The 245271-nt window shown below is 33.5% G+C and overlaps 2 protein-coding genes and 1 non-coding gene across 3 annotated transcripts; all 3 read left to right on the top strand.

Moving 5' to 3' along the window:
- Positions 1-15665: 15665 nt before the first annotated feature.
- TRNAA-AGC (transfer RNA alanine (anticodon AGC)) lies at positions 15666-15738 on the top strand. Its single transcript has one exon. It is a non-coding gene; the product is annotated as a tRNA-Ala (tRNA).
- A 1695-nt stretch (positions 15739-17433) lies between these two features.
- Positions 17434-52893, top strand: LOC118190356 (uncharacterized). The gene is made up of 10 exons (XM_035361063.2): positions 17434-17752; positions 24829-24913; positions 27106-27223; positions 32336-32525; positions 35204-35312; positions 37278-37309; positions 40360-40456; positions 45568-45630; positions 50333-50428; positions 52514-52893. Exons 1-10 carry the CDS (start codon positions 17631-17633, stop codon positions 52649-52651), a joined length of 1050 nt encoding a protein of 349 aa, XP_035216954.1. The 5' UTR covers positions 17434-17630; the 3' UTR covers positions 52652-52893.
- An 8252-nt stretch (positions 52894-61145) lies between these two features.
- On the top strand, positions 61146-238665 carry LOC118190340 (neurotactin-like). Its single transcript, XM_035361045.2, has 9 exons — positions 61146-61276; positions 123457-123577; positions 208253-208538; positions 211471-212350; positions 214902-215065; positions 218080-218228; positions 223763-223834; positions 224973-225154; positions 231043-238665. The coding sequence occupies exons 3-9, from the start codon at positions 208297-208299 to the stop codon at positions 231463-231465; spliced, it is 2112 nt and encodes a 703-aa protein (XP_035216936.1). The 5' UTR covers positions 61146-61276; positions 123457-123577; positions 208253-208296; the 3' UTR covers positions 231466-238665.
- The last annotated feature ends 6606 nt before the right edge of the window (positions 238666-245271 follow it).

Here is a 245271-nt window from a genome sequence, read left to right as displayed (position 1 = left end):
CTGTCAGGAGTTGTTTAATTTTGAAATAGGCAAATTGTAAGTTATTATTGTCTCAATAATGTCGTTCAATTGAATAGATCCACAGATATACCTATCAGGTAGGAATAAAACTCTGTTTTTTAACTATTATTTGCGATTGAAATTTTATAAACATATGTACTAGTATGCCTCATATCTGCACCTAGATTTTAACGCTTGAATAAAGTTTATAGGGCTAAGTACTTTGAAAAATAATTATATGTATGCCATCTTAAAGCTTAATTTCTTCTCTTTTTTAGCCAATATAGGTTTTATTAAAATATGTTCATAATTGGGAGGAATATTAATTAAATACTTAATTTCATTTAATATTTATTTTAAAGATTTTCTAAAGCATTGTTGTTAAACATGTAACATTAAACTGCACATGCCAATATTATGACTCTTAAATAAATTATTTGTACATTTGACTTTGATATATATGTGATGTACCAGCTTTAGTGGTAGCTTAAATTATCAGACGATAAGTTTTAAAAAAACAGGATCCATTTATTATTATTCAGTTGAAATAGCAGTTACAAAATCAGATATCCGGAGTAAATAAAAAGAATTACTAATAACTTTTTGTATGAAGTTTACTGTATCGTGACATTTAAGAAAAAGCTCCGATACCAAGTTCCAAGTAATTAATTTTTAATTTTTTAAAATTTTTAATTTTATTTTATTTAATTTTTAATTTTTTAATTATAAAAAGTTCCGATATTCTTTTGCGAGTCTTTTTATAGCCTCTGGAAAGCAGAGCTTCCAAGAAATGACGTAAGCCTCGTGAGCCAATCCCATTCTCTTTAAATATTTTCAGAACATTCTATAACTGTACGTGTAGAAAAGGCGGGAAAAACAACTTGACTACGGGGCTGTGGATTTAATTCCACGTACTTTCAAATAAGAGAACGTCGCCATTAAAAATGAAAGGAACATAGAGTTCCAATTTTAAGTGTATTCTTCACTATGGAATTTTATTATTACAAATATTTTTGTGTTAAAATGTTTTCATCTAATAAAACGAACCTAACTACTCAACTTTTGAAGCTGCAATTATAATTGTTTTCATTTTATTGTATATAAACTGACTGCATTTTATATATTAATCGGTGAATCTTTACATTATGGTAACTTGGCAATTTTTTGGCGAAACTTTGGCGGCCAACCCTGCTACTGCAACCTGCTAGTTTTTGTTTTGAACGCCATTTTGTTATCATGAAGTAAAGGCATGTTTTTATTTACTCAACATTTTTTCCAACAATCTGCTAACCGAATTACGCTTATACTAGAACTTTTATGGAACAAAAGTGCTTAATTATGACGAAGATTAGGTGCGAAATTGGGTGAAAGTGTAGAATCGCCCACTGCTTGCCGCGTTTTTAAGAATTGCATATACATGTAGACGTCGACCTATTTTCACTTAAAAAAAACCATCCCAGAATTGCACAAAAATGGCATTGCGCACACTCTTGACTTTATCCATGTACACATGGAAATAAAATGAAAACTATTTTCCCTTAAAAAGTCAAAGAAAATTGACAAAAATCCAATTCTTCTTACTCTTGTAAGCGCCAAACAAATAAGTGGGCGATTCTGCACTTTAGCAGCGAAATTGTTTCTAAGTGCTTATTAGCTAAAATCCCCATTGGAATTTTCCGGAAAATGTCACGTTACATGTCTCATGATCTCTCATTTCTCTGAGACAAAATAATCTGTGATTCGAACTGTGTACTTCTCAGATTATTGCTAAAGTCCTAGCTAGTAACCTTAATCGCCTTACCAAAATGTCGCCAAACTACCTGTTACCATATTCTAAAGATTAGCCTATTAATCTTCTATTGACTGAATTATTGTTTATATTATTCTACGTATTTCAATTGAAGCAAAATTTACCTTCATTGTGAAATCATACATGCTCTGTTAGAGTACTACTAAGTGAAAGACTTTACTTGTTTAAACTTAGTCATTATTAAGAAGTACTTTATTTCAACAATAATGCCTAGAGCTGCGTCTTCAAAAAATTCAGTGAGAAACTCTCCACCGATTCTTAATGATACAACTATGTACTCATTAATTGAACCAAGGACCGCTATCGAACAATTTGATCCTTCCAAACTACCAATATTATCTCCAGTGTCTTTAAACGTTGACCAACACGATGAAGATCATTTCTCTACCTTCACGATCACTGACCAATGCGATCGTTAAAATAACGCACCCACTCCTGTACCAAACTCCGCAGCTTACGAAATCTACTCAAGATGTTTGGAAATAAGCAATTCCAGACACAGATCAAAATATGTACTACCCACAGGATTTACTCACAGCTCTATATTAAATGACTGTTTCTACAACTAGTGATTCTATCACTTCAGCCCCACAAGAACTTCACCAGAATTTCAGTTCAGCATGTTGCCTGCCCCATAAGAAAGACAGCAAATCCTTATTTATACACCAATAACGGAAGTGTACAATCAAAAGTACTCGTCAACAACTTGCGAATGTAGAGGAAAATAGATCAAACGTTATTGCAAATCAGGATAACGAAAAAGTACAACACCGACGTACATATGCCCAGGCATGCATTAAAATCAAAGCAAAATGATCCTGTATTCCTAATCTATGCGAACGACGCACGACACATCTGCAAACTACCTGATAAACTGCAAACCATACTACCGATTGAAAAAGTGGAAACTCAAGAAAATAATTCCCATTAAAAAAGGAGAAATTGCCGTATACTGCAAAACCAAAGAAGTTGTTGAAGAATTAAATAACTTTCTCCAGCAATCTGAACATGCGATATCATGCGATCAATCTGAACGATATCATGCATACTAGAATTAAAAAAAAAAGACCACCAAAATGTACCATTCATCAACTTCCACTAAACGCAACAGGAAGAAGCCGTTGTAAATATTCATTCAAGAGTAACAAACCATAATTTTTCAGAATTTAAACCCTTATTTAAACTTCGAGATCGGAATACAGTACAATCCGGACTCATCGGGACTTCGGGATTCCGGATTAAGGGTTTTTTCGGATTATAGATCATCAATTTAAATCTGGTAAGATGGCATGCAGAAATTATACAATTAAAAATATGAAACCGTAATTTATGAAATAAAGAGCAATTATAATCTAAAGGGTATCAAAATTTACAAAAAGCAGCGTAATATTTATTTGTTTACTTTATTAAACATTTCTTTCATTGTAAGTTGCTTCGTTTTTCGTGCTAAACGCGCATGCGTAGCATTAAACGAGCATGCGTAAACGCTATACGCGCATGCGTAAAGCATACAAAAAAGTTTGTGGCTTTAAGGTCCGGATTACAGACTTTGTACTGTAATACAATTAAATGGATTATCGAATGTACACCTGCCACCTTTCATAAATGTATTTCATTGAAAACTATCCAGTATGGCTGGCATACTTGCTATATCTCCGAACTCATAGGTGCCAGGCGATGTGCCAACTGTCAAGCTTTTGACCATAAAACGAATGATTGCCCATATCACTGTCACTGAGCTTTCTACAACACAGAGTGGCGAAAAACACAGAGAAGTTGATTGTCCTACCTATAAACCAAATTGTATAAACTGCACCATAAATAGTATATATTCTGGTACGCATTATTATTGTGATTATCCTTCATATGCTCAGCATTGTCCAGCTTACCAAGAAGAAGTAATAAAAATCCGTATTAGAACTCAATATCAAACTTAAATAGAATATTTCTGTACCTCTAGTCAAATATATAATATGAATCCAATAACTACAAATATTATACAAGCAAATTTTCGCAATAATAAAATACTTGCAAATAAACTTACAAAAAGCTAGAGCTGCAACTGAACCTTTGCTGTCAGTTATCAAGCTGATATCATATTTCTTCAGGAGCCGTTTACTAGAGATGGAATAATAGTTGATCTGCCATTGCAAATGGAGTATCTTCGAAAAAGCAGATATAGAGCAACCTCCGCGTGCTGCCATAGTTATTTGTAACTCTGACTGGACCCCGTCAATCTTTGAAGATAGAAAGAGATCATGGGTTTTCCTACAAATAACTGGGCTTTCAATTGCTTTAATTTCAATCTGCTTACCACCTACTGCTTCACTTGATGGAGATATACAGTTTTTAGATTCCATTCTACGTTCTCAAACTTCAACTCATCAGCTTATTGTCGGTGTGCCCACAATACCATTTGGGGTTACAATACAACAGATACTAAAGCTCGCCAATTAGAAGACTATATCACCTCAAAAAATCTTATAATTCACAATAGCACAGACGCTCTTCCTTCTTTTGACCGTATTTTTGCAATAGGATGGCCTGACTTAACAATATCGAATCAATCCTTAGCACCATATATTCAAGAATGGACAGTTTCTGATGAATATAGTCTTTCAGATCATAAATATATAACCTTCCAAATCGTACAAGTTTCATCTACCGTAATAATCAAAAGATATAAGTTGCTTGGCAAGAAAATTCAAATGTTTACAGAGAGTATACGAGAACAACTCTCCAGTATAGTACCACAGCTTCAATCATGTGAAACAACAGAGGATCTTAATAACTTTACGAATAGCCTCTCATTATGTATTCATTATGTATGATTTATGTATTATGTATTAATTCAATAAATGGCTGGGATCATGTAGCGGGGAGGCAGCGTTAAAATTAACCAAATGGTAAAGGTGTGGTGCCCGTCTTTCCCTTTCCTAATCCTAATCCATAGAAATGTTCCATCCAGAAAACAAATCATTGACGCAGCATTGGGTTTCTGTGCATTAAAATGTCTTCTATTCTCTACGTTGGTGTTGAAAGTCATAGTTAAGTTACAGATTTGCACTTAACGGAAAATATCGAGTGTAAGTGAATAACAACAAGACTTTAATAAATATTTTATTAAGACTTAACAGATGTCAACCTATGACAATGAAAACGAACAGAGTGAGATAAACAAATGGTAACTTGACTATGATAACTCTGCTGAGTCATGTTTATCGGGTGCACCTGACATTATATTATGTTGGCAGCATTTGAAAGTGGATTCCGGCCGGTACTGGAACCTCACACTAATGGACTCTACTGCCGTTCGTGTCTGCTACATACACCTCAACATTCCTTGCCTCAAAATACCGCACTCCAGTGGTGAAAACCACAGCATCTTTTGATACTTTGAAATCTACCGGCATCAGCATGAACTCTATCATGCTATTTCGGGTACCTTAGATAATCCTCGGTTGGAGTTACCACATATACACAAACACAAGAACCTTTCTTGTGGCGAAGTCCAAAATATAAAAACAAAAGAAGACCCTAGTCTGGAGAGTTTGGCAGGGAAAATGGCTGCCAAGGGAAGCTCAATGAAAGAAAAGTTAAATTGCAGACGCATGTGATTCGAATTGACGAATCAAGAATTTTTGGAGACCACGTGGTGCGGTTCGACGAGTCAGAAGTTTTTGCGATCAGGAATAAAGTTACCATTTCGGACTTGGAAGAAGGCGGGAAATAAGTATTTGCTGCGCTGGAACAAGTCCGGTTGCATTCGACCCTGTCTAACACGAGAGGTTAGTTACAAATTAAAAAATGTGAATTTCCATCGCAAAATTATGCTTCTAATTATGTCTTTCCTTACTAATAGGAAATTTACATTTACTGTTGGTAAAGCACGATCAGATTTGCAAGAAATCAGGGCCGGAGTCCCATAAGGCTCCATCTTCGACCCTATTCTTTACCTCTTCTCAATGATGGACTTTAACAAACCAGTAAATGATGCAAATTATTTCAGTTGCTGCTATGGTGATGACACTGCCTTAGCAGCCAAATCAAGAACACAGGATTTTTGTAGTTTTACCAAGTGCGGTAAGTATAATGGACTATATCTGATGACTCATTTTTAATGGTCTTATGTGTCGCATGAGTTAATAGTACCATGTGCTACATTTTTCACTTACATTCGCCTCCCAGTAGCTGAAAGAGCTTATTATAAGTGCTTCATTTTCTGCATATAAATTACTGTTTAAAAATCACTTTCCTTTCGGAAGACTTCTCAATATCTTCCACTGTGATATTTTCTATCAGTAAAGTCCTATTAATAGGGACGCATCACTTATATTGAAGGGTCTAAGTACTGCTGGTTACCGACAAGAAATCATAAATTATTGAGATGCCCAAAATTAGCCTTGGGATTATATCTCTACAAACAATGGCACAATTCTGGTGTCCTGTACCCTTCTTCATGCCCTGTTTTGGTAACAGAGATACCTAAAGTATAGTATCAATCATTTAATTGAAGGAAGAAGTCATTATAAATATCTGTCTTAATTCTTAATAAAACTATATAGTCTACCTTGGATATGGCAAAGGACAGTGGCGTAACTAGGGTGGGGGAAGGGGGGACATCTCTCCCTGGCCGCAGCATCCAGGGGGCGTCAAATTGATGTTAAAAAATTTGAGAAAGAAATGTTTTCCATTCTTGGCACACAGAAGGGGCGCAAAATATTCACCTGTACCCGGGGACCGAAAACCCAAGCTACGGCTCTGCCAAAACACAGGTCGACTTTCTGCCTACAGTGAGGGATCTTTCCGTGGAGGCTTTTACAAGGAAAACTGAGGAGACGCTCACCAGCGGCCGAGCGGTAAAGTCGCTGAACACTGGTAGTTCGGTCCGAGGTTCGAATCCCGCGAACGAGGTGGCTGCATGGGCATTTTCGTGGCTTTCCCTATGTGTAACGTGTGTACGAGACAGTTTCCCTCAGAAAGTCCTCCACGAAGGCATCCCTCCTCTTAGGCAGATAGCCCTCAAGGCTTTGCCATAATCACACACACACATATATACACGGGGACAACTACGAAAAGCACCCATGCAGCCATTTACTTGTTTCTTTAGAACCTGGGTCAAGTTACCAGTACTCAGCTGTCTTAATCATTTGGCCTCTGGTGGAGAGAAAAAATATATTAAAATATATATATATATATTTTCTGATCTTCTCTATATCATATATTAATTAAATTATTGCCGTTGTTCCTTTTTTCGAGTTATCAAACTTTTATAATTCAAGGACTGCTTCTTGTGTTAAACGACTAAACGTTGTTTTATAATTGAAATTATTCGAAAAACTTAGAAACGCCTCTTTTCTACGGTATGTCATTTTTCTGCATTCTTCTTGGTCATAAATGATTTCGAACATGATTCTAGAAGAAGCATTTTATTTCTTTTCAGGCTTACATCAGAGCATTTGCTCCGAACAATAACGAAAGAAGTTTGGTTTGGTTTATGTGATTACGGCAAAGCCTCGTGGGCTATCTGCTTAAAGGGAGGGAGGCCTTCGGGGAGGACTTTCTAAGGGAAACTCTCTCTTATTCACGTAAAACACGGGGAAAACCACGAAAACACCCGTGCAACCAGCCCATTCGCAGTTTTCGAACCTCAGACCGAACTACCAGAGTTTAGCGACTTTACCGGTCGGTTGCTGGTGGGCCCGATAATAAAAGATGATGATTATTCCTTATAATTTTTCGAAATAATTTCCTTTGCTATTCATATTCCTTCATAAAGAAATAGATATGCTCAATTTTTGTTCTTCCCTGTTAGCTGGCCGAAGCTCAGAGAACTTAGGAATAATAGGTGGAATGATTCCACGATATACTATCATCTTACCAACATTGCAATGTCTAGATTTCGGCTTTCTCTTGGAGGACGCCTAATTGGCGATGAATGGAAGATTCTTTATTTTTTTATTTTCTTCTTCTTTTTTTTTTTTTTTTTTTTTTTTTCCAAAGGGGTTTGAGTCCCGAAGAACTATTACTTTCGTTTTGGCTTTTTGCGTCCGACTCCTATAAATGTCGGTTTCCTTTTCAAACTGTTGCCACAAAATAAGTGTCCTGCATTATATTTGGAGGAATTAAATAATGAAAAATCTGCATAAATGTATGTATATTTCTTGCGTTGTGATCAAACAACGGTACATAGAGCCATTCAATTTTTGAATGACGTAATCCTACTGCGAATATGGGCATCTGAAATCCCAAATTTGAAATTTGGAATTTGTTTTATGATCAATTTCATATTTTGTAAAACTGTAACGAATTTCTGAGTAACAAACCCAACGATTTAAAAGCGAGCAATGGCAACACTCTACGGGCGAAAAAAAAACTTTATTATCTCCAGGGAGCGCAGAACTGTGTATCGGAAATTCTAAAGTTATGCTCATTTTAAAATTATTTTGCGACATTGCTATTGAACTCAATTTTATGGTTTAAGTGCAAAGAACATGATATTTAATAAATAAAGGTAACACACAAAACCTTAAAAAAACGCCCCTTTGGACGTAATTTAAAATCTAAAACATTTCTGATTTTTTTGTGTGTGTGTTTTCATTTTCATTTTTTCTTTTCTTTATCTTTTTTTTTTTTTTTTTTTTTTTTTTTTAATAATTTTTTTCACCAAAAATCAAACGTGAGTTAAGCGGCTGGCAAACCTCGTGGCCGCCAGGGGCCCCGTGAGCACACTATAAAATGCAAGCTTTTTCTAATTAAAGATCGAATATCGATTAAAATTGTTTACTACAATTAGCTGAATAGTGCAGTGTATTCATTAGTCCATTGTACTTAAAAGTAACAGATCGTAAACGATGTGATACTTTCAATTATGTCACGTTCTTATTTTTCTTGTTCTTAGATACTACGTATTGAAACATCCCCAAAACGACTACACCTGTAGTTCTCAGCAATTTTGCCCTCTCTTGCAAAAAATTGATGATTACCATTGATGTGCTTATTTGTTCGTTTTCCCAGAAGTGCTGATTAGTTTCAGATGTATTTTCCGGAAGTGGAGACTGTGAAAAGTTTCTAAGTCTTTTGTTTGACCGACGATCTTTTACTGACAACTGTGGATGAGCCATTATGCTTGAAACGACTTCCTCCTTTTCTAAGTAAGCTTGGTTGCTCTATACACAGAAGTCGTCAGTGACTGTTATAAATCAAACCTTTGCCATACGGCTCTAATTTTAAGCTAATGAGCCATACGGCTCTAACATTTTAAGCTCCTCAGATCCACTTTTTCAGTGTAGTTACCTTGTTAATGTTTATACAGGGGAAAAATTATTCCTATGCCTCATTTGTTAAATTGGCAAGTAGAAGCATTTATAATAATATTTGAATAATATAATACTACTTATAATGTAACTATACATTGTTGTTTAATAGTAATGTTCACGACATTATTGGCATTTCAGTTTTATTACAATTTTAAAAATTACCATATTATGAAGATTAGTTAGAATTTTAAAATTGCAGCATTTTGAAGGAAGACAAATGTTCTCAAATTTAAACGTTCATTTAATTTAGCTGCATTTAATAATACTAGAAATTTGTTTCTGGTGTTTATATATTTAATTTTGGATAAAATCTGATATGGAATAAGACAGTGAACGTTTGCTTAATTATGCCGCACACTGTTTTTCGCTTATCTTTCACATTACAGCAGCATATTCCCTGCCAAAGTGACACATATAAAAATAATATTGATTTCTTAAAATATTTTGCAGTAAGTTTATTAACGTTTATACCACTGGTATAGTTAATAATTGATGTTTCGTAAAGAATATACTATGTAACTTTGCTATACGAATGTATACTTTCATTTGCGTAAAAATTAAAACTTAATGATTAACTATAAAATTTTATAATAACTGGCCTTTATCTTTATGAGTGTTTTTCAGTTAAGCTCATTTATGAAAATTTCATATTTTAAACAGCAAGTGCTTTTAATATAGTTAATTTTTAAGTGCTTTATTATAGCTTCATCAAGAGAGAAATAATTTTCATTTAAAAGAAGTTAATTCATTGTAGTGAAAAATTCTTGTGGTTTTGGATGAAATGCATTTAAATTAAAAGGAAAAAAAAAAAAAAAAATTCAACTACCATTTTATCCTTTTTCTTCTCACATGTATTAATTACAATCGATTTGTATATGAAACTAATTAATATAGTTTTAGTATTAAATTATAATGATGATATTAGATTCTTTATTAATTGTAGTGCTAAAAAATACAAAACATACTAATATACCTTTAAATAAGGTTGTATGATATTTCTCCCGCCTTCTTAGCATGCCTTCGTGGTGTAATGGTCAGCACACTCGGCGCGTGTTCGAGAAGTCCGAGCTTCGAGTCCCGGCGAGTGCATTGCTCATTTTTTACATCTTCCGCTCTCCCCCCCCCAAAATAACCCTAATGTCTCTACAAGGTGAACATGAATTCCTTGCCCTATGTTGTTTCGTCTGATAAGACCCTAATCAATAATTTCTTAGGATCGTTTCGTAAAACTTTTTTGGGGGGAAAGCAAATTTAGAATACATGGCATGCATATGGTAAAAACAACTTGACTGTAAAATTCTTCCGGTCAATCATATATGAAAATAACTGTTAAATTTCAATTTTAAGGAATAAAAGTGCTTTTAAACTTTGACGGGTAAAAGTGTTTAAACTTTTTTAACTTGAGTATTTCACATACTGATCATATGACAGTAGTTATAAGGTACGTATTGTTAAGCCCGGTGATATAAAAGAAAGGTTTTTTAGGGCTTATACTGACTGAAGATCATACGGCATCTTATTTGAAAAAAAGGTATTGACCGCTTTCGCAAAATTAGGTATAGGCATTAAACTTCGTCACGGTCAAACGTATGACAACTCAGCAAACTTATGAGGGAAATACTTAGGATTATAGGCTCGTACTCGTATATTACAGTACAAGCGCAATATACATCCCTTGCGCTAATCATTCTTTAAATTTAGTAGATACATTTGCTGCAGAAAGCTGTAGTACCGCTGTCCACTACTTTATGTTTGTGCAAAAGTTCTTTTCTTTTCTTTTTTTCCCCGCATCTCCTCATCTCTGGCATATTTTGAATAGAAAGGTGTGAGAAAATAATTTGAATCGTAAAAAAAAATTATCCGCTATCAGACGGTCGGCAAGAGCAGATGCCGGACTCTCGTTAAAAATGGGTTACATTCATGTAAAAGAAGCCTTATCTGACATCTGTGATTCAAGTTCGGAAAAAAAAGGGAGAAAGTGCAGAATCGCCCACTGCTTGACGCGTTTTTAAAGAATTGCACATACTCGGTATCCATGTGCACATCGACCTATTTTCACTTAAAAAGTCAAAGAAAATTGACAAAAATCAAATTCTTCTTACTCTTGTAAAAAGCGCCAAACAAACGCCAATCAAATAAGTGGGCGATTCTGCACTTTAGCCAAAAAAAGTAATTGTAGTGGAGGCCACATCTTTATTAAAAACAATGTGCAGATATAAAAGTATAAAATGATACTCATCACAACAATTTGGAACACCATCAGGACTTAAATTGCGCCGGAGCCCTGAGCCCTAAATAAGATGAGCCCCGTTATTTCTTATTATAAAACTAAACCACAATTAAAAAACAAAACAAAAAAAAAAAAACAAAACAAAAAAAAAAAAAAACACTGAAAGTTTTAGGATTTTAAATTTCGTCCAAAGGGGAGTTTTTTTAACATGTAAGATATTTCTCCCGCTTTCCCAGCGTGCCTTCGTGGTGTAGTGGTTCTGCACACTGGACCGGTATTTGAGAGATCCGTGGTTCGATTCCCGGAAGGCGGTTGCTAAATTTTCATCTCTCCGGCTTCAAAAAAAAAAAAAAAAAAAAAAAAAACCTAATGTCTTTACAAACGTTTTGTGTGTTACCTTTATTTATTAAATATCATGTTCTTCGCACTTAAACCATAAATTTCAGTTTAATAGCAATGTCGCAAAATTATTTTAAAATGAGCCTATCTTTAGAATTTCCGATACACAGTTCCGCGCGCTGGTGATAAAAAGGTCCCCCCCCCCAGCGGTAGATTGTTGCCATTGCTCGCTTTCAAATCGTTCAGTTTGTTACTCACAAATTTTTTAAAGTTTTACAAAATAGGAAATCGATTATAAAACAAATTATAAATTTCAAATTTGATTTTCCAGATGCTCATATTCGTAGGAGGATGACGTCATTCAAAATTCGATGACTGTATGTACCTTTGTTCTATAACAATGCGAGAAGTATATATACATTTATGCAGATTTTTCATTATTTAATTTCTTCAAATATAATGCAGGACTCTAACATTGGGTGGCAACAGTTTGAAAAGTGAAACGGACATTTATAATGATTCAACGCAAAATCGCAAAACGAAAACAGTAGTCCTTCAGGAACAAAGCCCCTTTGGACTGAAGAAAAAAAAAAAAAAATAGTAGAATTCCTAATGTTTTACCTTAAGTAAGACCTTTCAATACTCTGTTTCCCTAAGATACAAACTCATGAGACATTCAAGGAAAATCCTCTCACTCACATGTGGAATCTCTCCGTTACAGAAGCGCAATAAATTTGCGAGAGCTTGCTTAGAAACGAGTAAATTTCTCGTCATGCCATCCTATCTAGTGTTCTGTTATCGATGGTTATCCTCGCAGGAAGGGAAATTTATGTGCGTTAAGTGACAGCGAGCATAATAGAGTGAAATACTGAGATGAACTGCTGAAGCACGCCCTATACTATCGTCTTCTCACAGTATCCATTAATGTAACCAAATACGGGGGGGGGGCGAAAAGTGTCACCAGCAACTTAATGTTCGTTCTTAGGAGTCAGATTCAGAATTCATTTTGCTCCTGACGCACATTTCGCTTGATTATTATTATATCAGTAGGGGGACGCGGTCAAACAGAACGCTCTCTCTCCACTATTCCCCCGACAACTTTTCCTTATTTCTTAATCGCTCATTTCCATTCAAAATATCTCTCACACCCTCAATCACTTTCACCCTGTTTTTACCATTATCTGTATTCTCATCAGCGATAATTTAACCATATTTAATTTTTGTGCTGGTAAAAGAACATTTTTTAAGCTACGATCTCTTGAAATAGTGTATTATATTGCATAGAAAGTGCATTTATTTCTTTTCTTACACGGCTTTTGGAGAATTAAAGTAATTCATCAAAATTCGTTACTCTCCATACGTACGAAACAATATGAAGTAGATTTTGCATTACTTTAATGGATCACTGCAGCATGTAACGTAGTGCAGCCTAGCGGATACTTCATTTAACTTTTGCTTAAATTTTAAGTGCACATATTAATTAATTTTCTTTTTTTTTTTTTTTTTTTTCCCTCCGCGCAATTTGAAGCCTAAGGTTTGGAATGATTGTAAATAGTCATTACTAAAAATTAAACTTTTTGGATAAAATTTAATGTTCAAAATATAGCTGGCATGAAGATAAATAAAATTAAAAATTGTGTTTAAAAATGTAACTATTAGTTTTTACGTTTCTGTAGAAAAATTGTTTAGGATAAATATTTTTATTCAGATAAGAAGATCAATATTGATTAACTGAATTAAAAGTATACATTGCAATAACGAAAAGTGCGAAATTTATTATTTATATAGAATTTTACTCATCTTTTATCCTTACCGCATTTTTAATTTTCTCATATCACACTTGTTTCACGACTGATTTAATTTTTATAATACATTTGTTACTTACTTAATTGATTATTTATCTACTTATAATTTATTTAATAGTAATTAATTATTTATATTTTATTTAACTTTAATTTCTCGTAATTTAGTGCTTCACTTATTATTATTTTGTTCATGCAGTTTTTATATATCATTCCTAACGGGATAATGTAGGACTCCGGCACTTCTGATTTTAGAAATTAAGCCCTGAATACCATTTTACAGAGAATCAGTGCTACCAGCAAATCTCTACAATCAACTCAATGCAACCTATTTAAGGGCTCACCAGCGGCCGAGCGGTAAAGTCGCTGAACACTGGTAGTTCGGTCCGAGGTTCGAATCCCGCGAACGGGCTGGCTGCATGGGTGTTTTCGTGGTTTTCCCCATGTGTAACGTGCATACGAGCCAGTTTCCCTTAGAAAGTCCTCCACGAAGGCATCCCTTCCCTTAGGCAGATAGCCCTAGTGAGCTTTGCCATAATTAAATACACACACACGCAACCTATTTTAAAGGAGCTAATTTGTTAAAAATCTTTGGAAAATTTTATTGCAGGATTCTGTCGCGAATTTTTTGACATAGAAAGAAAAAGTAACTTCTATAACATCTTTGACATTTAAAGAGCGGAAATGCAGGCCACAAAAAAGGGGGGGGAATTAAAATTTTTTGTTTATGAGAGTATTGAATAATCTAAATCACTTTCCCAGCGCGAAGATTTTATTTTTAATTCCTTTAATGTTATTTGTGACAATATAATAGCGGAAATTGCTCATAGAAATGAAGTATGTTAAAATAATGTAGAAAATTTTAAAATGTTCTTTAATTTAAATTTGTCGAATTCAGAACAAAAAGTCTGTATAGAAAACTTAAAAGAAATTAATAAAGATGAGTATATAGAATTTGATGATGAAGAACGACAGTTTTTATTATTTTTAAAGGAAAATGAAGAAAAATTTAGCTTTGCCATAGTAGCACATCACACTGCCCGAGAAATGTCATTAACTTTTCCTAATGTAGACATTGTTTTGAAAAATTTTTTAATCATTTCAGTGTCTAATGCATCAGGAGAAAGATCTTTCTCTATTTTAAAAGCGTGAAAACTATTTAAGATGTATCAGAAGAAAGATTAAACTGTATGGCTATATTACACATGGAACAAGAAGTGTTAAATAATATCGATACCTCGAAAAGAATTGATAAATTTGCTAGAATAAAATCAAGAAAAAAAATATTAAACTTTTTGCTTAATGGTTATTTAATTTAATAACCAATTATTTTAATTTTAAAATATTTCAGAAAATGTAGTAGCTGTTTTATGTTTTACTTTTCCTTCCCATGGAATAATTAATTTTTTGATATAATTTTAATTTTTATGTATTTTAGTCTTGAATTAATATACTAATATTTAGAACTTAAAATATTAATAATATTAAGCAATAATGTGTTTTTAATTATTTATTATACCTTCAGCTCTGATTGCGAACTGATATTATTTGTTTATATTCACTACAAGCTTGCAATTTGTCTAGTACGGTGGTTCTCAGACTTTTCAAATTTTGTACCACATAAATATGAAACAAAAATATACGTACCACCATAAAAGTATTTCTTCATTAAAAATCAAAGCATCCTAAATGGCAGAGTCGTAGCTAGGGTTTTCAGCGCCCAGAGACAACTGAAGATTTCGCGCCCGCTACTGTTTGCCAAGGATGGAAAGCATTTAATTCTAAAATGTCGTAACATCAGTTTGGCGCCCCTTGGATTCTGCGCCCGGGGGCAGGTGCCCCTCCTTGCCCCCCTCTAGCTACGCCCCTGCTAAATGGAGACCACAAAATTTTACCGCCAGGGGCCCCCAGCCAACACCCCCTTCTATAAGGAGGTGTTGCCCCAGCTAGTTTAACCATCCCCTGCCAAAAATTATATCCAGAATTGTTTAATAGCAGATAATGAAACTGCTAACCTTGCTCTACAGTGTCCTCAGTAGCTTTAATGTAAACCGGTTGCACCTGAATCAACATTCATTGAAATACTGACCTCATTTATTTTCATGTAAACTTCTCCTTGGAGTAAGTAATCAATGCTTTTAAATTTTTATACAAACTATGTCGATGGGGGCGTAGCTCAGATGGTAGAGCGCTCGCTTAGCATGCGAGAGGTACCGGGATCGATACCCGGCGCCTCCAATACCACTTTTACCTTTGCTTTCCATTTTAAATTTTCTGAAATATAGATTTTCGACAACAGCTTAATTATTTGAAATGAAAAGTACCGTTTCCTATTTTAAATAAATTTTTCTATTAGAATGTCGCATGTAAAGTAAACAAATTTACAAATGTTAGTTACTGTGGACTGTAACTTGAAAAAATTCACTCACAGAACTTCATGGATTCCGTAAAACTAGCGGTTAATTCTGATGTTGCAGCAAAGTGTTCTACGATGTTCAAGGCGTGTGACATTTTCTGGCGGGTGCGCGGAATAATATTGTCCTTCTCACTTTCTTCTGATGATATTTCTGGCACCCCAGAGACAGCCGTTTGTACATCATTCCACTGCAGCATACACAGAAACGTGGCCATCTGCACTAACAAACTTCTCAAAACTCATTTGACGCAATGATCGAGACTTTCCAGCATTGTTACTCATACTAGCTACATTTTAAAGAATCCTATGAGGATTTTAATTAAGCGATACATACAATTTCTGAACACAGCCCTAACGGAGAAACAACAGGAAAAAAATATAAAAAACTTTGAAATTTCGTGCTAAATGATAAAATCTAATGATGAAACGAACTAAAATTAATTCTATTAAAACTAAACTAAAATTAATTATTAGTAATTCGTGCTAACCGAAATTCGCGTTAAACTTTCCATAAGATCACACACGTCGTTATCTGGACCGAAAAATCATATCTCAGGGTGGATTGAAATGGATGATTTGGATTAGGATGAAGCATACGAGGGCTATCTGTCTGAAGAAAAGGATGCATTCGTGGAGAATTTTCTAAGCAAAACGGATTCGTGTCTACTTTACGCATGAAGAAAACCACGAAAATTCCCTGGCAGCCAGTCGGGATCTGCAGTAATTTTGAACTATTCTCTTCTTCGATGATTTTACCGCTCTGATGCTGTGGGTTAAAAATCTATACATGAATGTATACATACATATATACAGGTCCCGATAACAGCAAATTACCGGAATTTTTTAATTCACAAGTTTATAAGATATTCTTAATGTAATTTCTAGTTTTTGGAAAAATCATCGGAATTTTTGGATTTTTTGATGTAACACTAAAGTAAAAATGTGGTTATTCGCTGCTGAAAAATCTTTTTTCAATTGAAATAATTTGATTGATAGTATTTCAGGAATATATATATTTCAGAAATTCAAGGTATAACGCCGGAAATTTTATATTTAAAATGCGTAGTTAGAAACAACAATTCCAAATAATAATAATAAAAAATATGATAATTTTTATTTAATAAAGAAAATATTTAATTATTTGAGATATAGATGCCTATTTATTTTACTTGAGGCTTGCTGCAAATACTGCTCTCAAGTAGCAATACATTTTTATTTCGTCCAACTTCCAAATCCAGTTATAGAAAACACTAAAAAATTTGTTTTTCAAGGTGTTTAAAAATAATTATATGTATTATCACAGAGCTAAAAATAAGTGGAATAAAAATAGGCCTGAAATAAAATCTGGCTTTGTCAGATATAGAGATACAACAAAAATGTTTAATTTAATTTATTCCTTATCAAAAACTTTCAGAAATATTCTACTTTAATAATTTCTAAAAATTTATTCAAGCAATGGCAACACAAGCAATATAATGATATGATAAAAACGCTTTCATTTAGCTGATTTTGAGAGTATTTTTAATTCTCTTTATATTAAGCACAGGAAAAAGCAATCGAATTAAAAGCATTTGCTATTATATAATTATACAATTTAAGTTTATTACAGAATTATTATACTTATTTCCTTTTTCGCTATTTTATAGAATTATTATACTTTCTTTCTACGTAGCGTACTTCGTATGCAGACGATTGATGATCGAAAAAGTTTAAAATGGCTGCTGAATCGGATTCATTTGAGCATGATAGAAAGCGTTTCTCAAAGTCAACTTCACTAAACGAAAATGCGGAAAATGAAGCTTTAGCTATTGGCGCTGTCAAAATTCTCGAGAAATAGTAAGTTGTCAAACTTTTTCATAAAATTCCTTTAAAATGAACCAGTTTTTAATTTTGATTTATCTCCAGCTGGGATTCTGATATTTTTGGTTTATGAAAAAGTATTTAATTAGCAATACTATTGTAAAGATGATAATTAAAGAAGTATGGTAGTTAGATTTAATTTTAATAAAACATAATTTTTTTATAATTTATAAAAGAAGCCTTTATTTCAAAATAATTAATATGTGTAATGAATAATAATAATTAATATGAATATTCAAATAATTAAAAATAATCAGATAATGATGAATTAATTTAATAATTAATGAAGGAGAAAAATAATTTATTGTATAGTTTAACAGCACAAATGATTAAATGAATTTCTTTATAAAATCCATCAACAGTTTTATCAGGAATAATAAAAGCGCGAGACAGCTTTATTAAGCTTATAAAGATTTATCCTTTTTACTTGCTTGTACGAAGTAAAAAGGAAGTAGTGTATTCGCGAAAAGTTTCAGGCAGCATATTTCAACGAAAATATCCATTTTGACTGCTATCGAATGCAATTTAACGATGATTTTGCGTGATATCTGTACGTAAGGACAGAATAAAGCACACTTTTCCTTCAAAAAAATTATAAAACTGCTTTAAAATGAATTCTGAAGAGAATTTTTCGTGGCGTCTGTACGAACGTATGTACGTACGTGCGTACGTACGTATCTCGCATAACTCAAAAACGAGTAGCCTCAGAACGTTGAAATTTTGTATATAGAACTGCTATAATATGTTAGATGTGCACCTCGTAGTTTGGTTGCAATAGGCCGCACTAAACGTATATAAATAATATATATATATCCACACTGTTACCCGGCTCAGTGATCTCAGTTTCTTTACTCTTATATGTTTGTCAATTGTACATTTTTTGCTTTAAAAATTATTGAATTATGTTGTTCTTATCTTCCCGTTAAGGTTTTTATGCCTTTAGTAAATCTGTATCCAATACTTTTAGAATTATCAACAATTTTAAAGTTGTTTGAGTCCCGCTAAGCCTAATAATTTTCTTGATGGCGGCCATTGCTTGCTTACATTTGAAACAGCAGGATAGTGGATTTGATGCCAATCTGGAGAAACTTAGCTTCTCAACAACAAAGATAACACCTTCATTTATTATTGCGAATTAAATCATGCTTAATTCTTTCTTGAATTTTTTCGTGTAAATAACTGTTTAAGATTCACTTCGTAATTTTTAATATAAATATTTTGAGTTTTTATGTATTTTTGCCTTGTCGCGAAGTGAGAACTGAATTAACTGAATGAGAAATACTAAATCATCTGTGAAAAACTGTTTCTTTTTTGTTTTGTTTGCTTAATTTCTTTTATACATCATTCTAGCTTTATTATAGTATTTGATTAGAACATGTGGCAACGATTACATAATTCTTTAAATGATATAAATTTTGTGCATTCTGAGTTATAATATGAACTAAATATAATACTGTTAAGTGAACCTAGCGCCATAATGTCGCTATAGTAAACAAATAGAGTGAATTTTAAAGAAAACATTTATTCTATTGTGGTTTATGTACTGTCGGCGAAGTAGATTTAATTCAATTTAATACGTTTAAATGAAATGCAAGAAAAAATGCGTATAATTTAATATCTCGTATAAGGAAGTCATGTGGTGTACACATCAGATTTTTTAAATTGCAATATATTGAAATGGAATCCATTTTGACACTTTTTGACCTTTTTGATCACTTGTTGAGGATTTTTTGACAATGGAATACTTTTGACTGTAAGGTTTCGTTATTTTTACGTCCACGCATTTATTATTCGTGATTATAATACTACAGGTTAATTTTGTAAAGAAAATTATTTAATTTCTTTGTTCTCATTCAGCTAGAGGATAAATTATTTTTCTTCTTTTGTTCATTAATGTAAATTTAGTTAAAAGAGTCGGCATGCAAATGAGGAAACCTAAAAATCGACTTGTTGTGTCAAGATTATTAGTCCAAAGAGGCTTTGTCCCTGAGGGACTATAGTTTTCGTTTTGCTATTTTGCGTCGATTCCCTCTGAATGTCCGTTTCACTTTTCAAACTGTTGCCGTCAAATATGATCGCAATGTATTGTATTTGATAAATAATGAAGAATCTGCACAAATGTATGTATGGTTCTCTCATTGTGATAAAACAACGGTACCTAGAGCCATCCAATTTTGAATGACGTAATCCCACTGCGAATATGGGCATCTGGGAGCCCAAATTTGAAATTTGGAATTTCTTTTATTATCGATATCATATTTTGTAAAACTTTAACGAATTTCTGATGAACAAACTCAAAGATTTCGCCCGTTTGGACGTAATTTAAAATCTGAAACCTTTCAAATTCTTTACCCTTTTTCTACAAGTCAACATCTTCATAGACTTATTAAGGGTGTCCCACGTTTTTATGACTCGTGATATAAAACTGTAGATGAATTTTGTAAAGATAATTATTTAATCATTTGCTTCTATGAAACTATGTAATAAATAGTTTTTCTCATTTTTGTTTATTGACGAATTTTAAATAAAAGCTTATTTAAATAATTTTTTTTTAAATTCCAGTTTTTTAGTCTCAGTGAGACATTCATTATCAATCAAATTATTTCAATTGAAAAATGATTTTTCAGCAGCGAATAACCATTCTTTTACTTAACTGTTACATCAAGTAGTCGGAAAAAATCCAATGATTTTTCAAAAAAATTAGAAATTAGGTTAAAAATATCTTATAAACTGGTGAATTTAAAAATTTTGGTAATTTTCAGTTATCGGGATCTGATTCAGAAATGTGTATATGTATAGATGTTTTGTGTTCATGTATGCATGTATATGTATATGTGTGTGTACACAAATACACTTTTCAGTGTGTATACACATTTACGCCTTTTAGTGTGTATACACATATACGTACTTACGGTACTTACGTACTAGCATGCATGTATATGTATATGTGTGTGTACACATATACGCTTTTTAGTGTGTATACACATATGCGCTTTTTAGTGCGTATACACATTTACACTTTTTATATACACATATACGCATATATGGTACTTACGTACTAACAAAATGACTTTGGCGCAGTTTGGCGATTTTTTGCAGAAGAAAAAGTGATTCGGGGAATTTTCGGATTGCAGTTTATAATGGATATAATTATCTAAAGAACTGTTATGCGCATGGTTGCCAGAGTTTGACGACTTCTGAAAATTTGGCAACTGCTTCTAAGGTGGTTGCGATAATACTTAAGTGCATACAAACATACTCGCCTTTCTGAATTCGATCCCGTTAACAGAAAAACTCCAATATTTTCCCCCTCTATCTGATGGGACGAAGTGCTGATGTGATAAACAAATCACTTTTTAAGATTAATACTATTAAGTGAGTTCTTTAACATTTACTCGACGCTTAGCATTTGATCAACATCAAATAAATAATAATCACATTGAGGATTATATCCATAAGGCACAAACATTTTATGAATCTTCAACCTCACAGCATCTCAGTAGTACATCATTCTTGCTGTAAACTATCGGCATTGCATAACACCATTACGTCACGGATTATGTAACTTCGGTTCTTTTTGTTGAAGCATGTTCCCAGGTTTTCAACAAATAATACACTGAGAGTTTTAGCTGAAGAAGATATGTACGAAAACTCGTTTCAACATGAAATTTTAAACACTCTAAACCAAATTTTGAAAAATTCGCTTCTGTACATTATGTTGTCATCTATAATGAATATGTCTGAAAAATCTGAACTCTGTAGCTTATTAGGATATAGCTAAAAATCGATGTTTTGACTACAGTAACAAGCAGCATGAAGGTTTATAACCATACCACTTACAAAGTTTAAAAACGTTAAAATTTTTTTTAATGAATTCCAGAAGTTGCATATTTTTTTTTACCATTCTTGATTTAAAAGAGAGTGAAGAGTTTGTTTTACAAAGAATGAAAATTTCAAATTTTTTATAACGGATTAATTTTTGAGTGTTAGAATTTTAAAGTCCCATGCAAATATAACATTACGCATCACAATAAAATTAAGAAAATCAACTTTTAATATAAAATACCGAGAAAAATGTTCATAAATTTATGAAATGGAAAAAAATAAAAATAACGCGGTAGGTTTCCTTTTAAACTCTAATCTATCTTTAACTGTTTTTGAGAGTAATAAAATGAAATGAACTGTGAATGGAAAATCTACCTGCAAAACAAAAAGGGAGGAGGAGAAATAGCATTTCTAAAACGGCAGAGGACTATTATGCAGTAGACATTAATTTCTTTGCAAGAAATTCTTTGCAGAAAAGGGAGTGAAATTAATAAATAAGTAAATAAAATCAGTTTTAGGGAAATCTACAGAGGATGTTTACATATTTTCAGAACGACTTTGGGACCATTTAATTAATACTTAAAATATAAAGAGTATTTTTTAGTTGTTCGATCATAGCCTTTTTTCTGAACTATAAGTCTGTATTGTTATTTAGATGACAGAACTGCCTTTTATGACATTTTCAGGGGTACTGATTAATAAATTAGTAAATAATTACTAATTTATTAATGAGTACTGAATTAATAAATAAGTAAATAAATCAGTTTTAGGGAAATCTACAGAGGGTGTTTATATATTTTCAGAGCGACTTTGGGACCATTTAATTAATACTTAAAATATAAAGAGTATTTTTTAGTTGTTCGATCATAGCCTTTTTTCTGAACTATAAGTCCGCATCGTTATTTAGATGACAGAACTGCCTTTTATGACATTTTCAGGGGTACTGATTAATAAATTAGTAAATAATTACTAATTTATTAATGAGTACTGAAGTAATAAATAAGTAAATAAATCAGTTTTAGGGAAATCTACAGAGGGTGTTTATATATTTTCAGAGCGACTTTGGGACCATTTAATTAATACTTAAAATATAAAGAGTATTTTTTAGTTGTTCGATCATAGCCTTTTTTCTGAACTATAAGTCTGCATCGTGATTTAGATGACAGAACTGTCTTTTATGACATTTTCAGGGGTACTGATTAATAAATTAGTAAATAATTACTAATTTATTAAACAGTACTGAATTAATAAATAAGTAAATAAAATCAGTTTTAGGGAAATCTACAGAGGGTGTTTACATATTTTCAGAACGACTTTGGGACCATTTAATTAATACTTAAAATATAAAGAGTATTTTTTAGTTGTTCGATCATAGCCTTTTTTCTAAACTATAAGTCTGCATCGTGATTTAGATGACAGAACTGTCTTTTATGACATTTTCAGGGGTACTGATTAATAAATTAGTAAATAATTACTAATTTATTAAACAGTACTGAATTAATAAATAAGTAAATAAAATCAGTTTTAGGGAAATCTACAGAGGGTGTTTACATATTTTCAGAACGACTTTGGGACCATTTAATTAATACTTAAAATATAAAGAGTATTTTTTAGTTGTTCGATCATAGCCTTTTTTCTATAAGTCTGCATCGTGATTTAGATGACAGAACTGCCTTTTATGACATTTTCAAGGGTACTGATTTCCATTCCTTTTTCACTAATTTCCAGAGTCCATTAATTAGTCATGGTGGGTTTGCGCTTAGAAAGATCAATGATACCTGTATTTGGCTCTAACAATATTTTCCGCTTAGCAGCCCTTGGCTACTTGCTTTAAATTTGACCACAAAATTAAAATTTCGACTTCAAAATTTCTTAAACCACTTTTTGGCATTCTCATTCATTGAAAGTATCTGGGTATACTGAATAAAATATAAAGAGTACTGAATAAATACTCTTTATATTTTATTCAATAAATGTTTTTTAACACTTAGTGGGAAAATTACATGCAAGAGAAACTCATAAAGTATGATACGACATCTATAAAGAGAAACTCATGAAGAAACCCACCAAGAGAAACTCATGAAGCAAGATATCACATGGCATCATTTAAAACTATGAATAAAATTAATGAAATATTTATGTTTGGGAGAAAAGTGGCATGGTGCAAAAACTTTTTTTTCCCCCAACATTCGAACATTTGCTCGAAATCATTTGTCGGGGTATGGCCGAATTCATTGCTCCTTTAGCCAATTCGCTACGAGAAACGTCTCCCACATGGGGCAGATCTATATTGCACTGCAAGAAGATACTCGAAGGGTATTGCGAGGAGAAATTTGGCTGTATGTGTGAAAAACACATATATAGTCAAGTTTCATGTTGGAACATGCCCATTCATGGTTTCAGGATATCAGCCCTTCTCCATACCACTACACAGTTCAGAGAGGCTTAGAAATTATAATAATTTATAAAAGTGTTATTGCAGAATCCCTTTAGGGTATTTATATGCACCTGAACTTTAGAAACCTAAAATTATGCATTAGTCTCCAGTCATCGCAATCAAATTAAAAAATTTTACGGTCCAGAAGTATAAGATTTATTTTAAAGTTTTCATAAATGATACTGACAATAAATGCACTACAAAAGTTACTTTATGTTGCAGTTGCAGTTGCAGTTAAATTCCAGCAAACCATGACGATTCACAGGCGCGTTGGTCAAATACATTGTGCATTAATTGTGGTGACCGAAACCTCTCTAGTAGTATGTTACTTTAAAATAAGCTTTTCGGTGCCATTGCCAGCCCCTGCTCCGTTTGCGATCGTAACTTGTGTCGTATTTATTTTAGACTTAGGCAACGTGATTTAAGACTGTAGCTCAAGCCAGCCTTCATTCACGTGCTTTCGTGAAGCGAAATATGCTAAGCGGAAATGAAATGGAGAAAATTATGAAGCCTGTCGCCTTTGTTTCCGCAGCTGCTGTTTCTATGGGTTACGAGTCAAATCGGGCGGCAGAAAGTAACCTTGAAGTTCCCATTTTAAAGTAATATATCATAGTTTGGATCGAGATACTTATTTTGGCAATGTAAGATTTTCTTCGTAAAATGAAAACAACGCCATTTTCTTCTATTTTATTATTTACGCAGAAAAGAATATTTTTTATTTCTCATTGTATTATAACTGTTTTTTTTTTTTTTTTTTTTTTTTTTTTTTTTTTTTTTTTTTCGTCCACAGCTCGGGTAGTAGTACGGTTATGTGTTGCTCTGTATTTCCATCAAATAATCAGGTAGCAATTGGATGGGCAGATGGAACTGTTGAGGTGAGTATGGGCTTAATAAAACAGGCTTCAGTCTTTACTGCTCTGAATAATTTGTTACTAGAAGACTTAATTTTTAGCATAAGATACTGTGATGTTTCATGTTTCTTTAAATTCCTTTTTTCTTCTTGAGTTAATTTTTTTTCCTGCATTCTCTAGAAAAGGAAGCTCTATCTGCTATGTTAATACTTCTGAAAACATAATTTAAATTAAACTCCGATATGTAATAATTCATAAAGTAATTAACACAACATTTGCTTAATGAAATTTACCGAGGTTTCCTCACTGGGATGATGTAACACTTCTCGGATAAAAATAAATGCAATGTTTCTCAGTTTCAATTTTTTATCTAGTGATATAATATTTTTATTATTTATTAACTAACTTAGTTAAGAATTAAAGATCTGTATTATATTCTTTAGAAATGCTATCGAGAATCAGCGTTATCAGAAATTTATCATATTGATTCCGTAATGACGTTGAAGCTTTCTGAAAAGCGACCAAGAACGACAACTACATCCGAAGACCATTTTCGTAAAGAAACCGTGAAGCGACTACAACAGAGTTAGATTTAGACTTTCAAGGAGCTGCAGAATTTTGAATCAGCCGTTCTGCTGTGGAACGAAGGCTTCAGGTTTGATTTATTTGATTACGGCAAAGCACGCTAAGAGGAGTGATGCCTTCGTGGACTTTCTAAGGAAAATTGTCTCGTATCCACGTTACACATGGGGAAAACCACGAAAGTGCCCATGAAGCTAGCCATTTCGTCTAAGAATCAAACTCAGGTCGAACTACAAGTGTTTCGCAGTTTTAACATTCGGCCACAAATGAGTCTTCACGACCTTGAGTTCATATGAAAAAGCCGATGGTTTGATACCCTCAATTCATCTTCCAAAGCAGCTTTCGTTTGGAAATGGTGTATCCATCATGTTCACCGGAGCCAAGAGGGATGGGAACAAATAGTGTTTTACTGTTAAGTACAGATTTAGCCTGAATTGGGATTTTAAATGTGCTTTAATCTGGAAATGCAACTTGCCTTCTGTTATTCATGAAAGATCCCATTTTTAAGGGGGCGGTTTCATCGTTTGAGGTGCGATCCTCAAACATGGCCCCATCGTTGTGTACCCTTGATAGAGGTTCTATAATCATCACAAGTATGTAAAGTAGGCCTTGGAATTCATGTAAGGCTGTTTAGGGATGCTTAGATCCATATGTTTTGCTAATGGAATGGCAGTACTCTTTCGCAAGGAACATCTCTGGTGTGACAATACTTGGAAATACAAGGTATCACTCGAATGGATTGGTTAGTTTTACACATCAGACTTGAACCCGATTGAGCATGTATGGGATGCCTTATACCGCCGAGTAACCGCCTTCCTGGGCTTTCTAAGATCTGAAAAGTATACTTTAAGGAGAGTAACGTGCAGTTAAGACTTGAGTAATTGTTTGGTAAGTTCTTTGAAACGAAGATATGAAATTTCCATTTCTGTCGAGGGGAGGGGAGCATACACCATGGAAAAGAACGTTTTGTCAAAAAAAAAAAAAAAAAAAAAAGGAGATCACTTTTTATGAATTTGTTTTTAAATTCAATATTTTGAGCTTAATCTGTTGGCAAATATGGAAATTTCTGTTAAATAAGACTTCTGTGGAAATATGTTTTAATAGTTTTTCTATAACTAACAGTTAAGTCTCATTTTATGTCAATATTCATTAATTTTGATAAGCACAATATTGATATTTACAATGAGAGTTGGATGCATTTCTCAATCCTAAATTATATATGCAAAAGTATACATGCATAAGCATACATTTCTTAGTTTTCAAACTTTAATCATTTAGTCCTCCAAACATTTGAAACTCACCTTTATGTCATTGACATATTTCTTGGAGTTTTTTTCAAGGTAAATAATCTATTTAAGTATGTCAATAATAAAGTTACTCAAGGTAAAGATTCTCTAAGCAATAATCCTTTTCCCCAGAAGTATTAATTTAAAATTAGGTAACTTTTTAAATATTTAATGGAAATTTCTGAATGCAGAGATATTTTTATATTTATAAATATTTTTATATTTATAAATTCATAGTATTATTTTTAACTTATGTGTTTAAGCTGAGTTCGAATAAAATCACGGAATTTCACAAATGAAATTATATTCTGAATTATTGAAAATTATATATTTATTATTGTCTATTAGATAAGAGATGGAGAATCTTTCGAGGTGCAGAACACACTGGCTGGTCCTTCGAACTTGCCAGTGACAAGCCTGTCAGAAAATGAGACAGATGATTCCGGGATGCACCTCTTAGCCTCTTGTAAGACGCAAATATTTTTTTATTGTGTTCCAAACAAATATATGTTTATATACAAAGTATAATATCTATAAGTTAGGTTAAAATAACACGCCGAATAAAGATTATTGGAGATGTTAAATAGCAAGAATCAACGTAGTGTTTATAAATTTTGCAGGACTAGTTTCGATGGTTTAAATACGAAACCAACTTCTTGAGCTGCCTAAGTGCAAATCAACGAGATAGAATAGAGTGATAAAATAAAAATGAGTGAAATCTGCTATTGGCGCCTGTCGATGAAAAAAGAAAACTGAAACATAATTTGCTTAACGGCTGAGGGTAAAGATGGATTGTAATTAGGGTCGTTAACTAGAACAGAAAGATTTTTTTCAATGTGAAACATCTCTAGAAAATATAATTCACCTATGGAAGATGTTTTTAAAATAATTTTGGCTGCAGAAAAATGGAAAGTTTGATTTTTCTGCCCAACAGTGCTGGACAACAGAGGATTTCTGTGTATTTTCCTAATATAAGTCTCATGTTCTTTAACGCGAAATTTAAGGCTCTCTTAGTTTAACAAATGTAAATTAAACCACATTGTCAAGGAATCCTGTAAATACCCCAAGAATCCATATCCGGAACGGGATCCTTAAGTATGGAACTGGGAATTAAGGAACCCCCTTAAACTTTTAAATTGTGGTTAATTCTACAACTACTGCATGCAGATTAACTAAAGGCATAAAAACCTAAACCGGAATACAAGAACAAATGCATTTAACCACATATAATACCACATATAATTTAACTACATATAAAGCAAAAAGTGTACAATTTAGCAATATATTAGAAACAAATAATAAAAATATTGAACTCACTGAGCCGGTAACAGGATGGGAACACACACACACATATGTATATATATATATATATATATATATATATTATATGTAATAAAAATAAAGAATATATATAAGATTAAATTAGCAACGTAAATTTCCCTTCTCTATTCTAAACATACCCCTCTCTGCACTGCGCCATTTCTACAAAAATCTATGTCATATGACTCTTGCGTAATTATGATGATGTAAATGGAACTAAAACTCAACCAGCCAATAATAATTTTACAGCAATATTAACTATACAATCAAAATGCTTTGAAAACCAACTCAGTTTGACTTAAGATTTCATCTTGAACATTACGCACTTGCTTTCCACGCTTGCTAAACGGCCACTTGCTTTCCTAGCTAGACTGCTGTCTGTCTGCTGCTGCTTTCTTGCTACAAAGTTATAAAAAATGTAGGCCTTTTGGAACAGGCGCATTTAATGTGCCGACTTGTGTGTAGCCACAATATGTTGCTGAAAATAAAACTAAAGATTTAATCTGCCTTCGCCTCCAATCCTGGTCATTGTTTCTGAGTTTGAATTTATTACATATATATGTTATATGTGTGTGTGTGTGTGTGCGAGTGTTTGGTCCGGCCGATTGCAACGAAATCAGGAGGTGCACCACTACATGTTATGGCAGTTCCATATACAAAATTTCAACATTCTGCGGCTACTCCTTTTTGAGTTATGCGAGATACTTACATACGTACGTACAGACGTCAAGGAAAAAATCTCTTTTGGATCCATTTTGGGAAAAAAGAGTCTTTTATTCTGTTCTAACGGACAGATGCCACTCAAAAACATCGTTAAATTGCATTACATGCTCATTTGAGTTATGCGACATACATAATTTTTTCGTGACTTCTGTACGTAGGTACAAACATCACGAAAAATATCCCTTCAGAATCCATTTTAAACCTACTTTATAGTACGCTTTAGCAAAAAAAGAGTCATTCATTCTCTTTGTACATACTGATGCCACACAAAAATATTATTTATATGGGTTCGAGAGCGGTCAAAATGGATATTTTAGCTTAAATAAGATACCCGAAATTTTTCGCGATTACAACACTTCCTTTGCTTCGAAAAGGTAAAAGTGGTTCATTACTTAATGCAGATTATATGAATCGTAATAAATTTTACAGAAAAATCCCTTTATTTAAATCTGAATTATTATGTTTTTGGTAAATTTTTTTTCTCATATTTACCTATCTCTTGGTTAAAATATTTAATAGAAAAGCAACATGTATGTTATTTTCTTCCCTCTGTTTCATTCCATATTTTTACTTATGCTGGAATATATAATGCACAAAAGGAAATAAATTTAAATAATTTCAAAAGCTTTAAGATATTCCTATTACTTAAAAAAAAAAAATTAAATTAGAAGGTGGTCGGATACCTTAAAATGAGTTTTCTTTCAGTTTCGTAACATTACACTCAGCTATTGAAACTATTCTTACAGTATAACTACAGTGTAAGTACTTCTAGAAACATTGAACTTGTTTTCTTCGCTACGTTTTCGGCAGACGGTTAAAAAAATGCATAAAATGTTTCTATGTGGTCCCAGGACTCAAGGGGGCTGTATATCTTCGAAAACATGTTTTTTAATTTTTAAGTTTGTGCATTTAATTTTGGCTTTAAAGTAATTAATGATGAAAAAAATAAAGAAGCTGAGTTATTTAATGACCATTAATTTTGTATTTTTGGAGTAAAATAAGAAAACAAGAGGAAAAAAAATAGCAATATTTACAATAAATTAGAAACACTCTGTTAAAAAAAGTATAATATATTTTCATATTTTGTAAAATGCAAAGCCATCATAATGATATTCTCAAGGAGGCAGACTATTATTTTAGAGCTAGGAAGTTATTTAAAAATTTGTTAAGCTAGAATGTGTAATATAACAAAGAAAAAACATATTTTCTCATTAAAATTCATGTTTAACACATAATAACTTCATAAAAAATGCATTTATCAACGCATTTAAAGAATTCAAACACTCAATTACCTACTTTGGATCAGTTTGTAAACTTAAAATTCCGTTGATTTGTAACTAATGCCCTCTTGTTTCTCAAAATTTACATTTTTTTTTTCTTTCTAGCAGCTTTTAAAATTTTTCTCTGCTTTTTAAATCCAAATCAGGGAATGTCGTTTTGCATTGATTGTCGATACGGTTAACATCAAACCTTTCATACTCGTTTGCTGTGTAATAACCAATATCTATACCTAAATTACCATATATATATCAATATCTATCTATACATATAACAATTAATGAATATTACTCTGTAATAAATAAAGCGCTTATCAGCAATGTAAACACAGAATCAAAACACGAGCGAAAATGCGTTGGGGAATTCATAACATGCAGCTTGAAAAATTGCTAGAACTTTGTTTTGTTCCCATCATAAAAATACTTTTTTTGTCTTTAAAATGCAATTAAATAAAGTTTTAAGCTCCGAAAATAAAAGTAAACAAGTCTGATACACCCACTTCGGCCTTTTAAATATTTACGTCTTGTGCACTTCTGGTATGGTTTCGAGGAGAAAGTGTCAAATAAAGTATCATAACTTCGGTTTAAATTAACGTAGGAACAAAATTCAAACAGTTTTGGAAACATAAGAAATAAGACTTTCATAGCGCATAAGAAAAAGAAAAGATGTTTTTTGACCAAAATCTCGGTTTCTAAAGTATACAGCCTCCTTTGATTTGGATTGAAAATGAGAATTTAAGAAAATATGTAAACTTTCCTAGCTATATTTATATCATCAAAACATTAAGAGGGATTTGAAAAGAATTTGGTATCTCCTACCCAAAACCTATCGATTACTAGATTTTCTTTTACCAAAGTGTGAGCTCAAGAACTCTGTACTGAAATACATTATTAATTTGTATTCCAATAGGAGTTGACGAAAGTGTAAGTAAAAGTACAGGCAAAATGATAAGCTAATTGGTTAATAAACGTAGCTTTTTTTTTTTTTTTTTTCTTGAGCATTTTTGAACTTTTTAAGCTACTTACGGTAAAATGCTCTATTTTGAAAACACTTTCAAATTCACAATTAAATAATTTCAATCCATCATGCATGTTATTTTGTTTACGACACTAAATCATCTAACGATAACTAACGAAGCCCATACAATAATTTATTCTCCCTTTTTTTGTTCAGTATAGAAGTGTTAACTTTAAATTCTCCGTTATCAATCTCAGGACGGCTAGGGGTAAGTCGGGCTTTCACTTTTCATTCAATCGGGATAACTCTTGCATTTTATAAATACTTTATTATTACAATAAATATATACATATCATTACGGAACATTCTTAACATTAATCCTATTCTCTCACTTCCCGATTCTCGATTGATATCGCGCGCTGCCTATCGGCGGCTGTTCTACTATGCCATCTATCGGCTGATAACATTCGGTCATTCTGACCTGACAATCGTCCCGATTGTTCAGAGTACAAATCAATTTTATAATTAATACAATTTTCTACTTCGACTCTTATACACAATACTAAACATACATATTACTAATACACTAAGAAGAATACACATTATTACTAAAATTTGATATGATAGAAAACTTTAGAGACTTTGAACTTTTGAACATTAATTGACTGTGAACTTTTGAACATTAGCTGAAAGACTTTAGTGCATTTGTTTTGAATCATTTTAGGCCTGAAAAAAAATTGAGTTATTTCATATATATCACATATTTAGTAATGATTTACAGAAAATTTTCGATTATTATGATAATGTATAAAAATATGTGAATTTATGTATGTGAAAATATTTTAGTAAGTTTATTATCATATCAAATTTCAGTATAATGTGTATTCTTCTTAGTGTATTAGTAATATGTATGTTTAGTATTGTGTATAAGAGTTGAAGTAGAAAATTGTATTAATTATAAAATTGATTTGTACTCTGAACAATCCGGACGATTGTCAGGTCAGAATGACCGAATGTTATCAGCCGATAGATAGCATTGTAGAAAAGCCACCGATAGGGGGCGCACGAAACTCTTGCATTTTATAAATGCTTTATTATTACAATAAATATATACATATATACATTTCATTACGGAACATTCTTAACATTAATCCTATTCTCTCACTTCCCGATTCTCGATTGTTATCGTGCGCCCCCTATCGGCGGCTTTTCTACAATGCTATCTATCGGCTGATGACAGAAGTATATTGATTCAGTCATTCAATACATTTTTATCTGTCTTGGTTGTATGTCTTTTTAGATGCATCCGGCGACACAATCTTATGGGATGCCGTAGAAAGCAATAAGACATGGTACGAAAAAGAAGACAGACAGACACTGGTGAACAGTTTCAATTTAGATTGTTCTTCATTTGCCTTAAGCGGGTCTGATGCTAAAATAAGCATCTATGATCGTTACACGGGGACCTTGAGTAGTGTATTGCAAGGCAGGTGAGAATTTCTTTACGTGATACATTATAGAAGTAAAAGTAAAGAAACGAAATATTGACCATTTGGTAAATATGCGATATAACTTTCATTACTTTGCTAGTAATTTATTTCGATCGGATCTTACTAATGCAGCACCAATTTTGCTTTTAAACATCCATAAGAACATATGTTTTTGTAGTTATGGGTGAGTTATGGGTTATGTAGTTAAAGACTAAAGCTATAAATAACTGGTTAATTAACGTAAAATACCTTACACAGGAATTAAAATTTAGTTATTTGACCATATTAAGCAATTAAATTAATTAAAAAAATTGTATTCGTTTTTTTTTAGTAATTTAAAGATATTAGAGTTAATTTGTTTAGCTAAACTTTATCTTATCACCTAAACATTAAATGTTGACACTCATATTAATGAGATGAATGAACATGTCGATTCTTTTGCAGCAGTTATTTATTTGGATGTATGCTGATAAGTTAGGTCTGAGATCATCATATATTTCAAGTCGATTTCAGTACTTTGTTTTGTTCGAGCCGGTGACGGATAACCTTTATCACACAAATGCGTAGAAACAAACTGACTTATGATTTTTAAAGTACAATTGTACAATTCATCGCATTCCTTTTTCACTAGTAACAGTCCAGCGGCGCGGGATGTGCAACGAAACGATGACAAGAAGCATTATAGCCACAGTGCGTTAAATCCCTTTTTTGTTGCTAAAAGGACATTGGGAAGTCCAAAGCAAAGAATCTCTAAGGAGAAGAAGTAAAGGTTCCCCGAGGCAAATGTGGCTCCGTCAGACCGAAGAGACACATTATGTATATCCCTGAAGCTTACTTTAAAGGGGCAAACCATCCCAAAGCTATCCACCCTCCGTACCTCACTGCGCATGTGCGAAATAACACCAGGAGACAACAAAGCAGCATGCCGTAGGCCATATTAGCAATCTTTTACCACGTTGTTCGAAAAGGTTCTTTGTTGTTGTAGTCAGAGGTACTTGGTTTTAGTTATGTGAAATTCTTTTAAAGATTTTTTAAATGTAAGTGAAATGGTTTTGGCTATTGGGTGAAAACTTTGCTCTTGGTTTTCACAATGGTCATTCCAAATAATGGTCTAAAACTTTTTATGCTAATTTGTTTTTAAAGTTGTCGGATAATTATAATGTATTTCAGTGTTTTCAATTTATTTAGGGGTGCCTTTAATTTTCTTTAATTATGTTTTCTGTTTCAGTTAGTTATTGCAAATTTTGCTTTTAAAATTTCACTGTAAAATTTTAACTATGGATTCATAAAAATTTATTACGTTTTGTATGGCATGCGTTCTCCCCCCTTTTTAAGTTTACAAAAGAAAAGAATTAAGAAATATATTTCATTTAAATTTTATCTTCGTATGGCTCGCTGTTTAAATTGAAAGTAAAAATTGGACAGGATTTCTATAATTCGCCCAAAATTCCAACTAACATCCTTTTGCTCATAAAACTCCAGAAATGTATGAAAATAAAACATTTTGAGTTATTTCAAACTAAAAAAATTTACTATCTCTTTGAACTGCGCTGTTTAAATTCCACCCTGCGCTGGTGTTTCACTGTATAGCCGTGGCTCTTCGATACAGCGGCGCAGAGGCGAAACAGGTTTACATTGCGTCTATGGAAGCTTTCATTCTTCTCCTTAGAGATTCTTTGTCCATAGGTAGGATCTCCAGAAACAATTTTCGTAAAATATTGGACTTGGAAGAAACCGTGATAGGCGTTTGTCATACTTACTTTCTAGAGTCTGAGATTTTCAGCTATAGTGTTGCATACGCAATTAATTTGAAATTTACTAATTTGTCTTTTTGGAAATCTAGGAGGAGTACAGAAACGTTGACCTGGACTGTATGAACAGCTAATCGTAGTTGACAACGTTGACAATGAGGATTGTTTTTTTATTATGTATCATCATTAGTGTGACATGGCTCGTAAAACGTATGCATTCCCTCTAATAATTTCCTAAGAGGACGACATTTAGTTCCGCTTGACTTCCTATAAGACGGAAGTTATCTTGGCGGAATACTGCTAAACAAAAGTATCAACAGTATGCCGATCCACTACAATACGTGTAGTTGTTCATTTTACCCACGCGTCATATTAAATATTTCGAGGACTATACCAGGATGGCATTTATGACATTTATGCTTGGCAGGTACTGTGTGTTGGTTTGTTTTCTGTTTTTCCAAAACGTCAAATGAAACAAAAGCTCCGTTTTCTCTTTATTTTGCCTTCACGTGATATATCCTTCCTATTGAGCCAAGCTTTACACAGTTATATTCACATTATATACATTTGCACCGTTATCCTAAATAACAGGTTTTTTTAACTTATGGACATGAGCCTATAACTAGACTAATGAAAAGAGCACTTCTTCTAGTTGTATGTTATGAAACTGAATGATATAAATCTAGTAGATGATAAATAGCATATCGTAAAATTTCCGCACATTGATGTGTGTTATGTCCAGATCCAGATTAACTTCGTAAAACTTCATAGCTGTAAATCAATTATAAATTTTACGAAATCTATTTATAAATTTCGAGTAAACAGATTTCTTAATAACTTTTCCCTTCTTAGAACTGCTATTTTTAATCGCTTCACGTTATCTTTTACTTGAGGACTTGCAGATAATATGAATGAACTTTTTTGTAGTATTGATCCAGATGTGATGGACGGGCATACGATGAGAGTATTCGCTCTACGCTACCATCCTACCAACAAGAATGAGCTGCTAAGTGGAGGATGGGATGACACCGTTCAGGTGAGATAACTGGTATAATATTTTAGTCTTTACTAAATTATTTAGAATCAGAATAAAATTGATTTCATATAAACTGAGCATGTCATGACGTAAACCTTGATACTACACTGTTAAGTAACGTCGAAATTTTCATGAAGTGTCTTAAAACGGATACTGATTAATGAACAGTTTGAATTAAAATTTATGACGTGGATGAGGTTGTCTTAAAGGGCAATGCGAAAAAAGTCATAGACTTCTTTTGTCATACATGTACCACCGAACAGCATTTTGGGATTGATGATGCATTTTCACATTTAATACTGAATGGTATTTTAAGCTTAGTCCTTAGAGCTGTAATAAGCATTTTAAGGTACGCTAATCAAACATGAAACATCTGCAAAGAAGAAAAGAGCAAAGCTGAGAAGTGCCAGAAAATGGAAAAATAATACATAACGACAAAATCATGGCAAAAACAAGTGCAACAATATCCGAACTACCCAAATCTAGTTATCTCAAACTCACAAAAATCTTCAAATTTACCGAATATCGTTATATCAAATTCTGCTAAAGGCAAATTTTCTGCCTTTAGCAGAATTAATTAATTAAATTTCCATCCAACCAATCGCTACATGTACATCCAACCAATCGCTACATGTATTTCGCTCGTAAGTTGCTATCTTTAACGAATTTACACCACTAACGATCGTCTTACCTGTCCTAAAATTGACGTTTCCTCTTTAATCTTTAATTTACGGATGTCAATTACTTTAGAAGCTCTAAAAGCAAAAATGCGCGTGACAACATGTAACAGAAACATATTCCTATTCATATTCGTCCAGCTTTATTTTTCCTAACAGTTTAAGAAATCTATAATACTGCTAACTACATAAAGGCATTTCGTATTGAATTCTAATATTCTTCTTCATAGGTGGATAACTTTAAGAGCTAAGATCATCTTATCTTCCAAACTATTTCAAAATTTCAAAATCTTGTAAGCAAACATTAAGAAACACACTTTATTTGCAAACAAATACTAAGAAATGAATTTTAATTAATTTGATTAATTTAATTAGTATTTTAATTAAAGGGGTGGTTCTGGTATGTTCTTACTCCCTCAGCACATTCAGCTAACAGCTAAAAAATCTCAGCTTCATTTACCGGCCGAAAGGAGTTTAAATTTTCAAGATTTCTGTTGAGATTTAAACCTAATAACTGAATAACTTTATACACTGAATTTAGTTTTTTACTTCTTGGAGGAACAAAATTAAACATTGAAAACATTAATTGCATTCGAATAACAAAAAATTTTTATGTTAATACTGCTGTCATTATTTAAATCTTTATTCTTAAAATATATAGGGATATATATATATATTGTTTGATAATAGGTGCATGTGTAATATACTGGTTCATTTTATGTAATAATTTTATTTTTATTTTTGTTTAACCGAATTTGTAGCTCCGTAGTTTATTTGTAAGTGTTCATGCGCAGAAAGAAATGTTCTTGACCGGCCTTGGCGACATTCAGATTTCATGCCAACTTGACAACATTCTCGAAGTTTCTTGAAGAGCCTTTTCGAAACTCAGGAAGCAAATGTTTTCCGAAGCTTCCAATAATAGTAGTAAATCATATATATGTACGGCTGAGCCGAGGGAGTCAGTCAGGTTCAATTCTGAGTTAGATGAAAAGTCAGCTTAGAAGTGCGCAGCTACTGGTTTTTGTGAGTGATATTTCTCGCGTGGTGTGGAGAATGGTAATAAAAATTGCATTTTCTCTGTTTTCTCCTTGAGCCGTTTAGAACTGTTTACTTTGCTGTGAGTGTTTATTTCAATAAAGTGTAAGTTTCTTTCTGCGTAGTTTGCTAACAAAGACAATTGTGCGTTTGCGTCTATATACATTATACCTAATTGTAAATTAAGATAGATGATTTTTGTATTAGTTTTTGTTTTTCTTCTGTTTTAATCACGGATTATTTTCTGTTACAGTTCTGGGATGTCCGAGATCCAATCGCTATCAGGTAAAATTTCTTAAATTCGTGTTAGCTATTTTATGCACCCTCAGAAACTGATGACGAGATTAGACCTGATATACTGATATGTGTTTTACTTAGGAAGAGAAATTAGAGCTGAGATATTCACGTTTAAATAAGTAAAGTTGCGATTAGATTATATATAAACTTATTAGAAAAAATAAACAGCTTATAAGGTACTTCTCCAACTTCCCTATCGTGCCTTCGTGCTGTAACGGTAGCACGCTGGGCCGGTATTCCAGAGGTCCGTAGTTCGATTCCCGGCGAAGGCGGTTGTATATTTTTCATCTTTTCTGTTTCCAGTTAACCTAATGACTCTACAAGCTTTCCGAAAGCATGTAAGATATAAAATTCCCAACCCATATTCATACTGTCGAATACGTTTATTACGGCCAATAGTTTCTCTTTACGAGGACAGTACAAACGAGAATATATTTGAAGAAAGAAATTAACATTAAATTTAATGAGCAGGTTCTACCAAAATGTATAGAAGCACGGAATTAATTAACAAAAATTATCACTTAATTAGTTGTGCTGTTAAGTAGTACAATTTTTTATTTTGGATACTATAATTAGTACAGAGGGGTTTACACATTTTTGGAACGATTTCGGGGCTGTTTAGTTAATGTTTAAAATACAAAGAGTATATTTTTAAATATTTGTTCTCATAGCCTTTTTCTGGACTAAAGACCGCATGAGGATGTTAAGATAAAAGGGCTTTTCCTAAAATTTCTGGAGGGTATTGATTTCCCTTCCTTTTTCACTACTTTTTGGAATCCATTAATCGTGTTAGTTTTGCACTAAAGAAATCTTCTCAAGAAACCAGGGACAAAGTTGTCCATAGGTGAAACGTCAGGGGATTTTGTAGGAATACATTGAAAAGATTCATATGCAATACCTGTGTCAGTTTTCATATTTATCAAGGACTGCAGTGGTACTTTTCGAAGTGTGACTTGTTGTTTTGTTTTGATGAAGTTTCACTCTCTGAAATTCAGTTGATGATAAAATGGGATTTATTCTATAAATATCTTAAGTAAAACTTTCTTTTGATAGTACGTTTGAGTTGCTTGTAATTTTTATCCACTCTTCTTATTTTTATATTTCTCATTGCAAGATTAGCCTGCGACAATCATATACCCCTTGCTGAAACTTTCTTTGCATTGACGAAACAATATTTTAATACTTTTTCTTTTCGTTTTCCAGAATTTCAGACACTTTTTGATGCACTTTTTTCAGGTATTAATGGTTGATGGGTTTTCCCTTTCTGATTAATAATGTTGCTTATTTTACAATTAAAAATTTTAATACCATGCATTTCACAACTTTTTGAATTATGGAATGCGAATATTTCTCTTCGGATAGCACAGAAACATATCTTTCAATCCGAAGCTCGTTTACATGCGATATTTTGAACGAAAATAAATTTAAAAGTAGCAGACCATATTTCTCCTTTTAAATAATAACTTTTCTCTAGAAATCTTTGTTCCAAAACACTTAATATTTTTAAATTTATTTATAGAAATCTTTCAAAAAATGTGTAAACGACCTCTGTAGTCAGTAAAGTAAACTGATTTGAAGTGGTAGGAAAAGGAAGGAAGAAAATAGAAATAAAGTCTTGAATGAGACCGATATTTACCCTCTCATTAGTATATCGTAGGGTAGGAATTATTATCAGTCGTTAGCACCCAGACTGAAATCGCACATGTCAGTAAAGATAATATTTGTATATTTTGAAATTCCATTTCTCATGCGTTTGGAATCAAACTAGGTTCTTACCTAGTTTGATGATGGTACGAAATGGGTGGTACGAAATTCATCGCAGTAAATATAATGGCTATCTATTGTCTGATTTGTTTCATATGAACTATATGAAACAACTTGGAAAAATTTAATATTCAGTTTATAGTTTGATCTGTTATGGCCACGTTTATGGTCGATGACAAAGCAAGTCGAACGCAGTCTTCACTGCTTTGCACTGCTGAGCGTGGAAAAGTCAAGTCTCCCAAGGCCATTTTGACGTCTATTGAGTTGCTCCTCTGATTCTGCTCTAGCGTGCAAGTAGATTCATATTACCATTGGCGAAAACAATGTGAAAAACTTCGAGCACATCCCTCGGCTCCTAGGAAGAGATATGTAGATCAACCCGTTTTACAAAAGCTTACAATTTGGAACTCTACAAAAGCCTCCGAATGACGACAGGAATGCTGAAACTTTGTCGGGCAGTTTTGGCCTTCTCTGAGCAAACTCTAATTATTTAAAATTAGGTACTTTGGCCTAGATTTTGAAAAAAATTCTTTCAATTCTGAGGGTCGTAAGTCCTTCTTCCAGTAGCGTATTTATGAAATAGGGGACTTATTTTACTCGATTTTTTGATGAACCAGAACTCAAGGAACAGAATATGTTTATTATTATAAGGCCGGAAATTAATCTGGGGGACCTTTCGCACTTGCGACTTGCGTGATCCCATAATCCCCTCAGCCTTTTCCTTCAGAAGCAAAAATATTTGTAAAAAATAGAGGAGCAATTTCCGTATTTGCATGGAAATCAATGGGTGGTAAAAAAGGGAAAACGAAAATAGCGCTATTTGCCTGGGAAAAAAAGTTATGAAATAAAAAATTAAAAAAAAAAATTAAGAAATCCTAAAATGTTAGGATTTTGAAAGTTGTGGGAAGAAATGGATTGAAATTAATATCATTAATTAACCTTTGATAACGTGAAAATCCATTTAGCAATTATACTGTTTTAGAGAATCTTTTGCACCTTACGCTTAGCCTAAACTGAAAAGGATGTAACACCAAATCATCAATTTCCTTTTTTTCGTACGAAAATTCGCAACTCAAATTCCGTTTTTCTTTTTCACAACCGTTGGGGAAATGATTAAGTCCATGAATGTAGGTTTTCATATTCAGAACTTTAAATTATAGTTGAATATGTATGTAAAGTTTAAGTGATTGAGATCCATACGTAAGCACATTAAGATTTATTTCAAGATTTCGTTTAAGAGATATTATTTTTTATTAAAGGAACTTAATTTTTAGGAAAATATACGGACCACACATCTGTGGAAATGGAATTGAGTTTCTTGGTGACAATAAGGTAGTCACGGCATCATGGAGGAAGCAAGATCCTTTGCAGGTAAGCAATTAAATAGCGTGTAAGGTATATCCTAAGTTTATAACAGTTATTTTAAGTTCATGCTACTTTACCATCTCTTCTAGCTTCAGCTTACAATTTTGTTAGGCGGAATAAAAAACTCTTTTCCTCCAAAAAAAATTGTAAAACTAATTTAAAATGAATTTCAAAGAGGATTTTTCGTGGGGTCTGTGCGTACGTACGTATGTATCTTGCATAACTCAAAAACGAGTAGCCTCAAAACGTTGAAATTTTGTATATAGGACTGCTATAACATGTAGATGTGCACCTCGTATTTTGGTTGCAATCGGCCGCACTAAAAGTATATAACTATATGTATATATATATCCACTCTGTTACCCGGCTCAGTGATCTCAGTTTCTTTACTCTTATATGTTTGTAAATTGAACATTTTTTGCTTTAAAAATGATTGAATTATGTTGTTTTCAGGCGCGTAGCTAGAGGGGGTCAAGAGGGGGCATCTGTTCCCGGGCGCAGAATCCAAGAGGCGCCAAACTTATGTTGCGACATTTTAGAATTAAATGTTTTTCATCCTTAGCAAGCAGTAGGGGGCGCGAAATCTTCAGTTGTCCCTGGGCGCTGAAAACCCTAGCTACGACTCTGGTTGTTCTTATCTTCCGGTTAAGGTTTTTATGTCTTTAGTAAATCTGTATGCAATATTTTTAGAATTATCAACAATTTAAAGTTGTTTAAGTGCCGCTAAGCCTAATAATGTTTTTTGATGGCGGCCACTGCTTGTTTACATTTGAAACAGCAGGATAGTGCCAATCTAGAGAAACTTAGATTCACAACAACAAAGATAACGCCTTCGTTTATTTTGCGAATTAAATCATGCTTAATCATGTCTGGAACTTTTTCGAGGAAATAAGTGTTTAAGATTTACTTCGTAATTTGTAATACAGATATTTTGAGTTTTTATGTATTTTTGCTTTGTCGCGAAGTGAGAACTGAATTAATTGAATGAGAAATACTCAATCGTCTGTGAGAAACTTTTTATTTTTGGTTTTGTTTGCTTAATTTATTTTATACATCGTTCTAACTTTATTATAGTATTTGAATAGAACATGTGGCAACGATTCGATAATTCTTTAAATGATAAAAATTTTGTGCATTCTGAGTTATAATATGAACGAAATATAATACTGTTAAGTGAACCTAGCGCCAGACTGTCGCTATGGTAAACAAATAGAAGGAATTTTAAAGAATGCATTTATTCTATTGTGGTATATGCGCTCTCGGCGAAGTAGATTTAATTCAATCCAATAAGTTTAAATGAAATGGAATAAAAAATACGTATAATTTAATATTCCTTACAAGGAAGTCATGTGGCATACACATCAGATTTTTTAATATTATGGGCCAACTAGTTTAGAAACTGTGTCAGCTTCGGCTAAATCTCTTTAGTTAGTCATTAGTTAGTTCTTACTTCTTATATTTCTGAGTTTAAGCCCAAGTGGAGGCTTTATTGTACATCCTGAAAAAGGATCATCTGTCAGTCTTTATTTTGAGCAATAAAGGGTTGTTAAACCCTTCGTGAGTTTGCGTTTCTATTCCTGAATTAAAGCGATTATTCTCTCATCCAGTTTTACTGCAGTTCTTTTATCTGATAATTAATTCGCGGGATTGGCGTCACTAAATTCGTAATGTCATTTATTAAAATACACATTTGTGATAATTTCCTGGGTAAAAACTTTTAAGTAAAACTCCAGCAAATTTTGTTTGTAATAGAAAATTACAGATTAATGAAATATTTAGGCTGACGAGCCGCATACGGCTCTGCGAGACTCGCTTTCAACATACAGTAATTTTATTTACGAAGTATGTTGTTGTCCTGTCTATGGTGAAAGACATTCAAATCATGCCATGGGTGAAGATGACAGCCCCGGAAATCTGCAAAATGTTGTCAGTGCAGAAGATCGCTCTCTTAAACAAGATACCACTTTTTAACAATTCAGCACAGTTGGCCGGCCAATCAAAAATGTGTACATTTGTGTGTTGTTGTGAATTCTATGCCCGGGCAGTTATTACAGTTTCTGCAGGTTTTTCCTACCCTCTCTGTCAATTCTCAATCATCTGTGATGGCCAGTTCTAAGTCTGTCTGTATTTTTAGTTATAAGTCTATCTCCATTGTTGTTATGAAGCTGGTGCTTTATTTGAACTGAATGATCCTTCGATCTGTATTTGACTATCGCATCTGCGTCCGAAAGAGTGACATTTACATTGTTATTGTTGAGATTCATTTTTGAAGAATAATTTATAATTACATTTTAAAACAGAAATCATTTAACAGCATGCTTATTCAGAAATCCATAATTTAATATTTCTAATTACATTTGTGTATATTAATTTAATCCATTTCAAACTGTCCACCGTGTGCTAACTGACACAGTTTGAAACGAAATGGCAAATAGTTTCGATTCTATGAATCACTAACGTAATCCTGTTGCTTTTGGAATGGTTATCAGCGATCGGTGTAGCACAAAATACAGATACAAAATTTATTTAGAATGTAATGCCATAAGGTTATTTTTCCCGGATTCTTAGCATGCCTTCCTGGTGTAGCGGTCAGCACGCTCGACGCGTATTCGAAATGTTCGAGTCCCGGCGAGGGCATTGCTCCTTTTTTCACATATTCTGCTTTCAAAAATTACCTAATGTCTCTACAATGCGCACTAACTTTTTCTGTCCTAGGTTTATTTTGTTTGAGGCAGCTTCTCATGACTGTTCTGCGTAGCTCTTTTGTTTCTCAATAGCCGCGATCTACTGTCACTGGTTATTAGCAATGCACGTTGTTCGGGCTTCTAATGGCTTGGATAATCACTGAAGAAACTTATTTCGGGCAAAGAATATGTTTTATTAAGAAGGAAAACTTCGCAGCAGCAGGAGTGGCTCTCTTCGAACGAAAAGGGAAACAATTCTGCGCATGCGTGAAATATCTGTCGCCAAAAAGCGCCAAAGCTCGAAGCTGATGTCGAAGTTAGAACAGGTTTGATGGTCACTTTTATCAAGAGTTTAAAGATGTGTGACTCCATTTTTTCCTTCCATATTGACGGATATAAAATCAGACATCAACCTACGATATGGATAATGCAAGTTGAACAGCCAGTGAAAGTGAAACTTCACCTAATCTTCTTATTCAGCTTAACCCGTGTTCCTCCATTTCCTATATACGTGGCGGAGGAGGAAAATCTTTGCCAGGTCTGTGATGAATCACAGAGAGGGAAATTCTCGCCAACAAGTTCTGTCGCCAAATCCCTTGGCGAATTTTCCCTCTTCTTTCTAGCGGCGTAGAAGACAAACTGAAGCCTTTCGTTCTTTATATAGACGTTCTTTGATTCAGGGAAGATTAACACTATTTACGCAAGTGTTCCCATTGAATAAAATTTTGAGAAAGATTATAATATATGGTAAGCTCATGCATAGATTTTTGTTGGGTGAAGTTAAACTTTCCACTTCGTCAGCATATCTCTCAAAACTTCCTCAAGTAAAAGTGGGTATTAGCCTATTCAGAATGAACAGCCGATCCTTAAAACAAGTACGATCGCGACCACAGGTAGCAATATGAAACTATCTCTTTCCTAAGGATTCTTTGATAATCCTCGGCAGAGGTCATCGTTTATATCACAAAGACTGTGCATGTCAAAATTTGAGGTCCTACAAGAGGATAGTCTTCTTTACTTGACGGATAAGTCTGGACAGATTTCAAGTCTGCTTAATGCCTCTAATCCGTGTTTAGCTTAGAGTGGTTAAAGTACGCAGAAATCTTTCAATGTCAAATATTCATTTCAGTAATGTTGCAACAAACCATGATGGAACCAAACAGTGCAAATTTTTCTTTTCTAAAACGATTTGATCAAAATACGATATAACGATGTTGATGATATCGCTATAACCTGCGACATTTCTCTGTTTATTGCTGAACGCTTTTCTTCCATTATAGAGCAACACAAGTGTTACCCGTCTTTAAACTGTTGACGTTTCTCGTCCTCTTGATTTACATTCATCCTCTATCCCTGATAGAAGAAAGGAAATTAATAATCCTTCAAGAAAATTAATAATTCAACAAAACATTGTACTACGATTTATTATCTGTTAACCGCACACTTTACGGTATTCTCAGTTATATTAGAACTTTGAAACTTTTTAATTTGAAGAATGATCTTTGATTTTCTACAGTTGCAAATCTCGTTATTCTTCAGACTACATTTTAGGCGTTCCATTTTTCTAAATGCCGTGTTCTAGAAAGCTCAAAGAGACACTTGCTTTTAGCTAAAACTTTGAACTGCAAATTATGCAGGTGTACGTGACATAATATTTACACCGTCCACCGTTTATCGGAGACAAATATAGGATGTCTTATACATAATGCGAAGCTCACTTATGGGAACTGCCATCAAATCTAGAACCTAGCTGGTCCAATATTACACTTATACCAAAAAAAAAAAAAAAAAAAAAAAAGATATACATCTTACGAAGCCAAGTGAAAATTCCGAATAATTTTAATTCTAGTAAATTGCAAAATATTTCGTGATATTTTATTTTTTTAAAATTATTTTTAATGTTTTGGATTATTTTTGTGAGATTTCTCCACAAATGCTTATTGTACGGTACACCAAATTCATTTAGTATATTTTAGGTCATTATTCTTTATTTACGTATTTTAGGTCATTCTATAATTAGTATAAAATTTATCATGCTTTTATCATTCGCTATAAAAACTATAGATGAATTCTGTCAATTGAATTATTTCATCTATTATTCGCATTAAACTGGACGATAAATTATTCTTCTCCTTTTAGTACATTAATTGTCGTAAGCTTATGGTATAAAACTGTCTTTTTAATTGCATTTTATGTTGTTCTTCCTACAAGTCCCTAACAGGAGATAAAATATATTTAATATTGTGATATATCCAAACAAAAATTTTTATGAATGTTTGAGGCTTTCTTATAACTAATAAAAGATGTTTCTAACACCATTTTAACTCAATTTAAAACGTAAAAATCTTTTATGTCGCACTTGATAACGAATTTTTATTATGCTAATTGAGAAATGTTTAAGAATTATTAGTAAAATCTTTGCGTTTGTTTTAGGTTTGGGACTATGGAAGCGGGAAGTTAATTCAGAACATTAATCCTGACGAACTGACTTCATTCGTAAGTTCAGTTTAATTAAGCTTAGCTTCTTTTGTAAGCTTATATATGTCTAAGAGAATACCAGCAAAGTTCAGTAAAACTCCAGTTATTCATATTAGTTGCGTCATTAGCTTATACGGATAACTGAATTGTCTTTTTTATGTAAATTAAATACATATTTACTGTTATGAAAATGAAGGAGTTTGGTTTCTTTTTAAATGAGATTTGGGAACTAATGTATAAATGTCAAAAAAAATTTCCGAAATTGTTTGTCTTAAAACTTTATGGGCTTGGTAAATTTCGGGAGATACGAAGTTTAATATTGCTCCTAAGAATTCAATTTTTTACAAAATTTATTTTAAAGCTTCTTAATGAATTTATTTATTTTATTTATTGAATTTGAAAAAATTGTAATTTCTTGAATCCATACGTCCTATCAATCATATTTATGTACAAAATACTAAGCGTTATCGTGACGCACTTTTTAAAACGACTATTGTCAAATGTATGTTCCTTCCCCCCCTTCAGAATAAATTTTTATAAACAGCAGTTAAAATAAAATCTCTTCTTTTCCATAAAATTTCTTTGCCCCCTTGTGAAATAGAATAACTTTTGAATTCGTCATTTTGCGGGATTATTTGTTGCAGAGTACCTGCCATTATACTGCACAGCAAGAAAACTGTATGCATGTTCTGCTATAAATTTTTAACACATTCATTTCTACATAGAAATTTTGTCACATTTTTTAGAAACTTGTGAGATTTATTTTTAGAAATATTATTAACAGAAATTGTTTATTACGTTTGATAATCATTTTGATTAATTTTTCTGTCAATACTAAAACCATAAAAGGATTTTTAAAACTGTTGTAAATTTATTTTTTCGTCTCATTTAATAAAAATTGTCTTTTGAATATTATTGCTTTGTAAAGTACCTTATATCAATTAATATGTTGCCTTTAATTTCTTTCCATATTCCTCATTAGAATGCAAATTAACTTGTAGAATACTTAAGCTGAGAGTTTTGAAACTTTAATTTAGAGCTTCTGGCATCCACGTCTTGCAATAGTGTTTCCGCCAGCTCTGCGCATGTGAAGTTATATTCCGGCTTTAGCATCTCGCTAGCCGATGTTTTAAATTACGCGACGATAAAATATTCTGACCCAACTTATTTTAGTCTCTGTAATGTGTGGTCTTTGACAACATTATTAACGTTTGGATTTGATTGCCTGTTATGTTGATTTAAATATAAATAGCACAAGCTGAGCCTTTTTGTTCAATCTAAGACTAAATCAAAAAGGGTTTTGAAAACTTTCTTCAGTATTTGGTGAATTGTTTAAGACGTAGCAATAACTCCCTATCTTCTAGTAAGGTAGTAGGATTTTATCCTCAGTTTCCAGTTGCAATAGAAACCCTAAAACTTACATAATATTATGTCTTTCTACAATCGAAACAAAGGCAGTATGATTTTTCTATTAATAATTTTCCCTTGCTATATTTTGAATCTTGAAAATAATGCACTTTGTGAGAGAAAAAAAGATAGTATAATTTTTTTATAAATAGCTTTCTTAATGTAGGTTCTTTTTAAAAGAAAAAAATATTAAAATAATGCCTATTGTAATAAAAACTACAACAAGCTTTAAAAAACTGCTTTTGGTCATTGTTTTATTTTTCTTAATAAAAATTAAAATGAAGCGCGGATATTTACAGTAGTTTCCCAAAAATTTAGGAAATTTTTGACTTTGTTATGAAAATAGCAGCATACACAGGTAAAGCAAGACTTTTTTAATTGTATTTTAAAGTAACATCATTAGTCCAGTGGCCTCAAACTCAAACTGCACTCTGTTCAAATGCACGACCTTAAAATAGCTAACGGGCGGCAATTAAAAAAATTAGCAACGCAAAATTTATTATTAAATTTCCATACATTTTTGCTACACATTTGTCACGAAATGCATATAAAATGACTCACATGAATTCAAATTTATACTTATTTTCTGCTGAAATCGAAGAGTTGGTATCTGCGAGAAATTTCGTTAGCCACAATTTGTAATTGAAGCGTATTTGACAGGTAAATATTAAAATTTTCAGACTGATATCTATTCAAATAATTTAAATATGTTGAAGTAAGCACTAAATAATTTTTTTTTAAACTTGAACTAAAACGAAATATTCAGAAAACTCTCAAGAGAGACAAAACTAGAGAATAAATAATGACAGCCTATTGTCTCTTGTCCACCAGCGGCCGAGCGGTAAAAGCCACTGAACACTGGTAGTTCGGTCCGGGGTTCGAGTTCCGGTGAACGGGCAGACTGCATGGGCGTTTTCGTGGTTTTCCCCACGTATTACGTGGATATAAGCCAGTTTCCCTTAAAAAGACTATCAATCCCTTACCGTGTAGTGCCTAAGGGCGGAGCACGTAATAAGCAAAAAAAAAAAAAAAAAAAGATCTATTATCTTTCTTTTATTTATTACATTTTTCTGTGACGCGAACAAAAAAAAATTATATAAATAATCAGAAACTTCATTGTTTTTGACAACGATTTCAGCTGCGACATCTCATGGCGTTTCAGTTTCACAGAATTTGTAATCTTGGAAAATCGGGGGGGGGGAACTGTTCACATGTAAATGTTACTCCCAAGCAAAGCGATTATTCTTATTGCAAAAATTCGTAACAAAGGATATTCATCTTTTAACAAATAAATAACATTAATAAAAATTAATGAAATTTATATCTTCTAATCTTTGAATAATATTTACGAGGCGTATTCGGAAACTAAGTACCGTTTTGAAAAAAAAATAGTAAAACAACTTTTTCGAATCCAATTTTATTTTTACATGAAAATACATGTCTTAAACTATTTTTGAACATAGTTTCCGCCAATGATCAAACACTTGTCATAGCGGGTGACCAGTTTTGTATACCATCGTCAAAGAAACTTCCCGCCAGTTTCGATAACCACAGACTCCACAGCATTTTTCGTCTCATCGTCAGATCCAAAGCGCTTGCCACCAAGCTTGCGCTTCATGTGCAGGAACAAGTGATAGTCGGACGGCGCTGTATGGCGGGTGATCGAACTGCTTCCAATGAAACTGTCGAATTAACGATTGAGTGACACCAGCAGTATGGGGCCGAGTATTGTCATGGAGCAACACAATTCCTTTACTGAGCATTCCTCTTCGTTTGTTTTGAATGGCACGCCTTAGGTTTGTTAAAGTCTCACAATATCGTCTCGCATTAATGGTTTCACCTCTGGGAAGAAATTCAGTAAGCAAAACGCTTTTCCTATCCCAGAAGACAGTGCACATAATTTTTTGTGATGACATTGTCACTTTGAACTCTTGTTTTTTCGGAGAATGAGTGTGTCTCCACTCCATCGATTGTTTCGATTCTGGTGTGAAATGACACACCCAAGTTTCACCTGTCACAATTTGGTTTAAAAAGTTTTCTCCCTCATCACTGTACCGCGTGAGAAATGTTAGGGCACTACCAAGTCGCTTTGTTTTGTGAACATCAGTGAGCATTTTTGGAACCCATCGGGAACACAGTTTGCGATAATTCAAGCGGTCAGACACAATTTCGAACAAAACAGTACGTGAAATTTGTGGAAATGCCTCTGAAAGAGTTGTCATTGTGAAACGTCTGTTCTCATGAATTGCTTCATCAACTTTCCTTACCAAATTATCGATGACAACAGAAGGCCGACCACTCCGAGCCTCGGCGTGGACATTTGTTCGACCTGCATTAAACACTCTTACCCACTTTCTCACCATTCCATCACTTATCGCGTATTAACCGTAAACTTCTGTCACTTGACGATAAATTTCGGCCGGTTTAACATTCCTCGCGTTGAAAAATTTAATCACGACACGAATCTCACAGTCAGCGGGAGAACTAATTGTCTTAAACATTTTGAATGTGCACAGGAAACTGAAAACACAACATAGAGCAACCAAAATGGCGACAATTGAAAGTCAGTGAACAAGAAAGACTAGTGCGCATGCGCGGGACGCCTACCACAGCGCTACGACAGCGCTCGAATGAAACGGTACTTAGTTTCCGAATACGCTACGTATATTACAATATAAATTAATTAGCTGCATTTCTACATTTTTCGAAATGCTACTCATGTTTGTTTTTGGTAGTGAAAATAATGTAAACCTGAACGCCAAACCATTAAAATCTTAAACTTTTCCTTCAAAATTCTTGTCATAATAATGCTAATTATTTTAAGGTAAATGCATTCGCGGGCCCCATAAAATTGCTTCGGAGGCCGCCAGTTTGAGACCATTGCATTAGTCTGTTCCTCACATAAGTAAATAAAATTACATAAATGAAATTTATCTGAATAATATTTTTAGAACTTAATAAAAGCAATTGATCAGCTGTGCAAAAAGAAAAGGTCACGTATAACCTGATTTACAAACAACTGTACAGTACTTATATATATAAAAAAAAGCTAAAGGGTGTAAAGATTGCCAGTTACAATAAGGTTACTTACTTATGATAGTCAGCTGCCAGGAATACTTTAGAAAGCAAAAAATTTACTTTCCGAAACGTGAAAATGTAATCTGTCATTTTAATTGTTTGTCGTCTTAAGTTTAAATGAATCAGAGGCTAAATACGAATGTTTATTTATTCTTTGAAACTAATATCTATTAGAAATTTAAGCTTCATGGTTAACGTCCTTTTCTTTTAATTAACGTCCTTTTCATTATTTCAGCTCTACTTCTGCAGATACGTGGAATCAGAAGCCTATTTTCTGGTAGGCGGAAGCCACAAGAATATCTTACGTATAATAGATGTTAATACTCGTACGGTATGAAAGCGTTTATTTATTATTTTTATATATTTCTAGCTGTCTGGTATTGTCTTTTGATAAAATAACAACTAAAATTTGTAAGGAGCTTTTTTAACCCCCTTTTCTCTAAGATTAAAAAAAATTATAATTTTGTCGCATTATTATTACCACTGCAACTTAGATTTCCAATTTGCGACTCTCGACTTATGCCAATTCCGTCTATTTATAGACTTAAGATTATATGTGACAGCAAAGAAATTGTATGATTCATTGTACGTTAGAGTTTCACAGAAATGCTACCTACTAAGCAGGCTTTGTATTTACATATTAATTGTAGACAATATCAATAATTTGAAAAGTGTAACGTTGTCGGCATCAATAGTTTTTCAAAGAAGCATCAGCAGAAAAATTAATATGAAATTTAAAAAGCAACTAAGCAATAGTTTGAAATAAGATGCAGTGGAAGGTTCAGATCTCGAGGGACGTAACTCTACTTTTAATGAAAATGCAGAGACAGTTTACACATTTTTAAAGCGATTTCGGCACTGTTTGATTTTTAAAATGCGAAGAGTATTTTTTTAAAATGTTTGCTCTGATAGCATTTTTGATGATCTGTAAGTCTGCATGGTGATTACCATGATAGAAGGGCTTTTCGTAAAATTTCTAGGGTTAGTAATTTTTATTTCTCTTAAACTACTTTCTAGAGTTCATCAAACGTAGAAGTTTGCGTTTACAAAGGGTTTTTTTCAAGAGAGCAGAGGCAAAACAGTCCGTAGGTGAAAAATCGGAGGACTTCGCAGGTATAAGTTGAAAAGATATACATGATATATGAGAGATATACTTTTAGGCTTGTCTTGATGAAGTTTCATTCTTTGAATGTCCTTGGGATAAATAAATGCAATTTTGTATGTAAGTATCGGATATTAAACTTTCTTTTGATAATACTTTGAGCTGATTTAAAAAAAAATTTCCACTATTTTTACTTTGTGAGAGAACTCTGCCACAGTCTTGAGCCCTGTACTAAAATGTTCCTTACATTGACTGATCTACGTCTGTAAATTTTTTTCTCGTCGTTTTCGATAGTAAATACTCTTTTTTTATTGCAGTCATTTAGACAAACTCGTCCTTCATCAAAGGTCATTATGTATTTCCATTTATCTCCCGCTAAAGCATCTTCATACAGGTTCGTACAAAAAATCTTACTTTGACCCGTATGCCTCGGCAAAAGCAAGCTGGTGAACTGAGTTCATTTTTTCTCAGATTTTAAACTGAAAATCTCGGTTTGTTATTTTATGTATTATTGCTGCAGATGTATTTAAGGACTTTTCACTTGATTTGAGTCTGCGGAATTTTCTGTTGTCACCCATGATTTAACTTTAGAAACAGTAAGTACCTTTTTCTGGTATTCCATGTTGAAGACTGACGGTTTTTCCTTTTCGATAAATAAGGTTCCTTATTTTGCACTTCTAAATTTGAATACCGTGCATTTTTACAACGTTTTCGAATTATGGAATAGAAATAGTTTTCTCCGGAAAGCGTAAAGACATATCCTCTGATCCACATCTTCTTTATATGATACATTTTGAAAGAAGGATCAGTTTTAAAGCTGCAGACAATATTTCTCATTGCTTTTTTTAAAATTCTTTAACAAAGTCGTTCTAAAAATGTGTCAACATACTCTGTAGTAGCGTCGTTAGAAAATTCAAGGGTAATTATTAATATTCTATCAACAATAAGTTACACTGGAAATTTTTTTCTATCGTATGTGCCAATATTTAATCAAAATCAGACTGAACATCAAAATCAGAATCAGACTTTTGCTGAAAGAATTTATCGTTGAAGAACTAATAGAGTAAAAACGTTCGTAGACTATCAGGATTCTGTTGTAATTGAAATTGCAGCGGTTTAAAAATATTTCTGAGTTCATAGAATGAAAATTAAAATTTTAAAGAAATCTCAGAAATCTTTCTGTAGGATTTATTTTCCACATTGCAACCTATTTTCTAACGCATAACAGTATAGATCAGAAAACAGAAACTTTAATAAATGAAGCGAAACTTATCCTAAAATATAGAAATATTTCTGTGTACTTTTTTTTTTCAGACTTTGGGTTCCGTTCGTAATCTAAAAGGGGCGGTGTATTTTGCAAGAGAATTACCCAAAAGCAGTCCGCTTCTTTATGTAGCCAATATTTGTTTTGGTTCTGACAATGATGTCTACGTCATACAAGTAGAGACTTGACAATACGTTGGATTCTTTTATTAAAACATGTACTTTTTGATTCACATTCTTTTTAACTATTTATTAGTATTTCAGTGTTACAAACATCTATTTATGAAATTTCAGTGTAACTTTTAGTTATTTGCTGTAATACGTGTAAGACTGTATATAATAAATGTCTGCTTTATGCAACAATTATTACATCAAATTTAAATTCTTTCATTTATGAGCTTCATCACTTGAAATGCTTAAAATTATGCTTGTTCTGTTAGCTGAATTCAGTTGCACACTTTAATATATATTATTCAGTGTTAGTACATTTACACAATTTTCCAGTATTGGAAACGCAGACATACGATAGTGATGAATGAAAAAGAAATTTTTTTCACATTTTTCACTAAAATATCTATTAAATACGACTAAAGTATTACAGTATGTATAGCGCATTATAAAAAATATGGTTAGTTTCAGTATTAGAGGAATATACATAAAAGTTAATAATGTAAAGTGCCTCCACAATAAAATGACCATCACTTCTGGCCTTAGCGCGGCCAATGCTGAAAAACCAAGTGCCAGGGAAAAAAAATATGTGATGAAAAAAAAATAATTAACAAAAATCTAATATGTTACTTCTTGACTCATTAATATAATGACCGTTTTACACATTGCAAGTGAAAATATAAGTCTGATCAGCATCATAATAATGGAAAAATATGTATGAAGTGAGTATGTGTGAGTAAAAATATGTAAGACAATTATATATTCTTATTTATTAAGGCATTGAAAACTGTATTTCTTGTTTCCTCTTGTTAATAAAATTGAGTCATTTGATTTTAATTATGATTCATTAGTCAATACCTAAAATTTTACCAAATATGGCTACGTTCTAAAAAATTAGCACTCTGTTAAAGAAGGGATACAAAATGCAACAAACAAATTGCTTAACAGTCAGTGCTAAAGGGAAGAACAAGCAACATTATCATTCCTTACGCAGAAATTTAAATTGTTAATGCACTTATAAGGTTTAACGTCTTTCATTACTGTAAACTGTGACCCAAACTTTGATAGACGTAAAGCGGCTTAAGTCTAAGTACAATAGACTTAAGAAGGGTGTAAAAGACCCTTTGTTTTAAACTTAAACGGATGAACACCTAGTGCCTAGTGCAGAAGACACACCTAGTGCCTACAAATACGAAAGCATTTATGGCAAGAAACTCAAAGTTGAGGAGTTTAATCCAGAAGTTGGTTCGGATTTCACAGGCGTGAAATTAACCATCGACAAGATTTAATGCAACGTCGAAGATAGAAACGCTTATCTAGAATAGGAAACCTAGCAATGTGGCTTTCACGAAGCAGAAGACGCTCTGAATTAACCAGTCTCAAACCAGTCTTATTTATATACAAGCGAACTAATTTGCATTCTGGCAGTAAAAGGGTAAGAGAGAAGAGACAGTAAAGATCCAAAACATAAATTAACTGGTTAAACAAGTCGAATAAATTTCATGCACGTAAATCAAAATTTTCAGTTTATTTGAAAATTTCTGAATTGTAATAAAAATCTCTGAAAAGTTGTCGAATCACGTGATCGAAACGGTTCCCGAAAATTTGAAAAATTGAAAAGCGTAGCAGAAATCTTGCCAGACGGTAGCACTGATTTAAACGACAAGTTTAAAAAAGCATAAGCGATGGAAACATGTACTTTAATTCGACAAATGTTACCAAGAACTCAGAAGTCTCAAATTGGTTGCATTCATGGGAGCTATGTTTCAAACTTTCAGTACAGCCCACAACTGAACTCAGTCTTTATATAGCCTTCCAGACTCTTATTTTATATAAACTTACTTTTTGCGCCACTGAACAAAATTCTTCTTCCTTGCGTTATTGTATAACTCTGCTATTTTTATTGTTTATCATTTTATAAAATAATTACAAAATGCATTTAATTCAGAAAAGGAAATTTCGTGTATGAACTGAAAATATTTAACAAGCCGGAAAATATTTACAAGAGGGAGAAAACAATTATACTTTGTCATTTACTTCTTAATTTTTTTATTTTTATCAAATCTTTAAAACTATTAAGATACCACGCTTAATGATAAATTTTTCGTAAAAAACGAAAAAAATACTCTCCCATCGAAACGGTTTAAAGACTGAGTTTAAAAATACTGAAAGTGCTAAAATAAGTGTACTAATTCTTCTGCTTCTCATGGGATATCATCTCTATAGATATTACTAATTTATATTTTTGATTTACGCCTAAACAATAGCACAAAAAATACTTGTCCTTCACTGATTTTATTAAGCCGTTTTAACATACGGCCACTATTCGGGGACTCGCGATTGTAGGGAGCCCGAATTTTGAAAAATTTATTTTGATTCTTCAGAGCGTCGGCATAGGCCAGAGGCGTAGCTATGGTTTTTATCGCCCGGGGACGACTGAAGATTTTGCGCCCCTTTCTCTGTGCCAAGAATGGAAGACATTTCATTCTAAAATTTCGTAACATCAATTTGGCGCCCCTTGAATGCTGCGCCCGAGGACAGATGTGCCCCCCTTGCCCAACCCTAGCTATGCCACTGGCATAGGCAAAAGCATCAGAACTTTATAAAATCATTAAGCTTATGTTTATGCTAAGATGACCTTGCTTACGATTTGTTCTCAAAATCTAGAGGTTTGTTTTAGATGATACTATCATGTTGATGGTCGAAATGTGTAAGTCGAATAAGAACTTCATAATCGAGGATATCAAATATATTGTTGAGTACCTAGGTACAGTAGTACATTAGATTGAACTGGCTGACATCACCACAAAACCTGATGAAATATCTCTCCTAACTGACCTTCCATAAAACAAAGTACTGCAAAGCGTACCTCACTAAATGACAGCAACTCAAGGAGGTTCTAGGGCATAGGTGCCAACTGCTTCAGCAGCCAAGCCAGATTTTAGAAATGAGATTTCCTGCAGGATCAGAATCAATTCTTTTTAATTATGAAAGCAAACGATACAACAATATGCTATATTGTGCAAATTAGTTAGAACGAAGCGATGTTTTTGATAATTTACGTACAGTGATAATACATATATAGTGATAATCATAAAATTAATAGACAATATGTCCTTTTTCAGCAGAAAGGATCTCCAGAATGTTCTTAGGCATTGTCTGCAGTGGTAGTGTGCATATATGTTTTACATTTTTTATAATGGAATCACAATATTATAACGTTCTTAATCATGAACTCTTTTGTCATACAATCCATTTTGCTAGCACATTTCTTGAGAACGAGCCGCAAATTTTTCATCTGATTTAAATCTAATAAATTTCCAGGCCAGTCCAGCTCAATAATTTTATTTTCTAGCATGAAACTTGAGACAGATTTCGCATACAATCAAGTTATGCTGACATGTGCCTTCAAAGATTTCCAAGAATGGTATTATCTTTTTTAAATTCTTCTATACTTCGATGAATTCATCTTTCCACCAATACGAACTAGACTTTTACCGCAATCTACAGTGAAAAAATATCGAAACATTCGTTTCTGTGGATATTTTACAGTTTGTTGGATATGTTGAGGTCTTATGGATTCATCTCTGCTTCATCTGCCAACGTTAGATATGTAACCCGAACAAATAAATGAGTCTAATCACTGACATCACTGAAAATGACCTTTTCCCAGTTATTTATGGTCTAATATTTGTACTTTTTGTTTTCTTCCGACAATAATAGATTCATTTGACATGCCAAAAGCTGTTTTTATAATTGGCTTTCTCGCCTTTCGACTAACAGTGAGAAGTCTACGCCACACATCTGAAGGAGGAATATCAATACCAATAAATAATATATATCTTTTAAGGTTTTTTTAGCTCTTTTGAGACTGGTTTTTGTTGGATTAATAATGCTATTTCAGAATAGGAACCGATCAGAATTTTTAGATGTTTTTCTTTTTCTTTCCTATTTGTCCTTCCTTTTTGAAGAAAATGATCCAGTTTCATAGTGTCTCTTCAGAATTCGAAAAACGCTCGATTTTCCAACACAAGGTACGGAAGCAATATGTCTTACAGTCACGAGTATGTGACTGCTAAGTTCGATAATCTTTCCACTCTTTGTAGGTGTTATATTCCTTTTTAATATGATAAAATGAACGAATGCAAAATGTACTTAAAACTATGCAAAAGTGACTTCGTCTTCTCATAGAAACAAGTTTATAAATGACGCAATCTATTGTCTAAAGCAATTCTAGGCAGTCGAAAGCAAACATCCAGATGACCTTAAAACAGATGAAACTTCTTTGAGAGACCTGCTGGAGACAGCTTGCAATCAACTTTAAATTCTGTGAAAAAATCGCTTTGTCCCGATTAATTTGCACAAGACATTAAAAACAAAATTGGGAAATAAATATATTTATTCAATAAGGGCTAGATTTCAAAAATAAAAATAGTAAATTTCAATGGAAGTCTACTTTTGCTTGGGAGAATTAAACACATCAATGTCGATATCGACCGATGCTGTTGCTACACGCAAAGAATTTTCGAAATTAATTAATATCAATGATTCGTATTCTCACCTGTGATTTGATATGCTTCGCCCGACAAGCTGTTCACAAGTGTTTCTAAATATAGCAGTCATTCGATAAAGCATACTTCTAAAATGCAGGATATTTCTTCTAGTCCAAATGTTTTGTAGAAATCCTCCAAACCAATCTGATGGAATTTCTCTTTTAACTGTGTTTCACAACCTATTTTACAATGTTCCATTGGTAATCTTCCTGGTAATAAATTGATGTATACGGAATTTATGACCAGGAAGACAATAATTTAAATTTAGGAAATCCGAATCCTTACAAAAATTGATGTCAAGCTATCAGTTTTATTGGTGGGATAAAACCTTTGGCAGAATGAGGGGGATATTCTTGCTTACCTATGGACCTATTATTTTGGCTGCATCCAGCAACATTAAGCCTTTGGTGAACAGGTCCATCAAAAGTACAAGATATATGTGTGCCATATAACATCAAAGGGCTAACTGAACGATAGATTACATCTTGCTGTTCTAAATCTATTTTAACGTATATGGTATTTTAATTAATTGGTTTTCCAGTTATTATTTGTGATCGGAAGCTATCCGATGTGTTGTAAGAGAATGCTCCCTGTTTCAGAACCTTTTAATATATTTAACAGCCACTTATTTTTATAATGAGTTATAAAAGTCTTAAAAAGAAATTTTCTATATAAAAGTTTCCTTTGCTTACTCATAAAATGTCCTATTTTTAGATTCTAAACTTAAGTTCGATTTAAAAACAATGAAATTTAAGAATACCACCAGCAGTTTCGAATAATTTTGTGTTATGCAAAGGTTCCTAGAGAATTATTAATGCTTTTGAATAGCATTATTAGTCCAATATTGGATATTAATCTCGAAACTGGACTTTGCGTTGGTTCACTATGAACAGCGTAACACTTTTCAAATTGTTGCCACTAAACGTTATCGCTCTGCATTATTTTTAAAGAAATTAATAATGAAGAATCTGCATGTATGTATGTATGTCCCTTGTATTGTGAAAAAACGATAGTACCTAAGGCCATCCATTTCTGAATAACGTTAACCTCCACCTGAACATATGCGCCTGGAAGCCTAATTTTGAATTTCGAATTTGTTTTATTAGCGCAAAAGGGACGTTAGTCCTGAATGGGATATGAATGAAGTCTCGAAACGACATTCTGCGTTGAATCACAATAAACGGAGTGTCACTTTTCAAATTGTTGCCACCAAATATTATCACTCTGCATTGAATTTAAAGAAATTAAACACTGAAAAACCTGCATGAATGTATGCATGATTCTCGCATTGTTAAAAAATAATGGTTATCTAGAGCCATCAAATTCTGAATAACGTAGTCCTCCATCCGCATATAGGCGCCTGGAAAACCAAAACTGGAATTTTGGATTTGTTTTATTGTCTATTTTATATTTTGTAAAACTTTAACGAATATTTGATTAACAAGCTCAGCGACTTCAAAGCAAGCAATGGTAACACTGTACGATAAAAAACATTTTTGTCTCCAGCGCTCGAGACTGTCTATCGGAAATCCAAAAGATATTTTTAAATATTTTGTGATTTTTGTTGCGGAGTTGAATTTTATGTGGTGCAAGGGCGACGAACGGTGATATTTAATAAAGTCAGCACATAAAAAGTTAATAATAAAAAGGCCAAAGAAAATTTTGTTATTCGTCTTACTAAGAAAAAAGAATATTGATATGAAGACTTAAAAAAAATAAATAAATAAATAAATAAAAAAATGTATGGCAACATTTAACACTGCATCGAGAATTCTAAACATATACTACTATGTTGCCTTTAAAATGTTATTTTTCTGTTGAATTGTATATGGCGTAAATGGGAAGAAAATATTGCTTAAGAATAAAGCTAAAAAAAAAAAAAAAAAAAAGGGATTAGTAGGAGTAAGTGCATAGACTGCAAGCACAGCAACAGCGTAAAAAAGCTTAAAAGCCTTTTGGGCAGCCTTTAAAATCTGAAACTTTTGAAATTTCTTTTTTCTTTTTACTTCCTTGTACGAAGTAAAAAGGAAGTATTGTAATCGCGAAAAGTTTCAGGCAGTATATTTCAACGAAAATATCTATTATTTTGACCGCTATCGAATGCAATTTAACGATGTTTTTGCGTGATATCTGTACGTAAGGACAGAATAAAAGACTCGTTTCCTCCAAAAAAGTTATAAAACTGCTTTAAAATTAATTCTGAAGAGAATTTTTCGTGGCTTCTGTACGAACGTATGTACGTACATGCGTACGTACGTACGTATCTCGCATAACTCAAAAACGAGTAGCATCAGAACGTTGAAATTTTGTATATAGGACTGCTATAACATGTAGACGTGCACCTCGTATTTTGGTTGCAATCGGCTGCACCAAACGTATATAAATATATTTATATATATATCCACTGTGTTACCCGGCTCAGTGATCTCAGTTTCTTTACTCTTATATGTTTGTAAATTGTACATTTTTTGCTTTAAAAATGATTGAATTATGTTGTTTTTATCTTCTGGTTAAGGTTTTTATGCCTTTAGTAAATCTGTATGCAATATTTGTACAATTATCAACAATTTTAAAGTTGTTTAAGTACCGCTTTTAATATTCCTCACAAGGAAGTCATGAGGTGTAGACATCAGATTTTTTAATTATATTTTCAGATATATTGTTCACTTTCAAAGATGGTCGCTATGATTAGTATCATTGTATTTTATTCATATTTTGTTCATATTGCAAGAATGAACATTTTTTTTAAAATTTCTTTTAATGTATATATATATATATATACATATATAATTTATTTCCTAAACCGTATTGCGCAAGTAATAATAACTTGTATTCGCAATAATTGGATTTAAGTTCATACAACATTTGATATGCTAAATAGCAGCTATTAGCGCTATTTATCTCTTACCTAATGTACCCACTTTATATATATATATATATATATATATATATATTCAGATAGAATACACATTATTATTTTAAATTAACATTGCGCTGTGTTTTATTATGCTTTTTTTGTAAAATAATCCTCGGTTAATAATGTATTACAAAAAGACGTTAATTACCATCACAAGCATAATGAACTTTGTTTATAATAGCTATTCAAGAAGTGATGAGATAAAACATTGCACGTTTTTTAACTATAGGAATACGCAATTAAGATGAAAAATATTTTGCAAATCATAAACTCAAAAAATATGAGACAACTGTGCAATTTTCTTGCATTCTTATTTCAAGAAATGGTCTTTTTTGTCAGTTTAAGCCTAAATCTATTCAGCCCTTTATATGAAGGCAGAAAGCTTAAGTAAGCTTAAGCTTAAGAGAAATTTTTGGAAGAGTAGAAATAAAATAGTTTATATTTTGAAATAAAAAATTTTTGGAACTTTGTTGGATAGCTAAAGGCTACCCAACAAAATACTGAATGTTCTGTTATTTTGATATTTTTATTAACTACAGACTGTTTATTCAAAGAGTTCAAATACTTATGTCTGTTTATTTTCAGAACTTTTTGAATAGATTACTATTATTATTATTTTACCAAAAATGTTTTGAATGACATTTTTCAAAATAAGCAAGTTTTAAAATAGATGATGTATGTGAAAGAAAATAAAATGCGTTTCCTAATAATTAGGGACTGATATTTGCAAATAGAGCTAAAAATTGCAAGTATCCGAAAACAAATGTAAATCACTATATTCTCTCAGTGAAATGAGTTAAAAATATTAATAAATAATTCATTGGTTTTAAAAATATTAATAAATAATTCATTGGTTTAATAAGTAATTCGTTGGTTTTGGTACGCTATAAAGCATTTTGTTCCATCAAAAAAATTTTTTTTTTAATATTTGGAAACAAATATCCGGAAAGTTTAATATTTCGTCAACAGATGGCGCTGTAATACTTCGTCCAGCGTGACGTCAAACAGCGTTTCGGATGAGTATTCCTAAAGCAAAGAAAGAGCGGGCATTAGCTCTGCGTGCGCATTTGTGCTTAGTTTTCTTGGTAAAAGTGGCGTTTGTTTCCACTCGTTAATCGTTGACGCCGGTAGAAACAAACCGGCAGAATTTTTTTTCTTTCACTAATCTTGTTCGAGGTGAGTGTTTAAGTAGTTTTAATTCTTGCTCATATTTTTTATACCTGTGATGTCAAATCAGATGACAGTTTCGTGTAAATAACGGTTGAAGATGTTAGATTTTGCTCCGAAATGGAAGAGGTATCAATATTTACCTGTTATGCCCGGGCATCGATTTCATCCAGGCAAACCATCCGGATTTGTTCTATAAATTCGTACTCTCTTCGGCTGCTATCTTCACTTTCTCATGCCCGTAATTGCTTAAAAAGTTGCTCTGAATTAAACTGTAATATCATTTAAATGACTTGCGTATGAATTAGAATTAAACTATTCTCTTAGAACTTAAAATATAATTCACAGAGGTATACTGTGTAGTTAACATATAATAATAAACTAGTTCATTTCGAATTTTTTTTTAACCCCCGACTGATTCAACAGTTATGTATTATGGTTTTTAAAGATTTTTTTTACTGTGAATTATTGTATATTTGACGCGCGGTTAATTGAATTGTAAAGTTATTTTAATTGTTACAGCTATATAGTCGGAGTTTTAACTACACTTTTACATATTCATTGATCTCTTGTGAGACTCTTCTAGGCATCAAAATTATCTACTTATATGGATATTAGATATAAATGAGGAGACCTCTACTTGTCTTGAGCATAGAACCGAGTGGCCTTTTTGTGATTATGATATTACGTTCTCAATAAAATTATAATTTTATTTAACTAACTTTTCGTCATCTGATAATCTAAGATCTAGTGAGAAGCATTTTTATCTATATATCGCACATCGCATGATTGGTCTTGAAAAACTGAACTCTTTTTAAGTAAAAGCTGTTATTCCGTTTTGTAGTATCTGACCTGTTTGTTACCATTCGTGTATGGAAAATTCATGCTAGTCAAGTTACATTATTGTTAAATATATCATTAGAAGAACTAATCATATTTTATATTTCAAAAAGAGAATATTCAATTTTTTAAAAAATCTTTTGCATCTACTGTAATACGAATTTATTCTAAATTAGTGTTTCAAAAAGAGACTATTCAATTTTTTGATTATTTTTTGCATTTATTGAAATGTAATTTTTGACAGATATTATTTAAATTGTAACGATCGAATTCTCACATGTGCCTGCCTATTCTTCTACTATTATATCATTTCTTCAGTGTATTGTTTTCAACTGTTGATTTATTCATTATTACATTAATAGAATTTGATTTCATATTCTTTATGCAAATATTTGAGTTTGGAAACTGGTGTACTGTTTTGTATCCTTGTTTATTAGATTGTTGGAATTCATAAGTTTCTTTTAGCAAAATTAGATTAGCCATTTTTAAATGCAAAGACCTGACTTTTCAGTGTAATGGTTCTTTTTAATTTTTAATACCATTTACAGTTATGTGGTTTTGTAGTTTCTCTCTTAAAACGATCAATTTACCTTGATTACTTTTTTAATCATAAAATGGAACAAGTGTTTAAAAATGCAGAAGTATGGTGTTTTATTTTCGTGCATTTATCTGTTTTTCTCCTCGAATATTTTAGTCCACCGTATTTAAAAATTTCCTTGAGAGTATTCTTTTGTATGTACAATTTTTTAAAAGCAACAAGTGTGTCTTTCAAAACCTTATGTTTGACACTTAAACGATCGATGATAATGAAAGAATATGATGACACCAAAATGTACATTTCTTTGCTTGCACTGATAGATTAAGTATGTCCTTTTCCGTGTAAACTCTTGTTATTAATATAGTGTTTGAAATTATCTTATACAAGTATATGTTATGATATGGAGACCGCCCCCTAATGGGGTGGAACCTGATGCGTTCAGTTTATGGGGGGACACGCTGCTGACCTTCTGCGGACCGGGAAAATTCGAGTACATTGAGGTGGGGTGGGATGGGGGAGTCATCTCCGCACTGCTTTCATTTCGTAGCGCACTTTTCCCTCAAAGCCCCACCCATTTTATTTTTATTTTTTTGTTCCCCCTTGGACTCTTTTTCTTTCAATCCCCTCCATTTTTTTTCTTTCTTTCTTTCTCTCTCTCTTTTTTTTTAGTACCTCAGTTGAGAGGATTCGCCGCCTAACACGCGCTGAGTTCATTCTTTTGCTTTGTTCGGATTCGTATTATAGACAGGGGGAAGACTTCCGTAAACTTCGATGATGATCTCTCGAACGAAACAGAAATCCAATATAATATGGAGAGAGTAGAGGAGAGGGAGTTTCATTTTTTGGTTCTCTGATTTTGTTTCAATTTTTTCGTAATGCTGTATTTAATACATGTTTTTTTTTTCCCTTTTTTTTATAAAAGGATGCCAGCTTTATAGAGCCCGAATGACGGTTATAGTTCTTATGTCGATGAGCGGAACAGTTGCTTCGGCTTCGAAATGTTTTGGTTAGGTTGGATCCATTATTATTACATTTATTGGATTTCCTTTGATTACTGTATTTATCGAACATTTTGGAAACATCAAATTTGCATAGGTATTTAAGAAACTATAGTTATCGATGAAATCATGTTTTATTTCTTTTTGGCTGATTTTCTTTTATTATTATTTTATTTATTAGCCAAATAGAATTCTTTTTTGTAGGTATGATTAGATTTTATAAATGGAATTGTCTGCATTACAGATTTCTGTGTTTATCAAAAATTATAAATTTGGTTAGGAAAGTCTTTTGTATTTTGTTATGCGATTATGTCCAAGCGGACGTTAAATTAATTGAAAATAAAGTTATCAGTCACGTTAATTTTTCAAAGATGATTACTTAAATGGGATAATATTTATGGAGGCTTATGAATTTCTTTTTCCGACATTTATAGTGTTATTTTCTGTTTCCAGAAATTTTAATTCGAATCTTAAATATATAGGATATTTCAATGAAAATGATATGCTTTTAAAGCGAAATGACAACCATGTTTAAAATATTATTCCTATCGCTAATATTTGTTTATGATTAGTTTGCTTTGACAATTCATCATGGCGAAAAACACATGCTTCAAGAACGTTAATTTGGATTTAAAAAAGAAAAGAAAAAGGGTCTTCTCAGATGAAGCTTATTTCTGTTTGATATGGTAACAAACAAAATTGTCGTTTTTTGGTGTAAAAACACCTACAAAAGATGCACGAATAGCCCTTGCATTAGGAAAATGCTTATAGTTTGGCTTAAAAGGAAAAGCCACTGTTTTTGTAATGGGGCTGTAATTTAATGGTAATCAACCATTGTTTTGCCCCATGCAGTCCATTTACCATTACTAGATCATTCGACACCTGCTCCACCTCATTTCTAACTAAAAAATATATGTATACATTTGTTGAGAATTAAACTATTTTTTTAAGATGTTTTATAAATTAAGCATAAACGAGTAAAAATATGTTGATAAATACCAAAACTTGAATAAAAGTAGGTTTTATATTTATAAATTGAAATTGAATGCTTAATATCAATAAAAATATGACCATATTTCCTCCTAAAACTTTGAAATTCCCTCCTGGTTGACAACCCCTGACATAATGCCGTTATCGGACTTTTTTTTTTTTTTTTCCTTGCAGAACAAAAGATGAGATACGACAAGAGTGACTAGTGATCGATAGCGATTGACGATAACAAATCTTTTGGCCAGATTTGGAGGACATCGATTTGCGGGGATTGTGGTTCCAACAAGAGGGTGCCACATAACACACTGCCAACGCCGTTATTGACGTATATTATAAAAAAAAGTTTGTTGTTCACGAAATTAAATTGTTAGTTGGCCCTCGAGAAGTTGCGATTTAACTCCTTTAGGTTATTTTTTGTGTGGCTCGAGACACTACAAAAAGTATACTAAAGGAGTTTTGAGGGTTGTCATTCACTACATGAGGTATACAGTCATCGAAAACTGGGTTTATCTAATTCACTAAACCGACAGGCCCTTTGCATTAAGCCCGAGTTGGAACGATTTGTTTGTAATTCTATTTACGTTACTTCAATAAAGAGGTTTATACTGCTTTTGACAAAATATCGTGTAGAGACATCTCTGCAGCAGTGGTTAAAATTATTTTCGAAGTTTTCGCAATTGGTGTATAATTATCTTCAGAAATTGATCCGTTCTGTGATTACTGAAATTCTAGTTTACCTAACAAAGGTTAGATTTACAAGATATTTTCATTATTATGTCCTGAAAATTTTTGCTTCATTCTCTCCTGCTTTTATGAAATGGAATCGATTCTTGTTTATTTTATTTTATTTATTTATTTTATTTATTTATTTTTTTTTGTATAAACACGCTGGGTTTATTTCTTTTCCCCTTACCTTTGAAACTGATAATGGATTCTTTCTTTCCCTGTATAAATTGACTTGTGCCAGCTCGTGTGTTGCACAGTGTGATTATTATGTAAATAAGGAAGGCGTAAAAGCAAATGACAGTCCATAATATTACACTATTGTGACTGTAGACTGCGTAGTTAATATATTCAGAGGGGAAAAGCAGGAAACGTAACTTACTCTTTGATTTGTTGTGTATCTTATCTATGACACTATAGAAAACGAGCTTATTTGCCTCTGTCGGTGAAAGACTGTAGTTACCACCCTTTGCTGTTCTGAGTGTGTTTTACACTGTAGTCTGTGAAAGTTAATCGTAGGAAAGTGTGGGGGTATCATTTTAATAATTTCCTTTCATTGTTACTTCTTGAATATTTTCTCAATAGGAATATTGTGATTTTTTTTTTTTTTTTTTTCAGAATCTCGTATTCAAGCTATTATCCTTGGAATATTTTTATCTGGGAAATAGATTAGCGTTTAAGAGTTGGTAAATCAACAGAAATAATAAGAGTTACCTAAAATTAAGCATTTTTATCCTGTATAGTTCAAATACTGCCTATAAATTATTTTAGCAATAGTGTGTAATGGTACACCTTTACATTTTTATTAAAATGATCATTTATTAAGTTTATAAAGTAGGTAAAATTATAAAACCTGCGTTCTATAAAATGAACAAAAATTAAGTGGAAGAAAAAATCATCATGTTACAAAACAAAAAATAATTTTACGTACATTTTTATTTTAGCAAATATGCGTACATTAACATTAAAATAATAAAAAAGGAAATAAAAAATGTTCAATTAACATTAAAATAATAAGAAAGTGAAATCAAAAATGAAAACTTATTTGAAGTAACAATTTACAACTTTAGAAAATAAACTGCCATAATAATAAGCAAGAAATACACACACTGCATGTTAGAGTTCGTATGTTAGCTGGTGATTCGTCACTATTTCTTTACGAGTAAATCTATTAGCATTTTCATTTTACGAAATTAGAATATTACCGAAATAACAACAAAACACTAATTGTTTTCTCTACTTTCAAAGCTGCTTAAGTTTAACGTTTAGCACTCGAATGGTATCTCCAAAGCATTTATGACGTAAGTTTAAACAAAAGTGCTTAAATGGAATTAAAAATAAAGTTTCGAAGTAAAGTGTTTTTCGTCCAACAAGTAAAATAATTATTTTTCCAGGTTCATTGCACGACTTATACTCTAGAGTTATCAGTACGATAGTGTTTACACAGTTTTAGAACGATTAACGATTTCGGGTTTATTTAATTAATGTTTAAACTCCCCCCCCCCCATTGGCAGCATGGAGGTAAGAAGTTAGATGGAGTGGCCCTAAACCGGTTTCCCCATACCCTGCTTTGAAGCACTGGCGATCCCTTCTTTGGTGACCAAAACATTGGGTAATTTACCATTCAGTTCAATGGGTTTTGACACGATTGGATGTAAATATTTTGCAATTACGTCGTAAATATGCATATAAATATATATATTTTTTTTCTACAATACTTCAGAGTCCTAAGTATATGAAAAGAATACATTTTTAAACATTCATTCTGAACGGAATTAAATGCTATACTTTTCACAGAACAGTTTGTTCAGAATGGTTTAATTTGAAATATTTTCACAAGTTTTCGTTAATTACATTAGAAAAAATTTAAGGTAATTCGATTTGATTCGGTTAAGGATTACAAAAATTAAGATCAAAGTTTATTATGCATTATTTCTTTTCTATTTATAGAGCTTCTTCCTAAACTACTTTCTCAAACATGATATGATTTTTTAGCTTCTAAGGCATCTTTTAAATCGAAAACTATAAGTCAATTTATAATTAATGCTCTATTCGGTCCTTTTCAAATCAGAGCACCTTTTAATTTAATAGTGAAATACTTTAAATAGTACTTAACTTTCTCTGAATATTTCTGAAAGGGAATAAAGTAAGGATTATTTTTTAAATATTATTTAAAACTTGTAACTGAGTTATTATAAAATGCAAGGGGAATAATTCTTTTAATTATACTTATTAGATGTTTTTACCCTTAATTTCAACAATACATATTCCAAAACTCTTCTTCATTACTTTCTTAAGTACGCATCTCATAGAAATTGCTTTACAATACCTTTTAACAGATTGCTTTCCAGTACGAACAATTCTTGCTTAAATAGTTTTATAAAGTATTTGTCAACAGGATATCAATTTACGTTTACTATTCAATGTTAAGGTTATTATATATTTAGATAATATTTATAACAATTATAAATTTAGATACATTTAATAATTAGATTTCTTCACAGTAACTTTCACAGTTATTTATAATTGAATAAATCTTTCATTTCAAATACATTTATAAATAATTTAATAAATATGTACGTATTTTGTTAAAGGCAGATACATGCTTTTTGGAAGCAGATGCATAAATACCCATAGATATTCATATTTTTCATTTCCGGCATGTGGAAATCTTTAATTTCTATGCATTCACTATATTTTTCGAGTAAAGTAATTTACACTAATTTTAAAAAGTACATGTTACAATAATATGTGGATGCGAAAAAAATTTATTTTATTTAAAATATTTTGGCGTCTGGAACATGAAATAAACGTAGCGAATACTGTATTAAATGTAGCGAAAAATGTATACAATTTTAAAGGTACGGCGAGTTCATTCTTTAAGCATAACGTTTTTGCTAAAATCTATATTTTTATAGTTCAACAGCTTAGAATTTTATGAAACAAATTCATAATCAAAATCGCTATTATTAGTTATCGCAAAATAACCAAGATGTGATTTTTGCGTAAATGTCGCTAAACTATACAAATTGCTATTATCCATCATACTAGGAATGTTTCTTTTATGCGGAAAGTTTTTTCGATTTGTATGGAACTGTCGTGTGTCGAAAATACTATCAGAGCGCTGTCAAGCGAGCTTCTGAATGTAAACAAAAAAACACCCCATCTGGTGACCGAAGCTTCGGAGCAGTGCTTCACTTCTAATGCCGATTTGGCCACTCCTTCTTTTCTTACCTCTATAATTGGCAGGCGCATTAGCTGATTTAGGTATGGCTACTACTAAGGCCTGAAGTGGTGGCCACTTTATTGTGGAAGCACCTTGTAGAGTTCCTCACTTTGGAATTCTAAGTTAATGTTGGAAGTGAGGAATCTAAGAACTGATAAGCGAATAATCGCTAGAGTTCGGTGACAAGAAACAAAAAGGTAGAAGGGTAACTAACCTTTTATTATTCCAATAAGATTTAACAAAACTCCGCCTGGGAGTGTACAAGCAAAGCCCGCACTTGAGCTTGAACTTAAAAGACTAAGAATTAAACTAAAACTAAGATTAACTAGAGAAGTATAGCCGAAGCTATCAAGGTTCAGATTGAGCTGGCCCCTTAACTTATTTGATTACGAAGCTTAGCAAGGGCCTGAATACGGCCGTGCGTAATAACAGCTTTGAGAGAGAGAGTGGCGAAAAAGTAGACGCGCGTAAATCAGAAACTCTGATTCTCTCTGACTCAGTAAGTAACTTCGTGGTTTAAATACCACTCCTCCTCATTAAATATTCAGCAAATTCCAGGAAGTAGTAAGTTGAAGTTAAGAATTTGACAGGAAAGGAACTTTAACTTAAAATTTAACTGTTAATAAAATTAACATAATCCTTGCAACCTAATAGGTGGAACACTGTTACCTCCTATGAAGGGACGGACAATTACAACCACGCCTTCTCCGGGATTCGAACCGCTAGGCTTTTTCTAGACTATACATCTGCTTCGTGATTTCCATGCTTTTGTAAAATTTCCAGGAATATTGATTTCCATTCCTTTCCTCTGCTTTGCAGGACATCTGTCGTGTTGAGTTTGCGCTTAGAAAGATTTCTTTTCAAGAGAACAGAGGCACATTAGTCCATAGTTATAACGTCAGAGTGTTTCGTAGGATTACGTTGAAAAGGTTATGTATGCAGTACCTGTATCAGTGTTCATTTCTTGGTGCTTTTGGAAGTATAGCTTACTGCTTTTTCTTGACGAAGTTTCACTCTTTGAAAGCCATTAGGATTTCCTTCTGTAAATATCGCATGTAAAACTTTCTTTTAATTGTACTTTGAGTAGATTTTAGCATTTTTCCCACTCTTTCTAGTTTTAATTTCCCATTGTAAGAGAATCCTGCGACAGTCAACCCCTTACTGAAACGTTCTTTGCATTGACGGAACTAGATTTATACACTTTTTCCTCTCCGTTTTTGAAAATAAGTATATCTTTTTTTATAGTAACAATTTAGGGAAACTCATGCTCATCAAGCGTCACAGTGTATTTTCGTTTTTCTCCTGTTTTTGAGCAGGGCTCTACAAATTGTTCTGCGTTGAGCCGCATGCCTTGGGGAAAGTTAGTGAACATTGTTTTTTTAAGCTTTCTGAAGTTATAAATCTTGGTTTATTATTTTATTTATTGCTGCCGCCGATGTATTTGAAAACATTTTAACTGATTTTTGTGTAGGGGATTTTCTTTTTACCAACGGCTTAACTTTAGAAGATTTAGAAACAGTATTTACCTTTTTCAGGTACCCGTTTGGAGTCTTCTTTCTAAGTAGAAATGTGCCTATGAAATGTGAAATGTGTCTGTGTCTTCTTTCCGTTCAATGATTGACATTTCCCCCCTTTCTTATTAATAATATTGCTTATTTTGAGCTTAAAAATTTTATTACCATGTATTTCATAACATTTTTGAATTAAGGAATAAGAATATTTCTTTTCAGAAAGCGCAAGAACATATCCTTCAGTATAAAGCTTCGTTACATGCGCTATTTTGAAAGAAGAATAAATTTAAAAGTAGAAGACGATGTTTCTTATTTCAAATAATAAGCTGTTGCCAGAAATTTTTATTTCAAAGCATTTGCTTTTATTTATCTTTCTTTTATTGAAATCGTTCTAAAAATGTCTAAACACCTTCTGTACTATAGCAGTTTTGTTGCGGCAAAATTTACTGTGGTTATTAGATCCGTATGTATCCGTATGTATTTCCTAGCTTTAAATTTTTCTTTAACTGCCAGACAGTTTTTGAATTTGTTTTTCTTTAATTAATTCATGAGAAAACCTTTGTATATAAGTGAGAAAATTTTTATAAGCGGAAGTCGAAAATTTCTTTTGCGCCTCTGTAATTTGTAAACGTAAGACTTATTTTATTTTTTAACATTTCTCCAAACATTTGCATCTAACTCAGAATTCTTTGGAAGAAAGAGGTCTGCAGCAAAGAATTTTTAAGATTTACTGATTGATTACGCTTGATTTGCTGTTGAAAATTAAATTAATTGAATTTTAAACTGAACATTGAATTTTAAAACTCTGCAAAATGTATTCATCGTTCGATGCTGGTTTTTCGGAAAAACTCTCCGCATTTTGCTGAAACCTAATTTCTTTGAAATGCGTATAACTTTTCTGTAAAACGAACACGAGTTTTGCCTGAAGCTGCATTTAAAACAACACTAAATTATTTACCCGCTGATGGTTAGTTGATCCAGATCAGCACCGAATTTGAATTCTCGGAACTGACTTTTATGTACCTGAAACGGGTGAGTGCTGATTTATTTAGCAGTTTAGAGAAGAGAATTCAGGTTATTGTTAGAGATCCACGGGTCTGTAGGTCGCTAGGGTTATTGAAGGTATCTGTAAATGAACAACTTTGTTGAGATCGTGAACATTTTCTTTATTGTCAGTTAAATAGTGTTTTCATTTTGTTAGAAACCTAAGTAAAATAGAGTAAAATTTAATTTTTTTGTGATCTTTTTTATTGCATTGCATTCTGTTATATTTTTGCATATTAGCTTTCTGTTATATTTTTATACAATACCCAAAACCGACCTATTTATAGCAATCCAGGCTTAGACCAGAAATTAAATTTTTCTCATTAGCTTTTCAGGGCCAGGGTCAGAAAAAAAAAATCGTGTAATTTTCCATTTCCTCAGTGCATTTAGAGGACGCGCTCCTCTAAATTTTAATATCGATTTATCCACATAGTGATTGTTTTTGTCTTACGAACGAAGACAGAGCCTCGCAAACTACACGCGAAAATCATCCCGAACCTTCCCTTATAACGCTTCAATTTTATGCCAGCATAATACAAGATTCGCTCCATCATTGAGAAGCAAACACGTACTGTTATTCGGTCTACAATTTTCTGTCTATGCTGAGTTAACTGTATATTCGCCTTCTCCAGTTATTTTTGAATGCTTTTAATTCTGTCTTAAAAATCAGAATTAAAAGCTGAAGAATGACAGTGGCTGACTTAAAAGTCAGAATTCTTGAAAGTTTTTACGGAGAGATTTTGGTAGCGACATTTCTTGTGGTATTCTTCTTCCGCACAGCTCTGTGAATTAGTTGTCAGGTGTTAGCCACAGAGGATGTTTACACATCTTTGTAATTACTTTGCGATCGCTTAATTAGTGTTTAAAATATGAAAAGTATTTTTTAAATGTTCGGGCTGATAGCTTTTCTTTTAAAATCTTCATCTAATTTCCATGATAGAAGGGCTTTACATAAAATTTCCAGGTTTAGTGATTTCCATTCCTCTTCCACTACTTTCTGTCCATCAATCGCGGTGGGTTTGCGTTTAGAAAGAGCTCTTCTCAAGAGACCAGGGAAAAAAAATCTGATGTGTACACCACATGGCTTCCTTGTACGGAATATTAAATTATACGCATTTTTTCTTGCATTTCATTTAAACGTATTGGATTGAATTAAATCTACTTCCCCGACAGCGCATAAACCATAGTAGAATAAATTTAAAATTCATTCTATTTGATTACCATAGCGATATTCTGACGCTAGGTTCACTTAACAGTATTATATTTCGTTCATATTATAACTCAATGCACAAAATTTACATCATTTAAAGAATTATCTAATCGTTGCCGCATGTTCTATTCAAATACCATAATAAAGATAGAACGATGTATAAAAGAAATTCAGCAAACAAAACAAAAAAGAAACAGTTTTTCACAGACGATTGAGTATTTCTCTTTCAATTAATTCAGTTCTCACTTCGCGACAAGGCAAAAATACATAAAAACACAAAATATATGTATTAAAAATTACGAAGTAAATCTTAAACACTTATTTCCTCGAAAAAATTTATTGAATTCGCAATAATAAATGAAGGCGTTATCTTTGTTGTTGTGAAGCTAAGTTTCTCTAGATTGGCAACAAATCCACTAGTCTGCTGTTTCAAATGTAAACAATCAATAGCCGCCATCAAGAAAATTATTAGGCTTAGCGGCACTTAAACATCTTTAAAATTGTTGATAATTCTAAAAATATTGCATAGAGGCATAAAAACCTTAACCGGAAGATAAGAACAACATAATTCAATAATTTTTAAAGCAAAAAATGTACAATTTACAAACATATAAGAGTAAAGAAACTGAGATCACTGAGCCGGGTAACAGAGTGGATATATATATAAGTATATTTATATACGTTTGGTGCGGCCGATTGCAACCAAAATACGAGATGCACATCTACATGTTATAGCAGTCCTATATACAAAATTTCAACGTTCTGAGGCTACTCGTTTTTGAGTTATTCGAGATACGTACGTACGTACATACATTCGTACAGACGCCACGAAAAATTCTGTTCAGAATTTATTTTAAAGCAGTTTTATAATTTTTTTGAAGGAAAAGTGTATTTTATTCTGTCCTTACGTACAGATATCACGCAAAAACACCGTTAAATTGCATTCGATAGCGGTCAAAATGGATATTTTCGTTGAAATATGCTGCCTGAAACTTTTCGCTATTACCATACTTCCTTTTTACTTCGTACAAGGAAGTAAAAAAGAAACTAATCTTTTGTAACTTAAAAGTAAGAAGTCTTTGCCAATAAAAATATGCAACGGCATCATTAAATTTATTTAAGTGGTTTGAAAATATTAATGTAGAAAGCACAGAAATATGGATGGAAAAAGACGTGAAGTATGGAGACTGTTTCATCAGGCAGAAACATTCAAAATGACCCTGGGGGGTCGAGAGAGAAGAATAAAATGAAAGTGATAAAAAAATAGAAAGGTGGTTAGGGTGGACCACTGCAATATGTAGACAATTCATTGAACTGTATGAATGCGTGAACGAAATTGGAATTTAATGAGATCATACCTTCCCGCGATGTTTGAAATATGCTTTGAAAGAATGACAGTGGCTGTTAAAAATAAAAGAAATATAACGCACTACTTTCACAGGAAGATCTGTTAAACTTTCAAAATTATTTTAACAAAAGTGTTCTGTTATTTAAAATCTGTTATGAATGATTTTTTTTCAAACCCTGTGCATTATTTGTAATTTTACAGGCCTTTCTTTAGGTTATCTGTGTTTTCTTGCTGCCTGTGCATAAATTAACCCAGATATTTTTTGAGAATGTGTCATGAATGTAATAGTATTAATCCTCCTAGCATTACGGGTTTGGCCCAGGAATTTCAAAGTTTTCCAAAATGTCACGAATAAATGGTTATTTTCTTGATTATAATTCAAAATGACGTTTTTCACTTTGTACGTAGACTGCTGTTCTTTCAGCATACATCCAACACAAAATCGGATTTAATCAGGACGTGGTGGAAATTTTATGAAAAAGCCATCCTTTGATACGGAATTTCACGTCCATAACCTTCGGAGTGTAAGATGGCAACGTGTTTTAGTAGACTTTTTCATTAAGTGCTGAAATACTCAACCAAAACTGTGTTGATACAACGTAATAGCTTTGTATTATGTCTAACCTAAAATTGTTGCTCGAAATTTTCTCTCTTATCTAGTTTCTCAAATTTCTGCTTTGATCAAGATTCCAGTCTGGCAATCCATGAAGTGATACTACTAATTTTTTTTTCCTTGTTCATCTTCCTTATTACAAATGAGACAAACGCCCTTGTAGCCGATAAATTCCAGGTGCTCATTTGAAAAACAGCTTAGATATTTTGTTTACAGAACTTGTACAGTTTGCTTTTATTTGTTTAAATGATGCATTCTGTACTTTTAGATTGAACTGATTATTTAAAAGCTTAGTACTAGTATAGTTAAATAATTAAAGATTTACTCAATCTAGTTTAGAAAATGTATTTTTTATTTATTGTATACCTAATCATCTTTAACACGCCAAGTTGTATTTAGTTTGTAAATCAGACCACTTCCTACATGATGTCTGTTTAATGTAAAACAAACGTCCTTGAGAACCCATTGGTTGCCCTCTTTTGCCAGCTGAATTGGAAGAACCTTCTGGCAGATTTAGGACTGGATATTCATTTGAATTACTATTTCAGCCGCACGCGAAGCCGTACAAGAGATTCTGTGAGCTTATCTGCACCCCTAACTGTTTCTCTCCGCGAAATCACTTCCTGCGTGTGTATTTTCCAAAGATATAAATAAACCTAATGGCCCCTTTACCCGACATATGCCCCAGCTTCAGTTGAAATTGGGTGCAGTCATCAGCGAAGAGAATAAGCCACGCGCGCGGCTGAAATTTGGGAGAAGTTGTAACATTAACTTAATGCACCAGTGGAAATGCATTCGTTGCGCTACAATTGTGGTTGTCACATAACACACGCTGGTAGCTTCTGCTTTTTGATTGGGGGGATTGCGTAATTGCGCTGTTCTCGCTTATTTGCTGCGTGTCGTATAATAGGCATTTTCTGTTTATTGTACTTAGTGACATCAGAGTAGTGATGGTGTATAAGAGTGGAAGTTCTGGATTCGATATGAAACTAGTATAAGCCTTCTTAGATCTCATTTTAAACACAATTGTTTTTAGCGAGTCCAGTTTTTAAGGAATTTAGTTTTAGCTAGTATATCATTATCTTACTATAGTTTAACTTTCGACATAACTTTAAGTTCTGAATTTCTGATGGAATTCTTCATTCTTCTTCAAAGCTTGAAACCAACCATTATCCTAAAAATTTAAATATAGCTGCACAGATATGCTGTCTGCTTCCGAATTTAAATACCTCGAAATATATAATCCACTGAAGCAAAACAATAAACACCTCGAAGAACTATGTACTGTTTTCAATGTGGATTTTGCGTTCCGACAAAATTAAAAGTATTGCCACTTAAAAATATTCGTTGTGAATTTCGTTCACAGGCTATCCAATGAAATAAATGCACAGTGGTAGCCTAAAAAGTTAAGTCTTTTCTTACTAAAGAAGTACGCAGGTCTCCACGTAGCGTTAATTTCCGATGAAATATTGTCAGAGCAATTTTTTTTCCTAGCACATGGCTTTGTCATTTTCAATAGTTTATTTTTAATGTAGCCCACCAGTGGCCGAGCGGTAAAGTTGCTGAGCAGTGGTAGTTCGGTCCGAGGTTCAAAATCCCGCAAACGAGCTGGCTGCATGGGTGTTTTCATGGCTTTCCCCATTGTAACACGTATACGAACCAGTTTCCCGTAGAAAGAAAGTCATCCATGAAGGCATCCCTTCGCTTAGGGAGATAGCCCTCGAGGCGATGTAATCACATAAACCAAACCATTTTAAATGTAAGTTTTTTTTTTTTTTTTTTTTTTTTAGGCCAGAAGCGCTATTAATTTCATTTTGGCGTTTTGCGTTGATTCATTATAAATGTCGGTTCACCTTTCAAACTGTTGCCACCAAATATTAGAGCCCTGTGTTATATTTAGAGAAATTAAATAAGGAAGAATCTGAATTAATGTATGCATGTTTCTCGCGCTGCGAAATCAATAAGTTGTCCTCCACTAGAAATATGGGCATTTGGAAGCCCGAACTTGGAATTTGGAATTTGCTTTATTATCTATTTCATATTTTGTAAAACTTTAACGAATTTTTGTTTAAGAAACTCAATGGTTTCAAAGCGAGCAATGGCAACGTTGTACAGAAAAAACATTTTTATCTCCAGCGCGCAGACTGTATATCGGAAATTCTAAAGATGTGCTTATTTTAAAATTATTTTACGATATAGCTGTTGAATTGAATTTTATGGTTTAAGAACATGATATTTAATAAATAAATTAACACATAAAACGTTAAAAAAAAGTGCCCCTTAGGCGTAATATAAAGTCTGAAAGCTTTCAGATTTTTTTAAATTTTATTTTTAAAGATTTATAAAATGAAAAAAAATACTAAATGCATATAAGAAAAATCTGATGTGTACATCACATGCCTTCCTTGTACGGGATATTGAATTATACGCATTTTTCCTGCATTTTATTTAAACTTATTTTTTTATAACTACTTAGGTAAAAACTGTTTAAAGTATTAAACTGAAGTTTAGTACCAAAATTAAATCGACATTTGTGTTTTACCGTATGATAGATATTTTACCGTTTTTAAATAAGTTTTTAACTTATTGAAATTTTTATGGTAAATTTTTTTAGGCGGATAGAGTGTAATCTGAAGTTTTTCAATTGCAAATTTTTTAAAATTTAAGTGTTTAATATTAAAAACCAGATCTTACAGTTTGTTACAATCTTATTCATATCTTATTCATATGTTATGATTGCTGTTTTCACTTTTTAAACCGAATATTTGTCACTAGCGATTTGAAATCCACTTGTATTTTTTAGGTTGCGGTTTTGAGAATATTTGATGTTCTTTCATTTAGTGTGTTCCAGCTGTTTCATTTAGTCTGTTCACTGTATTTTACAAATGACAATTTAGCCATTGTATTTCTTCCATTTTATTTATTTATTTATTTTTAGAAGGCCATTTGAGAGCAAATCTAACTACAAAACCGATGTTCATAGATGCGCAAAAAGCAAACCATTTCTCGAATGGCAAATAGTTTATTAATAATTTTGCAACCATTGATAAATAGCAAAATGCTTTTAGTAAACAAACGTACTGGATTGTACTGGCATTAAATATTATGTTATTGCTTTGAAAGATTTGGTACGTACTTGACAATGAATTAACAGTTTGCTACTTCACACTTTAATTTTCCCTCTGCTGCTACCGGGGGAAAAAAAATAATAATAAATAAATAAATAATAAAAAAAAAAAAAAAAATCAACAAAATCTGAAATGTTTCAGATTTTAAATTACGTCCAAAGGGGCGTTTTTTTAACATTTTGTGTGTTACCTTTCTTTATTAAATACCATGTTCCTCGCACTTAAACCATAAGATCCAGTGCAACAGCAATATCGCAAAATAGTTTTAAAACGAGCCTATCTTTAGAATTTCCGATACAGAGATTCACGCGCTGGAGATAAAAATGTTTTTTCTGCACAACGTTGCCATTGCTCGCTTTGAAATCCTTGAGTTTGTTAATCAAAAATTCGTCAAAGTTTTAAAAAATAGGAAATCGATCATAAAACAAATTTCAAATTTCAAATTGGGTCTTCCACATGCTCATATTCGTTGGAGGATTACGTTATTCAAAATTCGATGACTCTATGTACCGTTGTTTTATCACAATACGAGAAATATACATACATTTATGCAGATTTTTCATTATTTAATTTCTTCAAATATAATGCAGGACTCTAACATTTTGTGGCAACAGTTTGAAAAGTGAACCGACATTTATGAGTCCGACGCAAAATGCCAAAACGAAACTAATAGTCCTTCGGGATTCAAATCCCTTTGGACTAAAAAAAAAAAAAAAAAAAAAACTGTGGTGGTGATTTTAAGCTAACCTTTTGTATATAAAGTGGGGGTACAACGGAAACGTATTCTGCGTCGAGAATTGCCAATTCTGTCGAGTTTCAATAAAGGGTACTTTAGAATGTATTTATAGTAATTCCTTTTTTGGTCCAAAACGGAAACTCTTAGTTCTCGAGCATATTGGTGTCGAAACGGTATTTTGCGTTGAATAATTATAAACACTTCACAAATTGTTGCCACCAAATATTATCGCCCTGTATTATGTTTAAAGAAATGAAATAATGAAAAATCTGCATGAATGTATGTATGTTTCTGGCATTGAGAAAAAACGACAGTACCTAGAGCTATCAAATTTTGAGTAACGTAGTCCACTCGAAGACGGGCAACTGGAAGCCCAAATTTTGAATTTAGAATTTTATTTTATTATCTGTTTCATATTTTGGAAAATTTTAACGAATTTTTTATTTATAAACTGAAAGATTAGTGGGAACACTGTATGGAATAAAACATTATTATCTCCAGCCGCCGCGACTGTCTATCGGAAATCGTACAGACATTTTGCATTTAAGTATTTTGTGAGTTTGCTGTTGAATCGAATTTTATGGGGCATAAACGCCAAGATCGTGATATTTAATAAATAAAGTAAACACAAAACGTTAATAATAAAAAGACAAAAAAGTTTTATAAAGCCATCTCAGTAAGAAAAGTGAACAATAATGTGATAAATTGAGAAAATACTGAAAAAAAAAAAAAAAAAAGAACAGGCAAGTATATACCAACATTTAACGTTGCATTGGAAACTGTAAACGTATACTGCTGTGCTGCTTTTAAAATGTTTGTAATTTTGCTGTTGAATTGTATAAGGCATAAGTCCGAAGAAAGTTATGCTTAATAATAAAGTTAGAAAGACAAAAACAAATGGGTTAGTAGGAGTGAGTGTAATACCAGGCTGGTAGATTGTGAGTTTAACGAAAGCGTAAAAAACTTTAACAAACCCTTTTGGGCGACCGTTAAAATCTGAAACCTTTCAGGCTTTTCTTACATATTATTGTAAACTGTGTTTTAAAATTAATGTTCGTGTGAACGGACTGTTTTTTTAAGCTATGAAACGAAAGGAAAAATGTTTTAATTCGGTAATTTAGGTAACAATATATTGCTTTATTAAACGAAAAAAAAAAGGATTAATAGTATAGTCATTAGAATACAGTTAAAAATTCAACCGAATACCTATTTCTTCTACTTCTCCATTAAGTTGACACGACGCTACAAATTCTTTGACAGTATGCTGATGTCGCAGGAATTGAAAACACATACTGAACTATTTTTAAAGCATTCATACATTTATATTCAGCATCTTTTAAAGTTATGTGCAAGTTGCTGTTTTGGATCTTGTAAGTTTTTTTGAATTAATGCTGCTCCATCGTAAAGTCATCCCTGTTTAAATCCAGCCTTTCTTTTAGCTTTGAAATTGCAACAACTTCAACAAATTTTTATGCTGGAAATGAATTATTGAACAGACTTGGAATTAACAGTTTGCAAAATCTAGCATTTCAGAAACGTATTCTAAAAAGTAATTGCTGAAAAAAAAACTTAGTCTTCAATAACCTTTGAGATTCTGCATTATCTAATTTTTTTAAATATTGCTGAACTTATAGGCCAAAGAATTTCTCATCAAATCGAGATTTAAGCCGATTTCTTAAGTTAGTCAAACCATTGAAAACATCTACATCAAAATTTTTTCCTCTGTAATTCTTCAACGGTTAAGCTGAATATCGACATTCAGTGTCGCGAGAATAATAAGTGTATTTCAATAATCGGTGTGATTTTTATGCAATTATGATCCATTAAAAGCAGTTTGAATTATTGTTTAGTACAATCAGTTCGGTTTGCTTAAGAAATGATAACTTAAGGAATTTTTAATTTCGGAATAAAGTACATCTGGTATTTTTTCTGAACTCATAAAAGGGCAAGCACAGGAGAGCCGATTAAAGGACAGTCCTTTTCAAAAAATGATGGCTGACAACCCTATCTGCGACATATATCTTAAATTGACCGCAGAAGTTGGCTGCCGCTACTATAAATCATCTGAATGATAATAAGCTTTACTATGGCTCTCTAGTTAATTTTAATTGATTCTCATTTGTGAACTATTTTCGTTTAAAGCTAATTGTTAAGCAGCCTTTTGAATTGGAGAACACGCCTGATATTCTCCCTTAGTGGAAATGAGTTATGATGGCATGCTTGCCTTACTGCCTTTCTCGTTGCGTGCATCTGTCGAAAACAGGTACAAATTTATCAATGGCTTGCGATTTGTGCTCCATTCAAAGATGGCGATGGTCTTCCTTCTCCGGTGCGCTCCTTCCGGGTAGACGGTTGCCCGGACGACAGACATTCCCTCTGCGTCTGGGATCTCCGCCCCTCGAACTCCTTTGCTCTTCATCACGGGCTCAAAAACAATTCCCTGCTGCTACATTCGGCAACTCTGCATTCTTCATTCTCGTAGCACTCTCGGGTATAATTCTTTTAGGAAAAAAATTAAAATGGGGATTTGTCGTCTGTGTTCGATGTTTTGTTTGCTGTTGGTGGCTAGTGGGGTGGAAGAGGAAAGGCGATCGATAGAACGAAAGGGATGCAACATTAAAATGGGGGAAGCGCTCTGCCAGCTTGACAGTAGTGTAAACTTTGTTTGATCAATGGATGCAGATTTAAGCTGGAAAATTCTGATGGAAGAGCTTCCTTCCCCCTCTTATAATGGTTGCGGGTTGTGGAATGTTTTCTTAGCTTAATTTGTAATACGTATTCAAATCAAGTTCGAATCAATTTGATTTGAATGATAAGCATGCAAATAGTGATGCCTTAAAAATGTAGAAAACTGAAATATTAAATTTCGCAGCTTTCGAAAAACTACTTTCCTTTTGAGCGTTACAAGTTTAACTCTGAAATTTCTAAGTTCCTCAAAATATCTTGAATAAATGGTATTTTTTTATTATAATAAAACAACGACTCTTTCTCTTCTTGCCTTGATTCCTTTTCTTCCAATACACTTACAACACGAAATCAGATACATTTGGGGGAAATTTTCATGTGCAATGAATACGAAAGTTACCCTTCTATACATTATTTTACGTTCATAAGCTGAGAGGGTTAAAAAATGTTTGATATGGGAATTTTGAATAATATTTAAATCACTCTCAGAGGCCCCGTGCTGCTAATTTCATTGAGACAGCTGTGATTTCATATAATCGTTTGGGATGGATTTGTGAGATTTGTCAGATCGTTTTCAAACTTTATTTATGTCTATGTTACCGTGAAAGACCGAAAATGGAGAATGTCGACTTTCACCGGAGAATGTCAACATTCACCAAATACATCGGTGAAAGATAGAATATTACATTACATTTTTGTACATTCGGACTCTCACCGGTGTATGTCGACAATCACAGATATGCTGTGGCGTAGGTCGAAAAGAGAGGTCATAAAGTGTCATAATAGTTTAAGTTGTTGCAATAAATAAGATTTGAATCACATAATTTATTAAGTTTTTTATTACTAATATTTTATGTGCTCATTTAGAACGTACTGTATAATTAAGTAAGTTTTTAACTTCTATTATTTTCCTTTCTCATTTTGAATGTACTGTGTGTTTTAAGTTCTTATTTTAAGTCTCAAGTGCGTTTTTTCGCGACTGAATTACGGAGAAGAAAATATAATATTCTTATATGTTCAACATTCACCATTAGCACATGGTGAATGTCGACATTGACCGGTGTAAGTCAGAAATAAGAGTATTTGGAAAATATTTCAGACATACACCAAATGACTATGTGAATGTTGACATTCACCGGTGAATGTCGACATTCTCCAAATTTCGGTGTTTCACCGTAACATCTTATACAACGTTTTTCACTTAGTATGCTGTATTAAAAAATTCTGGGTTTCTTAGGATTTTGTATGGTGATAATCGTTTTGATGTGCTATCTGTGAAGAGATTGATTTCATTATCTAACGTAACGCTAAGTTCCAGCGTTGTGTTAGCATGGGAATATGCATAGAAGTCGCAATTGATATACGTCCCCGAAATATTTCAGCGCACCCATTCCGTGTTAAAACCACTGTGCGTTCATTAACCAAAAACTGACTGTTCACGTAACAACCTCCATCACACAAAAATTAATTATTCAAATAGTACATTTCATCAATCAAAAGCTAAGAATTTGAATGGTGACCTTTATTGAAAAAATGTTAAGCATTGATTGGTACGGCAAACTTCTTTACCGAAAAATAACAGTTCCATCGTTGTAGGATGGCTGTCCCATCTTTTTTACAGTTTGCAAGTCTGCCTGCTCTACCGATGGGCTTTGATTCCATCGGTTTCGGATGGCTGCCCCATCTTTATGTGTAGACACACCGCTGGAAGCAAAAGTGAGGAAATTTTCCATTCGACGTTACCTTCATCCCCTTAACTGAAAACAAACTTATCTTTACAGAAACTCTCTCCTACATAACTTTTTACACTTCGCAGATGAAGAGCTGATAATGCTTGTATCACCGCGCGATATTTTTTATTTCTTACAGCTTGCAATAATAAATATGTTTTCATTCTAATTGTGCCTTTCGGGTTCGCAGTTTGTATTATTCCTTAAGGAGGTGAGAAACTTTTATTTTATTTTAATGTTAGCGTATCTCCAGTTAACTGTATTTATATGACAAACAAATATACTGCTCGTTTCTTCAGCATTATAGCAGTTTGCAAGTCTGGCTACTATGTCGAGGGCTCGGGTTCTGTGGTTTTGGGATGGTTGCCCTAGCTTTATAATAGTTTGCAAGGCTGGCTACTTATGCCGATGGATTTGGGCTCCATAGGTTTGGGGTGGCTGCCCTATCTGTAAGACAGTTTGCAAGTCTGGTTACTATGCCGATGGGCTTGGGTTCGAATCCCAAAAAGTTGTGGATATTTAAGATGCATCTAACCTCCTTTGGTAAGTGCAGTTGTGGTCTACCATTTGAGTCATTGGAGATAAAGCCGTGAAAAGACCAATGGGTTCGGCTACCATTCAGCGAATGCTTGATCGAAATAAGTACAACCGTTGGAAAGCATCGAGATAAGTATCTAGCCGTTGGAAGGGAAAAACATCACTTCTCTAAAGTGTGTCATCCTTATGATGCAAGCATGTTGAATGTCATCAGATCATCAAGAACGATTTTTGAACGATACGTTATCTTGAGAGGTGAAGCAAGTACTGTAGCAAAAGTATCTAGGATGGTTTTAGTTGTCTCTTTTTTTATTTTTATTTTATTTTTTTTTTCTGTGTGTGTGTGTGTGTGGAAAATTCGTTAATTTGATTTAAACGACTTTGTTTGTTAAACTTTGAAACTTTTAAGGTAATTTGGAAATTTTATACTATTAATGCATAGGAAGGGATGGGGAACTGAAGGTTAACTGAAAATATGAATTCAATTCTGCTTAATCATCTATTGATAAAAATTGATCATTATGTTAGCAAACACTGACGAGACCAAGATTTTTGTCTGGGAAAGTTCGCTAAATGGAAATTCATTAGTATCCCGGATTTCGACGGTCCAAGAATTCATGACCTGTCGGTTAAAGTGGAGCATCTGCTAAAATACAGTGTCCGTTAATGGAGATTTGACTCCACCTGCAAAATGACTGAGCGTTATCTTCTATATCTGTAATTATTATAGTTAAATGACAAATAATCAAAACTAAGAAGTAAATTAATACATCCAGATCATAATAGTCATAAAAGTTTTTTTCCCATATCATATTTGCTTATTTTTTACATGTTTGAAATTTGGGGGCAAGGAATATTATTTACGTCTTTATTTATTTTATTTTATTTACACTTATTTATTTTTTTATTAAATAAAAAATGATGTGCATTTAGAACTATTGTCATTAAAAGAAATAAAACTTTCGCTTTAAGAAGGAGTTTTATGGAGAATAAGTTAGCTTTAATGATTTTAAGCCTAAAGGAAAAAAGAAAAGAACAAAAAGTTAAAAAAATATAAGTTAGAGGAAAAAATCTGAAAGGTTTCAGATTTTAAATTACGTCCAAAGGGGCGTTTTTTGAACGCTTTGTGTGTTTCCTTTATTTATTAAATATCATATTCTTTGCGCTTAAACCATAAAATTCTGTTCAATAGCAATGTCGCAAAATAATTTTAAAATGAGCCTATCTTTAGAATTTCCGATACACAGTTCCGCGTTCGCTGGAGATAAAAAGGTTCCCCCACCACCCGTAGAGTGTTGCCATTGCTTGCTTTGAAATCCTTGAGTTTGTTAATCAAAAATTCGTTAAAGTTTTACAAAATATGAAATCGATCATAAAACAAATTCCAAATTTCAAATGTGGTCTTCCACATGCCCATATTCGCAATAGGATTACGTCATTCAAATTTCGTTGGCTGTATGTTCCGTTGTTTTATCACAATTCGAGAAATATACATACATTTATGCAGAATGTTCACTACTTAATTTCTTCAAATATAATGCAGGAATCTAACATTTAGTGGCAGCAGTTTGAAAAGGGAAACGGACATTTATAGTGATTCAACGCAAAATCGCAAAACGAAAACAATAGTCCTTCAGGGACAAAGCCCCTTTGGACTAAAAAGCTGTCTGCTGTTTTTCTTAGAGTTTAATAATGCTTATAAATGCTTCATTAATAAAACTGAAGATGAGGGATTTATGCAGATTTTGATTGTTGTTGTTATCAATCTCACTTGCCTGACAAAGCTAAGCATAAACCCACGACATTCGTCATGGCAAGAGATCTACGCCTGTTACTGGCAAGAACCTTCAGCACTATATAGGTAACAGCTCGACTTTAGCTTGTTTCCACCCCCAATTTTGAGAGACAGCACCACAGGGAGACGGATCCGAGAGTCTCCTACCCCTCTAACATCTCAAGAGGACTTTTGGCTCAACAGATATTTAGAGTGCCTCCCATGCAGCACAGACACTGTACATTTACAAACATCCATGCCTTCTCCGGGATTCGAAACCGGGCCTTTGGGTACGTCAGTCAGCTTCGCTAACCATTGTCCTGGTTTGGCAGCTCGAGTTGGATTTATTAGATTTTGCGTAGGGATGAAATAGCTCGTGAAGAACTTTCTAATGAATTCACATTGCGTTTGAAGGAAACCCGAAACCTACCGTTCAGTCAGTCCATTTGGCAAGATTTGAGGCAGATCAAACTAAGCAGATTTAAGTAAGTTTAGCAGTCCTATCCTCTCTGCTACTGGTGCGGGATTTTCATGAAAATTCCATTTAATAATGAAAAGTCTTAAGAACTATTTAACTTAATTCCTACCGTTGTACTCTACACTTCGTCATATAATGTCTTCTGCTTCGAGCCTATTATTCTGAATTCAAACATGTGGAAATAATAAATGAGTAAAACATTTTTACATTAATAATGTTTTTACATTAATGTAAAATAAATAAGCAGAGCAAAAAATGAGAAGTCAATAAATTAAAGAATAAATAAAAATCCATTCAATGTTAACTTGAAAAGTTTGAATAAGTAAAAGATGCGAATGTATATCTGCCAATAAGAAGTCCTTACTTCCAATCTGAACAGCGTAGTCGTGGAAACCATTTAGTAAATATTTGAATTTCATCAGACACTAAAAATCACGTACTTATTTGCACAGAAAATGCTGGGGAGCGGAAGAACTTACTCGAAAACCATGCATTTATCTACATTTGAAGGACAAATCTCTTATTTCAGAATTTTTTCATAAAAGTATAGAAGCATTAATTCATAAAAAGCAATGATGTGATTTATTTCTCATCGGCAAATAAAAGAAACCTCTTTTTATATTTTAACGCTATGTTTCCAGAAATATGTGAATAAAAATTTTCGAAATTAGAACTTTCCCTACACCGGACCGATGTTGATTTTTGGAACTCTTGGTCAGTCTTTCCAGAATTCAAAATTAAGTTGAAATGAAGGCGAGCTGACGACATCAAAAAAATTCAAAGAAGATTAGCCGTATTTTGTATATGGGACCTCTGTAACATCTAGTTATGTACCACCCTTTTTTGTTCCAATTGTCAGTATCCAAAAAAATGCATATATATATTCCCATCCCTTCCCCTTACCCGGTTTTAAAGTCCTTCCTTGGTCTTTATTTTAGCAATTGTTGGTCATAGTCATGTACTTCGAATTACAGAAGTGGTTTAAATGACGGAAATTTTCATGTTTCGCTAATGCCAAATTAAAATAATAATAGCAATTGTGGATAAATAATGAGATCTAACTTTTAATGTGGTCTCCCGGTTCTTATATTTGGGAAAGTTTCCTACTCGATACGAAAAAATACGCATACAAAAGAAGTTTGAAAAAAGACGACAAAAATTGACCAGGATATTTAATTTCAAAATTTGCAATTTTTGATATCACTTTCAACTTGCTTTAAGGGATCGGTTCATTAAGTTAGAATAATTCCGGAAAATAAGTTTAAATGAAGTGCAACAAAAAATGTGTATAATTTAACAGGTCGTGCAAGGAAGTCATTTAGTGCCCACATCAGTTCCCCCCCCCTCCCCTCCGTTTTGGTTTGAAACTGTAGTAGGCATGCTGTAAATGTTAGAAAAATCCATTTAGCTTTATGTCTATTGACAGGACGAAGTCTTAGAGAATAAGGTTCTAGAGTGAGGCAAAAATAATGCTCTTAAAAGAATTGGTTAAAAATGCTCGTTTGGGCTACAGTCTGTCTATCATAAGAAAATCTCTCGCCAGTTAGTCTGCAGCTGTCTGTTGCCGTAGAAACGAGCCTTGACCCATTTTCCGTAGCGGTGTCTTGAAGATTTACTTTTCAGTTTGCCATCTTGTCGCATTTAAAGATGAATTGGCAACTCTTGAGTTCTCCCTATTTGAAATATATTAGCCCTGTTGCTATAGCAACCACCACCGGCAGACACTGTTGCGGGTGCTGTTCTTCTCATAGACAAACAGTATTCGATCCTTTAATATGAAGACGTATTTAACGAGTTAGGGGGGGAAAGCAATATTTTTGATAGTTTACTTGCCATAGCTTTCGACTGCACTGGTGAATCCGTAACTTCGAAATTTTTCGAAAATTTTTGAAAAATTCGAAAAATATACTTCAACTTACGTTGAAGTAAAATTTTTACTCTGTGGATATAATGGCGTCGTTCTACAAGCAATTTTGAGATGCTAGCTGTCATGTATCTGGCTGCGGTCAGCCAAACAGCTGCCTGCCTCGCGGTAAGAATCCAGCAAGTGAGACAGACGAGATGTGTCTGCATAAAGTGTGGTAGGGGGTTTACGCCTGAGTTCGAGTTTCGATTTTAGCCAGCGTGGCTGATTAATGTGTAAGGTTTTAAACAACTGTGTTTCATTGGAATTATTTTCTTAAATCATATAATATCAACGTCATGTAAATATTTGTACATAAAAAGTCGTGCTTTTATATAATAAAGGATTCATTTTCCAATAATGTATTGTGTCACGTCTCTGCCATCCCGACAAGCATGACACTAGCATTCTCTAAAAATTATTCAGTTCATTGATTTGTTATTGAAATTACAATCAAATCTTACGTAACCAATAATATTAAAATAACGGTCTTTTAAACGTCTAAATTTAAATTCGAAATTCAAACCTATAAGATAAATATACATGTAATAGATTAACAATTTGGCAGCACTCTCATTTATAAAGCCGTGTGGAATGCCCACGGTACTTTGTAATTATGCAGATGACAAATGTTAGGTTCTTTTTTTTTAACACGTCCATCGCTCATTCTTTACATTTCTGATTTACTTATATGCTCGGAGAAGGTTAATGTTAATAAAGAGAAAGTGCAGACTTGGGTGGATGTAGACAATTCTGCTCCCATCACACTTCGTCAAGATGACTTCAGAATGATCGAACATGGACTGGGAAAACGAGAAACATGATGATAAAGAGGAGGGAGGGTGAGGATGAAGATCAAGACGACACGCGGAATAAGAGAGTCATATGGAAGGAAGCTGAAGAAAGATTGCAGACTTTCATAAAATTTATTGAGCAATGTTAATCTAAATTGTACATGAGGTTATGAACCTCCATCGTATGCAGCACGTCGAGACAATCTTGTAAGTTGGAAGACATTCCAGTTGGTATGTCATCATAATATGAAATTCGTAACTTCCATGGAACAATATATATGCCAGTTTTAAAATGTTGTTTAAATTTTTTTAAAATGTAAAACCATGTGTATGTGTTTTAATTAAAAATAATGTTTCTAGATAGTTTATTTATTTAACCGTGTCCGAGAGATCGAAAAACACGACCAACGGACTTTGCGTGTTGTATCCGAAAAAAAATTCGTTATCCGGAATTGAACGAGGTCTCGATGCTGCTAGTTAAAAGAAATTCTTCTGTACTAATTTTTTCAAATTAAATAAAATGTTTGTAAAAATATATATTCGAAATTCATACTCAGGACATGTGCATATTAATCACAAAGAAGCCTAAACTTAATATTCTTAACCTAAACTTAACATAAAATGATGCGCTCGAAAATATGCTTCTTACATTTTCTTTCATCTTCTTGGGCCTTTTTTTAAGGCAACTTTCTCTTTCTAGCTTTCTTTTAACTATTATTATTATTTCTGAAATGGAAGAAATTATCTGAGCTTGCATTGCTGGCCTTTTTTAGAAAGGACTGCATATTTCTTTTCAACAAATGGCTACAATTGAATTGAAGCTACAATTCTGTTGAATTGCCTGTGAAGGTCCGAAATCGCTTTTCGGGTTAGAAAGCATTGACAATGACGTCAACAATATAGCTTTGCTTTTCAGCTCCGTGGAAGCCATGGAGGTAGGCAATCCAAAGCCCTGGGGGTTTAAAAGAAACCCGTCAACTGCCATGATCATTATAGGGTGTAGTAAAAGAAAGTAACAACAGCTTTACTCTCCTGACGGGAGATATTATTTATATTTATTTCAAGCAGGAGAATGAATATTCTTCGACCAGTTCACTGACCGAAGGGGGATTGTTCAGTTCCGCGGCTTTATATACCCGCCCACCCGGCTTCGTTGACTCCTGAGGGCTTTTTTTAAAGAAATGATGGATGGCGCTTTGAAGTAACGAACAAGAGGAACATGATATCAAAGTTATTTTTCGTCCGGAACCGCAGAGGACCTCGTTAAGAATTTAAAAACTGTCATTTTATGAGCCATGGTCGAATTGTGACGTCTCGTAAACCGTTGACACTGAAATAAAATGGTCACAGAATTCTTTCTGTTCTTTTTGGTCGGTTTTATAGTTTTCTACTGAAACTGTGATAGGTCTCTATGTCAGAAATGTGTTAAATTCAGAACTCATAAAAACTTTAATTGCACACATGGGTTCCGTTTAGTTATATTTACTCTTTCCTTCTTTCTTTACCACTTTTCAGTTGATTGATTGCTATGGGCTAGTAGGCATTTTCTTGATTTATATTTATTATTACAAATGGTACTGGTTTGCTGTAACTAGTCAGTAATCTGATATTAATTATTATTTGCCCATTTGATTTGAGATGCACTGGAATCCTCAACCAAACGGAAACTTCTTGCTTGCAAACAAATTAAAAGACTGGTAATATATCAGGCAAATTAATTGGAAAAACGTGGTTTCAAACAATTTGTAACTCAAGACTGTTTTGTAATATGTGCAATAATTAACTAGGAAGCATTCGAGCCCTTTCGTGTTTTAGTTCTATCACGTGTTCTTTCTAAAATTTCTCTTTCTCTTTTTCTACTTCCTTGTATGAAGTAAAAAGGAAGTATTGTAATCGCGAAAAGTTTCAGGCAGCATATATCAACGAAAATATCCATTTTGACCGCTATCGAATGCAATTTAACGATGTTTTTGCGTGATATCTGTACGTAAGGACAGAATAAAATACTCTTTTCCTTCAAAAAAATTATAAAACTGCTTTAAAATTAATTCTGAAGAGAATTTTTCGTGGCGTCTGTACGAACGTATGTGCGTACGTACGTATCTCGCAGAACTCAAAAACGAGTAGCCTCAGAACGTCGAAATTTTGTATATAGGACTGCTATAACATGTAAATGTGCACCTCGTATTTTGGTTGCAATCGGCAGCACCAAACGTATATAAATATATTTATATATATATCCACTCTGTTACCCGGCTCAGTGATCTCAGTTTCTTTACTCTTATATGTTTGCAAATTGTACATTTTTTGCTTTAAAAGTGATTGAATTATGTTGCTCTTATCTTCGAGTTCAGGATTTTATGCCTTTAGTAAATCTGTGTGCAATATTTTTAGAATTATCAGCAATTTTAAAATTGTTTAAGTGCCGCTAAGCCTAATAATGTTTTTGATGGCGGCCATTGCTCTTGTTTACATTTGAAACAGCAGAATAGCGGATTTGTTGCCAATCTAGAGAAAGTTAGCTTCGCAACAGCAAAGATAACGCCTTCATTTATCATTTAAATCATGCTTAATCCTTTCTGGAATTTTTTCGAGGAAATAAGGGTTTGAGATTTACTTCGTAATTTTTAATATAGATATTTTGAGTTTTTATGTATTTTTGCCTTCTCGCGAAGTGAGAACTGAATTAATTCAATGAGAAATACTCAATCGTCTGTGAAAAACTGTTTCTTTTGTGTTTTGTTTGCTTAATTTCTTTTATACATCATTCTAGCTTTATTATAGTATTTGAATAGAACATGTGGCAACGATTATATAATTCTATTCTTTAAATGATATAAATTTTGTTAATTATGAGTTATAATATGAACGAAATATATAAGTTAACTGTTATGTAATTATTGGATTATATAACAGTTAACTTAGCTTCCGTTATATAATTATTACATAAGTTAACTGTTATATAATTATTAATACTGTTAAGTGAATCTAGCGCCAGACTGTCGCTATGCTAAACAAATACTAATATAAAGAATGCATTTATTCTGTTGTCGTTTATGCGCTGTCGGCGAAGTAGATTTAATTCAATCCAATAAGTTTAAATGAAATGCAAGAAAAAACGCGTATAATTTAATATTCCGTACAATGAAGTCATGCGGTGTACACATCAGATTTTTTTTTTTCATAAAAGAACAAAACGGTGGACCGAAATATTGAGGTTTCGATTGCTGACTGAAGCGTTTTTTTGTACTGCATAGCATGGAAACCCCATGGAAAAAGGTAACAAATGCTTTCACAATAAAACTGTTTATTAGATGACGTGATATTTGCGCACATGATAGTTCCACACTAGGGGCATTTGCACACCTCATTCCTGCGGGAGCTTGAAATTTTCTAATAGGTGTAAACTAATTAATGGACAACAAGTGGGCACTTCATCGCAGCCTGTGGGAAAATATCAGCCTTATGTTTTATTGAATGATTTTTCTTAACTAGTGTCTATATCTGCTCTGATGGTAGATTTTTTATAATTTTTTCCTGGCGTGCACGATTTCTCCAAAACCATTAGCCAGTACTTTAGTAAAATTTGCCTAACTGTATAAACTCTAAGTGAGTTTAAAAGGAGCTACTATGCATCTCGCTTAAAAGTTTTACAAATTTTTAATTATTTTAAAAAATATTCAATTTTGTAATTACGAAACTAAAATAAATAAATAAATAAGTGTTATTTCCTATGAAAAATATCATTCTGTTATTTTTAACATGGGTTATTTTAATTGTACATTATTTTTCTATTTTAGGGATATTTTGATAATTAAAAAAGAACCTGACTCCTTAAGCCGTAAGATATTTATCATTCTTTACACGCCAACACATACATAATGTAAACAATGTTTATAACGTAATATAAACATTGTGTTAAAATCTATATTTGTGCAGTCTAGTAGCTTGTAATTTTGTCAAGCAAATCAATGTTCCAAGTCCCTGTTCCAGCTTATCGAAACATAACCAAGAAGAAGTGGTTTTATCCAACAAACTATTATTACTCGTCTAAAAATTAATGTTTTATGTGCGAAGGTGTTCCTTATTTTTGAGTACCGCGCAAGTGCCACTAAACCGTTTATGAAAGAACTGTTGGTGATTACGTCATAAGATTTAATGCATAATAGGGAGTTATTATATCTGTGGTATTAATTAGTACATCAGTTCTAGTAATAAATACTAAGTAAATAACTCTCTGTCTTTGGAAGTAATTTTTGCTCTCTGTTGTTTGCTATTATAGCTCTGAGTGTCCGTTGAAACTTATTTTTTTTTTTTTTTGCCGTAGGACAAGCTGTGAGCACGCTTATTATTTCATTAAAAGAAAAACAGCAAACCAAATTTGTACAACTTCGCAGTCATTGCATGTTGTTTGCCATTATGGACTGGTGCACGCTTGGGCATTGTGGCGCCGTCGAGAAGCTTTCTGGTAGATTCCCATATGTTGGCTAATAGGGTGTGTGTATAGGGGGTAGCCGTTGCGTTGCGTGACTAGAGTATTTTACGCGCCATAGGTAGCGCGAAGCGATCTTTGATGCATAAGCCGGAGTAAAAGGGAAAGATTTGGCCTTCGCCATTGTAACCTGGGTGCGTTGGTTCACATAATTTGGGTACAAAAGTTGTTATTCTCTCCTCCGCTTATATCGACTCCGCGCAAGCCTGTTTTCTGAATAAATTATCTCCAGCCGAACGGACTTACGCTTAGATGTTAGAGAATCAACGTAACAGAGTAAAGATTACATTCAGGGCTGTCGTAACGCATAGGCCCACTGGACACTTGCCCGGGGCTTCATGAATATAGAGGCCCCATGTTAATTCATTTACATTTCATTTGCATTTCAGTTCTGTGAATGGTTGTCGTAAAGTCCCCAACACACTTGTCTGCCTAGAGGCTTATAATTCTGTTAAGGTGAAACTGATTATATTACTTGTGGTTACTCATATATCCAGCTTCTTTCTCTTTAATCTAACTAGCAAGTGACTTCTTTGCTACTGGATGTTAATAAATATTTTAAGGAGGCTTACAATCTAGATGCAAATAATCATAACAGTAAACAATTTTTTTAGTCCAAAGGGATTTGAATCCCGAAGGACTATTAGTTTCGTTTTGGCATTTTGCGTCGGACTCATAAATGTCGGTTCACTTTTCAAACTGTTGCCACAAAATGTTAGAGTCCTGCATTATATTTGAAGAAATTAAATAATGAAAAATCTGCATAAATGTGATAAAACAACGGTACATAGAGTCATCGAATTTTGAATAACGTAATCCTCCAACGAATATGAGCATGTGGAAGACCAAATTTGAAATTTGAAATTTGTTTTATGATCGATTTCCTATTTCTTAAAACTTTGACGAATTTTTGATTAACAAACTCAAGGATTTCAAAGCGAGCAATGGCAACGTTGTGCAGAAAAAACATTTTTATCTCCAGCGCGTGAGTCTCTGTATCGGAAATTCTAAAGATATGCTCGTTTTAAAACTATTTTGCGATATTGCTGTTGCACTGGATCTTACGGTTTAAGTGCGAGGAACATGATATTTAATAAAGAAAGGTAACACACAAAATGTTAAAAACGCCCCTTTGGACGTAATTTAAAATCTGAAACATTTCAGTTTTTTTTTTTTTTTTTATTTGCGTGGAATGCGATTGTTCCGATATGAGCGTACTGTCGACTATTGGGCTTTTGCGGGAAACACACACGAAAAACACGGATAATCTAAACTATACATTTTAATGCTCATTGTCTGCATTAAAATGTATTTGTCTGCATTAAAATGTGGTACTATGGAGGTGCTGCCTTTATTTAAAAAAAAAAAAGCATTTATTTAAAAAAAAAAAAAAAAAAAAAAAAAAAAAACAGTAATTTTACTTTGTTTTTAAAAACGTTTAAATATTTGTCGAATTTCATTACTTATTTTTCGAAGTGCGATTATTTTTAACCCAGTATTGGAATTCCCTTTGGTCCCCGAAATCCAGTAGAGGTTCAGGAGTCATTACTGTCTCAGCTGTAATCCCGTGGCTTAAGTCTCATTTAAAATTTACACTGAATGCAATTGTTGACTCAAACTGACAAGAAGAGTGGGATTCTGCATTGCAAGGCAGAAGAGTCCAGCATTTTTCTCAAAAACTGACAAAGAGGCACTACACTATGACAATGTTTTGAATCAGTATATCACAGGGCACGGTCCTTTCCCCACCTGCTTCCATGACAGAGGCATGTGCCCCACGGATCTCTTCACATGTGGCGAAAGGGGTGACCCTGATCATTACATTTTTGATGGTAATCTAACAGATGGCAAACATCTGATTAAGCCTAACAACAATCTAATACCATTTAAGAAATACGCAAAAATAACAGACACCTTAGGGTCAAAATCAGAGATGTTCTTATACATATCCAAAGACTCTGACTGGATGATCTCCATATGTTACTAAAATATATTTGTATATATTTTTTATTTTAATGTTCCAACAATATCATTTATCTATGCAATGCTGATGGTAGGGAGCTCCAAAGACTTCCTTATTAGACTTTCCACCTTAGAAAAGGCATTTGTTTATACATTTAGACTTTTGGAAGCATCAGTTGTTGAACTTTTCAAGGACACTCTTTTCTCAATATGATTTGTGTACACTATTAATACCAGAAGTCAGTTATCTCAGAAAGTCCTCTCAAGGGGTTGATGGTAAAAAAAGGAGGGGCGGGAGAACCTCGGAGCACCCCCGGGGTGTTCTCCCTCAAAATTGGGGTGAAAAGTTTAACAGTTAGCTAGGTTCAGCAATATCTGAATTACCTGTAGTACTACGGAGGTGCTGGCCTAGCTTCTACTTGTACCTGTCAGTATATTCTTCCCATGTATTTTCAGTATCACTCCCTGCCTCTTCTGTTTATAGGGCATTTGAAATGATATCTGTCGAGCACTGAAAGCCCAGTTCAGTCGAATCGCCATCGACTGAACTGAATGTCGATTGGGAATAATAAATAAATGTCGATTGAGAATAATCCTCGATATTTTCCCAATCGACATTTATGAGGAATTTTACATTTTCAGTGTTTTGGCATGCGATTTCATTTATTGCCTCGACTTCTTTACAATTAAATAAATCTCAGATATCTGTATTAGGAAGGTGCGAGGTAATCGTTGAAACTAAACCTAAAGACGTAGATTCAGTAGTTTTAGAGCATGCTCGGACTTGCGCATGTTTATTTTTCAGCACTGACTGCACATGGGTGGCCATTTAAAATTTTTTGTGTTTCTTTACAAAAAGCGTTTCGGTAGTTTTACACAAATAAATAGTAATCCAGTATATTATTCTAAAGTTCACTATTTGCAACGTACGGAATACAAATATATGCGCAATAGTAAATTACGTATGTATAGAGGTAATATGTGATATACGTGTGCATTTGCACGTTATTAAAACTTTGAGAATCGTAACCGCTAGCGCAGGAGAAAAGAATATTACTAGCTGTTATTACTTAACCGTAAATAAGTCTGTTCAGTTTAAGTATGAAGATGAAGTTCGTTAACTTAATAAATAATGAAGTAAATGTTTAAAATTCATATATATGGAATGCGTTGCTGGTCTTGCGTGTCAGTACAACTTTTTAAAACTCTGCAGCAGTCCAGTGAAAACTGAAACCCCTTAGGAATCGACAATGCTGGAGATAACGTTAAGAATAGCATGCAAGTCAGTCAAGAGAGTGCTAGTTTTATAGTTCTTTGGTGAATGTTGCATCGAGTTTCTGGTGCAAGAAACCGAATAAAAATAGTATGTAAAGTTAAACCTATTTAGCTGTCAATTGTTTAAACGTCAGACGCTTCAAATGAAATCTCGTCATTTTCCTTACTAGAAATTTAAAATATAATTTTTAGCTTAAAAGGGATGTTAATCTGGAAACGGCATTTTGCGTTGAATCTCTATAAACGGCGCAACACTTTTCAAATTGCTGCCACCAAATATTCTCGCCTTGTGTTATAATTAAGGAAATTAAATGATGAAGAATCTGCACGAATGTATGCATGTTTCTCGCATTGCGAAAAAGCAACAATAACTAGAGCCATCCAGTTTTGAATAATGCAGTCCTCCACCCGAACATGGGCACCTGGAATTTTGGCATGGCACGAATTTTGAATTTTATATTTTGTAAAACTTTAACGAACTTTTGATTAACAGACTCAACGATTTCAAAGCGAGTAGTGGCAACACTGTAAAGAATCTCCACCATGACTGTCAATCGGAAATTTTAAAGATATACCGTGTTTAAATTTTTTGTGACTTAGCTGTTGAATCGAATTTTATATAGCATAAGCGTTAAGAACGTGATATTTAATATATAAAGTACATACAAAACGTTAATAATAAAAAGGCAAAATAAAAAGTTTTGGAAAGTCATCTTAGCGAGAAAACTGAACATTGATATGACGAACTGAGAAAAGATTGATGAAAACAGAAAATGTATGCCAGCATTTTACGCTGCATCGGGAATTCTAAATGTATGCTGCTGTGCAGGTTTTATAAATTTTTGCAATTTGGCTTATGAGTTTTATACGGTGTAAGTGTGAATTAAATGATGCTTAATAATAAAGTTAAGAAGACCAAAAAAGGTGGTTGGTAAGAATAAGCGTGAGAGCAGATTGGTAGACTGAGCGAGAGCATATAAATCTTAATAAATCATTTTGGGCGACCTTTAAAATATGAAACCTTTCAGATTTTTTTATATTAATGTAATTTCGAATAAAACAACTACCATTGTAAATTTCCAGCTCTTTCTTTGTTAAGTGCTGCTTGACAATAACAATGAAAGCTGATATAACAATAGCTTGTGTTGAAGAATCTTTAACAAATTTGATTTCCAAAAATATTCTAAAGGAAATCTGGATTCCCTTATTCCTGTTTATCATCTGATCTGGATTCCCTTATTCCCTTCGCTGTCTTTAATATTGGCTTGAGTATTTTGAATAGTTCGTCAGTAGTCACTTAGTAACCGAAAAAGTGATTCAAAGCTGTACAAATAATGAAAATGATGTTTGTTTTATGTTAAATTATGTTTGAGGTCACGTATCGATACGAACTGACGATGACAAATGACGTGACATCGCAATCTGGGCAAAACACTCTTATTTCTCTCTGCTGCTGTAGCGAATTATTATCAATTAGAAATCTCATGTATAGTAGTGGGAAAAACTGAAAATTTAGCAACTATACGACGAGAGCAAGAAATTAGAAATTAACCAACGAATTTTTTTTTTCTGGTAAAAGAGTAATTACAGGTATAAATTACGTTTATTGTTTTGATAAATGTTGATACCTTTCCAGAATGGGTGTATGAATACGAAAGTAACAGGTCGTGACTATTCTCTGTTGAGGAATCTCTCATGCGAAAGAGGAGGAAATGTCAAAGATGAATTATAATCATCGAAGCTATTATTTTTTGAATATTGATAAGAAGGTCTGTTGCAGAGTCATTAGGTTTGCCGAAGCAGGATATGTTAAAAATGTGCCATGCCTTCGATAGAACGTTGACGCCGGACCTTCCGATTGCTATTCCTAAGTACTTTCCAATTACACCACGAAGGCACGCATTAAAGAAGGAAAAAAGCTTTGCATTTTTCCCCTGTAACGTCGCCGAACTCCCGGGATGAAAAATATTAAAGCAGGTTGCCTTTTAGGATTTATTTTAAAACATAGCAAGTGAAGCCTCGATTATATCAAGGTTTGAATTAGCATACAAATCAGAGCCGCAATAATATTTTTAAAACAAAGGTAAATCAAAAGCTTCCCTGACGAAGACGCGTCTTCCTTCTACGTCGACTCTCCTACTTCTTCCGCTTTTTATTTTTTACAAAACGAGAAAGATACACTGCAAAAGTGCAATCCAGAAATCCTATTCTATTAGTTTCACTTGGCCTTGCCTAGAGTTGTCTGAAAACGCTAGTTCCCCCCCCCATCAGAAAAGGAAACTCCCTAATTGCGCACACACGTTAATTGTCAAATCCCTCTTAAAGGGAGACTTGGGAGTAGGGGACCCAATCTCAAATCCTGGTCAAAGAACGTCTATGTAAAGAAGGAAAGACTTCATAGATGTAATGTAAACCAGTTTGTCTTCTACGCCGCTAGAAAGAAGAGGAAAAATTCGCCAAGGGATTTGGCGACGGAACCTGTTGGCGAGAATTTCCCCCTTTGTGATACATCACAGACCTGGCAGACATTTTCCTCCTCCGCTACGTGTACAGAAAATTGAGAAACACGGGTTAAGATGAATAAGAAAGTTAGGTGAAGTTTCACTTTCACTGGCTGTTGAACTTGCATTATCCATATCGCAGTTTGATGTCTTATTTTATATCCGTCAGTATGGAGGGAAAAAAATGGAGTCACACAGCTTTAAACTCTTGATGTACGTGACCGTCGAACCTGTTCGAACTTCGACATCAGCTTCGAGCTTTGGCGCTTTTTGGCGAGGGATATTTCACGCATGCGCAGCTGTTTCCCTTTTTGTTCGAAGGAAGCCACTCCTGCTGCTGCGAAGTTTTCCTTCTTCACAATACATATTCTTTGTTTTGGCGATGACAAATTATCGTTCAGCACCTTTCAGTTCAGACGCGACTACTCGCGTCATTAAAACATTCGACGCAGGAAGCGTGAAAAGTGTGCAGTTCCCTCCCCAGGATTCGAACTACGGACCTTCAGATTGGTAGTCGGATGTGTTTTCCATTCACACTACAAAAGCACACAGTAAAAAGGGAGAAAAACCTTACACTGTATAATAATTTAAAATCCCTAGTCAGTTTAAAAGTAAATAACAAGTCTTACCTTCTTATCAAGCTGAAACGGAAAGTACCGTCTCAGCATACTTGCGAATATAAAGTGGTAGGTAGAGACTGAAGTGTTGGAGGAAAATTACTGATTTGTATATCAAGGAAAAGTTTATGTATAGGTGATAAAAATGATAAAAACAAACTTAGAAGTAATGACGAGCAGAATTTTGATGGTGTAGAAGTGTTGATCCATAATGAATAGGAAATTGGAGGCGAAGGCAGATTAAATAGTCATTTTTTTTATTACAGCAAACATGTTGCGGCCACAATCAAGTTGGCACAGTAATTGTGCTTATACCCAAACGTTTTAACATTTTAGTTAAATTTGCAGTAAGATAGAAGAAGCAGACTGACAGAAGTCCAGTTAGGCCAAAGCGTGGAAAGCAAGTGCGTTACGTTCGTGGTGAAATCTTAATTCAGGCTGACTTAGTTTTGGTTTTAAATGCATTTTGATTGGATAGTTAATATTGCTATAAAATTACTATTGGCTGTTTGAGCTTTAGTGCCATTTACATCATAAGAATTATGTAAGAGTCATAACATCATATGACATGCATTAATATAGAAATGACGCAGTGCAGAGAGGGGTTACGATTTTTAGAATTGGGAAGGGAAATTTACGTTGCTAATTTAATCTTTTACATATTCTTTATTTTTCTTACACACACACACACACACATATATATATATCTTTTCCTCTCTTGTCTTTGACCGAATGTTTATGCTGCTGTTATTAATTGACTTCTTTCAAAATTTTTTGTAGTTTTTCCCTTTGCCGTATTTTGAAAATATACGACTATGTACCTTTCTACATTAGCGTAGACAAAAAAGAAAATGTTAGCAAACGGCTATGCGTCACAGTAAGAAGGGGAGGCCTGGAAAATAAACTAAACAAAACTCTTAAAAAAAAAAAAAAAAAAAAAAAAAGAATAAAAAGAAAGAAAAAGAGGGAAAAAGAAAAAGATTGGTTGTGCAAGTTGCAGTTAATTGCTTAGCTCAGAAACCTTAAATCTACCGTCGTAATTTTCGTCGGTAAGGAAGGAGGCGCGGGGGGGGGAACTGTGTCCAGTTTTTACGTTTATTTACGATGCATACGAGCTTTCGAAAAAGTTCTCTCGTAAAAATTGTGACTCACTATATCGGTCGTTGTGGGGAACTTTTATTTTATTTTATTCAGTGAAGGAGAGTTATTTTTTATATGCAGTTTTAGATGGTAATAAAATTTCAGTGTAGGTGTTTACGTTACATACAGAGACTGAATGTTTTTGCAATCTAGAAGCGTTAGCAAACAGTTTTCATCAGTGTACATTGCCGTTCGAAGTTTATAATTCGGAACTATCATATATGAAACTTTATGATGAGAAAATGGCGGTATTTTATCGACTTGTGCATCCAAGAGTATGTAACTCTGACAGATAAAGGTTTCCCAATAAAGTTTTGATGTCATTTTGCAGACTTGTGCACCCGAAAATGCAAACATGCCTCGTTTCATCTCATTTCTCATATACTACTCTCTCGCTCTCTCTCTTTTCTTTTTTTACTGTACGTAAACTGGCTTTCTTGTTTCAAATCAGTCGATCAGCGCCATTTTAACAACCGCTTTGGCATTGTATCAGTTCTGGCAATTCTTGGAATATTTCAAATGTTTTCATTGTTATTTACTTGAAATTGTGTCTGTAGATGTTCAATTAATAACACTTAAGTTTATTATTTTAGTCTTCAATGGACCATTGCAGTAATGCTTTGACATGTTGTTAACAACCAACGTTAAAATGGCGAGTCAAGTATATTCTATTCTATATTATATTACACTGGGTTGTTGTTAATCAATGTCCAATTTTAAGGGCGCCTGAAAAAGAATGAAGAATAAATGTTTAATCAAAGTAATCTCCATCAGCATCAATGCATTTATAATGCATTCATTAATATAAATTGCAGAATCAATGCCTCTAAAACGTTTGTAAAAAATCAATGTATCTGGTAGTTATGAAATTCTCCAGTGCCCATTAAATTGATGCGTCGTTGGCAAATCATTTCTAAGACAAAAATGATTCAAGTATCGGAAGAAAATAGTAACCCGTTGGAGAAATGTCGCGGAAGTGTGGAAGGTAAGGTACAATTTCGTATAACAAATTGTTGATTTGCTGAATGATTGGCGTTGCCTATGCGATCTAACGTTATCCTGAAATAATAGGCCTGCATGTCTCTTCCTGTGTATCGCTTGCTCAAGGCGCCACTTGTCAGTCATTTGCCTCATATCTTTACAATACGGAACTGCATTTATCGTTTTATGTCATGGAAGAGATGAGTAATGAATAATACTTACAGAAGACCGCCGTGCCGTAGACAAGGACATCTTTGAACACAAAGCTGGCTTTGGAGACCGCTCACCATTGGCCAGGGGTAAAGTCGCTGAACACTGGTAGTTCCGTCCGGGGTTCGAATCCCGGCGAATGGGGTAGCTGCATGGCCTTTTTTGTAGTTTTACACATATGTAACTTATATACGAGCCAGTTCCTCTACCAAGGCATCTCTCGTCTTAGTCAGATAGCTCTCGTGTGCTTTTTCATAATTAAATAAACCAAAGCAAACCAGCCCTTCCTGGAATATCTTTTACTTCCAGCCTCTGCCCGAAAGTGCAAGATTGTTGTAGAACATCTACTTCTCATTTTCAGTCACAATTCGTTGCAATCAGTTTTCTTCTTCATTTCTTCTTAAGAGAGAAAAGCACACTTCCCAATGCTGTGCTACATTTTTATCGGAGAATTCGTGAGACACAGACTTGTTAAGCTTCCTTTTATTATTATTATTGCCAAATGAGATGAAACTGTTGACAAGTGTAGTGTCTGTGTGATCTCTCGCTCGTGCATTTTGTCATGGATGTGAATCCATTAAATTCTCGTATTCCTTTGAATCAGGGGAAAAATGACGATGGACGTGGGGTTTTGTCGCCTTAAATCTCCCGAGCGAAATTTTGCAAACCAGCAGAGTGCGAGTCTTGCTATTCCTCCATTAAGTTCTCTTTATTGGTATTTTTTTGCTGCAGCCACTGCAGAATATCCCGGTATGAATCTGTAAAATGATAGCAAACCCAATAAATTGGGTTTCGAGATTAGCTTGATGTCGACAGTATCCAACGTTTAATTGAATGATTGGTGAACGAAACAAATATGACATTTGCATCACCTTCGGGGGAAGCACAGCGAGGAGAGGAAAAGAGTGACGCAGTTTATTTCCAAGCGGTATTTATATACTTACAAATGCAGAGATTGCTCTAAGCTATGACTGGTTAATTTGAGGTTGTTATATAATCATCGAAGATTCTCGAATTTGAGTGAAAAGAATGAAGTTAGGAGAAGATTCTAAAATTGCGGGAAGTTAGGTTTCCCGTTCGCGCAGAGCAAAGCCATCGTATTCTTTATATTTTACATATATATATATATATATATATATATATATATATGCTATAATATGTGTTAGATTTTGTTCTTTCTCGAAATTAATGGATTATGGCATTTTAGGGTAGTGTACGAAAGATTAATGAAAAAAGACGAAATTAAGCTCTTGCACTGTAACAGTACAATATACTGTTGTTGTAAGTTGATTATACAAATAAGAATTATTCATTCAAACTCTGGAACATTGCTATTTTTATATTTTGAAGCCATTATTGCGCTTAATAAGAACGTTATTAGCCCGAAACCTGCCATATCGCAGTACTACTTAGAATATGGAGAAAGTTAGAAGAAAACTATGTGGCAAATTTAACGGAGAAATGTGTACATAATCAAAGAAAAGTAAATACTCTATAGCCAATAATAGTTGCGATCGCCTGCCAAAGACCATCAAGCAAGGGTATGATCCCTAAGAAGTGTACGAATCTAGAATATCTGCTGTACATTGAGAAGTACATAACATTCTGAAATGCCTATATCCAGTTCCTATGCTTTGTTTTGCCCGTCCGAAATGAAATTTTATGTGCGTAATTACGATGCAAAAAATGGTATTGTTTGACCTGACGGTATTTCATTATGTTACGGCACCTTGTCACTTGGCATTCCGTTTCCTGACTTAATGATTTTTCTACATCTTCTTTCACTGCGAACCGCGGGTAAAAGAAATGGCGAATACTGAAACGGTGCACGTGCGAGCACTGATTCGCTATTATTTTTGTTTTTTACGCTGTCTGTCTGATAAATCTGTTTCTCTCTCTTTCCCCCCCTTTTCCCTTCGGGAATATTATATTTTTATAAAGTTCATAGTTTGTGTTATCGTCAATTTTAACAATATTCCAAACTTTTAAGGATAATATCTTTTAAAACAGGTTAGTTTATAATCTTAGAATTTCCTAAGATATTTGGTACCAATAACGAGGAGGATTCTTCATTTTAAATCAAAAGCTCAAAATTATTAACAAGAGGGAGAATAATATCGAGATAGATTTAAAAATATTGTTGCTCCCAACAGTTTTTTAAACTGGGAACCAACCCAGGAAAAATTCTCGAAGGAAATTTAAAGACTACTCCACGTAATACTAGTGGGCAAGCTTCACCAGATGAGTGATCTTCTGAGGCAAACAACCAATTCGTAAATAAATTTTTTGTTGCCAGATTGGCATTTTCAAAGTTTAAATTAAAATCTCGCAACAATCAAAAATTAATATCTCGCGCCTAGCTCTCGACAACTAATTCGTAAATAAACTTTTTATTGGCAAATTTGCATTTTCAGAGTTTTTTATATTTTTATTGGCAAATTTGCATTTTCAGAGTTTTTTATATCTCGCAACAATCCGCAGCAATCCATAATCGCAACCCGCAACAACCAATTCGTAAATAAATTTTCTGTTGCCAATATAGCGTTTTTTATTAATATTTTGGCTGATTAAAATCGTACGAAAATCAGAATGATTCGTCGAAATGGTCTTCCCACGAATTTTTGGAGTCCGGAGATTCCTCTCTCGAAACTCAACTCTCAGCTGTTCCGGAGGAGATGATATTACAAACAAACACACAGACAGACGCACACAGATTTTAATAGTGTAGATCAGGGATTCTCAACCAGTGGTACGTAAGAGAAAAATAGGTGGTATGCAAAGAAGTAAAGTATTTTTAACTGTTAAATTCAAAAATTAAAACCCCAACATCTTGATTGAGTTTTTTCTCCAACACTCGTAAATTTATGCGATCTGAGCTTTGTTCAGTAGTACTTTGTAGTAGTAGTACGAAAGGTTTTCAATTTTTGTTCAGATGGTACGCGTTAGTCGAAAGGTTGAGAACCGCTGTCCTATAGAGTAAATCAATAAACAAAATGACTATTAAAATCATTAATAATTTAAAAATTAAATAGTTAAGGAGTATCAAATAAATTAATAATTATTTAATTGATATTAATAATTAATATTTATTAATTATTATTTAACTTGTAATTATTGTTTAATTAATTCACAATTTATTATTATTTATTAAAATAATTAAAGTAATTAAATAATTAAAATTAAATAAAATGTAAAGAGATAAATTAAAATTTAATAAGCGATTTTTATATAATTTTATTGCTAAAAATGAAATTTTCTAGATCAAATTTCTACTAAAATTATTGTTCCGTTACATAAAAAGTGCCGGAGCCTGAAAATACTGTTCGAAGACAATTTAGTTCATTATAGCTGTACATATTCTATGTTCTTTCTTCTCTTTGTATTGAATTAGAGAATCTTTTTAAGTAAGTTACCGCATTTTAACGTAAACTATCCAACGTACGAGTCTACAACGTCAACGTGCAAATCTACAACTCTACAGCGGCAACATACAAGTTTTATACATTCATATTATGTATTGTAACATGAAAAGTAAAAATTTTTTGGTATCATTTAAAAAAGTAAATCTTCTTAATGATGGTTATAGGACAATACCTATGACCAGATGTCCCCATTCATCTTGACCTGAACGTACAAGTCTCTTGCGCAAAATTCTTGGACTGGTGCAAAAAAGAATTCCTACAAGCAAGAAAAGTTTTGTATATATTTGCCGGAATAAGCGTTAAAGTTATTATGCTCTTAAGTAATTTATTAACGCTGCCGTATTACATTTATGATTTATATTTTCGAACAGCTCCTCCATTAAGAAGGAGTACCGTTTTCCGAAATCCACAAATGCTAACTACGACAGATGAAATACATCCCATGCACCTTCTCAAATTCCATGAGGGGTTCTGTGACGGGTAGCACATGGCCCGTCACCCGATAACCCCTCTGCTAAGCACTTTTCTTTCAGCACACGAGGAAAAGTTTTTTTCCAGAAAACCCCTTTTTTACCCCCTGTCTTTTAAAGGCTTGTATGTTACGTGGAATTATATTAGGAAGCTGACTGGTACTTCAGGCTGGAATTTTGAGGCTGGAAGCAGAACAAAATTGTTTCCCGAATAATAGCGGCTGAATTTTGAGCATGGAAATCTTAAAAACTACCGAAAACCGTAAATACAAGGTAAAATTTGTAATAACGTACATTTTACTGCTTAAGAAGAGATGGAAGAAATTTGGTAATAAGTTAGCAAGTGGCATAATATTGCAAGATGATAATGCTATTTATAAATCTTTTCGGCAAAGTCGTCTCAGTGATTAATATTACGGAAGATAAACTTAGTAGTCAGTTAGGACTGCAAATTTCAATAAAGCAACAGTCATATTAGTTTTCTTTGTATTAACTGCAAAAGCACATAAAAGAATCAATATATCCTTTCTTTTTAGCCCCAAAAAGTTAACGTCGAAACGGGATATGGCGGCGTATCACTTTTCATCAAATTGTTGCCATGAAATATTATCGCCTTGTATTACTTTTAAAGAAATTAAATAATGAAGGATTTGCATGAATGTATCTAAAACGACGGTACCTAGGGCCATCAAATTTTGAATAACGTAGTCCTCCACCCGAACATGGGCATCTGGAAGACCGAATTTTGAATTTAGAATTTTATATTTCATGTTTTGTAAAACTTTAATGAATTTTTAACAAACGCTGCGATTTAAAAGCGAGCAGTGATTATAGTGTGCGGATTAAAACATTGTCATGTCCACTGCGTGAGATTGTCTATCGGGAATTCTAAAGATATGCTGTTTTTAAATATTTTGTGATTTTGCTATTGAACTGAAACTGTTGAACTGAAATTTTGCTATTGAACTGTGTGACCCAAGTGCGAAGACCATGATATTTAGTTAACAAATTTAACACACGAAAGGTTAATAATAAAAAGACAAAAAAAAAAAAAAAAAAAGTTTTGCGAGCCATCTTACTAAGGAAACTATACATTGATCTGATAAACTAAGAAAGACTGAAAAAAAAAAAAAAAAAAAAAAAAAAAAAAAATAGAAAATTGTATGCCGACACTTAACACTGCATTTGGAATTCTAAACCTATGCTGCTTTTAAAATTTTTGTAATTTTGCTGTTGAATTGTATGTGGCGTAAGTGCGAGGAAAATTATGCTTGATAATAAAGCTAAAAAGACAAAAAGGAATGGGTTAGCAGGAGTGAGCACAACAACAGACTGGTAGACTGCGAGCTCAGGAAGAGCGTAGAAACGTACGTAACGTACGTAAAAACGTACCTAACCCTTTTGGGCAACCTTTAAAATCTGCCTTTTCAAATTTTTCTATAATTTTCTTCATTTGTGTACAATATCCGCTTTTAAAAAATTCTGATAATTAATTATTTAATTTCTAGGTGTCACCTTGAAAAGTCACCTTAAAAAGTGTGGTGTCACTTTCTAGGTGTCACCTTAAAAAGGTGTCACCTTAAAAAAAAAAAAAAGGCTTTTCATAGCTTCAAAATGACGGTAGTGCGGTTTTTTGCTCTTGCCGAAAGGTTACCAAATTCACTTATAAATGAATATACTTCACTTATAAATGAATTACTTTTTGCCATTCATTAAAGACTGAACTTTTTTTTAAAGTTAAATTGCATAAATTGTTTATGCAGCAATAAGAAATGAATGTTGAAATAGAAATAAATACGCTGTTTTAATTGTAGTGAAATTTAATGACAGCGTTAATATATGAATTCTTTTCTAACACTGTCGTAATAATTCTAAAAAGAGTTTTCAAGACTAGGCATCAGCAATGAGAAGGATTTTAGTTAAAAATGCTGAAGAATTTGTTTCTGTCATTTTTTCCAAACGTGAAGCGGAAATTATCGAGAAGCATTACAATAAGCAAAAATTGGTTTAAATGATTCACTTTGTTGAAATTGTTTTTGTTTTCTTTAATGCAAATTAAATAAAAATACTTCGTAAATCTAGAAAGCTGTAATTAAAAAAAAATTTCTTTCATTATTTTATGAATGGCAAATGTATTAAAGTATAGAGAACTTGTTCTGGGAAAGATCTTGAATGAACAATCTGCTCTTTGCGAAGTTCTTCCTACCCTGCGAATTTCTTCCTGCCTTTTAAAGCTCTCTGAGTAATAGTTTCAACGAAAGATCAATTCTTTTTTCATTTGCTTTGAAAGGAAAGGGAAGTACTTTTCAATTTTATTTTCTGCATCCTTTCAAGGTAGTTTCCAATAAGAGAAAAAGCTTAATGATATCTTTTTCAAATCCATCAACCCCAAACAGCAATAGAAACATTTCTAGATTTCTTTTTTGCGATCTCACTTCTTAAAAGACTAAGTTTTATTTTAAATCAAGAAATCTTGTCACTTGAAATTATTTTCCCCAGAGTCTTATAGAAATTTGCTTTTCGTAACTATGCAACAGTGCTTGCTAGAAGATTAATTTTTTCAGCCATTCTCTTGCTTCACAACAATTTGATATTCTCATGAGGAAGAAACAGCTCTTGTTTTCCTCTACGTTCATGGACAGCTTTTTCAAAACACTTTGCGTGAGTGAATATATATATGAAGTTGGTACGCGAATTAATTATTTAATTTGTTAACTAAATTTGAATATTTTTGTGTTTGTTTATTAATAAACAATGAAAAAAATTCTTGCATTCTATTAATATTTTCAAATGTTCTAAATGTGATGTATAATCACAAAATATCTAAATATATTTTATTTGCTGTAATTTTTTAGTCATTAATATGGAATGGTACACTCTGTGCACACACCTACCCCCCCCCGCGAAAAAAAAGGGGACTGTTCCTTATCTCCCCTTCTATGGGTCGATTGACAAAGTTTAACCTGCGTTTTTCATGCCTCGAAAGTGAGCCTATATATTAGATTTATATATAGTTTTGCTCTAACATAGGTAGTTTGAGACAAAATGGGACATTTTTCTTAAATAACGTACAACTTTTTTTCCTTATTTCGATTCTACGATTCAAATTATGCCAAAGTGCCAAGTTTTGTAAAATCGCAGGAATAGTTTTTAAAAAATTAGCTCTCAAAATTTTAGCTCTTCAATGTTAATTGAATTTGATATATATTTATTAATGTCCAGTTTTGTATTAAACGTGCTTGATTCTTTCTTTCACAATTCACAATTTAGTTTTAATCCAAATTAAATTCGCAGATATTTTCTGGTTTATTTTTAAAAGTCGTATTTTTTAGTAATTTATATAAATTTTCCGTAAATAATTTTGAGTTATAACCTATAAAAGTTTTACCATCACCTTAAAGCAAATGTATTTCTAGGCATATCTGTAAGATTTTATACAACATTTCCCAAGATATGTATGAGTTTATATTTTGGCGGGGTTTAAAATTTGGCTTATTTGTTATAAACGATAATAACGCCAAATGTGGTTTATGCACTGTGTTAAAATTACTTGAAAGAATAAACAACACCTTTTTTTTCCCGCTCGTGCATAAGGAAATGTAAAGGAAAATAAGTTACCATAAATTAGGAATTTCGCCAAGCGAGATTATTCTTGGCGCAAACTGAAAAAAGTGCGCCAAGATAAAATTTTAAATTTTTCGTTAAGTTTCTCACCAGATTTTACAAAATTTAATATTTAGGCATAATATGAGTCGTAGAATCGAAATGTGAAAAAAAAATTCGGAATGTCATTTCGGAAAAAGTCCGATTTTGTGTCAAAATTCCTATGTTAGAACAATGGTATAGATAAATATAATACATATCCTAAGTCGCACTTTCGAGACATAAAAAACGCAAACTAAATTTCTTCCATCGATATAGTAGAACGGGAGATATAAAACTGTCCTATTTTGGGGGTGGGGGCAGAGTGTACCTCGACATACGCTCGCTTTGAAATACGTCCAACTTAGTTAGCGTCGTAATGAAACGCGGAGTCATATTTGTTTGGAACGCGGTCTCAGTTCTGTGACTCACAATTGAGGGTACTTCACATGTTTTCTTTTTTTAGACAACTCTAAACGATTTTGAGCAATTTAACGAGCAATTGTTAATTGTTAATTAAACGAGCAAAAAAAAAAAAAAAAAAAAAAAAAAAAACGATTTTGAGAAAAATGCATTTAAAGTTTAAAATTACAATTAAATTTTTTAAACAATTAAATTTTTTAAACTGCCCATGAGTACGTGTCCTGTTCAGTAAAAAACTCGCGCAATAACTTTCGATTTTCGAGCGATTTAGTGTGTTTTTCGCGTAAATGTTTTGTAAATTCATCAACAATGAAGTTTAATAAAACGTTAAGGTATCCAAACACGTTGAAAAGGCCAATTTTGGCAAAAAAAAATGGCAGTTTTCTTTTATTCGTTCATTGGATAGATTGTTTATTTAGCTTTCCAAAACTGGTCTGCTTTTGTTTCTACGTTAATTAGAAACCGAGATATTAAGGATTTCATAAAGGCGCAAAAACCGGAAATGGGCATTTAAATCACCGAACGTGCGCATTCAAAGAGTTGAAAAGAGCTAGAAATGGATATAAATAATTTATCTTTGAAATGTAATGTAAAGACTTTTAAAGAGAGGAAATTAATAGAATCTTATCTGTAATCTGTGCAGGAAAATGAAATTATTTTCATTAAAATGCAATATTTTTATTAATTATCTGTCGAAAGCGTTATGTCCTCGCTAGCATATGAGTTTGACTTGATTCGGCACATTGCATACTGCAATTAGATTTATCTTAGACTTTGACTATTTTTAATAACATTCGAGTTAAAAGTATAATAAAGGGTGATAAAAAAATTGAAGCCGTGTTTGTAATCGAAAATGCGTAAGAAACGTGTTGCGAAGGAAATAGAGAATAATATTAATATTAATAAAGCAATTCCCATCGAGTGAACTAAAATTAAAATGCTTTTCATCGGCAGAAGATATGTTTGAAAGTGATTGGTGACGTAAAAGATATTTATATTTAAGTAGTGTCACCAAATATGAACGCGTAAGTCATATTCAGAAGCCCCGTTCCAGAGTTGGAAAATTGAAGGGAAAACAAAAGTATCTTGATGGAGGGGTCAATTTCGCTCACTAATGATGTCTTTATTGACAAATTTCAAAATGGAGTTAGAATCAGGAACAATGAATGGAAAGTTCTATAATTGGTCCATTTTTTTCACACTTTCTCTAGTGCAAATCTACCTATACATGGTCAGTGCTCAGATGGACCAGACTTTTTTTGTAAATATCAGTTACCTGTATCAGTTAGAATAGTGTATACAAAAAAATTCAAAGGACTGGCCCAAGAATGTAATTAATATTCTTCAGAGTGTATATAAAACTATGTGAGCAGCAGTTCTTTTAAAACTGCTTATAAAAAAGGAAGACACAAAATGCAAACAAAATTTTAATGACATTTTTTGGAAATTTATACCGATGGTTGCCATTGTGAAATTACAAACTCTTAAATTGGAGGCATATATAGCTGTTATACACTTTAACATATGGCTTTTAGGCTTACTAGATATTTTAAATTATATAGATATGCAACATGGTGAATATGCAGTCAAGAGATTTAGTAAGCTCGACATGGAGCGAATGAGAAAATCAAAATGTCACTCACTACCCAGAGTAAAAATTACCACAAAAAAACAAATAGGCTGCATATAAACAGAAAAACAGATCAAATTGAACAAAAGGAAGGTATAACCTATAGATATAGGGAGGTTCAGGTATCTGGGTCAAAATTTAATAATAAAAATAAAGCATTTTAAACTTTAAATGCATTTTTCTCAAAATCGTTTTTTTCTAAAAACCGGCTCACTTGGTGCAAGATAAATGAAATTATTATTACTTTATTTTTATGAAACGTTGTATGCTTAATCTATATATAATTATCTAGGGAATGACATACCAGAATATTTATATGTTGAATATTTTTGAAATTGTGGCTTGTTATTTAAATAATGACATCGTGAATTTATTGAAAATGTCATAAAAAAATTTCAGAATTTTGAAATTTTTTTACTATGCAAGATATTTTTAAAACCCTATATCATTCCCTAGATAAAAGCATGTAATTTATTATTCTATGACTTTTTAATATAACTTTATTATTTTTTCGTATAGAATGTTTCAAATTCTTTTAAAATTTGCTTAAAATTTCACGTAAATTTAATATTTTTTGCAGGGTAATAATAGAATATATTACGTTTTGATATTGCATAATTAATCTCTCTAGATAATAAATGAGAAAATTCGTTTATAGTATACTTATACTGCTTTTTCGAAAAAAAGTGCTCCGAACGTTGTCGGATACCTTAATGTGAAGAGTCAAGCAGCGAAGAAAATGATTGAGATCATCATGGAAAATGAAAGATAGCAAAAAAATGAGCTTCGTTAAATGATGGACGATGGCATGCGTATCTGGGACTTAGTTTTTGCATACCGTATGATAGTTTGAAAAACAAAGACGCTATTAATCTAGGGACCATCAGCGCCCGAGAGGTAAAGTCGCTGAACACAGGCTTTTGTTGTTGTTGACTAATGCTCACTTGTCTGACCTATAGTCAAACCAAACCCACAAAATTCCTCATGGCGAGGAGCGCAACATACGCCTGCCTTTGGCAACAGTCTTGAGCACCTTACAGGTGACAGTGCGATTTATCTCAGTTCCGCCCCCCCCCCCAATTTGACGGAGAACACCCCGGGAGACAAGTCCGAGGATCTCCCACACCTCTTCCCCTACCACTAACCTTTCGCGAAAACTTTCGGCTCGCCGCAGTCCCCATGCCGCACTCTTCGGCACGGCAGTCAGCGACGCTATACCGGTTGGGCGGCAAAACATTGGTGATTGGGTTCGAGGTTTGAATCTAGCGAAAGGGCTGGGCTGCAGAGGCGTTTGCATGTTTCCCCCCTTCCCATGTATAACTTGTATAAGAACCAAGTTTTCCGTTAAAAAGTCCTCCACGAAGGCATCCCATCCCTTAGGGCAGATAGCCCTCGTGTGTTTTGTCATAATTAGATAAACGAAACCGCTATTAAATGGGATAGCGTTGCTAAGGGAGTTAAATCGGGAGTTAATAAATTAATAATTAAATAAGGGAGTTAAATAATTACCAAACAAAGATCAGAGTCGTTAACAGTATGTTTAAAAATTACTTTTTATCTCAATATCAGAAACATATTTACGGTCTTTATCATGTGCAGTGCTTTATTTATGTACAGGAGCCTACCAGCGGCCGAGCGGTAAAGACGCTGAACACTGGTAGTTCGGTCCGAGGTTCAAATCCCGCGAACGGGCTGGCTGCATGGGCGTTTTCGTGATTTTCCCCATGTGTAACGTGTATACGAGCCAGTTTCCCTTAGAAAGTTCTCCACGAAGGCATCCCTGCCTATAGGCAGATAGCCCTCGTGTGCTTTGCCATAACTGAATAATCCAATTCAATCTATTTATGTACAGTATCTATTTCATCCACTGCATTTGTATTTTAATATTAAAAAGTGATGATATAATACTAATAATAATAATAGGATTTTTTATAAGAAAGGATTATTTGTTTATCTCTTATATATGATAAGAAAAGTTCGTTTGCTATAAGCCCAAGGATGTAGAATGCCGAAGTACCACTCTATAGCCAAAGTACCTGTCATCATATGGAATTTGGAGCCAATCAAAGTGCAGAATTTTCAGTCGCAATCAAAGTCAGCCTTTCATACATCGTAATGTTTCAGTTTACTGTCGCATTCGTACATGCCATGCGCAACATTTGAAAAAGAATGTGCATATCCAAATTGGAATTTGCATCCAAATTGGTTTTCTCTTGCTTTAAAGTCACTTTTCTTCTTCCAGAGTCGCAAAACTGAAAACATGTAAGAGGGGATATATTTAATTAAAACTCAAGTGTAGTGCAGCATTAAGAATCGTAGATTTTCCTAATAAAAGATTTAAAAATTTAACCTTTACATTCCATTTTACGGTGGGCTTCTTCTTTTTTTGTAATCAATTATTTTCATAAATCAGGGTGTCATTTCTCTTTGAGGATGTCAAATATTCGTATGAGAGTACTTTGACATGCTGAAAAATTTCGAAGGTATTTTAAGAAAGTAGAAGGGATATAAATTCTTATTTTATTTTGCTTGTTGATTTGCTTCATTACTTATTAATTAATTAATTAATCCGATTTCAAGGTTCTACTTCTTACATGTGAAAAATCTAAGCTTTAGAGCATACTTACCTGCGTACGTGAAAGGTTACTGTGTTGTGGCAAAGTTTTATATTTTAATTTTAATTAAAAAAATCGATTTCACAGGGGCCAGCATTCGAATCTTTTCAGTTAATTGAAACTGGTGAATCTCTTTTACTTTTTTTTTTAAAGCGAAGTTGGCGGAAAGATCTTTCGTGAAAACAGTTCCTCTCTTTCCTAGATGGAAAGCTTCAGAAGGTAGACGAAACCGATATTTTCTGTAAAGCTTAATTAATAGATAAAATAATAAATTATTTTTTAATAGATAAAAATCACTCACATAATAATAAAAGTGCATTTTCGAGTATTTTAGCAAGAATGCTTAAGATCATCAAGTACACCGTAAAGTTTTAGTTGTTAGAACTCCGGTAATTAATGATAATTTTATAATATTTGAAAAATATGACTTTATTGTAGAGTCATTAGATAATTATCGATGTCAGGAAGCTGAAAAATATGCAATGACCTTGCCGGGATTCAAACCTAGAACTCTCGAATACGCGCCGAGTGTGCAACCGTTACACCACGAAAGCATGCAGAAAAAGAGGGAGAAAATAACATTTCTTGTTTCAGTACCTGATATTTTTCTTTAATAATTTGTTAATAACTACTTTTTCGATTAAAATATCGAATAATTAATGAAAGCGCTTTAAAATCCTATAAAATATCAGTCTTTTTAAGTAGAATATATGTTAAAAGCTACATAATTCTTTGAGATATTTCATAATAATATACGTAATATTCAACCCATGAAGTATTAAAGAATATAAAAAGGGTTATGGTTATCAAGCATAAGAGTGAAATATGTGTAGAATTAGAAAAGCAAAGTAAATCAATCAGATAATGTAAATAACATATTATTTCGCCTCCTGTATAGAATTCCTGTATAGAAGTTTTAACTGTACCCTGTATTTAGCATAATTTGCAAAATTTAACATTTCGAAAAAGGCATAAATTTAAATTTGTTTTTCCTTATTACCCCTCTTGGCTTTGATTGGAATAATAATAACAGAAAAGATTGAATACTTTTGAATAATTCTGTGAGAAATGATACGATTTCTTAGTCAAACTTACGTGACAAAAAGAACCGTAGTTTAAATGTAGCTTACTTAATTGAAAATCTTTCTAAATACAAATTTACTAATTTTTGGTAACTTAATTTAACTAAATCTACTCTTTCTGGTAACTGGCTTAAGCCAAAGTGGAGTTTAAATTTCCTACAGATAGATTAAAAAGTAGAAATTCTTTTCTTTATTGACTGTCCTGGAACAATTAGTGACCATTCATCAACGTTGGACTGCAGAATTCTATTCAGAATTCCAGCCGAGAAATTCTCCTGTAGACAAACATCCTAGAGTAAGCTTCTTTTTGTCATGTTGGGAACCAGTTCTATAAATGTCGCATCCAGGTTCCCGCCGATTCCTCGTGACTCCGGTCTCGCCTCCCTGATCTTCAATTGGGGGCAGTAGAGCTTGTAATCAGGGTATGTTTGGGGGGAGGAGGAGAATCAGTCGGGGCGTTCACCCTCCTATTTCGGCTTCTCTTGTCTGTCTGAGGCACCGCATTCCTGATTCCATCACCCCCTGCTGTTAAGTTCAATGTCTATTTCTAGGGTGAGGGGACGAAGTGTGGAAGACAGCGAACCCCGCCCACAATTATGTATCTGTTCTATTCCATTTATGTAAACTACGAAAGGAATCATTCCTGCCTTGCTGAGAGATATTAATCTTGTATTGTACCGAACTGACTGCGGATATGAGAGATTACGGGCTGATTTCAGTGAACTCATTTAGGTGTTGAATCGTTTTAATGGCTTTTTCCCCCGTTTCCCGATCTTTTTTCTTGTTCGTAATATTTTGGCACCTTTTTAATGTATGATACAGTGTATCAATTTTTTTTTTCAGTTTTGTTTTGGAACGGAATAAATAAAATATTTTTGCAATATTAATTTATGAAGTCCGAAATTTTCCTCTGTGAATTCTAGATAATAAATAAAGTTTTAGATCAGGACAGTAAAACCCTCAAGAGACCTCTTTGCGGATCTTTAAAAAGAAAAAAAAAAAAAAAAAAAAAAACCCTCGGATGGAATTTTGACACTAAATACGAAAAAGAGTAGCCTTTTTAAAGTTAAAATTGTAAAATCCATATTCTCTTCGATTTCTTGATTTAGTAACCAACTCCAGTTTAAAGTTTTTTTTCCTTTACAGAATGCGTTTCGCTCCACAATGGCCAAATTCGCGTCTATTTCATCACTTTCCCTATCTCGCGTAACGAATATTTAAGTACTTTTTCCTTGGCTTACGATCCTTTCGCTTTCGATTACTTTGAATATCGCCCAATGGCGATTTAAGTACTTTCATCTAAGTGATTTTCTCTGAATCCTCACCATTTGATGTTATCTGTGCTTAACAATTTAGTTTTTTAGTACTGTTTCGTCTTTCTTTTCCGGGGGGAGGCTTATATTTTTAGCTGTAATTATTAATAGATTACGCTATTTTTCTATTCACGATTTTCCTCTTGAAATACAGATTGACAACTCAGAAGCTGTTTCTTCCCTTGAGTCCTGAAGTTTCAGGAATGCGGTGCTGAAGTGAAATAGTTTCTTCCCTTGAGTCCTTCCTAACAAATATGATGTGGACATTACATGACTTCCTTGTACGGTCTATTAAATTATACGCATTTTTTGCTGCACTTCATTTAAACTTATTTTCTTGAATTATTCTAACTTAAATAACCGAACCTTCAAGACAAGCTAAAACCTGCAAATTTTGAAATTAAATATCCAGGTCAGATTTTATCTTACGGGATTCAAACTTCTTATCATTTTATTTTTCATAACGAGTATATAAAAATTTCCCAAATATAAGAAACGGAAAACCGCATTAAAAGTTAGGTTTCTTATTTATCTAGATTTTTTTTTAAATTTGACATATCCAAAACATGAATATTTTCGTCATTTAAAACGCTTCTGTAATTAGAAGTGTATGATTACGACGAACGATTGCGAAAATAAAGGCCGGCTAGAGACTTTTAAGCCAGGCAAGGGAGTGAGTATATATATGTAATAATAAAATTCCATAGTCAAGAATACACTTAAAATTCTAACTGTACGTTCTTTTCATTTTTAATGGCGACGTTCTCTTATTTGAAAGTACATGGAATTAAATCCACAGCCCCGTAGTCAAGTTGTTTTTCCCGCCTTTTCTACACGTACAGTTTTAGAATGTTCTGGAAATATTTAAAGCGAACTGGATTGGCTGACGAGGCTGACGTCATTTCTTGGTAGCTCCGCCTTTCCAGAGGCTATAAAAGGACTCGCGAAAGAATATCGGGGCTTTTAAATGTCACGATGCAGTAAAATTCATACAAAAAGTTATTAGTAATTCTTTTTATTTACTCGGGATATCTGATTTTTGTAACTGCTATTTCTCCTGAATAATAATAAATGGATCCTGTTTTTTAAACATATCGTCTGATTATTTAAGCTACGACTAAAGCTGATACATCACACACACACACACATATATATATATACTGGCAAATGTCACGTTAAATCAACTACGATCTGGATATATCCTGCTTAAATAAGGTGAAAACTTGTTGACCATTTCCCCCCCTTTTGAGCGGAAGTATACGAAAAGTATACTGTCAAAAATGTACGTCCATTAATTTTAGTAATCATATTTTTTTTTAAAGTAAGCATGGAATATGCACTGTTTGAATAAAATCCATAAATTATATATATAAAATCAGCATGCTTGTTTTTCAGGTTTCAAATCCATACGAAGTTTAATTTCTGTTCTTGTAAACCAAAGGTGGGAAAAGCGTATGATGACAGGATCCCCCGATGACACGGGGACTTTTTCTCTTTCGTAGTAAATTCTCTCTTTCCGGCTAAGAGAGAACCCTCATGTGACCCCTCGTTCTGCAGTACGTAATTAACACACTTTCTGAGCAGACCTAAGTATTTTGGCAGAATGCCAACCAAAGTTGCTTTTGCGAAGGTCGAACTATACACATGTTTGAAATGGTCAACTGTCTGTGAGAATGCGGCGCAGAATTTTTGCCAGTTACTCTCTCTCAAAAGACCTGCCGCCAAAGCCAGTGCAGCTACACTGAGCGGCAAACTATTTAGAATTTAGAAAACTAGCTGGTATCTTACCTCCAAGGTAAGAATCCACTTTTTTCCTTTCTGGATCAAGATCCACGGCTAGAAGTGGACATCACCACCTCCAATAGGAGTGGTGTTGACACCTGGATCGATGGCCATACCCCATGTAGAAAAGTTCGCCTTTCCTAATTGTTGCAAGAGAGAACTGAAAGCTTTGCGATTTCGAAGTATGATGTCGCTGTTATTTTCGAAGTATGATGTCTTGTAGCGTAGAGTTGCCCATTTTCTGAGCTTTTCTGTGTTAGCAGCGTGGCATAGTTCAGCAAACTTCCGGATGGAAAAGATATATGTAACTGACTTTCTTATTTAAAACATAGCAGTTTAGCGAATAAAGTGAACAATCTGAGAATTATGCTCAAAACACTTTTCTTTTAATGGTGGGCTTTCGCCACTACTAAGACCAGAAGTGGTGGCCATTTTATTGTGGAGGCACCGAATAGGCGCCCACCTTGCATCCATGCCTTCTCCGGGATTCCAATCGGAACCCTTCGGAATCGCTGTCGGCTCCCCTACCCACTATACCGTCTGTGTGGCCAGGGTATCATACCTGTTATTAGCGTGATGTTTCCATTGCACATTCTTCGGACCCATGGTTATTCGGAATGTGATGGTGGTAATACATGTGTTTATATATCTTTGCTTTATTGTTTGCTGTGTGGTCTAGAAATGCCACAGCAACATCTTGGATCAATTTCACGCATATCCATTGATTAGGTTTAATTTTATTCCGTGCTTTGCCTTTGTTGCTTATTTGTTTAGTATAGGAGTATATATGTTACGGTGAAACACAGAAATCTGGAGAATGTCGACTTTCACCGGTGAATGTCAACATTCACATAGTCGCTTGGTGTATGTCCGAAATATTTTCCAAATAATCTTATTTCTGACTTAACCGGTCAATGTCGGCATTCACCATGTACTTATGGTGAATGTTGAACATATAACAATATTATATTTTCTTCTCCGTAATTCATTTGCGAATAAACGCACTTGAGACTTGAAATAAGAACTTAAGAACATGAGAACCTAAAACACACAATACATTCAAAATGAGAAAGGAAAATAATAGAAGTGAAAAACTTAGTTAATTATACAGTAGGTTCTAAATGAGAAAATAAAATAACAGTCATAAAAAACTTACTAAATTATGTGATTCAAATCTTATTTATTGCAACAACTTAAACTATTATGGCACTTTATGACCTCTCTTTTCGACTTTCACCAGAGCATATCTGTGACTGTCGACATACACCGGTGAGGGTCCGAATATACAAGAATGTAGTGAAATATTCGGTTTTTCACCGAGGTATTTGGTGAATGTTGATATTCTCCGGTGAAAGTCGACATTCTCCAATTTCGGTCTTTCACGGTAACATATATATTATAAATACTTATTTCCCTTTAATTAAAAATCAAGGTAAATTACATGTTATTTAGCTGCTCAATAAAAAAAAAACAGTTTTTAACTAAATAAAATGGCAAATATTTTATTATGTTGCTATGAATTTCGAAAAACCAGTTCTTACATATAGCCAATTATAACTAATAAAACAAAATCTAAAATTTCGTATTACAAATCTTTTCATTTATTGGAAAAGCAAATTAGGTTTTGTTTAGGGAAAAACAAAGTTCAAACCGGAAGTGATAATTTCGTTGCTTTTTAAAACACAGAGGTGGCTGGAGGTCAAGAGTTGGCCATATCAGGTTTTTTGAAATATGTAGTTTTAATATAATCTAAATATATGCAACTGTTAAACAGATGCGATTCTGTTGTAATTTTTAATATGTTTACGTAAGATGCACGAATATTTTCTGATACCGGATGATCACTATCTGTTGGGGCTATATTTTCGTTATTTTGATAAAGCGGCTTGCGATTAGTTTTCTAGCCGAAAATAACTTATTTTTGTATAATAAAATATCTGTTTATCTATTGCATTTATTTTAACGAAACTGCTTATAAAAAATTAGCATGTTATGTAAAAAATATGAAACTGAAGTTAACGTAAATAAATTGCTTTCAAAGTATTCGAAAAATGACCAAGAACATCGTGAAAGAATATGAAACAACTTATTAGTCGGTTTTTGTTTTCCATATCTAAACTATTTTAAAATTCTTACAAAGTTTAATGACCTTTACCTGTGACCGTATAATGAATAACAGAAACAGAATATATCAGGAAGAAAAACATCTTGTTTCTTGGCAGTGTTAAATGAGGTGTTTATGATTGATCTTATGTATAAATGACTGTAAATGGTCCGGTTAGAGAATAAATGAATTACTGGCAGTCATTGTGGGGTCGCTTCACAAGACATTAATTAACTTTTAATTCAGTTTTACTTCCGCATTTAGGATTGTTTAGTCATAGAGAATTGCATATTTTCAAGTACAAAATCCTAAAATCTTAATTTAGTATTTTGTTGAGTAAAATGATAAGCAATCACATAATATTGTTGAGAGCTATGGGATTAATGCTTAAGCGATTAATCTAGGTAAGCAAGAAGAAATGAAAATTCGGAAATTAAATGCAATAAGTTGTACAAACAAGCGCAATAATGGCTGGAAATAATCTAGGGAGAGCTCAGATATTTAGCACACGAAATAAATTGTGATGGAATTTCCTTAGCACACGAAATAAATCGTGAAATTCCTCAAATCACTTTCAGGAAAAACGCGAACTCGTAATTCAGCTAAACGCTAATTCACAACAGCTAATTCTTAGCTCTCCAGCATGGGCTCCGGAAACTATCTATTGAATCGTCTGGAGGAATCGGTGGTAGGGCTTGGAAAATGTGTTTCGCGAATCTTCCAGAAAATCACCACATTGGCGAGAAATCGTCAGATTCCCTTTGGAAGGAAAATGGTTATATCTCGCTTTCTGATTGAGCTGTTTTTACAAATCCAAAGCCGTTGGATTCTTAATTAAAAGATCTAGAATTGTATGTAACAAATAAATAGTTTGTGGGGATTATTTTAATTTTCTAATAGTTATTTTGAATTTTGAAACCCTTTCCTTTAAATTCTTGTTTTTCTTGTTTGCCAGAATGAGATTTCTGGATCGCGTTTTACTTTAAGCCCCTAGTGTTACGTGCCTAATAGTATTCGCCGGTGAGGTTTAAAATATCAGCGAAAAAGCTGAATTTTGTATTAAAATGTTTTTGGTGGCAACAGCCTTTTTTTAGGCTTTCGCCACTCCTAAGGCTGAACACGGTAATCATTTTATTTTGGAGGCACCTAATAGGCGACCACAGTTAACTCTTATGAAAAGATAGGCAAGTTACATCCATGCCTTCTCCTGAATTTGAGCCTGGGCCCTTTGGTACTGCAGTGGGCTTCCCTAACCACTATACTGCCTAGGCAGTTATACTTGGAATGTTAGATGATGGAAAAACATTTACAAAAGGAGGCCGAATGAGATGTGCGAGTGTAGAAATAGTGTGTGAGAAACATGGTATGAAATTAAACCAGTCATAATTCAAACGTCATTTAAAAATGTAGTTTATCTAACAATCTAGATGGAACGAAAGAGGATTATTCATTGATGGATCTGAATAACAGAGATTATGAGCTTTAGGAGTAGTATTGGTACCTGGGCCCTACTCCATGTAAAGCAGACCAGATCACGTCGTCTAAACACGTCTTAAGCAATCTTCGCGAAATTCGGGCTTCGTGTATACACGTCTTAAGCATTTTTCGTGCGATTTGAAATTCGTGTAAAGACGTCTTAAGCATTTTTAAAGAAATTCCAAAAACGTTTAAACACGTCTTAAGCAGTTAAAGGGTTAATTACTGGCCAACTCGGTTAGTTGTCTTTGTACAGCTTCGTCTAAAGTTAAGTCAGTTAGAATTAGTAAGATTCTTATTTTCTCATCTTAAGTTAAAGCCCAAGTGGAGGCTTTTCTGTAAGCCCAAGAAGGGGCCGACTGTTGGCATTTCTTTGAGTGAATAAAAGGGTAATTTAACCCTTCTTTGGACTTCTATTTTATAGTTTTAAGGAGACCAGATACTTCCACTCCCATAAAGTTCTAGTAGTCAAGAATAAGTTCTAGTAGTCGCGAGATACTCCCACTCCCATAAAGTTCTAGTAGTCAAGGACACATAAATTAACTGGAACTTTATTATGTATGAACAAGGTATGTGGCACAAATTATATTAAACACAAAATACTCTGTAAAATAGCCATTCTAAAAACAATACAAAATATCACTGTATGATGTGTTCTCCCGCCTTCGTAGCCTGCCTTCGTGGTGTAGTGGTCCGCACGCTCGTTTTTTTACATCCTTGTACGAAGTAAAAATAAAGTATTGTAATTGCGAAAGCAAATATCCATTTTCACCTCTATCGAATGGAATTTCACGACGTTTTTGCTTGACATCTGTACGTAAGGACAGAATAAAGGACTATTTTCCCCCCAAAAAATTCTAAAACTAATTTAAAATGAATTCTGAAGAGAATTTTTCGTGGCGTCTGTGTGTGTACATACGTATATATCTCGCATAAATCAAAAACGAGTAGCCTCAGAACGTTGAAATTTTGTATATAGGACTGGTATAACATGTATATGTGCACCTCGTATTTTGGTTGCAGTCGGCCGTACCAAAAGTATATAAATATATCTGTATATATGTCCACTCTGTTACTCGGCTCAGTGATCTCAGTTTTATTGTTCTTATATGTTTGTCAATTCTGCATTTTTTGCTTTAAAAATGATTGAATTATGTTGTTCTTATCTTCCGGTTAAGGTTTTTATGCCTTTAGTAAATCTCTATGCAATATTTGTAGAATTATCAACAATGTAAAAGCTGTTTAAGTGCAGTTAAGCCTAATTTTTAAGTATCATGGCGGACATGTTTGTTTACATTGGAAAGAGCAGAATAGTAGATTTGTTGCCAGTCTAGAGAAAGTAAACTTCGCAATAACAAAGATAACACCATCTTTTATTATTGCGAATTAAATCATGCTTTATCCATTCTGGAACTTATTCGAGGAAATAAGTGTTTAAGATTCACTTCATAATTTTCAATGCAGACGTCTTGAGTTTTAATGCATTTTTTTCAGTGTCGCGAATTGAGAACTGAATTAATTGAATGAGAAATACTGAATCGTCTGTGAAAAACTGTTTCTTTTGTTGTTGTTGTTCTTTACTTAATTTCTTTTATACATCGTTTTAGATTTATGAATAGAATATATGACAACTATTAGATAATTCTTAAGATGATATAAATTTTGTGCATTCTGAGTTAAAAAATGAACGAAATGTAACGCTGTTAAGTGAACCTAGGGCCAGAGTGTCGCTATGGTTAACAAATATAGTGAATTTTAATGAGAGCATTTATTCTATTGTGTTTTTTGCGCTATAGACGAACTAGATTTAGTTCAATTCAGTAAGTTAAAATGAAATGCAAGAAAAAATGCGTATAATTTAATATTCCGTACAAGGAAGTCATGGGGTGTACACATCAGATTTGTTTATTCTTCCTTTCAGAACTGGAAAATCTTTGCAACGTACGCTAATTCCAAGAAACTTATTTTACTTCAATTAACCATAATGTTCACTACGTTCAATAGTGCTGCACTGAAGAACCAGTTTTATCCATATAAAAATGTATTGTTATTTCTTACTTCTTTGCGTCTTTTTCCTCCAATAAATTAAAAACTAAATATTCTGATTAATATATTTTAAGTATGGATGTTAATTAGAAGTCAGCTTTTAATATGGTCTCTAACTGATTTGAGAGTTTTTTGTATAGAGTAGATTATTTTTTTATGTATACAATGAATATTATGTTAAAAGTAAATTTATTTTGTAGAGAACTGACAAAGAGTCCTTTGCTCAAAAACTGTTGAGGACTGGATATTCCAGCCAAGGATATTTAAAGGATTTGCTTAACAGCAGCATTTTTTCATACAGAAGAAAAATCAGTGAATTGGGTAAGTGATATTTTTCCTAACTTTTAACATCTGGAATCAGCCGTTTTACTTTCCGCTTATTGGAAAAATAGAAAGCTCTTCTCAATCAATGAAACATAACATTTGAATGTGTGTCATAAATGCGCGTTGTTTGATGCTGTAACGAAATAAATCGTTTCAGAGTTATATGTACACTTTGTACACACACACACACACACACACAAAAAAAAAAAAAAAAAAAAAAAAAAGAAAGAAAGAAAGAAAACAGTTCTACATCTCCCGTTCTATTGGACTTGACGAAATTCAATTTGTGTTTTTCAGTTTACGAAAGGGCGATATATATTATATTTTTATATAGCATCCTTTTAACATAGGTATTCTGAAGCACAATCGGACTTTTTGTGAAATGACATACCGATTGTTTTCAATATTTCTACTCTGCGACTCAAGTTATGCCTAAGTATTAAATGTAAAAATTGGTAAGAAACTTACCGGGAAATTAAAAAAAAAATCTTGGCCTACATTTTCCCTGTTTGTGCCAAGAATAAGCCACTTGGCAAAAATTTTAAAATTTTTAATTTATGGTAACCTATTTTCCTTTCATTGCGCACGACGGTAAAAAAAGGTGCATCGTTCGTTCTTTTGAATAATTTGAACTAGGTACACTGCGCAAAACAAAAATGGGATAGTTCTATTCTGTTCTACTGGGCCGGTTGACGAAATTCAAACTGCGTTTTTTATGTCTCGAAAGCGTGACTTAGGATATGTATTAGATTTATATATATAGCATTGTTCTAATATATGTATTTTGACACAAAATCGGACTTTTCCTGAAATGACATGCCGGTTTATTTTCCATATTTCGAGTCTACGTCTCAAATTATGCCTAAATATTAAATTTAGTAAAATCTGGTGAGAAATTTACGGAGAAATTCAAAAATTTATCTTGCAATTTTTTTTCAGTTTGCGCTAAGAATAATTAATTCACTTGGCGAACTTCTTAATACATGGCAACCGATTTTCCTTTCCCTTTTTACATTGTGCATGTGCGAGTAAAAAGGTCACATTTTTCCTACTTTCAAATAATTTTAACAAAGTTCCTAAACCACATTTGATGTCGTTATATCGCTTTCAACAAATATGCCAGAATTCAAAATTTGCCAATATATAAATTCACGTATATCTTCCGAAATTTTGAATAAAAATACTCTCATTTTTTGCAGGTATGCTTAGAAATCTATTTACTTTAAAATGATGGTAAAAATTTTATAGATTATAATTCAAAATTTTTTTTGAAAAATTTATAAAAATTATTTAAAAGTACAAATTTTAAAAATGATAAAAAGTAGACGAATTTTATTCGGAATGAGTCTAAATTTCGAAAAAGGAAGAATCAAATAAGTTTAATAGAAATGATAGATTAATGAATATATACCAAAATTCAATTGAGGAGTTAAAATTTGAGAGCTAATTTTTTCAAATGTACTAGTGCGATTTTTCACAAAACTTGGCAGTTTGGCATAATTTGAGTCGTAGAATCTAAATGTTGAAAAACATCGGTATTTCATGGTAAATCTTTACATTATGGTAACTTGGCGATTTTTTGGCGAAATCTTGGCGACCAACCCTGCTACAGCAAACTGCTAGTTTTGTTTTGGACGCCATTTTGTTTTCACGAAGTAAAGGCATGTTTTTTTTTTTACTCAACATTTTTTCCAACAATCTGCTAGCCGAATTACGCTTATACTATAGAACTTTTATGGAACAAAAATGCTTAATCATGACGCAGATTAGGTGCGAAACTGGGAGAAAGTGCAGAATCGCAAACTGCTTGCCGCGTTTTTAAGAATTTCACATACACGGTATCCATGTACACGTCGACCTATTTTCACTTAAAAAAAATCTCAGAATTGCACAAGAATGGCATTGCGCACACTCTTGACTTTATCTATGTACACATCGACCTATTTTCACTTAAAACGTAAAAAAAAAAATATATATATATATATATATACAAAAATCCAATTCTTCTTACTCTTGTAAAAAGCGCCAAACAGATAAGTGGGCGATTCTGCACTTTAGCAGCGAAATTGTTTCTAAGGGCTTATTAGCTAAAATCACGATCGGAATTTTCCGGAAAATGTCAAATTACATGTCTCATGATCTCTCATTTCTCTGAAACAAAATAATCTGTGTACTTCTCAGATTATTGCTAAAGTCCTAGCTAGTAACTATTATATAGCCTTACCAAAATATCGCCAAACTACTTGTTACCATATTCTAAAGATTAGCCTATTTCGTTTCAGAAAAACTGAGATTTAGTGTCAAAATACCTGTTAGAACAATGCTATATATAAATCTGATATATATCTCGAGTCGCGCTTTGGAGACATGAAAAACGCAAGTTGAATTTCGTCAGTGGCCCAGTAGAACGCAAGATATAGAACTGTCCTTTTCGTGCAGAGTATACTTCTAACTAATGTGCAGAGTGTAATAAATGCTATTAATATTCTAGAACAAATGCTGTTAACGTGTACATCACTATTATAATTAATTAAAGACGTACCTTGCGTCTTATAAATAAGTACCTGCATTACATTGTTACTTTACTTTATTCCCCGTGTACAATAAAATCGGCATTAAAATATAAGTTAATGAGAAAGAATGAACCGAAAGCTGTTGCAGAAAAAATTGTGAAATCGGCAATAACGTCAAGTTGCAAGCTAACAGTCACAACAACATGGAACTTTGGCATGCAGCGTTAGGGTAAAGATTTCCCCATTACTTGATTGCACTGAAGAGATTTTCAAGTGCTTGCTCCTACCATGCAATCGTTGTATACGTGAAATGAAAAATAGACTTATTGAAAGAAGAGCAGCAAGCTGCAGTGCAATTTCAGATAGTTCAAACATCCTTGTGAATCTTCTGTGGCCTCCTGTTTTTCCTGATCCTTCTCTCATCAAAAACCACAATTTCCTCGAGCCGATCACAGTCAAGGTGGCTATTATGTATTAAAATCTTTGTTGTTATTTCTGTAATACAATATTTATTAATTTTATCGGTACAACTCTAATATACGCCCTAATTTCACCAAATGTGGCGATATGTGTTCTGCGCTGGTTTTTGGCGCGATTGCGTGTTCTATGGCAACCCTGTTGACGTTGAAAAATCTTTCGCTGGAGCTCGTTGGTTCGCCTCTGTGTCTGAGAAGATGGGAGGGAAAGATAAAATGGTAGTTATTGAATTGAAGTTCGGCAAAAGGAAATATGATTGTGGCTATCCTGTTGAGGGGTAGTGGGTATTTGGAAGTGTGGAAAGAGGGTCTGGGAGATTATTTTTAATGGCAGTGCATGATAGAAGTAGGGATTTGTGATTTTATTTATTTGTGAACCATAGTATAAATTTTCTGGATAGTGTGTCTGGCTGTCATGTAAATACGATAGTGATTACGTGGCGGCATGTTAAAGGCGGTATGAAATTTATATATCTGCTATTCGAAAATGCATTAATTCATGGTAAGTGCATTTTATTTTATCCTTGTTCTTATTTTGTGGAATGTAATGTTCATTGTTTTTTTTAGTATGAATTTCTGTCGTTATTGTTGTTTTTTTGAATTGTCTGAAATTTATTTTAGTTATTTTGTTGATTAATGCATACCATCTGAATTCTGCAATTCGTAGATGTTTTTTAAAGTTGAAACAGAACGCTGTGTACATGGTATTATTTGAAATTTATTGTTGTTATGTTATTTTATTAAAGCGAGGAGTGCGTAGATCGTAGATTCCTTCCTTGCCTAAATTGTGCAATTCGTAGAATTTTTTTCAAGTTTAAATAGGATGTTGTGTACATGGTATTCTTTGAAATTTATTGTTGTTATGTTAATTTATTAAAGCGAGGTGTGCGTAGTTTGTAGATTCGTTCGTTGCCTACATTGTGCAATTCGTAGATGTTTTTTTAAGTTAAAACATGTCGCTGTGTACATGGATTCTTGTCAAATATTTTTGGTTAGAAACTTTACGTTTTTGCTATCTACATTTTTTGTTTTTGTTTCGGATTTTTAGCTAAATTGTGTGCTCAAAACGTAGTTTTTGCATGTGCGAAAACCGCGTTTTTGGAGACATTTTAGGCTAAAAGTTCAAAATGTAGACAAAAAATTTAGATAGTAATATGGCAGCGTGAAGTTTCTCGGCAAAAATATTTGGCGACTTGAGGGCGCATATCAGAGTAGTTCCATTTTATCTAAATCAGTCATGCATTTGACATAACTTTCAAAGGTTAACGTGCCGCCAACCGCGATAGTAGTTAGTGACTCTGAATGCCGCAGCGAAGGGCCCGGATTCGAATACCGGAGAAGGCATGGGTGTTTGTAAATGTATAGTGTCTGAGCGGCATGGGGGCAACTGTGTTGAAAAGGTTTATTAGCCTTATGTTTTACTATTTTTTGTATTCTTATTATTTTTTAGCTTTATAAATATAAACAAGCTATCGATACAAACTCAGACACTCTAATTTCCCAAAATTTCGAATTTAATTAATGTGATAGCTGCGCTTCATGTATTGACGCAGTGTTTTAAATAGTTGGCATGCAGTTGCTTCACTTGATTCTTAAATCACTTTGTTTAGAAATATTCAACCTGTTTCTTGTTTCCGTAAAAAGTTATTGCCTTGATTAATGCTTGCTTTCACTGGGTCAGAAGAGGGGAAAAATCAATAATGTTTGTCCGGTAACAACCTTAATTTTGGAATATTTTCAGGGGCGTAGCTAGAGGGGGGCATCTGTCCCCGGGCGCAGAATCCAAGGGGCGTCAAACTGATGTTATGACATTTTAGAATTAAATGTTTTCCATCCTTGGCAAGCAGTAGGGGGCGCGAAATCTTCACTCGTCCCTGGGCGCTGAAAACCCTAGCTACGACTGTGTAGCCCTGAACACGTTTTTAAGGTTGAAAGAAAAAATTTTTCTCGGATGACTTTTAAATTCCAAAACTTATCGTACCTATGCGTTTTAAATACGACTTGACTTATTTGCATCATAAAGTTTTATATCAATAGCCAATTAATTATAAATTTCATTAATACGTTTTTTATAATCAACGGAATCTTGATTATGCTGAACAATTGCTGGTACATATAATTTTCCTTTTGTCCGTATCACAAAAGCGAGTCCAAGATTAATAGCACCTCCGGCGTTTAAAAACATAAATACAAATGAAAACAGACTGTACGTAAAGTTGAAAGAAGAATCAATAAATTTCAGCATATAGAAACTTCTCCGATATATTCAAGTGAATCTTGTCAGTATACTTGATATATCGGATTCACTTGATAATGCTGTTACGGCAGATATCTACAGCATAAGTGGATACATTGAACATCTGTGAAAAATGTAAAATAACTTAATAAATTTACGTTTCTGTCAGTATAATAAAATTTGGTATTGGTTCCATAGTTCCCTTGCTAATGATTTTTAATGTCTCGCGAGCATAATCCTGTAATGAATAACCCTAAATTACAAAAGTATTTTACATTCAATAAAAACTATAAAACCATGCATTTGCATGCATCCGTAGTCTGGTACCACAGACGCATGATAAAAAGAACAAGCAACCAGTGGTGTGTTGGAAAATTCTTAGAAATGAAAGACGTTCACCTGTTTGTTTTCCTTTTTTGTTCACGACCAATTACCCGCGATGAACATCGATGCTAACAAACCATTCCCTGCTTTCAATCCCAGAACTCCCCTCGTGGTTCGATGCTTAAATGCGCATGCGTAACAATTCAGTATATCCTATCGATCGCATCAGTAAAAGACAATCAATATTGTGGTTATCTGTACTCTACTAACCTTCTTTCCTAGCCATTGATACCACGGTCCCGGCTGCTCACGTTATCGCATGTAGATTTTGTTGTTTGCTGAATCAAAGCTGATCGACCGTTTTGCAAAGTTGAATACACTAGTAGAATAAAGTGATTGTTCTAAAATATAGCTTTGGTATACCACAGCAAAAACCTTTTGTGATGGTAGAGTTATATTTACTTTAGAATAACATCTATCGATTGTGATCTAGATAATTATATTCTTTTTTTTCTTTTAAAAGTGTGTAGCCCTGAACACGTTTTTAAGGTTGAAAGAAAAAATTTTGAAAATTCAGTGACTATTATTGTAGATTAAGATCGTTTTTGTATTAATTTTTTGTAGTAATATTTATAAAAGATGATTAATAGTTTCCCTTGTATAGTTCAGTTAGCGTGTTAAAATTGTTTGTTGGAATATGAGGCCCTTATACATGACCTGTAGATGCAAAAGCAAGCTGATGTCCTCTGAATACCATTTTGATAATTAACACTGCTTTCTGCTGTGTTGTTTGTTTGGAATGATATTTCGCGTCATGATTTATTTTAATCTACGTTTTGACTGACCTGCTTGAAAGATCAGCATATTGCTTTAAAAGGTATGAAGAAGTACTTATAAAGGATGATTCTCAAAGAGGTCCAACTTATTTGCATATAGCCATTGCGTGTTTCATATGAGATAGCGATATCGTTACGTGTTATACGTTTGGAAATGGATATTTCGTACTTTCTGTATCAAATGGGTAATTTATGTTATGCAGAATTAGCGAATAACAAAATTCAAAGCATTTTAATATTTTTTTGGTGTGTCTTATCAAATGCTCCATCATTTATGTGGGGTCATTTTTGCGATTTTCTGGCAGCACGGGTGTGCGAAAAGTCGAGTTCTTCTGCTAAGGATTTGTAGTTAATTCTTGGATTAATACCAAACTGATTCCTCAGACCGTCATCGTTAAAACTAGGAAGGCCCTTCACTACACGACTCCAGTGTTTTAATATTTAGAATTTCATTTCTGCCGGTGTGTTCTTTAGCTGCATGTTCGCCAATATTTGTGCTTATATTTCGGGCAACCCTCGTAACCTGGTGCCCTAATTTATATTCAGAAAGCACCATAAGAAGTTGCAAATCACGTCCTTGTAATTTAGATATCTTTTAACAATCCAATAGACTCTTCTAAGCTGATATTATGAAACTGGATCGCATTTAATGTGACATGACGAAGACTCCTAAAACAAGCGAAATATAGCAGCAGCTGTGCGTGAAGAAAATTTGCATAATGATGCAAACTTTTGACCTGAAAAAAATCGCAGTCGGAATAACTTTAATGTTTTCTAGATGACTCGAAAAGAAAACCAAGTTTATTCCCACGTCGGAGTTTTTAAACTAGAATACAGGATGATATAGAACTAGGCTAAAGGAATGAAGTCCTGGCTCTTCTACTGTTTAAAAGAATGCAACGTGAATAAGTTCCAGCTTTCATATTGTTTTGCCAATTTCACTTTCGCCTTCTTGTGATGTTAAAAGCAGGTCTGGAAAGGTTTTAATTATGTATGTAGGAACAAGTTACTATTATGAGAAAAGTATATAAGTAACGTTTAAAGGTCCTACAAACCTTAATGTCTGACACAAGAATTCTGCCTGTTCATCAAATACTCTTTGCTCAGCTATTAATAATAATAATAATAATATACACGTCGAACAGAACTTTTATCATTTTTTTCATCTTCCAGAAACCAAAAACACAGGAATAAAATGTTCTATGTATGTGTTTTCCATGTAATATCCAATTTGGAGACTCCCTTTTATAGTTCAGGTAACAACCGCTAGAAGGTCACGCAATGGCTGAGGTCGATTTTTTATCACCCCCGTTAATTGAACAATGACCTGCGTCGAAGATAAGGGAGTGGAGATTTTCAAGAGGTCACATTCCATCGGTTCCATTGTGTTCCGTTGGGAACAATTGGATCATTTGTATGGCTCCGTAGTTTTATTAGAGGCTGCATTTCCTCGCTTATTTACAAATGTTTGATATATAGATAGAATTGTCGTCAGAATTCAATTACTTTTTTTCTTTTGCGTTTTTCAGCGTTTGATTGTTGTTTCTATAGTCGCGATTTTAGGTATTGTCCTGTATTATGTGTGACTTTTACGGTAGCAAACGTGCATGTAAAGTGTGACTATTTGTGTTGTTTAGAAAGTTATGTCTGTTCAATGAATTTAGTATAGGATTTAAAATAGGAAAGAACATTTAGAAGGTGTTATGAATTAGTTGGCAAAAGGGCTGAAATAATTGTAAGGCTTTCGTGTTAACTTGTAACGTTGCGCGCCTCCAACTTGCACGCAACCAAGAGGTGACTGTGACAACTGGATAAAATACAGAATCTTGTGAAGGGTTTAAGTCCCTTTTTATTCAACGTAATAAATTACAATTGCGTGCTCTTGACGCTCACAGACTGCGCCTACTTGGCAGTCAAATAAAAATAATAACCTGAAAAGAAACTAAAGACAAGATTCTAACTACGAGGCTCTCTAAAATAACAACTCACCGCGTTTCACAATACCGCTGCTAATTCAGCAGACTTGAAGCTCACTTGAACGATTAACAGTACTTCCCGCCAAGCACATAGGCCGACACGCGGGGTTCTTCAATTTCTCGCTAACTACCTCCGCGCTCGTGAAGTAAGAATATCACCCACCGAACTCGTTTCCTTCTATTTAAATCATAATACTTCCGCTGATAATTTGAATCCTTGCGCGTTCTACTAAAATTTACATATTCTGGCATTGGCAGTTCCAGGGTAAAGTAAGGCTTGACAGGAAAGATAGTTTAAACTTAAAATAAATGTTAGTTAAAACAAATATAAACCCTACATTTGCCGCTGCCAGAATTTGGAAAACTTGGAAGCAGGTCCTACAAACGACCTGTTGTAAGTTTCTCTAATTCTGAACTAATTGGCGAGAACCTCGTTTACACAAAAAAATATCTTATGTAACAATTTGTATACTAAAATTCTGTTGCTCGTTATAAAGCTCTCTTCTTACAGCAACTTTTCCTGGACTTCATCAATCAATCTTGGTCTTTCCTTCCAGCATCTGGAAGGAATAAGTATCAGTATCTTTCTAAATACATTATAATGTACACTTTCTTGACACAATAAATTTTTGTTTTTAAACGATTCGTTTTTCTTATTTATTGCTTACTTCACATTCATTCAATTTTTCAAGCATTAATTTAACTTTACCCTGGCTCTCCACCGAGTATGGTGTCAAACGGGAATATTCGTGTTTTAGTCTTACAACACTTCCCCTAACCACCATGATTTGTTAGAATTCAACGACCGAATAGACACACCTTACTCGACATTCTACAACACAATGAGCTACTTTAATATTCTTAAAAATTCAAATGTAGGTGGAGAACCCTACAAAACACATTCATTCTAACTTCCCCCTCATTCATCTTTAAACATGCAGGCTTTCGCACTAAAGCATGACTTTATCTACAATTTAATACTTAAATTTTGACTTCATTGCTTTTAAGCATTCACTTTTAGCATCTACAATTTTATGCTTCTAGACTAAATTTTACTTTTACATAACATTCAAGTATTTACGTACATTTACAAAATTTTACTACATATGATTTTTACAATTTACCATAAAATGAATAAGAGAAAATAAATTTTTACTTTACTCAATCTTCGCCAAGCTGGCGGCACTGAAACTAAAATTCTTATTAATACAAGAATACGAAGTTATTTTTATCTTCAGCCAAATTTTGGCTTTAACATAACAGAATTAGTCTTTCGACAAACAGAAAATGCTTGTTTTTAGCTTTTACACTTAAAGAAATTAAAGAAAATAATACTTTTGCCTTAGCTAAATAAAGTAAAACAAAACTAAGTCTCAACCGAGACATATTGACTTTCGTCAAAACATAGAACTTCGTACTTATGCATAACATTTCGGAACAAAAGAGAAAAAAAAAAATATAGAAGGTTTTAACTTATCTTTGAGTTTTCGATGCTTGAAACTCCGTCATTCGTTTTTGGCAAAATTGTTCCCAAGTTAGAGGTTTCATGGATGTCAATCTTCTCCTTATTGCCCTCCGAGTATCGTCCACACTTTTTCTTTTGCGTCCTCTACATGCTGGCCTCTTGGCGGAGTAATCGTCTGGTTGTTGGCATTTCCGTTTCTCCCTGGGACGGCTGGTCTTGACGTCCTCCGGTCTGGAGTCCTTCTTGAATTTCTTCTGTTCCTCGTATTTTTGTGCCTCCTGTTGCCGTTTCAGTTTCCGGAACGGCGGCCTTGCTGGCACCTGACTCTGTGGCCGTGTGCGCGTTCTCCTTGATGTATAATTTTTCCTACAATCCTTTGTAGGTGGTGTTTTTCTCTTTACCACGGTTTCTTTACCCGGTTCATCTGTATTTTTGTTTTTCTTAAACGCTGGAGTTTGCAAGTTATTTTTTCTCTTTGCTACCGACGTCCGGGTTGTAGAAGTGCTAGGTCTCTCTTCAGTTCTCTGTTTTTTGGGTGGTGGAATAGTTGTTGTCTCTGGACCTTCTATTTCGTTTAGACTTGAGTCCTGCAAGAAACTTTTAAGGATTTCAAAATCATTTGGATTATAGTATTTTTTCACCTGGTCGGGACTTGCTTTACAGATTTCCCCTCTCTCGTTCTTAAGATATAAGACTACTCCTTTGATTTCCTGAATTACATAGGGGCCTTCAAACTTTGGAGCTAGCTTTGCCGTAAAATTGTCTGGGGCACTTGATAAAGAAAATTTCCGCTTCAATACTTTATCCCCAACTTTAAAATCTGCTTCACGGCGTTTTCTATCGTAATATAGTTTCTGCCTATTTCTTGCCGTATCCGAGGTTTTAAGCGCCTGATCAATCAACTTTTGCACATCTTTTTGTTTAAACTCCTGCTCTCTTTGTTGCACAAAGAATAATTTATCTAATGGCGTAATTAATTTTCGGCCTAAGAATAATTCTGCTGGAGTTTTTCCCGTAGTATCATGATGTGCCGTTCTTAAAGCATAAGCTAATTCATTTATGTAGCCATCCCAGCGTTTGTGATGTGTGCTCACGTAACTGCGAATTATTTTTACTATGTTTTTATTAACTCTTTCTGCTATGTTAGCCTGTGGTCTATACGGAACCATTTTGATATGGCGTATGCCAAGTCCATTGCATATGTTTTCAAATATTTGACTAATGAATTGTTTTCCGTTATCGCTAATGACTTTTATCGGTGCACCGTATTTTAAAATGTATCTGTGTAAGAATGCATCTGCGACTGTTTTGGCTGACGCGCGTTTAAGTGGAACAATTTCTGTCCATTTTGAAAAATGATCTACTATTACTAAAAGAAAACGATTTTTATTTAATTCGCTCTGGGGGAAGGGACCAAGGATATCTATGCCTAAAATTTCATTCGGAAATGTAGCGCGAATGCTATTTAAGTACCCGGCCGGGCTGTAATTAATATCATTTATTAACTGACATTGATTGCAGGACCTGACATAAGCCGTTACTATTTTGTATAATTGCGGGAAATATACCGCCTCGCGTACCCTTTTTAAAGTCTTTCTGACCCCGAGGTGGCCCGCTGTTTTTGCTTCGTGCAACTCCTTCAAAATGCTTAATCGAAGCGAGGCTGGGATGACTGGCTTATACTCAAGATTTTCGTTTGTTGTTTTCGTATAAAATAATAAATTATCTATTATTTCATAGCTTTTTGCTCTATTTCTTATCGCATCGATATCTGTATGCTCAAAGCTTTCGGGGTCTTTCAAATAAGCATAGATATTTCCAAATTCAGGATCAGCTTTCAGTTCAGTAATAACCGTATCTCTAGAATCTAAAATTTTTGAAGTCAACACAGCGCATTTAAGTTCATTTCCTTCATCGTCCAGTTTTATACGAGAAAGTGCGTCAGCTACATTGTTTTCCTTACCCGGTTTATATTTTATTGTGATATTATATTCTTGGAGTTTTAAAGCCCATCTTATTAACCTGGGCGTTAGGTTTTTCCCCGAGTAAAGTCTACCAACAGCCGCATGATCCGAAAAGACTGTTACTGGCGATTTGCCGAAATAAACTCGAAATTTGTGTACAGCCATTAATACGGCTAATGTTTCTCTTTCTGTAGCTGTATAATTCCTTTGTGTCTGATTCAACGTTTTACTAAAAAATGCCAGAGGATGGTTATTTTGCATAAGAACCGCACCCACCGCATAGTCTGACGCATCTGCTGCAATTTCCAGGTTTTCGTCCCCCTCCGGGAATTTTAAAACAGGGGCATTAATAAGCGCTTCTTTTAATCTTTCAAAAGCTGTGTTAGCTTCCGCTGTCCACGTAAATTTAGCCCTTTTTTTTTTTTTGATTACTAAGAGTGGTTCAACAATATTAGCGAAATCTTTTATATAAAAGATCGATAGTAAGAACATAACCTAAGGAAGGAAGAAAGTTTCTTGGCGGTGTTGGGCGGTGGGAAATTCTTAATAGCTTTTATTTTTGAATCTTGCGTTTCTATACCCTTTTGCGAAACTTTATAACCGAGATATTTAAGTTCTTTAGTTGCGAACTTGCATTTTGAGGCGTTAATTGTAAGACCGGCCTCTTTTAATAATTTAAAAACTTGTTCGAGGTCATTAATGTGTTGTTCCAACGTACTACTCGTTATAATTATATCATCTAGATAAATTAAAGTTGATTTTCCTAGGACAGGCTTTAGAACAATGTCCATAGCTCTCTGGAATGTTGATGGGGCCCCACACAACCCAAACGGCATGCGTAAAAATGCATAAGTGCCCGATTTTGTTATAAACGCAGTTTTATGTATATCTTCGGGTCTCATAGCTATTTGATAGTAGCCAGACGTTAAGTCCAAAGTAGACATATATCTTGTCGATTTGATCTGTCTAATGATCTCGTCTATAACCGGCAAAGGGTAAACTAGAAATTTGGTAATACTATTTAGTTTTCTGTAATCACAGCAAACCTCCAAGCCCTTTTATCCGAAGGAGGAAACTCGTTCTTTTTCCTACATAGTACGACTGGACTCGCGTACTCACTATTTATGGGCGTTATTATTTTATTCTTTAACATCTCCTGAATATGTTCTTCGATGATTAAGTCTTTTTGTTTGTCATAACGGTATGGCTTAGTCCTACAAGGTTTTTCGGCATTTAATTGAATCTTGTGCGTCACTATTTGGCAGTTTCCTGGTTTTTCTGAAAACAAATGAGAAAAATTACTCACCACTTGCTGTATTGCTTTACTTTCATGGTCATTCAGATGGCTAAGGTCCAATTGCGGTGTCTCCACAGGTTCCACCACCCTCTGGTCCATCTCCAACACCACGGAACTATCTTGAAAATTTAATTTGGCCCTCGTGGCCCTTAAAAAGTCCATACCTAAAATAAGAGAATGTTGCAGATCTTTCACCACAAAAATTAATACTTTGAGACTTTCCTCTTTTACCTGTAAGTTTAATGATAATTTCCCGATGCAGTGACATGTTTTTCCTTGCGCCGGTATAATTTCCGTATTTTTGGTTTTAAATAGTCGTACCCTATAAAAATTCTTTTTGAAGAAATTTTCACTCATAAAATTTCCTTCTGCTCCTGTATCGATGAGGGTTTCTACTGGTACCTTGCCAGCCAGGTCTTGTATAATTGGTAGCTGGGAGTTTTTTACGATGACCGTATTTAAATGTCTATTTGAGGGTTTTTTTAAAACTTCCGGGGTCTAGACCCTCCCTTTCACAGGCCCCTCTACTCGTTTAAAGCTTTCCTTTCAATCTGTGTCTTCTGGGTACGCGGATGTTTATTTTCAAATTTTCTTTTTGGGCCTTGACCTTCGAATTTCGATGAGTTAGCTTGATAGTTCTTTCCCCCATAAGAGCGATTTCCATTTCTGGTTTCCTCATTTGAAGATTTCCTTCGGGTACTTTGAGAATATGTTTCCCCTCTCGCTTTTTCCGCTATTCTGCGATTTTGAAACTTCACCGCCAATTCGAAGAGTTCCTGCAATGTGCTTGGGTTTCTAATTTCAAAGTAGTCTTGAACAGCGGGTAACAATCTTGGTAATATTATTTCAATAATCTCCGCATCGGGTTTCTTTCCATACAGCATATTCGTTAGCTTGATTTTTCGTAGAATAAAGTCCGTCAATTCTGCTGTATCCCGTTGATAGAAACTATATAGTTCGGCTTCCAGCCGTGCGCGATCTTTCACTATGGGGAAGGCCTTTACTAACGATTTTTTGAAATTGTCAAATGTATATATCTGGCTTCCAAATTCCCCTAATAAAAATTTGCCTATGTTTTTCCACCATAGCGCGGCCTGTCCTCTTAGTGCTGATGTGGCGATGGCAACTTTTTGTCTCTCAGGAACAGGGTAGAGCTGAAAGTGGTTTTCTAGACCTTCTAGAAATACCGACACCGAATTTTTTCCGTCGAAATGGACGTTTGGCTTGATTGACGCTCTCAAAGTCTGGACCAGGTATCCAAATCCTTCCAACTGAGTTGTCATTTCTTGGTGTTGTCCAGCGGCTTCCATCCAATTTTCGGCCATTTCAGTTCGATAAGTGTTCGGGCGCCAATGTAACGTTGCGCGCCTTCAACTTGCACGCAACCAAGAGGTGACTGTGACAACTGGATAAAATACAGAATCTTGTGAAGGGTTTAAGTCCCTTTTTATTCAACGTAATAAATTACAATTGCGTGCTCTTGAGGCTCACAGACTGCGCCTACTTGGCGGTCAAATAAAAATAATAACCTGAAAAGAAACTAAAGACAAGATTCTAACTACGAGGCTCTCTAAAATAACTAACTCACCGCGTTTCACAATACCGCTGCTAATTCAGCAGACTTGAAGCTCACTTGAACGATTAACACTACTTCCCGCCAAGCACATAGGCCGACACGCGGGGTTCTTCAATTTCTCGCTAACTACCTCCGCGCTCGTGAAGTAAGAATATCACCCACCGAACTCGTTTCCTTCTATTTAAATCATAATACTTCCGCTGATAATTTGAATCCTTGCGCGTTCTACTAAAATTTACATATTCTGGCATTGGCAGTTCCAGGGTAAAGTAAGGCTTGACAGGAAAGATAGTTTAAACTTAAAATAAATGTTAGTTAAAACAAATATAAACCCTACAAACTAACCAGTTATTATGATTTTGATCTTTACTCTAACTTGTTCCTATATTCCTCACCAGTACGCAAATCCGTTTTTAGTGTATTTCAGCTGAGGACTTTTGGACCTTAGTCAAAGAATTTCTGGCATTCGCGCTGCGCTGTTAAAATTCTACCAGGTGGCTAAGGTTGGGCTAAGGTTCCTTTATATATTAATTGGAATGGATGTTAATTCTTCCAGAAGTGATCTAAAACAGTGGTTCTCGGCCTTTTTTTTCCATATGCACCCCTTTCACCATTGCTAGAAGGTCATATCCCCCCTTCTTTCCAAAATTTGCAAAGTACATATACATTTATTTAAATTTATATTATTTTTTAATGTATTGTATAAACAGAAAATGTACAGAAAATGTTAATAAATACCAAAACTTGAATAAAAGTATATATATTTTTTTTATTTGTAAATTAAAACTAAATACTTAAAGCAGACTACACCACCTTCAGGAAATAGGGGGAATTTCCCCTATGGTGGAAAAAACCCTATTATAAAACAACTCATTTTATGATTCTGTACTTAAAATTTTGGCTTTATATTGTGTGTATATGCGACTATTCTGATGAACGACTTTCTCAGTTGTATTTATGAGAAAACTGACATTCTATTTGATAGATTGGCGAATTCATGGCCACCTTTATACGTGTGTGCCCTTACGAGTTTCAGCATACTTCATTTTTTCGTGACTTTTTACTTCCTTGTACGAAATAAACGAAGTAAGAAGTAATTGCGAAAATTTCGGAAATGATATTTCAACGAAAAAGTCCATTTTGACCGCTATGGAATCCGTTTGAACGATGTTTTTGCGTGACATTTGAACCTACGGGCAGAATAAAGAAATCTTTTTTCTCAAACAGATTGTAAAATGCATTCAGAAGAGATTTTTTTCGTGACATTTGTACCTACATACGTATGTATGTATCTCGCGTAACTCAAAAACGAGTAGTCTCAGCATATTGAAATTTTGTTTATGAGACTGCTACAACATGTAGCTTTTTGCTTTAAAAGTGATTGAATTATGTTGACTTATGTTTCGGTTAAGGTTTATATGCCTTTATTTAATCTGCATGCAATAGTTGTGGAATTATCAACAATTTAAATATTGTTTAGTTGATACTAAGCGTAACGAAGCCGTCATTTGTTTACATTTGAAGAGAATTTAGTTAGATGGTGCACCAACTTCAATGTCTTTTTGCCGAGTGGGACCGGAAGTAAACTTTCAGCATTGTGCACTGAAAATTTTGTCTTCTTGTCCGCCTGCCGAATTATTTGTTTTGGCGTAAATTTAACTGCAAAAATTGGTAGTTTTAACTATTTTTAAACTTATTTGGTGTTTTACGTTTTTCTGTTTTTTACAATTTTTGATGAAGATGTTTGCGTTTTTACGTATTTGCCTTGCTGCGAAGTGAGAACTGAATTAATTGAATGAGAAATATATCTCTAATGAAATTCGAGGAAATAAGTTTAAATGAAGTGCAACAAAAAGTGTGTACAATTGAATAGGTCGTACAATGAAGTCACCTGGTATCCACATCAGATTTTTTAAACAAAAAGAAGAGAACTCCTAAAGTAGCCAGTGCTGTTGGGGGGGAGACTCAGAAACGGAGGCTGTAGTAGGGGTGATGGTCAAGAGATATTTCCCGTTCGGGCTGATTTGATAATAAAATTGTCAAGGCTGTTTTGGGAAAAGTCTGATTTGAGACATCACTAATAGAACACACAAAATAATAGGCAGTAGAAATTGATCTTGGTCTTTGAAAAAGGTTCATATAGGAAGATAGATTTATACGAATCACGTGATTTTGTTGGCATAACGAACAGAGGGTAGACAAAATCACTTTTCTTTATGTTTTTGGCGAGGTTGGATGTTGGGGGGGGGGAAGCTCGAAAACGGAGGCCTTAGTGGGGGGTGATGCTCAAGAGATATTTCCCGTTCGGGCTGATTTGATAATAAAATTGTCAAGGCTGTTTTGGGAAAAGTCTGATTTGAGAGATCACTGTAGATCTTAGCTTCTGTTAACTGAGAACCGAAACGTGAAGTAATGGTAAATCCCTCTTGTGCAGTCAAAGCGGGTGAATTTGGAAGTAAATTTCAGCGGCTTATATTCGTGTCTGGTATCACATCGCATGTTGCGTTTATTAAAAAAGTCAAGCAATACCTTTTTTAAAAAAATAAAATCATATTTAGTAACATTGAATAAACTGTGAAGACCGATCAGAATTTAGTGATATTTTCTTCCTTTTCGTTTTATTTCACTTTAATAAGGTGTTTGAATTAACAGTTAAAAATATTAATTAATTGAAATCGAAAATTTTAAAACAGTGCCGCTTTAGGAAGAGATAAATTAACTGTACGTTTTGCAAAATGTGGTGGCTGAAAAATTCTTCAGAATAACGTGCCAACTGTGAAGTTGTTTTCCCCGATAGATGAGACTTTTGGTGAGAAACTTATTTTACAGAATAACATTTTAATTATTTTTATTAATGAATATAAATAATCCGAAAATTACTTTTTATATATAATATAGGTCTTGCTTTTAGTTTATCAATGACTTCTAAAATCTTACTCATCTTTTAGGACCAAAAATATAGAAATTCTAACTTTTACTTCATACTTATGTCACGTTGTACACTCCGTCTAGTTTATTTGGCAGGTATATAACGTAAAATCATGCAATAAAAATGAAAGAAAATTACGTGCATGTTATTGTGAAAGTGAAAATTAATTTCAAACAAGCCGTGTGTAGAAGAATATTGTTGAAATTTGTCAGAGTTGGATACCTTTTATTCAGTGATATCTTCGTGGAAATAAAAATAATACATTAAAAATATTTTATTACATTTCATTTACTGCGTATTTGAATTTATTGTAAAATGCGAATATTGAGGAAAATTATTTTATCTAAAAAAAGCAGTGTGAGTAGAATCAAAGCCATTATAAAATTTATTTAACTCTCAGTAATTAAAGGTGAATTTCCAATATGTTTTAATTAAATTCGGTTAAAAAAATTTTCTTACAGTTAATGCTACTGTTTTTTTATTCAAATGTATTAACATTTTCCAGTCACGCAGTTCTAAAATTTCTGAATGACGTAGAATGATGAATTGACTTGGCAAATATGGTGGCTAAATTCCGGATTTAAATTTCTCATGAAATAGTTAGAGGTGATATTCTTAACAACGGGATCAATTTCGTATTGCTTTATGGTATAATTTGCTTCATTAGTTGTTAAAGTGTATAAAAATTACTTGTAAATTTTATTTACAAAACTACTTTATTTAATGCTTAAATGTTTAAGTGACCAAGTCAATCTCTGAGCTGCAAGAGATTTTTTAACTATTTTACTTCCTTGTACGAAGTAATTTTTTGCGATTACAAATCGAAAAATTTTCGGGAATCATATTTCAACGAAAATATCTATTTTAACCGTTCTCGAATGCAGTTGGACGATTTTTTTTGCATGGCATGTGTACATATGTTGTTAAAGTGTATAAAAATTACTTGTAAATTTTATTTACAAAACTACTTTATTTAATGCTTAAATGTTTAAGTGACCAAGTCAATCTCTGAGCTGCAAGAGATTTTTTAACTATTTTACTTCCTTGTACGAAGTAATTTTTTGCGATTACAAATCGAAAAATTTTCGGGAATCATATTTCAACGAAAATATCTATTTTAACCGTTCTCGAATGCAGTTGGACGATTTTTTTTGCATGGCATGTGTACATATGTTGTTAAAGTGTATAAAAATTACTTGTAAATTTTATTTACAAAACTACTTTATTTAATGCTTAAATGTTTAAGTGACCAAGTCAATCTCTGAGCTGCAAGAGATTTTTTAACTATTTTACTTCCTTGTACGAAGTAATTTTTTGCGATTACAAATCGAAAAATTTTCGGGAATCATATTTCAACGAAAATATCTATTTTAACCGTTCTCGAATGCAGTTGGACGATTTTTTTTGCATGGCATGTGTACATATGGGCAGAACGAAGGACTAATTTTCGAAAATGGATTGTAAAATGGCTTCAAAATGGATTTTTTTCCTGATCTCTGTACGTTTTGTGATGTCTCGGAAGTGTAATGTTGAAATTTCGTATATGGGACTGCTATAAGATCTAGTTTAGTACCTCTCCCTTTTTTGCAATTGGCAGTACACAAGGCCTTATCCACCCTTTATTTTTCGCAGTCGTTGGCCGGAAACATATATTTGCAGTTACAGAAGCGTTTTAAATGACGAAAATATTCATAGTGTGACTATTTCAAATTTAAAAAAAATTAAACAAATAACGAAATATAGCTTTTAATGCGGTTTCCCGGTTCCTATACTTATATTTGGGAAAGTTTTATTCTTGTTATGAAAAAATAAGAGTACAAGAAGTTTGATTCCGTACAGCATGATTGGCTGGGTTGTTCAATTTCAAAATTTGCAATTTTTGATGTCATTTTTAACTTTCCTTGGTCGGTTTATTAAGTTCATTAATAAAATTATATGATATAGTAATATAAATGTAAATGAAAGAAGGAAATAAATTTAAATGGAATGCAGCAAAAGAATGTGTATAATTTAGTAGGCCGTACAAGGAAGTCATGCGGTATCAACATCAGATTCCTTTTATAATTTTTTTAAATTCGTATTATAAGGTATCTCTGCCACTTTCCTGGCGTGCCTTCGTGGTGTAGTGGTCAGTACACTGAGCCGGTATTTCAGAGGTCCGTGGTTCGATTCCCGGCGAAGGCGGTTGCTAATTTTTCATCTCTCCGGCTTTCAAGAAATCCTAATGTCTCTACAGTGGCGCACGAATTAAAAAGGGTGTTGGATGAGATGATTCTGATTCTCCTCATCCAGGATTTTGTGATTGGGTTCCCTAAAAACCCCAGTCGCCCTTTAAAAGTGGAAGTATTAAGGTATTTCTTCCACTTCCCTAGCGTGCCTTCGTGGTGTAATGGTAGCACGCTGGGCCGGTATTCCAGAGGTCCGTGGTTCGATTCCCGGCGAAGGCGGTTGCATATTTTTCATCTTTTCTAGCTTCCAAAAAATCCTAATGTCTCTACAAGTGACACCCTAACTAAAAGGGTTGTGGATGATTGTTCTCCGCACCCAGTATTTGGAGATTAGGTTCCCTAAAACCCTAATCGCCCTTTAAAAAGGGGAGTATATAAGGTATTTCTCCCACTTCCTTAGTGTGCTTTCGTGGTGTAACGGTAGCACGCTGGGCCGGTATTCCAGAGGTCCGTGGTTCGATTCCCGGCGAAGGCGGTTGCATATTTTTGATCTTTTCTGGTTTCCAAATAATCCTAATGTCTCTACAGTATATAAGACATTTCTCCCGCTTTCCTAGCGTGCCTTCGTGGTGTAGTGGTTCTGCACGCTGGGCCGGTATTACAGGGGTCCGTGGTTCGATTTTCGGCGAAGCGGTTGTTGATTTTTCAATTGTCCTACTTCCAAAAATATACCTAATGTCTGTATAGTGGCGTCCGAACTAAACACGTTGGGGATGAAGACTCTCCACACCCAGGATTTGGCGATTGGGTCCCCTAAAAACCCCAGTCCCCCTTTAAAAAGGGGAGTATATAGGACATTTATCCTACTTTTCTAGCGTGCCTTCATGGTGTAGTGGTTCTGCACGCTGGGCCTGTATTCCAGAGGTCCAAAATAACTTAATGTCTCTACAGTATTGCTCACTTTAAAAGTTTGATTGCGTACTCCAAAATTAAGCTTTTATTTTCTCGAGACTGATTTAGCAAAATAATTTTTTTTAGTCATACTGTCTTGAGGAATTCTTAGAAGCATCAAGCACGGGGAGTCGTAAATTTCAGAACTATTTCAGATCCCTAGTCACTTTAATTTTGATCTTAATGTGAAAATTTAAGTCCACTTAACAAACCATAGCTTTTTAACTAAAGTTATATTTTCAGCATGCGGATAATTCGGCTGTCAGAAGTTAATTATTATATAACAGTAAAACAAATCATGTGAGACTTTTGACCTCGAAAAAGCATGAATTCACGATTTGTTGAATTAGGAATTCGGAGAATTTTAATGAAATATTTTCGCACGGTAACTATGGTATTTTGTGCTATTTTTCAGTATTTATATATTTATATTGATGTACCGAATAGGAATTATTTAATATTTAATTTCATTGCGTATATTATTAAGGAGGAAATTAAAATACGATACCTTTAGAATATCAAAATACACTTCGTAGGTTTATAGATTAAACGGCCTTCTAATTTGAATATTAATATTTAACTAAAACTGACATTTCGCTTTTTGTCTGGCGTTGAATATCAACTGCTAAGATGCTAAATTAGCATTAATTACTAAAAAATTTTGTGAATTAAAATTCCCTGCACGGGAAAATAATAGAAGCCGGTTATGCCTCAATGTTTTAGTATGGCTTTCCAGCATACCTGTTGTTACAATGTGACCTTGTGTAATCGATTCATAAAACCTTGAATCAAACGCGCGTTTAAATTTCCAGCAGATGGCGCTGCGGAGGATTGAGTGGGCGAATCATTGTCAAGTTCATTGCTCGGAGTTTACTCAATGTCGCATCCATACCACATGTATAACGATCCGAAAAAGGAAAAGTTCTGGCGGGAGGGAGATGGGAAACAAATAAAAAGAACAGCAAATTAGTAGTTGCGACAAAATGGCAAACGAAAGTTATGAATATTTGTCAGGTAACCTTGTGACTTGCCGCTTTCAGCAGTGTGTGAACTGGTGAACAATAATAAAAGATAAAATAAATCGGTTAGCGCGTGCGTGGAAACATGTGGGTCTATTTTCCCGCGATGTCCTGGGTGAACGGCTTTCCGCGAACGAAAATAAAATTCGAAATGACTGTCACGAATGAATGACGTGGTTCTATGCGATCGTTTACTTCCCTTGCGTGCACTTTTTTGCTCTTTCGTCCTCCGAAGCGAGTTAAAATATTCTCAGTTTGTTGCCGAAACGATATGCTAAATTTCACTTGGATTTCCGAATATCGAAGGGAGCACATCGTCTATTGTCGCGAAAAATTGTTTTCTAATGGATTATGTAAAATTATCAGTCACACGATTTTTCAAGTGTGTGGGTGCAGTTACAAAAATTAAGACACTCTAAATGTTGCTTCATTAGGTGTTCGGGTACTTTCTCCAGTAGCAGGCAGCTGCCTTTTAAAGCTTCACGCATATACGTCTGGGCATATAGTTCTGCGAAGTTCGTAGCCGACTGCAGGATAGCTTTATACAAAACATACATAATATACATATCATATGTATTTAATATTAATATAAAATATATTTAATTGTATGTATACATATTTGTTATGTATACTATTACGTATATATGTTTAAATTTGTCTGAAAAATTTTCTCTCAGCTTCATGTATGCAATAAAATAGATCTCAGGTGTTATTGGTTGCAAAGAAGATCGTAAATTTCCTAGAAACTGCACTGAGGAAGACATCTTGTTTTATTGAATACGTGTCAATTGTATAATTTAATAATATATAAACAAATACAACAAATTATTGTCTTCGAGAATTACTTTACTTTTCTGTGCTGGAAACAGATGTACTTTGTAGCATCTTTTATGCTTACTAATAATTGCCATTTGTTTATAATTTACACAAAAGAACAATTGACCGTTAATATTATATTGCATTTTATACGAAAAACATTTTTAGGAAATCTTCGTTTATTTTTTATTTTACTGCTCAGTTGGTATTATGATCAGAGGAAGTTGTTTACGTGTAAAAAAGGTGGTGTTCGAATTCCAAGGTAACACCTAGATATTTGTAATTTTCACAGTAAGAACCTTATGCGATTATTGTGTTTTCACGTACCTCTTATAGTAAATAGTAATACTCACTGCTGTGCCGATGGGCCCGGGTCTGAATACCGGAGAAGGCATGGATATTTGCAGGCGTATAGTGTCCGTGTGGCATGGGGGCACTCAAAATACACGACGAGCCGAAAGATCTCTAGGGAGGTTGTTGGTAGGGAAAGAGGGGATGGGAGACCCTCGTGACGTCTCGGGTGTGTTCTTCCTCAAAATTGGGGCGGAAGCTTAACAGCTAACTAGGTTCATCAACACCTCAATTACTTGTGATACTACAAAGGTGCTGGACTTGTACCTGTGTTCTCATGTTCACATTTCACACGCCACTACACATTGTATTAGGAAAAGTGTTACAATCGCCATTTTCTCACCCCTTAAAGCTGAGAGTATCAATTCTGTTACAGCCTTTATATTCTTAAGAAACTTTTATACATTAAAGCCGTTGATGGTTTGATTCGATCCCAGAAGAGTAAGCAAAAGAAGTGAAGACGTTGCAAGTAATTATTGTGATGAACGTAGCTTCAGGATCTATCAAAAATACACAAAATTGCTGAATGATCTTTCGTTCCGTTTTTATGCTTTCCTTTTAGGGGTGTTCCTCCACACAAAGAGAGTATTTGTTGCTGGGAAAAAAATACTTTTGAGCGTGAAGAGCGGGAGTTATTGAGCAACAGTGTGTTCGTTTCCTTCCCCTTGGCATATTTCGCATACCCCACATCCCGTCGCCTAGCAACAAACGGCCAAGAAACAAACTTCAGCATCTGGAAATGCGCGTGTCTTCTTTCTGCGTATGTCGACTTCAATTCACTTCGCCCACCCCACCGTCCCTTCTTTCAATTTTTTCCCTTTCATTTTCTTTTCTCTTTTTACTAGAGGAGTTTTGGGGAGCAGAAGTTGAGGTTCATTGAAGCGGGTGAGTAAAGTGTTTTCTCAATCTGTGTGGGGTTCCCCCCATGTCTGCCCTTTGCCAGATTTTTCCCCCCAATTAGTTCCGACACGTCTTTTACTAGGGTTCTTGGCAAAAGTTTGTGACCATCGAAGAATATCGAGGAAGATAAACTGCGGATGTGGATCCTTGGAATGTACATATCCCTGGTAAAAAATTTCTTTATTTTTATTATTTTGATTTTTTTTTATACATTTACAGTGAAAGTTCAACAACACATATCTATACGTTTCCCAGAAAAGTTTATCATGTTTTTTTTTTTTTTTTTTTTTTTTTTTTTTAATGTTAAATTTCCTATTTGACACAGGTTTTCTCCGAACCAAGCAGTATTAAACATACGAATTTGTATCTTAATTTGCCATCTTTTGTATATAATAAGTATTACAATTATTATGAAGCTGTCTTGTATTATAAATAGATCTTTCACCTATTGACTAAAGATTTTTAAAGCAGTTTTCCTTTCTGACATCACAGTTTTGTGACAGATTTTACTGTTACTGTTAATGTTACTTAACTGTTACTGTTATGCACAGTATTGTGAATTTGATTTTTTTTTTAATTTAAAGAAAAAGAAATCCTCGTGCACCATAAAGTATCACACAAGACTTACAAATCGTAAGTAAAAAAAGGCAAAATTGTAAATCAATTTTCAATAATACAATGAAATCATACCCACACCAAAAAAAGTAAATACAAAAGTATAAAAATGTATAAAGAAATCATTTACGATGTTTAAAATAAAAGTCAACAAAGTTGAAAGCTCGGTAGACCGAAGCTGAAGATACAAAATGATAACATTTCGGCGGCCAATGAATTCCAATTAATTTTAATCTGCATTTCAATAGATTTCTTGCTTTATCAAGCAATGGGAAGTCAAAAAGCAGGCGGAAAACACTTTGGTGAACGCTAAGATTGTAATAACACAAATTAGAAGACGTCAGCTTAAACCGTTCAAGATAAACATTAAACTTACCGTGTTCAGACAAAAGTTGCGTAACTTTAAAAATTGAGCAACAAGTCTTTACTTTTCAGTGTTTCAAAAAGTCAAATGGGAAGAATGTTTTTGTAACAGATCCCTTATCAGAAGAGATATAATCACAGTTCCATCGCTCAATCATTTTAGCTTTGAATGTTTTTTGAAATAAGATAGTGGAATGTTTACATCAACATTAATATCATTTTTAGTTGCATTTTTAACTAGCCAATCAGCTCTCTCGTTTCCATAATTACCCGAATGACCACGGACAAATGTAAAAAACACTGAAATACCCTTCCTCTCCAGATCTCCGAGCGACTGCTGTATATTAACAATAATATCATTACATAAAGGGGTATTTCTAAGGGACTCCAGGGAAGAAAGGGAATCCGTACAGATTACGTAGCTGGAACCACGTCCATCCTGGCTAATTATCCACTTAATTGCAAAATTAATGCACAGAAGCTCAGAAATATATACTGTACATTCATTTCTAATGCGAAATTGGTGGTACTCAATTTCAATATCATCTTCAAAAGTAACATAAGCAAAAACAACTTTATCATAAATCCTATTACCATCCGTATACAACACAAGTGAGAATGAATTTACATCAGTGTCCATATTGTTCAGAATCTGTACTGGTTGTCTTACAAAAGGATGTGGAAGAACAGACAAGGGCAATAAACGATCAAAATGAGAACTGGAGCAGTTTGCAAGACTATTCTTGTAATCTATAAAGGTCAGAATGAAGGTGATTCAAGGCCATTTTCCTCCTTCGGCTTGCCTTGTAGCTATGGTAACCATCCCTTGCTACGGACAACGATCGATTCTTCTGAATGATCCTCGGTTATCCTGTTTACTCTGTGCAGTGATGACAACAGACGTTACTTGTAAATGTGGTGGGAGGGTCGCTGCGACCTTGAAGCGCCTATTTTAAAGTTACAATACAGACGTAGGCTGACATTTTTAAAATCACGGAACTAGCTTTTATTTGTGGGATAAATGTGGTATATTTTTATTAATGTTGCTGTATTGAAAATTATATCAACCTGATTATCATTTTTAAAATTTTGACGGAATGTTTTTGTTCTTGTTAGACTGTCCCCCCCCCAACTCTTATAAAGATTAGAAGTTATTGCTAACCCTTGAGATCTAAAATTTTCCATCTATGTTTCACATTATGAAAATTTTGCACTCATCAGCGTAATGAAATTAATCGCTTAAAAATAGTTTTACTCCTACTTCTGAATAATGTTTTGTAACAAGTGCTGTAGTAAGGCAAATGTGTACGGTCCGTAATTCAGAATTACGGGCCTGGTTTTGGCATACGAACAAAATAAAAATAAATAATAAAATTTGATAATAAAAACTAATTTTTTAATAATATAGAATATTTAGTATGATTTTGAATTAATAAAAATGTCATCGCAATAATTGTTAAAGTAACAAAATCAGATTTATTGCTACATTTATTGCCAATGTGTATAGTGTGCATGAACTATATGAACATGAACGTGTTACGAATAGTGAACATACATGTATCGTATCATATTTGGAGTTTAGTATGTACCAATGTATACGTGTGCGGGCTAAACTGCAAATATTCATACAGTATATGTAGATTCACGTTTCGCCTGTTTGCAACGAAAACTGCTATTGTAACAAAGAATATAAGCATTCTTTCATTTGTTATACAATTTATTTTACTTTTCAGAAGCACTTTTTATAGATGGACAAAAAAATGTCGCCAAATGGTCGCCAAGCCTGGCGACTCGCCAAATTTGCGTCAAAAATTAGTCGCTGAAACTAACGCCAGCTGGGGCAATTTAACGAGATACCTAAATTGGAGAGATAGCAAATTAAACATTCACTCAGTGTTTAATAGACTTGTCCCTGTATCCTTATTTTTCCTGCAGAAATTTATTGTATTCTAATTTTTCGTCTCTTTCAAACATTTCTTGTTACGTTATACAAAAGATGCTACAATTTCAGGCAAAATTTCGCCAAAATTAATTATATATATGTAATAAGAAAATTCCATAGTCAAAAATACACTTAAAATTCTAACTGTATGTTCTTTACATTTTTAATGGCGACGGTCTCTTATTTGAAAGTACGTGGAATTAAATCCACAGCCCCGTAGTCAAGTTGTTTTTCCCGCCTTTTCTACACGTACAGTTATAGAATGTTCTGGAGATATTTAAAGCGAACTGGAATGGTTGACGCCATTTCTTGGAAGCTCCGCCTTTCCAGAGGCTGTAAAAGGACTCGCAAAGGAATATCGGGGTCTTTTCTTTAATGTAACATGCAGTAAACTTCATACAAAAAGTTATTAGTAATTCTTTTTTATTTACTCCGGAGATCTGATTTTTTGTAACTGCTATTTTTCCTGAATAATAATAAATGGATCCTGTTTTTTAAACGTATCGTCTGATACATTGAGCTTCAACTACGGCTATGATTCTTCACCAATCTATTTATTCCGGACAAAAGCTGGTACATCACATATATATACAAAATTTTGTAATAATATAAATTCTAATCCTCTTTCCATGTATGCTCTCTATGCATCTAATGTATTTTTTAATAATATCCTTCTTATCTGTCTCTACACTTTACATTCAGAAAGAAACTGAATATACCGAATTAAAATTCTTAGTATTGTTTAGAAATTAAACTTGTTTTAACCTGAAATTGTGAAGGACTTTATTCAAGAAATATGATTTAAATAAATATGTTGGTGTATTTCTCGAGGTGATAGTTAATTAGTCGAATCAATGCTCCAGTTTTTGATCATTTGTGATTTATTTTGAAAGGAATATTTTGATTTTTTAATAAGCTCTATAAATCATATTAAAAATGGGCACAGAGTTTTGTCAAATTAAGAAAGACGCGCAAACAGAGCGAAATTTTCATCTGACCAAAAAGTCGACGCAAATAAAGGAATAATTTGAGATACCTTGTTAATTCTTCTTCAAAAATATGCATGCTGCAGAGGGATTTCGTGAAAAGGATCCCTGCGTTATACACTGAAGCATTATAATGTTAACGTAGCAATTTGTTTATCAAAAACGTCAATAAATTAAACTAAAAAGGCTGTAAATTTTTGGCCAAATTTATATAGTATGTTTGAAATTCGGCTCCTGCACACTTCACAGGAAACCCATATTATTACTAACTTATTTATTCGTTACTTTAATTAAATAAAAATAAGAAAATGTCTGAATATTAAAAAAAAATCTATCAAACACTGCAGAAATCTGAATAAGCTAATCTGCGATTCGCTTGATAGTAGTGAATATCATAATCTGGGTAAAAAATACATAAATGAGTAGAACTATTATTTTCTGAATCCAAATAATCATCACAACTTCCTGTAACCTGCATATATACGTTGATAACAGCGCGTGATTGATTAAACGTGCCTATAATTTTAAAGTACCTGGAAATTTTATGTCGTTATTTACTGCTTTAAAAAGTCCACTTTCACTTTTTTTGAGGGAGGGTTATAAAAATTACTGAAGAGGACAATTTAATTTCACATCAACTAAGGACTTGCTGTTGGAGATTTAATAATGTGGAGTCTAAATAAGGTTAGAAAGGAGTCGGAGCTTCGCCTTTATGAGTGTTTGTCTCTCCTGTCTCGACTTGGGACTGCAGTTCCTTTTAGTCGTTGTATGCATGTATGAGTCATGCGTCTGCCCCCTTTCCGCGAACCCTCGGAGTAATATCCTTTTCTCCCCCTTCTCGTTCCTCTTCCCGAAAAAATTCCGCCCATGATCAATATCTGCGAAACGTAAACACCTTCCAGGTCTTTGCACTTGGATAGTAAACTAACAGATAATTGGATTCTTAGAATTTGACAGTAAATCGACAATATTATTTAGTTTTTTTTAAAAAAATCTGAATGTTTAGATTTTTAACGGTCGCCCAAAAGTGCTCTTTTAAAGTTTACTACGATTGATCAGTACAAATTATCAGCAGAAATGGCGCAGGTTGAATAGCAAAATATTTTATAGGATACTAGAAGGCTATACATTTAGGCTAACATGGGAACAATATATATATATATATATATATATATATCTTTTGTTTATTTGAAAATGAAAAAAAAAATCTGAAATTTTTCAGATTTTAAATTACGTCCAAAGGGGCGTTTTTTTAACGTTTTGAGTGTTACCTTTATTTATTAAATATCATGTTCTTTGCACTTAAACCATAAAATTCAGTTCAAGAGCAATATCGCAAAATAATGTTAAATTAAGCATATCTTTAGAATTTCCGATATACACAGTCTCGCGAGCTGGAGATAAAAGTATTTTTTTTTTTTTTTTATATATATATAACGTTGCCATTTCTCGCTTTTAAAGCATTGAGTTTGTAAATCAAAAATTCGTTAAAGTTTTACAAAATATAAAATCTATAATAAAACAAATTCCAAATTTGGGATTTCAGATGCCCATATTCGCAGTAGGATTTCGTCATTCAAAATTCGATGGCTCTATGTACCATTGTTTTATCACAATGCGAGAAATAGACAATCATTTATGCAGATTTTTCATTATTTAATTTCTTCAAATATAATGCAGGACTCTAACATTTTGTGGCAACAGTTTGAAGAGTGAACCGACGTTTATGAGTCCGACGCAAAATGCCAAAACGAAAGCAATAGTCCTTCGGGACTGAAATCACTTTGGACTAAAAATGTATAACGTAATTCTTCGCAGTACTAAATGTTTTTAAGTAGATAGATCATAAATTGAAATGAATTTTTATTTTATTTAACTGAATTAAAAATTAAAATTAAAAAAAAACTGATGGGTGCACCCCATGACTTCCATGTGCGAAATATTAAACAATACGCATTTTTTCCTGCATTTCATTTAAACTTATTTCCTCAAATTTCATTAGAAATTAGCTCTCACTCAATTCTCACGTGGCGGCAAGGCAAAAATACATAAAAACTCAAAATATTTTCATTAAAAATTAAAAACATTAGTGCCTTGCACGCACATATAGAAAAAACATAAAACACCAAATACAGTTAAAGCAATTAAAAAAAACAATTTTTACAATTAAAATTACAATTTCTACACAAAAAAGCGATTCGGCAAGTAGGCGAAAGGCAGATTTTTCGGTGCACAAAACTAAACGTTTCCTTTTGGTCCCACTCGGCAAAAAGACACTGAAGGTTCAGAAAGACTTAATTCACTATTCTGCTAAGTTTCAAATCTAAACAAACATGGCTGCTAGGGTAAAAAAAAAATTAGGCTTAGCCGCACTTAAACAACTTTTAAATTGTTGATAATTCTACAACTATGATTAACTAAAGACATAAAAAAACCTTAACCGGAAGATAAAAATAATATAATTTAATCATTTTTAAAGGAAAAAATGCACAATTTAGCAACATATAAGAAAAAAAAAAAAAAAAAAACCTGACCTTATTCAGCCGAGTAACAGAGTGGGTATATATGTATATACAGTGGTACTTAGATATAGGTGTGCCCTAATATACGAGTGTTTTGAGATACGAGCCGCCGAGCGAGCGATATTTGAGATACGAAGAATCGCACACTACACCATTGCACACGACCGCAACATGCGCGCGCATGTTGGTGCCGTGTGTAGTGTCTAAAGGCCCGTCCACACGAGGACGCTCCCGACGTAGTTGACGCAACTTTTTTGACGCCGGCGTAAATTCGCATGACGCAGAAGACGTAAAACTGAGTACGCTCCTGTTCAGCTTTTCGCCCGCGACGCGCGCGTTCGTCCAATAGCCGACCGAGTTCTTATCACGTGTCATAATCAGAAAACCTTCTTGCTTACCCGTTTCAATATGGCGTCAGAACCACACAGAGATGAGTTTTTGCTTAGAAATGTGTATACAGCAATAAAATAATCACTCCATCTTCATATTTCTCAAACCGTATATATTCGTATAAATTTAAAATTCTCATTAAAGGGAAAAACTGTATATTTATAAAGCAATGATCCGACCACTATATGCTTCACCTATTTATAACACCGTAAGTAATAGGAACCTAAATAAATTACAGTTTCTACGAAATCAAAGTTTCTGCCTTACAAAATTATCCTTAATTATTATAAATATTGGCTATATCATGTGTAATAAAAAGCTCTATAAATATCCCAATATTAAATACACCAAAAACTAACTTCAGCAATATAACATCTTCTAAAATAAAGCAGTTGACTGTGAAAGAGTATTCAATAAAATACAATTACGAAATTTTGGAGGAAAGTTACAACTTGTGCCATACAGCAATCATTTATTGAAATTTAATTAAATTACCTTTGCAGCGACTTCTACTTCTTACATTATTTTTAACAAACCCTGCTATCACAGATAGCTGAGTGGTCAGCGCGCTGCTTTGCGGAGCGAAAGGTTGCGAGTTCGAACCTCACCCGTAGCCAATACATAAATACAGTAGTTTTTCTCATTTTGAAACGTGTTTCTCATATTTAATCATGAAACATTATATTCTTATTTTACCTATTATTATTGTTTTCATTTCTTATTTTATTCATTATTATTATTGTTTTTAATTTAGTTTAAAAATGAGCATTTCAAATAGAAATCCTTATATAATAATATATCTGCATCTCTTTATCATATATCATCTATAAATTCTCTTTATTTTTACTTTATTGCATATTTTATCATGCACATAATTTCTCATAAACTGTACAAAGTTTGAACCTCATTCTAAATTCAAAAATAAATAAAAAGAAAAACAAAAGGCCAATCGAGGGGGAGTTAAAAAAATATGAAGTTGGTTTTATTATATGGTGGATGGTGTATATAAAGAGAATTAAGTAATTTAATTCTCTTTATATACTGTATTCCAAACCAATTTTATAAATCCTAATTTTCATATAATATAGAATCTGCAAGTCTGTCAAACTGGTCGATACTCATCCTGAAGTAATTAAAAAACAAGTAATATTAAAAAAACAAAATAAGTTAATTCCTACTTAGGTCCACAAAGAAAAATTAAAAAAATACAAATAAATAAATAAATAAATAAATAAATCTGAAATGTTTCAGATTTTAAATTACGTCCAAAGGGGCGTTTTTTAACATTTTGTGTGTTAAATATCATGTTCCTCGCACTTAAACCATAAGATCCAGTGCAACAGCAATATCGCAAAACAGTTTTAAAAGGAGCATATCTTTATAATTTCCGTTACAGAGACTCACGCGCTGGAGATAAAAATGTTTTTCTGCACAACGTTGCCATTGCTCGCTTTGAAATCCTTGAGTTTGTTAATCAAAAATTCGTCAAAGTTTTAAAAAATAGGAAATCGATCATAAAACAAATTTCAAATTTCAAATTTGGTCTTCCACATGCTCATATTCGTTGGAGGATTACGTTATTCAAAATTCGATGACTCTATGTACCGTTATTTTATGACAATGTGAGAAATATACATACATTTACGCAGATTTTCATTATTTAATTTCTTCAGATATAATGCAGGACTCTAACATTTTGTGGCAACAGTTTGAAAAGTGAACCGACATTTATGAGTCCGACGCAAAATGCCAAAACGAAACTAATAGTCCTTCGGGATTCAAATCCCTTTGGACTAATAAGTAAAAATACAAACAGAATTTTTTAAAATTAAAAATTTAAAAAATTTTAATATGTGAAAAAGCTGTATTAACATCAAGTGTCATTCATTACAAGTTTAAAAAATTGTATTTGAACTTGATGAATAAAAAGCATTTTATGTACTGAAAATTTGAACAAGATATAGGGAGAGTGTGAGATAATAGTAGGAATTTAATAATTCCGGATATTCCTTTCGTAAACGAGGCAGTAAAAAATAAAATCTAAAATCTCTTTGAACATAAATAAATCTTTCGGACCCATTCTTGCCATTTTTTTGCGGTTTTGCCTCTTCTTAATAATTGCACTTAATAGTAAAATTTCAGCTATTAAAAAAAATCATCTGATTCGGACAACTTGCCGCAAACATACAGAAGCACGCGAAGTAATAAGATACAGCTCTGTTGACGCTATATTACAGCGTCACGTGATTTTTGCGCAAAATAATTCTATTGGTTAAACGCACTCTTCGCAAGCGTACTCGTTTGGACGCTTTTACGCTGGTAACGTAAAAGCGCGTTCGTCAGCTACGTTTCGAGCGTACTCGTGTGGACGGGCCTTAACAGTTCTAACTAACAGTACAGCGTCTAACAGTTCAACGAAAAATTAGTTTTGAAGAGGAGCCAGAGATGGAGGAAATTATCCCTACAAGAGATATAAAGGAAATCTTGGGAATGTGGGAGAAAGTTGTAGAGTTCGTGGATAAAAATCACCCCGAAAAAGTTGCAACTGGTCGTGCATAGGAATTGTTCAACGAAACTTGCCTAACTCATTTACGCAATATCCTGAAAGGAAAGAAGAAACAAACCTCCTTGGACAGTTTTTTAAACGATCTGCAGGTGAAAATGAGCAAACCGTGACGAAAATTAAGCGCTTCCGTAAGCACTTCACTTTTTCTTTTAATTATGTTTTTATAGAATATGTATTTTTTATTTATAAATAAATGTTTCTTCTTGTAAATACATTTTTTCTTATTCAAAAACACTTGACAAAAACAACTGAGATGGTGTTTTGGGAGCTGGAACGGATTAATGGCATTTCAATTAATTTCAATGGGGAAAATTGCTTTGAGATACGAGGAATTTGACATACGAGCAAGGTTACGGAACGAATTAAACTCGTATGTCGAGGTACCACTGTATATACATTTGGTGCAGCCGATTGAAACCAAAATAGGAGATGCACAACTACATGTTACAGCAGTCCTATACACAAAATTCCAACGTTCTGAGACAACTTGTTTTTGAGTTATCCGAGATATACAACACGAAAAACAATTTCTTCTGAATCCATTTTAAATCAGTTTTGTAATTCTTTTTGAGAAAAAGAACCCTTTAGTCTGTCTTTACGTACAGATGTCACGTAAAAATATCTTTAAATATCATTCGAAAGCGGTCAAAATGGATATTTTCGTTGAAGTATAATACCCGGAATTTTTCGTGATACAATGCTTCCTGTACTTTGTACAAGGAAGTAAAAATATATGACACATTCTGACCAATACTAAATATTTTTAAGTAAATAAATCATGAACTGAAATGTAGTTTTATTTAATTTAACTGGATTAAAAAGTAAATGAATAATAATAATAATATTCGTAAGAACTGCATCTGTTGCTTAGTTTGTTAATCAATAAAAGAGAGATTAAATTTTAAAGATAAATATAGGGTGTCCAGAATTATTAAAGAACCCTAAAGCTGAAATTGCTCATCAGAAAATTGTTAAACTTTGTAGCGAACTTAATGAAGGAATTGGAATGTGTTTCAGTGGGAAAAAAGAAATATATTTACCAATACAGTCACCTTATAAAGTATTTCTCCCGCTTTCATTTCGTGATGTAGTGGTTCTGCACGCTGCGCCGGTATTCCAGAGATTCGTGGTTCAATTCCCGGCGAACGCGTTGCTAATTTGCATTTCTCCGGCTTTTCCAATTAATATAATGTCTCTACAGTGGCGCCCGAACTAAAGGAGTGTTGGAAGAGGATTCTCCACACCCAGGATTTGGCGATTGGGTCCCTCCAAAACCCCAGTCGTCCTTCAAAGGTGGAGTATATAAGGTATTTTTCCCGCTTTCCTAGCGTGCCTTCGTGGTGTAGTGGCCTTTTAAGGGGGAGTATATAAGGTATTTCTCCCGCTTTCCTAGCGCACTTTCGTGGTGTAGTGGTTCTGCACACTGGGTCGGTATTCCAGAGGTCCGTGGTTCGATTCCTGGCGAAGGCGTTGCTAATTTTTCATCTCTCCGGCTTTTCCAATTAACCTAATGTCTCTTCAACTTGAGGGCGATTTACTTTATAAACCTAAAATGTAAATCTTTATCGACGTCAAGCAGCAGTTGTTATAAGACCTAGAAATTGAGTTTGCTGAAACATTCGCAGGGATTTTGTTTTCAATGTGCTTGATGCTCACAATGACGATAAATGGCCGAGATCGCGCTTTATCAGTAAAATTGTTTTACCAAAATGGTGATCTGCGGAAATTTCGGACTTTGAAGAGGTTTCGAATTGGTCCAATAAAAGTTAATAACTTTCGAAAAATGATGACGGAACGTGAAGAAACAAGATCGTTTTCTGTTCCTCCTAAAGAGGAAGAAAACCCGTTTCCGCAGAAGCAGTACAGGAGGTTGCACTACAACTTTTAAACTTTCAAGCTAGCACCACTGTCCGGTGTGTAACAGAAGTGTTGGATATGCCACGTTCAACTGTCCATGAGATCTTGCGGAATATTCTCCGATATTATCCTTACAAAGTTTCATTAGTGCAGCAGTTGCCTTCCTGATGAATTTGAGGCTCGATTCCTGTTCTCACTTCAGTTTTTGTCCGCTTTGAGATCGATTCAAGATGGCTTTGGAGTAACCTCTGGACAGGCGAAGCTCATTTTCATTTAGGCGATGCAGTTAATACTCACAGCTGCTGAATTTGGGAACCAAAAATTCCAAGCCTTCATCTAAGTGGCGGTGGTTTTTCTGCATCATTAATTCTCGGCCGTACGTCTTCAAGGAGTTAAATTGTAGGTCCAGTGTCATGTTCAGTCATCGGGAAGCGATATAGGCTTTTAGAGAACGAAATTGTTAAGGCTGTATAAGCACATTAGTGCCTTGCATGCACAATCTTTATGCAAAATTGAGCTCCTCCACACATTGCACGATGTGTTATGAATATTCTTAAACGTCATTTTACAAAAGTCATCAGCCGGCACTTTTGTAACGTGTGGTCTCCTCGATTCCTAGATCTCAGTCCATGTGATTCTTGGCTTTGGATGCATTTGAAATATCTGATAAGTCGTGACAAACGAAGAACTTTAAGCCACGGGCTCATTTTCTTAAGCCACGTCAACATTTCCCAGCACACACATCGGTCAACGTTGGAACATGCTATCTTGTGATTTCAGATAATAGCTGAAAATGATGGCCATCATGCGAAACATGTTTTGTTGTAATAAAATTTGTAAAACTATTGTAAAGGTGTCGCTAAATGTGTAATTTTTTAATATAATGCCCTCTCGTGGCGATATTTGTAATGTATTTTTCTTCCTCTGAAAAGCATTCCCTTGATTGCACCATGATTTGAAAATTGACACAATAATAGAATACTTAAACAAGCTAAAGTTGAAATTCTACGGCGAGGTAGCAGCAGTACTGGAAACTTCGCTACATTTCTAAATTAGGAAATCTTAGTGGAGGATTTTTTTCGTTCGTCCTTCCGCTGCACATTTTCTATGGCAAGAAGGATTTGTCACCTGACATGCAGTTCACCCCTTAAGTACTCATAGCCGAACTGTCTGTTATGCTTCACGATGTAAATTCTTAATGTATGTTTTCCTGTCTCGTGTATTGCGTATATTTAACACCTCCACCTGGAAACTGTCGCTATCACAGTTGGGAAAATTCACTTTCCCCAAGGCCTACCTGGATTTTCTCCTGCTATAGATAGCACCAGACGACTCTAACTGCTGCAGAGGCAGAGTGCCTTTTCTCTTCTTCCCACCACCCAAACTTCCTACGAAGAATGAATTTCATGTACCATTTATCCTAATGCTCTGTAAGGAACTCTGTAATTGCTCTGGGAAGTATGCTTAGGCAGTAGAGCCCCGCAGCAATTTAAAAGCAGTAAATTAAAATTTATTCTACCTCACCACTTTAAGGTTTAATTAAAATTCTGCAACATAGAATTACCATTTACCTGGATCTGGCTGGAACACAAGCTTTCTGAAACCTATTATAATCTCAAATAATATAATCTTTTCTAACAGCGTCTACAAGATTCGCCTGAAACCGCAAATGTGATTCAAATTTATGAAATCAAATATATCTTTACGCCATTTAATTCCATACACCGATGATATTGCGAAGAGAGAAACTTTTCACGCAAAATAGCATCGGTATGAAAACCAAAAACCGTCACATATGTCTACTGCCATATTGCCTAAGCGATACTTCCCAGAGCAATTATAGAGTTCCTTACGGAGCCTGAGACGAAATGATACATGAAGTGTGTCCCGTTTATGAAGTCTTGGATAGTGAAAAGAAGAGAAGAGCCGCTTTGCCTTTGTAGCAGCTAGAGTTGTAACGCATCTGGTGCCATCTATAGCACTAAAAATATAGATAGGCGGTGGGGAAGATTAGTTTTGAGAGTAGCATCAGCTTCGAGGTGGCGGTGTTCAATCCAGACAACACATAAGATAGGAAAATATACAGAATATGCGAATTTGCGTCATGAAGTGTAACGCGTAGTTTGGCTATGTGTAGGTGAGGGATGAAACTGCATTTTAAGTGACAAATAATTATGCCGTAAGATGTGCAGCATACGGACGATTGAAAAAATCGTCCGTAATTTAGAAGTGCAATGAAGTTGGAAGTACTAATGGCTTCTGCTTTGTTGTAGAATTTCACACACTAAGCTTGTGTAAATATTCCTTTAAGATGTCAATTTTCAAAACATGGTGCAAAGTTTGACATCGTATGAACATTAATGGTTATCCGCAGCAACTTTTGTTTTGCAGGGTCGGCAATTTCTGGAGTTCATTTTCTATAGCCCAGCTTGGTAATGCATAAAATTGGTAAAAAAAAAATTAATATCTTACCCTTTCCTGAATCACAACGCACTGCTGATCGGAAGATACAGATATTTTACCTCTGGAAATGTCAATACATTTCTTAGTTTGTTTATTAATTTTGAGAGATAAGTAAATATATTGCGTTTTTGCCTAGTAGCAACGTACTCCCTTTACATAGCCGAGTTTCCTGATTAAATTTGAAACATAAATATCTCACGCTTTTCAGAGTGGCAACACAAAGCTTTTAAATCGATCAGTTTTCAATGAAAGATTCATTAAATTAACGCAAATTATATATATATATGTTACGGTGAAACACCGAAATTTGGAGAATGTCGACATTCACCGGTGAATGTCAACATTCACATAGTCACTTGGTGTATGTCCGAAATATTTTCCAAATACTCTTATTTCTGACTTACACCGGTCAATGTCGACATTCACCATGTGCTAATGGGGAATGTTGAACATATAAGAATATTATATTTTCTTTTCCGTAATTCAGTCGCGAAAAAATAAGAACTTAAGTTCATAAGAACTTAAAACACACAGTACATTCAAAATGAGAAAGGAAAATAATATAAGTTAAAAACTTATTTAAATATACAGTACGTTCTAAATGAGAACATAAAATATTAGTAGTAAAAAACTTAATAAATTATGTGATTCAAATCTTATTTATTGCAACAACTTAAACTATTATGACCTCTCTTTTCGACCTACACCACAGCATATCTGTGATTGTCGATATACACCGGTGAGGGTCCAAATGTACAAGAATATAATGCAATATTCGATCTTTCACCGATGTATTTGGTGAATGTTGACATTCTCCGGTGAAAGTCGACATTCTCCAATTTCGGTTTTTCACGGTAACATATATAATGGGAAGAATGCCGAATCCTGGGTCACTTTTTGGAAATCTTATGTAGACAATAACCTGCCTCTTCTTTCGAAGGTAACGTGCGCCGAATTTCACTGAATAAATAATAAATAAATAAATAATAATAAAATTATAGATTTGTATGAAAGACAAACGGACGGACACTTTTCTTTATTCATATAGATCAGAATGAGTTTGTTCTGTTAGTAACAACAATGCGTCTTGCTTGACGCACGCTAATGGTATCTCTTCGTGTACAGTAAGACCCCGCTTAACGCTGTTTCGGTTTAGCGCTCTTTTATTTCAACCCCGGAATTCCACGAAATCGCTCGCAGCATACGGGGATTCCCCGAAATATTATGCAGCGATAGGTTTCAAATACATATCCGAAAGAGTGTACTTGTATTTCTTGTTTGGTGCGGTATTGTACAAACATATTTTGAAGGGGTAAATGTGGAAGATGTCGAAGAAATAATTCAAGAAGCAGCGTCTAGTCTTTCTAATGATGAGCTCAAGGAATTAACTGAACAAGAAGAAAACAAAAATGTTGACAGCAGTGATTCAGAAGAAGAGCAAAAAGAACTTTCGCTGCCGTTTGTAAAAAGGAGTTTGTCTACCATAACTGAAATAATGGATCAATTCATTGAAAATGATCCGAATTTTGACAGGAGCTCAAAAGTAAGGCGTGGTGTTAGAGATGCTCTATCCGTTTATGAAGAACTTTTAAGAGAACAACGCAAAAGAAAAAGGCAAACAACATTAGATACTTTTGTCACAAAAAGGCAGAACACTGAAAACGCGGAAGGCTAACTAAATATGACTGACTGAGAATTTTATTTGTTTTTTTTTAAGAATATTCGTTTTGTTATTTATATTTTGTTTTTATTTTTGCAAGAAATAATAATGTGGTATTAATTTGGGCTTTAAGAAATAAATGTTTGGTTTTATTTTTATTAAAAAAACATACTTTTTAAATTTAATACCTAACCAATTTCCTAGCCATCTTCCCCTAACCCCAATATTTACATGTAAAGATAGCCTGGTTTAGCGCTGTTTCGCATTACGCTCTACTTTGATGGAACGTATTCCCCGCGTTAAGCGGGGTCTTACTTTAGTTAGTTAATTTACGTGAGTATTTATGTTAAGAATTCATTCAGTTTAGTTACTGCCTGACAAAAACTTCCTGGGCACATTGAAAGTGCGCTAAGCGTGACAGACTTACCCCTCGCAGAAGATGAGACTCTCTCAGGGTGGCCTGGCAGAAGATATAAACGAGACGTCTACCGTCAAATTGGCTGTGACCAAACATTTTACGGAGTGGCAGAAACGAAAAAGAAAACAAAAGCAAACCTGTCTGAGATTTTTCCGAAATAAGGATCTATGACGGGGGAGAAGAAAAAGATATATTGGATCCCAGAATTGTTTTTTGGTCCATTGGAGACATGGGCTGCGGTCATCACCCTTGCTCCGCCCCCACCATAAGCATCGAACGTGAGAGAAATGATTCGATATAGAACACGTATCTATATAGATTGCTTTTTCAGGAACAGAAATTTGATCTTATCGGTAAAACTGGGTAGGGATTGGGAAGCATTTGATGCAAGTAGTGTGAGTTCTCCTTGCGTCTGCATTTTGTAGTGTAAAAAGGAAACAATTGTTTAAGTAGGTTTGGCAAATTTCTATAAGATTCAACATATTTTTCACTAAAAATTTTTGAGTTGAATCAATCTGAAACAAATGATATTTCATTGTAGTTTTTGTATTACGAGAGCGTGATAAAAAATCGTTCATTTGCCTTCGATAAAAAATTTTGAGTTGGTGTCCAAAATAAGTAGACTTTTCTTTCAAAAAGTCTGTTCACTTTGAATACCAGCACCACTTAGTTTAAAGAAAGCAAATGTTCTTGATATACATTACTGGTCTATTCTGGTAGGACAAAGTCTGCTTGATTTAGAGACTGTCAAAGTATTCTTGACTACACAGCTCTTGAATCGTAGGCTAATGTCTCAGTTCATCTTCAGTTCTCAGTTTAAGGTCATCTTGATATACATGGTCACAATGTTTTACTGTGGTAGCACAAAGTCTGCCTGATTCAAAGACTGTCCGAAGACGTTGTAAAGGTTACGTAACTACTGAATCTTACGCTGATGTCCCAGTTAATTGGTGATGATAAAATTTTTGTGGATATCATTTCCTCCGGATTTCTAATGTTCAATTGAATATTTTAAACCTTCATTAATTTGAAAAAGGAAAAGCGAGTTATATCTACTTCTATTAGCGTTCAATAAAATTTACGTTCTTCTAGTCTAGAGCAGAAAGAAACTGTCTATCTGCTATTTCCTACATAAATTGAGATCTTTCCAGCTTTTAAATAATAGCTGCCGTACTTCCTTAATTGTATCATATAGCTAGTGGACAGTTTGGGCTTACATTGCAATTTCATTAGTGCTGCTTGTACTATTCTAATCCCGAATCCCGACGAGAGGCGTGTCCGATAATTACCTAGTAGCTGTACAATATAGGACAAGTATGTTAGAGTATTAACTTCGTTTTAAGTTCATTCTAAGGTGGATTCTTGTGTCTCTATTCGTGTGTGCTGCAAGAACAACCTTTAAGTATTTCATTATACCGAATAAAATTGCGTAATATTAAGCAAAATATTTTAAATGAGTAAATTTAAATCAAAGAGCCTGTAGGCGAAAAGCGATACATGCGAAATGCCATGCATTTAAGGATGGTCGAGCATGTTACATTTGGTGGTTTAAATATTCTACTAATTAATATTTGGCGAGATCAACAAAGACATTGCCTGATTTTGATAAATGCCTCATCGCTATGGGGAGAGCTTTCAATGATACTATTTTTACTTCTTTGTACGAAGTAAAGGAAGTATTGTAATCGCGAAAAACTTCGGGTATCATATTTCAACGAAAATATTCATTTTAACCGCTCTCTAATTCAGTTGAACGATTTTTTGCGTGACGTACGTACGGATAGAATAAAGGCCTCTTTTTCAAAAATGGATTCATAAGGGATTCTTTTATGACGTCTATACGTACGTACTTACGTCCGTATGTATGTATCTCGCATAACTCAAAAACGATTAGCCGTAGGACGTTGAAATTTTGCATATTAGACTGCTATAACATCTAATCGTGCGTCTTCCTTTTTTGTTGCAATCGGCGGTGACAAAAGGGCATATTACTCGACCGGTTTTTAAACCCAGTAAAAACCTGTTACAAATGTAAATTAAACATTTAGTAACCTGGTGTTTTGCTTTTGTTTCAATTTTGTCGATGGTTATATCATAATAATTTTAAAAATCACAGTGTTATGTAGATGAAACTCTTATATTTATTTCAAGAGTAGTGAAGAAACTTTAACTTTATCCTAATGTTTCAGATAAGATTGTTAAACTAATAATTGTATAAATGTTTGATATTAATACCAACTAATGATTTAGCAATTGTGTAACTGTCATCCGTTTTATTAAAGAACTGGAGGATCGTACCTCACTTCGAATGAAGTACAGCAAAAAAGTGTGTATAATTTAATAGGCGTACAAGTAAATCATGTGGCGACCAAATGAGATTTTTTTTTTGGGGGGGGGAGGGGTTTCAGAAATGCGACTCCTTGGCGATGTACTATTTAGATCTGAATTCAAAAGAGTTGTTAATCTAAAATCAATTTCTGCTCATTTTATATCCAAATATATTTGCGCGCTGGATTTCTGTCTCTATTCAATTTAGCAAAATTAGCATACTAATTATTTCCTTGTCTCAAAGACGATAGGTAGCCATTTATTTTCAAAAATTAACATAATGATAGATGCATTAATATCCCTTTTCTAGATCTCCCTCCCAGTTTAGGATGATAATGAGCTCATAAATCTTTTGTATGGAAAATAATCGTTTAGTATTCATTTTTCAACTAATACTTGCTTTAGGTTATTTATTAGGTGATCTAAATTCGCTGCAGTTATGTGATAAATTGTCTAACTCAAGAATAAATAAAATAAGAATAAAAACTGATAGTAATTTTAACGATAAGTTATCATCAGTACAATCAATCAATTTTTCAAAATTTTTATTTTGTTCCGAAGAACTCTGCGAGAGTTGTTCTTGATGGGAACCTTAAGGATGCAAGGGAAAATGGCTTCAATTTACCTCATTTAGTAGATTCCCTACTCCGCTATTTCTTAGGTATATTAACTACACATACAGTTTGTAAAAGGAGATTTAAAAACTTTATTTTAAAATCGTGCAAAAAATAATGGCTTCACCTGCTACTTTAGGCTTAACATTTATTTGTATCATAATGGGAGATCTGTTATGCATTAGGTTATTTCGAAGCAGAAGACAAGAAACATGAGCAGTGCCCTCGCCGGGACTCGGGCTAGGACCTCTCGAATACGCGCCGAGCGTGCTGACCATTACACCACGAAGGCACGCTAAGAAAGCAGAAGAAATACCTTATATAGTCCCTCTTTTAAAGGGCGACAGGGGATTAGGAGACCTAATCGCCAAATCCTGGTGATGGAGAATCGTCATCCACCACCTTTTTTAGATCTAGCGCCACTGTAGAAACATTAGGACAGTTTGGAAGCGGAAGTCATGAAAAATAAGCAATGCCCTCGCCGGGGCTCGAACCACGGACCTCTCGAATTCGCGTCGAGCGTGCTGACCACTACACTGTAAAGGCGTGCTAAGAAGGCGGGAGAAATATCTTATAACAGTAGGCGCGTTTTAATGTTTAAATTTAAGAAAAGTTTCCCTTTCCGAAAATAGTGATCCATAATATATATTTTCAATAGCTCTCGAAATTAAAATTAAATTAATTTATTATTAAACTTTCCATTAATTCTACTATTCAAATTTATTTATTATTAAACTTTCCATTAACTCTACTATTCAAATTTATTTATTTCTGTTTGTTTTCTACTATTCAAATTTATTTATTACTAAAGTTTTTTCTTTTTTATATATGCTATACGTATCAGAATTTTTAATATGCATCTGTTCTTATTATTCTGTAGATAGTTAAGGATGTTATAAAGTTTAATGCATCGTTATCGTCTGTAGGATGCCTAATTGAGTAAAATTCGAATACTTTGTATTTTACTAGACTTTTTCCGGTAGCTCTTTATTCTTAAGACTAAATTTATATATATGTAATCATAAAATTCCATAGTCAAGAATACACTCAAAATTCTAACTGTATGTTCTTTTCATTTTTAATGGCGACGGTCTCTTATTTGAAAGTACGTGGAATTAAATCCACAGTCCCGTAGTCAAGTTGTTTTTCCCGCCTTTTCTACACGTACAGAATGTTCTGGAAATATTTAAAGCGAACTGGAATGGCTGACGTCATTTCTTTGAAGCTCCGCCTTTCCACAGGCTATAAAAGGTCTCGCAAAGGAATATCGGGGTCTTTTCTTTAGTATATCGATGCAGTAAACTTAATACAAAAAGTTATTAGTAGTTCTTTTTTATTTACTCCGAAGATCTTAATTTTTGTAACTGCTATTTTCTCTTGAAATATAATAAATGGATCCTGTTTTTTAAACTTATCGTCTGATAATTTAAGCTACGACTACATCTATGATTCTTCACAAATCTATTTATTCCGGACAAAAGCTGGTATATCACATATATATGAACACATATGGAAATATAATAATTGTTTTAATCATTCCCTGAATATTATTTTATTAGAAATATCCTAAACTGAATCATATCACTGAAAATGTGAAATATCATAAAATAATTATGGGATCTAGTTTTCTTTGCTAACATACGATGTAACTAAACCCACTTGAAAGTATGAGTTCCCAATTCTCGCAAAGACTCTAATACCATAGGGAAGGGTGTAAAAGACCGTTTTATCGAATACAGTACTTTACAGGCGGCACGGACTTACGTGCTTACACAGTCACCGACCCCCTGCGGTGAGGAACTAAACTGATAATGTATAGCAACTAAATTCAAAGGTAATTAGTAATGCAGCACTACACAAATGAACTTAGCCAACAGGCTGGCTCAGAAACCTACACAAACAGGATAATAATTTCGGCGGCAAGAATGAAAAGCCTATATTCAGAGTTAACAGCTGGTAGAATTAACAACGTGCGCTCACAATAGCGAAACCACGCTCTAACTAAACTTTCCTCTACTTCAGCGTAAATATACTCTCGTTCACCTTAATTGATTTACACACTGGAAAAGAAACGCGAGGGGAATAAGAGAATACAGAGAAGGCTAAATTAAATAACTATGAGAAAAAATAATAGAACCCTACAGAATTAATATTAGAAACTATGGAATTTTCAGAATTAATATTAGAAACTATGGAAGTAATTAAAATTCCTGAAGATTCACGAAGTTATTATTATTATTTTATATATGTGAGAATATTTTTTCCCGTTCCTTAAGTGCGTAATCAGTTTAAAATTTTATTTTGGTTAAAAATATTTCTTTCTTGGATTCATTCTGCGAATTTTCTAAAATTATTTATTATAATAAATAAAGACATCGAATTTTCTTTGACTTGAATCACGTGCTGTTTCTAACACAAGTAAAAATATGTGTTATCAAATAATTTAATGATCATTTTATTAAAACGTAGGCCTTGTTGTATGTATGCAAATATATTATATACGTTAAACATTTCACTTGCGAATGACACAAAAATGCATTTGTTAAATTAACTAGCGTAATACCAAGTTCACCTTTCATTTTTCAATTTATTTCTATTTTAAATATAATGAATTCTGTAGTTAAAGGAAATAAATGAAGGTTGTCTTATTCTAGCAAACTGCTTCCACTTTCACCTTTTGTAATACCCGCCTTTTCGAAATTAAATTGAGAAGTTTGAATGTCAAACTTCATTAGTAAAAATAACACTAGCGAGATTTTGTTTTTACAGCACCCATTGTAATAGCTTTCGTGATAGTAGCAGTATAATATTTTTGAATCAGCACTACGATGGCTAGCTTTTAACGCAGAATAATATCAGGCTTAAAATTCTTCATGTAAAATAAATGATTATTCGAAATCGAGTAACTCCAGAAACCGTAGCTACATCGAATACAGAAGTGCAGCTTCCTGAATCAATATAAACCGAAGTTGAAGTGTAGGCAAAGAACTTTGGTTTAGGGTCGAAGACCGACAATCTGTAACAGAATAGTGGAGACCACCCCTTCTGACTGCAGCTGTTCCTTCTCCATCCACGTTCTTCCCCTCCCTGTTGTGTCTGCAGACCCCATAACGCCCCCGCTTCGGGCCCTGCCAACACCCCCAAGCCTCCCTCCCTTCTAAAGTTTAACTCGACTTGTGGGGAGAGGTGACACTTTTTCTTTCTTTCCTTTTTGTTGTTGCTTTTATTGTTAGAAATGTTATCCATGTTTCAAAGGAGAATCTGAAGTTGATTCGTGTCTGGAAAATGTGGCTTGTTTTGGAATCGAAGAATTTCGTATCTGAAGAATTTACCTCAAGAATCACCAAAGAATGGTCGTACAAAAAATTATAAGCTTTTATATTTGTAAATTATTACTCCATACAGACATCAGCTGTTGTTATTATCATTATTACTCCAAAGGGGCAATTTGCCCTGAAGGACTATTATTTTCGTTTTGGTATTATGCGTTGGTTCACTACAAATGTCTCATTCACTTTTCAAATTCTTGCCACCAAATGTTATCGTCCTGTGTTATGTTTAAAGAAATTAAATAATGAAGAATCTCCATAAATGTATGTATGTTTCTCGGATTGCGATAAAACAACGGTACTTAGAGCCATCCAATTTCGAATAAAGTACGTTTCCTCCCGAATATGGGCATCTGGAAGCCCAAATTTAAAATTTGGAATTTGTTTTATTATCTATTTCATATTTTGTAAAACTTTAACGAATTTTTGTTTAACAAATTCAAGGATTTCAAAGCGAGTAATGGCAACTTTGTTCAGAAAAAAAGACATTTTTATCTCCAGCACGTGAGACTGCATATGAGAAATTATAAAGATAAGCTCAATTTAAAATTATTTTGCGATATTGCTGTTGAATTGAATTTCATGGCTTAAGGTTTATGGTCATGATATTTAATAAATAAAGGTAACACAGGAAACGTTAATAAAAAACGCCTCTTTGGATGTAATTTAAAATCTGAAACCTTTCAGATTCTATTATTATTATTATTATTATTTGTTGTTGCGAATTTTCTCCAAGTCGTCATATTATATTTATGAAACACGCAGCAACAATATTTGCCAAATCTGACGTTCTTTTGATTTGCAACCAGATATTTTAACTCAATTCTGTGTCAAAAATATTAAACTACCTGTCACCAATATGATTGCAAATATAAATCTATTTTAAGAACTAAAAGTTCTTTAATCTTTTTTTTTTTTTTTTTTTTTTTTTTTTTATAAATAATATGATAAAATAGGCTTATAAAAATAATCTATAAAGCTGATTCAGCCGGAGTTAATTCAGGAATTCATTATCAGAAAAGTTTGCTTGAAATTCTCCTCTTTCTAAAGCTGTAATATTCTTCTTTATTCATTTTCTCAAGTAATACCAATTTCCTCTGTGTTAAAATAACAATGAAGATTATTTGAGGTATTAAAGCAACAAGAATCAACTTAATATTCATAAATTTACAGGATTAGATTCGGAGCTTTAAATGTAGATTTTTCGTCTGTAACCTACACTTGAAGTGCAAAATGCACTTCTGCGATGCTTCTTTTGCAATTCTTCAAAAGAATGCTCGTTTCGTCTTGAACTTCTGTAGCTGGGGGGGGGGGGGGGGGAGTTGTAAACTTCAAAACATTTCGGTGTTTTATACTTTTCTGTATTTTACAATTTTTAATGAAGTTACTTTGAGTTTCTATGTATTTTTGCTTTGCCGCAAAGTGAGAACTGAATTGTTTGAATGAGAAATATGTGCCTAATGAAATTCGAAGAAATAAGTTTTAAGTGAAATGCAACAAAAAGTGTGTATAATTTAATAGGCTATACAAGGAAGTCACGTGATGTCTACATTCAGATATTTTTAGAAAATTTGAAATAGAAAATGTAAGTCAGATATTTGAGAATTTTATATTAAATTTTCGGAAATAAGTGTGTTCGATATTATTTTTAAAACTTAGATATGCTATTTATCAGCCATACGACCGGGGAAAATATTGTAACTGTACAAGATGTTAGATTTTACGCATTTTACTTATAACGTTGACAAATGGCTACTACTCTGACATGGTATAAATCTTTCAAATTTCAAATTTCTTTTCAAATTGTTGCCACCAAGTATTAGAGCTGTGCATTATATTTAAAGAAATTAAATAATGAAGAATCTGCATGAATGTTCCTCGCATTGTGAAAAAACAATGGCACCTAGAGACATCCGGTTTTGGATAACGTAGTCCTCCACTCGAATATGGGCACTTGAAAGTCCAAATTTGGAGTTTGGAATTTGTTTTATTATCTATTTCATATTTTGTAAAAGCTTTAAGGAATTTTTTATTAACAAACTCAACGATTTCAAAGTTGAGTTTGTTAATAAAAAATTAAATCAAAGTGTTCCATTAACATTAACATCTTTTGCATTTTCAAGCATGGATATTTTATGCGTGAAGTTTCTTTACATTTTTTACTGGTATTATGTTGGTAATGTAGCAACGCAAAGATTTTACAATATTATAACGGTATTTTGCGTCGAATGATTTTGAATGGCTGTATCACATTTCAAATCCCGTTTTGAAACAAAAACGCCCTTTTGGATGTAATATAAAATCTGAAATCTTTCAGATTTTTTTTTAAATTTATTTTTTAAAAGATACTTATATGACAAAGGTTACACAATATCTTTCAGTCCAAATTATCTTATTTCTAATTTTATTTATTTGGAACATAGCACTTGCATTTCTCATGCCAATGCTAAATAGTTAATTCCAATTTCAGACATTTGGCGCCCGAACTATAAAGACGCATTCAAAACTTCGCATATGAGCATTATCTTTTTAATTCATGCTTTTCAGTGGAGCATCAATAAGCTAGTGCATTTCAGGGAATTTATTTTTATTTTCCAAGCATAGAAGGCATTCTGGTGAATAATACGAAATCTTTGCAAGGCATGTTTCCAACTGGCTTGAATAAATTATTATAGCTTTTTAATATATAGATGGTTCGACGATGAGGAAGCTTAAAATTCCTTAAAATCATCACGCATAACCAAAATCCTAGAATCAGACGAAAATGTAATCGCACGTAGCAGCTAAAATTCTTGTTATCGAAGTTCGAATTTTTCTGTGTTAAATCCAGTCCTCCATTAACTTTATTTTTCAGAGGAAAAAAAAAAAGTGATTTTTAAGATAACGTGAAAATAAAACGTAGAGCAAATTTTGTCGGTAGAACTTTCTTTCATAGTTAAACAATGCGTAAAATACGAAAGATAAATTGTTTTTCTTGCTTTCGTATGACTCACAGTGACGTCAAAAAGTCTTGTGCCGCCTTATCGAGCTTCAACATAATATATGCGCACTTTTGTGGGGAATAAAGAATGTTGTTTTGCCAAGATTTTAATCCTTATTATCCTTATCGTTCCTTATTATTATTATTATTATTTTATTACTGTTTACATAAATGCTGTAATTATTATTGTGCATGTCAGAAAGATGCAAAGTTTCTTTCTAATCTTATAGATTAAAATTTTTATTAATGTGATGAAAAAACAGATTCATTTTATGAAATTTATTGCACTTTATTTCCGTGGTAATGAAACAAAAATAACATCACAATACTCAGAGTTGTGTTTAAGTATTCGATTGCTAGCATAGTTATTAAGTTTATTTCTTCGATTTAAAAATCTTACATCGAAACATTGTGCAATGGCTTCTACCTGAAAATATTTACGCCGTTGTGTAGTTTGCTTTAAACCGCATAGGGTTTTAGGAAATATTTCGTATTATATGTAAATATCAATAAACCCTTTACGGCACAGTATGCCCAGTGTGGGCACACCGAAAACAATTTCTCTATACCCTGAAAAATTGAATGGAAAAAGCTTTTAAAGACCCTCATTTTTCATAGAAGTTATCCAGATTTTTGTTTAGTAAATAAAAGGAATTGTTTGAAAAGAATTATACGTTATTCTCTTAGCTGAATGCTGATATCTTTACTCTATACCAGTTTCAAATTTTTTTGAATTTTGAAATCTTGCTTAGAATCAAACAACGAACATCTGATGTACCCAGAGTGGGATCACTGAAACACCAGGCCAGCAACTGTATCGCTATTTCACTGCAGAATTTACTTCGGTGATTCCATTCAGAGTAGAAAGGTGGGTGCATAGCTGTGTTTCGTTTCCAGTTTTTCTTTTGTTTGGGGGGGGTGAGTTTGGTTATCAACTAAGGAATTATTGAGGCGTTTTTCTAAAGATCAGAGGTAATTTTATCAATTAGCCTTTTGATTTTTGACTAGAGCAGTTATCTTTTTCCTCTCTCTTTCGTTAAAAGGAAGAGAGCTTTTAAAGGGCGTTTTCCTTTCTTTAAAAGGAAGAAGCTTTGAGTTGTACATGTTTTTTTGATTTTATTTTATAGTTTATATTTTCTTAATTGTAGATATAATATTAGTTTATTTTTTCTGGATTTGAATTAATCTGCAAATGGATTAAAAAGTTCCCCCCCCTCATTTAATGCTAAATCTGCTACGGTAATCTAATCAGAATCTGGGATTTTTTAATCGCAGGCAAAATTTTTTACTCCATGAACGCATCTCCTAGCAATGCTAGCTTCAGCGTTGTTTCCGAAGCTCCATTCATTTAGTGAGGCCGCCTCTGGCATACCCACAAAATTAAAACGGTTATAAGATATTTCTCCCGTCTTCCTAGCATGCCTTCGAGGTGTGGTGGTCTGCACGCTGGGCGCGTATTTCAGAGGTCCGCGGTTCGATTCCCGGCGAAGGCGGTTGCTAATTTTTCGTCTTTCCTGCTTCCAAAGTACCTTATGTCTTTACACTGCAAGTGCTATCTTTAAAAAAATTTAATTGTTTTTTACCCCGCTAGGCCTAATCAAATTGCCTGCCATTCCTTTTTTTTTTTTTTTTTTTTGAGGGGGTGTGTGTGTGTTGAAATTCAAACTTTAAAAGGTAGCGCTCCGGAAAGGGCTAAAGCATTAACTAAGAAAATGTAATCTTAGTCATTCTAACGGTAAGGGAGCGGGGTCCCTCATTAGATCTCCCTTGTAAATATTTAAAATTAAATAAAGTGAAGAAAAAGATTCAGAAACGGTAAGCTAATCTTACATATATTTTAGAAGTAATATCAGCCAATAGTCTATTTTAAATTTTAATAGGGAATGATATTACTTGAGCTGTACTAGTTTAATATCGAGTCTTGGAGAAACTTTTGACTGAAACGACCTTTTAATTTTTCGAACGCATTTTTTATTTAAGATGGATAAACGTAAAATACTGTAAATTTTATGTTTTAAAAGTTAAGAATTTATAATTTTAAAGATTTTTAAAGTTGTTTAAAGGTAAACACCGCTTTTAAGGTGTTGGAGGTTTTAAATTGAAGGTAAATTTTTTAAGCGTTTTTATGTACGAAATAAAAAGTTTAAAAGAGGTATTAGATAAAATTCACTATTATAGTACAAGACATTTATAAATATAATATATATATATAATAATAAAATTCCATAGTCAAGAATACACTTGAAATTCTAACTGTACGTTCTTTTCATTTTTAATGGCGACGGTCTCTTATTTGAAAGTACGTGGAATTAAATCCACAGCCCCGTAGTCAAGATGGTTTTCCCACCTTTTCTACACGTACAGTTTTAGAATGTTCTGGAGATATTTAAAGCGAACTGGAATGGCTGACGTCATTTCTTGGAAGCTCCGCCTTTCCAGAGGCTATAAAAGGACTCGCAAAAGGAATATCGGGGCTTTTTCTTAAATGTCACGATGCAGTAAACTTCATACAAAAAGTTATTAGTTATTCTTTTTATTTACTCCGGATATCTGATTTTGTAACTGCTATTTCTCCTGAATAATAATAAATGGATCCTGTTTCTTAAACTTATCGTCTGATAATTTAAGCTATGACTACATTTATGATTCTTCACCCATCTTTTATTCTGGACAAAAGCTGGTACATCATATATATATAGATGAATGAATGAGTATTAGCTTTCTTTTAATGGCACGCGCACAAATATATTATATATATTTGTGCGCGTGCCATTAAAAGAAAGCTAATTTGTGCGCGTGCCATTAAAAGAAAGCTAATACTTCTGTTTAAAAGAAAAAGTGCACAAAAAATATAAACTTCTAAGATAACAAAATTAATGGACCTGCAGACAATTTATTTCTGTACTAAAATGTAAATTCTAAATTTTTCGGTGGCCGTGGAAAATAATAAGGCCGGAGAGACCATAGTTCAGAGCTGACTTTGGAATATTAAGAGATCTCCTTGTGTCGTTCTTTAGGTGCGCTTTGGATTGCCTTGTGTTTAACAGTCTTAGTAGTCTGAAGTTGTAACTACTACTGATTGTGCTCTGCCATACTGAGCCATATGAGTACTTGTGTGAAAGTTTCAGAACTGTAAACTTTCACACAAGTATATATATATATATACTCTTTTGGTATATACTTGGAGTATATATATATATATATATATATATATATATATATATATACTCATATATATATATATATATAATAATTTATTTCCTAAACAGTATTGATAAATTGATTATATTATCTCCTAAGTTTAATTAAAGTAGAATTATTTTAAAAGTGTGCATCCATACTGGTAAGTTATATTTTGAAAGATGTTTTGAAGTAATTTGAAAGCAAAATGTTAATAATGTTTTAACGGGGACTGGAGTTAAATCATCACGAAGAATAATATTACAATTGTAAAAGGAAAAATTAAAACATGTAATTATTGTCATTGATCGGAAATTAGTTGACTTTTCAAGGGGAACAAACCAACTCCCGTTCAATGAACAATAATTGATAAAAATACGTAAATATGAAAGTGTTTCGTCTTTACTCGAGTTATAAGTTAAAGCCAAACCGGCAATTCTAGTCAGGCCAAATATTTCCGCGAATAGTTGCTACTCAAAGAACTTATTCTCATGAAGCATTTTAGTCAATTCAATTTGGAGTAAAAATCAATTACTGTAGAGAAATCCTGTAAAACTCGAGTAATCGTCCCCGACACTATCATCTTTATGTATTTGAGTACTATATTATTTGTAGAAATTAAACAATGGAAATTGTCATTATGAAATCGAAATCAAAGTAAAGTTGAAATAAACATAGAAGATTATAAAAAAGATAAATAATGCAAACTTTGTAAAAACAAATCAAAGAAAACATAAAAATAATATAAAAATAATATAGAAAATAATATAAATAAGATCAGTGAATGTACATGAAGATATAAAGGCCAGAAAGGTATTAAGTAACTTACATTCTTTCTAGTGGGGGAGTTGGCAAAGTGTTCTTTTCGTGTCTGACTCAGAAGTGTAGGGTGTCCGAAAATTCTTAGCGGCAGTAGGGTCTTTGAATAATATCAGTCGGTAAGACTTGGGTGAAGTAATTTATGGTAGTGGGTGGGACTTGGAATTCTTGAGGGATGTATTTTGTGGAGTTCTTATCTGAGAGAGACCGTCTGTTAAGATTTTTTCGAAAATACTAGTGAATGGAAATTAATTAATTTCTGGCTAATTGTCGTGACGCAATGATTAAGAATTTAAGAAAGGAAAAAGACATTTTCGCTGTCCAAGAGCTAGTAGACAGTCTAAAGGCAGGAAACAGGCCCATTTTTTTAGTAACAGTATAGTAACAGTATATGTCTGAAGACAATTAGCTTTTTACAATATATACAATTGAGTAATTACACTATATACAAATCTTTCAACTGACAGTCATCCAACTTATACCGCCTTCTCAGGTTTAGGAATAAATTATCATATCCCTATCAGTTAAATGATTTAGAGTGAGTATTTAACGCCTGCTCTTTTAAGGCAATGGTTGATAAATTGAAAGGGAATTAGATTATTTTTGAGAATTTTGATAAGAATCAAAATTTCGCGTTGTTATATCAAACCATTATTGGTTCTGGATTCATTCAGTCCATTACGAATCCGTACGCACCCTACGGTATTTTTAAGAACTACGTTTAATATTTTTCAATACTTGGTTTGCTTCTCAGTTTAAAACATAAATAAATAAATAAAAATAAAAAATAAAAATCTGAAAGGATTCAGATTTTAAATTACGTCCAAAGGGGCGTTTTCTTAACATTTTTTCTGTTACCTTCATCCACGTGATATTTATTAAATACTTTTTTCTGTGACCTTCATCCACGTGATATTTATTAAATACTTTTTTCTGTTACCTTCGTCCACGTGATATTTATTAAATACTTTTTCTGTTACCTTCATCCATATGATATTTATCATGAACGTGATATTTAAAGCACTGAAACCATAGAACTCAGTTCAAGAGCGATATCGCAAAATAGTTTAATTGTTTAATAGTTTTAAATTAATCTTTAGAATTTCCGATACACAGTCTCGCACGCTGGAGATAAAAAAATGTTTTTTTCTGTACAACGTTGCCATTGCTCGCTTTGAAATTTTTGAGTTTGTTAATCCAAAATTCGTTAAAGTTTTACAAAATACGAAATCGTTAATAACACAAATTCCAAATTTCAAATTTAGGCGTCCACATGTCCATGTCTCCACATATCAGGATTACATCATTCAGAATTCTATGGCTCTAGGTACCGCAATGCAAGAAATAGACATACATACATTTAGAAATTATTTGGTTTTTTCGCTATTTAATTTCTTCAAATATAACGCAGGACTCTAACATTTGGTGGCAACAGTCTGAAAAGTGAAACGGACATTTATAGTTATTCAACGCAAAATCGCAAAACGAAGACAACAGTCCTTCAGGGACAAAGCCGCTTTGGACTAAAAATATCATCAAATGCTAATGTGAAATCTGGTAATGAGTCAAAAAATCAAAAACAATTTTAGTAATGACAGATGCATACGTATTCTTATGTAGGCATTATATTTAAATAAAATAGGAAATTTAGGTGGATAGCCAAGCATTGCCACTTAATGAAATTAAATTTTAAACATTTTAATCGAATTAAAAGTAAACTATCAGAAAATGATTTTAGTTCACATTCTACTGTAGATTTTTATTATTATACTTAGGTGTTATTTTTGACTCAAAATAAATGCTTAATGTCGCAATTAAGAGAAAATTTCGGTAAACATATTGTAAGGCTTTAGTTTAATTAACCCATTTTCTTATGATTCGAACTTTGCTATCACCTTTACTTTTCGTTAGCTCTTCCCAGGATATAAATCAGATAAATTTATATAAGAACAGATTTCTTGAAAGTTAAGAAAGCGCCATTGATTAGCGTTTCGAGAGTCGAGTTGCAATTTGTTGAAACTGAGCCAATGCGTTTTAGGCTGTACATTTGTGAATCTACAGAGTTAATTAACATTTAATTTTAAATTACATTTTTATGTTACGCTGAAATCCCGCAAGCAGCGGAGATTGATTTGTAAGCATAATCCATGAAATATTAAATTAAATTTTAAATAAAAAGCTTTGTTTAGACCTTCGTAACATACATACATACATAAAACATACATACATTTATGTAGATTTTTCATTATTTAATTTCTACAAATATAATACAAGGCGATAATATTTGGTGGCAACAGTTTGAAAAGTAAAACGGGCATTTATAGTGAACCAACGCAACATCGCAAAACGAAAACAATAGTCCTTCAGGGACAAAGAAAAGAAAAAGAAAAAAAAAAAAGATTAAATTTGAAAGTTAACTTACGCTTTATTTAATGGCAGCAGACTATTGCGTGGAGATAATGAGTATTATATTTTACGCAGTGACAAGATATTTGTTTATGTATGTTTTGATAAATATTTAGCTAGCATATTTAAAATGTGGTTAAAACATTCCTTTATTTTGTTAATAACAATTTTTCATTAAAAGAATCGATCCTGTGAACTGTTTTTAGATTGTGCATTCGTGCCGCATGTGATTTGAGTTTGAGGCCACTCCGATAAGACATAGAGAAGACGAAACCTATAGCAACTCCAAACTAAATACGGTGACCTTTGCCCTTCAGAGATAACGTAGACACCATTTAAATTCCATAATAGACTTAAATATTTTAATACGTTAGAAAGATATGCTGAATCTATAGTCATTCACATCGATGTCGGTTATTTCATAAAAGCTTTACAAGAACACATTTATACTTTATTTCGAAATTTCTATACGTCTGAGATAAACTTAATTTATCTGCTTAACGTAACTATGTCTGGACATGCAATAAATTGGCTAACACTCTTCTTATTTATCGTTAAATCCTGAAGTATTGAAAATTTACTATAATCCAATTTTGACAGTGCCCTCACTGTATTATGTATGAGAAGACTGGCTTGTGTAACACACCCTTGTTCTATCGCTAGGGGTGTTGGCGTATGTTAGAGGCTCCTTTAGGGACTATCGAAAAGAATGTTATTCTATAGCGTGTAGAAATCCCATTTCCAAAGCGGCAGCATCTTTTCGGCATTTTTCCCATCCCTTCTATCAAAGACGTTCGATTCGAACATCGCTTCTCCTTTGGAATGTAAGTTATGTTTTTTATGCACAGTAGCACTCTCTCTTTGTGTAGAACAGAAAATCGCCCATACAAGAAAAAGCAGAATGCGTAGAGAGCTCTTGCGCCTTGAAGTTTTTTGCGCGAATTCCGAAGTTTTTTTTTTTTTTTTTTTTTTTTTTTTCCCCTTTGTTGTGTGTGGCATATTCCACCTTCTTTTCTGCCCCCTATTTCTTCCCTCGCCTGATGATGGGTAGCAGAGGTCACACATGACGGTTATGGATACACAAGATTTGCCTTCGGTTTTGTTCGCGAATTTTTTTAGGACTCAGCTTTTTTTATTTTTTAAGACTCACGTTGTATCTTCAGGGAAAAGTCACCAAAGTGAAGCATGAATTAAAAATTCTGATCAAAGTGTTAAAATATGGACCTCCTCAGTCAGTTACGTGCAAATAAGGCTTTTAGTGATTCCTTCAAATTAGAATTTCGACTTTCTAAATTACAATATAGATTTCTTATTGTCATAATCTAGATTTTAGCACAATCAGCTACAGTTGGACATTAAGATAAAAAATAAAACAAGCGTGGTATCTATTTGGATGATTAAAGAACACGGATAACTGAAACGACTGTGCCCACCAGTGGCCGAGCGGTTAAAGCCGCTGAACACTGGTAGTTCGATCCGGGGTTCAAGTCCCGGCGAACGGGCTGGCTGCATGGGCGTTTTCGTGGTTTTCCCCTCTAACGTGGATACGAGCGAGTTTCCCTTAAAAAGACCTCCACGGGGCATCCCTCCCTTTCCGAGTAGTGCCTAAGGGTGGAGCACGTAATAAGAAAAAAAAAAAAAAAAAAACTGAAACGACCAATTTTCATGTCTGTAGTATGTGCTTAGTTTTCTTTAAAAACATCAGTAATTTATTTATATATTTATTGAGAACATTTAAATATCTGTCGAATTCCACAGCGTATTTTTTTAAGTGCTTTATGATGAACCGTTTATATGATGAACATTTTGCAGATTCATAAAATCATATAAAAAAGTATTAAGTATTACTATAACAAGTATAACTATAAAAAAGTATTAAGTATTACTATAAAAAAGTAAGATTTGTTTTTCTGTTTTATTTTCAGAGACCAATTTTTTTAAATTGAAAGTTCATGTCGGAGATCAGTTTTTAATGATACTATTCTCTTGCGCGATATTATCGTTAAAAATTGGTAAAAAATTAAAGCTTAAAATAATTATCATGAAACTTGGCCGTTTAAGATGCTGCACGAGGAAGGACAAGAGATATCAAGGCCAAATTTATTTCAGAGATTATGCATAGTATCAATGTTAATTTATTCGAAATACATCCACCTCCTTTGAGATGAGGAAGATAAGAATATCGGTAGTGAATGTTGCCTTTTACGTTTGTCAATAACCGCTGCTACTCTTCGCGACAGTGAGTGAAAGTGGCTTTAAATGTGTTGTTGGGGAATGGTAGCCCACACTGCCAACGTTTATTTGGTATACCTGCGGGTGCGGCATGCCGGCAATGGTCAATGATTGTGGAATTTCCACAATCATTGAACAGACGTGTTCGATGGGCAATACATCTGGAGAACGGGCGGGCCAGAGTAATAATACAAGATGGTGACTAAGAAGAAAGCTTGAACATTGCGTGCAACGTGTAGTAGTGCATTTTCCTTTTGAAATGTGACTGTAGGAAAGCCCTGGAGGTAAGGAAGGAGAACAAGTTGCAAAACCTCGGAGATATAGTGTTGACTGGTTAAGTGTACCGATAGCGCGTAATAGGTGTTGCATGAGATTATTTCACACTATAACACCGGGTGCAGCACCAGTATGACAATGCATAACACAATAGTCGAGTAGGTATCTCCAAATTCCAATCCAATCATATCGTGGTACTGCAGGCAGAAGCGTGACAACGTCATGCCATTCGGATGTCGATCTTCGCCGTTCAGTGCACCATTGTAAACGCAAATGCCTGTGATTTTAGAGGCAGGTGGAGAAGTGGACGCATAGCGAACAGTCCATTGTACTGTAAACGACGTCGGATTTGTTCGTGCAGAAATCCATTGTTATACCTTGTTATACCTCTCATGTTCCTTTTCATGTAAGCTTTCTTTACTGATACTATTATGATAGACTGGCATATCTTTGTAAACCTGCTTATCTGTTGATTCGCACTTTACTCAACGCCTCACAATGTCTTCTGCCTGATTTGGACTTGCTGCAGCATTTGTCGACTTGAGCTGAGTATCTTTCGTGTTCGCATACATCATGGCGTTGTACTCTTTTATTCTACCTCAACATGATTTTATTCCTTTCTTCCATATTTTCTATGGACTTCACTGAACCACAAGAGAATTATGAACTCACATGTGTTCAAAAATCTTTAAATGTCATGTTATACTGGGATAGCGAAAAATCATCGTGGGTACCCAAGAGATCGTCGGCATCGCATCGCGCGTGAACCGAAATCGATTGCTGTGTTACGGACTGCATTCGTTGGGATGTGGTTCTCGATGTGGTAGTGCGCTCCATCAGTGTCATGAGCACAATGGAGTGGTGTGACGAGGCGGCTCCAATTGCTCTTGTCCGTCAGTTGTTCTCTCCTGCATCCACCGATTCCATATTCGGATATCTGTTGCTTGGATACATCTGACACGATGACCAGTTTCCCAAAAGGATAGTTCGCAGTCTCTAGGTGCAACGATTCTGCCTCGGTCGTACTCAGAAACGTGTTCGAACGATGCTTGTGGTTTTCTACGAGGCATACTGAAGCTGCACAGATACACTTACCATATCGGGGCCTCTCCTTTTGAGCTATGGAGACATTCGTGTCCAGGTGGGCTGAAAGGAGCCTCCAATTCTTACACTTACTATATACAGGCTGATTCTAAATTGTTTTTACAAATTAAGAGGGGTGATAGTGCTCATCCAGATAAGCAACCATTACCATAGAACATAGAGTCGCATTCCACTCTGAGAGGCAGAAAGGAGGAATATTAGAATTCCAACCTGAACTTGCAACAGTGTTAGGAGAGCGAATGAACGAGATCAAAAGTTGCGCAATCAGTTTAGTGAAAAACTCTCAGAGAGTGCACAAAACGGATAAAACCGAAAACATTGCGTTCGAGTGTTAATTCTATCTCTGATGGGAAAATGCACATCTTTGCTTCGCGAGGTCTCAACCTCGCAAACGATTGCAACAAGTTAATTATCTAATCAAGGGCTCAATATTATCAACTAACTCCAACTCAAGGTAGGTTTGACTATCAACTAACTCCAACTCCGAAGGTAGCAGTTTTTCCCTATAATGTTGCGTGGCCCCAACTTGTCAGCAACAGTGGTAGTGCCTGCTTTGAACTGTAAATTACACAAACTCATAAGAAGGGTTTAAATCCCTTTTTATTCCACTTTAGAAATACAGCTGCGTTCACTTGACGCTCACAAACTACGCCGACCCGGCGGTTTAACAAAATAGAAAAGTACAACTAAAAATAAATGCCAGGATGAATAAATAACGAAATCACTACCTACGAGGCTCTGTAATCGTAACTAACTTAACCGCGTTCTAAGATAGAGCTGAGATTCAGTAAACTTACTGTTTAAGAAGTTGAAAGATTCAACGAACTGCCGAAATAGGCACACAGGCCGAAACGCGCGGTTCTTAAATTTCTACCTAGCAACCTTCACGCTCGCGATTCAAGAAGCACACTTACAATCTCGTTTCCCTTCTATTTAAACTCAATTTACTTCTGCTAAAATTTGAATACTCGGCGCGTTTTACTACGATTTACATACTCTGGCATTGGCAATTCTAGGGGAAAGTAAAGGCTTGACAGGAAAGATAGCTTAAACTTAAAATAAATGTTAGTTAAAATGAATATAAACCCTACATCCCCCTTCGCCATCTTCTATCCTGTCCTCCTGGACTTACTCTGCTGTGCTCCTTCTACTTGAAGCTCCCTTCTATGAGATACGAAGTTCTGACAGCCGGAACAGAGTATGAACTTTTCATTCTAATCTCGCCATACAGCGGAAGTTGGAGTTGGTGGCTAATATTGAGCCCTTGATTAGATAATTAACTTGCTGCAATCGTTTGCCAGGTTGAGACTTTGCGAACAAAGACGTGTATATGAGTGTTTACCATCAAAGTCTGAGCTCGAAGTAACACTCGAATGCCAAGTTTTCGTTTAAGAATCACCCTGTATAAGAAGCTCTGCAGTCGCTCATTATGTGCGCGTGCGTTGAAATCGTAATGATCTGCATATTTCATCGTGGTATACATATGATGCAAGTTTTATGCTGTTTAGATGCTTTTTTCAGGGTGTTTCATTTTGGATGGCCAGCAGTTTGTAACGGTTTTAATGAGTGTAATTTCATGAAAATATTTGATATTTCTAACTCGACATCTTCTAATTTAAGTGCATTTTTATTTAAATTAATCAGATTAAAAAGTAAGAAAAGTGTTCTTAAAAACTGCGTTTAGTGCTTTTAAATCGCTTGGTTTTTAATCAAAACCAGACAGATATAATTTGTTATCACTAAACATCTTACGCTTTACTGAGTGGCAGCACACTGTTTTTAAGTATTTGAATCTGTTGATTTATATTGAAAGTTACATATCTTTAATTTTGTCAAATGGCAACAGTCTGGCGCGCCAGAGGTAAAAATGTTTTATTCCGAGCAGTGTTACCATTGCTCGCTTTGAAACCGCTGAGTTTGTTAATCAAAACATTCATTCAATTCGTACAGAATATGAAATGAAATCGAAATACAACATAATCGAAATTCAAAATTCGGGCTTCGAGGAGTTCATGTTTGGGGGAAGGATTATAGTTATTGAAAATTTGGCGATTGTTCGTGCCGTCACTTTCTCCCAGTGCATACGAGGATACACACAGATAAATTCTTCATTATTTAATAGTAGACATAAAGTTCCTTGCCACCTTTTTTTAATAGTGTGCAATGAAGAATACTGTATCATGAAGTAGCAGTTTCTAACCTGTGTCCAAATAACACTAACATTAACGAGAATGTCTATATTGGTAGGCGAATATAACAAGCATGATGGTTAAAAAAAAGTTAACAGGAGAGCTAGTATAGAATCGGGCTTTAAGTCAACGATCTATTTTTATGCGTTTTTGATCTGGGGTTTTGGATTTCATGTCTTAATTATCGCCGAATGAACTTTATTCTCGCTTCTTTTACCTGAATATATTTGTTTTTGCGTTGAAGAAAAATCACTAAATAATTGGGGACACACGAAAAACATTAAAATAGTATGAATTGTTTCAGATATTAGGGCGAACAGGAAACATCGGATACAATAAAGCTCACGTAATATCAGAATTACGTTATATCCGACGCTGCTATCTCCCAGTACAATGGACTTTTACTCTCGACGCTGTGTGTCGAGGTGTGACGACATTACCTGTAAGTGAATGGGTAAAAGATTCGTGCGCAGAAGGAAGGATAAGGTTACGGTCCAAGGCATCTTTTCAAGGTTTATAGGCCTCGGTCACCATACGCCTTTTTTTATCATTCTCTCTTACTATTATTATAATGACGTAATATGTGTGACGTTGAGTGAAGGAGTGTATACTTATTGTTAGATACATTTTGTTCCGGCTCCCTGCAGAGTTAAATTGTGCCAGACGGTATCGGTTCGTATTTGACTAGACGCTTCATCAAGAAAAGTTGTACTGAAAGGTTAGAAAATACCAAAGTATAAATTATGTTGTAAAATACAACCTTTTGGGTTCTGCTTTAAAACTTTTTAAGGTATTTCTCTTGCCTTCCTAGCGTGCCTTCGTGGTGTAGTGGTTCTGCACGCTGGGCCGGTATTCCAGAGGTCTGTGTTTCGATTCCCGGCTAAGGTGATTGCTCATGTTTCAATCTGTCTTCATTAAAAAAAAAAATACCTAGTGACTCTACAGCGTCGCCCGAACTAAAAGGGTGTTGGATAATGATTCTCTTCACCCAGGATTTGGCGATTGGGTCTTCTAAAAACCCCAGTCGCCCTTTAAAAGGGGGAGTATATAAGGTATTTCTCCCGCTTTCGTAGCGTGCCTTCGTGGTGTAGTGGTTCTGCACGATAGGCCGGTATTCCAGAGGTCCGTGGTTCGATTCCCGGCGAAGGCGATTGCTCAACTCTCTTGATTTAAAAAATATATATATATATATAATGTATCTACAACTTATAACAGAAAGGAATTTATTTCGAGGAAAGAGTTTAAGAATATTTGAACAAATATTTTTAAATAATTAAATTTTAATACAAATAATTGCACAAGGTAAAAATTAGGCTAAGAACATGAGTAAAAGTTTTGAAAAAAAGAAAAACGCAGTTTATTTAATTTACATTTTAGTATCCCAAACGATATGTGAGTCCTGAAAAGGATATTAGTTTCGAAACGCTTAAATGCATTTTATCACTTTTTAAATTGATGCCACCAAACATTATCACCCTTCATTATATTTAAAGAAATTAAATGATGAAGAATCTGCATGAATTTATGCATCTTTCTTGCATTATAAAAAACAGCGGTACCTAGAGCCATCAAATTTTGAATAACGTAATCCTCCACCCGAACATGGGCACCTGAAGCTCGAATTTGTTTTATTATACATTTCATATTTTTTAAAAATTTAAGGAATTTGTGATGAATAATTTCAAAGCCAGCAGCGGCAAGGCTGTTTGGAATAAAACACTTTTTATATTCAGCGCTAGAGACTGTCGAGAGGAAACTCTAAAGATATGTCGTTTTTAAATATTTTGCGATTGTGCTCTTGAATCGAATTTTATGCGGCGCAAGTGCCAAAATTGTGATATTTAATAAATAAAGTAAACATACAAAAACGTTAGTAATAAGAAGAGGAAATACAATTTTTTTAAAGCCATATCTTAGTAACAAAAAATTGACATTGATATACTGAGCTGAAGAAAAAACCGAAAAGAACAGGAAAATGTATGCCAGCACTTTACGCTACATCGGGAATTCTAAAAGTATATTGCTATGCTGCTTATAAAATTTGTGTAATTTTGCTATTGAAGTGTATATGGCGTAAGTGCGAAGAAAATAAGGTAAAATAATAAGGAAAATAATGGTTAGTAAATAAGGCTGAAAGAAAGGGAGGGGAATGGGTGAGTAGGAATGAGTGTAATAGCAGACTGGTAGACTGCGTGCTCAGCGAGAGAGAAAAAAAAACCCTTTGATGTTGCCATTAAAATCTGAAATCTTCCAAACTTTTCTTCATTTTATTAGTCCAAACGGATTCGAGTCCCGAAGGCCTATTACTTTCGTTCTGGCATTTTGCGTCGTACTCCTATAAATGTCGGTTCACTTTTCAAACTGTTGCCACAAAATGTTAGAGTCCTGCATTATATTTGAAGAAATTAAATAATGAAAAATCTGCATAAATGTGTGTATATTTCTCGCATTGTGATAAAACAACGGTATCTAGAGCCATCCAATTTTGAATCACTTAATCCTACTGCGAATATGGGCATCTGAAATCCCAAATTTGGAATTTAGAATTTGTTTTATTATCGATTTCATATTTTGTGAAACTTTAAACGAATTTTTGAGTAACAAACTCAACGATTTAAAAGCGAGCAATGGCAACACTCTACCGGAGGGGGGGGACCTTTTTATCTCCAACGCGTCTCGAACTGTGTATCGGAAATTCTAAAGATACTCTCATTTCAAAATTATTTTACGACATTGCTATTGAACTACATTTTTATGGTTTAAGTGCAAAGAACATGGTATTTAATAAATAAAAGTAACACACAAAACGTTAAAAAAAATCCCTTTGGACGTAATTTAAAATCTGAAACATTTCAGATTTTTTTTTAAATTCTTTCCATTGTTATTACTTTTAATTTTAATAAACAAATTTGGGGGGGGGGGTTACAGATTCTGATTGGTATTTGAACAACTTTCAACTCCCGGCATGAGTGAATGAATAGGCGCAGATCTTGATGATCTTGCGTTTCACTTTTTATATTGCACTTATTGCATTAAAAAATTCATACTTTTAAAAAATGTTACTGATATTTTAAGTATATTAAATCCTATTTATGTGTTTTCTCTTATATTTGGAATACGTGGTTTCTTTCTCATTACGTGATATAGTAATTTTGTTAAGATTTTTTTAGTCGGTGAGATCTTGATTCTGCCGATCAATTGCCCCTGCATATCTGTCAACCGACCCCTTGATTATCAAACCCTGTTAAAATTTCGTTGACCCCCAGGAGGTCATTAACAACCCCGCTAGAAACCCCTGTTTTAGAGGTATTATTGGATTGGGATAATTATTCTTATATTAATATCCCCAACAAAACTGAGCAGTTTATTAATATTGTCAGCTATTTCTGGCTTTTAAATAAGATAGCCAAATTTTTTTCTTTTGTAATATCAGAAAAATATTCGCAAGCTCTTTTAAATCTTATACGATATTCTCAGAGTTATATAACTTCATTTATTCGGCGTTGTGAGAGATATCCTGCGGATTTACATATTCGTGCGTTACGCAAATATTCAAACTGCACGCATATTTGTATAATTTCTCATATATTCCAACCCCAGTAAGATTTATCCATTGCTCTTACGTATTAATTTAGCCGGAAGTAATATTTCCAACGCAACCGCGAGAGCCTTAGAAATGGACGGCAGTCTCTTCCTTCATCCCGAACCTACAAATTATATTGTCTTCATTAATTACTTCTTAATGATCTCAGTAAATTCCAGGTGTTGCATGCAGACGATTCCGGTATTAATAAAATCGTGTTTTAATTTGGGCCTGGAGTATTTCTCACGCTGGATTTGATTGTAATTCGTAATCGTTTGAAATTGAAATATTAGATTGAAGAATATTTTTTGGCTGATTAAACATGGAAGAAAATGAATTTGTCATTTTTAGCCCAATTTTATTTGTCGTTTTTTTTTTGGGGGGGGGGGCGTTAGTTCCAAATGGGATATTAGTCTCAAAATTGTTGCCGCCAAATATTATATTTCAGGGGTGTTGGAAGCCCAAAATCTTCGAAAAATGGCGATTTCGGATTTTTGCATCTTCAAATTTTGTACGCTTTTAGCTTTCTAAAAATACCATTCTTTAATCTCTATGAAAATTAGAACTTTAAAAAAATCTAGTTTTAATTTGTCATCGAATGCTTTGATCAATGAGGATTTTTACATAAAAACGCGTTTTTCTCCAAACGTGATTTTTTTTATACTCCATGTACCTTTTCTCAGCAGTTACTGCTCACAGGTATCTAAAATTTTTATGGCTTATTTATTATGTTTCCTAATATTTACTGAAATGAGCTTTTTGTGATAAACTAAGGAAAAAAATTAATTTTTTTTTTTTTTTTTTTTGTGTGTGTGTGTGTGTGTGTGTGTGTGAGTAAATTGCTAAATTTTACTACGCCTAACAAAGTAATCTGTAAATTGCTCTAAAATTCAAAATGTTTCAAAAGCTCACTTCAGTATAATCAGATAGGTATACTTTAATTACACAAAAAATTTCAAGCGTGTACCTACAGCAGATTTTTGAGAAAAGATACATCGCAAATGGCTAATTTAACATTGTCGGTATATGGGTTTCCAACACCCCTTAAAGAAATTGAATAATGAAGAATCTGCATAGATGTATGCATGTTTCTCGCATTGTGAAAAAATGGCGGCACCTAGAGACATGCAATTTTGAATAACGTTCTCCTCCACCCGAACATGGGCACCTGGAAGCCCGAATTTCGAATTTGTTTTATTAATCTATTTCATATTTTATAAAACTTTACCGCTTTTTTTTATTAACAAATTCAACGATTTCAAAGAAGTGGCTACACTGTACGGAATAAAACATTTTTATCTCCAATGCACCAGATTGTCTACAGGATATTCTAAAGATATGCTGTTTTTAAATATTTTGTGATTATTTTGCCGTAGAATAGAATTTTATAAGGCGTAAACGAACAGAACGTAATGTTTAATAAATAAAACAAAGTAAGCACACAAATGTAAACAGACAAAAATAAACACACAAAAATAAACTAAACACACAAAACATTGATAATAAAGAGACGAAGAAGCGTTTTGTAAAGCTATCTTAGTAAAAAAAAAACTAAACATTGATATGATGACCTGGGAGAAAAATGCTTGCCAATACTTAACGTTGCATCGAGAATTCTAAAAGTATAGTGCTATTAAAATTTTTGTAATTTTGCTGTTATGGCGTACGGGCGAAGAAAATAATGCTTAATAATAAAGCTAAAAAGCCCTCCAAAAAAATGTTAGTAGGAGGAAAGAATGTGAAGAACATTGGGATTACTATAATGGTATAAGAACATTAATCTCATTATGGTGCCAAGTAACTATTCAAGCACACTTGGCAATTCATTTATAGATTCAACATTTACTAGGAGTATAACTGGAGATATCTTTTCTCATAGCATCGACCAGTTTTACATAACGTCATCTTGAATGAAGATATATAATAAATAAAAAATAAGATATATGTGTGTGTAAAAAAACCTTTTGCTTGTTTTATTTCTTCTATAACAAATAAAATATCCTCACACTTCCGTTAGTAATCCTACACATTAAACGCTTGTTAAAGCAAAAGAGAAAGTCGATTATAAATTTTTTTAAACAATCCTTGTGTGCTAACGTTAGAGCGCGAAAATGTGCTTTGATTCACGAAGTGATTAAAAAAAAAAAAAAAAGAAAAGAAAAGAAAAGAAACCTGCGAAAGAGTCCACGTTTTATTAATTTATGATAAACAATTTTGTAACAAATGTTTATATCCTATCGTTTGACACTGCTGTTTTCAACTGTTGGCTTTAAATACGTGAGAATAGGTTCTGTATCTTCAGCCTCTGGCAATTAATTCTTAAACAAAGTCTAAATTGTTATATTTAGACATATTTAGACTAAATTGTTTCAAGTGTTAACTTAAAACGTAAATGCAAAAATTAAAATGATTTGTTTAAATGTAACTCATTTCTTAAAAACAAATAAATAAATATAATGTTGACATTTGGTCTAGCATGCTAATCAAATTTCTTTTTATGATCGATATCACTTGAGAAGGGAAAAGATAATTTAAGACATCATAGTGCTGCCATCTATCGAACACTTCGAAGATTAATGTTGTGACAAATGGATGAAAAATCTGATCAGAGTAGTATTTTTCTGAATTGAAACCGTTACGGAGAAATCCAGGGGGGGGGTCATAAGAATAAAACACGCTTCTAAAAGTTGAATAAAAGAAGCCATTTGTAAATGGGAAAAAGCAACGTCTCTTGTTGTTTAGAGATGAAAATAAATTTCTTCTTCGAGTGGAGAGTTTTGAATTCCTGTGGGAAAAACGCAATGTATTTTCTACTGAAACGGTTTCAAATCTATCCTTTTAAAACATTTTCATGTTTGGTTTCTAACAATTGATTTTGCATGCTGAACACGAAGTTTTCATTAAGTTAGAAATCACGGAGTTGTATAATTTTCGCTAATTCGTGTTGCATAGAAAACCATAATAGACATAATAAATAGAAATACTGCAACTAAACCTAAATGTTTATATGTATTCAACGCTATATTTAAAGAAATTCCGATCGTAAACTATTTGAGCATATGCAATGACAGATAGTCGCGTTGTGCAAAAAATGAGGAGAAAAATTAGCTGACCTGTTTCACGTACTGATCAGTACAGTATAAATAAAAGTAAATTATTTTATCTCATATAATTCTAAGCATATATTATATGATTAGTAGCATATACTATTAAAATAACTGAAAGAAGAAATTGACGCTTTAATTATTGTTTCGGATATTGGATGCAATCATTAACAGCGCATTTTACTTGAAGCTAAAATGGGGAAAGGAAAAAAAAAAAAAAAAAAAATCTGAAATGTTTCAGATTTTAAATTACGTCCATAAACCATAAGATCCAGTGCAACAGCAATATCGCAAAATAGTTTTAAAACGAGCCTATCTTTAGAATTTCCGATACAGAGACTCACGCGCTGGAGATAAAAATGTTTTTTTCTGCACAACGTGTCCATTGCTCGCTTTGAAATCCTTGAGTTTGTTAATCAAAAATTCGTCAAAGTTTTAAAAAAAATAGGAAATCGATCATAAAACAAATTTCAAATTTCAAATTTGGTCTTCCACATGCTCATATTCGTTGGAGGATTACGTTATTCAAAATTCGATGACTCTATGTACCGTTGTTTTATCACAATACGAGAAATATACATACATTTATGCAGATTTTTCATTATTTAATTTCTTCAAATATAATGCAGGACTCTAACATTTTGTGGCAACAGTTTGAAAAGTGAACCGACATTTATGAGTCCGACGCAAAATGCCAAAACGAAACTAATAGTCCTTCGGGATTCAAATCCCTTTGAACTAAAAATGTGCATGAAAGGAAAAAAAAAATTAAATATAAAAATATTTTAAAAAAAATCTGAAAGGTTTCAGGTTTTAAATTACGTCCAAAGGGGCGTTTTTTTAACGTTTTGTGTGTTACCTTTATTTATAAAATATTGTTACGTTGTTTTCTTTCAAATTTCTTTTCTTGCAAATGCCTGCATTTTGCAAGTCTTGTCGAAGGCCACTGAGTTAAAGATCTGTACTGTCCAGGGGTTAATCGGGCATAATGAACTTCACATGGTCGTATAACAAGATATCGATGGCTTCAAGTCTGGTTGCCTATGGACAGACAGAAGAGCATAATCGAGAATAAATCATCGACAATTCGTTTGATCAGCCGAAAGTGACGTCACGAAGTTCTGAAATAGCGTACTTCCTGAATGAAACAAATCACTTAATCCGTGTTTTGCTTTTTCTAACCTTTCGAATAAGACGTAATGCTGTTTAACTTTTTTTGCCATACCCTGTATAGCCTAAAAATCTCCTGCAGTGTTTCCATGCCGAAACTTTGAAAACAAATGCAATGACAGGATCTGTAAAATGATCTAAAATGGATCAGTTATACGAAGTCGGTTTTCTATGTGAGTTTATTTTGGGCATTTTGGCGTTGTTGATGTAAAGCTAGCAGGAGGTATGGCAATAGCACGTACTTCCTTTCGTAAATCTTCGGCGGCTTCGAGATTAAGCAATTCTTTTTGCCCAAATACTAGCGATATCTGTCAGTCGTAAATCTGTAACGCGAGTTGTGTTGTTTGCGTCCTCAACGGTGCGTAGTTTAAATGCGAGCTAAGTTTGTTGATGACCATCAAAAGGTTAACTCGCCTGGACTCGCTAGAAGAAGTAATTTTTCAACAACGTGTTGTTTGCCATGCTGTAGCCTGTCAACATCTTTTAGACTCTTGGGAGTTATAAATTGTGCTTATATCTTTTTTGTACTATGTTTAAAACCCGATGCAGGTTCTAATGGTGCTTGGCTCTGCTGAAATCGTGTTCAAATCTTGGACTGCGATGGAAATTCGCTTGATATCTCGAAGCTCATGCTTAAGAAAGTAGGGTGGAGAATATGTTTGATATGTGAAAGTTCTGTCCAGGTGGAAAAACCATCAAGTAAATTGTGCCTTGGCAAATCGCTGATCTGGATATATTGAATTACGACTTAACAATGTGATGATAGTATTAGTATCATATATATTCTTGATGTCCCAATTCCGCCCATTCCAACTTTGCCTTGACTTTTAATTCCCAAATAAGCCCAAATTAGAATTATCTCTTTACCATCAATCACCGCAGTTTTCATTTTCTTTCTTCTAAAGAAGAAAGGCATTTATGGCTTTTCGACAGCTGTTCTGTTACCAAAAGAATAATTGATCTTCCGCTATCCCATTATTTTTGGTACTAAGAACCAAATTTTAATATTTGTTTACAAATGTTAGATTTTTTAAAAATTCGTGTACATTTCAAAGTGCATTCAAGTTTCTTAAACGTGGCCTTCCCTATTCTTGTACCATGGCCTTGCTAGGTTGTCCCTAATTTAATTCTGTTTTCTAATTTGAATTATTACTGAAATTAAACAGAGCTGTTTTATAGCTGCAAAATTACGAAACTAACAGTATTTATGACAGAGAGTTCTAAGAGACCAGCCTTTTACGGTGTCTCTTTAAATTGCGCGAACTGCAATTAAAAACTTGGGCTAAATTTATCTAAAATATAAATTTGGAGCCTCCACAGCTATGCAATACAGTTTTATATACGGCAGTATTCTAATACGATAAACCTCATTTAAAAAGGATTATCTCGTACGGAGCTGCTTCCTTTAATTTACAAGAGTTACAAATGAGATAAGGGACTATTTTCGAAGAGGGATGAGTTAGGAATAAATTAATAGGATTTTTCGAAACGAAACTCTGTTGGGAATAAAACTGTTAAAGCTTAGCTGGGAAAGACCTGAATCTCTGCTAAGCCCTTTTTTGATAACCTTAAGCGTAACTAATACAAAATGTGAGAAAATCATAAAATCTGAAAACTGCTGTTTGAATTAAGCGTACGAGGTTTAAAAAAAAAAAATGGCTTGCGTAACATTATCATAAATAAAAAGCGACAATAGCATATTATTGTTGATAAATAGATAATTTAGTTTGTCTGTCATAAGAGTCTTTATTATCAGCCATTTTATTAATAATATAAGTTGGAAATTGATTAACACATATTTACCTGTTTTTTAAGCTGGTTATTTTATGTAAAAAGAAGTTAACGAAGAAATTAAATCATAGAAATGATAAAAATAATTCGTCATTGATCGGCTGTAGCTGCTGCAATATTAAGAAAACTTGATTACTTTAAATAAAGGTATTAAGCAAACAAATTTTACCTGAATAATAGCAAAGTGTACATGTATAGTTTATGTAGACTATTTTCATCATTTATCAAAATAACACTAAAATACAGATATTCATAAGTCAGTGAAATATATTGAAAATTCATAGTACATGATTTATACAAGGTGATACCAAAATTTATTATACTCATATAGAGACAAACGCATTGTTTTGCATATTTCACAAACATTTAATGTATCCACCTTTTCTGGTATAATAGGCGCATCCATGTGCCGGGGATAGAATTTACTTGGACGTATTGGAAAGCTGACTGATGCCACACTTGAATGAAAAGTGATGATTACCTCTTTCATGAAGACAGTTGTTCGTAAAACAGACATCCATGTGCCGCTCATAGAATTTACTTGGACGCGTTGGAAAGCTGACATACCACAATTGATTGAAAAAAATAATGATTACCTCTTTCAAAATAACAGTTCTTCGTACGACAAACATCCATTTGCCGCTCATAAAATTTACTTGGACGTGTTAGAAAGCTGACTGATGCCACAGTTGAATGAAAATAGTGATGATTACCTCTTTCAAGAAGACGGTTATCTGTACGACATCCATGCCATGCTCACAGAATTTACTTGGACGTGTTGGAAGCTGATCGATATCACAGTTGAATGAATGCAGTGATGATTACTTCTTTAAAGAGAGCAGTTGTTCGTACGACAGACATCCATATGCCGCTCATAGAATTTACTTGGACGTGTTGGAAAGCTGGCTGATGCCACAGTTGAATGAAAAAAATGATGATTACCTCTTTCAAGATTAAAGTTCTTCGTACGACAAACATCCATTTGCCGCTCATAAAATTTACTTGGACGTGTTAGAAAGCTGACTGATGCCACAGTTGAATGAAAATAGTGATGATTACCTCTTTCAAGAAGACGGTTATCTGTACGACATTCCATGCCATGCTCACAGAACTTACTTGGACGTGTTGGAAGCTGACCGATATCACAGTTGAATGAATGCAGTGATGATTACCTCTTTAAAGAGAGCAGTTGTTCGTACGACAGACATCCATATGCCGCTCATAGAATTTACTTGAACGTGTTGGAAGGCTGGCTGATGCCACAGTTGAATGAAAACAGTGATGGTTAACACTTTCAAAAAGACGACCCACAGAGTGTATTTGCGAGATTATTTTAGGCAAAATTCACCACAAATGTACAAACTAGCTGCAAAGATGCTCAATCAAAATTTGCTTTTAAGTGGTTAAGAATGATGCCATTCTGTGGTTTTAATCACATGTAACTTTTTTGTCGGGTAGACTTAACCAAGACACACCTTTGTGCCTCCATCTGTAATTCTCTAATCTTAGGAGCTTCGCAACCATACCATCGGTGTTGTGGTTTCGGTCAATCATTGTACATTGCCACGGGTATTGAACGAAATGGTTTATCGGATAGATGTCCAAACATTCATTATTTCTATATTTCATTTTCTGTTTTCCAGTATAATTAAATTTGGTAGCAATTGTGCAGTGTTTTCTTTATAATGTTTTTTTAAATGCTTTTAGAAGTCACAAATAATCCTTCAGTGTATGTATGTATACAGTTTATAAAATGTACATACAATATGGATATTATATTGCGAACAGATCTACCCTTTTCTGGTGTGTCTCCTAAAGATGCATGCCATCACTAAAAGTTCGATTTTGCATTCGGCGCGTAGAAACTTCAATCGGGAATGTGATGGTCACTCTGTCACGGCAAAAATACTTAGGAACGATTAGACAATTCTTTTATCAAATTTCGTTGAGAGTTTTGTTATCAATTGAGATTGTTATTGTAGTATGTGCTTCTTACAGCGTCATTGATCAGCTGTAGCTACAGCTGTAGCTTTGTTTTTGCAATGTCGTGACACTAGTAGGAGTTTGCATCGAGGCATTGCATTCTGGCCATATACTTAAATTGTAAACACGTTTCTAAAGATCGCACATTGTAAATCTCGTGTTCATTTCCGAGAAATTTCTTCTACGTCTCGTCTTTTTGTTCTTTACTTTAGTGTTGAAATTTACTAAAAGATATGACACACAGAACTTTTTCATGGCTTTTGTTTGACAATTATTAAGCACGCAGTGCTTTATAAGAAAAGTGATTCTTTAATAAACTTGTAAAACTAGTTTATTGTTTCGCTTTCTTTGTGACTGTTTCGTAACAGTTTATAGTTTCATTGTCTGTTTCTAAATAATTTTCATCTTACTTATCATTTGAGAATGCTTGCGAAAGCTTTATGGTCTTTCTTATGGCCGTATTAACCATGACTGTTAAATTCTGATTCATACGAATAATTTCTGTTGTTCGTAACTTAAGATAATATACCTTTTGTCTTATATTGGCGTTAGTCTTCGAAGCTTTACGTATTATTTTTCAATTTTTTAGATAAAATGGAAGCTTTAGGTACCATTTTTTGTTGTTTTACAAAATTATGATGCGATATAAGTTGTGTTGTAACTGGAAGCCAGAGTTAAAAATTCTGCGCATCGTACTGGACTAATAGCGAGTTATCACTACTCTTACACAAAATATTGAAAATAAATGTTAAAATAAACTTCTTATTTAGTCTAAAGTTGAACAGAACAAGATCAGCTTGTGCTAAAGACGAAACTTCCACCGCTTGTGAGTATTTAAATAAATGTAACAAACAATTCAATTCAAACGTAGATAACGTTGTCTAAAACTGCGCATAAAATAAACTAAATTAAGCTGGCTCGGAAATGTATCGGCGCATATTTTAAAACATTAGTATCGAGACGCTAAAACGGAATGTAACTTTAAGTAGTAACCTGCGAAAGTAACTAGCAGCAAGACGCGGTTGCTAGAAGCTCTTATCTAAAGATTCGAAACCAACAGCTTAAATCCACACAAATCTAGTTTAAATTCTGGTGATCAATACGAGAAGCAGAAGCTATGGTAAAAACTTAACATCTTCACACTTCCATTAGTAATAATACGCATTAAACACCAAGGGGATGTTTAAACTAAGAGAGAGCCTATACTGTCAATTGTTTTTACCTACTGAGGTCTAGTTCGACCGTCTCAAACGCAACCCTGGTTGACATTCTGCTGAAACACATAGACTCGTCCAAAAGGGGCGGCATTACTTGCTGCGACGTGAAAGGTCTTCTGTTCTCCGGAAAGATCTATGCTGGAGGGAAAGAAAGTCCCCATCCTTCCGCCCTATTTTGAGTCCAAATGGCGCATGCGTATTTTCGCTCATGGTCGCGGATAAGGCGGTCAAACTATAGTAGATCTACCTAGGTACAGGTATTTTATTTGCTGAGGTACAGATTGGACCTGTCAAAAGCAAATTTTATTTCGGTATTTATTATTATTAGGTTTTCCGTTTGAAATGCAGAAATTAATTGGCTATGTGTATCTAAGTAAATGATATTTATATTTGCATTCATTAAGTACGGGATAAGTATCACAGCTTTGCGTATACAACAATTATTCTTACATTCTTCTGTCCAGCTTATGATTTCCGTAAGATTCCGTTCTGTCCAGCTTATGATCATCCGACTAAACAAAAGTTAGCTTCATTTTATTCCTATGTTTTCCGTGCTCTTCAAGTTTGCTCCTCCAAACTAGCCCTTGATGAAGAACTAAATTATTTAAAAGCAATAGCTATTGACAGGGGCTTTTCACCCAACATTATTAATCAAGCAGTTAAAAAATTCTCATCTCAACACACTAAAAGCCACACTCTTATTTTAGGAGATTATAAAAATTCTGTTGTCATTCCCTTCTTTCCATCAATTAGCTATAAAGTTGCACATATTTTGCAGAAATTTAACTTTCGGGTTGTTTACTCTCCCATCAATAAAATTCCAACTTCTGTACTCAAGGACTCCATTCCGGATATGAATTCCTGGGGTATTTATAGGATTCCTTGCCAGTGCGGTTTAATTTACATTGGCCAAACTAAGAGAGCCTTAAAATTTCGCGTCAAAGAACATGAGGCATATGTTAGAAAAAAGGAAACACAGAAGTCTTCTGTTGCTCAACATTGTTGGTCCGAAAATCACACTTTCAATTTTTCTGCTGCCAAAATTATTCAAAAAACATCTTCCATTGGAGAACTGGATTTTCTAGAGGCATTTCACATTCATAAAAATCTTTCTGTTCTAGTTAACGATCCTAATTCCAATCCAAATTTGCCTTCGGCTTTTAGAGAAATTATGTTTTAGTTCTGGTTTCGCCAACAGATGGCGCCACTTGCTTATTCTTGTCCAGGCTTTCTTATCTTATCTAAACATTATTTCCTATCTTGTTCATTTGCGGTTTTGCAGCTGAAGATGATGGTTCGGTAAAACCATCGAAACTAGTCCTGTGAAAATTTTGTGAATTAACGCTGATTTTTGTTGTTTGACTTCTGAATCAGAATTCCGTAAGGAAGTTGAGACTTTTCATTTGTTTTTCTTGCAGTACGTCATCGAATATTTTTTTTTTTTTTTTTTTTGACGCCCATCTTCTATCTCTTAAACTCATCATCACGAACGAATAATTTCTATTGTTATTCGTCGTGTGAAAATGATTGCTTTTAAAGTTGTACCCCTAGGTCTAATGCAGGTCTAACGACCATTTTCGGGAACTGTTAGAAATATATCATTATACCTTCTTTGCCCTCTTCACAATGAAATGTTTTGAATGCAAATAAATTGAAGTTCACTTGACTCATTTCCTTTTGATACAGTAAGTAAATTCTGAACGCATAGTCTTGACATATACAAGATCAGTGCCCTTATTGTTGTGAAGATATAAGGGTGGAATCTGTTGTTTATAATAATATATATATAGGTAATTCTGTTCGTCGTGGGGAATTTTATTCTGAAACTCTCGTGCATATTTATGTTACGAAAAGTAAATATTCAGAGTTTTCTCTAAAAGAAGTTATTTATTGCTAGCAGTTAAATTTCAAATAACAAATGCTTACAAATTTTACTTCCGCCGGTGTTTGGATTTACAGATTTTTATCCATTCATTGCCGAACAACTTTTTAAACATAAGCATTATATTGTAGAATTTAACGTGTTCGGGTAACAAGTGACTAAACTCATGTTATTAAGCCACTTAATGCCATTCCCGAAACGTTTAATAGCTTAAAATGCTACTAACTGGAATATTACTAAAAGTTTTCTTTCGCACGTATGCTTGTGAATGATTATTAATTTCTTTAACCAGTTACTTTATGTTAAGAATCTCTACTATTATTTCTCTCTTTCCGCTTCGCCACCAGAGTGCAAATTAGCTCTCGTGTACTTGAATGAGGGTTTGAGATGGTTTAGACAGATGTTTTGCCTAGTGAAGGCCACGTTACTATGTGTGCTATTCTAAGATAAGAGTTTCTGCCTCTGGCCATGCATTATAACTGCCGATAATAGTTCATGCCAGTAAAGTTTTAAGAGCCAACTTCGCGTTTAACTCTGCGTACCTTTTGGTTATTATCTATTTAGACTTAGTTTTACATTAACTTTCTGTTTTGAGTTCTTCCCATAAATGCTAGCGGATTTGTAAGCCTTGTAACCATTTGTAACCATGTGTGCCTTCATCTCAGTTTTAAAATAAATAAATAACCATTTGTAACCAGGTGTGCCTTCATCTCACTTAGCTTTAAAATAAATAAATAACCATTTGTAACCAGGTGTGCCTTCATCTCAGTTTTAATTAGGTGTGCCACATCTCACTTAGTTTTAAAATAAATAAATAACCATTTGTAACCAGGTGTGCCTTCATCTCAGTTTTAATTAGGTGTGCCTCATATCACTTAGTTTTAAAATAAATAAATAACCATTTGTAACCAGGTGTGCCTTCATCTCACTTAGCTTTAAAATAAATAAATAACCATTTGTAACCAGGTGTGCCTTCATCTCAGTTTTAATTAGGTGTGCCTCATCTCAGTTTTAAAATAAATAAATAACCATTTGTAACCAGGTGTGCCTTCATCTCACTTAGTTTTAACCAGGTGTGCCTCATCTCACTTAGTTTTAAAATAAATAAATAACCATTTGTAACCAGGCGTGCCTTCATCTCAGTTTTAACCAGGTGTGCCTCATCTCAGTTTTAAAATAAATAAATAACCATTTGTAACCAAGTGTGCCTTCATTTCACTTAGTTTTAACTAGGTGTGTCTTCATCTCACTTTTTTAAAATAAATAACCATTTGTAATTAGGTTTGCCTCATCTCACTTAGTTTTAAAATAAATAAATAACCATTTGTAACCAGGTGTGCCTTCATCTCAGTCTTAAAATAAATAAATAACCATTTGCAACCAAGTGTGCCTTCATCTCACTTAGCTTTAAAGTAAATAAATAACCAGGTGTGCCTTCATCTCATTTAGTTTTTTAAAATAAATAAATAACCATTTGTAGCCATGTGTGCCTTCATCTCAGTTTTAAAATAAATAAATAAATAAATAAGTTTTATACCCTTCTGAAATCTCAGAAGTATTTCTGAAGGCATAGCGACAGGTCGCTTACAGCCTTGGTTGAGATTTAGCCACAAGTTACAGTTAGTAAATGGCTCATTCGTTACATGCGCATTTAAAAAAAAAAAAAAAAAAAAAAAAAAAAAAAACAACCAACAAAAACCTCATTTATAAATAATTGATATTATATATTAAACGTGTTGTTTTGAGTTTATTTATTAAAATTATAAATTAATTTTCTAATATTTTCAGCAAAATATTGAGATAATTAAGCCCCCTTCCCCGTATTAAGAAGTATACGGCTCTTTGGACACGAAATAAATATTATTTCTTAATTTCTGGTACGTGCGTATAAAAAGAATTGACAACAATGATTTAATGGACTGGTTGTGAAGCGTAAGTTACTATCTAATCAGCACTGAAAGAGCATTATAATTTTTTTCTAAGGAATCTCCTTTTTTTAAAAGTTTCACAGTTGACATCTTTAAAAAAGATGCTTAATTGACATCTATAGGTGCATTATTTGACGTTGATAGCTGTCATCTTTGAAAAAAAAAATATAGTTGACATCTTTAAAAAAGAGGTACATAAATGACATTTATAGTTGGCATCTTTGAAAAAAAGACACATAGCTGACTTCTTTAAAAAAGATGCATAATTGACAGCTAACTGTAGTTGACATCTTTGAAAAAAGATACATAGTTGACATCTTTTAAAAAGATACCTATTTGACAATTATAGTTGTGATCTTTGAAAAAAAGATGCATAATTGACATCTTTGAAAAAAATACCTAGTTGACATCTTTAAAAAAAAGATACTTAATCGACATCTATCTTTGAAAAAAAGATGCGTAGTTGTCATTTACGTAAACATGGAATAAAATCATTTACAGATACATTTGTATTATATGTTTCCAAAGGCTTGAACAAAATTACGCTTGTTTCCTTGAACAAAATTACGTTTCTTTCCTTTCAAAACATAAAATTAAGCATGAATTCTTTGATCGTTTGACTTTCACCTTCGGTCGAAATTTTAAAAAACAACGAAAATAAAAGTTTTTAATTAATCAGTAAAAGCTACGTATTCTTGAATACATTTAAAAGACCTGAAAATGTATAATCAGTTAATATTCTTCATTTAAAGAGAACGTTGCAATTTATTTCCTCGGACTTTTCCATCCAATTTCAAAAAAGCCAAACTTTGATTGTCGTATACTGCGTCGAGGAAATTCAACAACTCTTGTCACATTTACTTGAGGGATATAATGTGTATCAAGGGAGGTAGTTAAACTCTACAAGGAAAGAGCTGCTCTTGGCAGACAAGTTAATGTCGACCCACTCCATAGAGTGTAAACAATTAGGGCCATTTCGACCCAGGCGGGCTTAATGGAAACAAATTTGATGTTCTTGAAGAATGCTTTATCGGCGGTTGTTAGTTCGCCAAAGTAGTACTTAGGCGACACAACAAATGCAGTGCTTTCTTGAAAGGAAAAGCATTATGTACTTGTATGTGCTAGACTTTCACGTAAACAGCTAAGAAAAGTTACTGAATAAAATTGGATCTTTGTGGAAATACTGAAGGAAAAAAGTTAAAATGCTTCAGAATGCTGGTGTTGAATGATGTCTCGCGGAGATGATTCGTATACTATTTTATGTTAACGTTTGATGGATAAATGTAGAAAATATTGTAAGGATTTATTTATTTTTCTAACCCGTTGTTTCATGTTCAGTACATTTTTTGTCATTCTTACTTTCCATTTTCCTGCCAGAATACAGATTTTAGTTTGCGCGTATTCGGATGAGGTAAAAAGAGAAAGTACTTAAAGGAAGGTTTTAGACTGTTGAATCAGAACGTGTTCCGCCTACTGAAGGCCACGTTACTAATTGAATCTCCTCGATAGCTGTCTGTCTGCAACGTTGCTCTATTCTTGCCATTAGGTTTGAGGCAGCTTGCGCATTATTCATTCTGTGTAATCTTTGGCTAACTTGTGACTTTGTTTTGAATTGAAGTCATTATTTTTTGAGTTACGCCATAAACGCTGGCTGGTTTTTGTAAGCACAAGAAGTGCATTCTGTTAAGTTCTGAATTTTAATAAAAGGGTCTTTCACACCCTTCTTACATTTCTCTGCCTTCATACTGAACATAGCGGTAAGTCGTTTAGTCTCAAGTTAGTTTATGCTTCGAAAGAATGTGAGACTCTTTGATATAATTAGGAATGGGACAATCGAATTTAAGAAGATACGAGATTAGAAATCGAAACTTCTGAAATTCGATTGTCCCATCCTTAATTATATTGTAGAATCTCACTTTCTTTGGAATCATAAACTAACTTCAGACTCATGCTGAAGCTAAACGACTTATCCATATGTTCAGCGCTCAAACAGAGAAACATAAGAAGGGTGTAAAAAACACTTTACTTTTGTCATTTAGAATCTATTGAATCCTAACCTTAAAAACTGACAAAAGTTTTAATTGCAAAGGTTTGGAATGATTTGTTTTTGTTGACGTCTGATAGAAATGATCAAGAGAACGGATTTTCACAGGTACTGAATCCTCTCTTGGAGGTTCTGAGTGCCCCACTTGAAAAATATTTAGCAATCCGTGGTATTTATCTGTGTTAATTCTTAAATAATCGACCTCTCCTGATACGAAGCTAGACTTGAAAAAGATTCGGTGAATCTTTACATTATGGTAACTTGGCGATTTTTTGGCGAAACTTTGGCAACCAACCCTGCTACTGCAACCTGCTAGTTTTTATTTCTGGACGCCATTTTGTTTTCACGAAGTAAAGGCAACCTGCTAGTTTTTTTTTTTTTTTTTTTTTTTTTTTTGACGCCATTTTGTTTTCACGAAGTAAAGGCATTTTTTTTTCTCAACATTTTTTTCCAACAATCTGCTAGCCGAATTACGCTTATGCTAGAACTTTTATGGAACAAAAGTGCTTAATCATGACGAAGATTAGGTGCAAAATTGGTAGAAAGTGTAGAATCGTCCACTGCTTGCCGTGTTTTTAAGAATTGCATATACACGGTATCCATCTACACGCCGACCTATTTTCACTTAAAAACACATCTCAGAATTGCACAAAAATGGCATTGCGCACACTCTTGACTTTATTCATGTACACATCGACCTATTTTCACTTAAAAAGTCAAAGAAAATTGACAAAAATCCAATTCTTCTTACTCTTGTAAAAAGCGCCAAACAAATAAGTGGACGAATCTGCGCTTTAGCGGCGAAATTATTTCTAAGTGCTTATTAACTAAAATCCCCATTAGAATTTTCCGGAAAATGTCACATTACATGTCTCATGATCTCTCATTTCTCTGAGACAAAATAATCTGTGATTCGAACTGTGTACTTCTTCTTCTTTTACTGCTAAAGTCCTAGTTAGTAACCTTTATCGCCTTACCGAAATGTCGCCAAACTACCTGTTACCATATTCTAAAGATTAGCCAAAGATTTAAAAAAATATAATAATTTAAAATCGTTACTCAATTTTTTTTTTTTTTTTTTTTTTTTTTTTTATCAAATGAAATTATGTTAAGAAAATGTACACTCAGCACCAAAGAAAAGGGGGTGACTGAAAAAAATGACTGAATTTTTTAAACACTGCTATTAACTGTACACTGCAGGAAAAAAAAAGGGGGGCAATGCTATATCTTCCGTTCTACCGGGCCGATTGGCGAAATTATACTTGTTTTTCATGAGTCGAAAGCAAGACGTAAGATATATATCAGATTTATATATAGCATTGCTCTAACATAGGTATTTTGACACAAAATTGGATTTTTTTCTGAGACGACATGCCGATTGTTTTCCATATTTCGCTTCTACGACTCAAATGTTGCCTCCTGTAAATGTAGGCATGTTACGAAGTTTTATGTTGCATACGTACAGGTATCATAAATACTATATATTTCTAATCACAGTACAATGTTCGAAATGAACAGCAGAATCTAACGTCAAACTTGTTAAGTATTTAACATAGTTTAACGAAAAGTAAACTAATACTGAGGTTAAGAAATTACATTTGGCTTTTCGCATCCTCATTTGTATGCAAAACTGGATTAAAATATAGCTTAATTTAAATGAAATTAAAAATTGTACGGTTTCTTTTATTACTGGAAGCTAAAGTCTTGAAGATCCTTCAAGACAAATAGCTAGTTACCTGTATGTCTTACTTAAACAACTGATCGAAACAGGCATTAAATTAAAATTTTGATAACGTAGTGCGAGACTACATATTTAAACAGGCTAAAAATGAGCTGGCTCATAATATTCTACCGGCATGTATTTAAAACATCGGCTAGCAAGAATGCTAAAGCCGGAATATAACTTTTAAGCAAAGCCGACGTAAAATGCTAACAACAAGGCGTGATTGCCAAAAGCTTTTGTCTAATGAACTAAAACCCTCAGCTTAAATGCATAACTTAATTTGGCTTCTGGTGAGGATTACGGAAAGGAGAAATAACTGTGGTGTTATAATAATTAGTTACCACAAGATAATTTGCAAAATAATCAAAATTCAATGATTTTAATAATTTAATTGCTACAAAATTCTAAGTCTATTTTATGGTTTTATGGTATTATTTTTTATTCTAAGTCTATTTTATGGTTTATGGTATTATTCTAAGTCTATTTTATTGTTTATGGTATTATTCTAAGTCTATTTTATGGTTTATGGTATTATTCTAAGTCTATTTCATAGTTATTAGTCCAAAGGGATTTGAATCCCGAAGGACTATTAGTTTCGTTTTGGCATTTTGCGTCGGACTCATAAATGTCGGTTCACTTTTCAAACTGTTGCCACAAAATGTTAGAGTCCTGCATTATATTTGAAGAAATTAAATAATGAAAAATCTGCATAAATGTATGTATATTTCTCGTATTGTGATAAAACAACGGTACATAGAGTCATCGAATTTTGAATAACGTAATCCTCCAACGAATATGAGCATGTGGAAGACCAAATTTGAAATTTGTTTTATGATCGATTTCCTATTTTTTAAAACTTTGACGAATTTTTGATTAACAAACTCAAGGATTTCAAAGCGAGCAATGGCGACGTTGTGCAGAAAAAACATTTTTATCTCCAGCGCGTGAGTCTCTGTATCGGAAATTCTAAAAATATGCTCGTTTTAAAACTATTTTGCGATATTGCTGTTGCACTGGATCTTATGGTTTAAGTGCGAGGAACATGATATTTAATAAAGAAAGGTAACACACAAAATGTTAAAAAACGCCCCTTTGGACGTAATTTAAAATCTGAAACATTTCAGATTTTTTTTTTTTTTTTTAATTTTTTTTGTAAATGGTGTTGTCATTGTGACTGTTAAGAAGCCCGGAGCTCCTTTTATTAAAAATGTCCTTGTGTTATCGTTCATTGTTCGAAAATTAGAATAAAGTTTCCACTCGCTGGAGATCGAGCTGGCAATCACCAGTGCTTAATTACATTGTGCCTTTCTCAAAGTTTGCTGAAAAGGGAAAAGGTAGCAGTATGTAGCAACCGGTCGAATTTTTTTATGCGCCACCCCCCCCCCCACAGTGGGCATATGAAATTTAGCATATGAAAATAATTTCAGATTTTTACTATAATTTTACTTTTTTACCGCCCAACGTATCTAATGTCCGATCCCAACCTGATTTTTTTGAAAATTATTGCGAAACGTAAATGAAAGTATATTTCAATTGCTGTATTTACTCGTGTATTTTTCCTCTTCGTATTTTTTTCCTTTAGCTTTTAGCGATAGGTTCTGAATTTTTAAAAAAAAATATTCACGTAGTTTTCCCCTTTCTAAAGATGTTCAGAACACGGTCTCCCACAAATTTTAAAATAGTAAATTTGTCCGCGTAGTTGTTGTTTTCGTCTTGCTTATTTATTGATTAGTTCGTGCATGGATGCATTTTTGGATGCATGGGCCCTGAATAATGGAGGACTTCAAAAAAACAGTCATAAATAATAGTCTTGATGGTTTTGAAAATCATTGCACGAGAGAAGACATGCTAAACTTTAATGAAGACGATGACAACGGCCACCCATGTATCTTATAAGAAATAGACCAACCCAAATGGGCTTTCTCCTTCGTCTGACACCTTCCCGGCTGTCACCTTGATCACATCCGGAGGAGTAGGGACGACTTGCAGAAATTTAACAGTGGTTGCCTATTGCAGCGTGTGTAATTGTCAAGAAAAAGTTGGTTGTAGCGCCTCATTTCACAAATTAGAATCTCTACATATTTTTATTTTTGAAACTGAGATTGATTTATAACAATTTGGCATATTTATCATATCAAGCATAATTAGCGTTCCAAATAATTATAAAGCTATTGCATGCTTTCAGGGCTGGATATTTTTTAGCTTTTCCTGTGCTGTAAGGAAATTTGTAACTACTTCGTTTAGAAAGTAATATTTTAAATCTGAACTAATAGAAAATTTCAAACAAGCAATTTTCTCTTACAATTTTTATGCTTTTTATTGGTGCAAAAAAAAAGTAAAAAATACTAAATATTTAAAAACGAATGTTTGAAAGTTTTGTTTAAAATTCTAAACTGTGCTGCTTTTTTTAAAATTATAGATGAGTATTATAGCACAATTTCTCTAAAGGAATTTTATTTCAATTATATTTCATAATACATCATAGTGATAAACACTTTTGACATTTTAATTTTTATACATTTAATTCTCGGATTAATATTGTTTTAGAGTTTATATATCCTTCACTTACTTTGAGCTCGGTTTATCTGAGACCAGCATATATATTTACATTGTATTTGTGTGTATTATGTATGCAATGTACGGATATATGTCCCAATCCGTATATTTAATCATATTTCTTCTAAACCAAGCCCATACTTCTAATTACAAAATGCGTTTCGTTTTATCTGAACATTACGTGGTAAGTTGGTCGCGAAATTTAGTTGAGTCAGCTTATGTGGTGTGGTGTATTTAATTATGGCAAAGCACACTAGGGCTATCTGCCTAAGAGGAGGGATGCCTTTGTGGAGGACTTTGTAAGGGAAACTAGCTCGTATACACGTTACACATGGGGAAAACCACGACAACGCCCATTCAGCTAGCCCGTTCGCGGGATTCGAACCTCGGACCGAACTACCAGTGTTCAGCGACTTTACCGCTCGGCCGCTGGTGGGCTGAGTCAGCTTATGGATAATATAGCAATTTCTATGCACAATAGTAATGCTCGGTGTATTTAATTGCCGATTGCGATGTTTATAATAGAAAATGATTTAATTGCCATTTGCAAATAATTTTCTCAAGTTTTGTTTGTAAAGCTCTCTTCTGAATGAAAACAATTTCTTAATTAATTTTTCCATCTGACGAAATCTAAAAGATTTTTCTTGCTTTACAGAAACCTCGTTACAGAACAGTTTCGTCCATTCGTGATCTACCAGAATGACTGCCGAACTTGAAGAACAGGAGAAGAAGAGTGAGAAAGAATTGGAAGTGGAAAAAATATCTCCTAAGGATGAGTCAGCTCCTCAGAATGGGGGAGGGGATCTCAAAAAAACTGACCAAGAAGATGAAAAAGCTCCTGAAGAAGAGAAAACAGCTGAAACAGACGGAGAAGGCCAGCAACAGGAGGAGGATGTGGTGGCAGTAGCTCCTCGACGAAGGGCACCTCGTTTCTGGGAAAGGTAACAATTTTTGTATTCAAAACATGTGCTTGAAGCTGGTAGATTACGAACTTATATTACAAACTTTGATATTATCTGTAGATACCTAGACTCTGTGAATATCAATTGATTCAAATTTTTAAAAAAATTCTGTTAACGATCACGTTTAGGTAATTTTTTAGTTATTAAATGACATTCGTGTAAGGAATTTGTTAAATGTTAGTTTCACGCTACATTTCTAAGCTGCGCCCATGCTTCTGGCTCTTCTAGTTCATTATATCTACATAAATAAAGAAGAGTGTCCGTGTTTTCTTTATACAAGTCTGCAGTTTTGTTCGGATGATGAAATTTGGCACACTTGACTTTCTACACCAGAGGAAGATGACTGTCCTCATAAGATTTCCCAAACACCACCCAGCTGGGTGCCTTCTCTTTATATGCATGTACACAAGTGTGCAAAACTTTTCTGATTTCCCAAACACCACCCAGCAGGGTGCCTTTGGAAGGATCCTAAGTTTTACTAACGTTTATTTTATTTTAAAACTGTACTATCACTTCTTATTTTCTACTTCCGGCCAGAATTAAATGCTTTAACTTGTTTGTGCAAATTGTCTTGCTAACGCCCAAGTACTTAAGTTGTGGCTTTTTGCCAAGCGGGAGAGAGAAGGAGATTTAGGAAGCAAGCCGCTTGCCACTGCAGTTTTACGAGTTTTCTCTCGGTTGCTGGTTGCCTTTAAGGCCAGAGGCTTAGTCCTTTTGATATTTGCAAACGTATTGTTGTTTCAGCAGCTCGGCGTACTACATACATAACCCTTTTTAAATAAAGGGCAGTCTTAATGCTAGGCATTTGTATACTCATTCAAAGTTAGCTTTTAGTTAGAGTTTTAGTTAGTAGTTTTATATTCTTACGTTCAGACCACAAGTGTGTGGTCTCTGTATTCCGAAGTTCGGAAGTGCCTGTAAAATATTGAGAATAAAGGGTTTCGTATAACCTTCTTATTGTGTCGTCTGTTATACACAAATTTTGAACATAGCTTGAGTAAACTCCCTGTTCTTATTCAGGGCATACCATGTTTCCAAAGCAAATCAAGAGAAACACAAGTCCTGACACCTTCTCTTTATATGGATGCACACAAGTGTGCAAAACTTAAGCAGTTTTTCTTCCGCAATTGCTCAAAAATCAACTGACAGACATGAAATTCACACTGCTAAGGCCAAAAAGCAGCAAAAAAAGTTAAAGGATGAGGAAAGTATAGTAGGATAAAAATTGGTTTGGTTTATTAGATTACGGCAAAGCACTCGAGGGCTATCTGCCTTAAGGGAGGGATGCCTTCGTGGAGGACTTTTTAAGGGAAACTGGCTCGTATATACGTTACACATGGGGAAAACCACGAAAACGCCCATGCAGCCAGCCCGTTCGCGGGATTCGAACCTCGGACCGAACTACCAGTGTTCAGCGACGTTACCGCTCGGCCGCTGGTGGGCCCGGATAAAAATTGAATAGGACGCATATAAAACGAAACGAATCGAAAAAGGCTTTATTGATAGAAGGCTTTGATACAAGAAAATGTCTAGCTAAGAGGGACAACAACCCAAAGAGCCTTAGTAAGGGCTATGGCCACCCCTAACTGCAATGGTTGCGTTGCATCATTTGTCGATACTCAGCCCAGATTATTTAACAATTCTTGGAGTAAAAGATCCCACTATTCAAGGAGCATCTGTTTCAGTCTCCTTAAAGTATCCCATCTATGTTCGATGGAATTTAAGTCAGCGATGCACAATGCATTTTGCGGAAATCTTCACTTTCCAGGAGCTCCTCAACGACATGAGCCCTATGTGGCCGTGCATTGCCATCCGTAGAAATAAAGTCAGTATCAATGGCAACTCTGAAAAGACGCCTATGGCGGAGCATAACTTCATTACAGTAATGATCTCCGGTAAGTCATCCTCTGTCGAAAACGCTGAGCTCCAATCGTCTGTTCATCATAATGCCAAGCCATGCAAGCACGCCAGGACCACCCCAATGGTCTCTTTCCCTGATGTTAGTGGGATGAAAGCATGTCTTTACAACTTTCCATATCCGCTAGCATAGAGTATTGTTTGGAAGACTGAAATCACTCTCATCGGTAAAAAGGACGTGACTTTATTGATGAGGCATCCAGTCGTGCCGCCGATGGGCTGCTGTCAGGGATAGGCGGCAAGTGATAAAAGACCAAAATTAAATTAAATATGATGGGAGGGGAATGATAATTAGCAGTAGGAAATAAATAATAATTGCAGTGAACATAAATATAAAAAATTAAGTCAAATACATGAGTACTACAAGAAGTTTAAAGCATTGGTTTCGAACTTCCGACCCGTTGGTCCGCTGTTCTGTGTTTTGACCTTGGGTTAGAATTGTCGTAGACAAAGTGACGAAGAAATTAAGTTAAGTGAAGGATAAAAGGGCAAACAGAAATATGAAATAACGCATCTTGCTCATGTAACCGTATTAGAACTAATTCAACCTGATATTATGCATAATTAATTATTTATGTATGATTAAATATAATGAGAAGTTTGTCAGTTTAACGACTAACATGCCTATGGAAGGTATTAGAAAGTACCTAATGACTGTTATTGTATATCAGCCAAAAAACAAAGCTTAGCAAAATGAATTCAGTATTTCTAGATTGAAAAGTAAATTTTACTCATTTTCGAGAAGTTTTGTTTTTGTTCTATGCTTCCATCACCTAATTTAACTATTCATCTTTAAAGATAAAATTTCAGGAAAGCAATAACGTTCTGTGAATACTGAGTATAATTAATCGAGAATTTTTTGTTGGTAAATGTGCTTAAATAATATTAAAATTGAAATTTCCTTGTTATAAATATCAGTTTTTTGTTTTAATTACCAAAAATATTCACGTGAAAGCTGTATTTTTGAGGCTCTTATTTATTCAATTTCTTACAGATTGTTTCAAAGGCGGCAAAACACAGCAAAGCAAGATGCTGAAGCAGGAACGGAACTTCTCTCTAAAGATGGCAAAGCTGAAATTAAAAGTGAAGAAGATGTTAAAAATGAAAAGAATGACAGCGGAACTGATGTTACTGTCCCTATCACAGATGACAATGAAGCAGGTGGGGAAGATGCCAAGGCTTCCAAGGAAGAACAAAAACGCACATATTGGAAACGGGTTGTCATCAGCCTTGTCTGCATAACAATTGCTCTGATTGTGGTCAGCATTGTTTCAATCTTTACTAGCTCCGGACATACTTCTAGAGGACCACTTGGTAAACCACTGGCTATCACAGATTGTGGTCCCGTGAAAGGATATAAAGAAGATAATATTTACGTTTTTAAGGGCATCCCTTATGCTCTCCCTCCTATTGGTGAATTGAGGTGGAAACCCCCCATGCAGGCTTCCAGTTTCAATGAATGTTGGACAGGTACCTTGGAGGCTTTTAATTCTAGTGTCCTTTGCTATCAAAAACCTATACCTGGCTATGAAGTGGAAATGAGCGAGGATTGCCTTTATTTGGACATCATTACCCCAAGTCTCTCTCCTCCTGTTCTAAGACCTGTTGTCGTTTACATTCCAGGAGATTATCCCCTCAAAGGCTACACTGCAACAGACATAAAATGGAGACCCACTACATCAATTGCTGATTCAAAGGATGTCACATTCGTCACTATCAATTATCGTACCAATGTTTTCGGGTTCATGACTTTGGACTTGCTTGCTAATCGAATAAGACCACCAACTTCTGGCAATTATGGTATCATGGATATGTTAACAGCTTTAAGATGGGTACAGAGGAATATAAGAAATTTTGGAGGCGATCCCGAAAAGGTAAGACAGACAACTGAAATAAAGTTCTTAGTTCCTATTTATTACCGAGTTTCTGTTAATGTTGCACTGAGTTACTATTCTTACTGGATGATATTCTTATATGTTATAATTTAGCCTATGTTGTAATTCATATTTATTGCGTCATCTTTTAAACACGCGTTCAGTTAATATGTCAAAACAACTGGTGAGTGGCGTGTGGGTAAATGGAAAGGTCACATCTATGATGTCATATTCCGATGATCTTTTCTGAATTTAGCAGAAGAAAGTCTTATCTTCTATAAAGTTCTTTTGGAAAGTTTGAGAACTTAATGAAAAAAAAATCGGTATTAATTTATTCTATTTTGACTGCCATGTCTTCCAGAATAGTGAGCTTGTAAATGGATATGGCGATTTCATTGGTTTTGCTATACTTCAGAAGTTCTGCGGAAATACTTTTATTTGAAAAGTCATTCAGTCGCTTGTAATTCCCCTTGAATTTCATCAGTTTTTCCACCCTTCAAAAGCCATGTTGAAGAGATTTCCTTGAAATTATGGATAACCATTTGCAATTCCTGCTGTTTATTAGAGACACGGTTTCTGAACTTCGCTTTTGATTTTCATTTTCATTCTGCCGAACGAAACGAAATCGCAGCATAGGTAAGTTGTAAAGCAATAATTATGTGGTTAGTTTTCAAAAACACACATGTGTTTAAAGGATACGTAGGCAAGAATGAAAAACAAATCTCGCAGCAGGGCAGGGGAAGTTTCGATTCTCTGTAAACTCTCTTGGAAACTTCATGATTGGTTCTAGCACTGTCTATTATTTTGTAGATTGTTAACCGATGATCGTGGTGACTGAGAATGTTTTTCAATGTGTTTTGTTTCCACTTCTGCTTTTACAGATCGCTGAATATGCCTATCGTCTTCAAATGAAAGTGTAAACCTGGAAATGCGACTGTCTTTTGGAAAGTCTTTCGATTTAAAGAATAATTACCGAAAGCCATACGAAGCATTCAAGAGTTTGGACGGTAAATTAGCCGAGCGTCGCACAAAATTTGACGTCTTTTGGAAAGTCTTTCGATTTAAAGAATAATTACCGAAAGCCATACGAAGCATTCAAGAGTTTGGACGGTAAATTAGCCGAGCGTCGCACAAAATTTGACGTCTTTTGGAAAGTCTTTCGATTTAAAGAATAATTACCGAAAGCCATACGAAGCATTCAAGAGTTTGGACGGTAAATTTGCCGAGCGTCGCACAAAATTTGACGTCAGCATGTTGATGGATTTTTCTCTTTATTGCCGATATCGCTGGGAAAACAAAACAAGATGCTGAAAAAAGAAATCTTGTAAAAAATATGTGCTCACATCTCAGTATTAAGCGGAGCATGATGTAGGAGATTTACAGATTTTGATCCTAAATTACTTTTACTTAACCAGTTAACTGTGGCACTCTCTTTTAAGAGTGTGCACCGTTTTGTATCGCCAGAATCGAGTCATGACAAGTATATTCGTCAATCACAGAGTAAGTTGCTCTGGTAAGATATTGGATGAAAAAGATGGGTTTATTTTATAAAATTGATAATTTTAATTTACTTATTTGGTTAACATAAGCATATATTACATACATATTAAACTAAAAACGCAATAAATTAAATATTATACATATAAAAGTAAGAATTTAAATTCCTGCTGTGGAGTGATATGCGGCGAAACAGGGTACTATACACAATGGGACTTTGCAAATCGAACACCAGTAACGCGATTCCTACCTGATATTACGTTTGTAGCAATGCGAACACCTTCACCTAGGTTTTTTTTTCCCCGATGTTCCGGGTATATAATCGGGAATATAATTCCCGCCTAATTTGCTTATATTAGGTCTAAATGGCCGAGTATGAGTTTATTTATTTCTTTCAATTGGATACGTCGCAAAAGTGTCTTCAATAAATTTGAGCAAAAAGTTGATACGGGATAATGTTCCATTATTTTTTTATATAATAGGAATGCATTCAGACACATAATGTCTAAGAAATAGAGAAATATCTTTTTGTAGTACTCTTTTGGGTCGTTTTCTTGCTGAGGAGTACGCTTTGATAATTCCATCGCTCATATCCACTGAACCCATTTTTTTATTATAATCAATCACTAGCTCCGGTTTCTATTTTTCTTTTCTCTGTTTATATTAACAGTTCTCTGTTTCTATTATTTCTGTGCTTTATACTTGCGTTGCTTTATTTCTGTGCTTTATACTTGCGTTGCTTTATTTCTGTGCTTTATACTTGCGTTGCTTACACTGCTTTATACACATGACGAGTATACTCGTCAATACACAAAATCGTGCCGCTTCTTCATGACGTGTATACGCGTCAATACACAAAATCGTGCCGCTTCTTCATGACGAGTATACTCGTCAATACACAAAATCATTCCGCTTCTTCATGACGAATATACTCGTCAATCACAGCTAACTGGTTAACTCAGTAAATTGTTAGTAACGTTTATTGGTGTTAATTATGATTTATAAGTATGTTTATAAAATAACATAAACTGAAGTTTTAAATTATTAATTACAGGTAACTGTCTTGGCTCACGGGGGTGCAGCAACAGCTGGACTTGCCCTTTTATCCACAAAGAAAGCTGATGGCCTGTTCAGTCAAATGTGGCTAACCGCGCCGTCTGCTCATTTCAGCAATAAGTCATTAGAGGAAATCAGCTCTGATAATGCTGGTTTTCTGAGGTATTTTTATCATTACTATAACTTGTTAAAATTTAAATATAAATATAAGCGTGTGGGGGGTGAGTTATATTTTGCATGCCAGGCGTAAATATGAGCTTCTGGAGGGTGCGTAGAGACTGTCATCTTGAGATGTTTTGTATAGGATATTTGTTAAAATACGGTGCCTATTTCTGAATGAAATTTTTATTGTTATTCTTGATTTGAAATATTGTAGTTCTATTTATTTATTATTAAATATTGTTTTACTGTAATATCTTTTCTTCCTCCGTTCAAAATCGTATCATTTGCATCGATAAAAGTCTATATATTCTGAGTTGCTGAATTAAACTGCAGATAATTTATTTAATTTTTTATTTTTCAAATAAAGATTACTCAAAGACAGAATATTACGACGTTTTTTCTTTTTACCCTATATTGAAAATTATATTAGAAACGGGCAAAATCTCTCTTTAATGGAACCGGATCAGAACCATTCGCTCATTAGATTGAAATGGTTCTTTTTAACGACTCGCCGCTCACTAACAATAACATTGATGAATAAGACTCGGAACGAGCACTGAATCAAGAGTAGGTAGTGAGGATGTAGCCAAGAGCGGAAGCACTCGAACGAGCAGTGGGATCCGGAATGGTTAGCGAGGTTGGAAGAAAGAGCGAAAAATATCGAGCAAGCAGTGGGATCGGAAGAATTAAGTTAATGAGTAACTCCATGAACTATGTTATGTTAACTCCCTGAACTGATTTCTTTCAACTATAGTCTCGAGATTGACGTAAACCGCTTAACAACAGAATTCTAGAATAAAAACAGATTTCGAAAAGTTGAGGAAATGATAAAAATTAAACTTACTTTTAATATAGCAGGATATATACTCTTTCCTTCCTTAAGGGGACTCATACACCTTAAAACCCATAAGATGTTCGAATAGGTGACTGTTGCAAGAATTGGGATAACTTATTTATTTTAAAAGCAATCACTACCAACTTTTTACAGCTGACTACATAACATAGCTGCTTTCTGAAATAGTAATCAGGAAGTTTGTGTTGACACAAATATTTTTATAATTTAATCCGTTTTGTGACAGCATTTTTCGTCATGTTTCCAACTTGCGCGCACAGTTTAAAACATTCTGTTTCATAATTTAATTCCATATTTAATATATAGCTTTTATAACATCTGGAAACTACTGTGAACCTAAAATTCTAAAATTTTCACGCTAAATTTTTATTTTATTTTGAGTTGAGTTTATAAAATGTATTTTATTAAAAAAATTTTTAATGTTTTCGTCCATAAAATTTTTCAATATTAAAATATTCATCAGATTGTTGGTTCAGTTAGAAAATAGTGCCCATATAAAGAATTCCATCAAATCTCAAGTATGTACCATTAGCCATTTTTAAAATATCATGCGCGCAAGGTGGAAGCATGGCGAAATATTTTGTCACAAAGAGGATTAAATTACAAAAATATTTGTGGCAACACAAACTTTCTGGTTACTAGTTTCCAAAGCAGCTATATTATGTAGTCAGCTGTAAAAAATTGGAAGTAATTGCTTTTAAAATAAATAAAATATCCCAATTCTCGCAACTGTCATATATTCGAAGATCATGAGGGGTTTAAGGTGTACGAGTTCCCTTAAAAGGGGGCAGAACTGTGCTGGCACACTTCTAACAAGAGCTTGTAGGTCTTCACTTGATCTGTTGTGCTTAACAGATGTGAAGCGAATTATCGCTATGTCTGAAACTTCGGCAAAGTCGTGAGAAGGTTTAAAAATAATCTTTTTATTTAAGCAAGATTGGCAACACAAAGGCACTCTCTTGTGCTGCTATTCCACAACTCTTGGCGATGCAAAATAAAATAGAGCTGACGAATTTAAGTTAAACAGGAGAAGAGGAACAATAGTCGAAGGCTCCACAATTAATTACGATGCTAGAAGCTGACTCACTACTCTACCGTAGCATCAGAATTTAACTGTCAGCAGCGATAGAACCCAGTGCCGAACAATTACAACTATCACAGTTGGCAGGAAACTAACAATCTTACCGCTCCCGCAATGCCAGAAACACGTTTTGTCTTAAAATCCAAAAACCTCAATTTAAATATTGGCTACTCATTTGTATTCTGGTGAGGAATACAGAAAAGAAAAGTTTTAGTAAAGGCTGAAATCAAAATACCTGGTTAATTAATGTAAGAAGTCATGCAAGCTCTCGGTGGGTCTCTAGCAGATAGCTAGCTGGCTGCATGGTTGTTTTCGTGATTTTTCCATGGACCTTATAAGAGATAACCTTTCTTATAAGGTCCATGGGTTTTTCCCTATGCGTAGCATAAATACGAGAGAGTCATCTGCGAATGCATACCTCCCTTTAAGCAGACAACCTGTATGTGCTTTGCCATAATTAATTAAACTATACATCACAAGAATATGTACCAACATAGAATTTATAGAATTGTACATTAATTTAACGATGTGTGACCAATTTCAGTGATTGTTTTTGTTCAGTATAAGAAGAATAAATATCAAAATTTATGAACTCTGAAAATTTATTTTACTGCTTAAATTACTTTGCATGATACTATGTTTAACTCTCTTCAATTCAAAGAACAAAGACTTTCTTATAATAATCTAACTGTGTTACTATAATGGTGATTTTATGCATTTGTAGACCAATGCAGAAAATTATCATAAAAGTCTTTTCTTGCAAAATGAACAACACTACTATCACAAAATACATTATACATTAGTTAGTCCATTTGTCTGTGAGTTCTATTACCCGTGCTTGCAAAAGAACTGCTTGCTTGGATTTTGTTCTTCTAATACTCTGAAGCACTGTATTATTTTTTCGTATGTTTTGGTTTGAATAAGCTCTGACTTACGTGTGATAAATTGTTTAAACAAATTTGCATTTGCCGTCTTCAAATATTTTCATACTGTCAGTAAACTTATTTACCTCTTCAAACCATTTATCATTTTTAAAGTGTAAAGACTTGCTTGCTAACTAATGTATTTTAAAATTTTTAGGAAAATAAATTGTGACAGTTTATGGTGCTTATATAACAAAACTTCGGAAGAAGTTTTGGCAGCCACTCCAGGATTCTGGGCTTCCGATTGGTCAACTGATCTTCCCAGTTCTGAAGAAGAGCAATCCCCTGTTATGGTCGTAGTTGATGGTATAAGTCATTTTTTAATTATATTATTAAAAGTTAATGAATGATGTGGTTCAGATATATATTCACATTATTTACAAATCCAAAAAAAAGTGCATTAGTATGGGTTCAATTAATACTGTTGTGGTTGGTACGAGAATCAAACAGTTTAATTTTAAAGTTTCTAAAACAAGATGCAGTTAATTTTAGGTGAGAGTGGCGCGACGATTGTCTGATAACTGATATGTTAACACTGATGATTGTAAATAGCTACCCCTCCCTCTTTTTTTTGTATTCTTGTAATTAATTTATTGTGCCTGAAATAGTAGTTATTTCTTTTCAGCACTATAGGTAAATTCTCGCGAAATGTGCAATGGCTATGATATTTTTACGAATTTTGTATGCATGTAAATAATTTTAGTGAAATTATATGTAAATTATAGTATATCTTGTATAATGTAACATGAAAGGTCTCAAGAGTGTGAAGCATTTGCCAGATAAACAGGATTCCAGAGGCTAGACCATCTAACATTATGGTAAATGGCCCATCTCACCAATCGCCAAGCTGGCGATGGTTCACGCGACTAATCTTTGTCGCCAAGTTTAGCAATCATTTGGTGATATTTTGGTTCGTATACGTATATAACTGTGACTAGTCCAATTCCTATGTAACTGTAACTATGTATGCCTTCCAGCAATTTCGAGAATTGTTAGTAGTTTGAAGAGGTAACTAACTACTGATTGTGGTCTGCCATACTGAGAAGAACTGTTATAGTACTAGTTAGTGGGAAAAGTCTTAGAACTGTAAAACGTTTCTCTTGGCAAAATACATTTCATCAAGCAGTCATCTGTTTAATGTGCATAGAACTGTAAAACGTTTCTCTTGGCAAAATTCATTTCATCAAGCAGTCATCTGTTTAATGTGCAGAGAACTGTAAAACGTTTCTCTTGGCAAAATACATTTCATCAAGCAGTCATCTGTTTAATGTGCAGAGAACTGTAAAACGTTTCTCTTGGCAAAATACATTTCATCAAGCAGTCATCTGTTTAATGTGCATAGAACTGTAAAACGTTTCTCTTGGCAAAATACATTTCATCAAGCAGTCATCTGTTTAATGTGTATTCAATCCATTACGAACCCGTAAGCACGTAGCAATGTAATGGAAGTTATGTATTAAATGTGAAAACCATGTGCAAATAATACATCTTCAAAAAACCAGAACTCTTTATTGAAATTTTTATCAAATGAAAGAAGCTTAAGAAGCTCCATATTTGGGTTCCGTTATGAAAGAATTTCACTTAACAGAGCTGATCAATATTTGCGATACGTACTGAAAGCGTAATGCAGTCGACCTTCTTTTGAAACGAATTATCGTCGACAATGAAAAATGGATCTTCTACAATAATATTAGTGGAAAAAGACTATGGTCCAAGCATGACAAATCATAACGAAAGCTAAATTGCTTTAGAAAAGTATCATGCTGTTATTTCGACGGGGTTACAAAGGTGTTATTGAGCTGCTTCCAAGTGACGAAATGATCAACTCAGATGTTTGTTGCCAATAACTTATGAAACTGGAGCAAGCAATCAAAGAGAATTGGTCATAATTGGCAAATATCAAAGGAATCATGTTCCACCCTGACAATGCTTGGCCTCACACATCTTTAGCGACACGTACGAAATTATTGGAGCTTTGTTGGGAAGTGATGTCTCATACCTCATATAGCCCTGACCTTGCACCATCGGATTATCATTTATTTCGAAGTTTACAAACTATCTTAAAGTGTAAAAATTTCAGTAATAAGAATGACCTCGAATCGGATTTGGTTGAAGTTTTTGCTGATAAAGAGCAGATGATCTATGAGCGTGGGATCAGAAAATTAACAGAAAGATGAACAGAACAGACTGATTAAAGTTCTTTTTTTTTTTTCTATAGATAAGTTTAAGTATTATTTCATACCAGAGAACCGAAAATACTTTCTTGCTGCTAACCCAATACTAAAGATAAAATCGAGAATAATTTCTGAACTTAGAATTTTACTTTTTGCATTGAAACTGTTTCAAACGTTGTGGTCTTAAAAACGACATGTTAATATTAAATTTAGGTTGATTGTTATTTTCAAATAGTAGCTTTTGAGTTAAAATTCAAATGAAAACGTTTTTTCTTTGGGGGGGGGCAGGAGTCTTGTTTGAACTGTGCTAGCTCGAAATACACTGGTAAAAAGAAGCTTGGATTTGTCTCCTTTAATTCGTTTCAAGTTAAAAACTTTTTACATATTTTGCAAAAATAGAATTGGGGAATATCGATTTCTTTCATACCATCCACATTTGTTACAAATAAGAAAATTTCACTTACAATTAGCATACTGGAATCGCATAAATTAGATATTTATAATTTTAAATTTACCTGTATATTTTTTGTATGGGCGAAATAGAACACGAACTATCACTGTACTTCACAGTTTCCGGTTTTGTCTTATTTCTTTACTAGCAGCTTCGCTGCCAGCCTTCGTCTGGCTTTTAAATGTACCGGAAAAATGGCTGAAGCGAACACACCAAACGTTAAATTTAAAAACTGCGTAGAATTTTACTCTGCAGAACAACTTCATAAAAAAAAAGTTATTACGTATAACAAAATTACAATGAAATAAGCAACATCCCTTAATACAAATATTAATTATCCTAATAAATAAACTAACCAACTTCCCTTTGCAAAATCATAAGAACTCAAATGGTATAAAGGAGGTTAAGAACTTTGTTTCCTAAAAAAATCACTCAAAACTTTCCAATATCTTAAACAGTGAAATGAGCAATAAATAACATAAAAGAATACAAAAACCAAAAAATTCTGAAAAGCAAAATATAATTAATGATATTTTATCTTATATTTTCAAGAGAAAAAAATTACAATGAAATAAGCTATATCCCTTAATACAAATATTAATTATCATAATTAAAAAATTAACCAACTTTCCGTTGAAGAAAACAAATTATGCAAAACTTTTCAATATCTTACGAACAATAAAATAAGCAAAAAATGACATGAAAGCAACTCAAAAAACAAAAAATTCCGCGCAGAATTTTACTCTGCACAGCAACGTTATCAAAAAAAAAAAAATCAATAAAAATGTATTATACATAAAAAAAATGACAATGAAATATGCCAACCTCTTAAAAACAGTGACATAAGAAATACGATGAAAAATTGTTGCCAAACTCATATTTCTAAAAGAATGAAACTATTCAAAATGATGCGATTTCATCAAAAATCTATCAACAACAATAAGAAAGGAAAATTGTTGCCAAAATCACATTTTTAAAGATGAGAGATGTGAAAAGTGTACTCGGAAGCTTCATTTAAATTTTTTTTTTAAAATGCAAAATATTATCATTTTTCCAAAATTCTTTTTGTAAAAGCAGTCGCAAGGATGAAAGTTTAACGTGTCCAAAAATCAAAGAAAAATAAGCTGTACATTTTTTAAAATAAACTTTTTTAGAAAAAATCCCGTTGAAAAGGTGTTAAGCTCACTTTGTTCGATAAATTCGTATTCAATCGATTTATTGAAACACGAAATTTATTTTAAGTTCGTAAAATAGCTAAGTGCCTACGTTTCATGACGGTGTGAAAATGAAGTGTGTAGAGTAAAATCTCGCTTTCCTATAGCCCAGTGCTCCGCAACCGGTGTGCCGCGGCACACTGGTGTGCCATGAGTAGGATATAGGTGTGCCGCAATCAGATACATGTATTTGACATTTTGCAATTTTTTATCATGTATTTAATACACAATGACAATTTTTTTTCCTTAATAATGTCTATTTTAAATGTTTTTATATATTTCACTGTTGTATGGTTGTGTGTGTGATTGTAACTGTGTCAGCATTTGAATTTTTTCGGCACTTCCTCGATAACTCGGAACTCTTTGGGGGTTGATCTTTACAATATGGTAACTGGTAGTTTGGCGACATTTTGGAGGCGATAAAGGTTACTACCTGGGACTTTGGTAATAATGTGAGCAGTACTCAGTTCCGATTACGCATTATTTTGTGTGAGGGAAATGAGAGATCATGGGATATGTCATGTGATATTAATGGACGAATTACGGTTCTTTAATCGGAAAAGGGGGGAAATCGGGAAAAAATCTGGAAATTTTGTATTTGGTTTATTCTGTGTTGTGTGAAACAGTGTTCGTGAATTTTTGGATCCCATGGCCGTAACTAAAGAAAAGTTCATCGGACACGTAATCAAGATTCTGAAGAAGATGAGGTAAGTTAGTATTTTTAATTATTTGAGGATACTATTTTTATGCATTGTTCTAAATGTAAGGTGGAAGTAAAGGAATTTGGTATTATTGGGAAAATTGTTATTAGCAATGATTTAGTTTAAAGTAATTAGGATTGTAAGGTAATTTTTATTAATTTAATGTATGTGCTCATTTATATTTTAAGTAGTGTTTTTGAATTTAATTATATTTTAATTAAATGATAGTTATTTTGTGAATTTTATGTTTGTAGGAATTTGGTATACGTTTAAGTTGAAGTAAACGTGCATGGAAATAATTTAAATATTTGATACTAAGTATTTGTAATGTTTGCGGTATGAATTCGTTGGTGACGTGTATAATGTAATAGATGATTTAGAGGTAAAAGTTTTTGGATATTTTATTTATTTTATATGTGGAAATGTTCATATTTGGAAAGGGTAAATACTTTTTCGCGATCAGGTAATTTCATATATGTTCTTTTTACCGGGTTTAAAGATTGAGAAAATTATCATGTATTTTCGTGAAATTTTTCTAATTTATGAGAAAAAAAGCAGTGTACATGGATATAGTGAAGAGTGTGCGCAATGCCATTTTTGTGCAATTCTGGGATGTTTTTTTAAGTAAAAATAAGTCGGCGTGTACATGGTTTATGTGTATGTGTTATTTTGAAAAACGCGTAAGGAGTATGGTATTGTGCACTTTTTCCCAATTTTGCAGTGAATATTTGTCATGATTAAGCAGTTTTGTTAGATAAAATTTCTAGCATAAGTGTAATTCGGCTAGTAGATTGTTGGAAGAAGTGTTCAGTAGATAAAAAGAAAAGAAACATGTCTTTACTTCGTGAAGACAAAATGGCGTCGGAAAAAAAAAAAAAAAAATAGAGGGTTGCTGTAGGAGAGTTGGTCGCCAAATTTTCGCCAAAAAAACGCCAAGTTACCATAATGTAAAGATCAAACCTCTTTGGTGTGCCACGAAATTTCAGAAAGATTTTTTTGTGCGTCGCAGGTGAGAAAAGGTTGCGGAGCACTGCTATAGCCCATTATGTCTCAAAATGACGCGATTTCGTCACAAAACACAAAATAAAAAAAATTCGAATTCGAATTTTGAAAAACTCGCTTCGAGGTGCACTGGCTCTTATCTAGATGCACCTATGTACCAAATTTCGTAGCTGTGGGTCTATTAGCTTACGCGCAGCGCGAACGAAAGGCACACACACAGACAGACTCTTTCTTTTATTATATGTAGAGATTAATAAACAAATCATAATTTTGATTAACTTTTCTTGTGTATTTTTAGGCAACATTCTGTATAATACACCTTTCAATATGTGGAAAGCTGGAGATATACAACAAGTACCAGTTGTTCTAGGTGAGTCCATGATTTGATATCTAATTTGACAGATTTTATGATGCTGCATGTATCTGCATATATCTTATAATATCTGCTAACCTGAAGACTGACATTTTTAGCTGTTTTGTTTACATTCTCAGGTTTTTCATGTTTCATTCATCCATTTTTGTGTTTTCTGTTTTAACTGTAAGGTGTCCTCCAAAAACATTGTGGACGAAAACGTTGCATAGAAAGCAACTCAAGGCGAAAACGTCCTCGTATAAAATACTGTGGTTAGAAAAAAAAAGCAAAGAGAAAAACATCGCAGTTCTGAAACCTCGTTGTACAAAATATTGTCGCCTAAAAGTGATTCAGAAACTTCAGTTTAAAAATATCGACATCGAAAATATCGTGACAAAAACAAAGCTTTTATACAAATCGTCGCATGACGATAACACAGCAGACATGCAGTTTTTAGGCTTTAAAAGTTTTAAATGCATATTCGTATAATGATTTGTGAGGGCAAGAATGAAAGAGGAATGTTTTTACTTTTACATTTCATATTTTTGAATTAAAAAAAGTAAGGAAAAATAAGTAAGTAAAGATTGAAAAATTAAGGAAGAAACTTAAACATTTAAAAACTGAAAATGACCGGAAAATTAATGCAACTTGTAGCACTTAATAAAATTTTAAACCCACTTAACTAATAAAGGTCATTAATAAATTAATTTTTTATAAAAGTTTTACTGGTTATTTTTCATGAAAAATATAGCTTTAAAATATTACAAAAAAAAAAAAAGAGCTAAGTTAACTGCACAAGGTAAAACGTATGTCTGCGACGTTATCATCATGTGTTGATTTGCAGATGCTTTATTTTTTGCTACGATGCAAAAACTGCGAAGTTTTTGAGCCGCTTTATTTTCGACGACGATAATTTTGTACCATGATGTTTCATAGTTGTGATGTTTTCCCTGTGCTCTCGATTTTTTGTACCACGATGTTTTCGCCTTGCATTGTTTTCTCTGCGACGTTTTCTCCGGCGGTGTTTTCAGTTCTAATTAACTGTAATGGCAGTAATTGCATTCTGTGGATGAAATGCACAAACTGAGCATTATGAAGGCATTTTCATTGGCATGGATTCATTTTCTTGTGTTTAAATAGGACATTTCTATTCTAGGTTCTGCTGCACAAGAATCTGGTTCGTCCAAAATACTTCCAGACCTCGATAAATGGACTTGGACAGATTTTAGTGATTACGTCAGTGAAAAATTGGAATCCATCAGTGACAATGTGACTGTGGCAGCACTACAATTCTACATTCAGAATTCATCAACGCCACTTCAGCAATTCCATTCAATGGTAATGTATGAATTTATGCATAATAGTAATGATTTATGTATGAGTAGTAATAATGAGTCAATCTGTGCAATTAAATTAAAAGTTTCATTAAATTTTTTCCTCTATTGGTGTGCATTTAGCCGACTTAAGCTTGGCCACTACTAAGGCCGGAAGTGGTGGCCACTTTATTGTGGAAGCATTTAATAGGTGGACACCGTTACCTCCTATGTAGGGATGGAAAATTACAGCCATGCCTTCTCCAGGATTCAAACCCAGGCCCTTCGGTATTGCAATAGGCTCCCCTAGCCACTATACTAGGGAGGGGCAAACGTTTTCGTTCGCGGGCCAAAAATCGAAAATAAAAAGTTTGGCGGCCCAAGATAATTTTTTCTAAAATTAAAAAATATATATATACAAGTATTACAATTTAAATATGTTAATGAGAAGAATAAAATTGCGATTTCATTTTTAAAAGTTCCTTATATTGAATTTCGAAGGGAAGATGTACAGGGTAAATGCTCATCTGTCAGTTTACTTCTGAAATAATTCTTTCTAAGATTCATCGTTGAAGACATTTGTTCACTGTATAAGATGAAGCAAACATAGCACTGATTTTCTGGGCGTGAGATATTAAATTTGGGAAGCTTACTTTCGATAAGGATTTATAAAACTCTAACTTTGGCATATTTAGAAAAACTGCTTCAGATGATTGTTAGATTGCAACTCAATTAATTCAAGCTGCAACTGACCTCATTGTTTCACAATTTACGTTGAAAGGCATGGTAAAATTATCCAATTCTGTTGAATGTCACTGAAATCTTGAAATCTTCGTTCGAACTCAAAATGCAGTTTTTTCAAGCGATCTTCATAATTCTTAAGCTTCTCTTCATTTACTGAGGGTATTGAATTTAACTTTGGGGAATGAGACAAGTCGTTCTTAGTTAGCTGCCCAGTGAACGGATTAAGTTTTCTTATTAAGTTTTAAGTTAAGATTACGTTTTTTTAAGAGGTCTAATTCACGTATATAGGATCCCCATATGTCTACTCCCCGAGAAAGAGTTAATGCTTGCTTGCGCCAGTCTACAGCTATTACTAACAAAGAACTTCCACTTTTAACACTTTATCAACTGGAAGCTGTCTGTGCTTGCTATTTCCGTCAATTTATGTTTTTAGAACAAAAATAAAGAAAGTAAAAAGATCATCAGTCCTTTGAAAAATATGAAGAACAAAATAATATTTAAAGAAAGTAGAAAAGGAGGTTGTATATAATATATAAATACACATTTCTTTTAATTTGCCTCGGAACGGCAAATTGAAATTCTATCCAAGGGCCGGATAAAACCTTCCAGCGGGCCGGAGTTGACCCATCCCTGCACTCGTCTGGGCGGCTGAATTTCATTTAAAGTAAAAAAAAGCAAAACCCAAAGATTCGATATCTAATTGCACATAGACCATAGAAGCCGGCTGAAATTCTATGGAAGACCTTATTTTATAGAATGCTTCGTATTTTCAGGCAAAGTAGGAGAACTGTATAGACTTTCCCTAAGCATCGTATATATTACCTAGGCATTCTATACAATTGCAAATGCTATTGAAGCAAAGTAAGAAAAAAGATCATTCTAAGACTATTATTTAAAAGGCTTGCGTCACGAGGTAGATGCACAGTTCAATATCATGACATGTAACTTTTTTGTAGTTGGTTGAAAGTTATTTCAATATCCTATCACGTCCTCCAGGTCGAATAGCCAAATGAGCTTCATGAAGTACATGAAATAACTCAGAGTTCATGACATAATACTGTAAATCAGTTATCTCAAACTGGCTGGCCGCATGCGGGCGGCTTGGATGCAGTTTTATGCAGCCCGCAAAATCATTTCAATTGTGTATTTATTGCAGATACATTATTATTATTATTATTATTTACGTGTTCCGCCTTCAGGCACTACAAGAGAAAGATGCCTTCGTGGAGGACATTCTAAGGGAAACTGGTTCGTATTAACACGTTACACATGGGGAAAAACACGAAAACGCTCATGCAGCCAGGCTGTTCGCGAGTTTAGAACCTCGGACCGAATTACCAGTGTTCGGGAACTTTACTGTCCGGGCTATGGTGGCAGATACATTGATGCAAAGATTTTTAGATTTTTAGTTATTTGAAGCCTATCTTCGCATTATATTAATTTCCATTAAAAGCGAACATAAATAACCCATCAAAAAACCTACAAATGGGCTAAATTTACAGTGTGATATAAATCTTATTAAAAGATTTGAAAATATAAATTTTATTAATTTTTATTCGTTCTTCTCAAGAAACGCTTAGCTACAAATTTTTGCGCTGTGAATAAGGGCTTCGTTTGGGAATACATATATATGACTCTCAGAGTTGAAAATCAATACGAATAAAGCCCGATGGACCGATGAACATGTGTAGTCCGTACAGAAGATAATTTCCGGTGATTTCTCCTCAGGGCTATAAACTTTATCAGAATCGAAATACCATCTGTTGCCAAACTGTAATAAGAAATAAAGAAGTTTATAATTATTTGCATACAAACGTATGTATTTATACTATTTATGCATCGGAGAAAAATAAATAGATAGATACCTTGCCATCATATATTCTCAAATTTTGTTCCACGTCGAAAATTTTCTCCTAGTGGGTGATTGGTCAAAATTTGGAAAATTATGAAAACTTATAATTTTTCATGATTTGTTTATTTTTAGTTTAAATTAAATTATTTAATGATTAATTAAACATATTAGAATTATTTGGAATAAATATTAATTTGAAAGTTTGATATTTAGCTCTCTGTATGTTTAACGTACAAGGTGTCACAATTAAAATTGTCTTGCAGGTACCAAACTTTAGATTTCAGATAAAAAAATAAACATAAATTTGATTTATTTTCCATTCCGATATTATTGTTATTGTTAATGTACGTTTCGATAAAATTTAGTAAGCGAAATTTGAAATTTATTCGATTTGTTTTTTTTTTACTTTGTTAACAGATTTTTCTTTTGTTAAAATAAAAATCTGCCCCCGTCAGCTATTTTCAGGTTGTGTATTGGGTCCACATGCAATATCAGTTTGAGACTTTTGCTGTATAGTACTGACGCCTTCTTTAACATTGATTTGTTTTCACGAAAATCACTTCATAGCGATTCAGCAACAAATAGTCTCGGGGCTCCCTCCTAGTAGTCATTTTACCTTTTCTTTTACATCATTTAATAACTTCTAGTAAGTAGTTTCGGTTAAGAACAAATTGTTTTTTTGCAGCGTTAATTCGAACTCTGGGTAATTCCTAGTCGAATCATTGTTGCATGTCTATTGACCGTAACTTCTTTTCCAATATTACACCTTGCTCTTCCATTTTCATCTAGCACAGAATAATTCTAACTCTTTGTTGAACAAATTTAAGTAAAACTGCGTATTTTGACATTCTCGAACATAGCACAAAATGCAAATGGCAAATTCGGAGCCTGAGGCGAGCGATAAAAGTCACGTGCCTTGCTATGTGACGAATCGGAGATGCACTTCATACTTTGCATATTTGCCATTTGGTATTCTACAGAATGCCTAGGAAATGTGTGAAATGGAAACGTTTCATATACTGCCGTCTAGTTTCCGGTATTCCTATATACGAGTACAATGCTTAGAATTGTATGTTTTTCTATAGAATGTTGGCTTTCAGTCATTGCCGGTAACACAGATTCTAGTTACTTAATTGTAAATTTTATATGGAAAAAAAATCTGTGTTTACGCGACATGACTTATTAAATTATGGCAAAATTTAATCGGGATATTTAATATCAAAATTTGCGATTTTTTTTTCAACTTGTCTTGAGGGATCGGTTAAGTCTTCTTCAATGGCCAGACAGCCCAGGATGGGCACTTCCTCAGAATCGAATTCCAAGCTCATCTATCCCTGCCCTGGCCATGGACATCCATTTGGTTATTTTTTAAATTCTTAAGTCTGTTTCCTAAACAGTCGAGCCACCTAAGTTTAGGTCTCTCTCTTTATTGGGTGCCGAATGGTCTGACAGAGAAGATCTTTTTAGTTACTCGATTTTCATCCATTCTGCACAGGTGTCCTGCCCATTTTATTCTCTGAATCCTTATATATTTTACTATATCTGTTTCTTTAAAAGATTTATAGAGTTCAGAGTTAGTTCATCTTCTCCAGATATTGTTATATTTTATGCCACCAAAAATACTTCTCAAAATTTTTCTTCCAAAGACAAAAATGATACTTTTAGCTTTTTAGATCATTGCCCAGGTCTCAGCAGAGTATGTAAGAATGGGTCTGATTAAGCTTTTGTAAATTAAAATCTTCGTTTTTCTGCTAGTGAAGTTAGACTTCAAATATTTTTTGAGACCGAAAAACATCGGTTAGCATCTGTGACGGAATCGGTTAAGTAAGTTAGAATAATTCGAGGACATAAGTTTAAATGAAGTGCAGAAAAGAATTGTGTCATTTAATTGGCCGTGTGGTGCCTACATCAGATTTTTATGCTTTGCAGTTATAAATGTGTGCTGTAAAATAATTTACATTTAAATGAATTATTTTAAACGAATTCTATTGCTGCAGGCTACATAAAGCAGTTCTGTTGCCGTGGGAAAGAGTTTAGATCTGTAAAGGATTTGCTGAACTTTATAAATGGCAAATGGCAGTGGAAGAGTGTTGGGATTTTTTTTATGTTTTTAAATGTATTTTTGTTTCAACTTGTGTTAGGTGTGCTGCTTTAACCATGAGACCGATTAATTTCGGTCAGGAGGGTTGCAACACACTCATATATTACATTACATTACCAGTAAAACGATATATATTTCCGAAACTGAAGTAAATGTCAACTGAAATAAACCGAAACTGAAATAAATATCAACTGAAATAAACCGAAACTAAAATAAATGTCAACTGAAATAAATATCAACTGAAATAAACCGAAACTGAAATAAATGTCAACTGAAATAAACCGAAACTAAAATAAATGTCAGCTGAAATAAATCGAAACTGAAATAAATGTCAACTGAAATAAACCGAAACTGAAATAAATATTAGCTGAAATAAACCGAAACTGAAATAAATATCAACTGAAATAAACCGAAACTAAAATAAATGTCAACTGAAATAAACAGAAACTGAAATAAATGTCAGCTGAAATAAATCGAAACTTAAATAAATGTCAACTGAAATAAACCGAAACTAAAATAAATGTCAACTGAAATAAATATCAACTGAAATAAACCGAAACTGAAATAAATGTCAACTGAAATAAACCGAAACTAAAATAAATGTCAGCTGAAATAAATCGAAACTGAAATAAATGTCAACTGAAATAAACCGAAACTGAAATAAATATTAGCTGAAATAAACCGAAACTGAAATAAATATCAACTGAAATAAACCGAAACTAAAATAAATGTCAACTGAAATAAACAGAAACTGAAATAAATGTCAGCTGAAATAAATCGAAACTTAAATAAATGTCAACTGAAATAAACCGAAACTAAAATAAATGTCAACTGAAATAAACCGAAACTGAAATAAATGTCAGTTGAAATAAACCGAAACTGAAATAAATGTCAGCTGAAATAAATCGAAACTGAAATAAATGTCAACTGAAATAAACCGAAACTAAAATAAATGTCAACTGAAATAAACCGAAACTGAAATAAATGTCAACTGAAATAAACTGAAATAAATCGAAACTGAAATAAACCGAAACTGAAATAAATGTCTGGTCTAGTCTACTGACCCTCCTTCTTAGAAGAGTCTAGCTAGTACCAGATAGTATCTATCAGGTTAACTAAACATTGAAAGATTTCTGCAGGAAAAGTCAGTAATCGTCGTTGGTGGTGTCAAAGTCATTATGAATTATAGGCTGTAACACTATACATTATATTTCAGGTTTCTGACGTTAGAACATTATGCCCACTTGAGAGACTTGCTGAAGCACTAGGAGAAGTTCTGCAGACAGGTTCTTACTGGTACGTTGTGGATTACAAACCAAGTTCACCCATCCAGTTCTCAAATGATAGTTATGCTGCTCACCTATCTGTTCACGGCATGGACATTGCTGCAATCTTTGGTCTGCTTGATCAGTACTTAAAACCCATGGCTCCAGCTGATGTAAAATTCGAAAAGAACATGCAAGATTTGTTTTACAGTTTTGTTCGTTATGGTCGACCAGAGATACGCGGAGAAATCTTGATGGCATCAAATTTCATTAATATGATCGGAGATCAAATCCGCAGTTTGTTTTTGCCATATGAAAACTGTCATCTTTGGAATAATGATGTGTTTTACCCCACGTATGCGAAAGTCAACTAAATATAGTTGGACTTTTGAACTGTAATTTTTAGTGTTCTTATCAAAAGTTTGAAAGTAGCATTACACAACTATGTTACTTTTGAATGAAATTTATGTGAAATTAATACTTTGAGTATTAATTACTATTGGGCAAAGTGTTTTATAGTAAAACATAAAACTATATTTGAGAATGTCTTCAATATCATGCTCAAAAGTTGAAAATGTTAACTAAAGTAATATGCATTTTTATTATAATGAAAAAGTGATTGATTTTTGTATTTGCTTTACCTACAAATATGCATTGATATGTCTTTTTTTATTATTTTATTTGTTTTTGTAGAGTTTTGCATAACGTAAGAAATCTCAGGAAGGGATATAGAAAAGGTCTTGACTATTCAAAAATTTATTAATTTTTCTGACTGATACCGCGTTAAAGCTGTGATACAGTGCGAGCTGATAACATTTCATCATTTAGTTATCATTTAAAATCATAATTGTACTCATTTCATTTTTCAAGTATGTGTTTAGTTTTGCGTTTTCTATATGTCATCTAGTTTTGGAATATTTAATATGTTTTTCCTCGTGCAAAGGAGGGGGGAAAGTGTGGTATTAAACTTAATTTGCACTTCAGAATTTGTTTTTTCCGTCAGAGTTAATTTTTTAAACATATCAAATAACATTTCAAAAATTTGGTATTTCATTATAATTTCGATGTACTTACTTTATCAAATTAATTCACTAGGATAATTCTGAATTTCAAAAGTATAAACCCTGATGTGTTTTAAATTATTTCTTACCATGTAATAAAAATTATACTGTAATGCAAAATGAAAAGAAAGCAAGTTTGTTTACGACGCGAAGTACGATGGAATAGTAAAATATGATACTTTATTATAAGGAGGAGCATGTGCATTTTAAATACAACAATTGTAATTTTGATTTTAAATTTATCTTATCATAGAATAATATGGCCAAAGAAAATATATTCCTGTGAATTTCTGACAAGTTTTGGTTGTTTTTAACTATTGCTGTTTCTGACTGAATACTAAGTAATCAAAGTAGATTTATACTCAAATCCCTATTATAATTTTATATTATTTCTTACGGATTTATTGAAAACAAATTTGTAAATGTTCGTATAAAAACTGAAGTACGTAATTTATAAGATAAAGCTGATGGATATTTTTTACAAAATTTGTTGATAGCTGATCAACTTTCATGACTGTTCATTTCATTAGTTAAATTGCATTTACACTCGCGAATTCCTCATGTTAACCTCTGTGAATTATTGGGACCAACCAGACCCATGTATTAAAATTTGTGATCTAGCATTCATTCTTGCACTGTTGTTATCAGGGTTGTATGCATCTGTGAAAGGACTTTGTAAAGGCTAATTTACAGACTATTTATATTATCGGCTTACATTTTTAATGTGTAAATATAGTATAGCTATCAGCCCTTTTCTGTGGAAGGAGCTTCAGAATATTGCAACTTGCACATGCAAAGTATTATCAAATCTTCAATATTATTTAACACTTTTTATATAAAAACATTTTTGCAGAATGTAAAATATTTGAAAACTTTAAAAAAGTATAATATATTATTCTACATAAATATAACTTCTGGTATTTGATTAAAAATTTTAAGCAGACCTTTACAACATATTTCAAACTAATCTTTACATATCCATAGCTACTAGTGTAAAATAAAATGTAATAATTAGCTATTAAACAAAGTTTCAAAACTGGAACCGTATTGTTTCAAAATGGAACCGTCTTAAATTTAAAGTAACTAAGATTATCTGGATTATTCTAAAGTACATTAAGGCTGTTTGCCTAAAACGGGTGTCCCTCGGAGAAGGTCCCCCCCCCCCCGGGAATTGGGAAGGATACTGACTCACATTCAGATTTCACACGGGTAAAACCACAAATATGTAGCCACCCTATTCGGTGGGATGTCAGCAATCAGCATTCAGCGCTCTTGCCGCTTGCTGCTGATTGGTTTTTAAAACAAGTATTCGGTTTTGATAAGGATTCGAATGTCTTCAAGCTCACTTACACATCTTTATTTATTATTGAGGTACATATGAAATAAAATAAAAGTTGAAAACAAGCGTTTGGGTATTGAAATGTGGTTCAGGAAAAACGAACATTGTTGTGGAAACAAATTTATTGGAAGTTTTGAGCCATGCTGGGTTTTTAATCTTTTCTTCTACCAAATAAGCAAATTTTGAGAAGAAGAATGAAATTTTCTTTCACTTTTTGCCAGAACTAATGATTTTTTTTATAGCATATAGGGCAAAAATTCCCAACCTTTTCCTTGCATCAAACCCTTTTAAAGGAATACATACGTAAATATAATACAAATAATTACACATAACTTGAATCTAACAATTAGATTAAGAATATTCACTGAAGTTTTGGAAAAATGGTTTATTAGGTTTTTGTTTATTTGTGTGTGTGTGTTTTATTATTTTTAATTTTACAAATATAAACAAATTTTCAGAAACAGAACCACAGATTCTAATTTCACAAAATTTCAATTTTATTTAATCTGATTGGCTGGCGCTCGATGCACTAAGGCGATTGTTTTTAATATTTGGTATAAAGCTGCTTAATTTAATTTAAATCATCTCGTTCAAAAATAGTGTCTCTTTATTGTTTTCCATTCTGGTTATGTGTTCTTACTTTTTTGATTGTGTTTTCTTTCGTTATTGCGTTTTACTTTTTTTATATTTTACTAATTGCCTAAAATGTTTATATATTAAAAATTATTATAGATTTTTAAAATATAGTAAATTTTTTTATGTTTACCCTCCTTACATTTATTTTATGCAATGATACAGCTTTAAGTCAATAAAGGATTATCTATTTTATTAATAACTTTTTCGAAATCAGTGCAATCTTGATTGTGCCGATTAATTGTCGACATATATTCTGTTATCGACTATGATCACCATTTCCTCCTCCTTTTCTTAACTCTAATTTCTTTTCCTGTGTTCCACAAAGTATACCAGGTGGTGCATTTAATTACGGCAAAGCACACTAGGGCTATCTGCCTAAAGGGAGGGATGCCTTCGTGGAGGACTTTCTAAGGGAAACTGGCTCGTATACACGTTACACATGGGGAAAACCACGAAAACAAAGTATACCAGGAGGCTTACACAAGTAAGTTATATTACTAATCAAATAAACATACAATACCGCTGCAAATGGGAAAAAAGTATTAAGGAACAATAAATAAATAAAAAAAATATGTTACCGTTGAACCCCTTTAAAATTTCATCATCTTCCCCCCCAGGGTGCCTATATCTATGCTGTTGGAAATTCTTGATTCAGTGCTTTGGGAAGTTTTTTTAAATGTCATTTAAGAAGAAAAAAATTAGATTTAATTAATGATTAAGTTTTGCCAACTAAATCCTGTTCTTTAACATTAAAAATAAATACATAAATAAAAAAATTAATTATAAGGTCTGCTTTAAAAATAAGTTTAATTGTTATTTTTGCTTTTAGGCATAAAGAATTTTCTGCATAAAAGCATACTTAGTTATTGCATGTGCAGTTGTTCCTTATGACACAAAACTGTGAGATGTCATGAACATGAGAACTTGAATGAAGTAGTCTAATGTTTTGCCTGTTGCAAAATTCCGTTTAACCTATATTTGATAAGATCACACTGCCTGGTTATTTATTACCTTACTGATTAATCAATCTATTAGATTCCATCAATGTTACATTGTGGCAGATGTGTTCTGTACATTTCAAAATCTACTTTTCTACCCTCTACATATCTTTAGACTGAATGTTTAAAGTAATATTTAGTATGTGTGTATCTGTAGTGAGATTTAATGTGTGCGTGGATTGATTTCAGAATTCCACTGCAATTTATAGACTGCAAATCTCAAAGTTAATGTTTTTCACATTTTTGTACATTTTAATGACTTTCTTTCAAAAACTTATGCTGAGTTAAAAAGTAAAACAATGTAAACCAAAGGAATTTGCATTCACTTGCAATTTCCAATCGGATAAAGTGCAAATGATTTTGAAAGAAGTCTGTCTTTATAAATGTCCATTTGAAGGTTTTCTGACGTTTCACTGAAAATTTAATATCAAGGCTGCTGCAGATACTGGTGCTGTTTTGAACTTTTACTACACTTCGGGCCAGTACCCAGGTGCTTGTTTTATACAAGTAAGATGACTTTATAAAATTTAGATTTTTGTATGAGAGAAGTCTTTACAACTTATGTGCTCAATTTTACTCAAATGTTCAATAAACTTTAGGGTTTTAAAGCAAATTAAAATACATTAATTGTAACGTGAAATGGCGTAATCGCCTGGATTACTGAATTTCATAAAATTTTAATAATCACGAAACTGAATCACTAAATCTTGAATCATTGTATCAATTTCATTTATCTCATTAAAGCATTTTTCTGCACATGAATTGACAGGAGGTATACTTCTATAACTAATTTTGTACACATTTTGAATATCACGTTTGCTGCCACCGACGAGAAGACTCGTAGCTGGCCAGTTGAGTGTACTTGCCATGTACGAGATAACTCGTTACTCATAGCCTTACCCAAAACCACCGAATATGGGTACTGCTGTAGCAGGCCGTGTTTAGATGTTTGGCGTAGAGGAAGGGACTATATAATGGACTTGGCATATTGAAATGGGTCATTTGTTTCTCAAAGCGTAGATACAATACGTAAATGTTTAGAAGTCTAAAATTTTTTGTTGTTGTTTTGTTTATTCACCTGGGAAATGTTATAAACGGACTACTCAAATTTTTGTTCAGAGACTCATGTGAGGCTAATAGAAAACAACCTATCGCGCGTGCAGTTTTTCATAAATGCGCAAAACGGGTGAGTATTTTTATCTAGTTCCGAGATATCTCGTAGTTGGCATAGGGAGCAAAAGTCTTATTTCAGATGAAATGCGAACTACGAGTATAATCGTGCGAGTTTATTTAATGTTAAAAGAAATATGTTACATCTATATTTAAATAATAAAACAAAGAAAAATAATTAAAAAGCATGAAAATGCAGGTAGATCTTTGTGTGTATGAACGGGCACACCATATCGTGCTTTGGCAGCGAACGGGATAAAGTATTTACAACACTTTTGTGATATTATAATAAATGGCTTGTGAGTGATCAAATTAATGTGCCAAAAAATGCTAAAAAAGGGGGAAGGAAGAAAGGCCTTAATTTGAATTTGTCTTCCTCTCTACGAATAAGCTTTTGTTTTATGTATATATATTGCAGTTTTAGAAATAAACAAAATTGTTTTATATCAATTTTAATTTTGGGAATCTTTTAAAATTAGTTTTTTATATGAAATACGGAACAGATAGATACATTTGTGTTCTTGTCTCATGTTCCATGTGCATTCATCTCTTTCTCTGCGTTAAAAAGTTTGGAAAACGTCATACACAGTAGAATAGCAGTGATCCAAAGCTTCAGTTATATGAACATCTTCTTCCTAGGCATTAAATGTGTTAATTTTTTTATATGTTTTTGACTTTTTTTGCTGCTTGAAATAATATAATGCAGCAGTATATATGTGTAAGTACACATAACGTTTCTTAAGTTATACTTAAGAAACTGTAATGTAAAATGCAATCCGAAAATTCACCGAATTTTCTTCTACTAAATACCTTTGAGCCCCAGGCATAGAATTTTTGTAATAAAGAAACATTCACATCAGATATTATCAAATGAAGCCGTTTTTATTTATAGCATATTATATTCTATCAGGCAAGTCAAGAGAATCCTATAATACATAGATTAAAAATATTCTTTTTAGGATAATAATAACTGAAATTAAATACCGCTGCCACTTAAAAATTATATTAATAAAATATCGTTTGTATTCATCTAAAGCTAACGCTTGTATTAAATGAATTCTTAACAAGCAAAGGATAACACTATAGAATTATTTTTAGTTAATGTAATAGCTTCGCAAAAAAATTAATTAAATAAAATATAAATACTTCTTATATGTCTTCTTAATTATTCATAATTAATCAGTCTTTAATTAAATAAACATTCTTTTTATAAATTTGCAAATGAAGATAACTTTTTTACTTAATTCACATTTAGTAAAGACAAATTATGTAATTATTTTTGAAGCCTTCATAAATAAAAATTAGCTTTACAGCTTTATTTTAATAGAAATAGGAATCCATTATGTATTTAGGAATGAGAAAAAAAATTCTTTGTTTAATTCTGACAAAAAATTGCATAAAATATCTATAAACGTGTAAACAATTGATTTTAACTAGTAATCATTGATGTGTATGTGATTCCATCATTGATGTATCCAAGATTTGTTTGGATGTTATATATTTGTTTGTACTTTAACTAATATGCAGCCATTTTTAAAACTTAAATGGAAAATTTTTCATTTGTAAAATTTTGTAAGCATTTTAAGAAGTATACCTCATGTTAATAAATTATAAAGCTGTCTTGGAATATATATCTCCCTTTATACTCATTTACATATAATTTTTTAAAAATCTACTGGTTAGTTATGCTTTTGGGCTTTTGGAATAGCAAAGTTTTATATTAACTGTGCTGCCATTTACATTTTCCTAATTAACTACATTTTGGAATGCATATCATTTTCCAAATATGTGAAGCTCTGTTGACGTATAGTGCCATTTCTTGGCGCGAAAACTACATTCCAAATGATTTTAATAACCATGACATTTAATACAATATTTGACTGAATTAAAAGTATTATTAAAGAGATGTATTATTGAAGAGAAATCAAAATTAAATGATGTAAGTATACAAGTTTTACTTCATGTATTATCTTTTTAATGTCCTACATATAATTTTTGATGAATATCTTTTACAATAAATTTGTTAACTTTTACTTCATTTTCTCATTTTATACTATTTTTACGTGTTGTTTATCCATCAAAGTCTTTTTACAAAAAAAAATGTGATTGCTCATTATTGTAAGACTGAATAATTTTAAGTATTATTTTTTTTTTCACTTTGTTAATGTTTTGAGTTGAGTTTAGATTTTGGAGTTAATGTGTGCAAAGTACTTATGTGATCTGCAGTTGTCTGTGCTTGTTTCGTTTTTAGTGTTTTGACTTGTGTAAAAGAATGATTAATATTTGTGTCTGTAAGTCAGTCACAATAAAATCGTGCTTTTTGTGTATATCTTAAAAATAAAAATTTAGAAAAAATTTCTTTGTTTTTCATTCAGTTTAATAATTGTGTGCAGCAAGTATATTCAACGAATTCCAGTCAATCTTAATGAACAATGAACTTAAATGACATTTTTTTTCCCCTCATGATCTAAAAAATGGTAAAAAAGTTTGTACCTGAGAGTGCAATGGTCTCACCTACAGGGTGGCTGAATAATTATCACACCATTTAAGAGCAGAATAATTCTTTTAGGCATCGAAAGGCGACATTTACTCTTTTATAAACAACAAATATACATGTAGAAATTATTTTTTTTTAGCTTTCATAGATTATATCCTTGAAATAGCTGCGAGACCATTCTAAAGTTTGCTCCATTATTGTGCTAATGTTTCTCTGTTTTATTCTTTCAGTTTCCTCTCAAATGTTGGTTTTCATTGCTAGATGATGCCAGATTGTTACCCTGTATTGTTTCTTTTAGATATCCCCACAAGTAAATGAATGGATCCGTAAGGTCAGGTGAGCGGGGAACAAAGTTTCGTGAAATTATCCACCATTTAAAAATTTATTTTATAACCTCCATTGTCGAAAAAGCCGAATGGGAAGTAGCCTCCATCTTTCTGCCACCATTTACCTCTTCAACCGCAGAATGCTGCAGCATGACAGGTACATTGGCCTGTGACGGTTACCGCATCTTCTGCCTTATCGTGAGAGAAAAAAGCTCCAAGGACTATTCTGTGCTTAACACCGCAACAAACATTTATAGGATGGAACTCACGCTAAAGGAATATTGCTGGGTTTTCTTCTCCCCAAGAGCGTGCTTTGTTTACTCTCAAAGTGGCTCATCTCAGCAAAAAAACGTGAAAAATGAGCCAAGCCTTTGACAACTCCGGAACTCCCAAGTGCTAGACATACGTACTTCCAGTTACACCACGATGGTATTTGCTAAGGAGGGAGCAAACGTCTTATATCTTTAAATAAATCTGGATTATTTTTATTCGTGGACTGTCGTAAATTTCTCCATTTTCTAAGTGCTACATTTAAATAATACCCCACATTATTTTATAATTAAAATTTCAGTACCGTGAACTAATACGAGTACTTCCATTGCAACTAACAGATAGGAAGACCCCCCCATTGCTGAATTGCTTATTATCATTTTTATAGATATGTTTACACCTCAAAGACGAGGCCGGATTGAGATATATACAGGTTCTTTCCTTCAGTTCGTTTTCAATTTTCTTTCTCCAGAAACAGAATATATAAATTAGTCATTAACTTAAAAAGATCGAGAGTCTGATTTGATTTGAATATCCGTTCGATTACTGTTTTGATTGAAGCTGTATCTGTTCATCCTACTGAGACATATTAATTCAGTTGTGATTAAAAAATCCAGATTTAAAAGATTTCAGTTTCCTTCATTTCGTTCGTGTTCAATTTCTACAGAAATAGAACATAAATTAATGACAAAAACCAAAAATCAGACTCTTGATTTTTCTTTACAAAGAAGAATCAAGGGTCTGATTTGATTTGATTTCAACATCTGCAGTGTTGCCACTGCTCGCTTTAAAATCGTTGAATTTCTTAATTAAAAAACTTGTTAAAGTTTAAAAAATATGAAATCGATAATAAAACAATTTCAGAATTCAAGATTCGGGCTTTCAGGTGTCCATGTTCTGGTGGAAGACCGTCACAGTGCGAAAGACATACATACATTCATGCAAATTCTTCATTTAATTTCTTTAAATATGATACACGGCGATAATATTTGGTGGCAACAGTCTGGAAAGTGGTACAGCCGTTAATAATGATTCCAAGTATAATGCCGGTTCGAGACTCATACCCCTTCTGGGCTAACGCCCGTTTTGATCTAATAATTTTAAAATTTAAAGAAATAAACATTAATTTTGTTTCCCTGTATGCCATTTTGATAGTTTTTAAAATTATGCGTTTATATATCAAGAGTGGATGCGATTTCAAGTGCCGCCAATGAGCTGTAGCTACGTCACTGAAAGTGCCTAACATCGTAAAGAGAAGATATACGTAAAACCATAGTACAGAAAGCTAGTGACTCATTCTCATTTCCTATTTGATCTCACTAATTCAGCTGAACTGCTCCCCTGAAAGGATTACCGTCTGTATAGATGGGATTCAGGAGTTGTTTCAATTAGTTAAACAGGAGTCCAGCTTCAGAGTAGGGGAGATTAATCCGAACTCACGAGGGGGGATGGAAAAACTCATTTGGATGTGGTGAATCCCTGAGGTCTACAATGCAATTTGAGGGAAGCGACTAATATCAGATTTGGAAAGTAAGAAAAATAAAAAAAAAAAAAAAAAAAAATGTTTTGGACTTTTGCCCCTTATTAAGTTCCTTTTTCGCTGCCAATCGTTTTGCAATATGTACGTTTTCTTTCTCTTCATTTTCAGACGACAGAAATCCTTTAAAATGGTTGGTAACTTCTGTCCAGAAATGATACCAACAAGCATTTAGTATTAATGAATGAAAGCTGTAGTACGATCAGGAACAAAGATTCAAACTTTCACATACAGCAATCCTCTGCTAATCGCATACAAATCGAAAAATCCTTGCCAGCCTATTCAGTCGTCGGAAATACAATTCAAGATAAATCAAATTACCAGTGTTCTGAGGCATAAGCAATTCAGCCACAGTAAAGAAAAGAAAAATCATACATACAATGCACACTCTACCCAGAAATAAATGGGACAGTTCTGTAACTCCCGTTGTATTGGGGGCTAGTCACGAAATTTAACTTGCCGTTTTCTTGTCTCGAAAACGCGACTTGGGATTTCCTATTTGTTCCATGTTTCCATTCTACGAGTTAAACTATGTCTAAATATTAAATTTTGTAAAATTTGGTGAGAAATTTAAACATTTATCTTGGGCAAGAATAATTCACTTGGCGAATTTCTCAGTTTTTTAGTCAGTATTTTATTTTCTCGGTCTGCACCAAGAATTGGCGAAATTGTTAGTTAATTGCAACCTATTTTTCTTTCCCTTTCAACATGCAGGAGCGGAAAAAAATGTGCATCGTTCATTCTTTCAAATAATTTCGATACAATATTTTAGCCAAAGCTGGTAACTGAAAATTATTTAAAGATCGCGTATTTGTATGCATTACATTTAAGGCATTTAACAAGTAATTCTGTTTTAGCACGCTATATTTATGTACAAATAGTAATGTCTACAAAGCGAGGTTTGCCTTCAAAGCTTTAAAATTTAATTTTCATTAACAATGAGTTATTTTGAAGCATGTTATCGTGCCCAGATTTAATTCATAAAAATTATTATTAAATCGGTGGACATCTTATATTATTCTCGGTGGACATCTTATATTATTCTCGGTGGACATCTTATATTATTAAGATATTCTTACGGATTCCATGCAAATCGCCATTAAAGCAGGAAATGAAAGTATTACAATTTATTATTGAAAAGTGAAGTATTTTTTGACAGAAATCTTCATTAGCTTGATAAAAATTGCTCAAACATATTGTTCACTTCCACGCCTATCGAATTAATTTCCACCTTTTCGTTGCCCTGCGTTGGCAGCACGCTTTTTGAGATTTGTCGTTCGTAGAATTCGGTCGCTAAAAGCGTAGCTGGCCAGCTACGCTTTGTACTGTTGTAATTCTTATTCTAAAGCTTATCTGTATTGCTGAATTATTACTAAATGTTTACGTGTGATTGTTATATTATTAAATGTATTCAGTTTGGTTTAAATAGACCGAGAGTCGTTGAATTTATTAAGGATATTTAAAATCGAAACTACGTCATCCATTTCGGCGCCATTCTAACACAGGAACGTAAACACATATATAAGAAATATAAAACAAAACATTATATTTTACAATTGTATAAAAAGCATCTGAGTATGTATTTTCGTTCCTTCATTTTCATTTATAATTTTAATATTTTGCTAAAAAACAGGCATTTTACGTTATAACGAATGAGTTTATTAAAAACTGTGTTTACAACTGTGTGATATTAATATTAACAACTGAGCATTTGCACGTATGTAACGAGACAAAAACGTGTTTTGAATTTAAACGCCTTACGAGAAATTGATGAAAATTATTTTCTTTTCATGACCGTTTCTGTTTTTAAGAGAAAGTTTCATATCTCGAGTCAAAATCTTTAAAATGCCATGGTACAAGTGGCTATGGCCACTTTTTCAAATTTTTCGATTTTCTTCAGCACTAGCTATACGAAGCTCCTTGCTCGGCTTAAATTTCGCAGTTTGCTTCCTATTGTAGAGATGTGGCCAACTGAGAAAATTTTACATTAAAATGAATGCACAGATATGTGGAAAATTCCGTGAAGAAGCGATGTAGAAGTGAAGTCACGAATTCCGTAATAGCAGAAAAGAAAACGTAGCAATTCCTATTCAAGAACATCTCCTGCCATAACGAAAAATTATACATCTATGGCTAAACGAAAACCCTGCAAAGATTCATTCTTAAGTATACTTAGTTACATGATACAGTTTCATGTTTGACAGATTGTGTCTTTTCTTTGAAGAAGGGAATGGATGAAAAATTCAGGTTAGTCATATCAGCACTGTAAATGTAATCTGATAATAAAGAAACTGATTAATGGTACTTTAAATTGTCTGCACGAGCTAATATTTTCCTTAGAACTACTACTAATAATTAAAGAAAATTTAATAATTCTTTTCAATAAATAATTTTGGTACTTTTCCGTTTTGCCGGCGCAGACGATAAAGTCGCCAATAGTGGTAGAACTGATGCTAAACGGAATATCCTCGCTGGTAACCTTTTACTCTTCATTTTCAGAACAATTTTCAGCCATTTCTTATCAGATTTATTGTTTCTTTCAATACTGGTATACATAGACTTTTTACCAGATAGTTCAATTTTATGCCCAAATGCCATTCGCGGGCGGTAACTAAGTGAATTAGAATGCAATCACACCGCTCACCCGATGGTGAAAATATAGAAAAGACAATGCCAAGGGTTAAATTCATCAATTCTAATAAGCATGCATTAGCGAAGTAAAGCACAGCGGTTTTACATAATTTCTGAGTAAGCTATTCGTACGAATTGAAATAATTCTTTCCTTTAAACTTGTATTCCAAACTAAGATTAACTTGAAATTAATGTAGATAATTACTGAGAGAATTAGATTTGGTACTTTTCCGTTTCGCCGGTGCAAATCTCGCCAAGCCGACTTTGTTGGCGATAACATACAGTATACACATAAAAAAATGTTAACAAATGTTAATTCTAAACATTTTTTATTTTGAAGGCATAAACATTTTAATATGGTTTAAAATTTTGTAAAAAGCTAATAAATAAAGACAATAAATTTGTAAAAAGCCATAATTTAAGAATTTACTATGCTTTCATGGTTCAAATTCCTGATTCGTAGGTTCGTATCACATGACCCCAAGCGATCTCATCTCACGTAAACTATGCTATAAAAATCTAATTCTCTCGGTAATTATGTACAGTAATTTCAAGTTAAATCTTAATTTGGAATACAATTTTAAATGCAAGAGTCATTTCAGTTCTTACGAATAGCTTACTGAGAAATTATGTAAAACCGCAGTGCTTTACTTCGCTAGTGCATTCTCATTATAATTGATGGATCTAACACTTGATTTTGCCTTTTCTATATTTTTGCCTTCGTGTGAACGGTGTGATTGCATTCTAATTGACTTAATTACCGCGAATGGTCTTAGGGCATACAATTTAACTATCTTGTAAAAATTCTATGTAATTGGGTGCTACTTTGGTAGACGGTTGCACGGATTTTTGGCGATTTACATTGGCGCAATTGTTGGCGCTATTTTTACAAACGTCAGCCATTTTGAAAAACGCTGTTTTTACGCATAGTAAAGTATTTGAAACTGAAAACAAATAAATAAATAAATAAATGGTGCTACTTTGGTAGACGGTTGCACGGATTTTTGGCGAGTTTTTGGCAATTTTTCTTTTGGCGAGTAATACGACTTATGGTAAACCCATTGCTGGATAAGTTATTTATGGTAACCGATACTTTGTTGACATTTTATTTAAAAAATAATGCATGTTATTATGCATAAATTCCGTGTTCTAAATATTATTTATGGCTCCTAAATATTAAAAATCAATTTAATTTTGCATTTTTATTTGAAATAAAAATTTTATTCTTTATCATATTTTATGAAATTTTATGCTGTGGATGATGTAATCAGTGACGTCACCTTACTTTAAAAGTAATTGGTTTTAATATCTATAAATTTAATCTAATGTTTTAAAGATTATTTATGGCTGTTAAATATTAAAATACAATTTAATTTTGCATTTCTTTTTTAAAATGATTTTATTATGTATGATTATTTAAATAATTTTAATTCTAGGCGTGATGTAATTAGCTCTCTGATTGGTTTTAGAATATTTGTGCATTAATGAGCTGTAATCAGCTCCCTGATAGGTTGCTGAAAATTTGTGCATTACCGTGCCATTTTAAAATTTAATTCATATCTTCGAATTCCTTCAAAAATGTCTCCTTCAAAGATGAATGTTGTTTTTGATAAGTACCAAGGTTTTTTGGTTTCGGAATCAAAAAATTGTCCTTTGAGACCTTATTTTCGCCGCCAAAGATTTATTTATAAATTCTTACAAGGGTCAGAGGAAAT

This window comes from Stegodyphus dumicola, chromosome 2 (genome assembly GCF_044657685.1).
Source record: "Stegodyphus dumicola isolate Sdum_Otavi_A_Nest chromosome 2, ASM4465768v1".
In the NCBI taxonomy this organism is placed as follows: domain Eukaryota; kingdom Metazoa; phylum Arthropoda; class Arachnida; order Araneae; family Eresidae; genus Stegodyphus; species Stegodyphus dumicola.
This window is presented reverse-complemented; position numbering and strand designations above follow the sequence as displayed.

Excerpts from the sequence above, each read along its gene's own strand:
- LOC118190340 (XM_035361045.2), top strand. The coding sequence starts at position 208,297 with ATGACTGCCGAACTTGAAGAACAGGAGAAGAAGAGTGAGAAAGAATTG. Across the intron at positions 208,539-211,470 it reads GCACCTCGTTTCTGGGAAAG|ATTGTTTCAAAGGCGGCAAA; the intron begins GTAACAATTTTT and ends AATTTCTTACAG. Across the intron at positions 215,066-218,079 it reads GATAATGCTGGTTTTCTGAG|GAAAATAAATTGTGACAGTT; the intron begins GTATTTTTATCA and ends TAAAATTTTTAG.
- LOC118190356 (XM_035361063.2), top strand. The coding sequence starts at position 17,631 with ATGGCTGCTGAATCGGATTCATTTGAGCATGATAGAAAGCGTTTCTCA. Across the intron at positions 17,753-24,828 it reads GTCAAAATTCTCGAGAAATA|CTCGGGTAGTAGTACGGTTA; the intron begins GTAAGTTGTCAA and ends TTTCGTCCACAG. Across the intron at positions 40,457-45,567 it reads GGAAGCAAGATCCTTTGCAG|GTTTGGGACTATGGAAGCGG; the intron begins GTAAGCAATTAA and ends CGTTTGTTTTAG.